Genomic DNA, 288,358 nt, shown 5'->3' with positions numbered 1-288,358 from the left:
CTTTAAAATCTCTGCTGTTTTTAAAATAAAGAAAATAAGAAAAAGACACAGTAACTTATCCATGATCACAAGAGTATATTCAGTGACTAAATTGTTTCCATGGAATTCTTTAATTTAATATTACACATAAAGAAACAAAAATTCCTAAGTACTATTAATATTACTATGACATCTATCTTTAGCAAAATAAAAGCTTAGGCTTTCTTAAAATTTGAGAGGAAAATCAACTTATAAGTATAATTAGGCTTGAAATGGTATTAAATCACTGAGAGTAAATTTTATCTCTGTTATGTAAACTACATAAATAGTAAAAAAATAAATTGTAAGACATAATTAGCACTTTTATTTGTATTAATTTAGAATACTGTTAACAGAAGGCACTCAATGTATTAGGTTAATATTATTTTAAAAGTTATTACCCATTGGAGTTCTGCATTAATATCACATCTGTATCATGCTAATATTTTCTCAAATACTTCAAAAACACTCTAAATTTCAGGCAACCAAGACTACTGCTTACATCACCAGTCATAGATGCAGACTAGAAAGAAACAGACTGGAATCAAATCACATTAACTGTCCTGTCTGTGTGTCCATCATCTTGAAAAATTATTCAAATACTCTCAGCATGAAAACTGATAAAGTATTTATGAGCTCAAGTTCTTCAATTCTACATCTTTCCCACATTTTTATATCTAACAGAAATCCACATTTTAATTAATATTATTAAAAATTATTATTAAAAATTGATATCCACATCCTGCTCGCTAGGACAGAACTCAACACCTTTGTGATGTGTAATTTATTAAAAAGGTATGTTTTGCTAGCTATGTATAAAATAAATGATCTCAAAACTTTCAATATGTGACAAGGATTTTTTTTTTACTGTTCTAATTAAACAAATTTGGGTTAAAATCTTTTTTCTTTTTGAAAACACCTCTTCAGTCATTCCAGCTAACCCTGTTTACATCAGCCTTCACCCTCTCCTCTTCTCCCATAAACAGTTGATTGTACACAGTGTTGTCCTCTTTGTTTTTATACATTTCAGGCATTTTTCATGAATCCTAATATGCCTATGCTCATTGTTTAATATTTCTATAATTAGGATGTGCTTGAATCAATGGTGGGTCAGTATTTACTAGGTAGATTTTTTCTTTCTGATTTGTATGTAAAATGATTTTACATAGTGTTATCAATGTAATCTTAGAGTCAATGAACTATGGTAAATATTTAGAAATGCAAATTAGTTACTTGATATTAAAGATATAACAGAAAGATAAAGAAACTGGTCTAGAGGGCCATAAGAGTTACCAATAAGGAAATGACAAATGGAGAGCAATACAGAGGCATCTGAAAGATCTAGATTTGACTTTTATGGCTCTGTCATTTATGAGCTGGTAGATATTGGATAATTTATTTAACATTTCTCAATTTTGGTCTTCCCATCAGTAGAACTACCAATAGTAGTAGTGGACACATCATAGAGTTGTGAGAATTAAGTAAGAAAGAATATGTAAAGTGTTTAAAATGGTGCCTGGAACAAACTGAGTGCTCAATAAACAGTAACCATAATTATTACTATGATGACGATGAAGATGTTGAGTTTTTCAGTTTCTTGAATATATTGTCAAGTATATATTTATATTTCAATCTTTCATTTCTGAAAAAGAAAGGTGAATGAAGAAAGGAAGGCAAAAAAGGCAGGCATGTAGCAATGCAAGACAGGAGAAAAAGGAAGAGAAAATAAATTAAGGAAGTTACTATTTAAAGCAAATGGCAGAGAGAAATGCATTCTCTGTTCATTTATGAAGTAAACTTGGCACCACTGCTGACACAGGAGAGTCTCTGGCTTGTAAATAAGTGCAAAATCATTATTGTCTTTCTTCCCAATAGATTATACGCTCCATGAAGGTGGTAATATGTCTTTAAAACACAAAAACAAAAACAAAAACAAAACAAAACAAAAAACCTCAACAGCAACATTATAACAGAAATGGGAAATATGATGAATAAATGTTATACATTATTGAATTCCAATTTCTTGAAGGAGGAAGAAAACTTCCTTACAAAATTACTGTATTATACAACTTAATAACAGAAATGAAGAAACATCTTCAATGTGATAATATTCAATTTATTCAGTTTTAGGCTTCTAAACACTTCTGAAACAAATACTGAAAAAAAATGAATACAATATCTAATGACAGGCCAAGTGGTTACAAAAACTAACAAACTAAAGATTATTAGCAAAATTTAGACTAAAAATGATATCCATAATAACCTTTTAGGGTCCTTGTTTGTCTTCTCTACAGGTTAGAAACAGCAAAACTACAGGAAGAATATGGGGATGACAGCTGCAAAGACAGTAGCTATGTGAGAGAGAGATGGGGAGTGACTGTTGGGGAAGGCAGTGAAAGAAAAACTACACCAGAAAACAAGCAAACAAACAAAAACCCTTTATGTGGTCACATAATCTTTAGTGATCAAAAGGCAGCCTCGGGACTAGGTACACCCAAGTTGACCTGGATTCACAACTAGGTCCCCCTCCTCACAATATGACCTCTGGCAAGATCTCCTTTACGCCTCAGACATATTTTAAGATTTAGGAGATACAATCCCTGTAAAGTGCTTAGCAGAACCCCTGGCATAAAAGAGTTTTCAGTCAATAATCGATTTTATTATTATTATTATTATTTTGCTAAATATGGTTCAAAACACAATTTAGAAAAACATACTTTATCTTCTATATTTGCTGTTTTATAAAACAAGGAACAATGAATTTCAGAAAGATTTCCAGGATCCAAGATGTTTAAAAATGATGAAAAGCTTTTGTGCATAAAAGTGTATATTTTGGTTACTTGGAAAATGTATTCATTTAAGATAACACTTCTCCCAAAGACACTAGAAAAACAAGGACAGACTCAACTCCAGTAATGATAAGTGATAGTGAAGGGATATTTTGATTCTTTGCAGTTTGTATTGCCCTTCAAAGCAAGTGTTTCAGTTTTACAAATTTGCATAAACAATATGGAAAAATATGGAAAGTTATTCCACTTCTTCGTAAGGGGCTGAATTTCCTTTACCATTATTTTTCATTCTTACACAACCTCTGTGAAGTGGGGATCTGTGATGTGGCAAATTGGCTCAAAGAAGAGTGAAAACCGACCAAGAATTTGGATGTTTCTTTCTCCTGTCTTCGGCAGAGAGGCTCTGTCTTTCATGTTTTCCCCCTCAAGCCACCCAGTTACTTTGCAGCCACTCCCCTTGGCTCCGAACAACAAGAATATGTCATAACTCCCAAAGAGACAGCTGCATTTAGTTACTGTGCTTTAGACAGGCACACATCTCAAGTCGACACCTAATTAAATAGTGAAATCATTAAAAAAAAAAAAAAAAAAAAGATGTTTGAGCTCAGTGTGCTTTGGAAGAGACCAAAAGTAAAATGACCACCATACATTATTAAGGCATAAAATGAAGAGTTCAGAGTAAGGATTGACATCAAAAGTGAACGTATGCACATGCATAATGAGAGTTTCTCAGACTCCCCCATCCTGTGAGCCACCAAAGGGTAATAGCTAAACAACAATGCAACTTGTTAAATATTTTTCTAATATATTGTGAAATCTTTAGTGTGTCTTGCTTAAGATCTTTGTGTTCCAAAAGATTTTCATTTTGTGCTATCCTTTATTTTGAAAGTGACAATGCAAATAGTGTTACATGAAATAGATACCGAAAAAGAGTATTCACTAAATCTTTTATGAGTTGATCAATGAATAAGGGATGTATGATCCCTCAGCTATATTTTTTCATAAAGTAAAATTAAACAAATATCAAATATGTAAAAATGTATATTTAAAATATATTTTAATTTCTGTTATATAATAAATAATCTAAATTTGTGTCTATGTATTATCATTTTTAGGCACTCACATTTTTGTTATTTTCAATTTTAGTAAAGTCTCATTTTTCATTTGCTATTAACTTCGAAGTGCTTATCTTTGGCAGAATTGACTACTTGCAATATCAAGCAAGAAGCTCATTTTCATGTTCTTTTAAAAGTATTCAGTTATAAAATCAAGGACAAGTCAAAATTCATTTCTATGAGTTTTCGCGTCATTCCACATGTGGAAATGGGTAAATACACACACACAAAAAAAAACTTCAGAAAGGAGTGTGATTACAACTATTTCATATTAAATGACTAGGTTTCAGAGCATCTTTTAATGGTATCTTTTTCCCAAGCAAAAGTTACATACAAAATTATCTTCATGGGCTCCAGATGTGTTGTCAAATAAAAAGTATCTCTAGGGTTATTTGATGTATTATACATTTGTTTCCACATTTATCAGGCAGAGCAAATCTTGACCTCACATTTTATAAGGTATCTTCTTTCTGAGACTGTTAAAACCATCAGTGCAGCTGCTCTTTCTATGGACTCTGTTTACTACAAAGATTCCACAGACAGGAAGTACACTGATAATGAAGACTCACAGGATCTCTAAGTGCACTGACACAGACCTTTCAAAATAAGCTCTTTGGGGACTATTAGTGTCATGGTGTGAAGTCTAAGCTACATAGTTAAATGAAGGGAACTGTACACATTCTTTAATTTCACTCTTTCAGTGTGGACAGGACCTGAATTTGAAGCATAAATTTGCTGAACACTGTTTATAATTCAATTATATGAACCAATGTATTGTATCAGTACTTTCTGATATATACCGGGGTGCCAAAACAATGTATACACATGACTTGTATTCATCTTTTGTTATCGGTATATATTGAGTATTACAATTTTAATACAGATTTTGCCTTTCTTAAAATGTGTATACATTGTTTTGGCACCCTCTGTGTGTGTATCTCCACTTAAATAAGATTAGTTTTAGATCTCTCAGGAAAGGAATATAAACTATTTAGTCTTACCAAATATTAGAACTCATTGCCAAAATACAAAGAGAAAAGATGGGAATGTACTTTTAAAAAATTATATCTGACCATTTCATTAGCAGGTCATAAAGGAGGAAAAGTACTTAATATAAAAGTTTGCAAATTCAGATTTTATCTCACAGTTTTATACACATAGATTAGATTTATCATTAACAATGCATGGAGAATATAATTTCAGTAATAAGTAATCACCAGAGAGTAATGCATATATAGTTTATATATAAGATTGAATTTGGTTAAAATCGCCAAATTCTTAAGTTGCCATATTTTTTAATCCAAATGAACAATTTCTTCCATAGTCTCATCTCTAATTTGCCTACAGTTGATTTTTATGTATAATAAAATAAATTAAGTCAAAGTTGATAAGATGTACCTTACATTTTCTCCCCCAATATAATGTTAAAAATACACATTTTGAATAAAAAACATGCAATATTAATCATCACTAGGATGGCTAGAAGTTTTTAAAAATGGAAAATTGTGGAAAATGGAAAAATTGGAACCCTCATATGATTGACTCAGCAGTGCCATTCCTAGGTATATATCCAAAGAATTGAAACAGTTGTGCAAACAAAAACTTGTACATGAATGTTCATAGCAGCATTGTTTATAATAGTTAAACAATGGAAGCACCCCATATATCCGTAAACCGATGAATAAACAAATGTAATATAGACATATAATAAAACATTATTTACCATAAAAAGGAATAAAGTACTGATCATGTTACAACATGGATGAACCTTGCCAGACACAAAGGACACATATTGTGTGATTTAATTTATATGAAATACCTCCAATAGGCAAATCTAGAGAGTCAGAAAGCAGAATAATGGTTACCAGGGGTTGGAGGAGGGTGGGAATGGGAAATGACTGCTAAATGGGTATGGAGTTTCCTTTTGGGAAGAGAAAAACATTTTGAAACTAGATAGCGGTGGTGGTTGTATAACATTGTAAATGTACTAAATACCACTTAATTGTACATTTTAAAACAGTTATAATAGTAAATTTAATGTTATGTTTATTACACCAAAATTTTAAAAATACATATTGACAGCCATTGACCATATGGCCTGTTTTCTACCTTACAATCTATATATTTGTTTATTGAATTTTATAAGATTTTTTCCTACTGAAAAACTCAAAACATGACTACTTCTATTCCCTTACAAAATTCTAAAATTGATGATAGGAAATGCATTTTTAAGTGGATATAAACTAATAATGACACCAATAAGGGTAAACTAACATTACCAAATAATAATTACTCACAGTATTTAGGAAACCTGGAAGGAGACTGATGAATGGTATGGCAGAGTATACTGTTTACTAACCTCAGAACCTGTTCTCCTGACTCTTTTTTTAATACAATTTGTAGATGAGAGAAGGAAAATTAGACTCTATTGCCAAAATATTTTATTCTCAGAGTTAAATTTTGGATCATGACTTAATTTTCTCAAGGAATAACAGTGGCCTTTGTCCAGAAGGAGGTTCAAGAGTCTGGATTAATTAATTATTATTCATCATTAAACTATCTCTAATAGTAGAGACCTTGAAAAAGTTTCAGTATACATGTAAAGATTATGACTATGTTCAATATCTGCCAAAATATTCATAGTGAGAGAATTTAACTTCTAAGTATTGCTTTGGAGAATTGTATAACAAATATTTATATATTAAAGATCTTCAGTATTTTAGTAAAATAATATGCTATCACCCTGTGCATGAGTTATAGCAATAAACCCAGAATCTGGTTTAGAAACAAGAGGAAAAAATGTATGTCAACTTTAAATAAAGGTTGATTTCCTTGAAAACATTAAAATACTTGCAACATCAAACAAGAGCTTTTAAGAAAAGGAGCATAGGGATTCTGGAATGTAAACAGTTTTGCTATTTAAAATATGCATGTGTTTGAATTCTTCAAAGAGCAGTCCTTGTACTATCTTCAACATGCATATATCTACTAAATTGTAATCACATGTATAACTCTGGATTTTTAGAGTTTATGCATACTATCATTTTCTGCATATTTTAAAAAGTTAAGTTCAAATTTTTCACAATACATGGTACTTGGGTTTAGGGGATGTGGTGAGATGAGGGACAGCATGAAAAGTACTATATTAAGAAATTTGATAGATTCAAGAAGTCAAGGGTCTACTAACTCATAAAAATCACTTACCTCAGAAACACTGGGTGAATCTTATGGGACAATCTGATCAGTGGACACTATACTGAAGCATACAAGGACCCGGGATGCCACAAATTCCTATTCTCTTCCATTCCAATATCACTTTCATCATCCTTTAGCTAAGAATTTAATCTCAGATTCTTAATCATATCCTCATACTTTGCACTCCATTCAAGGATTAAAACTTTTTAAGGCTTTAGAACACAGGAATTAATGTTTTGGATCACAATGTCAAAAACTAACCACTTAAAATAATGTGTCCAATTTTAATTGGTTAGTCTTTGAGTAGAAAACTCCAGAGTCATGTGCCAAAATAAGCAAGATGAAAAAAGCAACTCCTTAAAGGTCTTTGTTATTTTGTGTTTTAGATTATGAAATTGCAATCCTTTGTTTAAATAAAATATATATAAATAAATTTAAATTTAGATAAATTATACATATTTGCATTATAGTACTTTCATCTTAAACATACATTTTTTTAAAAAAATTTACTCTCATTTTGAAAAATAAAAGTCTTAAGAAGCATTTGTCTACAATTTTCTTTTCTGTTGATGTCTTTGTCTAATTTTGATTTTAGGGTATTGCAGTTTCTCTAAAATAATTTGGAAAGTATTGCACCCTATTCTATTTTCTGAAAGAGATTGTGTTGAATGGGTATTATTTCTCCTTAAATCTTTGTTAGAAATAGCTCATGAAACCATCTGGGCCTTTTTAAGTAGGAATTCATTTTTTTTTTATTTTTTTTTTGATTAAAGTTGATTGGGGTGACAATGGTTAGTAAAGTTACATAGGTTTCAGGTTTATAATTCTGTAATACATCATCTATATATCACATTGTGTGTTCACCCACTACCCAGAGTCAGTTCTCCTTCCATCACCTTATATTTGATTCCATTTACCCTCATTACCACTGCCCTCCCCCCTTACCCTCTGGTAACCACTAAACTATTGTTTATGTCTATTAGTTTTTGTTTCTTTGTTTGATTGTCTTGTTCCTTTGTTGCTTTCAGTTTTATATCCCACATATCAGTGAAATCATATGGTTCTTGACTTTTTCTGTCTGACTTATTTTGCTTAGCATAATAATCTCAAGATCCATCCATGTTATTGCAAATGGCACTATTTTACATTTTTTTCTGGCAGAGTAGTATTCTATTGTGTACATATACCACAATTATTTAGATATGTAATTGTTCAGATTATATATTTGTTAGGTTGTGTCTTTAAAGAACTTGTTCTTTTTCACTTAAGTTGTAGAATTTACATACATAGAATTTACATACATTTGTGCTATTATACTTTTCAATGTCTGTGGTAGTCAGTAATAATATTCCCAATTAGTATATTTCTTTGATAATTTGTGTTTCCTTTCTTTTTTTCTTGGACAGTCTGCTAAGAAGTTTATCAACATTAGTAACTTTGCAATTGTTCCCTGCTTTCCCTTGTTTTTGCTTCTGTCCTTAGTATAAACTAATGTTTAGCTGACTAAACAAACCCATTTCTGTTACTTATAATTGATAACATTCTAATATTCCCTATTTTAAGCAGTCTGTGATTTGATAAACAAAAATCTATAAACAATTTTGGAACAAGACTCCTGAATGAATGAAGCACAAAGAAACTAAATAACTTACATAAAGAAAAAAATATACTTTGGATAGTGTAATTTCTGTCTCCTATAAGCAAAGAGAAAAATGAAATTTTTCTGGAATTCTTTTCTTAATAAAATAAAGTTGACAGTTGCTTTCTCACAGAATCCTGTAATCTTCAAAGTATGTACACATAATAAAACTGATTCCTTAATTATTCAAGTTTTAGGGCTTCATCCATATTTTTAGAGGAGAATCTCTTTAGAATACTGTCAGTTTGGTTAAAACATATATTTGTTAAAACAAAGTTAATCTTGTTTTGGGAATGTTAAATTACTCTAGGAATATTTGGAAAAGTTTAACAAGTTACAATAGAAGACAGCAATGCCTTAATTCATAAAGAAACTATTTATCTATATTTTGATATAGATAACTGTCCAAAGTCAATAAAGAAATATTAATCCACTTCATTTGGTAAACAGTTACATTTCAGTTAAATTGATAACTAACTATCCATTCACACAAATAACAAATGCAATTTTTAACAATTCCGTTCCATATAACCTCTATGTGTTGATGACATCCAAAAACAGTTTAAAAAAGGATGTATTTTTCTTCCTATGGTACTATTCTTCTGACATTAACCATAGTTTGGCATCTGTGGTCTCTGCTTTTACAACATGTCCAAATCATCATGCTTTCCATAAATCAGATTTTGTAGAATTCACCAGAAAAACCATTTGGTCCTGGGTGCTAAAGCTCAAGTTTGTGGTCTCTTCCTGGTGACAGGTTCTGGCAGGTTTTTTGCACATGCTCACTAGCTGTCTGACAAAGCTTGCTCTCACCATCACCACTGGGAGTGTGCACAGGGAGCTGGCTGCAGGAGGGGTGTATGGGTGAGGCACGCAGAGTACTAGGGGTGCCTATGAGTCAGTTGGGCGGGGGTGGGGATCCATGGGCTAGGCATCACTAGTGACTTATGAGCAGGCTTCTTGATGTAGTCCATGATGCAGTTAGTTGGATTCATATCACTTTAATGCCCTCCAATAATTCTATCTGCCACTGTCCCAGCCTCTTTTTATTCTATTTAAAAATTTTTCTCTGTTTTATTGGGGAATATTGGGGAACAGTGTGTCTTTCCAGGACCCATCAGCTCCATGTCAAGTCGTTGTTTTCAATCTAGCTGTGAAGGGCACAGCTCAGCTCCAGGTGAAGTCATTGTTTTCAATCTAGTTGTGGAGGGTGCAGCTCACTGGCCCATGTGGGAATCAAACCAGCGACCTTGGTGTTATGAGCACTACGCTCCAACCACTGAGCCAACCTCCCCCCGCCCCCCGCCTCTTTTTACCTCTCAGTCGTTCAGCTCATGAGTTAGTATTATGGATGGGGTACGAGGGAAATGAACCCTTTTAATAGCATCTTGCTCATCTGGAGAAGTCAGGTGCTCATTCACTCCCTCTCACTTTCCCTACGGGGAAAAAAAATCACTGGCTGAGAAAAATCTCTCTTGGCCCTAAGGCATGCCTCCTTAAAAGAGGGGCAATGCAGGTAAAGTCAGACTGTTCCTCTTAACCTCTCCATTATGTCTAAACTCATACTTTTTGGTTCCAACGGTGTGCTGGAACTTCTGTGCTGGAAACTTGGACTTCCACAAAGGCTCTCTCATCCGTTAGTAACTAAGACAATGTTTTCCAAGGGCTCCTGGATCATTGCCCAGGGGGCTGAAGCCAGTTAATGGGCCACTGTGGTTCTGCAGCCAGGACCACTGTCTGTATGCTTATTACCCAGTACACAGGTGGGTGAGACTCCTCTCAGGTCCCTTGGTATATGTTGGTGGATCCCACAACTCCCACAAAGGCTCTACTGTCCATGGATCAATGCCACATTTTTAAGCTCAGTGTATGGGGGAACATGAATGAGGGATGTCTTATTCAGCTGTGATGCTAGTACCACTAGATTTATCTGATGTTTGATTTTGATTTCCATTGGAGGGAGTAACTCGTCTAATATGCTGGTGTTGTGATGAGTTGGCTTTGACTGAAGTATGCATGCATTTCTTATAATTTCAAAATTGGTAAGATCAATAAAATACCATTTCAAGATTTCTATACATGCATCTGCCATCCTGACTAAGAACTTATTTTTTTGTTTCTAAGCATGTTTCAATAATGCTCTTACTAGATGTTTTTTTTCTGTGTTTCACTTCTGCTTTTTCACTATGATACTATGCCTTGGATAGCCACTGGTCCAAAGTGGGACAGACCTAGACCCAATCCACAATTGGAATCACAACCAACTGAACCCAGGCTTAATGAGTTAAAGCGCCACCAACTCAGAGTCATGCAAGCATAGTGTTTATGCTACTGAGTTAGAGGTGGTTTGTTGCACACATTGTTTTGGCAATAGCTAAATGATCCACAGTCCTTGGAACAAAAGGAGTCTCTAAACTGGAGAGGAAGATAGGAAATGTTGAAGAAAATGACATGTTGGAAAACAAACAAATAAACAAAAAAATGGTTGGATATAAGTGGAAGTTTTCTATTATCTTATTGCCCTGCCCTAGGCTGATTCCATGGAAAAGAATGGTAACTGAAAGAACGCCCTTTAAGTTTAGAGATCCAAGATGAAAGGTACCTGTGCAGGTGCTTTCAGATAGAGTCCAGGAAGATGTCAGATCTCATTCAATAATCTCCTGCAACAATGCTGTATGACTGCTATAGGGGAAAATGACAGCATACTACTATTTTTAGGCATAAGAAGATAAGACCATTACTTTCTCCTCACAGTAACCGTGGTGCAGAAGTGCATTTAACAATTCCCCTGCTCCACCCTTCTTTTGTAGAAGGAAGTGGAAGTTTCCTAAAAAACGAGGTTTGGGGGCTCAATAAGGGAATGTCATGGCATGAGATGCAGACTAAGTATCTAACCAGGGAATCAATAAGAATCCCTCTGAATGCCAATAAGAGATAAAAATATGCCACAGGAGACGCCTTGAGACTCAAAGGATTCCAACATGAATCTCATACCACGGTAGTATTTGCCTGCTCTCCTATAGCTTATTTGTATCTTCAGGAAGAGGATCTGAACTGCAAACCTCTTGAATCAAAACACAGTAATTTGAATTTTGGATGTGAGATGTTACCAGACCATAAAAGGGATCTTGGTAAATACCCCTCACACTAGATTTCTTTTCTATCAGCTGATTTCCACATTTTTTAATGATCAAGGGAGGCTTCTTCAGTCATTTCAAGATAAAACAAAGGGTTCTCTACCATTTTCTTTAGGCGCTATAAGAAAAAGTTAGCACAGCATACTGTATTTGAAAAAGAGCCAAAAATGTGACATTAATACCATGAGGAAACCAGAAACTGAGAACTGTGTTGTATTAAATATGATAGCTTCCCCTCCTAAAAAGGTCTTAAGAGATTCACAAATTATATTACACTTAAAAATGCCTAGGCATGGGATCACCCAAGTAGCAAAGCTGGAAAAAATTAAGCTATTTAAAACACACATAGAATTCTTTGTAAAATTATTTTTAAATAATATACTGTGGGTTGACAGGCAAACTTTCAGTGAGAGACAGGGAGAGGGAGAGGGAGAGGGAGAGAGAGAGAGAGAGAGAGAGAGAGAGAGAGAGAGAGAGAGAGAGAGAGAGAGAGTTTTACATATATTAAGTTCTTTAATCCTGGGTCTGTGATGAGTCTATTTTGCGGATGAGATAACTGAGACAGGCATCATTCAACAAGAAGGTAGAGAACTGAATTTGAAACTGTAAGACAAATATACCCAAAAGATAGATACAGATCCCCCTTTCTAAATTTATTTTTTTAAATATTAGTTTCAGGTGTACAAAACAACATGAAGATCAGACATTTACACCCCTCACAAAGTGATAACTCCCCCAAATCTACTAACCCTGACATCATATATAGCTGTTACAATACCATTGACTATATTCCCTATGCTTTACTTTACATCCCATGACTATATGTGTGTGTGTGTGTGTGTGTGTGTGTGTGTGTGTGTGTGTATTTATAATTGACATTTAATATTATTCTACGTCAGCTTCAGGTGTACAGTGCAGTGGTCAGGCATCTACACAATCTATGAAGTGACCCCGTGGTAAGTCCCCATATGGTACCTTACATGATCTTTACAACATTATTGATTATATTCCCCGTATTGTATTTCACATCCCCATGACTATTTTGTGACTACCAATTTGTACTTTGTAATCCCTTCACCTTCTCTCCCATCCTCCAATCCCCCTTCCATCTACCAACCATCAGTTCGTTCTCTGTATCTATGAGTCTCTATTTTTGTTTGCTCATTTATTCTGTTCATCACTTATTTCACTTAAAATAATATCCTCTAGGTCCATCCATGTTTTTGTAAATGGTAAGACTTCATTCTTTTTTTATGGCAGAATAATAGTCCATTGTAGAAATGTACCACAATTTCTTTATCCAATTATCTTTTAAAGGACATTTCGGTTGTTTCTGTATCTTGGCTATCGTGAATAATACTGCAGTAAACATACGGGTGCATATTTTTTCACATTAGTGTTTTGGATTTCTTTGGATAAATACCCAGGAGTGGAACTGCTGAGTCATAAGGTTCTATTTTTAATTTTTTGAGACATCTCCAAATCATTTTCCATAGTAGCTGTAACAATTTGCCATCCCACCAACAGTGCATGAGGGTTCCTTTTTCTCCACATCCTCGCTGGCACTTTTTGTTGATTTATTGATAATGGCTTTTCTGACAGGTGTGAGGTGATATCTCATTGTGGTTTTTATTTGCATTTCTCTGATGATTAGTGACATTGAGCATTTTTTCAAGTCTATTAGCCATCTGTATGTCCTCTTTGAAGACTGTCTATTCATGCTCTCTGCCCATTTTTTAATTGGATTGCTTGGAGGTTTTGTTGTTGTTGTTGTTGTTTGTTTTGGTATTGAGTTATATGAGTTTTTTAATTAATTTTGGATATTAACCCCTTATCAGATGTATCATTGGCAAATAACTTCTCCCATTCAGTAGGATGCCTATTTGTTTTGTTGATGGTTTCCTTTGCTGTGAAAAAAGTTTTTAGTTTGATATAGTCCCACTTGTTTATTTTTCCTTTTGTTTCCCTTGTCTGAGGGGAAATATCAGTAAAAATATTACAAGGGTAATGCCTGAGAGTTTATTTTCTATATTTTCTTCTAGGAGTTTTATGGTTTCGGGTCTTACATTTAAGTCCTTAATTCATTTTGAGTTTATTCTTGTACATGGCATAAGAAGGTGGTCCAGTTTCATTTTTTGCATGTATCTGTACAGTTTTTCTAGCACCATTTATTGAATAGACTGTCTTTACTCCAGTGTAAATTCTTGCTTCCTTTGTCATTGATTAAATGACCATGTGGGCATGGATTTATTTCTGGGCTCTCTGTTCTGTTCCATTGATCTATGAGTCTGTTTTTATGCCAATACCATGCTGTTTTGATTATTATAGCCTTGTAGAATGATTTGATGTCAGATAGCGTGATACTTCTCATTTTGTTATTTTTTAGGATTGCTGTGAAATTTGATTCCTTGAAAAGTCTTTATTTTTTGTTTGTTTTTTTAGCTCTTGTTGATATGGAATTAAGATTAGTTGATTTGTGGGACGGCATTTTTTTCTGTCATAATTTTGCATGTGAATCTACAGAAAAGCAGTTTTAAAATATTTTCAATTACTTTGAAAAACTACTTAATACTTAGATGTGTGCTCCCAAACTTATCATGTTAAAATTAAATATTTTTTTAGTAATGTGCATTAAATGTCCAAAATGTAGGTATACAGATCCTACATTTTATGTCAAAGCAGGATCTATATTTTATGAAATATACACTCCACGTTTGACTAATATTCTTCCAACCATTTTAATGTAATGCAGAAATAAGTACATACAAAAGATAACCTTTATGTACAGTTGCAATTTAAGAACAATGGCAGATTTAAAATATGCTTCATCATAAAATAATTGTTTGTTCAATCTATTAGTAATAATCACTAATTCTCCTCTTGCTCATTTGATTCATAAGTTCTATGACCAACTTCAATTGAGCTACCTAAACATACAATTGCCTCGTATTAATAAATCTCATTATATGAAAATAGCATGATTGATACAATATCTTATTGTCAGATTAGCAAGTAATAGAATCATTTTAGTACATTTCTCATTCAAATCTGTCCTTCACTCAAATATAACTATTTTATTTATAATTTAGTATATATGGCTTACCAATTTTCAAGCACTGTACTAAATGTGTTACAAATACAGAGGGTGACAAAAATGTATATGCATTTTAAGAGAGGAAAAAATTGTATTAAAATTGTAATAAATATATATCGATAACTAAAAATGTATACAAGTCATGTGTATACATTTTGTTGGCATCCTCGGTATTAATTGTAAAATCTCCTAATAATCTTATGAGGTAAGATACTGATATATCATCTCCATTTCACAATGTGAAAACTGAGCCACTGAGAGGTTAAGAAACCTGTCAAGATGATACAGTTAATGAAGACAAGAAGTCGAACTCTGACTCTGGCAGTCTGCCTTCAGCGTCTGTCCTCCAAATCCTTCTTCTTGTATTTGTTTCTCATTTTAAAAAATAGTATTTTTCAATTTAAGTAATTTATAACTACATTATATAAACAAGAAGGCATACTATAATTAAATAACAATGTAAGCAATAACTCTAAATTATACAAACTTTCATACTTATAATAAACATGCTTTGCAGACATTACTTTTTTCTTAACTTTTTTCTTCATTATTATACCAGAGTTATTTCAGACTATGGATTTTCTTCACCTAGGTAATCTTCATATTAGTAAGTACCCCTCCTCTATTATTTCTTCCACTCTATTCTTCCCTCCTTTACTTATTGTTAAACATTTAACATCCTATTACAGATAAGGCTTGATGCCATGGAAGAGTCTCTTCCTACTGAAGTAGGTGAAATCATTGGGGTGATCAAATACATGATTATCTAATGGACTATTTTTGAAAAATAAAGGGAACTTATTAATAATCACTACATGACAACAGATATAAAACACATTCTTTGGTGCAAATCTGAATTTATGTCTACTCGAAAGATCACTGACATATGAGATAGGCGTTGAAATAAATACATTGTTTGACAAAGACAGTGGAGAAGAGTTTCAAACAGACAATGGGGTCATTAAAAGCAGGAAAGCCTGATGTATGGTTAGGAAAAGTACAAGAAGCCCAGGATGGCTGAGACAGAGGCTCCATGATCCACTGCAATGGAAGGTAAAGCGGCAGAGCAGATATTTATTGTCGGAATGTACAGGAGTGTGAACACCAGACTAAGGAACTTGACCTTCATTTTGTAGAGTGGGAGTAGTTGAGTGTTCCAGGGCAAAGAATGGAAAACCAAAATATGGTGAACTAAAGTTTAAGATTAATCTGGTCAGTTACCATCACTGATAGGTCATGATATATAATTAGAAGATGACCTGAGAGTTCTAAGCTTTGACCATTTAGAATAATGTAACTTAATTTTGTAGTTCAGAGCAGTATAAGAAGTCTCTTCAATTAGTTCTCAAATTTTCACAATTTACCTTAACTAATTCTTAATAATCTAATATATCTGCTATTACCACTTCTGTTAAATAAGTTTACTCAGTACTCTTTTGTGACAGTCTCACACTATCAACTATTCTCTTTGGGTAACCTTCAAACTGTCACATCTTTCATGGATCAATTCATAATTCATAAAAGTTTAGAAGGTCCCCTTGCCCTTTATTTTTTCAAACACCCTAGACCCATGGTAAACATTGTATTTCTTGTTGAGCAATATCCACTTACTTACTTGAATTTCCTAATGTTAAAAGTGTTACTTTATTCATTTTTCACTACGTCAGTGCACAAGTTGTCATTGTTAGAAATACTGCCTAAGAAAGCGATATACCTCCTGGATCACCTAATGGGAAGAAAAATTGCTTAAGGAGATTAACTTTTTATTTAACAAATGGAAAAATAATACCCTGGGACTTTGTCAATTCATTATTCAATACTTTTATTTCCCAGTGATTATATGCATGTTTTAAATCCATGTGTTAACACTGAATTATTTGGGTTATATAATTATCTTCTCTAAGGTCAAGTCTATAGCAATTTTTACAATATTTGTTTGCTATAGTTGGTCAAAATATCCTAATAAATATAGTGGCAATATTGTGATTTTCCACTGATTTGAACCTATTCTAATATAGTTATTTTAAAATTTTATTTTCTAACTAATTATGCTAAATTTTGTATAATCTTGAAGATACTTTTATTGTCCTATAAACCCAGATTTTATTGATGCATTGACCACGCCTTTTATGTCTCTTCCAGAAGGCCAATGATGAATAGAATGCTGACCTACATTTGCTCTGTCATATGGCCAAAGAAAGTCAAACTGCAAAGTATTTCCACATGGGAGAGGTCAAAAGAATGAATAATTCAGGAAAGATCTTAAAATATAAGCCAGTAATAAATGGTAGTACTAATGTTAGTGATAAAACACTCCCTTTGCCTAGAGTATATCTCCACCCAAAGATTTCTTAAAGAGTGCAGGCTGTTTATAGGTATATAATATCCTTGAAAACTCTAGTTTAATTCTAAATACAGAAAATTGACAGCTAGATTTGTTTAATTATGACAATAGACATAATTCCACTGTCTATTATCTCTCAAAATAACATTTTCTTTACCGCAAAGTTTCATATGATGCTTTCACTTGAAATTTTTTCTTTAATCCTCAATACAGGCTTATATAAAACAATGCTTGGTTCTGCCCTAACAATAACTTAGCCAAGTGGAAGTGTCCTCATACCAGCCTGGCATCAAGTGAGTAGGCCCCCAAATATGAACCCCCACGGATGTACAAAAGAATTTAAAGTACATACTTGTATGAATCACGTGGGGATCTTGTTAAAAATGTAGAAAATGAAGCATAGCTTTGGGTGGGGCCTGAAATTCTGCACTTTTACCAAGCTTATAGTTGTTTGTTGCTAGTTCTCAGACCACCCTTTAAGAAGAGTGGAAAACAATAAAGAGCCTGGAAGGTCATTTTTCAATAGCCTTCTCATAGCACTTTGAATCGAAAATACTTGGAAAAGTTCATTGATACTGGGAATTGCAAAGTTAATGTCAAGACAGCTGCAGTCAACTTGAATGTATTCTCAGTACAGTGCATTCCACACAGTTGAAGATAAAAGAATGAATAATCCAGGAATGAGCCTAAAATATGTTAGTGATTAATGTTAGCATTAATGCTAGTGATAAAGCATACCTTCTCTAGAGAAAAGCTCCATCCAAAAAAATTTTTTTAAAGTAGAGTCTATTTCATTGTATAATATTTGTCGAACCAATACAAAAATATTCTGCTAAATTTAATTTTAGGGGGAAAGTTTTAGCACAGACTAAGATATATTTTAATGTTTTTCAATAATAAAAACTCTGTACTGTAATATAGGTTTTCTTCTCATAGTTACCCAGAAACCTTAAAGATACTTTTAAATGTTATCATAAGTTTTAATTCTTAAAGAGGTGACAAATATAATTTAGTCTTGTTTCATTTAATGCTTATTGTTTTGTATCCCTAATACTCTTATTTTGCACTATGTTTAATTTTACAAGCATCTCCAACTCGTTTTGGAGATAATCAGGAAAATAAGAGACTGAAGGAAAAATAAACGAAAAATAAACAGTGAAACAAAGAGGGAGATGGGATATAGGAGGAAGGAAAGAGAAAGAAGGGAAGCAAATAGTAAAAGAAAGAAGTAAGAAAAGGAAGAAGGGAAGCAAGAGCAAGGGAGGAAAGAAGCAAAGAAGGAAGAGAGAGAAGGAGGAATGAAGAAAGGAAGGAGTTTTTCTAAAAGGTGTGAGAAATTAGTTCTTGTAAGAGGTATAAGATTAAGGTCAAATTTTCTCTCTCTCTCTCTCTCTCTTTCTTTTTTTACCTATGGATGTCTAATTGCTCCAGCACCATTTGTTGAAAAGGCTACGTTTTTCTCCATTTAATTGCTTTTACATGTGTGTCCCAAATCTGTTGAGCCTATCTTTTGTAGGTCTATTTGTCTATTTCTTGGATCTCTCATGTGTTCCATGATCTATGTTTTATACCTCTACCAATACCACACAAATTTGAACTGTAGTCAAATCAAGACTATATTCTAAGTCTTAAAAGTAGTATTCCCCCGACTTCATTTTTCCTTTTCAAAGTTGTGTTAGCAATTCAAGTTATTTTGCACTTCCATATTTTAGAATAATCTTGTCTATATGTACAAAAAATCTGACAGTTTTATTGGCATTGATGTATCTTACTTATTACATCGGTTTGTCTTCTATAGCCCTACTTATTTTTTGTCAGTTCACATTCTCTTATACTGAATAGTAGTAGTCTCTTATTATCGGTGTGTTTCTACATATATCTTCTTAAATCTACCATACATTTTAACTTATGTGAAAGGTGACTACTATGTTATGTTGGTGTATGAATATGTATAACTATTATATCATCATAACACACGGTGGTAGTCAGCATTACAGTGTCCTTTCTCACAGTGAATTCTATGTTTTTGGTGTTAAGATGATAGCTCCTCTTTTTATATTTGTCTAGTATATTTTACATTTGCCTTTCCTTTTATTTTTAACCTGTGGTATGTCTTAGCATCTGGTTAGTTTTGCTTTTAGATTCAAATTGAAAACATTTTTTTTAAACTATGACTTAATTTCACGCACATACACTGGTGTGATATTATGTTTGCGCTCATGTTTATCATGTTGTTTTATGTTATAATTTGTATGAACATCATGGCATATTTGCTGTGTTTATTTCTCTATATCTTCTATTCTCTTTGCTCTTATAATTTTTAATGTCTCTTTTGTTATATAGGGAGATGTTCATCTTTGTTCTAGTTGTTGTTTTCAAGTGTGTGTACCTTCTTTAAATGCCCTTAGTCTACTGCTTTTTTTCATTTAATATTTTATTAACTTGCTGTTAATTATTAATGATATCCTTTGATTTCCATGATTGCCTATGCAAACAATCAGTGAGCTTTTTCTACTGGCTTCTTTCTCTCTCCCTTACTCTACAATTTTTATTTGCATTATTTCTATTTTGTTAGTGTGTATGACATTTATAAATCATTCTTTCATCTTTGTCCCCACATTTACTTTAATCTGAGATCAATATTTAAATATATGAAATGCTTACCATCAGGTCTACCTCTCCAAACTCATCTCATTTCTACCCTCAGTGGTCTTCTATCTGCTCTGCTAACACTATGGTCACTCTTTGTCTCATTGCCATGATTTAATATTTTCATAGTGTTTATCACTATTTGAAATCATCTCATTTGTTAAATAATTCATTTTGTGTCTCCCCCCACAAGACACAACATTTCCTCTCCATAATGGCAGAGGGACTATCTGTAGTCCCTCTTTAATTCCCATTGGCACATTGACAATCACATAGTTTGCAGTATTTGTGGACTAAATGAATGAGGAGTTAGCGGAACATAATTGGCATCAAATTTTTTTGTCAGTCTCATTCTATCCCCTAAGGAGATGATTCTCAATGCAATAAGGGGATGGTGACATATCTCTGGTAATATTTTTTGGAAAATAAACAAGACCAACCTCTCTTCTGTAAGAACATGTCCTCCTTTAGGATCACCACCATTATCCACCGTTTTTGATGGAAGTATCCCATTACAGGTTGAAACTTGTCTTGAACCATTGTTTAACAGTATACTTTAATCAATAAAACAGATTTCACAAAGAGATGATACTGCATCTACTGAGAGAAGCCTATAGTTTACATTGAATAATCTTTTCTGTCACATCTGTTTTCACTTTCCCATCCCTTATTTTAGGAAGAAAATTAGATTAATACTTGAAGTAAGTAGAGGTGAAGCAATAAAGTGAAAATAAGATTGCTAGCTACAGTGGAATGTATGCAAGGCCAAATAGTGGTCAGTCAGTTTTCTGCAAAGGAATGGAAAGAAAAGACCCTCTGGTAACACTGAACTGTCTATAGCTCAGTTTTAGTGTCTTTGGAAATAAATCACACATTTTCCCCAAAAGAAATTCAAACCCATGAATCCAGCTGCATTTTTACCTCATGTATTAAGATGGGTAAGATTTTGTTTCAGAGATTTTAAGTGTGCTGTACTTAAAAGGGGGGGCTAAATTCAATATATGAAGTGTTTGGCTCTCTGTAAAAAAACAAACAAACAAACAAACAAACAAAGCCCCTCTCATCTGGGGCCTCTGAATGCAAAGCTTCCTGCATTCAGACAATACACAAAAGTGCACCATTTCTCCATTCACTTTTATTCAAAAAAGATCAAGCAATTTAATATATGTAAAAAAAATTGATAAACTAAAGATGGCACAAATTTGTAGCAATGTCATTTTTAAATCAACTAAAGTTTCTGCTTTTGAGTAACTGAAGTATGTTTTAAAAGCCTAGGTTGAATTACTATTTATATTAGTAAATATTTAATAGGAAAAAATAAGCAGAACATCTATTAAGTCACATTTTAGTAGAAGTATATTTGGAAGTTAGAAAAAAGAAAAATAATTGAGCCTGAGTAAGGTTTAAAGAAGGGCAAATACCATCAGGGAAGTTTGGCTCTCACAGTAAGAATAAAGTGATCCTCAGGCAAGGATGAAATTGGCCTGCATGGGAGTCCCTCCCAAGAGGCCCCAGAAACAACACACCCAGAAGCCGGCCTCAGACCACACCAGAACTCTACCCAATTAGCCCCACAAGTGGCACACCCAAAGGAAGGGTGGCCTCAACAGGCACAGGAGTCCACAGGGGTGAATGTCCCTCTGAGGGATCAGTCCCAACACAACTCATGGGAGTAGCCAATCCTCAGAGCCAGTCAGCCTGAGAGTCAATCCCACCCACAGACGCCAAAAGCGTCAAGGCTCATCTACAAGAGGAGGACACATACAACACACATAAAGGGCACTCCTGGGACACACGCACAGGTGATTAGAGAGACTGCGCTACTGGACCACACAGGACACCTACTACATAAGGCCACCAGGCAAAGACTGAGAGACATACAAGCACAATTAACCATCACAATGACTATCAACTATTACTAAAATTGACTAAGTAAATTTGGGACAATATTTAACCTACTTTTCTTTAATTACTTGCTTTGTAAAATCAAAAATGGTTTGGGTAAAATCAGTTGTGAATTCACCAATTCTCTGACTTATGTGTACAGCAGTTCCTCAAATAATGTCATCCTGTTCAACATTGTTTGATTATAATGTTGATGAGAAAAATCAATCCCCAACCAGGACCACTGTCTGCATGGAGTTACATGTTCCTCCATGTCTGTGTTGGTTTTCTCTGGGTACTCTCATTTCCTCCTGCATCTCAAAGATACACACGTGTGATGAATGGCATGTCTAAATTGAATCTGAGTGAGTGAGTGATTGTGTGCCTCTTGTGATGGGAGGGCATCCTGTCCAGGGGGGTTCCTGCCTTGAGCCCTGAGTTGCTGGGATAGGCTGCAGCCACATGCAACCCTGAACTGGAATAAGTAGGTTGGAGCATAATTATCTTACTTGTTTTTTATTTATCTTTCTCAAATGTACGTATAGTTCACATTTATATTGATGCATAGTATTAGAAGTGTTTTGGGTCTTTATTTAGAAGTGTGGTGATATTTTTGCGACCAGAATATGCTGTAGGAACTTAACTCTAGTTTATATCAATTAACTTGTGGTACAATTGGTTTCATTATGCGTTGTGCTTAAAGTTGCAGTTTCCAAGAACCTATCCACAACATTAAGTGAGGACTTACTGTAATTCCTTACAAACTATGTATCTTGTACTTGTATGTGCTTTCTTTCAAAAGCCTGCTTTAGAAAGCAAGCAATTATTCTAGCTTTATTCTGCGTTGGCTAGAGGTCTGTATATCTAGAGCATGTTGCTAATCCTATTATTACTCAGCTCAAGGGAATAAACTGAATTCTAAAATTCAGCCACATTTATAGAAGTGACCTGAAGAGAGGTGGCAATTAAATGAAATAAAGATTTGTAAAATGTATGCAAGAGAACATTAACTCAAGTACAAATTTTTGCATGAACAGCTAGGTAAAGATTTCAAATCATGGCAAAAAGAATAAATGAAAGGCAAAATATTTAAATTTTATTACACAAAATTAAATTTTGAAAATTGGACTTGACCTACTTATGAAAATATAGAATAATTTGCTCTTTAGAAAGGAATTAGCATGTTCAAAGATGATACTTATAAGAGTTATATCTAATTAATTAGTAGACCAAGTTAATGAAATCCAAAAAGTGAAACTTCATTAGATAAGCAGTAATAAATTTCAATGTTTTTGTCATAAAATATTGCCTTGTTTTTTTATGTTACCTATATTGAATTCTTCGTTTTAAATTAATATTTATTGGGGTAATAATGGTCAACAAAACTACATAGGTTTCAAGTGTACAATTCTACAATACATCATCTATATGTTGCATAATGTGTTCACCACCCAGATTTCTCCTTTCATCACCATATATTAGATCCTCTTTACCCTCCTCTATCATTCCTCCTCCCCTCCTTACCCTCTGGTAACCACTAAACTGTTGTCTGTGTCCATGAATTTTTGTTTCTTTATTTGCTTGTCTTGTTCCTTTGTTGCCTTCAGTTTTATATCCCACATCTGAGTGAAGTCATATGGTTCTCAACTTTTTCCGTCTGATTTACTTCACTTAGCATAATAATCTCAAGATCCATCCATGTTGTCACAAATGGCACTATTTCATCTTTTCTTATGGCAGAATAGTATTCCATCTTGTATATGTACCACATCTTCTTTATCCAGTCATCTATCAAAGGACACTGGTTGTTTCCATGTCTTGGTCACCATAAATAATGCTGTAATGAATATCAGAGTACATATATCTTTACAAATTAATGTTTTCAGATTTTTTGGGTAGATACCCAGGAGAGGGATTACTGAATCATATGGTAATTCTATTGTTAATTTTTTGAGGAACCTCCACACTGCCTTCCTTAGTGGCTGCACCAATCTGCATTTCCACCAACAGTGTATGATGGTTCCTTTTTCTCCACAGCCTCTCCAACACTTGTTACTATTTGTCTTGTTGATGATAGCCATTCTAACTGGTGTAGGGGATATCTCATTGTGGTTTTTATTTGCATTTCTCTGATGATTAGTGATGTTGAGCATTTTTTCATGTCTGTTGGCCATTTGTATGTCCTCTTTGGAGAAATGTCTCTTCAGGTCCTCTGCCCATTTTTTAATTGAATTATTTGTGTGTTTTTGTTTTGTTGTTGTTGAGTTGTATGAGTTTCTTATATATTTTGGATATTAGCCCCTTATCGGAGGGGTTGTTTGCAAATGTCTTCTCCCATTCTGTTGGTTGTCTCTGTTTTGTTGATGGTTTCTTTTGCTGTGCAGAAGCTTTTTAGTTTGATATAGTCCCATTCATTTATTTTACCTTTTACTTCCCTTGCCTTTGAGGTCAAATTCATAAAATCCATTTTTAACCCAAGGTCCATAAGTATAGTACCTATTCTTTCTTCTAGGCAGTTTGTTGTTTCAGATCTTATGTTTAGGTCTTTGATCCACTTTGAGTTAATTCTGGTACATGGTGACAGATAGTTTCATTCTTTTGCATGTGGCTTTCCAATTTTCCCAGCACCATTTATTGAAGAGGCTTTCTTTTCTCCATTACATATTTTTGGCTCCTTTGTTGAAAATTATCTGTCCATATTTATGTGGGTTTATTTCTGGGTTTTCAGTTCTATTCCATTGATCTGAGTATCTATTTTTCTGCCAATATCATGCTGTTCTGGTTACTGTTGCTCTGTAGTACAAGCTGAAGTCAGGGAGTGTGATTGATATCTCCAGCATTGTTATTTTTTCTTAGGATTTTTTGGCTATTTGGAGTGCTTATGCTTCCGTGTAAATCTGATGGTTGAATTCTAAAATGTAAAATTCCCAAGGGTATTTACAAATGTATACAAAGAGAGCTTTCCTTGTCCATTTGAATCTGATATGTAGCTATGTCCATAACATACTCCGTCTAATACAGCATACAGATTTTATCCTACCTTTTCAAACACTATGTCTAGCTTTGAGTGCAGGAGTTATGTCTTACTAAACTTTATATCCCCCAAAAACTCAACATAATGTTCTGCACATAATTAGGTACAAAATAAATAACAGCAATGTTTGCAGAGAAAAATTAAGGAAGGAAGAGTTGACTCATAAAACTTAGAACATATCATCACATTCCCTTTTACCCTGATTATCTTCTGAAATGTAAAAGCTCACATTACATTTCAGAGAAAAAATAATAAAGCAAAGTGCTTGATTCAAAACTGAATCTTTTTTGTTTTAATTAAAGTTTATTGGGGTGACAATTATTAGTAAAGTTACATAGGTTTCAGGTGTACAATTCTCTAATACATCATCTATATATCACATTCTTTGTTTACCACCCAGAGTCAGTTCCTTTCTATCACCATATATTTGATCTCTTTTACCCTCATCTACCACCCCCCTCTCCCCATACCTGCTGGTAAGAATCTTTGTTTTTTTAACAATACTGGAGGTAATTTTTGCATCAACTTGCAAAGTATCCCAAGCATGTTTTTGATAAAATTAAGAAAAAAGCAAATTTAAATAATTGTAAAATGAACAGGTAACAATAATACAAAAACAAAAAACAAAAAACAAAAAAAAAAGTTTTAAATTCCTGGGAACTTCATTTTGATGTAAAATAAACTTTTTTGGTATGTAAATATATGATACAAATATACATTTTATTATTGGTCATTAAATGTTAGAAATTCACTACTACTTATTACCTATATTGCCTTTTTATTCTCTGAATTATCTAAATATATATAATTTTATTGAAAATAATCCTCTAAAATAATAGACATTTCATTATTTAATTTTCGAGAAGCATATTATACCTGACTACTGAAAGTCATCAGCAAGAAATGTGGTTAGCACCACAATGTCTATACAAACTGCCAGCTGCCTAAATAAAGTATTTTGGATTCACATAATAGACCTATGCATGAGGCAACTTAGTTAACTTACTAAATTCTTCCTCAATAGTGTTTCAGTGCTGTCAAGGTAGAAGGATAGAAAATAATTTCCTTAAAATTTTGTCAATTTAATTTATAACTTTAAATATTTAAACTTATGGTATGTGGGTCTTCATTTGTACCTATGCACTAAGCCTTGTAAATAAGAAATGGTATGATACTATGAAAGCAATCTTGAACCAAATTCTGCCATACATACATTTATTTGCAAGCAGACACAAAACAGTCACATAATCTGCTGTATAAACTCAGGTTTAGGCATTCCAGCAAGTGCTTGCATGAAAAGTTCCTTTGAGGCATATTCACCACTGTTTGGGGGCAGGATTTTGCTAATCTAATCAAAGTCAGATGGCTTCTCGGCCTTTTGGCTAAGATCAAGTGTAATCAAAGTCAGGGTACAATCATCTGTACATGGCTTTGCACAAGACCAATCATCAAAAATCTTAGCCTAAGATATTATCCCACCGGATTCTTCCATCCTAGTGATACAAGGGCTGAGCTGCCTGTGTGTTCTTTCTAGCTCATCCACGTGGATTTCTACCATCCCTTATAAAAAAATAATCAACTTTCAAAGGCAGATTAAAGTACAATTGTTTAAAGCTCCTCTCTGTTAACTCCTGCGGTTGTATGGATTTGTAATTAAGGCATGTATTTATTTATATTTTTGAAAAAAGAAAAAGTATTTTTTCAGAGTAGGAAATTTTCCTATTCTTACACTAGTCAATGTCAAACTTCCATTTGTCCATTTAATGCAATTGTAGAAACTTTATTTTTTTATTTATTTTTTATGTGTACAGATTTTACTTATTTGTTTTAATTTTTATTAAATTTACTGGGAGTGACATTGATTAGTAAAATTGTACAATTCTATAATACATCATCTATCTATTGGATTGTGCATTCACCATCCAGTAATTTCTCCTTCCATCACCATATATTTGACCCCTTTTACCATCTTATACTACTCCTTCCCCCCTTATTCCCTGGTACCCACTAAACTCTTGTCTATGTCTGTTAGGTTTTGTTTGTCTTGTTCATTTGTTGCTTTCAGTTTTATATTCCACATATCAGTGAAATCATATGGTTCTTGACTTTTTTCTGTCTGACTTGTTTTGCTTAGCATGATAAATTCAAGATCAGTCCATGTTGTCGCAAATGGCACAATTCCATCTTTTCTTATGGCAGAATAGTATTTCATTGTATATATATTACATCTTGTTTATCCAATCATCTATCAAAGGACATTTTGGTTGTTTCCATGTCTTGGCCACCGTGAATATAGGGGTACATATATCTTTACAGATCAATGTTTTCATATTTTGGGGGTAGATATCCAGAAGACGAATTGCTGGGTCATATGATAATTCTATCCTTAATTTTTTGAGGGACCTCCATACTGTTTTCCATAGTGGCTGTACCAATTTACATTCCCACCAGCAGGGTATGAATGTTCCTTTTTCTTCACAGCCTCAACACTTGTTATTAACTGTTGATAATTGCCATTTTTACAGGAGTGTGGTGGAATCTCACTATGCTTTGGATTTGTATTTCCCTAATAGATAGTGAAATTGAGCTTTTTTCATATATCTGCTGGCTGTTTGTATGATTTCTTGGGAGAAGTGTCTGTTCGGGTCCTCTGCCCATTTTTATATTAGTTTTTTTTTTTTTAATGCTAACTATCCAACCCTGAATTATAGACTACTGATTAAGGGACTCGCCATAGTGTATAGATCAAAATTTACAAACATAGAGCATTATATGTACCGAAACATTATAATGGAAATCAAATACAATATAATATTCTGTTTTGTAGGGCTTCACCGTGGCCTCTCCTAAAGTTTACTGCAGAACTGGAGCCTGGAGGCCTATAGCTTTATGCCTCCCTTCTCCTTTCACAGTCCCCACCCAATTAGCCATTGAATCTCCAGGTCTAGAACAGTGCCTAGGGAATTTGAGTAGGAATCTTGGCTAAGAGCCATCTGTAAAACGATTAAAATTGGCTGCCTTTATGTCAACACTAGACTGCTGAAGTCTGAGACCTTTAAGGTCCATTTGTGCTTACTCTCAATAGAATTATAAAGATGTTCTAAGATTCAGGAATGGAATGAATGCTGACTTTAATCTTCTTCACACTCCCCCAATTGAAACTGAGAAAAAGTTTTCACAGTCTAAATGTCAGACTTTTTCTTCTCTTTTCTTTCTTTCTTTTTTTTCCCCTTCTCTTTATTGAGACAGATTCAGAAGAAACAAATTTTTATGAGAATATCTCTCCTTCAGGGCCTCCAGGAATCTGGCTGTCAGCCTGAATACCCACATAAAGTCAAAAAGAATAATGGTGCGTTTGGTTCCCCGCAGAGCCTATTCCCCTCAGATCCCTGCCCTTCCTCCAGGGGTTTTCTTGACCAGAAGTTACACAAAGGATTGTGAAAAGAGTATCAATCTACTGAGCTTATCCTAAACTCCATAAGGTCCTTTTCATTTATAGCCAAACCCTCTGAGCAGAACAAGGATTTATAGGCCAGAGCTCAGGCTAAACTTCAAGCGGGCTGTACCTCAAGAGACACAATGAACAAAGAAACAAATTTTATTCTCCAGTTCACTGACCTGGCTTGGATTTCACAGTGTAGCATTCTCAAGTGAAATATCTAACACACTAAAACAAAACAAAACAAAACAAAGCAAAAAAATAAAATAAAACAAAATAAAATTAAAAAAAACAACATTCTGCATTTTTTCTAACATTTCTCATGCACACCCTACTTTCAGATACTGAGATATCACAAGCTGTGCAGAAAAGTAAAAACGGCCTCATTTGAGGCCGTCAACTCCTAGGGGTTCCTTCCTAATTCTCTGCCAGCTGCTGCTCCAGAGAATGAATTCTCGGTTCACTTGGATTCCTTCCATTGCTCAGCCCTTGGCTGAGGGTACCTATATCTTGATTTGAAATGCTGGCCAGCAATGACTTTGAACTTCACAGTGTTTTCTCTTACAGACCTGTTCACACCCCTGAGGGCAAGGATGGAATAACTGGTCTGTAAACAGAAGAGGAACAGATCCTGGTGTCCAGTTACAAGGATTAAACTGTGGAACCTTAGGGGATAAGAGATGTTTAAATCCTGAATTTCATAAAGTCAGGGGATGGGTAATGCCCATATTTGAGGCTTTTTGGTGTCTTTACCATTGGTTGTGTGCTATGTCTCTTGTTCCTGGTGTGCTGTGATACCAACCACAAAAGAAACATTGCATGCATGCCTCTGCAGTATTCATTCTTTTGCCTCATATTTCCCCAGGCTTCTGGCTGATTCTGCAACAGAAAGCTACGACTTGGGGATTTACCATATTAGAAACATTTTCAGGCTCCTTATCACTGGGACTTTAAGGATCCAAAATGAATGTCCCTGAAATAAATGGCTCCGCACCTCATTTCTTTCCTGTTATGGTCCTTAAGAGGCAACATAGAACACATAGCTTACGAGACAGAAAGTGTTACTTATTTTAAATTTAGAATGAATATATGCATATACATATATATATACACACACCGTTTTTCTCCCAAAATAAGACCTAGCCGGACCATCAGCTCTAATGTGTCTTTTGGGGCAAAAATTAATATAAAACCTAGTATTATATTATACTATATTTATTATATTATATTTACTATATTATATTATATTATATTCCCGGTACTATAGTAAAATTAGTCCAGGTCTTATATTAATTTTTGCTCCAAAGACACATTAGAGCTGATGGTCCGGCTAGGTCTTATTTTCGGGGAAACACAGTATATATATATATATATATATATATATATATATATGTAAACACAGTATATATATATACACATATACACGTATATATGTATATATATACATGTATATATACGTATATACATATATGTATACGTATATACGTATATATATATATATATATATATACGTATATACGTATATATATATACACACACACACATAATATATACAAACAATCAGAATTTGGAGTATAATAAGATTGCATCAACTTAAGAGTTTGTACAATTGAGCTTCCCTGCGTCCTCTAGGAATAGGAGAGTGGTTTTTGCAAGTGACTCTGAGTCTCTGTAATTGGGACTTCAAGTTCTACTATAAAAGAACATGATGACAGATATATATATATATATATATATATAATTTGTAGTGGGAGTAGGAGGAAGTGGGATATTAGAGAGGTAAAGAAGATGATGAAAGTGGGATCAACAGGAACCTGGAAAGGAGGACAGAGAAGCTGTAATGATTCCTAAAAAAAGTATAGAAATTGCAACCAAGAAAAAATGTCAAATGTGAAACCAAGTCAAATACAACTTCAAGGTCCACTGCTGTAATGCTTGGTTTTACCTGAGCATTAGTCTTCTTTTACCGATTGTCCAGCCTTCCCTCCAGTAGAAACACATAGTCACATGCATCTGGAGGCTATCACAGTTGATCATCTCACCCACACTAATGAATCCCTAACTCCTCACCAATGGCCTAGAAAACTCTTGTCTGTACCACAAAACTTTGCTCAGACTCTATGTAGATAATCCCAGAAAGCCCCACAACATCCATATGCATGAAAACTATAACTCATATGATGGGGTACTGAGGTTAGGTTTGGAGGACTGAACTAAACAAGCAGGAGGTGAATCAGCTAGAGGTGATTTGTAACATCTCCGCCACATGCATACAAGTTAGAGACGTGTTTTTTTCACTCTTCATGAACCTTAGCTCCATAATCTGGCAATAAACCAGAAGATCTCTGTCACAAACACATAGGTCCCAAAGGATGCTTTAATATTTTCTACCAAATCTTTAATAGGTCTCAAGAGCTATACTACTAAGAGGCTTCATGAACACTATTAGACTCAGAGCTGCCTCGAAAATGAACCTTTAGAAACCATTCAATTAATTTTCCTAAAGATCCAGCCTTCATGTGCACAGGAATTCAGGAGGAGACAGGATTGAGAAGGTTGGCTTGGCACTATGTTTTAGAAGGCATTGAGTGTTAGACAGACATAATGGTCAGGGGTATTGAAAATTTTGAACAAGGGGATAAATTCTGTGAAAGAGGGGAAAGCAAAGATTTCAAACTTAGAGAAAAATTCAAAGAAAAGTTTCGACTCCTATAGAGGAGTAAAAATTCAAAATGATTCTTTTTATTGAGTGAAAGGAACACAATGTGAGAGGCCTTATCTTTGATTTCAAAAATAACATAGCCCACAGGGAGAGTTTTAGAACAAAGAACATAATGATCAAAAGAAGAAATTAGGGTACATACCCCGTAAGTATTATTGAAATTGGGGCTATCCTGTAAATTTCACGTGTAGTCATAGACAAAGTATTTCTAATTTCTCTGAAGAAACACCTTAGGGAATAAACATATTGTTGACTTTATGACCTCTCAAAATTCATCCTAATTTTATTTAGGAGAAAGTAAACTCTTGTTAATAATAAAATATAAAATTTATAAAATTACAAAATATATGCTAAGTTTTTTACATGGATGAAATATTAATTTAGAGGATTATTTTTGTGTTTCTGTTTTTTTTTCTTTTTAATTTGTTGATCAATTAAATTTAAAAACCAGGTTATTAAACTGTTTGAGCAAATGTCAGTGATGTTAAGATAATGGAAGGAATAAACAAAAATCATAAAAACTACAGGTCCACAGGATTACTCCCAGGGGAAAAAAAAACCAAAAACACTAAATTGGAGGTTGCAAGGGAAATATCTGTGTCTTAATGAAAGGCTTTTTATTTATAAAATAGGCAAGCTGTATCTCTTTCATGTCAGAAATGTGGAAAAGCAGAGGCTGGTCAAGGCATGGAAATCACCAGATTCACTCTAATAAAACTGAACAGTTTTAAATAATAACAAAAAGTAATAATATAAGAAATAGACAGCTTGTGGATATTTTAGAACTGCACTGTCTGAGGCTTATGAACCATACACAGAGGCTTAGATCAAAGCCACAAGACATGCTGAGGTTTAGATTGTGCTTGAGTTTATCCAGAAACAACAGAAACATGATATCATTTTATATCAGGGAATAAATCAAAGTGGAAACAGCACATTTTCAGTAACAGGTTCAGTCTGTGGTCAGGTCGCACAAAAAAAGGAGAAAAAACTAATTGTTCTGCTACAAAACTTTATTTCCCCTTGTAAAAAAGTATCATCAAACTGTGAGCCATAAGATCAGAGATATTACCAAAATAAGAAAAGCCAGGTTTTGAATATACTGTATGCAGTGAGTTATTTAGAATTTTATTTTCTCTTTCCCAAATGTCATCTTCTGATATGAGAGTGTCAAGTTTCACATTAGACCAGCATGTGTTGGCAATGATTAAATGTGTAAAGTCTGCTGGAAGAAAGGCAATGTAATCTCTAGTTCTTCCAGCTAACTGTACAAAACCTAAAGGACTGTTTTGATAGTAAGCATATTTTATATCTCCCAGCCAAAAAGGGAAAATCATTCTTCTTGTATTTCCAATAAATGACAGTTATATTATTATTTTGTACATTTAAAATTTTTTTCATTTTAAATCAAAGCAAACATATTTAGTGTTCATTGAGATCAGGTTCATATTTATTAATGAAATATATTTAAATCGTCCTAATTCCTTCATAAGTAAAATGTATAAGGACAGTTCCTTGTATTTGATAGTTTACACTTTTTTAGTGCTTCTACATCCATTATTCTACATACTTATTACTCATCACCTTCTCAAGTAAGTAAGCAGAATCTACCATCCGTTTTGTAAAGAAAAGAAAGGCATGAAGAGGTTAAGTAACTTTCCCAAAGTGACACATCAAACTGGATGTTGGGACCAGAAACCTGTCTCCTTTCACTAGACCCAGAAAAACAAATGAAGAAAATTTGTAAACTAGTCACCTACATGGTTTTACCAGGTAAATATGGCTGATCTGGCATTGCTTTTTTACCTGGTTTTCTATACTACCTAGAACTGCCTAGAACGTTTTTGATTGAATTGTATAAAATGCTTCAATAATTTCCATCCAAATCAAAATTGGAGATGTTAGAATCTCTCTGTTCCTCTTTAGTTCCTGTGATTTGTACAACATGCAAATCAATGATCAACAAACCCCCTTTCCTCTTCTTGACGTCATTTTTTTTTCTAATCATTTTCTCCTTCTACCTCATTTAAAAATGTTTCTTTCACTGGAAGAGTGATCAGATAATTTCATTCAATGCTAAGAATCGCTTTTTTATTTTTTAGAACAGAACTATTTTACTTTTAAAAAATAAATACTAATGAAAGCAATGATTTGCCAATGGTAGAACATCAGTGATCAGTGGGTTACAGACAAGGACCCCCTACTTATCTGAGATTCAAATTTAATTTGATTAAAAACAAACTCAGAGGTTGGAAATCTGTTTGAAAGGGTAAAATCTAGAAGTAATTCTGAAGCACTATAGGGATAATTGGGAAGCACCTGCTAAAATAATCTAAATAAAATTTGAACTGTCAGCAAAATTAGCACTCACTCTCTTCAGCATATTTATGTAACTTTAGTTTGTTCCCATTCTGTGAACATGTAGCTCTCTGTTCTACTGTTTATTTCACCTGAAGAATTAAGTCTGTCTCGTGTCACTTGGACATCAAGGACAGAGCTTTTTTCATCTACCTAAAATTATGGCACAATACTTCAAACATATTTTCAGGTCATTTTTTAGTGCAACAATAGTTTGTTTTTTAAAGGTAATAAAAGTAAAATAAATAAATAAATAAATAAATAAATAAATAAATAAATAATAAATAATAAAGGCAATTGAACAAATCTTTATCATGGCAAGTGCCTAAGTTTTGCTATGACTATATTCCAAATAAAACTGAAGCACAGAGTTAAAGTAAATTCCTTATGTCATACAACTCACCAGTGGCAGATAGGTTTCTAACTCAGCATTTAGAGACCTAGAGTTCACTGCTCATGATGGACACTGGAAACTTTATAATTGGATATCATTAAAAATTTATTGCTGTGTGAGATAATTTTATTATACAAATCAGGCATACAGCATTTGAGAGTGATGCTGGATGATATACCTAGCCTCTCAGGTAAGGCTTGGAGTATTCATTCTCCTGAATGCTGGTAGTGTTGCCGCTGATGGGTCAGTCATAGCTGAGTCCTTCCCTGAGAGTTGCCTTCTGCCAAAGAAAGTGACCTCACTTAAGATTATACCTCATCCTCAGGGAAGGCTACATCCAATGATGGATATAAAGAGGAAGTACAAATTGTCTCTAAATCAGGACATTTCTGGAAGGACATTCTAGCTACAGAGTTCCCTTTTGGGATCATCTGATGTTTCATTCACAACTATTAGTTTGGTGCAAAAGTAACTGTACTTTAAGACGTTATAAACAATTGCAAAAACCGCAATTACTTTTGCACCAACCTAATACATTACACTGCAATTTCTCCTTTTGCCCAATTCTACTCTCCTCATTCTTTTACAGGTGTTGTTACTGCAAATTTCCAACAGAGTCTATTTCTCAGGAAACCGACCTATGACAGTAAATACAGAGTGTGGTCTTAGAAGGCAAACTCTAAAATGACATTTTAGAGCAAGATCATTTCTGACAAACTGACAAGACCAATCACTGTTGATGGGTTGAATACTGAGATGACCTGAAATGCAGCAGCAGCGTAATTGATAAAAGTGATAAAATGGAACAGTATACCTATGGAAAGGAAAGCTGAAATAATGTAGATAGTTATGGTAGTAATTATATGGACTATGGAATTGTATAGCTGCTTCTTGGGCATGTGGACAGGTTAGAAAAAAAAAAAAAAAGAAAACAATAGTTGACTAAAAGTGATTAATCAACAATTTAAGACAATTACAAATGCCAGAGTGACTTGGCAGAGTGTAAAGAGACTCTTATCTCCTTCACTTGGAGGGAAAACAAAGAAACAAGCAAACAAAATAAAACTCAGAATAAGATTTAGGATGTAAAGGGGAGGCTAGCTCCAGAAAAGATCAGATTCTCAAACCTGGAAGTTCATTAAACAAGGTCAGGGCTCTGTTTGGGAAGAAAAAGGAATCTGAGACATGGAATGACATACATGGATAAATGCATTAAAAAACTTGAATATGTAGATCACCTTTAATCCTCTAAACCTACAAAGAAGGCCCAACCTTAAAGGTTTGCACTCTTCCTTTGCTTTTAGTCCTCCGGGGTCTTAAAGTGGCAAGACAATATGTATTCCTTCTTGGGATCTATAACCATCTATCCCTGGTCCACTAGACCAATAACTAGAGTAAAGTCACAATATAACTTGGCAAAGGAAGTTCTGAGCCTGCTAAGGGAGTAAACGAGTTACACCCCTAAGATGCTTTAGAAACTATATATCAGCAGGAACTAGAAAAACATTTTAGGATCAAAGGAAATAAATGATAAATTTGGATAATGGGTAATTTATTGATATGGAAGCTACCTCCTCTGATATAGGATCTTATAGTCTGGAAAGACAGGACTAACATGCTAATGAGATGGTTTTTGAAATAGCAATGATACAACTTCTGTGGAAGATAGCAAAATGAGGTTAAGAAAACTCAGAGAAGTATTGCTAGTGTGGATAGTCTACATAAAACTAGAAAACCCACAAGTTATGTCCATCTAAATCATCCAGAGGATAACCCACTTACCAAAGTGATAGGGAATATGAGTATTTTTGTGAGAGGATCAATGGTGGATGAATTCTTTATGTCATTGTTGGTGATGGTTGATGGTGTTGATACAGAACTAGCCTTACAGATAGCAATGGGGATGGAAGGATCCCAAATAGAGGTCAATTGGAGGCATTTAACCATCAGTAGAAAAAGTATTGCAATTATTGTGACAATTAACAAGATTGGTCTGACAAGCAGAGGTGCCTGGCCTGTAAGAAGCTATATAGATGGTCAAAAGAACATGTCATCTGTCATGCAGGGCGGCCTGTGGGGCCTCTAGTCCCACTCCCCACATAAGAACGCAGGAGATGGTGAAGCCAAAAAGGAACACCCGCGGAGCCATAGGTAGGGGAGTCATACCACTATAGTCTCGCTGGTGGCACTGTAGGCAGGAGTCACATGACCTGCAACCTGCTGTCTGCTTCTCTGCCTACCAACCAACCAACTTGACTCGACTCTCCAACCAGTGCAGCCGCGGCAGTTATACCTGTGGCTAATTGGCTAACTGGTAACAGCTGATGGTCAATTAGTCACCAGCACCTTTCCATGTGAGGCCGAGAGCCTGGAAACTGCTCTCTGGAACTCTGTCCCCACAGCATCCTTATGGAATATACAGAAGTTCAGTCAACAAAAGTATTACTCAACCTATAGACATATAGTCTATGGTCAATCAACAAAAGCACTACTGAACCTTTATCTATAGTAGATATAATGTCATTTGATTTACAATAAAGAAAATCAAGGATGGATAATCAAGAGAATCAAGCCAGTTGTTCCCATAAAATCCCATAATCCTTTGTTCAGTATCATAATTCAGCAAATTTTCAGAGCCAGAGCCCATGGACTGAATGAGAGGCCAAATCCTCAACTAAGGACCCTGCATCACCATACAAGTGTATATGTTGATGATGCTTGTAGACTTTCCAGCAAAGGATCTATGATCTACTCGAATAATACACAGAGGAAAGAAAATAGTCAGTACTTTGAGCCCAGCTGGACACAAGATACTATCACAGACCCTCTGTTTGGAGCTTGGTAAAGTGAGTGTTTGGAACTTGGTAATAAATGAATTCTGGCCAAAGTTCAACTTGCAATGGGTCAACTGGATTCTCGGTCATTTCTCTATTACATAAATTTATAATTTGATGAATGGACATATTATTAGGCAAAACTCCCAAATTTATTCATTGGTCTGTAGGGTCAGAGATATTTCAGCGTAACAAATAAAGTGGAATCCATTCAAACTAAACCCCCCATCCCCAGACAAGAAAGTAAATAAAAAGCAATAAATAATGAATTCCAGGAGATAGAGGGTGAGGATGGCAATAATTAGTTTCCTTCTTAAAGAGTCAAAGGATGCAGGATTGATGGGTCCATCAAATCTTCATTCAATTCAACAATCTGGCCCTTACAATAAATCCTGGCAGATGACAGTGCCCTGTAACAAATTCAACCAAACAACAGTCTTGATTGGAGCTGCTAACAGCATCTCAGGTAAATGGTGTGTGTTTTGATTTGAAGAATGGATACTTTTCCATTCCATTATCTAGCAAGAATGCCATGATGGGAAATTCCCAAAATGGGCAGATCTTTGATGATGCATTTAGTCATCCACTTTATGAAACAGAGTGACCTCCGGTAATATATACAGACTCATAGGCAGTAGTGAGTGAATTGTTCAGTCAGAGACCTGAAGAAATATTGGGAGATCAAGAACAAGGATATCTGGGTTTATGGCTTGTGGATCACACTATGTGTTTGAGCATGAAATGTGAAGGGTTTTGTATTGCATTTGTGTTTTTGTTAACCACCAGAGAGCATCCACATGGCAGTAGCAATAAACACCCAAGTCAACAGAATGACTTGACACATTTCTGTAGATGCAGCTGTCTTCTGTCTTCAGCACAATGAGTATAAGAAGAGTGTAGCATGATGGCAGAGATGTAGGCAATGCATATGTCCAGCAGCCTGGGCTCTCATTCACTAAGACCTATCTAACCACTACCATTGCCAAATGTCCATTCTGCCATTAATTGAAAACATCCTAAATTCCCTGAATTGCCATCATTTCCTGAGGAGAAAAAATAGCATTTGATGGCAAGTAGATTATTTTGGACCACTTTTACTATGAAAAACAAAGCAATTCATCTTTACTAAATATATAGTATATATACTGTGTATGGTTTTACCTTTCCCTGCCTACAAGACTTAAAAAGGCTTGACCAGGAAAATAGCAAGAGTCTTGTTAAACTTTATGCTATCCATGTCATCACTTACTTCCTGCTCCTTGTGCTAGAGATCTTAAGACAAGGGAAAGAGTCAATATCCTAGAAAAAATAACTGACTGTGGTCATCTGGTGGAGGTATGGCTGCTGTTACACAGTGGGGATAGGGGATCTGGAACACTGCTTGGTAATTCTCCTGCTTAATTTAGCTGATCAATAAATGTAGAATTCATTAAAAAAAATACATATGGTACTCAGAGGCTCAGTCTCCTCAATAATAAGTGTTTTGCTTTTCCCGCTAGAGTGAACATTTACACGGAAAGAGACGCCGGCTATGATGGAAATTCAGAATGGGTGGTAGTAAAAGATGATGTTGCACTTCATTTGCTTCCTAAATACCCGCTGCAGTGGTGGGAACTTTAGTTTTTTCCCACTAATCTTCCTCCTGTCCCTTTGCTCATGAAACAAAGACCAACCAAAATCAGGGATGAACTATGACCAAATAAGATAGGTTTATTAGATACCCACATTCCTCCATTAGGATGCTCCCAAACCCTCACGTTCCCAGTCACCAGAATTGTTGCCTTCTAATAGCTCATAGTTGAGTTCCTCCCCAAAAGTTACTTTCAGCTGAAGGGAGATACCTCACCCAAATGACTGCCACTCCCAAAGCAAACTGCATATAATTACTAATCTATGAAAGGGTACAGAGGATCAATCCCCTTTCCTCAATTCAGAGTATCTCGGAAGGGTCGTTCTAAACCCAGAGTTCCCAGTTGGGTGTCTGAAGCCATTGTTGCATCACAGTTCAACATCTCCCTCTGCCCAATCCAGCTTCAATCACTCCTACATATGTGTCTTATGAAGAGCAATCCCCAGTGAAGTGTCCATACACAGATATCCATCACAGTTTTTTTGTAGGGAACTCATCCTATGACATTATCACATCTTTATTACTTTAGCATGTATTTAAAACACTAAGCAGAAATTCCTCATTGTCAATCTGACTCTCACCTCCCCACGTCCTACTTTTCAAAGTGTAGGTCTTCCCCTATGTGCTGATTCTTGGAATTACCATAGGCTCCCTGTGCCATGCTTTCTTCTGGGATTTTGGAGAAGTGAGGTCTTTTCCCATTAGTTTCATCCACATGCAAAAAGCTGCTGAACTGTTTATCTTTTCCCTGGTTGTGAATGCTCATGAGATCTCCATTAAACCGTGTCTCAAACTTCCCAAAGTCAGCAGCCTCTCCTGTATTCATCCTCTTTTATTTCTTTGATCTGAAGCCCAGTTTAGGATTGTTTACTCCAGATCTTCCATTCTGGGCAATCTAGCCTAATAATAATTCTCAAGTTTCCTCTTTTACCCAATCTCCCACATTTTTGCTAAAAGTATCTATGCTCTATTTTGACCTCATGCAAGCAAAGCAACTCGGTGGTTTCAACCCTGGGAATACCTCTTAACACACATTTTTAGAGAATTATGTAGGACAAATACAAATTTAAACTGTGCCTTTATTAGCAAAGTCCCACATCAACTGATTTTAAAATATTTTAAAATGCTTTAGCTTCCTCAATTAAAATTGATCAACTATTTCTGAGTCAACCCTCAGACCATAATGACTTTTGAGGAAAAACCTAATTTGTAGATATTATAGAAATAAAACCAAGAAAATCACAAGCAGGCAGATGAGAGTTTATGAAGAAAACACATGCTTATTAATATAGTCTATTTATAACAGCACTGTGCTAGACACTGAAGGTCATAAAAAAGTGTACTTTATTGTTGTTGTTAGTAAACACTTAATAACTAGATGGGAAGGTGAAAAATAGCACATAAAATAAGATTTAATCATAGGATTTAACGATACCCAAGTAGAAGTGGATAAAACTTTAAGAATGTGAAAGCAGATTTATCAGTGAAAAATAATTTGTACTTATAAAAATGGCAGTATCAGAAGACTTTAGCATCGTGGAAACCAAATATTAAAATTTTCAATAGAAAGAAAGATAAGGACAGTACATTTAAGCAATATATATTTACTTTCTATCCCATGTCCTATCATGTTCAAGGAAGCAAAATTAGGCAGACACTTTGTCAGCAGCCATTTACAGTTCAGCATATCTGAGTTGCCCAAGCACGCATATTTTCTAAGAATTTTAGCCAATTTTGGTTTGGGTTTGAATTCTTCCTCAGGATACATTTCAAACCATAGAAAAAGCGCACAGTTCTTTGGCTTACCAGTAAGGCAACCTGGATTATACTTTGTGGGACTATTGGTTCTGTAGCCATGCTCAGCACAAAGGCTGCTGGCAGACACAGACACATTTCAAAAGCCATGCCAATGGCCACTATTGCAGGGGTAAGCCTTTCACTAGACCAACATCTCTGTTTTCAATTATGTAGATCTTATGATTTATTTACTTTTGGACATCCAATCCTGGAAAGATTGAATCTTTCATTAAAGATATCATACGGAGCAAACAGGCAGCTCCAAATTGCAAAACATTTCATGGGGCTGACAAAATGAAATTCTGAAAAAATATATCAAAACAATATTTGTTATTAAGTCATTTAATGACGTATAAAACAGTGACAGGAATACAACTTTAAGCCCTTTTATATTAATTTCCTTAAGAATTATTATTATTGCATAAGACTTATTTGAACCATAAGGCTCTTCTTGCGCTACATTCATTTGGCATTTATAATAATAGCTATAATTTAAGTTCCTATCTAACTTTAAATTATTTACATATTAATTTTCATTTTATCCTTAACTCCACGACTAAATACTGTTCGTATTTTATTGGTAAGGAGACTGAGGCTTAAAGATATTAAGTGTTTTTTTCTAAGGTCAAAAGTTAATAAGCATTGCAAGCATTTATTAAGTATCATGGGTTATTTAATGCTTTCAAAATTTTGTTTCCCTCCTTGTAGCTCTCATTCTATATCTCTTTCCTGATCAGCTCAGGAGTAGGCATGTGACTTGCTTTGGCCAATGAAACAATGTGTGTTCTCTTCTGAGCAGAAGCCACCTGTGCCACTGCCAAACAAAAGTACTAAGAGTCAGCAAATGACTGGTCATGCCTCTTTTCTCTTTACCACAATATCAGTAATGCCAAAGTTAGAGACAGTTTCTTTAGCCTGGAGTAGAACGGCAACATTTTGTAAGGGAGATGTAGTGTGGGTGAGAAATAAACTGCTGTGTGCCATGGATTCTTGAGAGTCACTTGTTGACACATTATATCCTGGCCTGGATTGATTTGCTTAATAGAATCAACAAATAGAAAGTCACTTTGATCTTTTTCAACACAGCTTTCCATGACTGATATATTAATTTCTCTGAATTGTTCAAGTATCACAGTTGATAACCCCAACTTGGTTAAAATCTTTTTGAAGACAAATATAATGTGCTATGTTTACATTTTCAAATTTCGACCCAAAAAATGCTCTACTTGAAGTATTTATGTAGTATCTGCTGTGAATTAATGAAATTACACTGACCAGGGAGATTATGCCACTGGGCCCCACAAGACACCTATTACCCAAGGACATTTTAAGACCAGTAGACAGAGCAGCTCTACCTAATACATAGAAACAGACAGAGGGAGGCAGCCAAAATGGGGAGACAAAGAAACATGTACCAAATGAAAGAATAGAACAAAGCTTCAGAAAGAGAATTAAACAAAATGGAGACAAGCAATCTACCAGATACAGAGTTCAAAACCCTGCTTTTAAGGATTCTTAATGAAATTAGGGAAAGAATAGATGAACTCAGAGAGAACTTTAACAAAGAGGTAACATAAATTGGAGCTACAAAATATAAAAAAGAACCAGTAAGAAATGAAGAACACAATAATGGCATTGTAGAATACATTAGAGGGATTTAACAGTAGATTAGATGAAGTAGAGGATCAAATTAGCGATTTAGAAAATTAAGGTAGTAGAAAACACCCACTCAGAGCAGCAAAAAGAAAATATAATTCAAAAAAAACACACAAAAAACTGAGGATGGTTTAAGAGGCCTCTGAAACAACATCAAGTGTACCAACATTTGCATCATAGGAGTACCAGAAGCAGAAGAGAAAGAGCAAGGAATTGAGAACCTATTTGAAGAAATAATGATGGAAAACTTCCCTAACCTGGTGAAGGAAATAGGCATACAAGCCCAGGAAGCACAGAGAGTCCCAAACAAGATGCACCCAAAGAGGCCCACACCAAGACATAGCATAATTAAAATGCCAAAGCTTAAACACAAGGAGAGAATCTATAAAGCAGCAAAAGAAAAGCAGTTAGTTACCTACAAAGGAGCTCCCATAAAACTGTCAGCTAATTTCTCAACAGAAACTTTGCAGGCCAGAAGGGATTGGAAGGAAATACTCAAAGTGATGAAAAGTTAGATCTACAACCAAGATTACTCTACCCAGCAAAGCTATCATGTGGAATTGAAGGACAGATAAAGAGCTTCACAGAGGAGAACAAGCAAAAGGAGTTCATCACCACCAAACCAGTATTATAAGAAATGTTAAAGGGACTTCTTTAAGAACAATAAAAAAGAAAAAAATTCAAAACATGAGTAATAAAATACATATCTATCATATGTATAAAATAAATACCTATCAACAATTACTTTAAATGTATATGGAGTAAATGCTCCAATAAAAAGACAGAATGGCTGAATGGAGAACAAAACAAGACCTATACATAGGCTTCCTACAAGTGACTTCAGATTGAAAGACACAGACAGACTGAAAATAAAGGGATGGAAAAAGTTATTTCACAAAAATGGAACAAAAAAAAAGCTGGGGTAGAAATACTTATATCAGACAAACTGGACTTTAAAACAAAGGCTAGAATAATAAACAAAGTAATCCCAATTCTGGTTATTTATCTGAAGAAACCCAAAACACTACTTCAAAGGGACATGTGCATTCATATGTTCACTGAAGCATTATTTACAATAGCCAATATATGGAGACAAGCTGGGTGTCCATCAATGGATGAATGGATAAAGAAGAGGTGGTACATATATGCAATGGACTATTACTCAGCCTTAAAAAAAAAAGACATCTTGCCATCTGCAACAACATACAACATGGATAGATCTAGAGGGTATTATACTAAGTGGAGTATGTCCTAGACAGAGAAAGACACATGCCATATGATTTCATTTATTTGTGGAATGTAAAGAGCACAATAAATGAACAAAACAGAACAAACCGATAGATACAGAGAACATTTTGAGGGTTGCCAGATTGTGGGTGTGGTTAGGGGTATGGGTTACCAAAGGGGAAGGGATTAAGAAGTACAAATTGATAGTTATAAAATAGTCACGGGTGTATAAAGTATAGCATAAGTAATACAGTTAATAATATTGCAGTAACTATGTATGGTGTCAGGTCGGTACTAAATTCATCAAGGTGATCACCTCGTAAGTTATATAAATGTCTAATCACTATGTTGTACACCAGAATCTAATACAATATTGTATGTCAACTGTAATAGAAGAAATTTTAAAAAATTAAAAATGGAAATAAAAAGTAGCCAAAGCCCTAACATTTTATGTTATTTTTTCCCCCTGAAAATCATTAATCCAAGTAAGTTGCTTCAAAATCCATTCCAGAATAATTTAACATTAGTTACTTTGGGAAACTCAACACATCATTAGTAAGTTATCTCTATGCTTGAATGTAATTTTTATTACAAAAGGAAGCTAGATACAAACTTGCAACTAGCAATTAGAGGACTAAGCTTTAACACATGTTATCAATATGTGAAAAAAGTAAAAAAAAATATATAACATAATACAATCCAAATTATATCACATGATTTGATATTTGAACTATTTATTTAATAGGAGAATGTTTAGAACTTGTGGTTTTAGAGTACTGTCATGCAGGGTGACATGCGGGTTCTCTGGTCCTGCTCCCCACATAAGAACGCAGGACATGGTGAGGCCAAAAAGGAACAGCCACGGAGCCATAGATAGGGGAGTCATACCACTATATTCTCGCTGGTGGCTGGGTTGGAGACACAGGAAGCAGGAGCCACACTATTCGCAACCTGCCATCCACTTCTCTGCCAACCAACCAACCTCACTTGCTAGCTGCAATCCGCTGTGCTCATTGCAATGCGCTCTTGCTAGCTCAGCCACCATTTTCTTGCTAGCCATTTTTTGCTAGCGTAGCCACGGCAGTTATATTAGTGGCCAATGGCTCACTGGTTACAGCTGACGGCCAATTAGCCATAGCTGATGGCCATCCAATCACAGTTGATGGCCATTTACTACCTGAGCCAGCACCTTTCCACATGAGGCCGAGAGCCTGGAAACTGCACTAATGACTCTGTCCCCGTACTCCACCCCTACAGGGTCTCGTCTCACAATCTACATGACAAGTGTCTTCTGCGAGGGGCCCTGTGCGAGGATGCTGGAGGTGAATTCAATATCCTGGACACAGCCAGGCTCTCTGGACACAGCCAGTGTTTCTCAGGGCACCACCAGTCCTTCTGGGCATAGCCAGACTTCCTGGGCTTCTTAGGGTACCACCAGTCTCCCGGGGCACAGCCAGGGCCTCTTAGGGCACTGCCACTCTCTCTGGGCACAGCCAGACTTCCTGGGCTCAGCCAGGGCTCTCAGGGCACTGCTACTCTCTCTGGGCCTCAGGGTACAGTGCTGGAACAACAGCGACTCACAATCAAGGTGCTTACATATTCTCAATGGTTGCTGATCAAGACACAGGAAGCAAACATCCACCGGTTCCACTACATGGTGGTATGTTCCCAAGCAAACAGTCAAGCGGTCCATCAAATCAGTGATGGACGGCAACTCCCCATAGTCAATAGTCATTCGCCAGGGCTGTGCATTAGCCTCACAATCTGTGCCCTCTCCACAGGGTGATGACTCCAAGTCCTCCCCAACCAGGGCGTGAGGGCCTCAGCAAGCAGTTCCCAGCTCGCAGGGCCTCAACGACCTTCGCTTTCTCCGGCCTATGCTAGTTGGAGAACCATCCACATCTTCCCACCCCTCCACGGGGGTCCAGCTCTCCAGCAGCTGCTCCTCCTGGTCTTCCTGAGACTGAGTGTTCATACGCACAAACTGCTCCACCGTCCTTCGGAGAGGTTTGGCCGGCACCATACCCTGCTCGCTGCGCCATGTGTCATGCAGGGCGTCAGGCGGAGCCTTTGGTCCTGCTCCCCACATAAGAATGCAGGACATGGTGAGGCCAAAAAGGAACAGCCACGGAGCCATAGATAGGGGAGTCATACCACTATATTCTCTCTGGCGGCTGGGTTGGAGACACAGGAAGCAGGAGCCACACTATTCGCAACCTGCCATCTACTTCTCTGCCAACCAACCAACCTCACTTGTTAGCTGCAAACTGCCGTGCTAACTGCAATGCGCTCTTGCTAGCTCAGCCACCATCTTCTTGCTAGCCCCCATTATCTGCTGGCATAGCCACGGCAGTTACATTAGTGGTCAATGGCTCACTGGTTAGAGCTGACAGCCAACTAGCCACGGCTGATGGCCATCCAATCACAGTTGATGGCCATTTACAACCTGAGCCAGCACCTTTCCACGTGAGGCTGAGAGCCTCGAAACTGCACTCCTGGCTCTCTCCCCACAAGTACCCATATAGAAACTCACTTATTCCATGTTGCAGTTTCACATCTATAGGAATAAAGGGTTATGACATTGTAATCAGAAGTTTCTCTCAAATTATCCACACTATTTCATATACACTGTGAAAAACTTAAACTAGAACAGTTGATGGTAAATGATTACAGGACTAACAGATGATTTCCGTTCTATGAAATTAACTGAATAAAAGATATTACATAAAGTTTGTTGTCAATAGTACTATATGTAGAGCTAAATTAGTAAGGGATCAAAAAAGAGTATCATTTATATGGATAAACTAATTTAGAAAAAGATTGTGTAGAACAAATTACCATTATGTAGCATTATGGAATGTGCACGAAAATTAAGAAAGAGAAACCCATTTAGTAAATTTGTTTTAATAAAATTTTGATATAAAAACAAACATAGACATAGTCATTGTATTTTGTTTTTAAAATTTGGAGTTCTTAAAAAACTTAAATATAGTTGGCCTGTCTGTCTGGAATATTGCGATAAATAAATAGAAATCCCATTTTTTTATCCAAAATTGCCTTCGCTCTAATTCATATTATTTGAAGTGTCAAATTATAAAGTCAAGAATATCTTATGAAAACATCTGAATAAATATGTACTTTAAAATGCATAGAATGTTTTCGTATGGTCACCTATATTGTACAGAAAGACTTCCATGTTTTGCAGTTACAACTCATTTAGGCAGAATAGAGATATTTAGATGTAAACCCAGCTTGCTAAATGTATAATTGATGATTTTTCCAACTATCTTTTGTATGAGACCCTATTTCTAAGAAACATTAAGTCATTATGAAATTTCTGCTCAATACTGTCTACTGTACTTTAGAACCACATTTCTGTAGTTTGCTAATAACATTTCTGTATTGTGCTGATTTGCAATTTTTGAAACCATATTTTTAACCCCAGTAGCTGGCATAATTTCTAGAGTAACTGCTTTATTCTGGGAAATCTGGCTGCGATGATTAGTGGTTTGACTGCAGTATTTCCATACAAGTAAGTTCCCACTGATGTGCTTGTGGTTTCACATATACCAAAAAATATTCTGCGATGAGTACTGGATGGAAAAGATTGTTCATCTCACAATATTTCTGGCCACATAGACATACCACAATCTGTATCAGTAATCTTGAAATCTTGGCAGTCATAAATATACATTATTCTTGCCAATACATATGCATTATTTGTATCATTTTCTTTTGATGTTTTAGCCATTACAAAATGAAAGATAATGAAATATGCCAGTAAAATGTTTCCAAATTTTTCATTGAATACCCAAGCTACTTTAATAATTGGCTTAGAACAAATTCAGAATCACATTTCTGGAAACTTCAGTTCCGAACATATATACGAATATATAGTATATAGATAAAAAAACAAAACAAAAAAACAACAACAACAAAAAAACTATGTTGGAATGGGAGCATAGTCAGAGTCAAGATACAGCCAGGGTACAGAAATTTCAATGGCCCCTTCAGAATATATGCAGTTAAGGCACATAAAAGGATCAGTGAAGGACAATAACTTGTTTTTGCTTGTAGTGTATACCCACCCAGGAGAACAGACTCTAGTCAGCACAAAAGGACCTCATCAGAGAAGCCTTTTTAACATAAAGCATCTGTTTTAAGTATTTAAAATGTGACTTCAGTTTTCCTCTTAAATACCATCACAGCTGACCTTTTGAAACAGCTGAAGTTTCTCTCTGCTTGAAATTGCTCATTCTCATGAAGAACAATAATCAATTAATGCATTTATTTTAATCTCGCTTGGCCTTTCTTGAGAGCAAGCACATTCCAAAATAGCTGTGTTCTTTAAATCCTAGTTACATTGCTCCATTTCACATCCTAAAAATGAATTTGCTATAGCAATTTTCCTGATAATTGTTAAAGAAAACTATGATTATCACATGCCAGTTAATATTAAATATTATGAGATAAAAACACTGTTGAACAGCATTTAACATATAAAATTCAAAATGATAAACATGGTCTTCCTTTTACTTTTCCATTTATTTTCTTTTGTTAGTTGTTAGACAATTTTCATGCATTGCTTTTTGGGACATTTTTGTCCAATTTTACTTTGACCTTCTAATTTTCAGTTGGGGAACAGTGTGGGAAACAATATGGTTTTGATGGAATCCCAAATTTTTATAAGAGTGTGTGTGTGTGTGTGTGTGTGTGTGTGTGTGTTCTAAGTAAACTCAGGTCATGTGACTCATGCTTTCCATGGTTTCATTGATTTTATGTCTACAAAATTACTAATTAATTTTATATGATCAGATAGACATTATGATTGATTGTTTTAAAAAGACAAACTGTTTGCTAAGAAGGAGGTACTGCTTTAGGGCTTTTCTTTGTAAAATATATTCTTAAGGTGCTAGGGATTTGATCAATTTGCATAACAGAAATAAATACTTGAGCCCCTTGTGGTTTTCAGAGACAGCTATTTTCTCTAGTTTCGGGTCTATGCTTAAGACGTAAGGAAGGGATACAGAGTGATGAAAAATGTAATTGTTGAGTTTGGAAGATTTAATAGGCATGCTGGGGCTTTTTATGTTTTCTGAATTTTCTTTTCTTTATAGGTACAGCGATAAGAAAAAAAATCACCAAAAATGCTATACAAAGGAGCATAACTCAACATATGTCAAATGTAAGTTTTATATGAATACATTTGAACAAAGTAGTCTAATATTGATATTCTTACATATGAAGCTTTGGTATAAAACCTAAACACATACGAGCAGGCTTCACTAAGTTTCAAAAATATAAGAAATTCTCCAGGAATCTAAATATTTTTCTCCATGTAAACATATTTAGGGACACGCGTGTTGTGATATTTGGACATAATATTATACATTTCAGCTTTTTTTTTTTTTTTTGCTGACATTTTCAACATTTAATGTTTACTTGGAAAGAGGAGTGCCTCTGAATTCCTTTGAGACATGCATTGTTTACCTTGAAGTTATCTTGATAACATGGCAAACAATTAATACTTTTGAAGAGAAGCAGAGTCCCCACTTCTCTAGTGTATGGTAAATATGCTCTGAAGTCTGTCTTTCAACGTGTCCCTAGGAGTGTGAAAGTCTGAGAAAGAAGAGAATATTAGAATCAGTTTTGCCTTGCACCCAACTTTTTTATGAAGGGACAGAATCTGAGATAATAAACAGACACAAAGCCTGGGGCAGCTCTGTGGAGTCTGCTATCCTCTTCCAGGACCACTGCCAGCTAGACGCACTATTTACCTAGGAGCCATTGATTCAATATTTATAACTAGTATATAAATAAAAGATTAAATATGTAGTTTCTATGACAATTTTTAAAATCTTTGGTTTATTTGGAGGCCTTTCTTCTCTTTTATGCCAAGAATAGCTAATGTTCATGAACTTCATGAACCTTATTACATGATTTTCCCAAAGTCAAAGATCAGACTAAAGCTGTATCCATAACATCAAAGTATGAAGTTTTAAATCTTAGTTCAGTGGTTCCCTTTAGATCAAACTCAGATGTTCTAAAGCAAATGTAGCTTATGTAAGTAATCTTTTAAAAAATTACTTAAACATTCAAATAAGGTATGGTTTAGAAATTTTCAAACTTAAGTGATTCTAAGAAAGTAATATTTGTTTTCTAACTCCCACTGATGGCAGGAAGTCCTGAAACAAGTGGCCAGCTTACCTTCAGGTATTTTCCTAAGTTCTTTTATGTAGAAAAGATGAAAGCTGTAGACATTGCCAAAAAACTAGGGGAAATTAAAGGGGAATCACTACAGAAACAGCTTTTTACATAATTGCATCATACTCTTACTCCCTAGCCTGAAATGGTCCAAATTGTCTGAAAAATGAACCAGTCGAATATCTGGTTTGACACAGCCAGTTTGCCAAGTGTGGGTTAGTTTACTATCCCCTTACTATCTCTTCCCTAATTTGCCTAGTACAAGTTACGTTTTTTTCCCCCCAATTACAGCAGATGCCAAGAATAAAACAAATGAAGAATTAAATAGCTAAATTAAGTGTGTGAATAAGTAGTATATGCTGACTTTTTGCCAAAATCACTCTGCATATAGGCCTTATATATTCTTAGCTATTTAATACCAATTATTTAATGAGATTGATAGTAAACAACTAATTTTAAAAAGTATATTAAAAAGCAAAATAAGACAAAGCAGTGGAAAATAAGAAATTTTAAATTAGTCCCAGAGTTACATTAATTTTTTTCAACTATTAGTAGACTTAGTTATAAAGTTCTTTTATTTTTTTCTTTCAGAACGTAGCCAAGACACAAACATCTTTCTTTGCTTTCTTTGCAGGAAAGAACCAGTATCTGGATTATTTCCAGGCCATCCAGACAGCTATTTCAACTGGAACAAGTGACCTTTGGAACAGACTAGAACATAGCAGCCTGGCCAGACAGAGGGGAGGGAATAGTCAACTGGGAAGGAGCCCAACATGTTCTTGTAAAATGTCATTTGAAGTAAGAGGACAATAAAAAGTTAAGGACAAATACATGAACTTAAAAACATTTAAAACCAATGTAAACTGTGTGACCACAATATGGGATTCAAGGAGATACAGTTTGGGTCTTTAGCTATCCTCCTTTAACACACATGCTCAACAAACAGAGTTCTCCACCCCTTTGAGTACAGGAAATGTCCCTTAATTATACAACATTCATCTTCGAATCTCACAGCCTCATTAAAACTCAATAATCATTTGCTTTTCTTCCCTCAGTTGGGCCAGATTTCCTCAGTCTATGATTCTATGGTGGTCAGTAGATGTTTTTAGGAGAAGTCAAGATCTTTATTTAGAAAATTATTGCTATGGTAAGATAAAAGTTAAAATAATGGTAAAGATTTCATCAGAGAGGACAAAGTGGTTATCTTCTAACACTTACTGGGAAAGTATGTTGTTCTTTCTTTCACAGGGAACATAAGAAGTTTTAGTTCACATCATTAACAAGAAGTATGCTAAGAAATCATTTAACCTTTTACTACATGCTTATGGATAAAGTGTTTTGTTTGGCACCAAAGAGGATACAAAAATGTCAAGATAGTCCTTCCCTCAAGACAGATAATAAATATAAAAGTTTTTAAAAAAACACATTAAAAGTACTTTAAAAGATGTCTACAAGACAGCATTTTATGGATTTTTGCAAAATACATTAATAATGATAAGTTCATAAAATATAATTTACCCAGAAAATGCTATGGGATTTCCAGTGTGTACTGGGGAATCCTTTTAAGAAGATAACTCATACAGCTTCTAGCCAGCTTCCCTTCAATGAAAGCAACAGCATTTAAAAGCCTAAATGCGAGGGAGACCGAAGACGGCAGATAAACACTGTGCCTGCTTCCTTCCATGAACACATTAAAATTGCAACTAAATTATAGAACAACCAACCTGGAGAACCATCTGAAGTCTAGCTGAACAGAAGTTTTATAACTAAGGAAATAAAAAAGAAGCTATATCAAGACTGGTAGGAGGGAAAGGGAGGCAAAACAGGTGGGCCCCAAACCTCTGTATGGCGCTTGAGAATCAGGAGGGATATCTCAGGCATGGAGTTTCCGCCACAGAGGAGTAGGGAACTCAGCGCCACACTGGCCTCCCCAGCCTGCAGTACTGGTGCTGAGATGAAGAGCCCCCACAACATCTGACTATGAAAAACAATGCAGATTCCAACCAACCAGGTGAAATGGAAGGTAGGGAGAAAACCAGACATACCCTCAAAAGGCCTGTGCACAGATTCACTCGCTCGCAGGTACTCACCCTCGGCTCCAGAGAAGGGACTGTGACTCAGGGAGTGTCAGAGGCATGCGGCGGGACAGACTGAGATCTGTGGCTTTCAGGCAAGGGCCAGAAAATGGTCAGCAATCCCATGCAGCCCGCAGGTGGACGCCATCTTTCCTGTGTTAAGCCCACCCCCACACGACCAAATCTGAATCTGATTGGCCTGGTGAGCTCCACTGTTCTGCCCTGCTGATTCACTGGGATCCTGCCCTACTGAACTTCCCCAACGCTGGAGGAACTTTCTCTGTGAACAGCCAGCTCTGCCCACATTGCATTCTTTCTTGGAAAACTATCAGAGGCTACAGGCTCCAAGTGGGCAGCGACTGGCCTTGGTGTGCTCTAAGACTTACAAGACCTGGCAATTAAGTTCACGAACTCATCCTAGAGGAAGTACTGCATATCTCATTGCTGAATATCACTATGGTCAACTTTTTAGTACTCCCCTTGGGAAGCTATGCACTGACTCCAGCACCTAGTCCACCCTTCAAAGCAATTTTGGAACTCTTTTTCTGAAATGGCCATCAGAGCTGTTGTCATATTACCCTTGATATCCTTAATGTCATCAAAATGTCTTCCTTTCAATATTTCCTTTATCTTTGGAAAAAGAAAGAAGTCATTGGGGGCCAGATCAGGTGAGTAGGAAGGGTTTCCAATACAGTTATTTGTTTACTGGCTAAAAACAACCTCACAGACAGTGCCGTATGAGCTGATGTATTGTCGTGATGCAAGAGTCATGAATTGTTGGCAAAAAATTCAGGTCATTTTCATCTAATTATTCATGCAGCTTTTTTAGCACTTCCAAATAGTAAACTTGGTTAACTGTCGGTGCAAATTCATAATGAATAATCCCTCTGATATAAAAAAAGATTTGCAACATCATTGCAACAAGTTTGCCAACTTAAGTGTCAGACCTCGTTTGCTGAGTAGCTCCAGGATCAGTTCTGGCACCAAACCAGAATCTATATTAACCAGATGACCACAACACTTCCCACTGTAATGTCTCCCTGAGAACCTGCCTCACCCACTAGCATACCATATGAGGCTTTATCAGTGGCTGAACCTTAAGGGAGCTGGCAGGTAGCAGCAGGCATTAGAGTGTCCTGGCTTTTTGTGGAGCTACCCCTGGCCCGGTACTGGTGGCAGCCATTTTTGGTTCACAGTGTATCCTCTCCGACATGCTCCCAACTTTAGTACAGGCAGTGAACAACCACAGATCACTTTGTAGCTCCTACCAGGTAGTCCCTGGCTGATCACAGGTAGTGGGTGACCTGGGACAGTACCGAGAACAAGAGGAGCCAGAAGTTTGGCTTTAGGCCACAGCACAGCACCACCCAGTTAGCCCCACAAGTGGCATACACAAAGGACAATCTCAACAGGCACAAGAGCCTGCTGGAGTGAATCCCACTCAGTGGGGTAAGCCATCTGCACAGCAGCCCATAAGCTGTGGATGTGGCCAAATCCCACAGCCAATCAGCCTAAGGGTCAATCCCACCCATTGTTGTGCCAATAGTAATTAAGGCTCAACTATAACGGAAGGGCATACACAACCCACACAAGGGACACTCCTGGAGAATAGGAACAGATCACCAGGGAGACTGTATCAGGGCCCCACAGGGCACCAACTACATAAGACTACCTGGCCAAGACTGGGAGACATAGAAGATCTACCTAGTACATAGAAATAAACAAACATAGAAGATCTACCTAGTACACAGAAACTAAAGATCTACCTAGTACATAGAGGCAACCAAAATGAGGAAACAAAGAAATATGTCCCAAATGAAAAAAATAGGAGAAAAATCCAGAAAAAGAACTAAACAAAATGGAGGCAAGCAATCTACCAGATACAGAGTTCAAAACAATGATTATAAGGATGCTCAAGGAACTTAGTGAGAACTTCAACAAAGAGATAACAAGCATAAAAATAGACATAGAAACCATAAAAAAGAACCAGTCAGGAGTGAAGGATACAATAACAGAATTGAAGAATGTACTACAAGTAATCACCAGCAGACTAGATGAAGCAGAGATTCGAATCAGCAATTTGGAATACAAGGTAGAAGAATAAAACCATTAGAACAATGAAAAGACAAAAGAATCCAAAAAAAATGAGGATAGTTTAAGAAATCTCTGGGGCAACTTCAGGTATAACAACATTTGCATTATAGGAGTATCAGAAGGAGAGGAGAAAAAGCAAGGGAATGAGAACGTCTTTGAAGAAATAATGACTGAAAAGTTTCCTAACCTAGCAAAGGAAATAGACATACAAGTCCAGGAATCACAGAGAGTCCTAAACAAGATGAATCCAAATAGGCCCACGCCAAGACACATTAGAATTAAAAAGGCAAGGGTTAATGACAAAGAGAGAATCCTAAAAGCAGCAAGAGAAAGGCAACTAGTAACTTATAAGGGAACTCCCAGAGACTGTAAGCTGATTTCTTAACAGAAACTTTGCAGGCCAGAAGGGACTGTCACAAAATATTCAATGTGATGTAAAGCAAGGACCTACAACCAAGATTACTCTATCCAGTAAGGCTATCATTTAAAACTGAAGGACAGATGAAAAACCTCCTAGACAAGAAAGAGTTAAGGACTTCATCACGACCAAACCTGATTTACAACGAATGTTAGAGGGACAAAAAAAGGTTAAAATTATGAATAATACAATGGCAATGACTGCATATCAATCAACAATTTCTTTCAATGTAAATGAACTAAATGCTCCAATCGAAAGCCACAGAGTGACTGAATAAATAAGAAAACAAGACCCTTACATATATTGCCTACAAGAGACTCACTTCAGATTGAAAGACACACAGATGGGAAGTAAAGGGATGAAAAATGATATTTCAGGATAATATAAATGAGAAAAACAAAAAAAAGCTGGTGTAGCAATACTTACACTGACAAAATAGACTTTAAACAAAAGTTATAACAAGAGACCCAGTAACATCACTTCTATTTATTCGAAGAAACCCAAAACGCTACTTTGGGGGGATGCGTGCATCCATGTGTTCATTGCAGCATTGTTTACAATGGCCAAGATGGGGAGGCAGCCTGGGTGTCTGTTGATGGAAGAATAGCTAAAGAGGAGGTGGTGCATGTACACAATAGAATACGCATGGCCATGGAAGGGAATGGGTTCTTGCCATCTGGCAGCGCTATGAATGGATCTGGAAGGTATTGTGCTGAGTGGAGTATGTCAGATAGAGAAAGACAGATGCAATGTAATTTGGCTTGTATGAGGAATCTAAATAACAAAATAAACAAACAAAAACCAGAAGGAAACTTATAGATACAGAAAATATTTCAATGGTTGCCAGATAAGAAGGGTATTGAGGGGTGGGTAAAAAAAGGAGAAGGGATTATGAAGTACCGATTGGTTGTTAAACACTAGTCCTGGGGATGTAGGGTATAGCATAAGGAATATAGTCAATAATAATGTAATAACTATGTATGCTGTCACATGAGTCCTAGATTTATCAGGGCGAGAGATAGGGGGTTGGGTGGCATGGTAAAAAAAGGTGAAGTACAAATTGATAGCTGCAAAATAGTCATGAGTATGTAAAGTATAACATAGGGAATATAGTCAATGATATGGTAATAACTGTATTGTGCTGGGTGGGTACTGGATTAGTCAGGGGGATCAATTCTTAAATTATATAAATATCTAACCACTATGCTATACAACTGAAAGTAATATAAAATAATATTGAACGTAAAAATAAAAATGTAACATCATCATGTTCTATGATGTTATATCAATAAATAATGTTTAAAAATTTAAAAAATAGAAAAATAAATAAATAAAAGCCTTACTGCATGTTCTAAAGTACCTATAGATAGAGTTGCTTGCAAACCAGAAATGCTTGGCTCAATTAATTTTGAGTGTGCATTGAATAAATGCCAAAAATGTAGCTAAGATAAATAAGGTAAGATAAATTTTTGAAAATTTTTAGTTATACAGTTATGGTGGTAACTGACACAAAAATCCAATGTTAGTGATACAGAAATAAATTCAGCTACTTTAATTTCTCATGTGAGAAAAATTTAAAATAAGCCTTTAACCTCAATCCCTTCTTAAGTATGCAAGCTTTTTATATTATTTAATTATGATTTTGAAGTAGTGTGCCATAGAATCCATGCACTAGAATGAAAACAAATGAATCCGAGAAAGGTACAGTGTTTTGGTATTTAAATAATAGCCATATTTCATAAAAACTCACTTGAAAGCAAGAAAGTAGAAAACCATAAATTATTTTAGGAGGTAGTCTCCACAATAGAGTAAGGGAATCCTACTTTTGATGAATTCTAGAGAAAATATGTTTTATGGGAGAGATTTCCATAAGTGGGTTACAGTTGGACCTTAACAACATGAGATCAAGACATGGAAAAAGTGTGTAAGAATTAAGGTTTGCATCAAATTTATGAGATGCACGTTGAAGGGGGCAGTTCTTGAGGAATTTGTCTGAGGTCATCTAGGAAGGAGAGGAACGTAAGTTAGGCCCTTTCTGCATGACACTCGGGGGTCTGAGAGCAATAACAGCCATGCCCATCTCAACAATGTGTTAGTGGCCTATGAAGGCTACAGTTTAGGTGGAATCTGAGATTTAGTTGTCAAAATTGAGTCCAAGATTACCAAGTAATTTACCAGAGGTTGAAACCCAAAATCATGAATATATTTGAATTTAGAAATACATAAGGAAACACTGAACAGAAAAATATTAACAGCCAGTTTTTGAGTATGTTAAGTAACATCTAAAAGAGAAACAAAAGTCAGTATTTAGAAATGCAACAACATGAAATTTATCAGAAACTGTATTACCATAATGTGATTAAAATTTTTGAAAAAAATTCAAATCCAAAACACAAGAAACAAGAAGAGATGAAGAAAATTATTGTCATTGGCTTGTTCTGATAAGCTTCACACTGGCTAAGTAACATTGTGGACACTAGCCAGTGCTAGGTAACCAAATTTAAAATGTTCTTGGGGAAATATTTGGCTCATGGAGTATTTTAATATGTATTGGTTTTGATTTATTAATTCATTTATTTTCCTTTCTGACAATAAACTAATTGAAGACAGGAATCCTGTCAACTTCAGTTTAACAATGTCTGTTAGCAAACTTACTAGACGTTTTCTTATCCACATAATACATGCTATTCACATAGAGTAATAAATAAATTTTATTGAATAGAGGGATGAATTATTCATTGGTTGGCAAAGACAGTGAGTGTGAGTCCAGTGTATCTTTAAAAATAGTTAACATTGTGTTTTGAATAGGTTCAAAACTTCATGGTATTTGAATTAGCCACAACTCAAATCCTATTATGGTCTACCTTTTAAAGACTATCAGCCAAAACACACTTTGTATTATTACTAGGCTGAAAAAGCTTTCAATTTAGAAAAACATGTATTTACATAATTCACTTATTGCACCAGATGCTTCTGGTGAAAGGAACCAAACTATGACTTCTCTCACCAGCAGGATCAAGTCCATTGTTTTCACAACTGAATGGTATTTGCTCATAAGACTGAAATGTGTGTGGGCTGTAAGAAACAAAGTTAAAGCCCTTTCTTTCTTTTTCTCTTTCCCTCTCTCTTTCTTTCTTTTGGCTGCAATTTATGACCAGAAAAGTCTGGCATGTAATTAGCTTCAGAACATGTCTAAATTAATTAAAGACTGTTTAATGAGTAAATTATACAATTTATTTAAAATCATTTATTCTCAGCAAAATCAAACATATCATTGAGTTTACATAGAAATACAATTTTCAACTGGATCTTCGTAAAAATGCACTGGTGAAATAAATGTTCATAATTATGTACTATGTAATCATGCCAGTAGCAGAATTGATTACCATTAAAAATTGGTAAAGTAACATGTGCAAATACCATCTTAGTACTCTATTGTGTTACCATTGATAATAAATGGTCACTAAGTATATGCCTATTACATAAAGCTTTTCAAAGTACAATAAAAATACAAATTCTATCTGTTAAAAAAAAGCCATTGATATGGCTTCTAAACATCCTCATTATACAAATTCCAAAATACTATATGACAAACAGAATTATAAAGACTCTTTTTTATGAAACATATACTACCATCTAATTAAGGTACAACTTAGCAGATAACAGAAAACAAACAAAAAGGCTTATATATACCATAGTACATTATGGAGATACATACAAATATAATATTGCATAAGCTATTTAATTTCATTTCCTAGTGAAAATGTACCTTTAGCAGTTGAAGAAAAATTCCCATGAGTAAAAGAAAAGAAAAAAAAATCTATTTTTGAGACCTATCCCCAATCTAAACTGACATTCATTATTTTTTTTAAATGTGATGAACCAAATTATAAATTTTGACCATATATATTTGTTGCGCTCAGTAAAAATTATTGTTAAAGACTAAAGAGAGCAACAACTTGACTTTTGTCAAAAATGAGATTCTAACTTCAGCAACAACAAATATTAAATTTATTAAATAATATTGATGATTCATAAAGAATAGTATGTATACATTTTAAAGTAGCAAAACCAATGGGGCATCACAATATTTTGAGAAAAAAATATATTTGGTAATGTAAATGTGGGTAACAGACATTGCAATTATAGACAGCATATATTCCAAATGCTTTTCTTTTAAAGAAAACATCAGATTAGATGTTGTACGTTTAGTAATGTAACTTATCTCATTAGAAATTAAACTTTGTGTTTTGTAAATAGCAAATTTTCATTTTTCCCCACAATATTTACTTATGAAATAAATACAATATTTAGAGTATAACTGATAATAACTAACATTATTACCATGCATTTACTAATACTCTAAATACATTTGGTTTAATTATTATTAAAATTTATATTTTTGTTATTTCACCTGCTAAAAATGACCTGGCGGCATTATAGTCAAAGTTTACATTTTCCCAATGATATGAGACAGATTTCATACATAAAATGACATCTGTCCAATGAATAATAAATGTTTATTAGCTTGAATATAGTATTTAGTTTGGCATTGGTATATCTCTTTAGGACTTTGAAAGGTATCATTAAGGTATGGTTTTTGGGAAATCAAAACTAAACTAGCAGCCTGGAGTATGAACACAAATTTCAAGAAGCTAACTATTTAGACACAAGGCAGATATTTGGATAATTTGTCTTTCGATTACAAATTCTTCTACAAAATAACTAGAAAGGAACAGAAAAGTATGCTTTACACTGAGTGGTTTTTAAAAGAAGATGTTACAGAGCAACAGTGAATGAGGAAATTTTACTAAAAGAATTTTCAGATACTGAAGATATTAAAAATATATATTGGCACATGTATAATACCTGTCAAAGTAATAATGAATGATATATATGTAGATAAAATAAATTTAACACGAATAAGGACTGTTCTTGACATCAGCACCTGCTGTCTAATGGGTCGAGACAAAATACTGTGCCTTCAAGAGTTAGTCCCATTTTGAACCCCTCCTGTAAAACAGAGTAAAATCATTAAAATAGGAAATGCTCATGACCAAAAAGGAAAAAAAAAAAATCAGTAAATTGAAGAGACTATGAACAGAGGTTGAAATATTCATGCTTTGATCGACTAAAAAATAATTAAACGTCAAATGTTGGCTTGTCAAATATATGTGTACACCCCAGGAAGATCTTTATATCCATTAACATTTTAAATGTTTTAAATATATGTGAGGTGAGCATGAATGAGAGACAAAATAAAACAGAAATATATGGAAGTAGGTAGTTTTAAGATATAAACGTTTCTTTTTCAGTAGTCTGTCATTCTTAAATCCCTCTGTTGGCTTTAAAGATCACTATTTGTTTAAATATCAATAATATTTAAATACAAGTGAGATAACTCAACTTGATGAACAGCTGAAGATAGCCTACTAGTTTTCATCTTTTCTTCCCGGTTACCACTGTCCAGAGCTTGGTAAAATACATTGAGTAAATGCAAAGCTATATACTACATGGAACACAGAACTGCAGAGCCCTTTGCTATGGAGAAAGCTTCCTTTACTAGTCCTGCAGTGGCTTGTAGCTGCAAGCTGTTGCTTTGAATGCCATTCCAACTAGTATATTTTAGATGTTTTTGGAAACTAAGTTGCCTTTGATTTATTGAGAACAAGTACACAACAGCTGTGAAAGATTGTTTTTATTTTTTTACCCCTAAGATTTTGAGTTAAAAGTTAGTGTGTGTGTGGGGGGGGGAAGTTTACCCTTCTCTACTCCAAGTTCTCTTCTTTTTTTTCATAAGGTAGGTAATTGAACTATGGGCTATCTTCAGTCTTAACACCTCCCTCCATCCCCACATTTGCTTTTAAATCTTTGCACACTGGTCCATAAAGAAGAGATGAAAAGCAAAGACACTGATGAATGGAATTGAATGGGAGGCCACGTTTGAGGTTTGAGGTTTCCTTGTAGAATTAGTGCGGCCGTGTCTCGCTCTCTCTCTCTCTCTCTCTCTCTCTCTCTCCCTCTCTCTCTCTCTCTCATTCTGGACAGATAAATATACATCTATAGATAAATATATAATCTATCATCTGTCTATCTATCTATCTATCTATCTATCTATCTATCTATCTATCTATCTATCTATCTATCTCCTTAACTATCTCTACCTTTCTTTATAACGGAACTGAAATTTTGTTTAGGGAATAATCTGTAGTTTGGGGTGGCCATTTGACACATTTTTGGCAAATGAAATGTAGACAGCAGCCTATTCCCAAGGAAAAGAAAATGTTTCTCAAAAATAAGGCTCCTGTCCCGTCTGCTTTGTGTGTTTTATTTAATGGGACTATCTATTTGTGTGTTAGCCAACTGCGTATCATTTGCATTTTCCCAAATTACTTTCATTTAGAAGAAGTATCTAAATGTATATATGTTATTACAAACCCAGTGTAAATATTATGCAGAGGAAGAAGGTTGTTATAAAACTGCAAGCCACACCTTATTCTCTAGTAATGTTCAGAGACTAGTCTTCATTTTGTTTATAGCAAAGAGACTATATAGCAATGCCATCATTGTAAAGATTTTTCAAGATTTCTTCCAAGTATTTGGAATACAAATTACATTTGGTTGAGTAAAAGTCTGAGTACTTACTGTTATTTTTTAAGACTGTTCTTATCACAAGAATATTTTTTGCTATATTTATGCTTATTTTTAAAATAGATGCCAAATACTTAGACAAGTCTATAACTGAAGCTGAAAATATTGTAAACAAACTGTTTTTTAAACATTTTATTTGAATATATGAGGATCTTTTTATTATGTCATCTAGTGATATATTAGAAGGATAGACCGATAGGTAGATAGGTAGATAGATAGATAGATAGATAGATAGATAGATAGATAGATAGATAGATAGATACACTGACAGATTTGATAGCTAGGATATATATTACCTTTGGAAAGGTTTGATACCATACATTTTGCCATACATATTTCACATTTTGACAGTTCATTCGAAGTTAAACCAGTGTCACTTCAATGACCCTAAAAATACTATTTATCAATGTATTACCAGTATTTAGAAGGCTGTATAGCAATCAAAGTAACATAGTGTTCTATCACTATTTCAATAAAAAAAAAAAGTTTGTGTATCACTTACAAGATTATCTCCAGGGTGACTTTATAATGATCTTTTTGGAATCCCTTGAGATTAATTTAATTATCCCAATTAAAGATACATTGTTTCTGGCCCCTTGGTTTTTTCCTCCTAAGATAAAATTTTCCATATTTTTCTGATCTTCCCTCCTAGGTTCCATTTTATAAATTGTGATTAATGGGCTCTGAATCCACCTAGGATTTTCATATCCCCTAGTTATTCAAACTTTTGAATAAAAATGAGGCTTTAATTTATGTAGTGATGGAAATTGTCATAAACTAAAATCACACAAAAATGATTTTATTATTAATATATTATTATTGTTTTTTGTATGAAATATTTTGGCCAATTACGTTTTCTTATTTTGAAATAGGGAGAAAAGCATATCAAAAAAGGAAAAACAACTCATATGTAAAAATTGTGAACATGTTGAGCTAGGTCCTTTAAGTCGTCTTCTTTTTTCTACGTATACATTTTTAAAACAGCTTGATAATATAAAGAACACTATATTATATAGAACTTTCTATTTAATGTATTACATATATTATATATAATTTTCTATATTTAATCATAGCAGAAGAAACTCTACATTATTTTGAATTCCCTTAAAATTAATTTAGTAACTATATAATATTCTAATTTTTAATATGATTTGTTTCCAGCATTTTGCAATTACTTTTAAGGTTGACTGGATTTTTTAATAGAGATTTTTCACATTTATAATTATTTTCTGTTCAGCATAGATTGTATTAATTTTTGATGAAAAATAGAAATATAAGTATTAATAATAGATTACACTCCAAAGAAATGCTATGAACTGACCCCTCAGCATTTTATAATGAAATATAGCTGAGCATTTCTACTTAAAATATATGTTCCAAAGATAGTTCTGTGATCATCAGGAATGATTTAAAGTGCTTGTTTTGTCACACTTGCATTAGTATTGATTATTAGTAAGAAAATATTTGTAATTTGGTAGATCAAAAACATTTATAGTTCTTTACTTAATTTGCATGTTTTCTCTGATTAGACTGAACATATCTATATGTATATTAACCACTTGTGGTCTTTTGTGAACTACTGTTTTGTATTTTAATTTATCTGTTGATTGTTGTTTCCTAATCATTTGTCTACTTACTTTAATAATATATATGAGATATATTTATATATTTTTAAAGAAAAAATTAAAAAGAACTTTATAAGTTCTTCCATAGAAGACTATATGCCCATATAAAATATGCCCTTATAAAATTTTTGCTCCAAGTAAAAAGTCTGATAACATTCACTTACATTTCAAATATTTTAAACTACCTAATACTTCTTAAATTTATTTGAATATTTGCTGTAACTTTGAGCTGTACATTGATCTTCTCCAAAATTATTAGCCAGTTGACTTAACACCACTTAATACATAATTCTTTCACCATTCATGACTTACCATGCTTCTTTTTTAATTATTAAATTATCATAACTTACAAGGTATACTTCTGGGCTATCAATACTATTACACTGATTTGCCTGTTGGTTACATGTACCCAGAAGTTTTAAATTATGTAAAATGAAAAAACTAAATTATTGATTTCAAATAAATATCTGATTTTATAGCATTTTATAATGAAATATAGCTGAGCATTTCTACTTAAAATATATGTTCCAAAGATAGTTCTGTGATTTCCTCTGTAAATTAAAAAGGAAAACCAAATATCTCACTACGCTTATTAACTCAATATGGTTTATATTACCCATTATAATGTATAACGTTTTTACATTCTATGCAACATTAAAAATAGTAGCTAAATGTGTGCATTAGATTAATTAGGCCAACAAGATTAATAACAAAAGTCATCATAGACTTTAGGTGAAAATATTATTTTACTTAAGTAACCTTGCAAATAAATCCTGGACTCAAAGAAACAGACAAGTAATGAAGTAGACTATGCAACAGTGACTGTCATTGAAAAAATAACTTTAAAATATGGGTTATAAAATCTCTTTAAACACAACTAATAAGTCATAGACGAATCCATATGAAACTGCTGTTTGAATATTTATTCAAGCATGCAAATATTAAGGTTTTAGCTTTAAGAAGTTGTAAGTTGTTTAAAATTATTATGAAAACAATATACCAACCATCTCTGGCGCTACCCACCATGAAAGCAGAAAAGAATGAAAGAGACATTAAGAAAATATTAGAAATGGCAAAAACTAAAATAAAAGCAAAAATACAGCCTAACATTATTTGACTAATACATCACTAAATCATTCCAATACAGTGTTTCTCAAAGTGGGTACCTACAAAAATCTAAAGATGTAGACTTATTCTTTAAAAATCTATAGAAAAATTTATAAATTTGTGAAAATCTGTAACACATTAATAGAAAAATACTCTACGATTTGTATAACATTGGAAAACAAACACTACCACATCAGTGCATGTATTTGTATTTGTCCTTACAAAAGCATTAGTCCCAAGTAGTATAAACCTAATTGGTAAAACTAATAAAAAAAAGAAAGCAATTGATTTCATATGCAAGAAATAAAGCTTTCCTGCTAAATTATCACACACTATTTTAGTGCAAGTTTCATAGTATTTGAAATATAGCAGAGATGGAGAAACTACGTTATGAAACAGAATACATGCTGAAATCAACAGAAGTTTGTTATTGGTGGTTTTAGTCTCAGCCAAATAACATCATCCATCCTGTTATATTAAAATTCTGAATTTGAATTTATTAGGTGTTATGATTTTGCTTTTATTTAATTTGTTATTTTTTGAATTAATATTTGTATAAGATCTTCAAGGATAATTTGTTTATAATTTGTTGTACATATTTAAGAAGTGTTATAACAATTTAGATCAATATTGAAGATTTAAAATAATTTTTCATATGAATCACTCAATTGGAGAAATATTATTTTAACATATTCTTTAAAAACCTCAAGGCATATGTTAAATAATCCAACTTTTAAAGTGCAGGCTTTATTATATCTAGAACAATAAGAAAAATCACATTATACCTAGAAAATAAGACTGCTTCATAGCTGCAGTCCAAAATGAGCAGAAGGGTATTGATATTATCTTTCTAGGAAGGAGTGCTTTACTATTGTTAGAAGGTCCGAATACAACCATTATTATTAGTTTTTTTTCCTGGTAAATGAAGCATAGAAAGTATTAACCCAGGCCTAATAAATAGAAATGACTCCTCTCTCTACCTCTTCTCAATCAGCTGTATATAAATTGTCTCTGCCTGCATTCTACTATATGTAGTCTTTGATAAAAACTAGGCTATAATAACTTCACCAAAATCTAAAGGGGAACTATAAACAGAAGACTTTATTCTAGAGTTTGTAAGACTACTTTTTAATTGCTCATTCTATAAAGCTCTTAAAACCAGTATTTTCAAACGTCCAGAACAATTCAGAATTGAAAAATAAAAAGGAGAGAAAGAAATGAAAATCCAACTGAACCAAATTCCTAAAGAACTTGTCACTGGGTGACAAGCTCTAGTTATGAACTATAGCCACAATGCTTCTTTTAAGAGAGACTGATTTTAGTCTTACAAAGATTTTCCTTCATCTACTCATTCATAATTTTGAAGTTCATAATTGTTAAGATTCAGCTCAAATCTTATAAACCTAGTGTAATGACATTTTAATTCTTGGATTTCAAAATAATGAGCATTAGAATCTATGCAATTTTATATTTTAAAAAAAAGGAACCACCTATTGCCATTGTACATTGTACCATTAAGAACAAAACAAAACCTTATATTTAGCATATGCATGAGTATTTTTAGTACTAAATGTATATTATTATTTTAAAATAATTATTTTAAGTAACTTTTAATAGTGAGAATAACTCAAAGAAAGGGTAGTTTGGGTTTAACATCCTATATTAAAAAGAAAAAAACATTTATGGGCCAATCTGATAGTTACCTGCATTTCATCTAATTTTGATTGAATATCTGGAGGGAAATCCCCTGCTCCACAGTTAAATGGGTCAAAAGGTTCTGCTCCAAACAGGTCCCGTTCTAAATGGAAGAAAATAATTTAGCAAATAAAAAATAAGTGAATGAAAAATAAATGAACAGAATAAATTTAAGATTTCATTTAAATAAAAAGTCCTATTACTAAAACCCACTGGATTAGAGTTTAATACTATTTGACAATTAAAATTGAGTTGAACAATTTGTCCTTAAATTTTTAGTATAGATATAGTATAGGTAATACAGAGATAACAAGGACTCCATGTCTATCTATCTTATCTATCTATCTATCTATCTATCTATCTATCTATCTATCTATCTATCTATCAATCTATCTATCTATCTATTGATATATTGCTGCATTTCCTAAACTTTGGTACTCAGGATAGGTAAACATTAAAAAATGTAGCAAGATATCATTTCAGTTTCTTATTAATAAATCCCATAAAACCATTTGATCACCTGCCTAGATTTTCCAAAGGTATTTCAAACTCATCAATGTCTAAAAGAGAACTCATTGTCATATTTTGGCATGTATAATGCACTCTCATGTATAATGTGCATCCACCTTTTTGGCCCTAACTTTCAGGTAAAAAAAATCTTTTGTTTTAATTTTTTAAATTCAAATTTCTATTTGTTTACATTTAGGTATTTGTTTTTTGTATTATAAAGGAATTTTAGCATTTATTTTTTAACATATTATGATACAAAAAATTTTATGTAACAAATAATTACAAAACACAAGAAAAGATACAAGGTACAAGAAATTTTATGTACCGGTAACAAATTAACGATATTTAAGCATCATAGAAGGCCAAGAACACTTCCTTGTTGCAAGTTCATCGTAAGTTCAACAAAATCGATGATCATATTCCAGGGTATTATTTTGCATACGGATATTGTTATTGATTTCTAGAGTTACATGTTTAATTCACAAGCATAAACAAAAGAAGTAAAAACATTTATATAGATACGGAATTAGTACTACCCATATGTAATGTGAATCCTTAATTTTCTTTCACAAATTTGGACAAAAAAGTGCACATTGTACTCGGCAAAATACAGTACTTTTCCCTTCTCTGTCTCTAGTTTCCCATTAATGACATTTGGTCTAAAATCCTGAATAATAATTTATTTTGAACTCTCAGTCATCATCCTAATAGATTATTCTTTCTAAATATCAAAATCTATTCACTCTTCTCAATTTGTATTTCACCTTGGATTAAAATCCTCTATTGTGGACACGTCGCAAATTTATATTTCATATTCCAGCATATGCTAAACAAATGTCCATTGAATTAAATAAATGGATTAATAAATTAATATTGAAATCCAAAAAAGTAAAAAATAGCAATAAACAAACAGATGTGAGACACTTATAAGGACATAAAATTATGATATCAGGATATTGGCAACATTTTCTAAAAACACACTATGACGTGTGTTTTTTTTATCATAGATTATTACATTAATTTTGCATTGCATTGGCACAAAATATATTCAGAGGGATTTAAATATAAATTTCAATTTATGTAAAGTGTTGAATATTTTTGTAAACTGATTTTTAAAGTTACTAATGTTATTACTTTGTATTTACAAATTAGTCCTCTAAAATTTAAATGAATACTTAACATGTGCAAATAAGTTCCACAGGGGGAAACAAATCAACTATAAAGCCTTGACATGCTTTAAAGCCTTAAGCTAGAACTTAAGAGTTGTATGGAAAATGTCTTAATGTGAACCATAGAGAATGCAATAAAGCTTGAAATGTAAAACTCTCTTTAGTTTCCTTTTGGATATCATGATTGATCATGGCATTGTGAACCATTCTTTCAGTTTCTGTGATAGGGCACAGACCAAAATACAGTCAAGATATTGACAATGAGCAATCTGTTGGATGTTCTCTAATTCATCAAAAAGAGACTTTTATGTTTCTTCTAGATATACAGAAAGTAAATCAGAAAAGCAATGCATTTGTAACGTTTTAGATATCAAAGAAAGAACACTTATAAAGGGTTAATAAATAAATCATGGAATTCATAGATTTATGTATTTCTTCAACTAAGACTATCCAGACACTTCATAACCAAAAATTTAAACTGAGCTCTATTAAACATGCCCAAAATCATTAAAATAATTATCATAAGAGTTGTTTTTAATCATTAAAACATTAAAAATATAACCCCAAACACAATAAAAATATAATAAGTGCTTTGTATTAAAATGTAAATAATTCTATACCAAACTGTTTTTCAAAATAGTTTCAAATGCAAATACTGATGTCTTTAGTAGTATACTCTGAATTATAAAGTAAAATATAATTAACTGATTTGGTACATATGTATAATCATAATGGTTTAGTAATTAAAACTTTTTAGTGAGTTTGTTAAGATATATAGTTTCACATAAAGTATTAATTAAACATTTAAAAGGTACACAAATGCAGTAGAGAATATTGATTTGTTTAGAAAGCTTACTAATTTCGGTAGATCTACTAGGTACTGGAGGTGGTTGTGTGCCATTGCGAGTAGGTATTGAAGACTGGTGTGATATTGGAGAAAATGGAATCATATCAAAGATGTCAGTAGAGGGTGACTTAGGTGTCACACTGCCTGCCTGCAATGAAGAAGATAATATGAATTAGGGTAGTATTTCATGTAGATACATTATAATGATAAATATTTCATATACATATAAAACATATATGAACAACAAATTCAGTTGAATCAAAAATAGTTGAATATTGGCAATATCATATTGTTCGATTGATTATGCTAAATGCTCATTGGTAAGAAAGCAATAGAAAATGTCTGCAAAAATGTTCTCAAAGATAATTGCAAACATGGTGATGATACTATTCTAGATAGATACATAAGACATATTGGATTTTTTTGTATGTCTAGAAATAATTTCCATCTGTATCAGAGAATTGAAAATATTAGACACTATATAAAACATGATTTCAGTACTACACATTGCAAAAGTTTTAAATAGAAATAATTGAACATAAGTGATGTACCTTTTTTAATGTAACTGTTCAAATGCAATTGACAATTTAACAAAATTTTAAAGAGTACATTTTAATTTGTATTTATAACTACAATGACAGCCAACTATTAGATTCCTTGCAGTGCCTTTTATTCCTGGATAAGATTTCATTAAATTTCTATAATAGCTACCTTGTGAAGTAAATTAAGAATCACTAAATATACCATGGGAATCATTAAGTTATCTGGGCCAAAATGTTACGTAAGAATGAAACAATCATCACTTTGTCATTCAGGGAAGAAAAATACACACACACACACACACACACACACACACACACACACACACAAAAAAAAAATCTATTTTTTTTTAAAAAGAATTCACATTTTGGAGGAGAGTGAGTGAGAAAAAAATGCTTTTCCTATAAGAATATCAACAGAGATTGCTTAGAGTGGTTCATATTAAAACTAGAGTTCTCAGAATACATTTATTTTTCTGATTTACATATGATTAAGACAGTGAAGAAAAATAAGGTTGTTTGTGTGTAAAGAGTGATGGATTTTTCATTAACATAATTGTTACTACAATTTTGCATGCAGTTAAATTGCTGTCATCTCTCTTTCTTTATCTCTCTGTTTACTTTATTGGTCATAAATACTACCCAAAGACTTCCAGGCAACTTTGTCCCTCAGCACTTTCCTCCTGTTCAGGAATACTGTTCTTCTTATCACCCCATCCTTCTATCTCCCCTGGTTCCATCTCTCTTCCTTCTCAGGATATAGATACTCAAATCTCAACTGTAGTTAAAAACAAAACAAACAAAAACTGTCTTCACTCTGTTTTTCTTTACTCTTCTAGACTCTCATCTCTTTTTCTTTCCTTCAAGGCTAAGTTCCTTGAAAGAGGTAATATATTTCCTGCCCTAACTTTTACCTCATTCAATTCTCGACTCATATCAATCAAGACTTTGCTCTTTATGAACTAAACTCTACTGAAACTGCTTTTACCAATATCACCAACGACCTAATTTCCCAACTTCCATATCTGAGGGTCTTCTTAAGTACCTGTTCTATTTAATCTTTCTATGGATTTGTACATCATCCACACTTTACTTGAAACTCTGATATCAGGTAACCAAAGCAAGAAAAAAATGCCCCAGATCATATCATATTTTTCAAGAAATACCGGATGTTTTTCATGACTATAAATGGTATATTTTGGCAGAATTAAAAAAAAGTAAGTAGGATAATAAAAATAATTTTCTGTTTAGCAAATTACATGAGGTCTTGGGATGCTGCTCTCACTGACTGGCTTGGGAAGACCACATTTAGAAGGTGGTGGTATTAACAGTCCCAATGATAGTCTGGAATCAGTCGAGTTGGCAGGAGTGACAGTAATGGAAGAAATATTTAGACAGGGTGATGAATCACTACTACGCCAAAAAGAGGATGAGCATCTCTGAAACCCGTGTTGCTCATGATCAGACATTTTGTTCAGCAGCTGTAAAGAAAGGACAGAGAAATATACTAAGGAGAAGAAAGAAAACAGAGAAAGAAAGAAAACGCATACATGAAAATTTGCAAAGTGATATTTTATGAAAAGGATAAGTAATTTCAAAATAACTTTACTAAAATTAAAACAAATAGTTTGTAGAGTTTAGTAGAGTAGATTTTCCTATTGTGACAGTCCTTAGATTCTGGATTGTATAATTTGACCATGTTTTACTAAAATATTACATTTTTAAATATTTAAATAAAATATTGCATTCATTAGAACTTGAAAGGAAAACAATGGAGAGGAAAATGAGGAAAGGCTAAAGATGTATTTTGGAGAAAGCCTCTGTGTAACGAGATGGTAAAAGGAAGGAGAGTAATTAAAAAAACAAAAACAGTCACTGAAGTAGGAATAAAGTCTAGTAAAAAGTTATATCTTTGTAGAATTTTCAAAAAGGGTTACAGCAATCATTTTAGATTTAATCTCAAAACATTCTTTTGAAGTATTAGTATTAGCAATGTTATGCCCTTGTGATAATAACAATAGGGGAATTAAGGCTTGCAGATTCTATGTGACTTATTCCTACATGAGGTAAGAAGCAGAGCCAAACTTCAAAACAAACTGACTTCAATCATCATGTCCTTTCTATAGGTAGTGAGTTCTAAATGGTAAGAGCTTTCAGGGATGGGCAGAGGGAGTTGTCAAGCATGTAAAGAAATCAGAGAGATAATAAATAGTAAGATAATATGCAAGCAGAAAACTATACTGGGTCAGAACATCAATATGAATGACTTTTAGAAGCTACCGTTTCCCCAAAAATAAGACCTCTCCGGACAATCAACTCTAATGCGTCTTTTGGAGCAAAAAAGACACATTAGAGCTGATTGTCCGGAGAGGTCTTATTTTCAGGGAAGCACGGTATTTCCATTCTACCATGAAAAAGCTACTGTCGAGAGCTGAGCAGGGGAAAGCTGAGCTGCCAGATGTCAGAGTAGTCAATTTAAACAACAAGCCAAAATGAAAGTAGTAAGTCTTTATTCATTTACTGTGATACATGAGGAAGAGCCCAGACAGAAGGTGCTGGCTCCAATGGTGTCCCATTTTCCCCCAGGGAATGGCACTGGGCAAAAGTCAGAATGATCAGTGCAGAGTAGGGTATTGTCTCTGCTGAGACAGCCTTGAACAAAAGATTCCTGCAGGTTTTTCTGATGAGGTGGGGCAGCAGGCCAAGGGAAGGGAAAGGAGAAAGGGCAGGAGTGGAAAAGTACTAAACACTGAGTCCTAGTGGAGAAAGGTGTCATCCAGGCTTCCAGTTACTTCAGCAGAAGGACCCAAGAGAGGCCTTGGCCAGGGCCTCCAATGAGGAGGCCTCTGAATGGAGGCACCTGGGCTAGGAATGCAGATCTGGGAAAAAGCACTGTGGGTCTGGGTGGTGGAGGGGGCAGAGTCCTCCTCCTCCATACTGTGCGCTAAATCTGGTGTGGAGAAGACACCTTTCCACAGGGTGGCTTGCCAGGTGAAGCCTTTATTATTGCCTGTGACAGGGCCTGAAAGATCACACATAAGATTTGGCCTGGAGCCAGACTCCTCAACTACATTGGAGAGATTTTTCAACACTAATAATAGAACTTTGAGGCAGCAAACACAAATCTCACTTTTGATAAACCCCATTGTGAAAGGTTGTAACTAAAATTATAGTTAGGAGGACCAAGAAGTTTCAAGGAAGTCTTTAAGCTAGGAACCACCTCCTCACACATTTCTGGAAGGAGTGTCAAAGGAGACAGTGTCAAAGGAGGCAGTATAATGTGAGAGAAAGACCTAACTAAAAAGTGCTCTAACCATCAATAAAACAAAAAGGGAGCCTACTGAATGGGAGAAGATATTTGTCAATGATATACTGATAAGGGGTTAATATCCAAAATTTATAAAAAGCTCATTCAACTCAACACCAAAACAAAACAAAACAAAACAAAACAAAAAAACCCACAAACAATCCAATTAAAAAATGGGCATAGGACATGAAGAGACATTTTTCTAAAGAGGACATACAGATGATAAACAAACATATGAAAAAATGTTCAACTTCACTAATCATTAGAGAAATGCAAATAAAAACCACAATGAGATAACACCTCACTCTGGTCAGAATGGCTATCATCAATCAATCAACAAACAACAAGTGCTGGTGAGAATGTGGAGAAAAGGGAACCCTCGTGCACTGTTCGTGGGATTGCAGATTGGTGCAGCCACTATGGAAAATAGTATGGAGGTATCTCAAAAAATTGAAAATGGAACAACCTTATGACCCAGCGATTCCACTCTTGGGTATATATCCAGGGAATTCCAAAATGCCAATTCGAAAAAAATCTATGCACCCCTATGTTTATTGCAGAACTATTCACAATAGCCAAGACCTGGAAATAACCGAAATGCCCATCAGTAGACGACTGGATTAAGAAACTGTGGTACATTTATACAATGGAGTATCATGCATCCATAAAGAAGAACGAATCTTACCATTTGCCACAATATGGATGGACCTAGAGAACATTCTGCTAAGTAAAATAAGTCAGACAGAGAAAGACAAATACCATATGATATCACTTATATGTGGAATCTAAAGAATAGAATAAATGAATGAACTAATCAGAAACAATCTCAGAGACATAGAGGAAAAACTGAGGGTTGCTAGATGGGAGGGGGAGTGGGGATAAGGGAGAAGGTGAGGGGATTAGAAAGCACAGTCGGTAACCAAAAGATTGCCACAGGGATACGGAAGTCAATTTGGAGAATATAATCAATAATGTTGTAAAGATTTTGTAGGGTATCCGATGGACACTTGTCTTATTAGGGAGACCACCTCAGGGATGCTGTAGATGCCTGATCACTGTGCTGTACACCTGAAGCTGAAGTTGAATAATAATGAATGTCAACTATAATTTTATATACAAGAATCTTGCAAGTATATATATATGGTCCCAAGGAGTGGAGTACAGCATAAAGAACAGAAACAGAGACAGTGGAAATGTAATGGCTATATGCGACATCAGAGGGATAGTAGACTGGGGGAGGGAGTTATCACTTTATGAGGGGTATAAATGATAAATGTCTAACTATTACTGTCATTTGTACACATGAAACTAATAAAAAATGCTCTAGTATTTTATCATGGTACAAATATTATGCATGTACTTCTTATGAGAAGGTATACTTAAATAAATGAAAAATGTATACAATATGAAAATAATCAACTATTTAAGTACCCCACAATTAAGAGGTATTTTCATTTTCAAAATGGCAAAGCAGGAATATCTATTAATAGTTTTGGTATTTAAAGTTTAAGACTAACATATTCTAAGTGTCACAGGTTTCCTAGTGTCATCAGCAATTTAGATTTGGTCAACCGACATTCTTTCTTTGGTCACACAGGTTTTTTTTTTAATATTGAATCAGTTGCTTGAAGGTAAATATTAAGAGACTGCACATTAAAATCCAGAGCTTTTGTGGAGAGGGTAGAAAAAAAATCTAAAAAGTGGGCCCACCGACGTGCATGAAAATAATTCACTAGTATTAAGTGTCTTCTGTACCTTTGAGGTTGAGTATATGCTTTCCAATTCATCACTACTACTACCACATGCCCATTTCACATATTTATGTCACAGCTTGGACTCTGTTGACATTTGAATTTGTGATACCCTAACTTAGAAATTATTTACGTCAGGGAATTAAATACTTGTTACAGGAATGAAATCTAAGCCCAGTATATTTAAAAATATGAATATATTTCAGCAGTAGTTTTTAATTCCATACCAAACTATTAGGTGTATTAAATAAGAATAAGAACATGTGAATACAGCACCTAAATGACACACAGTGGCATTTCTGGCACTAATAATATTTTGAGTGGTGTCTCTAAATTTAAGGGTTCAGGAATTAGTCATTTTTAAGCTTCCATGTTTAACTGAAGATATTTATTTTTCAAGAAATTAAATAGTTTAGATGAAAACAGCTTGATATTTTTATTTTAAGTCTTCTGTCAGTATTTTGACAGATGACTAGAAACCAAAAATTTTGGACTTTCCCACAGAAGTTCATGCACCCCTGTTTAATCCCTTAGGCTCATGCTTCCAAGATGGACAGGATCTGAATTATACTAACAGGAATGAGGAATGAGGAATTCTATGCTCAGCAATTACATGTTAATTATGCAGAAGTTGTTAGGTTATTAAGACATATTAATAATGAGGGACCATATTTGAGATTCATTGCTTTTTCTTTCAGTAGGTAGTGGCTGCATTCAGGGAATGGTAACTATTTCAACCTTGAGCATTACCTCAATATGACAACAAAGATCAAATGCCTTAGGGGTTGAATACTATCAGTAATTGTTCAATACATTTAAATAAAAAAATGCACTAGACAGTAAACATTTCTGTGATAATATCTAGAAAAATATCCGAATGATACCAAAATTTTATTTTATGCTATTATTTTGGCACTATAAACTTCCAAGGATCCTTTTAAAATGTAAAACAACTTTAAGGTTAAAATATGATCTAGCATAATTATTAAAATAGAGGTTCAACATTCTACTTAGAATTAAATTTAAAAAGTAAATAATAAAGTATATATAATTGTATTTTAAATATAGATGTCTAAAATAAATTTTTCTAGTTGAAAAACTGGTACATAATAAATAACACTAAAGATGGGAAATATAATGGTAATGTAAAATGTTATAGCAATACTTTCTATATTATCATGCTGATACATACTTTTAAAGTTCACTGTTGGCACATTTTCAACATCACTTTTTATATAATAAGCTTTAAAAGTAACAACTTCTAGAATTTTGAACTTACAGCACCATGAATGTATTTTTTTCAGATTTCTAAACCCCCAGTTTGTATATGTTGGTCTCTTAGTTGTAAGACTTATATGTTCTTACAAGAATCTTGCAAGTTGAATGGATATGATCATCTATATATCTCAAAGAGAAAAACGAAAATAAGGAGAGATTAAATGACTTGATAAGGTACTCATGGTCAGAATTGAACTGGAATGGAATATATTTTTCTTCTCATTAGACAGGGTTTACTTCTTTAGAATCATATTTTATGCAAGTAACAATTATAAAAGTGAAGCTGTGGAGTGGTAATCATTTTTTTTTGTGGGCATCAAATGTGTTCTTGAATCAATGTTCATTTTATAATTTTTGTACCTTTGTTTAAAGATTCACATTTGGCTTGTTGTATAATTTAGAGTTTTCACAACCTGGTCTTGCCCATATTGAATTCAAAAGTAGTTCAGAAAACACTAGAGGATAATGAAGAGGCAGGTTTGTTTACCTGTAATGAGATGCACACTTTAGGTTATAAATGTCCTATCAAGCCTAATCAGTGGCCACACAGTTGATTACGTAAAAGCAAAATTTTATCCAGTATCACTTAGTTTAATTGAAAGGGAGATATTTATTTTACTCAGCAATAGTAAGTCCAGTATTTCTTAGGACTACAATTTTGTTCATTTAACTGCCTGGCAATAGTTTGATTTGGTTAAAGACTCCTGTAGCCAGAAATGTAAAATGTAAGCACCCATGGTTTGGTATATATATATTAAAGATATACAAGAATCAAGAAGAACAATTTGATTTAACGTACTATGCCCACATATTATAATGGAACAATCTTCTGGAAGCGTTCATGAGGCTAGGAGGGCAAAATAAACCCTTTTTCTAATATAAATACAGGCATCACTGCCATGTGAATGTAATAAATGGAAATCAGATTGTTCCTAGATAATAAGTACCAAATGGTAGAAAACCCAACCTCTAATCTATTGCCAAACCACTAGAACACAGCAAAAAGCAAACAGGACAGTCAAGTAACGGAAATTTCTCAGTGTATCTAATGATTGTGTAAATAAAGACCCAGTTTCTAAAACCAATGAAAAGATTTCCACAATTTCAGTGTGATACAGAGGTATGTAATATGGATCCTATCAAAGGATATTTCATTTGGCAGAAAAGGAACCCATGAGTGGTATTTAGAAGACATGTAAGCATTTTGTTTATTAATTACAAGCAAAAAACTAGCATGTCAATTTATACATGAGCAAATGAAAAATAGAAGTGGTCTTCATTCATCATACATGAGAAATTGGTTTTAAGTGAAAAAGGGTTTGGGATATATATATTAAAGATACACATTTTTTGTAGTTAGAAATGTCTTTTGATTTGATACTTTTAATACTGAGTGAAAGAAAAAGTCTCTTATTTTGGTTTCTTTGGCTAAAACTAAACTATTCCATAAACTTATACTGAGAGAATTTATATTGGGTGTATTAACTAAAAAAATAAACAACAGTCCAAAAGGTGACAGAAAAAGGGCACACTTTTTTCATTCAACTACCACACTATAAGCCCAGACCGCCTCCTTGAATTCCAGGTTTCTATATTCAACATCTAATAAACATGTCCAGTTGGCTGTCCTATAGTCAGAATTAACATGAGTGAAAGTGAAATACTGACTCTTTATCATTCACCTCCCTCAAGTCATGTCTATTTCAGAAAGTGATACCACCACCTAGATGATCAGAATAAAACCTTGAAAGACAATCTTGATCCTTCTTTTGTTCCACAGCCCGCAACAAACCAACAGTAAATCCTACAAGCTCTACTTCCAAAACATATCAAGAATCAAGCTATAATCATCTCAACTGATGGAATTCTGGACCAACTTCCCCTTCTTCCTCTCGTACTCTATTGAAATAGTGTGGTAGCCAGTTTTGGGGACCTCACTATGGCTTCGTTATATGCCATGATACATACTGCAGCCTAATGAACACCAAATTTCCTGTTTAAGACCTTTGAGTGACTTAATCACTGCGATTAAAAAACAAACAAAAAACCTTTACCATGGCCCACAGGGCCCTATAAAACCTAGACCCTGACTCTCTTCAATGTCATTTCCAGCTTTTTTTGGTTCTTTCACTATCTTTCAGGTACAAGGTATTGTTACTGTTTTCAGTCCTTTGCATTGACTAACTTTTTATCATTCAAGTCTCAATTCAAATGCTACCATATGTGCTCAGAAAGGGTTTCCCTGACAACTGTCTCTAAACAAAAGCCCCCACTCATTCTCTTCTATTATACTCTATTTTATTTTATTCATAGCATATAACAGATATTAATTTTTAAATATACTTATTCATTTATTTATGTGTTTATTATCCATTTCCCTCTCTCCAATGCGACATAAGTTTCTTAAGAGCTGAAATTCATATACTGCTAAAACCCAAGGGCCTAGAACATCATATGGCCACATTAGATGTTCAATAAATATTTTACAAATTGCCATAACAGATCACAACTGTATCAAATGTATATAATTGGCAAATGTGAGAAAAGGAAAATCAAAGTGGTAAGCATTATAACACATAAGATACGTCACTAAGATACAATTTCAAAATACCAGTGATGACTTAGTGGGACTAGAAAAAGTTAAAACAAAACTAAAATTTACACAATGAAACCTTAAAAGTACTTTTTAGAATTCTTGAAGATTTTCATTAAAATTTCAAACCTAAAATTACTGACTTTGCATCTTTAAAATAAATCAGTATGACCAGTTCACATGCTTTAACAACACATAAGGTGTTGTTGGCAGGCCACCACTTAAGAAATAACAACCTTTCGTTAAGGAGTCTCTGAAGAGAGTAAAGAAATGCATCTATGTTCTCACCTACATGGTGATTCCTTAAAGTACAAAGGTTCTCCATCTGGAACATTCTACTCAACAGGGCCTCACATTTTTAATCTATGATTTAATAAAGAATAAAAGAATCAACATCTCTAAGTAAAACTGAACTTTCTTATTAGAAGATCTGATTCCTTTGAACCACTGTTCTGTTACAAAAATTCAACTTTAATGTTGGAACTCTTGCTAGGAAAGATTGCTTGTGATCTTTTAGATATCTAACCAAATTTTACCAAAAATGTTTCTCCTTATTTTTGTGCTTCCTCTAACTGACTTTATCTGCTACTTCATCACACACTATTGGAATAACATCCATACCAGTTTGTTATTTTCATTTTCTGTATTACTTTTTATGCATGCCCCGAGCCCCCCGCCCCCAAATTCCATCCCTACTTTAGTTTTTCTCTTTTTTCCCTCTTCCCAAAAAGACTATTTTAAAGATAACATTAGAAATAAACCTTTTGTTTTACTTTGACCATAACACAGAGAGCTCATAGAGAATCTGACGCCAAATTATTAATAATTGTATACACCAAACCCATCTATAGTGTAATTTCAATGTGTATGAGTATAACAGGATTCGTAATTTATTTCAATGCTTCTTCAATTAATGTATTAATGGCTGCTTCTAATCCTTTAAACAAAATGCTGAGAACTTTAGTGATTTTGGAGTATCCTATCCTACAGTCCTTTGAGAGCAAAACAAACAAAACCTACAGTCTTATGTCCAGAGTTGTAAGCCCAATAGGCATTCACTGTGCATTACATTTGCTAGACATGGTCATCTGCAAGGTGCTAGGCGTCCAGTTTATGTGTCCTGTAAAACTAATATTCAAATTCCATAAGAAAGAACAAACATAAAACATTGCTAACTTAGCAGAAATTTGCTTTACTGCAGACCCATTGCAATCTATTCAGCAAGGGGTACCTATATTTTAAATTCATATTTTATTTATAAGTTTCACTATTTTTGAAATTAAATTTCAATAGCTGGAATTATTAACAAATCTTCACCAAAGTGATATTTATAAGCAGGGTAACATTTCATACTTAGTAAATAATTATAGGTAATTGAATTTTATTTCTTTTAGTTTATTTTTAATATCAGAAAATCGAGATCTCATTTTAACAGATGTGAAATAAATACAGATACACTTAGTGCTATATTAATTTATTTCACAGCTCCATAAAATTGAAAATGAAAGGCAAAAATATTTGGTGATATTCTCTTCACAAAAATTTTAAAAACATGTTAATAAATACTTATAACAATACTTTCAAAGCCATTTGAGTTAATCAGATATCTTTTAGCAATTTAAAAATGTTGAGTTCATTTTCTTTTAAGAATCAAATAATTTCTATTTTTTTATCTTAATAAAGATGTACATCCTCCAGTCTATCAGCAATTTCAAAAATCATGTAATGACATTAGGAGCTGAAAAGTTATGAGACAAATAATTTTTTTTTAAGTTAAAAAAGAAAAAAAATACAGAGAAAGATACTACTGTCACAACAGAATATAAGTAGATTGCAAATTTATAAGTTGAGTTATTTACATAACGATCAATGATACCATGAATTTTCTACACACGTGTATTAACTGCAAGAGAGTGATTTAGAGAAAATAATTTATTTTAATTCAATCTTTTAGTTATAGTCTTTGAAGCATTCTATTGAGATGAACCCAATGCCTATAATAATTATAATCATTTAAATAACTGGCTGTTTGAGTAATTTTATTGTTTTTTTATATAACTGACTCTACCAATGAGAATTGTTGAATAAATGAATATACTCACAGTCTGTGTTCATTTACATACCGACTTTCATGCTCAAAGACACTGACAAGTATAATGTCTTCATTCCTTCTGCCCCTTGTCATTTCTGAAGCTGACTTGGTAGACTAGCCATGCAACATTAACAAAGGTACATGTGTAACCCCCAACCTGACCCATCTTCTCCCCAGTTTTTGTAGTGCTTCTCCAGGACAGTGTCTGCTTTCAGGAGATAAAAGAGGGAGGGGTGTGCCATTTTATCAACATGCCCCAAACCTCTCTGCTCCTCCGAAATCTATCATGCCCCTGAATTTGATAACCTTAGTTCTCCTTCTAGAGACAGAGGCTACACAATGAAAAAGCTATGCGTTTGCAACCAAAATCATGATAAAACTTATTTTACTCCTTTGTAAACATAAAGACTGAAGTAAAGCTACTTTTTATATGCAATGAATTCCATGAGCAACTACCTGATTAAGACTGCTTGAAAAAGTAACTTCCCCTTCAGTCATCTTTATATCCCTAGTTTGTTTCACAGGATGGTTTATAATGATTTTCAACAAGACCTAAAGGGTGTGGCTCTATTTTGGGGGACCAAAGTTTAAAGGAGTTTGAGCTGATGCTGTGCCCCTTTGGAGTGGAAAGGCAGAAAACAAAAAAACATAATCTTGATAAGAAGCAAATAATAATGGTAGTGAAGAGAGAGAAAAAAAAAAGTAGGAAGGAATATTATATTAAGCCAGCACTTGAAGAGGATGTTCCAACACCTTGTTGTGCATAACGAAGGTACATGGGAACAAAGTCACCTCACCCCTGTCCTTTCTTTTCTTGAATACATCGGCTCTACTATCACAAACTTTGTACCGAACAATGGAAATACCCACTGCTTCAGTGTAGAAGATGGGAAAGTGTGAGTGTAGAGAAAAGAAAGTTTTTTGACCCATTTCCAGGGCATACCAAATTCGAAACCCTAAATGTAACTTTTATAGAATTCTTCATGGTGTTGATCTGGTGAAATACTCTAGTACTAGATGGCCATAAATATATACGGTGACAAAAAAATGTATACACATCTTAAGAAAGGAAAAAACTATTAAAATGGTAATACTCAATATATACCAATAACAAAAGATGAATACAAGTCACATTTGACTTCTGCAATTACAAGAGGTGCTCAAAGTGATTACCATCAGCATCCAGACACTTCTGACTATGGTAAACTACAGTTTGAGCAACGTTGGCTAAAGTGTCCACTTGTATACATTTTAAGAGATGTTACCTATGTATACTTTTCAAAGTTAAATTAAATTACGGTAGCAATTACAGTGTAGTATGATATTCGCTCAAAAGGTGGTGTTAATGAAATGAATACTAGGGTCATTCATTGTATTACAGTTTTAATACAGTTTATTTTTCCTTTCTTAAAATGTGTATATATTTTTTTGGCACCCTCTGTGTTTATACATCTACACACACACACACACACACACTCACACAAGTTGTGACAATTAAGTTCGCAAACTTGTTGCAACAGTGTTGCTAACATTTTTTTATATCAGAGGGATTATTCATTATGAATTTGTACCAACTGGACAAAAAATTAACCAAGTTTACTATTTGGAAGTGCTGAAAAGGCTGCATGAAAAAGATGAAAACAACCTGAACTTTTCGTTGACAATTCATGGCTTTCATCACGACAATGAACCAGCTCACATGGCAGTGTCTGTGACGGAGTTTTTAGCCAGTAAACAAATAACTGTATTGGAACACCCTCCTTACTCAGCTGATCTGGCCCCCAATGACTTCTTTCTTTCTCCAAAGATAAAGGAAGTATTGAAAAGAAGACATTTAGATGATGTTCAGGACATCAAAGGTAATATGACAACAGCTCTGAGGGCCATTACAGAAAAAGAGTTCCAAAATTGCTTTGAACAGTGGACTACGTGCTGGCGTCGGTGCATAGCTTCCCAAAGGGAGTACTTCAAAGGTGACCATAGTGATATTCAGCAATGAGGTACGTAGCACTTTTTCTAGGATGAGTTACCGAACTTAATTGTCCGACCTCACACATGCTCACGTGCATGCACAAGCATGTGTATCTATCTGTAGATAGATAGATAGATAGATAGATAGATAGATAGATAGATAGATAGATAGATAGATAGACATGTGCACACATGCGCGTACCCACACACTAAAAAATTTTATTGAGTTAGCCTAGAGATTGAACCAAAATGGACTTGCAAATAAAACTTTGCAATAAAAATTCTTTTAGAACGTTTGCAAATGCCATAACTGTGTTTCAGCTTATAGTATCATGCCACAAGTTAAATACTAAATATTTTTAAAATACAAAATAAAATGCAAACTTTAGTGGACCACATGAGACAGATGATATAAAAAAAATCTACTAAACATATTTTGCCTAGGAAAAATACTGTTTTTAATTCTGTCCCCCTCCAAAAAATTCACTTAGCCAAAATCACAAATTAATGGTATCATACATGGTATCGGAAAAAGGATTTCAAATCTATGTATGATAAACCCATAGCAAATAAATTAACTATAAATACTTAAGTGTTATCTACAGAGGTTACTGCTCATTTTAGTGTCTGTTGAGAACCCTTGCTATGCAATATAAGAAACCATTTGGTCTTGTTAACATTTCCACTTTTAAAATGAATTTCAATACTCCAAGGGTAGATGGGCTTAGGTCATTAAATCTAACCTCAGTAAATAGCAATCAATAGGAATGAAACAAATAATATGTCACAAAGAGAAAAAGACCAAATTGAGGGCTGAATTATTCAAGAAAACACAATTGAAAAGAGCAACATGGAAAAACAACTGGGATCTGAGCTACCTAGGTAATTTAAATTTTTTAAGTACCTTGTTTAGCACCTTTTGATAGAGGGATTCTGATGAGCCCCCAAATGATATAGGGATCTGGTCCCCCAAATGATATAGGATCCTGGTGTCTGGTGCCCAGAGATCTTGGTCTCACATACCCGAAGAATGAGAATGTGGACTCGGAAGGAGAGGTCGAGAAGCAAAGATTTTTATTAAAGCAGAAGTACAGCTCTCTTGTGAGAGGGGGTACCTGAAATTGGGATGCCCCCTGGCTAAAGCAAAAGGCTCTTATTTTATACTTTTTCTTGTATGCGTGGGGAAGGGAGCTGGCACCTTCTAAAGGATTCTATCAGATTTGCTCTGTTTGTCCAGCCTAAAGGGATTTACAAGATAACTTATTAACTTCAGAGCGCAATACATTTTTGTCTTGGAGTGAATGAGTCATTTTGAAACCTGGAGTTTCAGGGTATGGCTGCCTTTGTTTATTCCACCAGGAACCTCCCTGTCTATCTAACAAAATGCTAAGTAACCTGTCTCATTTTCATCTCTATCCACGATTAGTTTTGTCTTTTTTAAAAATCTATGTTTACTTTTAAATGATTGACCCCAGAGCACTTATTAGAAATATCACAGAGCTAATGATCCAGATATGTTTTATCAACATTGCATCTTGTTTCTAAGGAAATCATGCACATATTCTATATACTTACTGGAGATGTTGATACCTGGGTTATTCTTAACTGGTTTTCCAAATCTTGTACTTTGTTTTTAAGGTCCATGTTTTCTGTTTCTAAGTCTTGAATCTAAAAAGCAAATGATTATTGAATAATTTTCAAAAAGTTATTCTTGGAAAATACTATTATAAATGGTACATTAATGAATAGGAGTTCATATCATTTAAAATTTTAATATGTCCTTTTGTGCACAGGGGAGAAAACTATTTGATAAAGCTTGGGAAATAGAGAATTCTAGGTCTCTGGAAAGACATGTTATTAAATTTGAAATATGTTTTTACATGTGTGCAAAATTGATGTTCCTAATACTTCATCTCTGTGTTTTCTTGTTGCACTGTGCAATCTGCACCCATATCCTGGAGTGTAACCGCAAGACAGTGAAACTTGCTTATGATGATTTTGAAGAGAATGGAGAAAGGGTGTAATTTAATTACAAAGGAATCTGATCTGCATGGGAAACCACTTACCCAGCATCTGCTGCTTCTGCTGCTCTGATCCCCATGAGAAGCATCAGGAAGTGAAGCAAAGTCACATGAGAACACTAAGTTCTTGTGGGAATTCAATATAAAATGGTTAAAAACTGTGCAGGGGATCAGGAATGAAAAATTATAGGAACACAGTGAAAGCAGTTCCAATCAGTGTGGGGGAAATTTAATGGCAGTCCTTCTAAATTTGTTTGATGATATGCAAGTTTCCCTGTACTTACATCACATAAATATGAAACAACAAGCTTAGTTTACTCACTCTTTTCTGTAACCCTGCAATCTGTTTTCTTGTTTCAACATCTTTTCCTCCAGATTCTAGAAATTTCCTGTATGCCAGGTCAAATGCTTGGCCGATTGTTAAAGTAATCTCTTCAGCCTTTGTGAAAATAAAACAAAGATGATTTGCATTTTAATAATAATGTGTCAGACTGTTGGTTGTGCTTTGGCAATTGAATGAATAGCTGTTGAAATTGGAAGCAAGACTTCTGTCCCACTTCTCATCTCTTTTAACACAGCATTTTTTTTCCTAGTTTGTTATCCAGTTCCTCAAATATTTAGTGCCTATTAAATGAATGTGTAGTGCCAACTACAGTTTCTCTCATTGCTTTGCTACTTATTTCCTCTTCCGAGTGAGGAGGGAGTGTTAAACCTGGCAGGTAACTTGAATGAGGCGGTCTGGGTGGTGCTGTGGAAAACTTGAGGTATGCCCTCAATGGAGGAACTTCTGCTCTGTTCCTATTCATTGTTGGTTATGGAAATGAGCAATTCCAACCCAGATTTTTCAGGTTCTAAATATGCGAGATGAGGTCAGATATATGAATCGTTATATAAAAAGCTCCCACTTTTAAGTGATAGTAAACAGCATTTTTGTAAAACAGTACAATTGAACGAAATAAATCTGTAATCTGAATTTGAACTAGTAAATGATTTACAGTCTCTTAACTTTCAACTATCAACTGGCACAAATATCCTAAGTCTACCCCCTCATTCCTTCTCCATTCATATCTCAACTGCTATCACAGTGTCTTACATACTGTAAACATTAAAGATTTACTTTATTAAATTATAAAGAAGTTTGGTAAAGGTATTAATTGAATGCATCATTAATTGAATGACATCGAATATGTCATATTCAATTCTAAGACCTTCAGATGACATAAAAACTGCTAGTAACATTAATTCTTGAAAGTGCCTTGTTTTCACTAATCTACCCTAAAACTTTCTGCTGTGCTGCAAGCAATTGAAATTGAAAATATGCTTTATTAATAAAGATTTAATTAAGATATTGTCATTTTTGTAGTTCACTGTTTAAGGAAGTCCTTTAGCCATAAAAAAAAAAAATCTGGTGTTTACCTCAGTTAACTAAAAAATACAAAATATATGCCTAAATTATATATGAAAACTATCCATCTCATGAAAAAGTAGAAAAAAGAAATGTCCTTTTAATTTGAATGTCCCTTATTATATTTGCCTTGTTTCCTGGATGACTAAGCTAAGAGGATTGATTTTTAACCCCTGATCGTGTTATATAACATAAAGAGCAAGAATATTTTTAAATTAAAAAATACTTTATTTCAAAAAATTATTACATAGCAAACATGAAATATAACAAGAATGTATAATAAATAGTTTACAAATAAATAGATCTGGCAAAAACACTGAATGCAATGATTCCTTCTGGTAATACTAATGTATGATTCTTTTGATACGTGAACCCTTCTTTACAATGAGTTAACAAGACAGAAGTTTTAGCTTTGTCTTAGTTTAAATTTCATTTCACATAATTAAAAAAAAAAAAAGACAAAAAACCTGTCGGTGGCGTGAGGGTTTCATCCACTTATTGGGCTCTATTTAAATGTTATCAAATGCAATATCCAGTGAATAAAATATATGCATTAACATTTGGAAACAAAATTGTGAAAAATAAAGTATCAAAATGATGACTACACAGTTGAGAGTGACTATATTGGCCTTATGATAAAGAAACCAAATCAATTAACATCACAATATACATCCATAGTCCAATTTTATTTTCTAAACTTGAGGAGATGATTGTGGAAATTGTGGAAATATCAAATCTTAATAATACAACATGATGATACTAAGAAAGTGAGTTACAGTTGTGTAGCATACTAGGATAGGCTGTCATCTAAATTTCAAACAAGCTCTTAGAAAGTCACATAAGTACTAACTATATGTAATACAAGAAATGAATAGAATAAATGCACCAGTAAGAGAAGAGGGATTCTGGAGAGGTCACAGTCATGCAAGTAATGTAACATGATAAAATAGTGTGAAAACGGGAATCTAGGGTCTTGGACCGTAGTTCCAATTCTATTGCTACCTAGCTTTGTGACTCAGGGAAAGGTACTAATTCTCTCTGGCCTGAATTTATTTTAAATATGATGAAAAGGTTGGTCTAAATAGGCCATAATTTCTTTTCCAGGTTATTTTTTTTAAGTAATCTTTTAACTATGAGATAATTTTAGATTTATATAGAGTTGTAAGAAATGATACAGAGATATCCTGTTTACTCTTTATTCACTTTCCCCCAATGATAACATATTATAAAACTATAGTATAAATCACAAGCAATTAATATTGATATTAATATAGTCAAGATACAGAATTGGAAATCAGCCCAAGAATCTTCATCTTGCTGTTTTATAGCGACAGCTTCTTTTTGTCTACCTTATCCTTTCCTTAAACCCTAGAAACAACTAATCTTTTCTCCATGTCTATAATTTTCTCATTTCAAGATGTTATACAAATGGAATCATACAGTATATAAGCTTTTGGGATTCATTTTCTTTAGTCCATATCTGGAGAATCATCAAAGTTGTTGTATGTATTAATAGTTCATTCCTTTTTACTGCTGAGTAGTAAGTATTCCACGGTTTTAATGCACTGATGTTTGTTTAACTAATCACCTATTATCTAGAGTTTTGTAGTTTGGGGCTATTATGAATAAGCTTCTATATACATTTGTGTACAGGTTTTTGTGTGAACATGAGTTTTGATTTCTCTGGGATAAATGCCCAAATAGGTCATAAGATAGTTGCACGTTTAGTTTTTTATAAAACTGCTAAATGTTTTTCTGAGTGGTTGTACCATTTTATATCCCCACCAGCTATGTACAAGTGATCCATTTTTCCACATTTTCACCAGCATTTGGTATCATCACTATTTTTTATTGTAGACTTTCTGATATCTCATTTTCATTTTAATTTGCATTTCCCTAATGGATACCAATGTTAACATCTTTTTATGTGCTTATTTGTCATCTGACTATCCTTTTTAATTAAATGCTCCTTCATATCTTTTGCCCATTTTCCAATTTAATAAATTGTTTTTATGTTGTTGAGTTCTGAGAGTTCTTTACATACTGTAGATACTAGTGATATAAGTTTGTCTGATATAAGTTTGCAAACATTTTCTCCCACTCTTAGTCTTCTTATTCCCTTCATAAGACCTTTCATAGAAAAAAATCACTTATTTTTGATGAAGTTAAATTTGTCACTTTTTCCATTTACAGATCCTGCTTTAGGTGTCAAGTCTAAGAACTCTGCCTAGCTCTACATCCAGCAGATTCTCCATGTTTTTCTTTTCTAAATATTTTATAGTTGTACATTTTACATTTAAGTATATGATGCATTTTCAGTTAATTTTTATAAAAGGTGTGAGGTTTAAGTCAAGGTGTATTTTACTTATCCATGGAAGTCCAAGTTCACCAGCACCATATGTTGAAAAGTCCATCTTTTTACATGTTGCATCTATTGTATTGCTTTTGCACCTTTGTCAAAAATCAGTGAGGTAATTTTGTGTGAGTCGATTTCTGTATTCTCCACTGTTCCATTAATAAATTTATCCTTTTACAAAAACTACAGTTTTGGTTATTATAAGTGTATAATAAACCTTGAATAGGGGAAAGTGATTTTTTTCACTTTACTGATCTTCTTCAAAACTGTTTTTATCAATCCTAGTTCATTTGCCTTTCCATGTAGATTTTTGAATAATCTTATCTGTAACTACCAAAAAAAAAAAATCTTCCTATGATTTTGACAGGAACTGTCTTAACCTGTACATTAATTTGGAGAGAACTGACATATATGTACTAGATTGAGTCTTCCAATCCATGAATATGGTATGTTTCTCCACTTATTTCATCTCTTTTTATTTCTTCCATCAGTGATTTGTAGTTTTCAACATACAAGTCCTGTACAAGTTTCACATCTTAGGTTAGAGTTACACCTATGTATTTTTTTTAAAAGTAATTGTACATTTCTGTATCCATATATTCATTACTAGTATATAGCAATATAATTGATTTTTGTATGCTTATTATGTATTCTGCTACCTTGCTAAACTTACTTATTAGATCCAGGTTTTTTTGTTTGTTTGTTTCTTTTAAACTCATTTGGATTTTCTACATAGATAATCATGTATTTGCAAAAAAGGTCAGTTTTATCTCTTTCTTACCAGTCTGAATGCTTCTTATTTTTTTTCCTTGTCTTATTGCAATGGCTAGACATTCTAGGACTATGTTCAATAAGAGTGGGTGGAGTAGAAATCCTGGCCTTCTTCTGAATATTAGGAAGAAAGCATTCAGCTTTTCACCATTGAGTAAAATGTTATCTATAGTTTTAATTTTAAATGCTCTTTATCAAATTAAAGACTTTTTTATATTCTTATTTTTTTCTGACAGTGTTTAAGCAAGAATGGGTGTTGATTTTTTAAAAAAATAAAGCTTTCATTATATGATATGATTTTTCTTCTTTAGCTTGTTAACATGGTTGATTACATTGTTGGATATTTGAAAGTTGAACAAGACTTGCATGTCATGAGCAAACCTCACTTCATCTTGGTATATAATTCTTTTTCTATTTTGCTGAATATATTTGCTAATAATTTGTTAGGAATCATTGTATATATTTTCCAAAGGTATACAGCTTGGTGTGTAGTTTTCATTTTTCTTTTTTTGAACTATGTCCAGTTTAGCTATTAGGGAAATACCAATTTCATAAAATTAATTGGGGAGTGCTCTCATCTCTTCTATTTTTAAAATAGGTTGAAATAGGTTGTTAGTTCTTCTTTAAGCATTTTATAGACTCCTCCGGTGAAATCATCTAGACCTGGAGATTTCTCTTTCTATAAGTCTTAAATTATATATTCAATGTCCTTTATAATTATGGGCTATTCAAATTATATATTTAATACTGGGTGATTTAATATAGCTTTTATTTTTTGAAAAGTTGATTCAATTCATCTGTGTTGTCAAATTTATGTGTATGTAGTTTTTGGCATCATGTTATTCTTTCGCTGTCTGGAGCGTCTGCAATAAAATCTATTTCATTCCTGACATTGGTAACTTCTGTCCTTTTTTTTTTCTTCTTTGCCAATTGTATTAAAATTTTTGTTACTTTTATGATCTTTCAAAGAACCAGCTCTTTGTTTCATTGATCTCCTCTATTGTTTTTGTTTTTAATTTTTTAAAAGCTTTCTTATTTTCTTCCTTCTTCTTACTTTGAGTTTATTTTAATATTTTGTTTTCTAGGTACCTGAGGTGGGAGCTTAGATTATTCATATGAGAGTTTCCTTCTTTCTAATTTATTAACTTTGCTGTTATAAATATCTGTATCACAAAAATGTTATGTTCTATATCATTTATATGTAGTTCACCGCATCTTAAAAATTTTCCTTTCCAAATTCCTCTTTGACATACGGAATGTTTACATTTACAAAATCAAGTATGACATTTCATTTCCAAGCTTTTGAAGACACTTCTGTTATTAACACGTTATTGATTTTTAGATTGATTTCTTTGTTGTCCTTTCTTTGTCATTTCAGTTTTCTGAAATTTATTTTATAATCCAGGATGTGGTCTGTTTTAGTACATGGGTTTTCTTTATAACTTCCATTTCTTAGCTTTATTTTTTATTACTTTGATAAGACTTTCTGGAAAATAAAATGTTTCAAGTGTGCATATAAGTTTTTTATTATTTTTAAAATGGATCTTCTAAAATCTTTTTCTGGTAATTCTAATACCTCATTTCAAGGTTGGGATCTGTTGGTAATCTTTTTTATTTAGTTTAAGATCACCCTGTTTTTTGATAGGATGATTGATTTTTAATTGAATCTTGGATATTTTAGATATCATATGAGACTCTAAAACTTATTTAAACTTTGTGTTTTGGGTGGCTCACTCTGACACAATTCCAGTAGGAGAATGGGAATGGGAGAGCACTGCCTCATTACTGCCTGCTGGAGATACAGATTCAGTTTCCTCACTTGGCCTGTCTTCATAACTGCTTGGCAGAGCTGAGTACTCTAGCTCCCCATATCCTTTCACGGTCATCATGGAAGGAGAGAGACTCATTAACACAACATGATACTGTTAATAAAGTAGTGAATTCCAGCCTGTGGCATAGTAGGATAAGTTTTATCTATGTTTCAAACTCTGAACAATTTTGCAGAAGTACGGAAAAGATAAAATGAGTAGATAAGACAAAGCTTCAATAAGAGCAGATGGACTCTGGGACAGGTCACAGTTAGTAATAGAACATGAGAATAATAGAACGTGATTGGACAAATGCTAAAATGGCAATCTAATGTCTTAAATTTTAATCCCAATTCTGTTACTACCTAGCTTTGTAACTTTGGGGAAGTCACTCAACTTCTCTGGTCTTGTTTTCTTAAAATAAGAGGAAAGAGTTGTGCCAATTGAGCCATAATTTGTTTTTCTGTTGTATAATAATACTCTAAGATTAGTTAAAATGAAAATTAGAGAAGGCATATCAAAAATGCTATTATATATCAAATCAATTTTATAAATAGTATAAATAAATTATTACAATTAGAAGAAATAAAACTTTGAGGTGAAGGTAATATTATGAAACTCTGAGGAAACATGTCCTGTTTAACCATAAAAGTGATGCCCACTTGTAGTTGAGAGATATCTTGGACCCTAGCTTTTCAAAGCCCAGATTTCCATCTACCTGCAGTAGAATCATTTGGTAAAGAAGCTAAATGCAGATTTCCTGAGCTCTAGCCCCAATCAATATAAACTTATTTTTTGAAGTAGGAATCAAAGAGCTTTATTTTAAAAGCCCCTCCTTAGGAATATTATTCCCACTAATGGTTGTAGACTTCGCACTGTTGCAGACTTCAAGAAATTATTTTCAACCTTCAAGAAAAAAAAAAAAGAAAAATGCTAACATGCTAACATGCTATATCCAAAGAGAATAATGGGTCAAGGAATTGGAATTCAGGAAATTAATTACAAACAATTATGATCAAGGAAAAAACAATATAACTACACAGGGATTCTGGCAAGCTTATGTTTTAAATAATCATGTGACAAATTTGTATGGGGCTCAAATAAAGAAAGATAAAATATTTGACACAAAACTATAAGAATACTAATATTTATAATAATCTCTCATTATGAATATTTCAAAGGACCTCAAGGAATTTTATTTCCGTGTAAAGCAAGAAAGGAGAACAACTAAGTTTACTGCTTTGTTTAAGTGGTGAAGGATTATTATATGTTACACATAGAATACATCTACTTTGATCTTCTCAATCACATGAAGAAAAATTTCTGCAAATAATCATGGTTATGAAGCACTTGGAACATTAAATATAATGCATTCATTCAATAGGATAAATTTCAAAAACAACTTGAACTTCATATAAAATGCCTAATTGTGCACAAAGTATTTCTTATATAAGTAAGCATATTTTTCTGATGGCTGTTCCATAATGCTCATCAAATTTTCAAAAAAATATTTTGATGCCCTGTAGCTTAGCACATTAGTTTGCCTTTTTAGAGCACGATAGTTTAAAAGATACAGATGATAACTCATTCTACTTTTTGTCAATTTTTCCAAATGATGTTTTTTTTTAAGGAAAAATTTATTGAGCATTTATTGTCCACCTGATGTAGGGGTTATATGGACAAATAAAAAAAGCTAACATACAGAATCCAGAGAAATAAACTACATAACGGTGATAATAATATTCGTCCTCTGATATTTTTGACAGCATGAAAAAATGAGCAAATAAACTAATTAAGTTCTTTTTCCTCTCTAAGCCAAGAATGTTGTTGAGGTTAGATGTTCTTCCTGCAATAAAACCACCAATGGCTGTGATGTGTGCTTAGAATTCACATCTTGTTTTATAAAAGGACCTCAGACTAGGTTATGATTAGCCCTAACTTACGCTTATAATCAAGACACAGGGTTTTCCTTAAGATACCAGAAGATTAAAAGAACTGTTGCAGAACTTAACTTTGGAATTTCTTGATTGCTCTTATTGCTAAGAACTTTAGATTGCATTCACAAGCTAGCACATATGCAGGCACATACATACACAAACAATTCTATAATCTTTCATTATAGTAAGTTTTCTGAATGAATAATGAAAATTTAAAACAAAAAACATATTTTCAAAGCATTGGAGATTTTTTAAGGAGTCATAAGGAGATTTTATTTCCTGGAGTTTAAAATATCTATTTTCATCAGATTCATTACACTCCAGGAAAAAAAAAAATACTCTGCTTACCATTACTCTTTGCATTACGTACATATTACTAAATATATTTAAGATTAAAATTGCAGATAAATTAAATGGTTATAGAGAAATAAATGCATAACATAAGCAGGCATGACGTTCTAAGAAAAGAAATTTGCATGCAAGCTTGTGCCCCTGAACATGAGAATTTAGTTAAGGATGAAATCCTGAAGCATAGTCTCATGACAGGATGAATCTATTAGTGTAGTTAAATATTTGCAGACCTTATTCATTTCCAAATACTTTACTAATGCAGGAAACAAGACAATTCCTGGCTTGTAAAACAGAACAAACCACCCTAAAACATCTGGCATACTTACACACTTTTCGCTGTCAAATACATAGCACAAATGTTTATTTGATTCAGAATCTTTGCATATGAAAGTGAATATCCTCTTGTCAGTTTTATCATCCGCACAAAATGATATTCTATGAAGCTGGCAATTGTGTTGGACTTCCTGTGAACACATGTGGAAATAAACATAGTTGAAGAGATTTTTTTCCCCATTTTCTGAAATACCAGCTTGTGTTAATAACATATAACTTAAGATTTTAAAAGTGAAACAATCATCTTTCAAACTTTAGTTTTATAATTACATACACCCCAAACTTAAACAAATACGTAATGGAGATGGACCTCCTGACTCAGGATTAAACTAAAATAGTCATTTCAATGGTACTTAGAAAAACACAAGCAAAATTCAAAAGGATCAGAGGTTCATGGGCTTTCTGAGCTTGCTGAGATTTGATCTATCACTCCAATTCACATTACTGTTCATCAGACTGAAAATGAGTATATAAAGTGGAATTTTCAAATATATAAATGTTAAGAGAATTTGTCTATGGCACTGCATTCTTTCTCTGCATACAAACCAAATTGTAAGTCATCAAAGGGTTGCTTGGATGCAAGCATGAAAATTAAAATGAGGCAGCATATTGTATGATTGCAATGTTTTTTTGCCATTCCTAGATAGTCTGATTCATCCATTTCAACAGGAGGGAGGAACCATGCTAAAAAGAAGGGTCAACTAAGGCTTTTGATGAGGGCATCTTCCCTTTCTTTTGGTTAGCCCTGAGTTGGACAATGACCGCATCTATCTGATACTATCCTTCTATTATACTTTGTCTGATCCACCAGTTTCTTCTCATTGACATATTTTTTGTTTTCATGTTAATACAGTCAGTCAAACAATAGCTTTCAGTTGCACTGTAGCTCCCAAATACCGATAGCAGGTCTACACCAGTTTGTTAATTGTACGATCATGTTAATGACACATAAAAAGGAAATATCATTATTAGACAATATAAAAAATGATTCATTTTTTTTCCATTTATAGAAGAAATTATGCTACATGAAAATACACCATTCACATAGCTGGTGGTGAAACCATATAGTCCCTCATTCAATCCCCTATCAGTATGATCACAGAAAGCCTTTGGTTATGAAAGCCAGGAATCATCTTCATTTTTGTTTAGATTAACAGAGGTATCTTCCCACAAAAGAAGACTAGGGAGCTGAAACTTGTAATTTTATTATTTGTGTGAGATTTTGTTGTAGTGATAAATCTTTATGAATTTTAAATGTAGTACACATTTTTGGTGAGACAGTCTAAAGAGACTCAGGAACACAATAAAGCACTGTAAGAAAACAATTATGCTTTAACACTGGTGACATTGTATAGGAATTGGAACAAAAAATAAGTAAATCCCAGGTTCACCTATAACACCTCTTTCTAACACTGCATGATCTTCATTTGGGGGACAAGTGAGAAAAGCAGAAAGGAAAAGGACACAGAACGAAAGATATTGGAGCCTATTGATGTTGCTTTTACTTCCATTTTCATCCATACAAATGAGATAGAAAAATAGTTTATTTTTTATCAAGTCCATGTTAGGTTAACAATGAATTTTTAAATCCTGCCTCATACATATTTTACTGTAAAAAATTTATTTTAGGAACATCATTTTAAATTTTTTCCCACTAAATTACAATTTATACCCAAAATAAAATGAATGACAGACATTTTTCTGTTTCACTCATGTCTCCTCAGTGGTTCCTAAATGCATATATATGAACATACTGTATCAGAATCACTTTGGGAGTTTGTTTGTTTTGTTTTTTAATAACAGATGATAAGACTTGTTCTGCAGATTCTGAATCTGAAAGGCTTGGATGGACTCCAACAATTGGCATCTATAGTCTCCTAGAAGCACTGATGCTCAGAAGAACTGAAAAATACACCTTTTAGGTAACTACATTTTTAGGGATTCAAAAGATATTACATTCCATATATGTGCACAGAGTAAGATACTCTGTGTGTATCCATATAATATATGGGTAAAGGGTCAGTTGCTCTATGTTTACATGGAATATAATTGAATTTACAAGGTATGATAAAAAATACAGTGAATATTCACATTAAAAATTTTATCACAGTAAAAGACACATTGTCATTAATCCCCCTCAAAATACTCCCCTCACTTCGGACACACTTATCCCATTATTCTTGCCACTTTCTGAAGCAGTTCTAGAAGTCCTCTGTCATGAATACCTTTAGTTGTGCTGTCATGGCTGCTTCAATGTCCTGAATCAATTCAAAATGTTTACCTTCCATGGTCATTTTGACTTTGGGGAAAACCCAGAAGTCGCACTGTGCCAGATCCGGTGAATAAGGTGGATGAGAACACACCATGTTTTTATTTGAAAGAAACTGCCATACTAGAAAGGATGTGTGACATGGAGCCTTACCATTGTGATCACAAAATACGGTAAATGCCTCTGAGTGCCATTCAACAGAAAGGCAGGGATCTTCAATACGGGAAGCATTACATGGAACCTTAGTAACAGTGTGTGACAAATTTCAACTTGTTCGGTTCAGTCAGTCAGGTGTGAGCTACGGTTAAGAGAAGGTGTGTTTTAAAGTGTGCCATAAATCATCCCCCATCTTGACAACACTCTGTGTCACACATCACTTCTGGAATACAGCAATTTCTGTCAAACAAAAACACTATGGTGTGTCCTCATTCACCTTATTCACTGGATCTTGCACTGTGTGACTTTTGATTCTTCCCCCAAATCAAAATGATTCAGGACATCAAGGCAGCCACAAAAGAGAACTTCCATAACTGCTTCAGAAAGTGGCAAGAACAATGAGATAAGTATGTTCGAAGCGAGGGGGAGTATCTTGAGGGGGATTGATGGCAATGTGTCTTTTACTATAATATATATATTTTAATTTAAACATTTACTGTATTGTTTGATCACACCTCATGTAAGACATTTCAAAGATATTAATATTCAAGATCATTCTTCAAGTTTGGTAGGCATAAAATTAGAGATGTTTCTTTCCCATTAAAAGCTTGGAAATCTTACACTTACTTTTGTGGGGATTCACTTGGGCCTCTTGAAAATTAGCTATTAAGTATAGGAAATTAAAACTTTGTGACAGGAAAGAAGAGCATTGGTGTTATTGATTTCGGTAAGGCAAAGGCAAAAAATGATGATTACAAGTCAATTGGCTGATTGTATTGAGTTGAATTCCACCTTGTTGATGTTTTATAAATGGGGTTTAGGTTGAAGGAGGCATGGAAATTTGATGGTAAGAGTTTAGAAAACAGAATGATATAGCTGACAGTTGTCAATGGAAACTGATTATTATGTAAGACTTACTATGGGGGACTCTAGAATAATGAGCTGGCAAAATTGTGGTACACTTGCTTTCACATGATCTATCTCTGTCTCTATTTACCATCATTCTTTGCATTATGTGTATATTACTAAAACATATTTGAGATTAAAATTACCAGTAAAGGAAGTGTTTATAAAAGAAATAAATTCACACACATGACAATAATGTTAGTGATCTTGTAATATCTTTAAGTCTTTATATTTCGTGCTCTTCTAAGGATATGCCATTATTAAACAGTCAATTAGAAGTTCTCTCTATATATCGCATCTCATCATATTTGCATTTTCTAAATACTTAAACATTGTTTTAATTAATGAAAAATTTGAAGCATTATAAATGTTCCATCATAGCAGAATGGTTTAGTAGATTATAATGCATAGATTATGGTATCAGTGAAATTTTTATAGTTTAGGTGTATTATGGGTATGATCAAATCAAAAAGAACAACACATTGTAAATAATACATAAAAAGGGGTATTAGTCCCACATATTTCAAGGTGTGCTTTGACATATCCTAAACATTCATGTAAGAAATTGACTTAATAATTAATTATATACACACACACTCCAAAACAGTTACAGGATCTATCTGGTTTAGAAGAAAATGTAAACGTGCCTTACAAATGACCTGTTCTTGCTGGACATTTGCCACTATCCATTTAATTTTAAAAAGGAAATGCAGGACTAGGATGATTTTTCTTTTTAATTGCATATAAGACTACTCTTTGGTTGCTATACTTTCGGTTGCACTGTCACTCTGTAACTTACTGTTTCCTCAACCTATTGTTCTTTTGTTACTACCCTTTGTCTAATGAATTCATCTCAGCCAGCCCACCTGGTCAGTAGATAATGCCTCACTTCTTACTTTTAACTGCCTTGTTTCCCAGTAAAATACACGCGCACACACACACACACACACACACACATATATATATACACGGTGCCAAAAAAATGTAGGCACATTTTAAGAAAGGAAAAAACTGTATCAAAATTACGCTGATGGTAACCATTTTGACCACCTCCTGTAATTGTGGAAGTCAAATGTGACTTCTTTTCACATTTGTGCATCTTTTGATGTCGGTATATATTGAGTATTCATCTTTTGTTATCGGTATATATTGAGTATTATTTTAATCTAGGTTTTTCTTTTCTTAAAATGTGTGTAATTTTTTTGGCACCCTTTGTGTGTGTGTGTGTGTGTGTGTGTGTGTGTGTGTGTGTGTGTGTGTGTGTGTGCGTGTGTGTGTATACTTCAATAGACCTTCCACTACTCTTTCACTATTTCTTTGTCTTCTTTCAGCCACCTCAGCAGTAGTTATTTGGGGATAGCTATAACCAAAATAAAGTTTCCAACTCTTTGTTATTTAATATTGAGTGTGGATAACAGAAATAAATTAGACAGCATAGTTGTGGGAGGTCTTAAATTTATGGTTTGAAAGTCTGAAAGAATACCAGTGTTCTTTAATTTGAGAATTGAATAATAACTGTGGGGGCATACATGCCATAGTCCAGTGATCCTCAAACATTAAAAATGCAAAATTTCCACAGAGATTCTGATTCTGTATGCTAAGATAGGGCCTTAGGACTTATTTTTGCAAATGGCTCATGGCATTTTTAATGCAAGTACTCCATGGACTATAATTTGAAAATATGGGCTACTGCATGCAGCCATCAGGCTGTGCTCTACACCAGAACCCCTCGATCTTCAGTGTGCACAAGAATCACTGTGTTTCTTCTTAAATTACAGGCTCCAATTCAGTAGGTCTGGAATGGGGCCTGAGATTCTACATTTCTAACAAGTTCCCAGATGCTGGTCCACAGAGCATACTTTGAATAGCAAGACATTATTAGGGAGCAATATGCACATAGATGAAGGTATTAATGGCAAGTACTGGAAAAATTGGAGGCCTGTGAAAAATATTTTCATAATCTGTTTACAGGTCCAGGTTTCCTTGGCCTTTCAAATTGAATTAATTTGTCAGTAAGCATGGTACAGTATTAGAGGAAAGTATTGGCAATATATATTTGTAAAATAATTGGATAAATGTGAATCAATTTTTCCAAAGTGATGTTCATGGTCTTATTAAAATTACTAAACAAGAATTCTGAAACACTGTGAATAAAGTACTGTTATTAGTTTGTTAGGGTTGCCATAACAAAATACAACAGACTTGGTGGCCTAAATAACATAAATCAATTTTCTCATAGTTCTGGAGGCTGGAAGTCCAAGATCCAGATGTCAGTAGGTTTGTTTTCTACTGAAGGCTCTCTCAGCTTGCAGATGCTCACCTTCTCTCTGTGTCTACACATGACCTTTCCACTGGGCTCATGCATCTATAGAGTCTCTACCTCTTATATGGATTGAGACCCCCCCCAGTATGACCTCATTTAACTTTAACCTTAAAGGTCCTATCTCAAAATACAGTCAAACTGGGGGTTAGGGCTTCCACATAGGAATTTTGGGTGGAAACAGTTCAGTCCATAACAAGTATATATTGATGAATGTGAAGCCCAAATAAGTTATATTTAAAAAATTTTTTTCCATTGGATTTGTAGGGGAAAAGGCTCTTAAATACAAGAACCTTAAGTCTGTACTGTGTCATGGGCTAAACTGTGTTTCCTCCTAATTTATATGTTAAAGCCTTAAGCCCCCGTACCTCAGAATGTGACTGTCTTTGGAGATAAGACTTGAAAGAAGTGATTAAGTTAAAATAAGGTCATTAGGGTGGTTCCTTAGCTAATCTGACTGGTGTCCTCATAAGAAAAGAAAACTGGACACACAAAGAGACACCAAAGGTGTGCATGCTCAGATGACCATGGGAAGAAGCAACAAGAAGGCAGCTGGCTGCAAAGCAAGGAAAGAAGCCTCAGAGGAAACCAACTACAACCTCCAGGACAGCAAGAAAATAAATTTCCATTGAGACATCAGATCTGTGGTATTTTATTATGGCAGCCCCCAGTAAAATAATGCATCCTGATATGTCTACGAGCAATAAGAGTCAATACGGGACATTTTAAGAAACAATACACAGCTTTTGTCTCCTTTCATACTTAGTGAACCACACTTCATGTATCTCTTCCACAACACATGAAGAAAATTTCCTAAATATAAGACTAAATACTGTTGAATGCACTTAATGCAAATTATTACATCACAAACACAGGCTGAAGAACAGACCACTCTGAAAGCAATCCCAAAAGTTGTTTTTTCCCCCTAAATATCCTATAATTTTAAATGGTTATTAAATGAGAACTAAACAGCTCCAGCTGGTAACAAATTTTACATATTTCTTAAAAGTATAATTACAATTAATTAAAGATTAAAGTACTTCTGACATTCAAAAATAAGTCTTACCTTTGTTTTAGGTTCTAGAATTTTTACTCCATAAATTGATATTTGCAACTCAACTTTAGGAATTTTCTGGCCTTCAGATTTCTTGATATGTCTTGCAAACTACAAATGAAAAATTATTCACAAAGCTATAATTGTGTTTCTATAGAGAATGAATATATATATATATATATATATATATATATATATATATGTGTGTATATATATATATATATATATATATATATATAGAGAGAGAGAGAGAGAGAGAGAGAGAGAGAGAGTTTGTATTGAACTTTCATTAAATCATTGCCTATTAGAAAGTATTTTATGAACCCCACATAGCCTCACAATATTTAGAAATCATAATAATCTACCACTACTATCATTAAAATCGTACTGGTTGTCAATAACTTTCAAAAAACAATTTTAATGTACTTCTTTCATGGTATTCAAATAATTGTATTCATACCAATTTAGAAAATGAAAACTCTTTGTGGGACGATAAGCCAAGTTCAATTTCCCCTTTTGGTTCTTTTGTGTTTTTAATGCTGTTAGAGAACTTGCAGTCTACCAGTGCTGTATATGCCATCATTGTCATTTCTCGGTACTTACCTTGCTTGATATACCATCCTACCCACTCAAATCAGTGAATGAAGAGACTCATTACCATATTCAAACTGAAGCTAAGAAGTGATGTAATTATTCAAGTTAAAATACATTACTTAGAACTAGACTCAGTCTAGAATTACAAATACTAGTGAATTTCAGATAACATTAACTTTTTTTAATGTTTTCAAGTTGTATTTATTGTATCTTCTTATTGAATTAATTCTTATTGAATTAATTTGAATTAATTAATATGTAAATACTTGTTAGGTTCTGTTATAAAATCAAAAAGAAAATCAGAATAGTCATGTACTTAGCAGATGGAATTTCTGCCTCTCTGCTACTAGCACTGTGAGAACTGGTGCTGGAAAAAAATTACAGGAGCCCAGGTAATTTGATTAAATAATGAATATATTTTTAAAACATTTATTTTATAGTACACATATATACTCTATATGTATACACACAAATTATACACACACATATGCTATTTACTATGTCTCGTGTAATATTTCAGACATATTTATACTAAAAAAATTAGTCATCGTTTATCTGAAATTCATTTATCTGAAATTCAAAGTTTACTAAGTGTCCTGATTTGTCTAGCAATCCTACTCTCTCCCTACTTTCCTTCTGTCCTTCCTCCTTCACCTTTCTTTTTAAGAAATGAAAAAAAGGGAGGGAAAAAAACTATTGAAAAGAACAGGATTTCTTATTCCTCTTTTAGGGCTTCAAAACATTATTTCTTAATGTAACATCTTTTCAGCATATGGATCATCCTAATGTGATTCAAAATAGGTTCAACATAAGGCAGGGTAGGGTTTCAGTTCTCTTTTGTGTGTCATATTTATTTGCATTGTTCATTTTTCACTAATTTAGGGCAGATGTGAATACACATGGTATAGTTCAATCCTGGAGCAGAGCGTAGTTAAAGGCCTATTTCTCTCTTCATGGCCTTGCACTGCCATGGAGAATAATTTAATGAATGCATATACAAATGCCTTGAAGTGTCTGCCTTGATATCCTGGGGGTGGGGGGATACCATTCATTTTATTTAATTTTGGGTGGTATAATTTTTCAGTTTGCTGTCAGTCTATTCTATAAATGTAGTCAGCTTTCTTTTTTTTCTTTTTTGTATCCAGCATTTTGCACATGGATTGAACTAATTTGTGCCAGATTTTTGTGTGTGTGTGTTTAAGAAACTTGTGAAATAGTTAAAACTTATCCCAGCTCTCTCTCAAAGAAAGTGTATTAATTTTGTTTCCTTTCCCTTCATAATCTCCTTCCTGCATTGGCATAATTAAAATAATTTGGGATGTTCACACATAAAGGCTTACAAAATCCATCTATGTGAATTAATCTAAACAAAGCCATTCCCATACTGGGCTGCAGAAGCATTCCAAGCTGGCTTCCTCGGGGCTGTCATTTCCAGAAACAGACAATGAGCAGTGGCTCTTGATGCCTTTTCCACATCTGGACACGACCACTCCTGTGACCTCTTTTAGTTTCTAAAAAGTCTACCACAAATCACTAATATTATACTTATCTATTGAGATATTTCTTTTCTGCCAGGAAAAAGGGAAACAAGAATGGAAGAAGGAAGGGAAGAGGGGCTCGAGGTAGGAAAAACAAATAGGGGAGGAAAAGTAGGGGAAACAAGAGAGGAGATAAAAAGAAATACAGATAAAATATCTGATCTAAGGCTTTGAAGCCTTTTTCTCTGCTTCATGTCAAGATGAAGTAATTGTGTTCCAAGAAGATTCACAGGTTATCCAAGCTGATACATTGGTCATAAAATGGGTCTGCAGCAGACTTAGAACCTAGTTTTGCAGCTACCCAGCACTAAATAATTCTTCTTTTGCGCAACATATTTTCTGCATTAAAAAAAATAAATCTCCCAGTCCTATTTTCATATATATCAAGGTTTATACTGGTTATTGGCCTTGACTGTTACACAGATGTTGCAAGATACTTATGGCTAAAATGCTTAAGGTTATATTTGCTCAATCTGTATTTTAAATAGAGTATAATAGTCTCATTCAATCCATTTTTTCTGAAATTTATGATGTACTGTATTCTATAATTTGCACGTTCCCTCTAAGTCTCTTTTTCCTACTTATAGACCTCTTAACTGTGTTCCAAAACACATGTTAGAACTTACATGTTGAAGACATGCTCATGGTTCTTACTTACATGAGTAGTCTTTTCTCTCCCTATTTACTTGAATGTTAATACTTAAAGAGCTTTTTGGCAAATTTCTTTCCATTAACTGGATTCATTGCTTGGTCACCTAGATAGTGATCTATCATTAAAACTTGCATATAATGATTAATAAAAAATATTCAAAGGGGAGTAAAACATAAGCATCTGGAGGATAATCTGGATACAACAAACAAACAAAAACAAGACTTTATCACCATAAAATGATGGAAGGATGAAGTATTACTTGAAATACATAAAGTGCTTTGTTAAATATATGTCACTGATATCTAGAACAGCTAAAGAAAACTTAAAGGAGCACTACTAAGTTTCAATGTCATCATCGTATAATTTGTATTTATTTTTCAGAGGACTTTTAAAAAAATGAAATGTAACTATATTATTAATGAAATATACATAAGGCAAGAAAATTAATAAATTTATTATTTAGCCAAATATTCTGAGCTATTACTCCTCTTGGTGGTTCTTATATTTAATTGTTAATTTATTTTAAAGTATTTCAAATAATCCTACAGGAAAATCAGCTATGTATGTATGTTTGCAATTAAATCGAGCTCTAACCATTTTATTAGTTAAATTAAACAAAGAAGCATGAAAAACTAATTATTGAAAATCTTTTAAGTTTTCCATCACATTGTATTAATCCTAAATTGCAAATTTTTCTTTAATGTCAGAAGCCAATATAGTAATATTGCAAACTTTTGGAAAATTTAGTAGATATAAATAAAATATTACCATATGCAGCAAAGGAAATAAAATGCTAAACTATAGTGGGTGAAAAAGCAGTCGGAATACATATGTTTAAGAAAAACAAACACGGGGGATGTGTACTCAAAGTAGAGTTAATGAGCAAATTTGTTTTCTTTTAGTGGAGCCATAGCACCATCTTCTGGTCATTTCTATAATACATGACAGCAGAATTAAAGAGGAACCAAGGTCTAAATTATTGTTTAAAAATGTAAATACTATGTAAATACTCTTATATACTTTGAGTTGTAGCCTCTGACGCACACACACACACACACACAAATAAATTAAAAATAGGTAAAAAGTACTGTTTTATTCATTTTCATTAGTTCATGAATTACCCTCAGATATACTTTCCTGTTCTACAAAATTTTTGCAATCAGCAAAGATTACTTATTAAATACAAATTTATTCTGAAAGATACTAGAAAGATAAAGCTACTATCAATTGAATATGCATTTTTAAATTACACCACGTAGTTCTTATCTTATTGGAAATCACGTTCCTTTCTGAATAGTACATTTCCAAACATGAAACTACATAGGAAGTGGATATAAAGGCCCACGAAAATCTATAAAAAAGTAGCCATTATTTCTAAAGCATTTCATTTCATATCTCTCTATATTTTATCTAGCCATTATGTAATTGAGTCCTTTTGGTTTGGAATTTGGGTTGACTGAATTAAGCACCTCCTAAGTATAAAGAAACATGAAGTGTAAATATCATTATTCTTTTATAAAACATTCTGATTGTAGTGAGGTTGGACTCATGCCCAGAGTGTGAAACATTTCGAACACTTAAATAGGATCTTATTCTAAATGTTGTCCATAAACTGTGAGACCTTTTAAATTCTTCATTAGTGCTTAAAAGTATTGGCCAAAGAAGGGCAAGTCTGAATCATTACCTAATAAGTAGTGGAAAGAAATGGTTGGCTAGTCCACTTTGTTTCAAATGGAAGTGATATCATCTTGGGACCTTATAACATATTTATTTAAAACATTAAGCAAAATATTTACATATAAAATGAATGGATAAAATATTACCCGTATCATCAATAGGTTCTTGGAACTACAGTGAAACAATTTATAATGAAACCAATTTTGCCACAGGTTAATTGAAATAAATAAGAGTTAAGTTCCTACAGCATTTCATCAACATTATGACAAAACAACACTGAATGAAATAACTTTAGTCGAGGACCTGCTGTAGTGGTATGTTAGATGATCTTAATAAGATAAAGAAGAGACTTCTGATGGAAGCAACCTAAGTGTCCACTGATGGATGAATAAAGATATATATAATGGAATGTTAATTCAGCCATAAAAAAGGAAATCTTGCCATTTGAGACTAGGATGGACCTTAAGGGCATTATGGTAAATGAAATAAGTCTGACAGAGAAAGACAAATACTATATGGTCTCACTGATACGTACAATCTTAAAAAATAAAATAAAAATTAACTCATAGATAAAGACAGCAGATTAGTGGTTGCCAGAGGCAGGGGGTGGAAGGTTAACAAAATGGGTAAAGATGATAAAAAGGTACAAACTTTTAGGTATAAAATAAATAAGTCCTGGAGATGTAATATACAACATAATGACCAACTATAGTTAATAATACTGTATTGTGTATTTGAAAATTGCTAAGAGAATAGATCTTAGAAGTTTTTATCACAAGAAAAAAAATTGTAACTCTTTGGTGATGGATATTAACTACACTTATTGTAGTTCTCATTTCACAATATATACAAATACCTAATTATTGTGTGTACCTGAAACTAATGTAATGTTATATGTTAATTACATCTCAATTTAAAAAAAAGATGAGAATTCTGTTGAAGGAGTTTTTAAAATCTTAAAATCTCACGAAAAAGAATGCATGCTAAGATGTGTGATATCTTACGTAAAATTTTCTTAGGATACTTGCTAATTATGAGTATGTGGAGTTGCTTATTAAATGTCCTTTTATGCTCTTCATCTCACCAGTTCCCCATGTCTGCTCATGGACATGGCCAGGGCTTATTTGATTTGTTCATTAGGATATCTTTAACATACAGTGTCACTGCACATTCTGTTTTGGAATAAACTCTAAACTCCATGCTTTCAACTGCTTAACTGGTACATATGACATTCTAACTATTAGATATAGTCATTAGGCTATTTTCAGTTTTTGAGTTAGGGCGTGAGCCCACATTGTCCCAACAAAGTAAAGGCAAGATACTGAAAGCCAAAACTTATGAAACATGGCTGTTACATTTTGTTGTTGTTGTTGAGTATGAGAAATTACACCTTAGAAAAATAAGAAGAGTGTGCCACACTCCGGAAAATAATTAATTAACTATACACACTTAATAGTAAATATTTCTTTGATCTGCTGATATTTATTTAATAGTCCATTTTTAACAGAGTGAAGTCATATCTACCATAAAGTTATTCATGCCTTGATCTCCATCGGTCTTCCGATAACTTAAGGCAGGATCAATACACTAGACATTTATTTGTAGGTATTTCCCTACCTTTAGTTTCCTTACAGCATCTCTGACAACTTCTGTTCCTTTGGGCTGCTCCACTTCCGTACTGCCAAGAAACTGAAAATGGTCATTTGTGAGACACAATGTAGGCTTTATTACATCATATATAAGGAAATCATTCTGAAATATAACCTCAGATAATAAAATGATGCAAAAGTAATGGAAATCTAAATCTTAATTAAATAGAAGAGTTATTAATTTACATTATTTTTAATGATATAAAAATGCCCATATTATTTAATCACATACAATTCTTATTATTCAATGATTTTTAAAAAACACATCTTCTTAAATAATTTACTTGCAGATTTTTACTGGGAAGAAAACTTTATTTGACTGGGAAGAAAAAAAGTAATTTCATTGGGCCCAAAGGAATAAAGTTGACCTCAAAATTTAATATTTAAAACATATTAAAAAAATGTTTTAATGTTACCTGTAAATTCAAAGCACATAAATGTTTTTCATTCCTTAATTTAAATGTCAATAGTATATTTTAAGATATTCATATGGTTTAGTACAGTTTATTATTTCAAATGAACATTTATCTTTGTTTTCCAATTATGACATTTATACTGCATTTAAAATTTTAAAATACAAAATTTTAAAATACTTTTTTAATACCCAATATACACCATCCATCAAAGCTATAAGCTAAACCACATTAAACAATAAAACATACATGAGCTACAATTTTACTAAGTATTCAAATATCCCTGAAGGTTTTTGGTTAAAACCTGACTTAGCCAAAAAAAAGAAAAAGAAAAAGAACAAAATTTTGTAATAACACATTGTAATAAAATCTCTATTATGAAGAGACATAATACCTCCAACACAGGAATCCAATATCACAAAATGTTCAAGACCAATTAGAATTGAAATATAGGTATTTTATTCTATAAAATATTTCTGCATGAATAGCAAATAATTAAATGAAGTGTATATAGTTTCTCAAAGACTTTTCTGTCACATACTACTAATTATACCACCAAAGTGAGTCACGAATTTATCACTTCTTATATACATGGTGGTGGTGTGTGTGTGTGTAGGGGGGGTTATGTGTGTGTGTGTCTGTGTGTGTGTGTTTGTGTATACTTTACATAAAATGATTAAACACAATCTTTTTCAAAGAATGAAAGGGAACAAAATAGTAATGTCACGCATGATATCCTTTTATTTCACCTTTCATTCCTTCCTTCATTTTTTGAAAAAAAAAAAAAAAAAAAAACTAATTAGAATCTTGATTTTCAAAATGGGCTCTCTGTATTACCTGTATGAGAATTTACCCAGGGAGCAGGTTAAAATATAATAATGCAGACTCCTCGGTCAAATAAACCAGTATCTTTAAAGGTAAGGCTAGGAAATTCTACTTCTTATAACATCCTACATGGTTCTTTGTACTAAAGTCTATGGAACAGAGTTAAAAAATAGTAACAGGTCAGGAAGATAGTGGAAGGCAGATACAAAAGGTGAGCTGAAAATACAGGAGATAACTGCTGATCCACTTTCTGATGAGGCCATGGAGGAGGAAAAGTGAAGCTCAGAAGCATTAAGGCCAAAAAAGTTTCACCAATCAGATTCTATAAGGTACAACAGTTCTTTTCTCTCATATGCTCAAACGACTGCTACTAGGGCCTAGATACAATATCATTAGGCACTTGGTTTGCCTCAGTGTGACCTCAAGTTGGTTGACGCAGGCCTGCAAAAAGACCAAAATCGATGGAGAAATTCTTAGCTTAAAAGGAATTGAAAACCTGCTACTAAGATGTGGGAGACAGCCAAATCTATTCCTGACACCAATGGACCTGTCACTTTTCCTGTGTCAGATCAGTGTATTCAGCCTTGACTGCTATATGATAGAATCACATAGGAGCTTTAAACTTAGACCTAGGAGTCTAAACTTAGTGCCTAGGAGTCTGATTTAATCAGTTTGGGGCTGGGCCAGGGCATCTGTGTATTTTAAAGCTCCCCAGGTGATTTTAATATGCCACCAGGTTTGGAAAGCACTGTTTTTGATCATCCAGAAAGGATAAAGGGGTTCAAGTGACAAGAGGGGAGTTAACACAATAGGAGCTATTTAGTTCTGAGTAAATCCATGGGGGTAACTCCTATTCTCAACATGTTTGAATTTATCATTGAGAGATTCCCTATGAGTGGGTGGTCCATTGCTAACAAGAACAGGGAGGCAAAGGTAGGCTCTTTATTGGTAAGTGATTCTTGAACTAGAAGAAGGAAGTATCTGATGTGTCAATAACAAACTGTAAGAGTTATTGGAACTATTTATGGAAAGAATATTCATACTTCGGCAGAAATGTCATGAGTCTTAAGTATTCTATGTAAATAGGCCCATATAAGAAAATTATGGAAGAACTCCAACAACATTCTAAATCAATCAACCCCTTGCTGTGCTGCAGGAACGTTTTAATTTGTTTCTTTCACATTGGCTTTAATTAATCCATCTGAGTAATAAAACACAGGGAAAAGCCTTGAATAATGGTGGGAAGTAAACTATAAAGACAACTATTAGGTTGGTGCAAAAGTAATTGTGGTTTAAAAGGTTAAAAATAATTGCAAAAACTGCAATTACTTTTGCACCAACCTAATAATCAGGAGCTTGACACTTCATCCATTTTTTTCCTATGTAATGTTAGATGACCTAAATGGAAATTATTTTAAAACTGAAAAGATTATTATGTATAATATTTCTTGTATTTTTAAATAATAAAAGGCATATAATACTTAGATTAAATAATTCATATTTTTATGCATTCTGTCTATCTATACAAAGTATTTACAAAACACTTAATATGATGCAGCATGCTGGAAAAACTCTAGGCATAGAATCTGAAGACGTTAGAAAAGTCACTTAATGTCTGCCTTATTTGGCTCTTGAAAAATAATAATAATAATATTGCTCTTCTCTCCTTTTAAAATTGTTCTGAAGATCAATTACAATAAGAGATGAAAGAAAAAACAACCCTCTGTAAACTGCAAAGTGTTTTATAATTATGAGGGATTGCCTGTCCTTTATGTAGTGATTGAGGGAGATACTAGAATTTAGTAGGTACTGTTGGTGCCTGCTCAGTTCTACTTGGATCCATTCACTTTATCAGCGTTGGGACCTAGCGTTGGGATCCTCTAGCTTCCGAGTGCTTTGCTGGAAATGGCTCTTTTGCAAGACCTTCTGAGGATTCCCTTTGGTCAAGTAAGTAACTTAGCCAGAGCTGGAAACACTTGGGAGTTTTTGCTTTCCCCGTATCATCACAACATTCTTTAGCCAATGACTGGTGTGGACATATAAAGACCCAACCTCTTTGCTTGGAGCTGGGGTAAACTCCAAGGTGTAATGTTAGGATGCAGAGCTTCCCTTGGAATCAGGTTCAGGCTGGGGCTCCCTCTGATGATGTACTCTTCTTAGATTTCTATGCTTTGTCTGTCCTACTTTCCAGTGTCCTTACTGGTTGTTCCTGGGAAATACTCCCTTAATAAACTCAAATCTTTGCTTTGGGGTCTAATTCTGGGAAAAACTGACATTAGACACAGTTAAATACTTAAATGCTTACATTCAGGAACATACAGTCTAGGATACAAACCCAAAAAGAACTGAAACACTGCCATAAGTGCTATCAATAGGCTTGAATATGGGTTAGAGGTAGGACTTTGGTTTTTATCTTTTTTCACTCCGCTTGGTGCCTGAAGGGTGAAAGAAAAGATGGAACTGAATCATACCATGGCCAAGGGATTAATCCATCCCACCCCAACCGAGTCATTGACTATAATAGTTGGGGACAGAAGGCTGGAGAGCTCTGGACTGCTAGATGCTAGCTAGACCTGGCTGAAAGCAGAGGTGAGGCAACTCACTGAAACAAAGAAACTAGGTCCACATGTGGAATTGAAAGTCCACTAGATCCTTTCACAGTCTGGCTCCCAGGAGATTGGCTGTTAGTCTTATAAGGCTCCAGATAGGATTCTTTTCTAGGCAAAGTGCCGCCCCCCGCCCCTCTGCAAAAAAAAAAAAAAAAGAAAAAAAAAAAAAAAAAGACAACCTGCGCTGACAGTGGGGTTTCTATGTGAAATAGATGGGCCACCTGATCAATCACTAGTTGACAAGTCCTACCTGTACAAGGTCAGACAATTAAGTTCACAAACTCCTCCTAGAAAAAGTGCTACACACCTCATTGCTGAATATCACTAAGGTCACCTTTGAAGAACTCCCCTTGGGAAGCTATGCACTGACGCCGATGCCTAGTCTACCCTTCAAAGCTATTTTGGAACTCTTTTTCTGGATTAGCCATCAGAGCTGTCGTGATATTACCCTTGATATCCTGAATGTCATCAAAATGTCTTCCTTTCAATATTTCCTTTATCTTCAGATAAAGAAAGAAGTCATTGGTGGCCAGGTCAGGTGAGTAGGGAGGGTGTTCCAAAACAGTTATTTGTTTACTGACTAAAAACTCCCTTACGGACAGTGCCGTGTGAGCTGGTGCATTGTCGTGATGCAAGAGCCATGAATTGTTGACGAAAAGTTCAGGTCGTCTAACTTTTTCATGCAGTCTTTTCAGCACTTCCAAATAGTAAATTTGGTTGATTGTCCAGTTGGTACAAATTCATAATGAATATTCCCTCTGATATCGGAAAAAGGTTAGCAACATTTTTGCAACAAGTTCATGAACTTAATTGTCAGACCTCATATACACAAGAACTGCCAGCTTTTCAGTGTCTTAAGTCTCAAAACACACCAATTATGTACACATATTTGAGGAAAGCCACTCACATGAAACACAGGGAGGAAAAATGAAGAAACAGGAACAAAAAGAACGGAAAGAATCAGAGATAGTCCATACAAATATGTTGCCTCCATGATAAAAACAGGATGCCAAATAAGGCAACACTTAGAGAAAAAAACAGCTCACAGAAATTGAAAACGTGATGCAGGCAATTTCAAATGTAGTGAGAATATTAGAAGATGAAGTTAAGGAAATTCATCAAGAAGTAATTAGCGGCAGCTGGTTAGCTCAGTTGGTTAGAGCGCAGTGCTCTTAACAACCAGGTTGCCGGTTTGATCCCCACATGGGCCACTGTGAGCTGTGCCTTCCACAACTAGATTGAAACAACTACTTGACTTGGAGCTGATGGGTCCTGGAAAAACACACTTAAATAAAAGTTTTAAAAAATAAAATTATCAACAAAAAAAAGAAAAATAATTATTGGGTGCTTACCATTTATCAAGTACTCTTTTAGGAGTTAGGGATACAGCAAAGAACCAAAAAAAGCAAATTCCCTCTCACTACTGACCTTACATCCTAGTGGAAGGAGCCAAACATAAATAATATGATATAAATAAGTAGATTATAGTGTATTAAATAGGTGCTCTGGAGAGATAGCAGAGATGAAGGGGAGCAAGTGCAAAGTACGCAAATGTGTCTCTGTGTTGTACCATTTAAAATAGGATGGTCGGAGGAGACCTCACCCACAATATAAAACGTAAACCAACCAGAAAGGCAGTGATATCTGGAGGAAGGCAGGCCAGGCCAAGGGAACAAGAAGTGCAAAAAAAAAGATGTTTAAAAAGAAGATAAAAAGACACATACACACAAAAAAATCAAACAGAACTACTAGAGAATTGGTCTAGGACAGTGCTTTTCAAAATCCAGTCCCCGGAACAGTAGCATCAGCATTATCTAATGCTGTTATAAAGACAAATTCTACTGATTCAGAAACTCTAGGGGTGGGTCCACCAATCTCTTTTAATATCTCCTTTCGGTGACTGTTCTGGGTGATTCAGTATAAAACCACATACAGTTCTAGAAAAAGAAAAGAAGAAAAACTGAAGGCAGAAGATTATCTAACACTTATCCAGAAACAAAGGTATGAATTTTCAGGACTTAAGATTACATCTTTGTTTGAGTGAAAACCTATGTATAAACACAATACACTAGGCTCATCATCAAACCACTAGAGACAAAGGAAAGATCATAAAAGATCCCAGAAAAAAACAAACACAAAGGACACAGGATATGAATTATATCATATTTCACATCAGCAATAATGGAAGAAAAATAATTTCAAATTCTAAGGAAAAAAATGATTTAGAGCCACTTTTCCAGGTTATGAGGAGAGAAAAGTGCATAGTGAGATATGGAAGGGACCAAAAAATTTACCTCCCCTGACCCAGTTCTCAGTAAGAAAAGAAGTGAAATAAAACAGAGGAAAAAAGGAACCCAGGAAACAGGGGAGGGACAACAGAACGGTGTTGATAACCATTACAGGTATGACAAACCAAGGCATAGCAGTCAGCAAGTTATCCAGAAACATAGAAGAAAGTAACAAAGGAACACAGAAGACTCCAAAGTGGTTCGTTCAGTGAGTGAGACTTGGGAGAAGGCCTGGGGAATATTATGCTTTTTTCATTATAATCCATGGGGAAATATTTGACTATTTAAAATAGACATAGATTACTTTGGTAAAACAAAAATTAAATTAAGCCTCCAAACGATAAGTTAATGTTGCACATACTCATTTATTCCTTAAATTTTTTTGAGTATTTACTATGAGTCAAACATTTACTAAATGCTGGGTATACAGCTGGGTAAAATGTCCCTGTCCTCATGGAGTTTATATTCTAGTGAGTGAGTGTAAGTGTGTCAATATCTTTATGTTTGTGTATGTCTTGGTCACAGATTTATAATATATCTTAGGTGGTATAAGTTAAAGTACCACACGTAATAACAGATAGAGTGGGCAGAGTGTGAGTAATATTTAAGATCAAGTGATCAGGAAAGTTCTCTCTAAAAAGGTGACATTTTAATAACAGAAAACTTAATGAAAGAAATGAAATATGCACTCAAACAAACTGAGGTTAACATGCCTCTAATGTGTCAGCTGGAGAAGTAGAACTAACAGCTGGATGTACAAAGTGGAGCTTGGGAAAGCAGAATTCTGGGTAGAAGGTGTGGAATAGGGAGACCCTGGCACTGAGGTCTCGAAGGAAGGCCTAAGAGATTGAGAAGAGTGTCAAAATCATGGGTTCCCAGGCAGCTGCCATGTTTCAGAGGGAGATGAAACATAATGATGCAGCAAACAGGAATAAGATAAATGTTCAGGGAAATGGCAAGGAGAGTAAAAAAAGTGACATCATTAATACTCCTAATTGACATTGTCAGATTAGCAAGTGAAACTACACACACTGCTCTTAGTGGGGATGTAAATTGGCACAGGCACTCTGGAAAAAAGTAATTTCTTTTAAAACTAAACATGGGCTTATCATAGGGTACAGCAACTGCATTTTTCAGGGTATTAATCCCAGAGAAATGAAAACTTATGTTCATGCAAATATGTGTCCACCAATATTCATATTTTTAATAGCCAAACACTGGAAACAACCCAGCTGTCCTTCAGCGAGTGAATGGTTAAACAAACAGTGGTGCATATGTATTATGGAATATTACTCAGCAATACAAATGAATGAATTCTTGACACATACAACAACTTGGGTGAATCTCAAGGGAATTATACTATATAAAAAAAAGTCCATCTCAAAATGCTTCTTTTCTGTTAGGTATTTACCTAAGCAAAAAAATACAGAAACATTTTTTTATATTCTCTTAGAAAATGGGACATTGGTATGTTTAACATTTTAAACTGAGTAAAAATAATTGTCTTTATGTTGTAGCAACTTTTAGGTCTTAGTTCCTCTACGTGGCAGAAAAAATACCAATGATGATAAGAAAGTATAATGTTATCAGACTGTTTTTGATATACATGTTGATTCAGATTGTTATTTTTCAGTGTGTGGCAAAGAGCAAAAGAAAAGTTATGTGTTCTGTGGCAAGTGATAATGCTCCATGCCATTTGTTATTAACTATTCAAAATTTTTTCCATTATTTTCCTTCATGGCCCCAAAATAACAACACTCATTTCAGCACACATCTTTTTCAGAAAGATCAGACATTAAACTTTATGTAAGTACAAGTGCGCATCTTGTACAACTGTGGGCTTGTGCTTTGCAACTCTGCAACAAAATTTTTCTCTTTACTTATGAATAAACATTTGTATTTTAATAGTAATGCATGTTCACTATAGGAAATTTAAAAACTACAGAAAAAAATGTGTCAGTGAAAATAAACAACTTTTATCTTATAACCAAGAGGTAAATATTACTGAAAATATTGTTTGCTATCTTTCAAATTCATGATACAAGAAAAGTAATCTGTCAGAAAATATTAGGCAAACTTATGAAAATAAAGAAAACCTCTTAAATTGCTATATATGATTGATTGATTGGGCATTATTGTGTGTGTGTGTGTGTGTATATATATATATATATATATATATACACACACACACACACATATATTTTAATTTTGACTACTAGTTGAGTTATTAAAAGGGTTGAAATTAAAACACTGAATATGACTCCTAAGCAATATGGATAATAAAAAAGATATAAAGCACAAAAGAGACATTTAGAATATATTAAACTATGAAAAGTAAGCTGATAGCAATCTAAAACTATTTTGTGTATTCTTAGTTTATATATTGAAAGGTATGCATGACAACATGGCATATATTTTCCACAGATTTTACAAAATATAAAATGTCTTTATAAAATCTTCTTTAAAGACTTTGACAAATACAGAGCAAATTTCTGACAATATGAAGCAAATTATGTATTCATACAAATATTCCAACCCATGTGTCTCTCTGCTGAATATATTTGAATACATAGCAGATGTCTGTACTCACAAAAGGTATTTTAGAGGCTGCTGTCTGTTGAAATTAAAAACACAAAAATGTTGTCAACTCACTATTATATGCAAAATTTTTACAGACTTCTTCACTTAAACTTCTATTAAGCTATTTCATATTTGGCTTAATATGTTTCAAAATTCCCACAACTATTTTTCAATTAATCAAAATGATAGAGACTTAAAAACGAATCTCAAGTGATGTCTGAATTCATTTATTCTATTTCTTTCATTGCATTCCATATGCCAACAATAAACATTTTGTAGAAACATGAGTGAAAGTTTCAGGATTCCACCTTCGTTTTCAAATATTATTTGAAATTGACTTTTTTTTTTCTTCACTTTAAAGGTTAGTTTGTTTTATGACGTGCTTCTTTGCCAGTAGAGAGCACTGTTGGACATCATATGGACCCATTTATGATATCTACTTTGCTCGCTTCCTGAAATGCTTTTAGAATCACTCTTTGAGTAATGTAGGGTGTTATTTTCTTAATGCCAAATTAATAACCATTAAAATAATTAGCTAAAGAGTTACTAAGTCTAACTGCTATGAAATTTGACACTATTTAACATATGAAGGAGCTAATTTGTAAAGGAAAAAGCTAATTTATAAAGGAAATAAATGGAATACATGTTTATATCAAATTCAAAATATGCTAATTTTATGTAGATAATATGTTCTCTACATAATTATTTTAAAATATTAAGGAAAGTAATTTCTACGTTTTACAACATGATTTATTTAACATCAAAATTAAATAACGATTGCTACCATAATGACCAATGGCTATTCTAATTATAGAAAAAAAATCAACGGTGCGTCTCTAGCTTTGTAACCAAGGTTGCAGAGCCTTAAATAGGATGGGGCTAATATTCTTGGCGCTAACTTGACTGCATACATCTATTTATAAAATAAATAAATAAATAAACCTCTAGGTACTCAACTGCAACCCGTAGATAAGCCATATAGGAATATAGGAGTAAGCCAATTTAATTTTATAGGCTTTATTTGGCTGACTTGTGATGCCACAGTGCCAAGCAATACAGGAAAAACCATTCTTTAAAAAGTACATCATAACAGTCAATTGCTAAAGAAGGGTCAGAATCAATTGGATTTAAGCCTATTACTTAATTGCCAAAACCATAATCCTGAAAAAAGTAATTTAAATAGATCCACCAAAAAGAAAAGTTATACTTTAAATTTTAAATTAAGTACTCTAAAGATTATCCTTTAAAGTAGGGCCAGGAAATTTTGATAGAGAATATAAAAATACTGGGCTTAGTATTAGAACATCTACATTTTATATTTGACTTGATCTTTAGGTTTCTCATTTTATTATAGTAAGTTTATATTACATTACATCTGCTCCTTTTTTACATGGATATGGAGTGTATTATTTTAATAGGCTGTTGATTTTAAAATAAGCCTTTAAAGTTTAAGCCAAAACAAACCTACTTGCTATCAACAAGAAACTGCTTATTACCCCCTGTGCAAGGGTCTCTCAAACAGCTTGAATCACATGGTCACAACATGAAGCAATGAGTTTTTGTCCTATCCCAGACATCCCTCCAACAGTCACTTCCTCCACATCTGATGAGTAAGACAAGTGGAATGAAGGACAGGGCCATTCATTTGAAGTATTACAAAAATAAATAAGCACCAACTTATACAGAAAACCAGCATGGGCTTTGGAGCCAGACAAGCTTCACAATCCATTTTCTCATTAGAGAACCACATGATTGTGGATTGTGAGGACATTCTCATTCAAACTTCATTATTTTATGGATGTGAAACTGAGGACCAGGGAGGGAAAGGGACTTCTCAAGGTGTGAAGTTTGTTAGTCGCAGAGCTAGCACTGGGATTCCAGCTCTCCTAATTTTCAGACACGTAGTCTTACCTTTGCTACCTTAAAGAAAACAGAAATAGAATAAAAAATAATAGAGTATACTGGATATGTATTACTCATTTATGCCACATCTATTTGGCTAATTCAGATTTATGTTACAGGTTCTCTCTATAATGAGATAGCTAAGGGAATCAACAAATATTTAGTTGTCTTTATAGTTAGGTAAGCTGAATTGCCAAATACCATTTATTTATTTATTGAACTTCTCAGAGCCTCCATTTCCTCATTCATAAAATTGGAATAAACTCATAAGAGTTTTTGTGAAAAATAAATGAGAAAATCCAACCAATGACTGGCACAAAGAGAATATTCACTGAATTCATGCTTAGAAATTAAAATAAAATAAGTTATAACAAACAAATAAAAGGAGCTAACCCACCCACAATGGGCTGTGAAGTAAGCAAGAACAAAACCTATTTTAAGCCCCTAGTGTAAGAAGCTAGGCTCTTTACCAACTCAAATGCAGGTATACTTTTTTCCCTCAACATTTTATTGGCTATTTTAAAACATTTATTATTCTTAATACTCATGGCACTTAAATTCAATTATAATTCTCGCTGCAATTTAATCAAATAAAACTAGAGACAAGTGAGAGTTTTAGGATATCTCTATATGATATGCCTATTTGTAGATGCCTCATCAATAAGTATTTATACTGTTATTCAGAAAGGCCAAGTACTTTTTTTGTTAAATATATTCCTACATGCTTTATAGTTTTGGGTAAATAAGATTTTCTTATTCTATTTATAAAAAGTTATTGCTCTATAGAATATATTTACCCTGTATTCAGTGAGCTTATCATATCCTTTTATTAAGCCTAGTAGTTTTGTGGTTTTTTTTTTTTTTCTTTTACTTTGAGTCTCCTGGAATATAATTATCAATAAACTGAAATACATTTCCTTTTCTTTTTCAATACTGTTACCAATTATTTCATTTTCCTTGCTTACTATGAGTTACAAAACAATGATGAATAATAGTGATAATAAGTATCCATATCTTATACTTAATTTTCATGGAACTTAAGCCTTTGGCAATACAATATACTGATATTGTTCTATTTCAGTTAAACTTTGACAAAGTAATTGCCCCGAATCTGCTTGTGTTCCTGAACTCTGTCCAAAAAGAATATATTTATGTGGAGTAGTCCCTTACATACCAAGAACCCCTTATCTCTCTTTATCTCTTTTATTCCCCTAATGAGAGAACATTATTTAAATTAGCAATCCTCCTAATTCAAGGGATAGCATTCCCAGTACTTCTCCTCTGAGACGCTATATCATCATCATCATCATCATCATCACCATCATTATTATTTCTATAACCTAATCCATTTCAAAAGTACTTATTGTGCATCATCTATGTGTCTGGTACTAGTCTAGATATCAGGGATACAGCAGTGAACAGAACAGACCCAAATCCCTGACCTACTAATGCTGCTATAGGCTACACCTTATCTTCATGAACACAGAGGGTTACTATACTTTTCTCACAGGTTCTTTCATTCCACTCTACGTACAGCTTCATTATTTAAGTACAATATAGACTGCAACAAGAAAGGGTCCTAACAAACAATAATCGCCACAGTACAGTTTGCTGGCTGTAAGTGATCATTATTTGTTTGAAATCATAAGCCATTTGGGAGAACACTCCATCCTTAGCTGTGAGCAGAACTTCTCCATACTTGAATGTCAGCATGTGATCACATTAAGACACTTTACTACTCAAATCGCTGTCCTCTTTTCTCTAGAAAGGGAGGAAAATCTACTTTTCAGATCTTGATAGGTTGTGCACAGCTCTTCTGAGTGAAAAATGAGCGTGAGCTAATGATACTCCTTAAATGCAAACTTATTCATTTCTTTAACAGACTTTCTGTCAGTGATTAATACAGCCTGATAATTCTGTGAGGCATTGCAGCATGCAGAACTTTCACTAGTGGGCTTTGAAGGTTCAAGAAAAGAAGACTGGATCCTGTCCCGGGGATTTTATCTCCTAGATTTAGAGATTCTAACACAGATAAGGAATGACAAAGAAAACAAAAAACAAAACAAACAACCAACACAAACCTGAGAACTGGAACAAATTAAACTAAGCTTCCTGTCAGTGACCATGAATGTACTGTTTTACTCACTTCCATCAGGTGCCTCCAGGGGCACTAGCGTGAGGCTCCACACCAGAGCAGGCCTTTCATTCAACAGCTGTGTACTGAAGACCCACTATGTGTCAGGCACTGTTTCGAGTATTTGAGTACAGAGGTGAACAGAACAGTCAAAGATCTTTGTGGATGTGGCTTAGTGGACCCATATCAAAGGGATTTAGCGTCACACGGACACAGAGTTTGAATTCTGGCTCTGCCACTTGATAGGTCTATGGATCTTCACATCGCTGAGCAGCAGCTTATTCTTTTGTAAAATGTATATAAATATCCCTATATTATAAGTGGGTTGTGAGCAAAAGTTGCTTGGGTAAAGTGCCTGATACATAGTAGGCATTCAGTAAAGATTTGCTTCCGTTCAAAAAATGCTCCTCAGTGATGCATAGGTGTTGATTATTTGATTCTGTATCCTAGAGTAATACTGGAAAAACAGGTTTATGACTGATTATTTTCAACATGGGTCAGGGCTTTTTGGAGGGGTTTCTTATTTTATAGATTCAACATAATTCTATTAATAGGACCTAAATAATTCTGCTGGGAAGCTGGTGACTCTCTGGCTAATTAAATGACAGATGGAGAAATAAAGAAGCATCAAGCACCCGCCAATGGCAAGGTTCTGGCAATTCCTACAGCGGAAGGAGCAAATCACTGTGATTGTGTAATCATTTGAGTCCATCTACATTAAGGAGTCTGCCTTGCAATCAGATGCTGATGTGAGCAGATACTCTGTTTTATCTCATTAGCTAAGAGCCTAATTCTCTCTTCCCCATTTGTAAAAGTGAGCAATTATTCTGCTTCCATTATCACAACTCTTCTTCATGCTCTTGTTACAATTAGGCCAATCCTATATATACTTCTAACTTCAATTTGATGATTGAGTTCATTTCTTAAAGTCCATACTTTTTCTTTTTAAAGGCAATTTTGTCTTTTTTCAATACTTGAAGATAAGTATACTAATTAGCACCACTTTGTCTTCACTATATTGCTTACTTGGTTATGTTTGAACCTTACTATCTGCTGATTTTATTTGATTTTCCTTAGCCTTTAAAAAAATCAATCCTTGCATATTCCTGGTCAGCTTATGAGAGTATTTTTCAGCTGCCCTTTAAAAGTTCTAATCCTAGTATTAACAGAGACCTTTGTTTTTATTGGACTATATCTAAAAAAAATAATAACCTTATTAGTGAGTATAATTCCAAATTGCATATAAACTTCCCTTTACATATACAGAATTATATTGTAGATTACTACTTTCCTGAAAAATAACTATATACATTTCCATTTCCCATGATATATTTGATACTTGTATATCAAATACTTAAACTTATTATTTTCAGAATGCAGAACTGGTATTTGAGACGAACATTTACCCTATATACACATCATTATTAATATGACTAAAGTTTAAAATAAGTTACTTATTTTTTAACCTGTTTTTAATGTAAGCATTTTGTGACATGGCATTACAATTCATTGCTCATCAGGCTTAATATAAAATACATATACTGACTCAATCCAGAGATTAATTTGTTTTCCTTTAAAAGCAATAAATGCCATTAAAATGCACAAATAAGTGAAGTATGGGCAACGATATGATAGCTTTAGAATTATTTGCCTCTCATATCAGGGTTGATCTAATATAAATTTCAAAATCATAGTATGTCCATAGAGATTATGGATGCTGCTATATGTAAAATTTAGGAAACAAATGGCATTGTCTCTTTGCTCCAAAAATGTACATTCTGTTACTGAATATCCAAGTCGAAACATCTGTACAAACCCAGGAACCTTCAACCTATAAAGTCCCAATAAACCCCATAATGAAATTTTACCAAAGACTCTGAGAGTTACTGCCATTTTAACATGATTAATTCTTTATCTCAAAGTCAGAGAGAATTTCATAGAGCAGACAGGTTGTGGGAGGGCCTTTGTTAAGTCCTTGATGACATCTCACTGGAGCTGGAGAGGCGTCTTCAGTCACTAGAACCCCATCTGTCAAGCTATGCCTGTGGAAATCCTGCCAACAGTCTGAAGGAAGGAATGCAAAGTGGGTGGATGGTAGGGAAAAATGTCAGGAGAAGGGCAAATAACTTTTTCCTAATCTGTCAACAGTCTTAGCGGCTCCACAGAAAGTAGTTTCGGCTTCCGGCTGTAAAAACACTTCCTGAGAGAAGTTCAGGTTGTGGTTGATTCTTCTCCACTTGGATTGAATTTTCAGTTTGTTATCAGGACAACAAATTTAGCAACTTACTATATACACGATGTGCAAAATACAAATTGTCATGTAAGGCCTAAAGTCAAGGGGCTTTATTTTTGTTAATCCTTATTGTCCTCAAAGATACGCTGTTTATTGAATGACGAGGTCAAACGTTATTCTGCATAGTGATATAGTGCTTAAGAAGAATCTATGAATTTGTAGAAATTAAGATTTGAATACTGGGTCTGCTGTTATATCTGGGATATAAATCAACTTTATATCCCAAATCTATCACTTGTTATAAAAAGTGGTAGTGATATTTCTACATAGAGTCATTCTGAACATAGCTTGAGATAATGAGCTGCTACAGTCAGCACAGTGCTTGGTATTCAATACATTAGCATTTGATAGATTTATCTCAATCAAGTAGTAATACTAAAATTCTTTTATAACAAAAGCCAAAAAGTCTCCTTGAAATAAGTTGTCACACACAATAAAGTGATCGAGGCATATTATAGAAAACAATAATAAACAATTATTTCTGGCTTTTATCTACTACTGAAATTATACGAATCCCAGTGAATAGGAAAGGGTATTTATCATGCTAGTCCCCCCAGTGATTTTAATGTTCCATTATAACTGCAGGAATTTGATTAGTAGAAATCTGAAATGTAAAAAGACTATAAAATGTACACATATATTAACAAATGTACCCATGACACTGTAGTAAAAAAAAAAAAAAAGACAAATGGACAAATGGAAAGGAGTGAATAAATAGGGTGCTATTTATCAGATGTTACAGATTAAATGTGCAGAAAACATTGCATTAAAACTTTATTAGTTGCTAAGTATATTGCATATAATCTATTTCCAGAAACTTCTTTTCTAAATTTAATAAATTAAATAATTTGATAAGTTGCTGTAATTATATCTGTTAAACTATGTGGTATAAGTATACTATGTAGGTGTGTGATGATGTCACTAATGAGGTCATGCAGTTGATCAACCAACCATATAGTACAAAAGAAGCCAGTCCAAGGTAATCACAGACTATGGTTCAGTGACTAGAACATGGTTAGAATCTGAAAATTGCCCTGTTAAATGATCCAATTTATGAAGGTCAATGCATAGCATTAAGAAAATATATACATGATCAGAAATTATGTACTCTAATTTATATCTGTATAATTTAATATAGAGATAGATAGATATATTGATTCAGGGACAAAGTATTTAACCTATTGGTTATGATTTTCTGTATGAATAGAACTGTACACTGATGTCCCACTGGTAGCCTACACTAGCACATCTGCGTTCAATAGGTGAATGCCATATGCAAAGATTTGGCATGCTATATCAATTTGCTTGAGAATATTTATTGACAGGGTGATCACTACCTCACAAGAGCATCTGCTCTACAATGACCATTCTGTATATTGTAATATTCTTCCTAGCATGCAATTATTTTTGGAAGAATGACAATAAAGCAGGAGCAAAAATACTGAAGGAATGAACAACTGACCTGGGAATTGTAGATGATGTCAATCAGGAGAGGAACAATGGCACAGTTTGATGACATGAGATTCAAAGCTTGGGGATTTCAGGGAGAAAGGACACTCAATTCACCTGCTAGGTCAGGTGTTTCGGAAAGAGTTGTGCAGAAAAAAACATCCACCACTTGTGGAAAGTGTTCAAGGTTGGGAAAGGCAAAAAGGGATTTAGTGTCCTCAGAGGAGAGCTGATTTTCATTGGAGCAAGAAAAAGCAAGGCTCAGAGTAGAGGTGGAGGACAAAGGGGATTTTGCTGATGACTGAGCTTGAGTTTCCAGGGACCCAGGCACAGTTCCTTCCTCAAAGAAAACAAACAAACAAACTAAAAAAAAACACTTTTTTTTTCAGTTCACTGATTTAAAAAATTACTCCACTATGTCCCAAAATGTATTTAAAGTGGCTTATAAAGAGTCATAAAATAGAGGAAGATAAAATAAAGTAGAAAAAATGAAGCAAAAGTAAAACAAAGGAAGTATATAGAGTAGAAATAGGTTTGTAGTCAAAAGCCACAGAATCCTGCAAATTTGCTAGAGGTAGATCATAAACTAGACTACAAGTTCTTCACCAGCAGCATAAGAAAACATAATCAGTTGACTATAGGATTCACTACTGACAAGGTAAAATAAAAATAAAAGTGTTTCATATATCTGATGGGACTTTGATATGCAACAGGATGAATATAGGATTTCACTGGCAGATGTGTTGATAGTTTATTAAATTTAAAATGGCGTACTAGATATTTGTTTTCTTTTATAATAACTGTGAATATGAAAAACAGCTTCACAGTCATCATTAACTTTATTTCAACCCATCATCTCTTCTGTTGTTTTCAAGTACTTTGGAGAAATATTTCTCAGTTTTGATCAAAATGGGATAAAACATTAACTGCTTTTGCCTTTATATTTTATCCTACACAGTTGCCTGTCTAAATAACTTTCTTTGCAATTGTTACATCAACATTTATTTTACTCAACCAGGAGATAATTCTTGGATGTGAAAGCTACTACCATGTTTACCCGAAAATAAGACCTACCCCAAAAATAAGCCCCAGTTAAGATCGTCAGCCAGATGGATGCATTTAGTATGTTGACAATGTTCCAGAAGAAGATGACATGACTATATTTGAATAAAGGTAGATTGTTGTACATGGAAAACATAAGACATCTCCTCAAAATACGCCCTAATGCATCTTTTGGAGCAAAAATTAATATAAGACCCGGTCTTATTTTCGGGGAAACAATGTATAAGGCAGGGTATATATAGCATACAGACAACTCAAACCCTGCTTTAGAAATGATCCCCCTTAGTACAGTTCCCACCTCCAGTAGATATGCCAAGCTTCTAAAAGCCCCAGTGAGTTTCTAGAGTCAAGTTTTCCAAATCGATTTGTATTTCCAAATATATAAATCATGACCTCTTGTCAATTTTATTTTTCAGACAATACATTGTTTTGGAGCTCTCCTTATTTCCATATAGTTAACTTTGGAAGTTAGAAGTCATGACATTCCTTTCCACAGTACAGGGTAGTGTGACAGCTCAATTATTTCTGCCACTTAACTCTCCTAAGTATCATTATTAGCATTATTCTGAGATATTCTGTAGTACTAAATCAAAGGTGGTAATTATTAGGGAAAAAATGTGTTGGGCAAATTATGATAAACATTTTTAAAAGACATGTCAAGGCTTTACTTTATTAAGTATATATTAATGTAAAATTAAATCTAGATAATTAGGATACAGGTAGGTATAAATTTCTGAGCATTAACTTAAATGTATATGTATTACTAAAACTTTATATTATACAGTATTATTAAAATAAACATGAATGACAGCATTACTAATTCAGGGATTCATAAGGCATACGCTGGGTAACTAACTGCTCTCAGTCATTTGTAGAAAGGATTCAATGAGTGACACCACATGGGAAGCCCATGGCAGCTGTGTTCATGTCTAGTTATGCTTACAAGAAAAAGAGACTTTCCAGGAAAAGTCCAGTACAGTACCCTTTAAAAGCTCCTTCAAGAAGTTATGCTCTGCTGGTATTTTGAAATACTCAGAGACTAAGTGAAATTCTTGCGAATGGCTAGAAAACAGAGAAAGGGACTATTTCTAATATGTACTAGCCTTCTACTACATGCCACGTACTGTGGAAATTGTTTTTAAATATAATACCTCATTCAAGGGTAACAGAAATATCAGGAAGTGTTCCATAAAATTTTAAATTGAAGGCAGACAATTTTCACCTCTAGTAAATAATCAATATCCATTTCTATATAAATTAAAAATACAGACATTACCTTACAGATATAATGGATAATTTACTCTAGTATATTTTTATGGCACTAATAGCACACCTGCACTAATATCTTTATTGAAACTGAGTTAGGTTCAAGAATGCATTCTGACAAATTAGAAAATAAGTGTTCTAAAACATACAGATAATCTTCCCTTAAAACTTGCCTTGCCAGCCATGGGATAATCACGACAAATTAAATGCCTAATGGAGAACCTCCTTTGTCGGCCATTAGATAGATACAGCTCTCCCCCCCCCTCTCTCTTCCACTTCTCACTGGAACTGGAACAGTGTATAACCATCCATTCCACCCTACTAGCATCCTTCTCTACTCAGAGCCTTCCCACATGGGTAGTTCTTACACTGCTAGGGCTTTCCTAAGTATTAGAAGTCTAATAAAGTATAAGTTAGGCTGTCTATGAAATTGGGGCAAACACGTAACAAATATATTTTCTGAGTAAAATGAAGTTTGTAAGTTGAGAGATAGAAAATAGAGGTACACAAGAGGTGGGGACATAATGAGTGTTCAAGGTTGGGATGAATGTTCAACGATGAGTGTTCAAGCCTGGGAGAGGAGAAAACAGCCCACTAGCTGATAGGTTTTGGAAAAAGGCAGTGCCAATAGGACACTTGTTCATTTCTATTCTGGCAATTTCTCAGGAACAAATAGCTAGAAACTACCCATCAGAAGAGGAAGACCTTATCAAGGGATGAGATATAGAACCATCCTTTTTCTAACGGAACAGAGTAAGACACAGAAAGGTCTTTAACAGGAGACAATCTCTACTTACATGCAAAGACAAAGGGCTTAACATTCTAATACCTGGGGGCGTGCTATACTGATTAGAAGCTCATGCTCTAAAATCATGCTGTCTGGACCTGAGACCTCTGTTCATGATTAACTGTGTAGCCATGGGCAAGGTATTTAACTTTTATAAACCACAATTTTCTTATTTGTAAAATGGGTGCCGTAAGAGTAACCAAAATAAAGTTACTATAGTTGTTATATAACTCCATTACCTACTGCATAGGATTGACATGAGGGTGAAGACTGAATACATTCCTGACAAGTTATAAGCAGTCAACTGTGCTAGTAGAATTATTACTGCTAGCGTAGGAGCTGATCTGTCAGCACATACCAATGACCAGTCACTAATCCTTCCTCAGTTTGATTGAAAGTAGCATGTTAGAGGATGTGAATTCAGGGAAAGGGAAGTTGGGAAAGACCATGGTCACCACTGAGGGAATGTGGAAGAGAAAATAGAGGAAGGCAGGGCATAACTAAGACGAATGACTCTATGAATTTGACCCCATCAAGTCTTGCTCATCAGAGGTGGACATTCAGAAAATCTTGATGGTGTTATGTTTATGCTATGCAAATACATCTAAGAACAGCTGAAGAAAAGTATTTCCTTTGCACTGAAAACTTACTCCTTATTTTAGCACAGTCAATTCTATTATAAGAGCTTTGTCCCCCAAAATTTATTTACCCAGGTATCACCAGTACAATGAATTATTCAGGTCCTGCAATTTTCTTTTTATTCTCCTAAATCCTCACCTTTGGATGATTCTGACGCTTATTAACACTGCCACAGCTGGTGTGCAAGAGTAGAGAGAATTGAAACTAAAGGCACTCGATTTTGCTGATTATTAGCTTCCTATAAAGATAAGGAGGGAGCAAATTGAATGCTATTGATTAAAATGGACTTTATCAGTGCATTTCATTTGTTTTGCTACTTGTATCCTCCAATACAAAGAAAATACCCTTATCTTTCCCAGAGCTTCTTAGTATACTGTAGTCAAAATGCAGGCAGATATCTAGGTTCACTCTAGGCTTACTAAATCATAATAAGTGGACAGAAATGGGCATTTTTAATAAGCACACCAGTTTAAGGAACAGTAATCCATTCTAAACAAATCCAAATAAGATTAATTCTGCATATTCAGTGATAACGTTTCTTTGTGACACAAAGCATTGTGGCACCTCTTAATCTGGTCAAGGATAGGCATGCCCTACTTACTAAAATGTCTATTTGTAAGGATTCTGAAGAAAGGGAGTGTACAGGTTTAAAAAAAAAGTGGGACAATACAGTACCAAGCGGCAGCATTTCTCTGGATTTAGAGCCCAACACTCTGAAAAGCAGCTTTCTCTTTTTATGTACTTCTATGCAGAAGGTTGCTTTAACATCAAAATTCAAAATAAAAGTTGCATAAATGATAATAAAAATATTATCTTCAACTGTTTAAAAAAATATAAGAGTAGTTCTACAATATATTTCTCTCCTCTTGAATTTCTGAATCTAGAGAAGACAGTCTGGAGAGGAAAAGCATTACATTTCAAACATGTTAGAACCTAAAAGAATATTATCTGCACAGAACACCAGGTTTTGCTTTTTAGATGACCATGACAAGTAATTCACGCACTCTGAGGTTGTATTACTATTTGTGAAATATAATAGTATTAGTTCCAACTACCTGACTGTAATGTAAACGCCTAAACAAATGTAAGGCAAAGAGACAGGGCCATTTGCAAATGTAGAAAGGCCACTATTTTAAATGACATATGCAATTTTGTAGTTCACAGGAAATGGCTTTTTGATGTTTGTGATTACTTTTTAGATATTTTACCATGAGGCAGGATGAGGTACGTATGCAATATAATATTGATGATCCTCGCTATTTTGTACATGAAAGGAATTGACTGGTTCATCACTCAGGGGAAAAAAAATGAGTTTTGTGTTTTTTTCAGGTTTTAAGAAACTTAATTTGAAAGATGTTATACTGACATAAAGACAGCCAGATTTAAAGTTGGTACTTTTTGTCCTTTGATCTGTACGATGTAGTAAATTCAGAGTTCTTGTTTAAGTGCATTTATTTGTGTATACGTGTTTCCCGAAAATAAGACCTAGCCAGACAATCAGTTCTAATGCACCTTTTGGAGCAAAAATTAATATAAAACCCAGTATTATATCATATTATGTTAGATAGATAAGGCCTGGTCTTATAATAAAATAAGACTGGCTCTTATATTAATTTGTGTTCCAAAAGACGCATTAGAGCTGATTGCTCGGCTAGGTCTTATTTTCAGGGAAACAGGGTATATACATATGTGTACATTACGGATATGTGTACACACACACACACACACACACACACACACAGACATGAACTTAACTTCAAGTAATTGTTATTTCAAAGTCAATTAAAATTCTTAGGTAAAAGAAAATGTGGAACAGAAAGAAGAAATGTCTCATTTTGACACTATATGATGGAAAGAAGCCATAATGAAATTCTCAAGGCAAATTCCTTCTTCACAGGAAGCCAGCTTTCACCTGATCTTCTGCAAATGCCTTTGTTAATTGAGAAAACATTCTTTCCTTAGATAGAAAATAGTAGTTTGTTCTAACGTAAGTTCACAGCATGAGACAGATTTAAAAACAATTTTTTGTTTGTTTCCCTATTTATAGCAGGTTTCTGACAGGAATTATTAGAATTCTTAAAATGCAAAACGCCAGCACTAGTCTTTTAGTTGTTTAGTGTTTACTGAGTGATCATGAAATACTATACTCTATATTCTGGGATTTTAATTATTTCTCGGATATCTCCAACCTAGATGTTCCAGAGGACCTAAAATTCAATCTTAGAAACAAGAGATGAAGCCAAGGACTTAAGACCCCCAGAAAATATGTTTAAGTAAGGAAAAAGAAAAAAAGAAAAAAGGTTTGTATGCTAGTTTGGATTAACAGCCCAAGAAGGAAGTCACGTAGCATGCTCTTAACTATTATAGAAATTGCTTAGCCTACAGCCTGTGGAGTGCAGGGTGGGGTGGGGGTGGGGGGCAAATAACCAAGACAGCAGAAATCTTAATAGTATGTGATGAGTAAGAGTCCGGAGATGTATAGCTTCCAGCCCTGAACACAAAAATAAACTACTAACATGCATTGTTAAGATGTTTTTCAGCCCATAAAGCAAACAACCAACTGAAACTGAGAGTCCTGGTTTAACGTATGATTTTGATTTAATATGTAGCCCCAGCACTCTATTCAGTTCCTTCACAGCATGTCCTGTAAGCCTTAGTCCTTTCCCTTACTAGCCATTAAGCCCCTGAGGCAGCCAGAAACAATGGCTATGCCTTGACTAAGGACCGCAAGGTGTGGGTTTCTGTTTAGCTAAAGATGACATCATGGCCTAAGGGATATTACAGCTCCTGAGCCCTAAAGCAGAATGAACCCCTGGCCACAGCCTCATGAAACCAGACTGAGGGACTCTAAAGTCCACCTTGAGACCTGAAATTATGACTTACTGCCCTTACCCCACTTTTGACCAATGAGCAATACCCACGATCCCAAACCTCCTACTCGTGATGACTCATGATTTTGCTCTATAAAACTCCTTGTCTATAAACCATCAGAGTTTGGGCATTTGAACATTAGCTTCCATTTTCCTGGGTGGTGCCATTCATAATAAAATAACCAATCTTTCTGCAATTCTCGGTGTTTGGCTCTGCTAGTGCCTGGCAGACAAATTCTTTATGTTCAGTAACAGAGATATCTCTGACTCCATCTCAAGTTCAAGTTTATCATTATAGTCCTGTCACCCAGGAATGCAATTGTGAGATTATCCTCATAATTCTTTATCTACTTTACCTATATAAACATTAGCTATATTGAACCCTTAGACTTTCTAAAATGTGCCATATTCTGGGATGTCTCTGGGACATTGTGCATGCTTTTCCTGACTGTCCACCTCACCTCAATCACTAAGATCATTTCTACTGGTTCATGATCTCCATTAGGAAATTTTTCTTCACCCTTTGTATGGATGCTCCTCAGTATAACCCAAGGTGCCATAGTGTGTAAGACAGTGAGCCAGCTATCTGCATATCTCTGGGATGTGTATAAGTCTCATATGCATCCCTGGTCAAGATGAGAACAGGTCTTCTGAAACCAAAATTTCTTCCACATATGTTGGTGATTCAAATCCTGGAGATGTCTTGTATGACTAACCAAGGACCCTAGAGAGCTATGCCTAGAAGCTTCTCAGGCTTTTGTATGCATTCTTCCTCTTGCTTTAACATTCTCATTGTCTTTATTAAAACCTAACATCAGTAGGTTTAATCACCCAACCTTGTGTAATCTTTGGAGACAGTCTTTTCCATGAGACTCTGAGGCAGGCATGTTACATACACACCTGGAGTCTGGCACCAAGTACAAACTAAAGAGAAGTAAAGTAGGCAAGATCAGTCCATAAATGACTGTAAAGTAAACCGTAAAGTAAGCATTAATGTCCTTTGTTGATCAGATATTCTGGAATTACAAACTTGCCTCTTGGAAGTAGGTTAAAAGATTGTTATTTTGTGACCCCAAATCAAACTCACTATGGATATAATAATACACATCATCACATGATGAAATTTCTCATAGTAAAACTGACATCAAAATCATTTAAATCTGTAATAATCCATTAAGTTTTTTTTTAACCACAAAGATTTCTATCTTATATTGGTAGCCATTAAGAGAGCAACTACACCCATTTAATGAATTAATCTCGTGTTATTTGGATCATTTACTAGAATGTCATATGTGTTTGCATTCTTTATAATTTTACTATACTGGAAAACATAGGTATTACTTATGAAATTTGCAAATAAATTGTAAAAAACAATACTTTTTCATTAATTCATTATAAAAGTCCATGTTAAATTAGTGAAAGTAGTAGGTCTGTGCTCTGTTCACATCTCTGCTATACAATTTTTTCTCTGTTTTACAGGACAATTCATTGGTTATAATACCTGATTTACTATTTTAACCTGCTATTACCATGCTCACACACAAACTTGTAAAACCATCTGTAGAATTCTAACTTCATTTCTTAAATTATTTAGCTGTTGTTTCCTCATTCTTTCTACATACTTAAAAAAGAAAAATTAAATATATTGGTCTATTCTCCTGGCAATGCTTGAGCATATTCAATCTCATTCATTTTGCTCAAGCAGTTCCTGTACCATATAATTTAGTCTGAATATTTGAAAATGCAAATAGCTTCTCTGCTCATAAGATTTGCTTTGTTTTCATTCTGACATCTCGGCAAATGTTTGTGTGAGTAAGCCTGGAGCAATACTATTATAAAGAGCAATAAAAAAGACATGTAACCAAGTAAGTGGTGTGGTAATTCTCAGAAATAAATGCAAAACCTGATGGAAGTAGAGATCTAGCTTTAATTATTTAGGATTGTAACTGGAGATCAACTAAAGGCAGATCAAGCCCCTTCACTGCTTGCTTGCTGCCCAGGGTACGTTTCTTATCTGAATCTACACAGTCTGGGGCGGGGTGATTTATGCTTCTCTGACTCTAAATTAACCACTGCAGTCTTGCCTATCACCATTCACTATTGGTGAGTAACTCTACCACAGATAAAATCGGCCTGAGAGATAAGGCAGGAGGAGAGGGAGATTATGCAAGTCTATTCCACCTGGGTCTACTATTTCAAAACACTGATTCTTGGAATAGTCATGTTATTAAAATACGTAAAGAACTAGGGACTGATCTCCTAATGAATGTGCTGTATTCTAAAAATTCCCATCTGTAAATTGGTTGAAACTATGGAAGCTTTTATGCCTAGTAACAATATTGTATCAAATCTTTGTTAAATCTAGGTATATCTGAAGAAGACAAAAGAGGAAAACTAAGATTTAGTAAGCACCAAGTGCCACGCACTCTACAGGTGTTATTTTGTTTAATTGTCACAAAAGCTATATAAACATGGTATTTTTGCATTTTATAGATATGAAAACTGAATTAAATGCTAGGCTTGCCATATTAAATTGTAGAGTCTGCTTTCAGCTCACTTCAATGAGATTCCAAAGCCCTTGCTCTTTTGATTATAGCACACAGCCTTCCCAGATCCAACAGTATTGGTTCTGTTGTACTAAGTGGCATAATAGCCCTTAATCACATATTTTGTTTCTTTGAAGAAGTGAGTCTGTTGTATTTTGAAGAACATAGACCTCATTTCTTACTCAATTGTTCTGGGGAGCCTTCACAATAGAGCTGAGGATTTCATTTTCTGGTTTCAAGCCATGAGAGATGTTTTCTGAGACTTATATTAGGTCCATAAGCCATGTTATTAAAATCTAATGATAAAGAATGACGTCTCAGGCATTCATCCAGAAAAAGTATGACAACTTCTGGGGGGAGGGGAGGGAATCGAGGTAGATTCAGATATTTTTTCTCATCAGAGGAATGAGGGAAGACTGTGCAACCAAGACTAATGTTCTGAGGAAAGAAAGGTCTAAGATGATAGGCAGACATTCTCAAATGTGAAATACCACACAAAATATTGGAGTCAATGAGTCTTTTTTGAAAAAGTTTTTGAAGATGAAAATCAAAATCAAATAGAAATCACAAGAATAGAGAGGAAATGGTAAATGGAGTGATGGTGATCTGAATCCATTTTGATATGTAATTAAGATTAAATCCCGATTATAGTTTCAGAACATAATGTATATGTTGCAAATCCTGGCAAGTAAAATTATATAAGCAACAAAAACTGGGGAATGGAGCATGCTAGAGGGAGGAAATGAAAGTAAGCTATTCACCTCATCATTCATATATACACACTGTTTAAAACCAAAACGTGCTATTAAGGAAAAACATAAGGATGCTAAACATTTAATGACTTTCATAATTGTCTTCCTTTAACCCTAGAGCAGTCTATTAGGAATTAATATCCATTTTGGCAAAGATACACATATAGGAAATTTAGTGACTCCTTTGATTCATTTAGATTTTGTTTTTTTCTTCTGCTAAATTCATGGAAAGTTCAATGCGTTTTACTGTAAAATAGCATGCATGCTGTAATTTCCTTCTTATAAAGTTTATTCTTCCTAACTATCTGTTCATCCCCAATGTCACTCTCCTTAACTATTTGCAACGTGATGTTATGATTTTGCTGTTTAAAGGGGGGGCCACTAATAGTCTCAATCTCATTGAGCGTTTGTAAAGATTAAATGAGATGATAAATGTAAAATGCTTAGAAAATTATTGGTTTAGAATTGTTTATATAATGTTGAATGTTATTATTCTTATCTATAAATCTATTCTTGCATTTATATTTGTTTAGAGAGAGACTCCTAGACCACTGTTAACCAAAAGTTAACACTGGGTTATTTCTGCGTGGTAGGATTCAAAGCAATGTGTTGATTTCTATATTTCTGTGCTTTTCTGTATTGCTTAAATTTTAATAATTAGCATAGATCATGGGTAGGAAATAATAAACAATAATACAAATAGCAAATAATACAGTGAAAACCTAATAATGTGAACAATGGCTTCTTCAATGCTTATTCTGTGTTGTCTATACTTTGAGATACATCCTTTCTCACACTATGATTGCATAAATTACATCAGATGTTTAGGTCCCCAGCAGCTTTAATTTTACTACTTTGCTATCACTAGACTCCACTTTTACTATTTTAAATATGGTTTTTAAAGATTCAGTAAAAGGAATTGCTTAATTCCAGCAAAAAGAAAGCAAGAGACGATGATAAACATTTTCTTGGACTCTGGTGAAATAGGCACACAACAGACCACTCTTAAACATAAAAATATGCATAACTGTTCTGGCAATGAAGTTACTCAGAGTTCATGACATTAGAAGGAAGACAGAAATGACTTTAGTTTGATTTCAAATATATGTATTTATGTACATATTTCTTAAGGGATGAAAGATTACTTCCTCCAAATGTCTCCTAAAATGTAACATAGCGATTTGGAATCTTGGTTTGTCCTTACCATAGATTCTGTCTAAAGTGAGCTGGCTACTTTCCTTATCTCACACCACAGAAATCAAATGACAAAGAGAAAACTCGGGAGGCAACTTTTGTTCTACTTAACATTCTTCCAATTGATTTTTGAAATGCCACTCTCTATTGATAATGTTGATTCAGTGTTTAAATAATTTGCAAAACCCTCCTGCTTCCTGCTATATTTTACTTCCTATTACAATCCCTTCCTCTTCATCCCCATTTCTCATTTTTCCTAGGTCCTTTGTTTAAAAACCGCTCACCTCTTTGCAATTTTCTTATATTTATCATATGCTTATGTTAGTTAGTCAGAAAATCACCAATGAAATGTTCTTGATAAAACCATTATTATTATTTTCTTTACCTTTTTCAAACATGTCCTCCTTCCCCAAACTACAGTATCCCCTACCTGTCCGTTCTTCTCAGATCCCTACATTTCATATTCCAGGCTTCAGAATGTAGGTTTACAGACAAGAGAAGGTTTCGATTGTTAAAGAAAAATATCATTGTAATCATACTTTCTTATTATCTTGAGTTTTCAAACTGCATTCTGGAGCAAGATGTTAATACACAGATCACCTTGGTCTTAAAATCAAATATAGAAATATAAGGAAGTCAGTGAAAGCCTTTTAAAACTGTTATGGAGTTTTACAAGTAAAAAGTTAATGAAGAGAGAAAGTTACAACATAATGTGGCCTAATGAAAAGGGTAAAGAAAAGGGTAAAGAAAAGTTTTAATGTAATTAAATCATTTTACTAATGCAACTCAAAATATTTTTGGTGAATATATGATAAATTACCCTTCAGTGAAATGTTAACATTGGTTTATGAATTAACAGGATAAAATTTGAGTCTTAGAAATAAAGATATCTACAAATGCATCAAAACAAAACAAAACAAAAATGGAATCAGAACAGAAAACATTCAGATTGAATCCTGTAGTCATTAAAAGAGGGGAAAAAGATAAATCCTTGTGATCAATGAGATACATTGCTAAAACATCCAAAATGGGTTAGAATTCCAAATTCATACAATTCTTTAGAGCAGCTTTGTAATAGCAGGAAACATAAGCATTTGCCAATTTTTTTCAGGTTGTAGATACCAGGGGAAATGTAAAAAAACATGAAGAGCTCAACTGCATTCCATGTAATTCATGTCATTTGTTCAAAAATGAGTTTTTAGTTAATCTCGAAACATAGGAACCACTACAAAATGAATCAATTTTATGTAGATCTTTTAAAAAAGTGTTCTTATTTTTTAGATTTTGACCCCTTTGAAACCAAATCAGATTTTTTTCCTTTTTAACAAACATTCTTTGGCTAAGAACAAGCTTTCTTGTTATTTCACCTAGTGCCAAACCTATCATGTAGGATAAATATTAAATAAATTATAAATGCATTCAACATTCAGAAAATTCCCCATTTATAACTAGGTGCTCTCAAGTTGAAGAAGCATTTAAAGATGGATAACACAAAGGCATTTTTACCCAGGGGTTATATTAATAGAATAGCATTAAGCAAAGCAGTATAAGGAAAACGAAATACTTTACAAAAGCTTAGACTCAGTGGCCTCTCTGTTAGGGAGGCAAATATACAGACTTTATTTAGTCTACTTAGCGCACATCTCTGCCAAACTCCTGGCTGTATTTAAATTATGTCTAATGAATCAAATTTCAGACAGGGCTTCATAGATAAACCAATTTCACACATAATATACACAAAGTACAGATATGTATACACATTCCTCTTTGTCTTTGGAATCATTCATGTGCTGGCTAAGTAGGTCATTCTCCTTAAACTTGGTTATAGTATATTACAATGGAAAGAAAAATGGACGTTGAATAGGAGATTTTATTTCTACACCTAATTTTGCTATTTTGCTGTGTAAGCTTGAGCAAATCACTTAACCCCTCTCAGCCTCAACTGACTTTACCAAGAAAATGATGGAGTTGTAATAAATGACTCCTGAAATCCTTTTGAACACTAAAAGTCTTTGAATCTGTACTATACGTGATATCTTTTTTAAGGAAAAAATACTACAGTCCATTGTGAAATGCTACAAGGAATAATTAATATGGAGTTTTCAGTTTATAGTCAGTAATTTCTAGCAGCTTTATTATACTTTTAAAAAAACATTCTCAAATGTAGAGTAATAGTTTCCAATAATGTCTTCCAAGATTATGCTTAATAACTATTTCAGTTACCTGGGAAAACTTAAGGGGAAAAACACAATAAAGCATCCTGTTTAAAATAGGCATATGTTTTTCAGAAATTAAATTGGTTTTATAAATTCTTCTCAAGACTTGAGAAGTTAGGTAATGTCATGTGTTTGTTGTTATTTCTCTTTTCCCACTTATCCTGCTATTTTAAAAGCACAGTCCAACTACAAAATCACAGTTAAACAAACTTCTAGTTATTACTAAATTCTTATTTGTTTTCACATTGTTTAGCATGAAAGACTTACAGTTTCCCATTCTAAGAAATGTAATGGAAAAATAACATTTTTTAGCTTTCTAATTTCATATTAAATATGAATCAGTGGTGCTTTGGTACATAAAAGGACAATTCCTAATGGTTATGGATGCATAATTATTATCAAAATATATGATAGTGTATATCATTTTTAATTGGAGGAAATTACAGTTTAAGGTTCAATGTATATGCTCATTCTTTAAATGTTTGGAATGGATGTAAGTTGTATATATATTAGCATTATTAAAGAACAGTTCTAAAATCTAAGAAAACTTTTTTTAAAGATCTACATAAAATTGATTTATTTTGAAGTGGTTCTTATGCTTTGAGATGAACTAAAAACTCATGAAATGAATTACATGGAATGCAGTAGAGCTCTTCATGTTTTTTACATTTCCCCTGGTATCTACACCAGAAAATTTGGCAAATGTTATGTTTCCTTCCATTACAAAGCTGCCCTAAAGAATTTTATGAATTTGGAATACTAAATCATTTTTGGATGTTTTTGCAACACATGTTAGTGATCACAGTGATATATCTTTCGCCCACCTCTTAATGATTCTACAGGGTTCAATTTGAATGTTCTCTTTGCTGATTTACTTTTTTTTTTTCTGACACAGTTGTAGATATCTTTATTTCTAAGACTCAGATTTTTCTCCTATTAATTCATAAACCAATATTAACCCTTCATTGAAGGGTAATTTATCATATATTCACCAAACATATTTTGAGAAGCATTAGTAAAATGATTTAATTACATTAAAACTTTTCTTTACCATGACTCATTAGGCCACATGATGTAACTTTCTCTCTTCATTAACTTTTTACTTGTAAAACTCCACAGCAGTTTTAAAAGATTTGCATTGACTTTCTTATATTTCTATATTTGATTTTAAGATCAAAATGTGATCTGTGTATTAACATCTTGCTCCAGAATGCAGTTGTTGAAAACTCAAAGTAACAGGATAGTATGATTACAATGATATTTTTCTTTAACAATCAAAACCTTCTCTTGCCTATAAACCTACAATGTTGGCAGTATTGAGTCTGCTGTCATGCTTGACAGAAAAGCCATTTCTTCCTCATTGAAACTCTCAGGCTGACCACTATAGGTACCTTGGCTTATCTCACTGTTTCTGATGTAAACAGAAAAGATACATGACATGACATGTATTCTAAGAACATGATTCTCTGTTTGTCAGATAATAATGCAAAGTCTAAATTATTCTTAAGATATAACAATAACTAATGCAACTCCAGTGTAGACAGGACACTTTCTATAATAAAGATATTAATAATAATAAGCTTTTGATATATAAGACACTGATATAGTTTTTTAAAAATATATTGACTCATAAATTACACTTACCTCATTGCATTGTAAGAGTTTTAACTAAGTATAGTTAACTAAAAGTCTAACTAAGTATAATTATTAATCTCATTTTACAAATGAGAAAACTCAAACTAATGCAGGTATTAGTTGGAGGAGCTGAAATTAGAACCCAGATCATCTGATGAGAAGTAGCTGTTCTGATCCTGTAACAGAATATAGCAACGATGTGGCTATAACAATATTCTGATAGGATCAATGGAGTTGTTAGGGTAGAACACTGTTTTTGTGGGGTGCATCTGAGCATAGCACATACCTAGATTCTGATTTCCCTGTATCAATGACTACTGACCGACGTTAGATGCAAGTTTCAAATGTAAGTGGCTAAGATGTGGATTTCCACTACTAAGGATTAGACTATTCAAGTTCTAACCACTTACTGTCATATTTGAGATTATAGCTGTTTTTCTGTTGTTGTTATTGTTGCTCTTTGTTGTTGTCTGTTTGTGTTTTGAAGCCAAGTAATTGCTTACAGGCTACAAATATTGAGGAAGATTAGGTTGTGAAGGTTAGAAACCATAAGCTAGAAACCATACAGCTCATTGAGTCAGGAAAATTTTGAGGGTCACAGCTCAGTCAAACCTTCTCTCTTGTCAAACCACATAGTTGCAAACAATGCATGTTTAATATATGAAACTCCGATACCTTTAGAAATCACTGAAACGTAACATAATTTTTTCTTTTTAAACCTTTCTTTGACATTCATATTTTATATTGTTGGTCATCATCTACTCAGCTTTTTTTTTTTTTTTTTTTTTTACAAAATTCTTTGTTTGTTCTCTCTCCCTAGGGAAGTCATAAGCTTTGAAGGTCAAGGTCTATGTTCCTATTTATTTTGGATTCACTCACTTTTAGAGCTTGGAACACAATAAACATTACATCAAGGAATGCTGACTCTTTGCTGCTGCATGGTGCAAAGTAATGTAGTAATCTCTTTAGAATTGCATCCTTAAATATTTTTTAACAAAGCTAGGTATTTCATAAATAATAAATATATCAGCCTTTTGGGGGGATAGTTAATACATTTTAGAGTAAAACATTTAATAAATGTTTTTTATGAAACATTTGTCATAATTCCTCATATGGGAAATGATTATTTCACACCAGCAGAATAATACGTTCACTAAAACTGAAGTTTTCCAGTATTTGAGCTTTATAGAAAAGACAGTTCTGCAATCTCATCAAAAGTTGGAAGGAGTGGAAAATACTCCATTCTTCCTTATTGGTAAACAATGACTATTTTAAAATTTTTAATGTTCTAATATAGCAGCAATAGAAAGCTAATACACAATCTATAGATCCTGTCAACATTTCAAAACATACCCAGATGCCCACTTTGCTCCTTCAGCTCCTGCTCAGCTTCAAGCCACACTGACACTTTCCTGGCCTGGACTCCTGGACTGGACTGCTGGTGTGTGCCCACCGTTACCTCCTCACAGCTAATTCCTATTAAAAACTTGTCTTAGCTCTTGTCACGCTTTCTCTCAAAACTCTATAATTGAGGGCTTCTCAAATTTTACACTGTCCTAAAGCACTAAACACACCTGCCGCCCCACCTGCTCTACTCTACGCATTCCTTTTACACTATATTTATTATTACTGCTTTTCTGCTGTCTACTGCATTCCAGCCACCCTGGCCCCTGGCGGTCCTCACCGCATGGACCCACCGTGCACATGCCAGTCCGTGCTAGGCCACGTCTGGAACGCTCCTCTCCCATGCACTCACATGCTTCACTTCCTCTCTTCCTTCAGGCTTTGCCCTCCTCAGAGATCTTCGCTGACCAGTTTATATAACACAGCACCCTCTTTCCCACTTCTCTCAACTCCCAATATCCTGTGTTTTTTTCTTTATAGCAACTATTACAGCCTGGAATACTGTATTAATAAATAAAATATTGTGTTAACATTATATTAGATATACTATATAAATAATACTAATTAATATTGCATTAATAAATATAAATATACTTATTTTCATATTGGGTGTCTCTCAGAAAAGAATCATTACTTTGCTTATTATGTGTAAGTCCAAGGAGAGCAGGATTTTATCTATTTGGTCCACTAATCAATACCCATTGTCTAAATCAGGACCTGGCATATGTTAAGAGCTCAGTTTAAATAAATAAGTACGTGTGTGAATGAATGAGTACACAAACCTATGTTTACATTTTACTCTATTTCTCTATCACTCCTACCATGTTTATATGCATATTTCAGAAATCATTTTAAGATGTTATATCCAATGAGGACATGTGGTTAAACTTATATGTGGATCATCTCTCCTATTAAAAAGTAAATTGCTCTTTTAAGCAACTCCCCCCTATTATTATTTTGTGATTTAAATTAGTTAAATCTGGCGAAGTCTTTGGTACTGTTTAAAAGCAGATTACTGCTTAAAGTTGGTGGCTTTCAAACTCTTATGACTATGAACCACAATTTCATGCAACAAATTGATCTTTACCAAATGCATTCTGAAAATTTGTTTCCTCTTTCTCTTCTATTTCATCTTTAAATGCCTCCCATGATCTACTGCATTGATTTCATGATCCATTTTTTTCATGGAGCATAACTGGCTGTTTGAAAAATGTTGCTACATAGTACACAGGATAATACGCAGAATTCCCAATGAGTTAGTATTAAAGCTGTTACTGTTTGTTAAAAAAAAAAAACGAACACAAAAAATAACAAAACAAACCAAAAACACCCACTAATCAACCCTACGTAAAATGATACTTTGAAACCAAATATTATTTTATATCCACAGATGATCTGCAATAGGTATATTAAGAATATTAAATGTGAAGTTTTCAAATAGAATATTCTATACAATAAAAGAATGTGGAACTAAAAGATGTTCTTAGAAAAGAAGATAAAGGTATTATAACATTAGAGCAAAAAACTATTAATTCAAAACTGAAAACATCTAAATGTAAATGCTATTATATATTTCCTCAGGGAGAATTATAATTCTTAAACAGCACTCTTAAATTTATCAAATGAATTTGTATCTAGTGGATGACAAAAGTGAGTGAAGTCATGGAAATCTTTTATTGGTATGACCATTCTCCCTTTTAGCTAGGATGAAAACATTTTTCTTTTTCCCCCACATACAAATTATTCTTCTGTTGCATCAATTCTTCCCTTGGAATATTTAGCACATCTTTATTTTCTACTATATGTTTATCTGCCATCCTATATAAACTTATGACCACATACTGAAACATTAAAATACAGTAAGTCCTCACTTAACATCATCAATAGGTTCTGTGACTATAAGCAAAATGAAGTATAACAGAAACCAATTTTATTACAGTCTCATTGATATAAACAAGAGTTAAATTCCTATAGTATCTCAGCAATGTTATAATGAAATAACACTGAAAAAAAAACACAATGTTATTAGAGGACCAGCTGTATCTTCCTAAGAAGTTTAACACCATCCTCTCTCTCGACCCAAATCAACTTTCAGATTACTACACATTTATCTTCCTAATTTCCAATTTGATTAATTCACAACTCAAACTGCTTCTCCTGCCATTCAAAGCCTTCCCAATTTATCTTTTTTTAAATTTTTAGTCTTGTGCAACATTAGTATTTGTGATGGTCAGTGTTATGTGATCAACTTGGCCAGGTTATACTATCTGATTATTCAATCAAATACTAACCTAAGTGTTGTCTGAAGTTATTTTGTAGACATGATTAACATCCATAATCAGTTAACTTTATGTAAAGGAGATTATGCTGGATAATTTGGGTGGGCTTGACACAGTCAATTTAAAGACTTTAAGAACAGAACTGAGACAGAATTGAAGAGGAAAGAATTCTACCTGTTGGTCACATCCTACCCAAGAGTATCCACCCTGTCCTACAGATTTCAGACTTGCCTGGCCAGCCCCTCATGACTATATAACACACTACTTAAAATAAATGTGTGTGTGGGTGTATGTGTGTGTGTGTGTGTGTGTACATCCTAGTAGTTCTATTACTATTTCTCCAATGGAACCTTGGTTGATAAAGCACTTGTATCATCATTAGTAAATTATGCCCCAGCCCAACTCTTGTCATATGCCTTATGACAATAGGGAAGGTTTGTGCCTTAGACCTTATTGACTCTGCATTCATGCTCCTCCACATGTCTGGGCTTGACATGGTCACTCCACCCTTGTTTTGACCCTTGGAAATTCTACTTCACCCCCACTTTCATAAATTAGAGATGCCATTCTCTGAATCTCTGTAGCTTTCTGTTAAGTGTCATTTGAATGGCTTAGAACATGATATCCTTTTTATGTTAGTTATTTTTCTATTACATTATACTATGACAATAAGATCCAGGAGAATATAAGCCATGTGTCATATAGCTCTGAAGCTTCACCAACATTCATAAAGTTTCAGCAATAGCATATTATACATAACAGCCATTTAATGAATAAATGGATGGATGAATGAATGAATGAATGAATAATCAAGTGTTATTACATACATGAAAAGAAGCTTAGAACTCAGATAAACCTCGTTTTTTTGTTTGTTTGGATTTTTTTAGACTGGTTCTGTCTTACTAGCTTTGTGGGAATGGACAAATTACTTAATCTTTCAGCCTTAGTTTTCTCTTATGTAAAATGTGAAGTTTTCTCTTATGCAAAGATTAATAATCTCCATACTGGGTCATGGCAAATAGTAAATGAGGCCATATAAAAACACCTGTATAATGCCTGGTATATATCATACATTGGGGCTAAGTGAAGTATAATAATTTTATCATCACCTTGGAAAGGTTATTAAGCATTAATTCACCAAATACATATATATATATATATATATATATATATATATATATATATATATATATGGTTCACTTTGGTAAATTCTGTGAACAATAAAAAAAAAAAATAAAGATTGCTAGCATTTATTGAATAGTTGTTTTATTCCAGATACTCTTCTAATACTTATCTAATACTTATGTCTATACCAACTCTAATTACTATTATCTCTATTTCCAGATGGATGGCATATACACAGAAAGGTTAAGTAATTTGCCCAAAGACTCATAGCTAATAAGTGCTGAACTCAGGATCTAAACTGAGGCAAATTTAGTTCTATTGTCTGCATTTTTTCTGTTGTGCTAAGGTACTTCTTGTGGACATGGATTTGGTTTTGAAGTACCATATACTCTATAAGAGAGGGGAACATTTCAAAAATAACTACTAAATTATCAATTAAAAAGGTACCACAAAGGAGGGGATACAGAAAAAAAAAAGTTCTTCAAATAGTTTTAACACTACTTGGTACACATTACCTACATTACCACTCAGGAGGCCATATTAGAATAGACAAAATCAACCTTCTGTTCCATGACCCCAGTCTGGGAAGATGTTTCTGTGCCCTCCACTTTGTGTGGGATGACTTAGAGTTGTTATGCAGCTTTGAATTAACACAGGCGACTTTTTCATGTAGACAAGCAGATCTCCATTGTCACATTAACCCACAGAGTTAAAGTTAATGGTAGGTCTAACTACAATCTTTCAATCCTGTATAAACCACTTTTTGAAAGTGAAACATTTCAACCATATATAAAAATAATTTGTGATGTTTTCATTTGAAGGATAGAATTCTACTACGATCAATAGTATTATCAAAAACTGAGCATGCACTTTAAAATAACAGTGGTTTTCTAGATTAGAATTTTTCTATATAGTTTTCATATCATTTCTCAATAGCTAATGAGGAATATCTGCAAAAGAGATAGATAATATTAACTCAGTTTTTCTCATTTAGTTAACATTTCATGCTAAATCATGGCAATCAAATCCTCATGTGAACTTCACAGAGAAATTCATAATCATTGTATTGATTTCAAATACATTAGTTTTACAGAGATAATATTTTAGAACATTTTCTTTGCAGCCAAGTCAGCAAAAAAGCATATAGTTGCTGCACTTCAGAAGCTCACTTTTGAGTACAACTCTGGAGAACTTCTATGTGGCCTTTTAAATGCTTCTTCTTGCTCATTCAGACTCAGACAAGCACTGTCTAGAGGTTCCCTGTTAAAGATCAATGACTTTCTATACAGTGCAATTTTTAAAAAACTTTTCCTGAAATAATTCTGCATACTTAATCTCATTATATCCCAACGTATAAGTTACCAACCCATAAACACTTAAATTCTCTTACAAAAATAATTTTATAATTTTCTATTTCCCCCCTGCTGTATCCAAACGTCAGATGCTTAAGTCCAACTCACTGTAACATTCCCAAACCCAACTCTTTAATTCACTTCTGCCTCTTCCAAATTTAAACTCAGATTTCCCTGAAATCTATTTCAGATTTAGTGCTCACTAACCAAAAAATAACATCTTTCTTTAAAGACTATTTTGTAAATTGCACTCGTACATTTGTCCAGTTTTGCAACAACAAAGACTCATGGAATATAGACTGTTTCTGTTTCTTTATTAAAGTGCAGCAACCTGAACAAAAGATTCACCAAAAAAATGCACTTTTTATGTTTTATTAATAGTTTAAGTTTTGTTTGTCCCTTCTTAAGTTTTGTTTGTCCCATTAAAATTTCATCTCACTTCTCTCATAGTGAGGTTAGTTTTTATATTTGTCTCTGTAATGTAACATTAAAATGTTTTTAAAGAACACTTATTTGTTGGTCATTTTATTTCTACAGGCTATGATACTGCAAATAATTTTAACAATGGATAAAATCATTTGAAGAAATACAAGCATGACTTAAACATAAATTATAAAGAATTAAAAAAAAACCAACAAATCACTTATTTGGAGAGAAAAATAACTTCCCATACTGCACATTACAAAATTATTTATGCAATATATTTTCAGTAGAATTTGACCCTTGGAAATTCTAATCATCTACCACGAAATGCCAATGCATAAAGAAACTTTCTAAGATCAACCATAAATTAATAATAATATTATCACAAAATAAAATTCAATAATATATGAACTATTTTACCTTTGCATTATAGGGAATGTAGTGTTTTGATAAAGCTTCTGGCGTATGCATCCATGTTTTGTCTGTAATGAAGAATACACAGTGTTAAATTACAGGTTCTAAAGGTGTCATATTCATGCAATAGCATTTATAAGGAATCTGATATGGGTGAGAGAATTTCTAATTTCAAGATTCTTTTGCTAAATTAAGAAAGAATAACTAGTCAGATATAAGAACAATGTAGCTGGAAAGTGATTATATAATTCTTTCCTTGGTATAAATGTCTCAGCTTTTCTTTTTAAATGTTTTCAAATAATACAAATGTTACTGACTTTGTAAGCAATATATAGAAATAGCAACATCAGTTGGTCTATGACTAACATATCAATTATGTGATTAATTATGTAATATCTTTTTGAACTTATACTCTCATGAATTAGTTTATTTTCTTAATTCCCCAATCAATAAACAGTAATCTTCTCTTCACTAGTTGTTATTATTTTTAGCAAAGAATTAATTACTAAAGGGAAATTTTAATATTAACCTAATAGGATTCAAATCAAGATGGTGGAATGAATACACTTGAGCTTGCCTCCTCACACAATTACATCAAAATTATAACTAAACTACAGAACAACCATCATTGAGAATAGTCTGAAGTCTAGCTGAACATAAATCCTATAACTAAGGATATACAGAAGAAGTCATGTAGAGACTGGTATGAGTGACCAAGACGTGAAATAGGCTCGTTTCCATACCCATGTGTGGCAGTTAAAAATAGGGAGGGATATCTCAGCTGCAGAGGCCCCCCTGAGGAGGGGTCCCAGCACCACACCAGACCCCCAGCCCAGGGTTACAGTGCTGGGATAAGAAGTCCCCATAACTTTTGGCTGTGAAAACCAATGGAGATTGTGGCTGAGTGAGAAGGAGGGCTGCTGGAGTCCCAGGCATTCTTCTTAAAGGGTCCACACATGGACTTACTCCATGATGGACTCACTCGCTTTGAACTCTGGTGCTGGGGCAGCAGCTCAAAAGTTGCCAGGGACAGGCAGGGAGGAATAGAATTGTCTGGCTTCAGAGCCTGGGCTAGAGCAGAACTTTCTACTAGACAGCAGTACTGGCAGAAGCCACTGTTCCTTTGTTGAGACCTCTCCTCAGCCAGCCTGCACACACAGACAAGCACCATATCTGAGTCTCCATCAACCTAGCTTACACCATTCTCCCCACCCTGGTGATTCCCTGAGACCCTGCCCCACCCAACTTGAGGACCCACTCAAGCTGCTTCCAGTGGCTTCTCCATATAAATGGCCAATCTTGGCTCATGCGGCAGACTTTCCTATAATCTCTCAAAGGTTTATAAACCCCAAATAAGAAGTATCTGGACTCAATGTGTCTCATACCTCTTGCTAAGCACCACTAAGCACAGCATTAGCAGAAGCTGGCCTCAGTTCGTAGCTTAGCCTCTCCCAGCCTCTCTAAGCTCAGCACAGGTGGCAACCACCTGAGGATCACTTTTCAGCACATACCAAATGGCTCCAGGCAGGGCAGAGGCAGCAGGTGAACTTGGCCTGCAACAGAGCTCCTCTCCAGAGGCCCCAGAACCAAAACACTGGGTAGCCAGCTTCAGACTACACCAGATACCATCCAAACACCTCCACAAACAACACACCCATAAGGCAGACGAGGCAGGCACCAGAGTTTTGATAAAGGGAATCCTGTTCCATAGGGTCAGCCCCTGCATGACAGTTCCTCCACTATAGTTATAGGTAGTGCTCACAACCAATCAGCCTGAGGATCAATCCCTCCCATTGACTTCCCAACAGCAATCAAGGCTCCTCTACAACAGAAGGGCATACACAAACCATGCAAAGGACACACCTTGAGGACACAGGTCAGGTGACGAGGGAGACTGGGCCCCACAGGAGACCTACTACACAAAACCACTCTACTAAGACCTGCACAGAAAGACAGCCAAAATGAGGAGACAAAGAAACATGTCCCAAATGAAAGAACAGCCAAAACTTCAGAAAAAGAATTAAACAAAATGAAGACAAGCAATCTACCAGATACAGAGTTCAAAACACTGATTATAAGGATGTGCAATGATTTCAATGAGAACTTCAACAAAGAGATAGAAAACATAAAATGGAGATAGAAAACATAAAAAAGAACCAGTCAGAAATAAAGAATACAATAACAAAAGTGAAGAATACATTACAGGGAATCAACAGATTAGATGAAGTAGAGGATCGAATCAGTGATTTGGAAGATAAGGTGGTAGAAAATACCCACTGAGAGCAGCAAAATGAACAAACAAATACGAAAAATGAGGAAAGTTTAAGGGGCCTCTGGGACAACATCAAGCACACCAACATTCACATCGTAGGGGTACAAGAAGGAGAAGAGAGAGATAGCAAGGAAATGAAAATCTATTTGAAGAAATAACGATGGAAACATTCCTTAACCTGGAAAAGGAAATAATCATAAGGAAATAGACATAAGAAAGTACAGAGAGTCCCAAACAAGATGAACCCAAACAGGTCCATACCAAGACACATCATAAGTAAAATGCTAAAGGTTAAAGACAAAGAAAGAATCCTAAAACAGCAAGAGAAAAGCAAGGGAGCTCCCATAAGACTATCGGCTGATGTCTCATCAGAAACTCTGCAGGCCAGAGGGATTGGCATGAAACTTTAAAAGTGATAAAAAACAAGGACCTACATTGCTCTAACCAACAGAGCTGAGCTATCATTTAGAATTGAAGGACAGAAAAAGAGCTTCCCAGACTAGAAAAAGCAAAAGGAGTTCATCACCACCAAACCAATATTATAAGGAAAGAAAGAAAAAGAAAAGAAAGAAGAGAAAGAAAAGAAAGGAAGGAAGGAAGGAAGGAAGGAAGGAAGGAAGGAAGGAAGGAAGGAAGGAAGGAAGGAAGGAAAAGAAAGAAAGAAAGTAGATATTTACACTGGCTGTTTTGTGGGAATGGGATAATGCTTTTCTTTCCCCCTGGAACTTCATAGTTTTCTTTGTTTCTTTATATTGTATATTTATTGTTTTTGAAGTCCACAATAAATGGCCTTTTACTGTGTACCAAAAAAAATTAAACTAGCAACAATAAAACTGAAATAAGTCCATCTACTACTAAGTTCTTGTAGAAATCAATATAATATTAGGATAATTTTTTGGTCTAAATTTAGAGAAACATTAACTGAAGGTCTACTCTCAGGAGTTTTTCATATAAATACTCTTAATTTGAAATGTTTCTTAGATTAGTGTCATAGAATATTAGAAATAAAAGTAACCAAAAGGGTAAAAGATATTGAAACTAATTTGTATTGTATATTATTGATAAAAATAGAATATATACTTTTCATTCAATTTTTTAACTTTATAATTCCACATATCTTCCCAAACATTTTATAGAATTCATAAGTGAGGGGAAAAAAATTAATGTTAAACAAATCAAATTTGGTTATTTTTTTAACTCAATTTTTTGGTAGTAAAATGTTTCAACCTTCAAATATGTCATCTTTTTTTGTGCTATTTATGAGTATTTTATTCCTGGGAATTAAACAAATTTAGAGTCAATATTATAAACAGTATAAAGTCAAAGACATATTTTACCATAAAAATATTATATAAGTACATATTGAAAAGAAATATTGGAATATTTACAAAATATTTTCAACATTCAATTCAGAACACTTGAAAATTGAGTTAAGAGAAGCAAGTTTGAGAATATTAATATGTTCTCAAACTGCGGAAATATGAAAACAGATAAAGTGCTATCTAGTTCTGGAAAGTTAATTATTTTATACTATTTGAGGGATAGTGCACTACATTTATATTTAACATATTTTTGGTATACAATGCAATGTTCGCAAGAATTTTGAAGACAGAACATATGGGATTAATGAAATCTCATGTTCATGGCACATTTCCGGGCTATTTCTAACTATTGAAGTGGACATGTGATAGCTGTACTTGGGTGAAACATTTTGAAAAACAACATATTCTTGGCTTCAAAAAGCAATATTGACATACTGACATTGACATTAATGTGTAAAACTTTTATTTCTTGTATGGATTTTCATTTTAATTATAGTTTTCTTTTATGATTGCTGCTGGATAGTGACATGATTGATTCAAGAATAATTTGTACTTAAATTTGGTATATATCTTGTCCTCATATATTAAAGGAAAGAAATCACAATACTATACACTAAAATAATAAAAATGCCAAAGATCTGCTTTTATGAACCCTAAAAAAAATCCAATATCCTTCCTTCCTTCCTTCCTTTCTTTGTTTTCTTTTTCTTTTTCTTTTTCTTTTTCTTTTTCTTTTTCTTTACTTGTAAACTCAATTTTTCTCATGTCTCCTTTTCCAAGACATACAACACTGCTCGGAAGGACATAAAGTCTGAGTGAAGCATGAATATGATGGTTCATTCCAATCCTGAGGCAGAGATAACTGCTTTCTCCCGTAATCCTCTGTTTTTTGAAAACTGATGATATTACCACTGTTATGGTCATATTGCAGTGACCTAGAAAGAGGGTAGTTATATCTAGCTGTTACTGGTGACAAACTATTACAATATGAAATTACTAGTGGACAAGTTGAAGTTGTTACACTGACAAAAATTTATATCCACACATCAAGTGCTGATAGTGTAGAGGTTTTTCATTACATACCTCTAGTATAAGTAATACAAAATGAGTCCTTACTTTTATCCTAATTTATAGTTTGGCAAAAGAAAACAGAATAAAACTCTTTATATTAACTCCTACAGATGTGGGTGACTTCACTTGAAGAGCTAGTACAGAGGATGGTCCCTGGTCACTGTATGTGCCTACAGAAGCCGTTATATCCATGTAACTGGTATGGAAATGAGAATATAGACATTGTAGTGTGTGTTCCCTTCATTGAAATTAAACTACGATCACTAACTCAATAGTGAATACATAAAAGGAAAGGCCAACATTGGGAAATGTTTAACAACTGTCAAACCGCTCTCACTGCTGGGTCAATAAATCTAGGTATTCGAAATGCATGTTGATCAAGGTCTTATCAAGAAAGATGCAGTAATTTCATTATTCTTATATCGTCAGAGTTTAATATTTTGACTATATTAAATTGAAAACTAAATGTTGTTAGATGAATGGATGTATATGAATTGGTCATAAAAAAGGAAAATAATATTTAAATATTGAATTCTAAGTGCTATACACTATGATTGTATTTACTCATCAGTATGTCAACTGATAAGTTAAGGAAAATATAGTATAATTAGTTCACTTATATCATCACTTTTAGTCACATGCTATGTTCATGTATTTTTACTAAAATATTCATCTTTGTGTAATAAATAGAATTTAGGATTTTAAAATTCAAAGAAAAAAGCTAACAGGGAAAGGAGTTATAAAATAAATACATTCATTAAAATTTAATTAATATTTACGAAGTTAGAGTAGTTTTTACAGAGCTATTCAATATTGTAAAAAATGATGCAATGCTAATACATTCAGTGTTTTTCACAATCTATGAGCAGCTCTAATACCATTAGAGCATTTGCAAAGAATATATTAAGCCTCTGTATCAGTGAAGTACCTGGCTGGCTAATTTAATGAAAGAATAGCAGGCAAATTACTAATTGGGGGATTTAATTAAAAGAGAAAAAACAACTATGTTTAGGTTTAAGATAACAATCTCTTTTCCTATGGCTTCTAAGGCTCAAGATGATTTAGTAAGGTTACACATAATTAAGTAAATTGAGTATGAAATAAGAGATAAGTTTTTACTGATAGACTTTCTGTGTTTAGAGTAGAGTATAGAGTGTATGTTGATGCTAGATATTGACAGATTGATTTAATTATATATTCTCTAATGCTATAATATAAACTCCTGATTTTCAGGATATATGAATTCTCTCATATAATTCAAGTTTTCCAACTCAAATTAAATGTCAATTAAATAGTGCTTTTAGTTGAAACTAGGAGCAGAGACTCTAATAATTTTCCTTTAACAACCTCACTAAATGAGAGAGTCAGAAGTGATTGGTGACCTTAAGGTTGAATTTCCAACATCAAGTACTAAATTGGAGTTAGGGTAAAATAATTGATTAATAATTCCCTGATAGATATTTAATCACTAGACCTGAAAAATAAAAGAAGTCAAAGGAAATTTAAAGAGAGTAAAGCAAAGCAAGAAATAACAAGTACTTCTGCTTCTTGATTCTCTAAATCAGTCTAATTTTCCTCATGGTTGTATTCCCACTGTCTTCAAACGAGACAAATATACAATTGCTAGTTATTCATATTACTATCCATCTCTTGGGGTTTCTCGATGAAAAAGCTCTCCAAATTCCCTTCAAATAAAAAGTAAATTAAAAATGTGGAGTTTCAACTTTAAAACCATTGGAAAGAGAATTATAAGCAAATAAAGATAAGGTCAAGAAGAATTTTTAAAAATAAGATAGTGTGATTAAAGTGATAAGTTGAGATGTAAGATTTTTATTACTTTATTAGAAATATTTCATATGTAAGGTAATTATTTCTAGATTTTTTTTACTAGTAAAGAGAATAAAAAAAACATTATTTTACTTTTGGGATATACTTTAAATCAGAAGAAAGCTACAGACCACAATAAATATCACTTTGCCTTCCCCTCATTCAGAAAATTAAGTAAAATAACAAATTCCTAGCTTCTCAGAGTTGAAAGTTCACATTACTTAAATCCCTACTGAATATATTAAGCCTCTGTACCACATCCAAATGAACACTTCTCACTTCAATAACCAAAAAAGTCATAGTACTTTGAGTAATTCCATCGTATTTTAGCATGACTTTGTTGGAATGATTTTTCCTACATTAAATCAATGACCTTATAATTTACATCTATTTGTACTCTATTAAACTTAGTACCATGACCAAATGACGGCCCTTCAAACACTGAAAGAACTCTTATTACCATACCAAAGGTTCTTATCCATGCTTCCCTGTGGCATGGTTGAAAGTTCTGAAGTCAGCCCAGCCTTTCTCATCTGAGAGCATTACAATGTGTCAATTAGTCCTTTAAAGAGAGAACACACTGTGCCTGACTGCACAGAACGCTACATTCTATTCCCTGGTTCTGGGCTGCTAGTTATTCATACATTAGAAAATGAACTGGAACTTTTGCTAATGACAAGGTTGACTTTATTCTTCAGTCATTTTTTACCCACATAACACTTAAAGTGCATCTTCCAAATAATAATATTATAAATAATGATAAGTTCTAGATTTCTTGGACCCATGTTTGGCAACTAGCAGTAGCTTACTAAGTTTATAGTGTGTAATATGACCTAACTTGTCGTCTTCCTTCCACATATCTGTAATCCTATCACTTTCATTACTTTCTCCAGTTTTTAATCACCTAAGAACTTGAACAGCACTGGCTAAGTTTTCTCTCCCAATTCAGACAGCAGGTTAAACAGGAGACAGCCTTGTGCTCACCACTAGACAATGAAAAGATACACTATTTTACCTTCACTGAACTAGATAAAGCTATCACACTTTTCTGTTTCCTATGAGTGGATCATGAAATATTTTGTCAAATGACATGTTTTACTGACCCTTAAAAAACAAAATAAAACACAAAAATTGTTTCTTTCATTCTTGTATTGCTAATTACATTTATTTTTATTTTAAATTCCCACCTTAAAATTGTAAGGAATATTTTTGCCTTATGGCTATCAATTCACCTATCATCAAGCCTCACATGTTATTCAGTAAAAACTGGAGTGCATACATGAGTTAATTTAAATCAAGGCAAACTTATGAAAGCCTAGGGACTTTAGTATTGTATGGCTATGTGAGGTGAAGTTAGGAGTGGTTTCAAATCTTTTTTTTTTTTCAATTTCACACCACAGAATAAAATTGTCAGAGAACACTGTGTCACAAATGTATTTTGAATTAAGTATATTAAATAACTCCACTCTTTCAGTAGGGCAATAACCAAAACAGGTTGCTTGGCAATGCTTGCAGATATGTGTTCTCTAGTCTAACTTCATTCCTGAACCATATGTTTTGACAACAGGAGAAACTGGTTTCTTAATATCTCTGCTTGATTTTCATAGTAGTAGTCAACTGACCACCGCAGGTCCATTAAATGGGCACACTTACCTTTCTTTCTGCTAAAAGCTCGGTTCATGATGAGGATCAACCAAATAAATGTTCAATTCAATCACACTTTATATCCTATAAAAATAACAAAATATTAAAGCATAAATGAAGGAATGTTGACCAATCTCTTTTATGTAAATGCATTTTAATCACAAATTCTTTCAAATTTTTTAAAAACATATTTACAGACAATATTCTGAAATCTTCCAAAGGACACTGACTGGGTAAGAATAAATATAAGTACTCAATATTATAAATGACACAGCAGACAAGAAAAATATCTTAAATGAAATTTCTCTAGAGTTCCTTAATCTTCTTGTCTTTTTGCTACTACACATCTATTAATTATATTTATCTGCAAATTTAAGGAGAAAAATTCTACTAAGGAGACCAAGAATGAGGAAAGAGCCACCAACAAAGTTTATAGAGAACAGTGCCTATAGCTCACACAAGAAATTTCATAATTCACAGGATATCAATTAGATTACTAAGAAGTATTGCACCTTATAAATGGAAATAAATTGAAGCTAGAATAAATGATGCTTTGGCCTCAATAAATCTTTTAAAAAAAAAGACCCCCTCTCCCAATAATTTCCAGTAACTTCACTGTATCCCAAACTATGTTCAAAAACATCTTAAGTAATATAAAAATATTCAAAATCCAAATGGTAAAATTCATAGTGTAGTATGCACTTAAAAAAAAAAGTATGCAAAGAAGCAGAAAAATACAACCTACAATGGAAAGAAAAATCAATTAAAACTGATTCAGAAATGATAGATGGCAGTAGTATTAGGTAAGGACACTCAGATATATTCCATATGCTGAGGAAGCTAGGGGAGAGATTAAGCAGTTAATTAGAGACAGAGAAGATAACACAAAACAAAACAAAGCAAAAAACCACCCATATCAACCTTCTAGAAATAAAACCACAATGTATGAGATTAAAAGAAAAAAAGAAAGAAAGAAAAAAATAGATGGGACTAGTGTTAGATAAGACATGGCAGAAGAAAAAAAAAGCAGTGAAATTGACATAGAAATGATCTGAAATATAACAGAAAAAGAGTCTAATGTACAAAAGAAAAGAAGGGAGGGAGGGAGGGAGGGAGGGAGGGAGGGAGGGAAGGAAAGAAGGAATGGTGGGTCACTGAACTGTGGAAAAACTTCAAGTGGTCAAACAGTCCCTGAAGCAGAAGAGAGAGAGGAGAGGAACAGAAAAATATTTGAAGAAATATAGGCTGAGAATTTTCCAAAACTATGAACTCAGGGATTCAAGAAGCTTAACAAACCACAAATACAAAGAACAAGAAGAAAACTACCTCATAACACATCAAAATCAAATTGCTCAAATCAGGAACAATGAGATCTTTAAAGCAGCCAGAAAAAGGAGACAGTATGTGCAGAACAAAATTAGGATGGCAGCAGTTTTCACATCTGAAACATTGCAAACTAAAAGACAGAGGAGCAACATCTGTAAAATACGGAAAGGATGAAAGCTTAATCAAGAAGAAATTAGTAATCTCGTTATATGTGGGGGAAAGAAAGTAAGAATGATTTTTTGCCTTTCTTTACAAAACACCACTATGTATTTTTTTGCTTTTTTCTTTCTTAAGGATCCAGAGGTAAGATCCTATATTAAATATTTATAACATGTTATAAATATCATTAGATAACCTTGCAAATTCATTTGCTATCTATAGTAAATCTGGCTATATTCAAAAATATAAATGGAATATTTAAATGTGATGAGGAAAAAAATTATAATTCATAATATATTTATAATTTATTAAAACATGACCACTCCAAGTTTAAAGTCAGTTGGAAGGAGTTTTAAATCTCTCAATAAAAAAATTTGAAACGTAAACATTAAAGGTAGAGGTCTTTAGATGAATTATTTAAATCCCAAATTTTATTTAAACACCAGTAACCACATGACAAAACACTCTGAGCCCAACTGGTATTAATTATTCTATAAATTTAAACTTTTGTAAGCCTAATTTAAAAAATAAAAGTTTATAGTCAACAATCCTTTCTTTAAATAAATCTAGAATATCCAGGTTGGAAAACTGATTTACCAAAGGAAATCCACTCATTTATAGACAAGCTCAGAAGTTTAGAGTGACTTTTTATTAATGAATGTCAATTTCCTGCTTTGCAACCTTCTGCCTAAGCTCTTATTTAACAATAATTAAATCATATTTTATGATTGAAGAAACTATATAGGGTATGAATATTCAAACCTATAAAACAGCTGGTTCTGAATTTCATTTTTATCCCTATGAATGCATTTAAAATCAAATTTTCCTGGAATTCTTTCAAGGTTATCTTTTTTTAATCTGAAAATTGATTAAAACATAGTTCACATTAACATAAGTCATAAATTATTTTAAAGTCTTGTTGCTCAGCAAGAGATCAGAGATGATGTTAAAGTAATGAAGTCTAATCATTAGGTTTAGTTCTAGGAAGATAAATTAAGTTAAAAAATATATATATATGCTTCTCCTATAAATGCACGCAAGATGTATTTTTTACTCAAATCTTTTGTGTGCTTTTCTGAGTATGTAATTCAGGAAGGTAATAATGAGAGAATATCAGACAAGTTTAGATCCTGCATTAACTCTTTCAGGTTGCTAAATACTCTAAAGTAGTGGCTAACTATTGGAACTTCTTTGCTTGCATTCATTAACCAAGCTTCCAAAATTCTACGTAGTTCATGTTTTAAACTCTTCTTGATCTAGTTAGTGTCTGTTGTAAAGGTTCTCTGCTTAAATCTCCCAATTGTGAGACATCTTATAATATTCTTCTTCATTATATTTTATGACTATAATTTGCAAAGGTCTTTGCTTTTACAGATCAATACTATCTAAGCATAGCCAAGAAAACTAACTGATAAAAAAAAAAACTGAGAAATTTCACATTACGAGGAGGGGAAGCCATGTGATATGTACTAAAGAATATATATTTATAATTTTCTAAGAAATAGCAACAGGAGTGTTTTCTGAAATTCCCTGACTTGGGATATGAATGCTTATCATTATTTTCCTTTTTTTACAATATTGACCAACATCTCATAACACTCATGAAAAATCCTTTGGTCTTTCAATAGATATATTTTAAGACCACATTATGTGACAAGCGTTACAGGAGTGAAAAAGTAAAAATAAGTATGACACGGTCCTTGCTTTCAAAGAATTTGCTATCTCTAAGAGGTAGGGGGCATGGGTGTGGGAATCTGTGGTTCAGGACAAGCCCTACAAAAGAGGCAGATACCATTGTAAATGAGTGGATGAAGCACAGAATGACTGCTTTGTTCAAGGGAAAAGCTTCAGAATAGATGTGAATCATCATTTTTCAGATGGCTAAAGGCTAAAGGTGAGAAGAGGAAAGGTTTCGTGCAGAAGGGCAGAACATCCTCATATGTGATGTGTTTACTGTGGGCAAGGGGCTCCTAGTGACCTGGCTGACAGCAGAGCCCACCCATGGCCCTCACTGAGGTCTCATCTAGGATATTCTGACTGGGAGTGGGCGAAGGTCTAAAGGGAGCACTTCGGGCACCTGATAATGTGGCCAATTCTTCAGAATGGCTTATATGAGAGAAAACCTTAATACACAAGATTCAGAAATACTAGGTCTGTGAAACAAAATCAAAACGGTCTGAATTTCCATCAATGCCAAGAGTGAAGTCAAAATAAAAGCCAGAATGAATCAAAAAGAAAAATGGGCATATACAACCTATCTTTTGTGACAATGAAAGCTACGAAATTTGAACCACTTTATTCTGACAACATTTCTCCTGTAATGATGAGGCATATTCTAAAGTCATTTCCACAGCTGTAAACCCTCTAAGTATTGCATAATAAGTATCTGGGCAGTAATTATGGCAAAGTTGGAATATCACAAAATTCTATGTTGATTTTGGGTACTGTAGAGTACCCCTTGTTCTGGTCTATCAGACTGGATGGAGGTGGCAGGACCACTCAGCACCTCCAGAATGCAGAGGATATCAATGAGGCCTTTTGGTGCCCTTAAGATCAAAAGAGTAAAACTCCAGGGAAGGAGACGTATTGGAATTCCTAATCTGAGTAATCCCTTTCGCATGGGTTTGATGAGTTCCCAATATACTTCCATGTGTCTATAAGATTCTGAGCTAAACTTTGGCAGGTTTCTAGCAACCTGTTTCAATAATTAGATACTGAGATTTTTCATTAAAATGCCATTCAATGTTCAAGTAACTATTTCTCTCATTGAGTTTTCTTCATTATCTTGTGTCCTCAATGGGAGGTCAGCTACCTTTCTCTGAAATGAGATAATCACACAGAAAAAAATTATGCTAAGAGAAATATTTTTAAAGACACTTATAACGCCATATAGTGAAGCAAACATTATTTACAATAGAATAAACATGACTTTCCCATATGTTGACCTAAAACTATCCTAGGTTTAGTTTCCTTTTGAACCTTAGATTTTGAAATTCTTTGCACAAGTCCTACTCAACATTTTCTTAATCATAACAGTATAATTTCTCTTTTTTAATTTGATTGTACACATAAGAATTGCATCTTTTTAGACCTGTTGTTTTGGCTATTTCACCAAAAACTTTGATATTCATATCCTAACTACGAGTGATAGCTTACGGAATCCAATTACTGAGGTAACATTACCTTTGGCAAAGCTGTCTGAATTTGTTTGAAAGACTAGAATAAAATAGCTGACTACTCAATGCTGTTAGAGTCTCAAACTCAAGACTTTATGGACTTTAAGACTAGAATTTACAGAATACATATTGCTTGAAGATTCAGTTATTATCTACAGACAAAACAACAATATAAAATTTTTATTTCAGTTTCAAATTTTCTGGCTTTTATTAGGGTATTTCACTTGAAAGGAATTTTCTCATTTAAATCTCTCTCTTTAATGTCAGCTGTTTTTAGATTGGTTGGTATTTTGTACAGTAAGCCCAGTTTTTTATCCTAACATTTCATTAACAATCACGAAGTATAAATGCACGTAGACTTACCATTTTATTCATTTTATAAAGTTTTGCTTTAAGAGCATTTTAAGCAAGTCAGAGAGAGAGAGAGAGAGAGAGAGAGAGAGAGAGAGAGAGAGAGAGAGAGAGAGAGAGATTATTCTCTTCACCAGCTTTTAAAGCAGCCCTCAGAAGAAACTTCTCATATCTTTTCCCTTGATATACAGAGCAACTCACAATGTCAGTGGTTTTATTGGGAGGGAATTGATTAACAGGAAATCTAATCTTTAAAAACAGAGCTTCCAAATATTTACACTGGGAAATCATGCTTTCCTTACTGTTAGAGGCAGTGCTGGATATTATCACTGCACTTGCCCACACAACAGTACTGCTCAGTCACAGTTCAAAATGAGTTTGGCTCTGCCACTAGAATCACGCATGTCTTATTTTTAACTTTAGTGGAACTATGTATTTTTTAATTCTCTTGTCTTCTTCCTGTGCGTTTCTATGTCTTTCACATGTAGTTGCCAAAACACTTCTCCAAAATCTCTTATCTTCATCTCCATCCTGACAATGTTGAACTTTACACTAGGCCAGTGATCCTGGAAAATAACAAAGGTTAAGGAAATTCCTCCTCCCTTTTGAGTTCTGGAAATGGCTTACAGCAAAGAACCACCCTTCCCCATTTGACCAGATAAGATTCAGGGCACTCCCCTTGTTTACTCTTGACAAGGGCAGACAAAGACCCTCCAAATTCCCATTCTTTGCTTCATAAATGATTAGCTGAATTGTTTGTGCCACTGTACTAATCTGGACAATAGACCTGCTACCAAAACTTAACTGAAATTCTCTCCTTCCCCAGGGTTCCTGAACTTTGACGCACCCTCAGTTCAGCAGACTCAACCCTTCATAACCTCTCCTAAGAATAGGCTGACCTCAGAGCCAAAAGGTTTTTAGTCTACCTACTGTCCCTAATCTTACACCGCCCTCAATCCTCCTACCTTCCCACATCCTATTCTTTCTAGCATTATTTACTCCGCTTTATAAAATGAAAGCCCTTCTCTGCCTAGCCTTCGAGATGGTGGGCACATTCCCCCTATTGCAATGACCCCTTCGCCTTATTGCAGTAATTGTTTCACATTACGATATCTCATTAACTAAATCTGGATGTGTTTTTTGATATTGCATTTGATCAGAGTCAGAAAGATTTCTGGCAACTAACCCCAACTTACTTCACTGAACTAATTTGCAAATTTTCCTTTAAGTATATCTACTCAAATGGAGCTAGCCCTTTTATTCTCTGGCATTAATGGATGATTTCATTTCACCAATCAAATGAATTGCAAAAGTATGTCCTAGAAAATTAAATGCATTTAGGTTTTAAAAATGTCATTTTTGCATATCTAGCACCCAGATCATATCTACAGTAAATATCTGTTGAATTACAAAGTTAATTAACAAATTAAGCTTTCTAAAACAATATACATTTTATTGTAACACAAACACATATTTTAGCTCCCAAAATTTGTTGAAAATATATAACAATAAAAACAAATCTTAATTTGAAGATACTTTCAGAATTAGGAAATTCCCTATGGTTGTTCAGTAATCCAACTAACAAAACTATAATCTTACTTTATTACACACACTGCACAGGATTATAACAAATTATACAAATAAAGATAATTCACTTTATTTTTATCAAAGATAACATTATAAACAAGCCAGTAATGATAATAGCCATGATCATTCTCTGGCATAAAAAACATATTTCTTCTGTTGGACAAAATAAATCTAACTGAAACATAAATTAATTAACAATTTGATAAAACCATGCATATTTTCAGACAAATATTCCACTAAAATCAAGCAATCTCTGTGATTGTTACAATATCAAAAATGAAGGAAAATTTTACTCCAGTAAGGAATAGGGCAGTTTTCTTTACTTAGGTTAAACTCTCCATAGAAAAAAAAAAAAATTCTAAGAATAGAAGGAAATGAAGATGGTATCTACCTAAGGACAAAGGAGGAAATATTTGTAATTGAGAAAAGAATAAGAAGACATGAATAAGTGAACCAAATGGAAAATATTCCATAAGAAAACATAATGGCTGAAATTGTAAACAGCAATATAAATGAACTAAATTGCAGAATGGGTATAATGCATAGGTAAATTACAAAATTTAAAGATTAAATGAATAAACTCTCCCTTTAATGTTATCCTTTTAATTTTGTTAATTTGTTCATTTGAAGAACAAGCCATGGTGCTTAAACAAATTGAATGTTCCTATTCTCTAAAACTCAGGAGCTCCATTCCTGAGTATTTGATCATTGAATTCTCACAGATCCACAAAGGACTTCTGTGAGAAATCTCATTATTGTTTGTGATATTAAGGAGTTGGGGACAATCTGATTGTCTACCACTAGTAGAGAAGATCGGCAAAATATGGTAGACACATGTCATGGAGTATTATGGAGAATGATCAACTAAAAATAATGATTAAATGTGCACATAACAACCTGAATAGATCTTAGACACGATGATGATTTTGACAAATAAGAAGGTGAACCAGATAATCACCAAATTAAGCAACGCTTAGGTACAAAACAATATTAATATAAAAAGAATAAATACAAACAAAAATATGTACATCAAACAATTGACCGGTAAAGAGGGGATATAAGGTAAGAATGGCATAGAAGGGAATAAAATAGAGGAAAGACAGTGACTTTGAACAGCCTGAAAGAATATGATTATTTCAATACTATGATTATTTCAATACTTTGAATATATTGATGGCACCCGCCATCAATATAAATATTGGTGCAAGGTTGGCACTCTCTTGCCATTCTTCTCTGTTTAGTCACCCAGTGTTGCCACGCAGCAGCCTACCTATCTGTCTCCTTGTACCTGCCCCTAAAGAAAGGAGAGTCTGTGAGAGGGATCCTTTCAGGGATTTTGCTTCACCTTTGTGCTTGCACCTTATGTCTCCCTGTTTGGCCCCAAAGATGACTGGACAGTCAAAGATGGGTACGACTTTCCACATGGAAAGCAAACAAAGACAGGTGTAGTCGAGTGGGGATCCACTGGAGAACTCGCGGGGTTCATAGAGGTGGGCACAGCCCCCCCACCTTCCCCAGGCTAAGAAAAGCCTCTGCCTCTGTGGCTGCACTATTTCCCACAACCTGCAAGGGAAGAGATTCAATGACGTGCTCTCCATCTATTCATATACATAAAGGTTTTGTCCCTTGGGGAAGCACAGACATCCTGAGACCTATGGTGCAGCCCCCTGCAGGCAAGCGTGATTGGCTTGAATCAATTTCTTATTATAGTGTATGGAATTCACAGATCTTGAGATTGACAAGCTTTATCTCCTTTACTTCCTCACCTAACTAATAAAAGCTAATGCGTAGGCCTGATTAGGCACGTCCAGTCCTTGAGGCTGCAGGTCCCTTGGCCCCACTTCACTCTATTCATGGCGACTGTCTTTTCTTAACCCTGCGCAGCCCTCCTCTCTCCCCACAACCCTCATCGCATGGGACGCAACAACCCAGGGTGCATGGAGACTGTCGTGCATTTATGGGGTGATGTCAGCCCCTGCCTTTGGGTACAGGAGAAAACAGAAGCTCATCTGAGATTGGAAAATCACACTTTCCACACAACTAAGACATCAAGACTGGGCCTTTCCAGATACTTAGTGTTCCTTTCATTTCTCGTCCTTTGATACCTCATAGCAGCTGTTTGAAATGTTTTCTCCTCTTGTCAAGTTATATCCTAAGAGATAACCTTTGCTTCTACTTTACTGAGATGATTGATGTCAGTCAGCCCTTTAATATTGCCTCATTTTTTCCCCTCTCCCCATTAGTCAATTAGGCAATGTGATTGTTCATTTTAAGACTGAAATACAAACACCCAGTCATTAATCTCTTTGCTTATTCTCTTTACCTTGTAGTCTCTTATCTCAGACAAACAGAACAGCTTTCCCCCATACACACTTTTTCTTTCTTCTACTTCAGTCCAAGTTCTTTCCAACTATTATGAATTAGCATTATCATCATCTTCACTCCATCTTTCAAATACCATTAGAGCTATAGATATCTCTTTTAACTTTTGCCACAAAGTTCTTGAAATTGTGGTTCCTTTATCCACTGTATCATGTCCTCAGACCCTTTGTAGTATTATTTGATTTCTATTTCGAAGGGAGAGCTGATCAGTCTAATTGATGGATGGATATCAAAAGTAAAAGAAAGAGAACTAAAGGACAACCACTATTTTTTTTCTTTTTTTACTGAATAAAGTGCCATTTATTAAGAAAGAGACACTTGGGAAAAACAAAGTTTAAAAGGTGGAATTCAAGACTTCTGTTTTGGATGCGTTAGTTCTGAGATACCTATTAGACATCAAAGAAAAGATGTTGAGTGAATGATCAGATATAGGAGTCTGGACTGGCAGGTAGAATAGAAACAGATATATAATTTCTGAACAACCAGTTTATAGATAGTGAGGTCAGCTAGGAGACCAAGAGCATGTCAAATTTTATAAATGAGTCAAAATAACATCAAGCTAGGAGATGGTTAAGAAACAGCCATTGAAGTCAAGTGAAAACCAAGAAAGTGTGCGGTTCTGGCATCCAAATGAAGAATGGATTCATTAAGAAAAGATTAAATAATACTGAGTTGTCTACAAAGGGCAAGGCTGAGAAATGTCTATCGTTTCAAAACATAAAAATTATTGGTGACTTTTGCATCATAGTTTCAGGGCTAGATCAGCCTGATAGGAAGTAGAGAAACTCAGGGAATTTTTCTACAAATGGAAGGAAGACATAATGCAGGACTTAATATATAATGCAGGGGACACAGACTGAAGGAATAGACATTTTGTTGGGTACTACTACACCTGTATTTATGCTGAGGTGAAATTAACAGGAGAAAATTGATGATACAGAAAAGAGAGAGGATAAATGCAGGAACAAATTCCTTGAACAGGCATAAAAAGATACAGTCAAATCCACAAGTGAAGTGACTTTCCTAAAATAAAAGAAGAGGCAGCCCACTCATTACAATAGAAAAGGAGGCTAAGTCATTGGAACATTTAAAAATTGGTAGTTCAGAAGACCTAGTGATGAAAAAACATGGAATTTCTCTTCTAATTGCATGTATTTTATCATTTAAATAAGAAGCAAGTCATTAGCTCTAAGAAAGAAAGATGTAGGGATGTAAGGATTAGAGAAGAGAAAAGATGATGAGAGGAGGTGAAGTGAATGGAGAGGAAAAGAAGAGGGCAGAAAACAGTCATCTTGACTAGAAGAACAAATTGAAGAGACAAGACAGTTGAATTTCTGGGCAATTTTAATGACCTGATGAGGACTGCAATATAAACATAAAATGAGACTAATCACTAGAGGGGATGGGGCAGGGGACCTAGCATTTGTTGCTTTGAAAAACATGTCAACAGCATATTTGTTATGTTCGTAATAGAAAATACAAGAAACTCGATAAAATCTTGGTTGTTGAAAATTGCAGAAAAGGTGAGAAATGCTTCGATGTAACATGGGTTTGAAAAATTTCATATACACATATGTTGGGGAAAAACACAGTCTCCTTATACTCCTTGGCATTTTTAATATCTCTCAAGGAGACTTGAACCATCTCCTTATTTTACATTTTTGTATCACAAAAGTGTTGTCAGGCATTGGGCTGACTCTACTTGCAGTCCAGCGACCTGGAGGTGAAACGCCTCCTCATTCTGTGATTGCTCTACAGAAACACACACTTGCTTCTGGATCTGGCGCTTGATTTTCTTTCATTATTCTTAACATAGAAAAAAATAGGAGTCACAAAAAGCATAAGCTTCAGATTTAGACAACCAGACAGAGAAGAAACAGGGCTTTCTGGTAATAACAAGACTGGTTGGTTCATAACTTTCTTTTATTTAGGAAACTAAGAATGTGTATTAGAAAATATTAAATACTGTAGTGTGTGTAATGACTTTTAATAATCCAAATTATATAAATATTCAAATAATGATAAAACAATTTACCCTAATTCTACACCTATTTATTCTTAAAATTTTACTTTATCCATTAGAAAAATATTGTATTTTAAGCACAATATGTACTATCATAAATTGAGGTTCGTCTATCTTTGCTTTAGATTAAAACTTTAATTTACTGTATGTTATGATAGATACATTTCTACATACACAGAAAGCAAGTCCTTCAATGTGTTTGAATTGCATTGATGTAATTCAAAGTTTATTCCACTTTCTTCTAGTCCACCTTAGAAGATATATCAAAGAGAAGAGTAAACTGAGAAGAGAGATAAGATGTAAATTTCCCAGTGACTACGAAGTGCAGAGCAAGACCACTCTACAAATGTTGTGTTTTCAATTATGGTGTTAACATTGAGAATAATAATGACCAGAACCCTAAATTAAAATAGGCATTTTTTTTTTAAGTATGGGAACATTATCAAAGTATAAACACATTTTAAGTACTGGAAACTATCCACTTAACATCTTACATAATTTTAATTAGATAATCATTATTTAGTGATAAAAATACAGTATATACACCATTATAAATAAGTCCTGTCTTGGTGGAATTGAAATCAAAAGTTTCTTTTTAAAGTAACATAAATCTGGAGTTCCTTCATGATGCCCAATGCATTTTTTTTTTCTATTAACATGCTGTTCTCATAATGCAAACCGCATGTCACAATATGCAGCCGACTCATTCCTTTAACATTACACAAATGTGCTCACTCAGCAGTCCAACAAAAATGACTAAACTGTTGTGAATGTCTTTGATCACTTCTATGCCAATGTTGGCCAGGTAAAGTAAACAACAGTGTGTCTTCTCTCTGAAATATAGCATGTCTTATAGGTCATAAATCATTAGAAACGCTCATTAGAAGACTAGCTCTATAAAAAAATGTAAATTGGAAAATCACCATCAAAATCCAAAGCTAACACTTTAGACACCAGTGCTACTTTGTTTTAAGCTACAATGAGCCACTAAATTTTGCAGTTTAAATTAGTATATATACTCATTTACTAACAGTGATTCCCTACACTGTAAAAGTAAAACCTCTTACTTGTTTGGGAAAAATCAGGAACTGAGAGGAGAAAATGAAGCTAAAGATGAATGATTTTCAGCTGCAAGACAGATGGTTCTTCACACTGAAGTTGGGAGTCCTGAAACATGGAGGAATCCCACCCTTGCTTCTGCGGGATCCCCTCCTTTGGACAATGGCACAGAAATTCCTTCTGAAAGTTCGGTCACTCAAAATATATCTACTAACCAGAAAACATCTTCAGCTTAGACAAGAAATCTCAGTCCTAAAATCCTCTATTTCTTTCATACTAAGTAAAACATTCAGAATTGAAGAGAGTTAAATAAACTGGTAGTAATTCATCTTAGTCTACAGCATACACTGATTTTAACACTTGAGGAAAAATATAATTCCATATACATATACATATGCAATAGGTACATATTTATATAGTGATTATAAAAACACGACTTTGTTTAATATTAAAGGAGTCATTATAAATTTATGCAGCCAATAGTTTCCTCCATTTAGCTATTCCAGGTCACTGGTATTCCTTTAATTCAAAATATTGACTAGAGGGGTGGCCGGTTAGCTCAGTTGGTTACAGCATGGTGATCTTAACCACAAGGTTGCGGGTTCGATCCCCACATGGACCACTGTGGGCTGCGCCCCCACAACTAGATTGAAACAACTACTTCACATGGAGCTGATGGGTCCTAGAAAAACACACTTAAAATAAATAAAAGTTTAAAAAATATGTATTGACTAGAAATGATTCAGAAATATAAATGCATGTATGTATAATTTAATGCATCAAACACACTTAATGCTTCAATATTATTCATCATGAACCAATAAATAAACATTTTAATTAAGATAAAAAAGTTATTAGACAACAAATAAATGTGAAACTGAGAGCAAGGCCCTACTTTCTGTATTGAAACCAGAATTATTTTTTGTCATATTCTGTAATTCCTAAACCACTTGGTACAATGCTAAAAATACAGGGGAAAGTCACTAAAATATATTTTTAATGATGTTGATGATAATAATGTAATACATATTTTGGGCATTTTCTTTGTATTGTATTATTAATATTATTTGAGGTAATCATCAATTTGTATGTATTAATACGTAAGCCATATGAGGCCTGACTTAAGTTCACGAACTTGTTGCAACCAAGTTGCTAACCTCTTTGATATCAGAGGGATTATTCATTATGAATTTGTTCCAAATGGACAAACAATTAACCGAGTTTACTATTTGGAAGTGTTGAAAAGGCACGAGAAAAAGTTACACGACCTGAACTTTTCTCCAACAATTCATGGCTATTGCATCACGACAATGCACCAGCACACAGGGCACTGTTTGTGAGGGAGTTTTTCACCAGTAAACAAATAACTGTATTAGAACACCTTCCCCACTCACCTGATCTAGCCCCCAATGACTTCTTTCTTTACCTGAAGGTAAAGGAAATATTGAAAGGAAGACATTTTCATGACATTCAGGACATCAAGGGTAGTACGACAACAGCTCTGATAGCCATTCCAGTAAAAGAGTTCCAAAATTGCTTTGAAGGGTGGACTAGGTGCTGGCATCAGTGCATAGCTTCCCAAGGGGAGTACTTTGAAGGTGACCATAATGATATTCAGCAATGAGGTATGTAGCACTTTTTCTAGGATGAGTTCATGAACTTAGTTGTCCGACCTTGTACATATTGCAACATTGGTTAGATTTAGAGAAACTGAATTAGCTGAAATCTAGAAGTATACTATCAGAAAAGGAGAAGGAAAGAGAATCAGATGAAAACAACTTTCTAAAAATCTGAATGAATAAAAATAGAATAAACTCTATAGAGGCTATTTGAACTACTGCTGTTCTCTACTTCCTTTAAAGTTCAAGCAAAATCAATTTCTTACTAAATTTGCCAATAATGTGGCCATAATTTATTCATTTTGGTGATAGTCTCCTACACCCCTTCCAAAGCATTATTTCTGGGCACAATTCCAAGACTCTGAATCCTAGAGTAGCAATGAGAATTGCTTCGCAATCCTTCCCATTAGCACAAATGTGTTCTCATTTGGAAAATACATAGCAGAAATACCATTTTAATTTCTAGCTTTATTGTTGTGCCTCATGCCCTATGCTGCACACATCAACCCACGGAAACAATGATATCTCACAATGCTCAGGTATCTGCATTCTGATACAGTTGTATGTTTAGTTCCATAACACTGTTACTAGAAGTATATTTACCATACAATTAGTATTCATTCTACACAATGTGTTTAGTGAAAAAAAATACATAGAAGTATTGGGGAGGCAGGTCAAAGCTGAGAATCTAAGAGCGATATTTGATGGGGATGGGGGTTGGGGTAGAGGGAATACAAAAAAAAGTTATGGATGAAGATAGAAGGAAATATAGTGAAACAAATTTCCTACCCCTGAGGATAGCTCTATTACATGAAAAGACAAATGAAAGTAGAGTTACTGTAAGACTGACATTTTTTCAAGATAAATATTCTGATTCTCTGCAAGCCTGAGGAAAATGGAGCAAAAGGAGACAAACACTGAATTTAAGAATATGTGATTCAACAGACATCTACTGGTGCCTACTTTGTGTCAGGCTCTGTACAGCTAGGTGCTTTCACATATGTTCTCATTTAATATAGCCATTATCCAAAGCAGGTAATACTACCTTCAATTTACAGATGGGGATACAGAGGTTCTTGTAGGCTATAAATGTATCTTCTCAAGATCACACAGTTGGCAAAAGACACAGGAAATACTAACCCTAGGTCTTCTAATAGCAAGTCCAGGAAATTTCTACATCACATTACAAACATCACACAAGCACATCTTATGATGTGTTTTTAACGGAAGATAAATTTGTTAAGTAAAATTTCCCCCCTTTTTTTGTTTTAATGATGAGGGAAACAGAGTTTTGGATAGTGTAGAAGAACTAAATTTGGGGTTGCAAAGGAAGAAAAGAATATGGGTTCTGATTGTAATAGTGTTATTTTCACACATGCTGTCTTTATCTAAACTTTTTATCACAGATCTTCTAAGATGCTTATAATTTTTTTATCACTATAAAAGATCAAATGTACCAGAAATTCTGATATCTCAGAATCCAAACCATATCTCTGACTTTACTTCTTACTTCTAGACCTGACAAACTACATGCTCTGATGTTTCAAATTATGTGTTTAATCTCGGTGTCTGATTTTTGCTTTGACCAGCATGAACTTTATATTCCTAGGGTAGTATCAATTACTGTTGCTTTGTTATGTTTTACCCTGAAAGGAATGAATTTAAATTCTTTCTCCCAAAAGACTTATGTAATCCATGGTAAAGAGCAAGACACCTTTACAGGGTCATACAGTCTATGGGTATGAATGAATGAAATCAGCAGGTTAACAGAGTAACCAGAATTCCTTGCCTCAGTCTCATTTTCAGGGAGCTATGAAAAGTTGATATGCCATATATTTGACATCTAGTATATGCCTGGCAATGAACCAATGTTTTAAATACAGCATCTCATTTACTTCTCAAAATAATATCCTCAGAGTGGTAGCAATTCAATATGACCGTACCCAGACTAATATAGCATGATGATTTACCCACATGTATGTGTCAATCAAGCAGCAGAGTCAGATTTTTGTAAGTTGATGTGACTCTACTAAATGTGTTTGAACTTCCTAATATATTGGGCTGATTCTTATCTTGGATTCATTATTATAAAGCAAATTCCTTCTAAAATACCACTCAGTGCAATGAAAGTACCATCACAACTCTCACTGCCCAATCTATTAAACATCTAGCAAGAAACACCAATACATCGTTAAGTAAAATCACACTTCATTTATACAAGTTCAAATGATACTTTCTTTGTATATAAACTGAAATTTAATGTTTTAAAGCCTTGCCTGGTTATCAAGCATTGGGGTGAGCAGATCTTAGAGGACATAAGGAACACTAACAGTGAAGAGATTTAGACAAGACAAGTCACTTGCAGCAGGAAGGACAGACAAGTAACCTACACCCAGTTACAATGGCAGGACCCAAACACAAAAGCATGGCTGAACTCAGAATTTAGAAAGTTAGAAGTGCTATGTTCTATGCACAATTTTTATCTGCCATCTTAGAGTAGCCAAACGTGGACATAGTTTGTCTTACTTAGGATGCTTTAGGGATGCAAGTCACAGACTAAAAGTGGCTTGCATCATAGGGGCTTATCATCTCACATAAGAAATGTGAAGGCAAATAGTTCTCAGTTTGGTAAATATAACACAAAGCTGTCATTAGAGGCCCGTAGTGTTTTCATTTCTTCTGCTCTCCCATTCTCAGCAGGTCTGCTTTTATCTTTAGGTTGTTCCTTCACAGTTACAAAATAGCTGCCCTTATTTACCTAAACACATACAAATGTAGCTAGAAGAGTATTTCATTGTATCACAAGAAAAGAACCCACAAAACTTCCTAGAAGCTCCCAAAGAGAAGTGGATTTCATGAGCACAGGCAAGTGAATATCAGCCATTGTAGCTCCTTTAGGTGGGCTCACTGATAAAGAAGGGTGGGAGAACGGCTAAATGCTATGCAGATTTATAGGTAAATCTGTAATCATAAACAAGTTTAAATAGCTTAAATGGCCATTCCTTGGAATAGAGGCTGAAGTTAAATCTTAAAATTACCTGACATGTTCAGTTTTGTTTTACAGCCTTTTCCCACCTACCTACAAAATTCACTGGGAAATTAAGAAACTTGTTTCAACATCTAGGATTAGTAATAATTTAGAATGGAAAAAAAGAGTAGCGGAACTGAACATGAATGAAATAAAAATATCCTTGGTAATGCCAAACCATACTAATCTAAATGTCCGAAAAATGAGAGACTTCTATTAAAAATTGGTACTGGGCACTGATGTGTGCTACAAACCTGAAGAGGAGTCTACAATAGGAAGTTAAAAGAATTATGCAGAGGCCTAAAACATGATTTTTTTATTGCTAATCTTGTCTTTCAAAAATATTATAGTTATTTTTATCAAAGTTAATGATTGCTACAGCATTACATATATGCAATCATATATTTAGCAGAGTGAATACACATACCCCTTGCTTTTCATAAATGAGCCTCTCTTGAGTCCACCCTCAGATTTAATGTCTCTGAATCACTCTCCCAATTATTCACAATGAAACACATGCTCAGAACCTGTACCTTCCTTGTCTGCATTTACTGTCTTTTTAACAATTCTTAATTCAATTGTTTTTGGTTGTTGTTTTCTGCTTTTAATCTTCATTCATTGAGATCTAGATAGATCGCATGACAGAATTAGCAGCTTGAAGAGGGAACCTAGAATTGAAACAGGCAGAGTGAAATCAACTTCAAGGTTCATGCACCAACCAAAGCAAGAAGTAATACAGGGACTGGGATCCACAACTAAGAATATTAGAAGACTCAAAGTTCTGTCTCTTCATAAAGTGGAAATCTTCCCCTCTTTGACAATTAGAAAGTTATGTCTACAAGTTTGACAAAACAATGAGAATGTCAACATTAAAAGTAGTGGTGATTTAATCAGTTAGAGTCTGCTTTGAAATTCCTTAATAGCTTTACAATTTTATAATTCGAATTTATATTCACTAGACAAGATTCGTAAAAGAAATATTTTGTAAGATAATGTCAGTTTAAGGTCGAAGGTACAGAATACTTTATTAGAATCTGTCGTGGGGGGTGGGGGGTTGGAGATGAGGGTAAGGGGGATCGAATATATGGTGATGGAAGGAGAACTGACTCTGGGTGATGAACACACAATGGGATTTATAGATGATGTAATACAGAATTGTACACCAGAAATCTATGTAATTTTACTAACAATTGTCACCCCAATAAATTTAATAAAAAAATAAAAAATAAAAAAAAGAATCTGTCTACATCCTAGCAGGCAACATGGGGAACATTTGCCAATCTGGAATGCACAACCACAGAATTATCAACTGCTTATGATCAAACAAGCACAGAACTTGGCATTTTCCAGCATGCCAGCTCAGTTATGTGCTGATGTGCTGACAACTGAAAGGAATGGCGTACACACAAATTGCTATGATGCAACATGGTCATGGATGGCTGCCATAAGACTATGAAATAGGAATGATCCAGAAGTTCAATGAAGGCAGAAATCACTCTTGGATGGCTTTACGGAGGAGCCAGAGTTTCCAATTAAATTTAGGGTAGAAAAAAATACTTTGACAGCTATTGATATTTGATATCTATCACAGATAATATGTTTTACCAATATTAATCTGGCAGCAGAGAACAGCACAGTTTGGCTAAGGAGAGTTTACAAGGTAGGAAGATCAGCTAAGTTGTGTACTGCAATGACCTGGGCCAAATATAATAAAGATCAAAGAACAACTAGAAAATGGGAGGGTGGGTGGGGGGAGATAACAGAAACTGGCCATGAGAACTAGGAAAGAAAATGGGATGTTGCAGTCAATTTTTAAAAATCTTTCTAGAACAATCTTTTTTTTTTTTTTTTTTTTTTTTTTTTTTATGGGGGTGAGGGGAACGCATGCAGTTGACTTTCCTTTCTGAGAGAAAGCAAACATGATTAGAATTTTTTTTTATGATTAGAATTATTACTCTGATATATTTTGAATCTCTTTCTCAGCTATAATTCAAGTTAGAAATTCATATATATTTTTTAGTTTAAACTATTTATAAAATCGTTCTTTATCAAAAGAGACTTTCAAAAAACAGTGTCCAGGTTTGTAATCTAAACATCTAATACTATAAACTGGTAAAATACTGTCCTAAGTGAGAAATATTCCATTTTTAATTTGATATTTGCTTTATTTCTTCGGTTTCTAGAATTGCAACCATTACAAACTTTTCCTTTTTTTCCCCTTATGATGAAATGGCAACCACTGTGCTTAACGTTGATTAAAATGCCATAGGGAGTTCCAATTTAATGTCTACAATACGATGTATGTGGCTTTAGGTAAGAGGTTGAACATTCAGAGAACTTCAAGAATCAGGAAGTAAAATAAACATGTAAATCATGCCGAATGCAACAGGGGGCAGTGGGGCTTCTGAAGACCTGGAAGTGTATGTCCAGCTTGAAGACATTTGGCTAATGACTGTTAGTCGTTAATGACTGGTAAGTCAGGACAGGGTGGGACCCTTGCTTTAGCTAATTCTTTACCCCCATCTCTCTGCATACTTAGTAATTCTTATTTCCCTGGTGTGCCTTCCCTCCAAAAGCATTATACAAATCCAGTAGAGATTAAACTATGAATGCTTTTTTTGTTTCTGTTGTTGTTTTCTTTATAGGGCACCCAGACTTTCAGTCCCCTAAAACTGTCCACCCATTGGTAGATTTTGTTTCCTTGATACAAAATTGAAAGACAGACTGCTTTTCAGATAATGACATGACAAAAAAAGAATCTGATCTTTCAAATGAAACTTGGAACTTACAAGTCATGAATTTTATAGTACCATTATTTAATTAGCAAAGCACATAAATGCTACTTGGATTCAGCTGCATCATATCATGAGAACAATTAACAGCTAGTAGATTTTACTGTAAGCCAAGCATTGTTCCACATATTTTATAAATATCCCCAATAATTCTCACAACAATGTTATCCAGTAGGTACTATTATTACCCTATTTTACACATAAAGAAACACAGAGGTGGAGGAACTTGTACACAGTGATTTAAGTAGTAATGGGGAGATTCACCTCCAGGCTGTCTAGTCTATCCAAAAGCATCTCATTACTTACCTAGGTATCAAACTAAAACAAAAATATTTCCAGGTACTTTACATACTTCCTCTGGAAAAAAAAAAGTTTCTCAGAAAGTATTTTTGTATTATTTTTGACAAATATAACATCTAAATATTTTTTTATTTGAAAAGCAAATAGGTCATACACCATCACAACTGTGTTAATTCCTTCTTGCTTCATTTTATAAAAGGCCCAGAATGTGGCTACCAATTAATGTTAATGACTTTATATATGACCTAAGGACTCAAGTAACTTAACTCCACTTTCCAGATGTGACTAAACATCATAAGCTAAGACCAAAATAACAATGAAAAGAAAGAAGCCACATTATTTTATAGACAGAAAATGATATTGGTGTACAAGGTCTCTATATTTTACTCAAAAACAGAAGAAAATTAATTTTGACATTTACATATAAATATAAATGCCACAACCACTATTTTCATTCTAAATGTCTCCATTATTTTACTTTTCACACCAAGAATTTAACCTCTGTAATAATTACTAGAAGCATAATTTCATGGGCATTCTAAAAATAAAAAGACCATTTTTACTAGCTGACATTTGACATTTTTCACTGAGTTTTTTTGAAAGGCTACTTTTCATGTTTTTAAAAAACAATGATCTTAAAACTGTCCATCCATCATGGTCAAGTTGAACTCAAAATGTTTGCTCGTTCAGTAAACAGAAGCCCTTTTAGATCTGATACATTATTTTAAACTTACAGTCAGGGTTCTTTCATTTCCAAATAAAGAAAAATCAATTCTAGCTTAAGCAGGAAAAGGAAGGCGGTTAGTGGCTTGTGGCATCAAACCACAGCAGACTGGAAGCACAGTGGTGGAGAGCGCTTGGCCTGGACTCCAGCTGGACCTGACAGTATCAGGCTTCTCGGCTCTCCATCATTTGGGTCAACAATAATTAAGATATTATGGCCTTTCAGATTTCCCCTTACAGATCTTTCTAGAAGATTAACTGCATGTGGACGATTGAGCCTGAATGCAAACAGCCATTGCAGAGGTTTCCAGATGCCAGGTAACAGGGCCCAAGTCTGAGCAGGAGCATCACTGATAGGATTCCTAGCACTGGGAATGCTGGCAGGGGCACTAGCTGGGTTTGGAGGGCAAAGCTTGATTCCATTCCCAGCTATAAAATTTAGAGGGTAATTTAGGTTAAATATCAACCCTCCCCAACCTCTGCTTCCTAAACTTTAAAGGTCATAATAACCACTTACTTTTTAATTACGATTAAATGAAAGAGCACGTAAAACAGCTTGTAGAGGACCTGATACACAGCTAGTGTTTATTACATGTGCTAGGAGACTTTAAATAAGAGAAATCTTGTGGTTTTTTCTAACTACATGGATTCTGGGAGGATCAAACATATGGGCAAGTATTTTATAAACATTAAAGCACTATGTAAACGTCAGTTATTCGTCTCCAAACTCTGATTTGTGGTGTGCCAACCCAGGACTCCACCTGTCCCAATAGAACTTCCAATGCTCTCTGAACGCGTGTGTGCTCTGTATGAGCAAACCAGGATGGAGGCCACTTCTTACATCTCTCTTTCCCCATCACTCCTCCTACAGTTCCTAACACCATGCTCAGAACAAAGTCCCAGCATATATCTGAGGACTGATTAATAAGAATTATTCTATCATCTTGCCACTAACAGAAATGAAAATTCCCAGTGATGGTACAAGTGGAATCTCATCTTTTTTTCCTACCAAAAATAATCCTTATAATAAAGTACTGAGTAACAAAGTACATGATTATCTATGGTTCTACTTTCCAGGTGATCATTAACAACTAGGTCTGGATGTTTTGCATACCTTCTAATTCTTGAAAAAATAATACTAAATGGCTAATAAAAAACTACCATTAATCAAATTTTATAGCCGTAACACAGTATAGGTGATAAATTAAACATGGGAGTCATTAGAAAGTTAAAATACTATATCAAAATAAATTATTGTGTGTGTGATTCTGCACAAAATACATGAATGCCCTAGTTATTCTTGAGAAATGAGGCATTCAGATGGATAATTTTTCAGATAGTTTATGTCTTTAGAAAACTTGGCTTTTATCTTAATTTCAGAATAGGACCTTTCTACAGTTCAGTTTGGTAATTATGTGAGACTTGACAGGAACTTCAGCAATTATCCACTCTGCCCTCAGCTCAATGCAAAATGATCTCTATGGCTTCCCAACAAGAGATATGTTTAATTTAATGGGAACTATCAATTATGTTTCTTTATTTGTTTTGGCTTTTAGAAATCTTAGAACCCATATTTATGGCCCAATTTTAGCAAATGTGCTAGACTACCAGGATATGCATTTCATAAACCAGCTCACCTTAGTTTTATTTACTTTTTTAACTTGTTTATCCCTTCTGTGTTATTCTCTTACTTTTGAATTCTCTTAGAATTATGGTTGTGCTCTGTTTTTGGAAAAATACATTACATGCATACATGAATCAGTATCATCTAATATTACTTGATGCAATGCAGTCTCATTTATTTATGGTATTCCCGCATCACCTTACTCATAAACAGTGCTCAATATAACCTGTCTCCAGTATTTAGTGTCCTGTATTTTCTTTACTTTTTTTTTTTCCCCATGACTGAACCCTTAACCCCTGAGGTATGTACGAACTCTGGGTAGATAGTGTCAGAACTGAGCTAAACTGAGGGACATCCAGTTCACGTCCACAGAGATTTAGAGAATGGCTTAATGTGGAAAAACTCACATATCAGTTGTCAAATGTGTTGTGAGTAGAAGAAAAGTTATTTTCCTTTTAGGAGGAAAACACTGAAAATAGGCATTGAAGAAATCACCCCTTCTTTCTTCCCTCTTCCTCTCTTTCCCTCCCACCTTTCCTTCCTTCCTTTCTTCTGTCCTTCCTTCCACAAATATTTTTGAACACTTTCTGTTTTCAGGCATTGATCTGAGTGCTGGGAAAATACACCTGAAGAAGACCAACTCCCTGCTCTCATGGAGATGGCATTCTTGGGGGGAGTGGGGAAGAGAGAGAGTGATAGAATACATATATATAATATATATATATATACACGCACACACATACATATGTATGTATGTATATACAATTAATATTGTTTTATATATATACATACATATGTATATAAATGTGTGTGTGTGTGTGTGTGTGTGTGTGTGTGTGTGTGTGTATAGTAACATGATGGGGAATAGTTTTAGATTGGGGGTTTACACAGGGAAGATAACTTTTGAGTAGAGACCAGAGTAAAGTGAAGCAGTAAATCAAGATTTCTGACAAGACCAAGAAGAAAAACCAAGCTTGGCATTTGGAAAAGCAGCAAGGAAGCCCGTTTGCAGTGGCTGTAGGTAAGAAGGAAAGTGGAAGGAGCAGAAGTCAGAAGGGCCAGATCCTGTAAGGCTTTGTAAACATGATAAGGAATACAAATAGAACAAATTCTCTGTTCTAAGAATAATAGAAAGGCACTGGTTAAGATTTAACAGAAAGGTGATATAAGCTGACTTTTTATTTAAAAGTACCACTCTGATAATACATGGAAAATAGACCATTAAGAGAGGGTATGTGGTATAAGAGTGACAGCAGGCAGGCCAAGCAGAGGATCTGGTGGAAATGACACATGAAGGCAGTTGGGTCTGAAGTGTGGGCCACGCAGAAGTGAAAACTGGTCAATTGGGCATATAAAATTGAGGGTGGAGCCATCCGTTCTTACTGATGGATGGATGTGGGGTATAGCAGATTTGAGAGAAGGTGAGAGTTCAGTGATCCATGAGATCTTGAAGGAAAAGTATGAATGAGAAGCAAACGTTAGGGTAAATTGTGAGTCAGAGTTTCTCTATTGGATGCTTTCTAAACAATTTGATTTTATAGTTCTGTACTAATATTATTATTGATTTGGAAAAACACTTTAAAAATAATCTTAAAGAAATAATAATAATCTTAAAGCAAAAGCCATGATTCTGGCTTCTTCATGCCTGAGGCTGGTTCCAATTAGAATATAGGAAGAAGCTGGGTAACAATGCAGTTCATGTTCTTGTTTAAAAATATTCCAGTCAATACTGGAATCGATGATTGATTGGAATATCTGGCAAATTCAGCTAAATTTGGGTTAACAGGATCTAATTTTCAGATGGTCTAAAAATGCTTCTGCATTATTCAATGTTTAAATTTGGTGAGATTTTAGTTTCTTACTTTATTATTTTTTTTTACATTCAATTGACAGTACAAATTGTTAATATGTAAAATCTTAGCTTCCAGCATCAATTTGTAATCCTTTTGCTTTTACTTAAAGTAATTTTATTGTCTTGAAATAATATTTTTATTTAAAGTGGATTAAATATAATGGTTATAAAATAATGTTAAAGAAAAATCATCAAAAATATCCATATAAATCGATGATTAATTTTAAATCCTTCACTCAGGGGGCAAAACACAAAACAACAATAAATAATTTCCTGACAGCCAGGAAATATGTATGTTTCACAGGTGATCTATAAGCTTAGTACTGTGTACATCTGGGAAATTAATACTTCTTTATGGATGATAAGGTATAACATACTAGTAGCTTACCTTTGTTTGATATCAGAACTGCTAAAGAGCATTTTGAAGAGTTAATTTTTTTAAACACTTTCCTTAGTATTTTATGCCGATGTAATTTACAACTCCAAGCACTTTGATTGCCAAGCAAATATTGAATCCAAAGTGAAAAAAGAAATGCTATTTCACCTCTAAATAGAACGGATGATACCAATGTATATGTATAATCAATTCCAATTTCAACTTGATATGTGCAACTGCCAATTAGATCGTGTGGGCTCTGAATTTAAAAGAGGCCTATAGAACATTTTTAAAAGGAATCAGTAAATTTAGTTCGTAACGCTCTTCATTCTCGGGGAACAAACTATAACCTGGAAAGCATAAGTTCTACATTTCTATAAAATATTCAGGGACATTGTCTCATAATATTTGTCCTACCAGTTAACAGATATTAATGCATAATATGAAAAATATAGTAATTTGATGGTTTCCACGTACTAAATAAATAAATAAAAATCACTGGTCAAGGAAAACAGACAAAAAATACTACTTGCAGTAAGAGAGGCATGAACGTGTTACTCTGAGGGGAATGGAAGGCGCACCTAAATTACTGAGGAAGATAAAATGATGAAGGCCTAAGGGCCTATGCTTTCATAAAATGGTAAGATCACACCTATGATGTTATAATGTCTTTTCATATTATGATATTATCTCATTTCTTTTTGTTAACATAAAATATTTAATTATAGCATTTTTGTAAAAGATGATAATCATGCCCTGGTTTGTGAATTCCTTTATAAAAAGAGATAGTACAACCAGGATAACAAAATGAAAAATCCAGAAACAAAATCTACAACAAAATTAGGTGATAAATATGATTGGCAGAATTTTAAGATGATCTCCAAGTTCCTTTTCCAAGTGTACACATCTTTTAAATCTTTCCCATTGATATTGGGCAGGACCTGTGACTATAATGATCATAATTACATTAAATAATACAATAAATATGGAGGAATTTTACAATCAAGGTCCCAAAACACCTGACTCTTGAGTTGTTCCAAAGGGAAATTATCCTGAGTGGACCTAGCTTAATCAAGTAAGACCCCTTTAAAGAGAAACAGGGCCCTTTCTAAAGAGAGAGACTTATTCCTTCTGGCCTTGAAGAAGCAAAGAGCCATGTTGTAAACTGCCTATAAAGAAAGCCCGGCCTTTCCCTAGATTCTCTAAGAAGAAGAGATTTTGTTTCTCTTTTGCTGGTTTTGCCATGAATTGTACAGTAAGGAAATAAATTCTGACAACAACCTGAGGGATTCTGGAAGTAGATTCTTCCAGAGTAAAGATGAGAATGGAGTCCAGACAACAGCTTAAATTCAGCAGAGCACCCATCTGAGGAAGCCCATGGGACTCTGACACACAAAGATTGTGAGGTAATAAATGACTGATACAAAAGCCATCTCCAAGAATCCCATAATGTAATTGAGTTAGGGTAAACCACTGACAGTCAGAGACACTCATGATATCAGCATCAATGATGGAGAAAATGAAGGAAATAAACTGGCCATTTAATACTCCAAAACAGTCAACAGGTTCTCAATAAAAGCCACAGAAATTGAGAGGGCATTTTCCATTCCAACTCAATAGGGTGGGCAAGAAGTTTTTGTAAAGGTCCAAAAGGGTTGGAACAATCTCAGCTCTATGAATTTCCAAAAGCTCACATACTAAAGTTTCACAAAGGTAAATTCTGGGATTAGAAACAAATTGAGATAAACTGGAATAATAATGATTACAGAAAAATTCCAGAAAAACTTAGGGGAGAAGACAGCACCAGAATAAATGTGAAAGTATAAAGCTATACTTTTATCTCTTTAGAAAAACCATAGAATACAGAGTTTTACAGTTGTGACGCTAGAGAAGATATTGTAACTGTTACTTTTTTTTTCTCAAAATTTCAGCACACCTAACCAGTCTCACACCAAAAATTATAAACGGAAAATGGTTTATTTGAATCTCATGTAAAGTTGTAAGAAGAAAGTAAAAGAAAATGACAAGAGAATAATATCCCTATCAGCGATGAAAGCATGCCAAAAAGTCTTGCCAAAAAATCAGATTAAACTCTAATCTAATTTACCAAAATGAGCCAAAAAATTAAGAAGATATGAAAAAACACTGTGAATAGAATTAGACTTGCAGTCAAGATGTCAGAGTAGGTAAATGGTGTACTTGCATCCTCATGACTACATCAAAATTACAATTAAACTACAGAATAGCCCTCATTGAAAACTGCCCGAAGACTAGCTGAACAGAAGTCCCATAAATAAGGACGTACAGAAGAAGCCAGGCTGAGGCTGTTAGCAGGGGCAGAGAAGCAGAACGGGCAGAACCCATACCCATGGTGTGGCTGTTAAGAAATGGGAGGGATAGCTCTGCTGAGGCGGTTCCCCCAGTGAGTAGTGAGGGGGTCCTAACTCCACACCTGAGAAACAGTCACAGTCAATTAAAAAGCAGCCATGTTATGTCATAAGAGATAATGGGAAAAGGAAATTTTCTATCATAATGAGGTGAGGTAATAATAAAAGCTACCAAACTGACACTGCTTTGACAGAACAATAAAACAAAAAATCCTTGCTTTTGTATAATGCTATGTACATTTTGATTCTTACTGTGCCAATTTTGCAATGGAGTTTGTTAAGTACTTTGAAAATTTTTCTGATGTAGACAAAAAATATTTTCCAGGCACCCATAACTTTTCAAAAAACATAAATTATAATTCTCTTTCAAAACAAAAATATCAATCTTTGCCATTGTGATTTGGCATTTAGTGAGAATGAATAAAGCTTACTTGACCTCAAAAACAAATGTCCAAATATATTTACCCAACTATATCTCATAAATGCAGTAAAGGTTTTGTGTGCTTTTCATTCACCTTTCAATTGAATACTATATATTCAAGTGATTGCTATCCTGTGGCTTGTCCTCATAAAGGGCAATTCCTGTCTCTGAATTAACACTGACAATCTCCCTTCCCGGGATGTAGGACACAAAGCCCACAAATTGATATAGGTGAATTAAAGCTGTGACTGATACCAATTTCCTGATTGTCAGTCCATCACAAGACTGTTAAGAACTGAAAGGACATACCGACTGAGTCCTGAAACTGAGTGTCTAGCTCAGTGATTTGTTATAATCAATCTGAGATAAGACTAAGCTGGTGTCTCTGTACTTATTCCAGTCACTGTTAACCTCTGGCTGATATTTCACTTTTTAAAAACAGCTTACCCGATACATGGTTTATATACCATAGAGTTCACTCATTTAAATATACAATTCAATGGTTTTTAGAATATTTACAAAGTTGTACAACTGTAACCATAATCTAATTACATTTATGTAGAACATTTTCATCACCCCAAAAGGGATCTATTACCCGCATCCAACAAGGGGGGGAAAGAGGAAGAGAGGAAAGAGAGAAAGAGGAAAGAAGGAAAGGAAGAAAGCTGCATAGAAAGAATTTCATTTTAAAGAGTAAAAATAATGCTTACAAAATTGAGAAACACTGGAAAGATAAATTCAGTAAAATCATAAAACTATAATTCCCATTTTATTCTAGATGATTACCTTTCCTTTTTTTCATTATTAATTGTTATTTATTAATTAGTGACAGAATGGACAAAAAAGTCTAAGAAAAGGGCTCTGTAAATGAACACTGTTCCTGTAACACAACTCTGAGGCATCATGATTTAGTTTTATCACTCTGAACAATATGGAATTCACTTTTAACTGAGAAGGGTTGGACTCATTCCTTGTTACCTTGGATATTTTGAAATAATGGAAGTATTTTCCTTTAATTCTTACTCTAAAACTCAGTTTCAGGGCTCAATTGATACATCCTTGCAATTCTTAACAATCTTGTGCTTTTCAGTCTTGTGATGGAAGAGATCCACTGGCAGTCAAAAAAAAAAAAAAAAAAGGCCAACAGTTGCAGCTTTATTCACCTAGATTCATCTGTTCCTTCTTTTCTAAGGGCATGTTTCAATTCTTCTATTCTCTCCTACTCCAATTACAAACACCTTTTTTCTCTGAGTTGTTTTACAGTGACAAAGGATTTGGACAGATGTTAACATTTCCTCCAAACAACTTTTCTTTGAAATTTGCTAGGGCAGCAGAATATGTGTCACATTCTTCAAATTATCATGGGACTCTTCAAAAAGCCAACTCCCAGGAATTATTACAGTTTTCAGTATCTTGGCTACATTTCACAGATGGATCTACATAGCCCTGCAGTCTTCTGAGATAAAGTTGCTTTATTATTTAGATTTTATCAGAGATCATTCTAGCTAGTCCTGAGATATAGAAACCATAGTAGGTTTATGCTGTAGTCTTAAAACAGTCCCCCAAAATGTGTCCTTTTCTCTTATCTGAAAATGTGCTCTTTCCTCTTATATGTGAAATATAGTTACCTTAGATATACTCCTTATCCTATCAGAGGCTCCAAAGGACTATATGGAAGAAATTCTCAAGATCATATTAATCTATAGTAAGGAATGTTAGTTATTTGTAAACAAGTGAACATTGTTTAAGTTCCTTATTGCTAAAAATCATTTTTAAACACTGCATTCCAACATCATTAAGACTTATTTCCACATAGTAACATGTTTACTCTTGATATAATATTATTCCATAAAACCGAAAATTACAATTTGTTACAAAGGAGTTGAAAGGGACCCTGGGACACTACCTAATCACTGTGTTAGAATCCTGTTTTATAATTGTAAAAGAACCATGAAAATTAGATCCACCTAAGTAATTATAAATTACATTAATTATATAAAATTTGTTTTTGGAAGAGACTAGAACTATTTCTGTTATTGTGTGTGATTGTAAAATTCAATAACAGAAATTGAAATCATCTTCCTATCACAAATATTATCTTAGAATAGAACAAAATAGTAAGCCCCTGAAATATTACAAAAACTATTTTTAATGATTAATAGTGTTGAGTTCTCAGAGGAACTACCAAGCTCGCATATATTTAGCTTTTCCATCTTCAGCATTCTTTTAAACACTCTGGGAGGGCAAGTACCTTATCTTTCAAATCCTTCACTTAGTTCTTGCTAAATTAAGCTTAAAAAAAAACATCAATTAATTTTTCCAATGAAGATTACTGAAGTGTTATGATTTAGAACTACCTACTGACTAGCATCACAGACATAAAAATTAAGTCATAAAAATTATTTGTCTAATGGTTACACAGCTGTAGACAGTATTTCAATTAAATATATATTCATGCAGTTTCTTTGTAAACAAAATCACAAAGATTTCAGTAAACTAGACATATACCAAAAACTAGTCACCAACTGGAAGCATGTAGAAATCAAACAAGAATTCTAAACACATTTTCCTTAAAAACAACTCTTAAATTTATTTTAACTTTAATGCATTAAAATAAAGTTAGTGTTTAACAAGCAAATTGAAATAGGAACATCTTTCAAAAAATACAATAACACACTTGTATAATGTCATTTATTCCCTAAATAGTTCTTTTAACATTTAGTGATAATTAGTGCATAAGGTGAAGATACACTTTTTTTAATAAGCTTTTTTTTTTTTTTTTAATTGGGGAATATTGGAGAACAGTTTGTTTCTCCGGGGCCCATCAGCTCCAAGTCATTATCCTTCAATCTAGTTGTGGAGGGCACAATTCAGCTCCAAGTCCAGTTGCCGTTTTCAATCTTTAGTTGCAGGGGGCACAACCCACCATTCCATTCGGGAATTGAACCAGCAACCTTGTTGTTGAGAGCTCGCGTTCTAACCAACTGAGCCATCTGGCCATCCCCTATAATTTTTTTTTTTTAATTATACATGTCTTAATTTAGAGACGTCAAAGAATTTAAATATATATATATATATATATATATATATATACACACATATATATATATGTATATATATATATATATATATATATATATATATATATATATATATATGGGATAAACTTACTTCTCTCAAGAAATAACCCACCTTTAAAAGGAGTAACAAAGGTGTCTTTTAATCATTCCGTACCTTATTTAAAAAATATTTATTGGGAATTTATAGTTTAGCTGATATTATAATATAAGTGAATAAGACTCAATTAACTTATGTTCTGATGGAGCTTACATACTATCAGGAAGAACAGATATTGGAGAAAAATGTAATTGCACACGTAATAAGTGAAAATAAAAAAACATATAGAGTACTATCTGGCATATTATAAGAGAACCTTAACTAGTATAAAAAACATCAAGGGGAATTTTTCTGAGGCAGTAATGTTTAAAATACAATTTGAAAGATTAAGTGAAGTTTACGAAGCAGAAGGAACATTGTGTTAAGATTTGAAGGTGTAAAAACATGGCATTAAAAGAACTGAGACTAGACCAATAAGGATGAGAGGAGAGAAAAGGAGAAGGAGGAACAACAGATAAAGCTGAAGAAGAGATAAGACCCCCAAAGAAACCTGATGGGTCAGTTAGGCCTTGCAATGGGAAGTAACTGAAGTTTGCTGGGAGATATTCAATCTGCATGGAAATTTGCATATCAACACAGGCATATTTTTGAAGTGAATACTAGAAGAATTGAAAAGCTGTTATTGTAGTTCCAATAGGATTGTAGAGAAACAATAAAGGCTGTCTCCGAGAATTGAAAAAAGTTAATCCATTATATTTAAAAGGTTTAATGGACTGCATTTAGTGTCTAAAAGTAAGCGGGTAGGAAGACAAAGTGATGGCAGAATTATGGTTCTGGCAGCAGTGTGATGCCGAGAGGAAAATGGAAGACTAAACAGATTTCCAGGAAACACATACTGGTCTTCTCATCAAAGAAAAGGTTCCTTGCCGGACTTCAGATAGATTTAGATTAATTGTTAAACCCAATTTACTGATTAAGGAGCTCAAGCCTTTCATAAAAACTGAAGATAACTGGAAACCTATCCAAACATTCCAAAGTGAAAGGTGAAAGCCATGATGTTTCTGCATTTGAATGTAAATTGGGTTAATTAGTAAAAACAAGGAACTGTTATAAAAATATTTATTACAGATGAAAAGGGATAATGTGACACTTAATTGGGTTTTGCCAAAGCTCCATCATTTTCTCCTAAAATTGTATTACATAAATACTGTTCCAACAATATGGAATCACTGCAGAGGAAAGATAAATGATAATCAAGGTGAACTCTAAGAAGCACTAAAAAGCCAATAGAAAATGGGCATAATTTGCAATTATAAAGCTGATGAAAATGTTGTTATAACGATTTGTAAGTATGAAATATTTAAGTATCATAGCATCAGGCAGCTCTTAACCATAGTTTGTATCTGTTAGGTGGTTGAGGAGAGAATACACACTATTCTGACATAAAAACAGAAATAGAGCACCTCAGGAGGAAAATGTTTCCTACTAGTTCATTGTAGTATTGGATGAGAACCATTCAATTGTGCAAATTAACATCCTGCACATAAATTGATGTTCTGTCTCAAACCAGCAGCAAGTCTACAATTCAAGTCAGCAATACCCTGACTTGAGTTGCCACAGAAAATTAGCAGAAAATACGCTAATATGTAGTTGCAAACCTATTTGCCGAAAACATTATCAGTGACTGTAAGCAGTAAAGCAGCCCCATCTTTTGGTGTAGCCAACATTTGAACGCAATTGGCTAGTTCTATACAAATAACAGAAGCAGTTCAAAAAAATGTAATCAATAAAACTGCTATAGATACAGAAAGATTATGCATAAGATACTGATGTATGAGTAACCTCTCAGAGAGACCCCAAACTGTATCCTTAACATAAGTGTTCTGACAACATGACAGGAGCCACCCACCATGAGCAGGGACAGATCTGTGTGAAACTTTGAGGGATATAACAAGGTGATCAAGTAAGGGATGGAGTCGGAAAGAACCCAGACAGAATTAACGGCCGAGCTGCCCTTGTCTATGGGTGGAAATGAGAGGGGACTGATAATTAAATCCACAGATACAGTTAGAGGTGGAACTTAACTTTCACACAATCAGCGCTTCTGAACACTGTGCATGGACACCTCTACAGGTTCTTTCTGGTTCTGAATGTATGATTTTGTACTTAGATGGGAATTTCAAGCTATAAAATGGTGGCACTGTCTGAAAGCCAACAATTTCTACAGGTTGGTCAGATTTGTCTATAGAGCAATAATTGCACAGTTATTTGATGATTTCATTGCATTTTTCATTATTATTTTATTTTTAACATGCAAAAAACTGAAAAGGAAGGTTCTATATTTTAAAATGTCCCTTAATTCTGGATCACGGAACTTAAGGAGGAGAAGGAGGCTGCAATGATTGCTTTCACACTGGAAAATAAATCCCAGAAGGGTAGGGTATTTTCTCTATTTTGTTTCATACTGAATCCATAGTGTGTAGAACACTGCCAGGCACATGGCAGTGCTTCAATAAATACTTGCAGAACAGAAGAGTGAATTAATGAATAAATATAATCTCAGAACAGAACTAGTTAGCACACATCCACACTGAAACCAGCAACTCCAACAACTCATAGCATCTGCCCAGGGAGGCTGGAATAATGGCCTCAAATGCCAGTATCGGCAGTCTAACCCTTGAGGCTCCAGACAGAGAGAAAGAATCAAGATATAGTAAGATGGGAAGAAGCCAGATCTTAGACTGCACTCCTATGCATCTCATGTCATTTCTGAAAATACCAGCAATATGCATCATTAATGACGTTTTGGAAGAAGTATTGTGAAAAACTGGCCAATTTTCAGTCAGAAGGCTTGAGTTGAACTGTGTCTTCAGTGTCATGTTTGCTAAGTATATTTGAGCATCCTCTGAACCTCAATGTTCTCATCTGTACAATGAGAAAAATAAGTTTCTCTACAGTGAGTTATTTTTCAGGCCAGAATCAGTTACTGAATACATGTGAAATTACCAATTACACCTGTACCAGAGACAAAGCAGAGAGTAAATAAGTAGGATTTTAAAATATATGTTAAATAATACATATTACTGTCCTTATTTTTGCATCATACCAAATTATGCCTATTTGTCACTGAAATAGATTAATTCTATACTACCAAAGACATAGGTGAACTAACAATTCGGCAAGTTGGAAAAAACAAAAGAATCCGAGAGATTTCAAGTTTCCTCAGCATTATACTTAACCGCTATCAGGGGATGAGGAAAAAAATGCCCAACACCTCTTCAACACAAACTTAAAGGGTTTGTTTGCAATGAAATATTAACAGTATGACTGGGAATCTGTTAGTCTTTAGAATAATAGCTCAACTAGCCAAATAACATTATATAGATTTGGAAAGAGAAAGAAACAAGCCAGCTGTTTGAAAAGCTAAAAAATCTATGTATAACCTTGGAATAAAAACAATCAAAATACTTTGTTACTATTTGAAAACTCCCAAAGCTCAGGAAATAGGAAAAATATTTTTCATGCCTCACAACACAGATAGATACACGCACACAGCTCTCTATTTCTAGAATAAAAATCCAGTCATTATGAAAACCTGACAAACTAGAGTGCTATCTGCTACTTTTGAAAATGCATTCAATTTATTTCCTAAATGAGGGTAGGGGTGGAGATGAAATGGTTCATTCTTCACTTCTTTGCATCCAGATAATTTATTATTTATCATAATTTATAGTCTTCAACATTGTTTATACTGTCCCTGAGAAGTGAGAATAAATAATGATATGCTCAGATTCTATAAAGGCAAAAAAGTTGTCTCCCTGCTGTTAACCTACACTTATTAGAAAATAATTTTCTGAAACTCTGGTTATCACACTACTTGAGATTTAAATATTTTCTAGGGTTAGTGTTGACATATTTGACCATGTTATAACAAAGAAATTGGACATTATACTGTAATTTTGGAAAGAATTACACACAACAATATATTTTTTTTTAAAGCACACTCAAAAAGTAATTTGTTTTGTTTTGAAACCACATAATGACCTTTGTCCTCCACCTTTATTCCTGATTGTTAACACTATTTCTAACATTTTGAATACACAGTGAAATTTTAGGTTGAAATGTTTTTCTTTGATGTTTTGGCCTAGTTGAAATGTTAAAGGAATACGATGAAGTTTTTAATTCACTTGATTTCTGCTTGACTCTTCTTTACTTAAGCCATCCCTCTGCTGCCGTACATTGATTGCACTCTGCTTACTTTATTAACTCCTGTTCTCTCAGTTCTGTAATCTCTCTTCCGTGAGTGTGGGGGAATGGTAGGACACACCGAAGAAAGGACAACTTCGGTAGTAGTTGGAGTTCCCTGATTCTCCTCATGTTTGCTAATCATCTGAACACTTCACTGTTTTTTGTCTAATCCAAGACCACATCCTCACTGTCCTGACCATGGAAGACAAACGGGGGTTCTACAGGTTAGAATAACTGAATACGCCTCTGCTGTATCCCAACTAAGCAACTAGCTACCTCTCCCTGGACGCATTGCTTCTCCAGGAACCTGGAACCTGGCGTTTCTGAGTTTGGAGCATTCCTGGTACCACACCCACCGTTGGTTAACAGCCCTCCCCTGGGCCTGTCTTCAGTTGTGGCTTCCTTCTCAAATCTGACACTGTCCTTTTCTGGATATCTCATACTCTTTGGTGTACTGAGGGGTCTTTGTCTTATTTTCCAGCACAAGTCTGAATTGAATCATATGTATTTATTTTGTGTTCTACCCAGGGATTTGAGTTCGTAAGTAGAATATTATTGTGTGTGCTTAGTTTATCATAAAAAATAGAAAATCTGTAATGTTCTTTTCGAAATATAATTTAATATCACATACAAGCTTAAATTATAGAAGTGAATATTGAAAGCTCTTTTAAGAACTTCATTGCCCTGAAAACTTACTAGTTCTGTTTACATTAAGGTTAACTTAGGGCGAAATGAACTTGTGTTTTCCTATCTCCGAATGCTGTTTCCATCCTGTCGAATTAAACAAAATTAGAGTTTTACCTTTGAACCTCTTTATAATGATAATTATAATTCTAAAAAACATGCAAATAAAACTATAAAAATGAATATGAAGAATAGATAGGAGAATGGAAGAGGTAAGGGATCTGACATATGAGGAGAAATAGAGGTACGAAGTGTGGGAAAAGATGAAAGAGAACATGTAGAGCAGAAAGCTGAATGTCAGATCGTCTCAGGAGAAGATGACAAGGGGATATTAAGTGTTTTATAGTTTTGGATGAAAATACTTGTTCTCGTGCTTAATATCTGTCTTCGTAATGCAGTAGAGTGTAACAGATAAAATAAAGACTCTACCTGGTGCTAATCCCATCTCTGCCGTTTGACCTTGGGTTAGTTTACTTTACACCCTGGCACCTAAATTTTCTCATCTGTAAACTACCTAAAATTTTCTCCATAAGGATTAAATGTGTTCTTTTGCATAAACAGTACAGTGTGTGACACAAACTATACGATATATAAGTGTTGGCCATTATGCTGCTAAGTGTCCTGTGACAAATTTTTAATACTTGCTCATGAGTTTAGAAAACTCCACTCAATGAGGGAGAAAAAGCCCATGAACTCCAAAAAGACAGATTTTTGAATTCCATGTTTATGGAATTAATTAAGTCAAATTTTGCAAGGACAAAACATTTAACATATTCTTGGGATAGACTAATTAAATGCTTTGAAAGAGTCAAATCTCCACTTAAATGAGTAAAACATAAGCTTATGTTCCTTTTCTATTAGAATTATTATTTACATTTTCTTATAAAATAATTAACCAAAAAATTTATTTCGTGTGTGTGTGTGTGTGTGTGAGTTACTTGAGTATATTCAAAACTATTTTTACAGAAAGAGGGTCTGCTTGTAGTTATTAGCAAGTCGTATGTTTGATTTTGAACTATCCTTAAACAGCAACATTTTTATATTCCATCCTAGGTCAGGATTAACAAAGAATTTTATTGATGAGTCAAAGCAAACAATGCTATTTAAGCAATTATCAAATTTTGAAGGAAAAAAACAACTCCCACATAAGTGTCAAATGATTTTCCCTACTGCAGGTATTAGCCAGCATTCAGCCTTTCATGAAAGTTATTATGAGGCATTAATTACCCTGTGTTATCTCTTGGTAATTCCAAAAGAAGAAAATGGCCTGAAGATGACGTGACAGTTTTAATTGCACCATCATATTACCCATCATGTGTTAATGGAATAGTTGTTTAATATTCTGAAACTGGGGAGGAAAAGAAGAACATGCAAATCTGTTGTTCTCCCAGCATGACCCGTGGATATGGAAAGTAGATTTAATATTAAAGCTCTAACTTTTCATTCCAGAAATCTAAATACTCCTTAAGTCTTATAGAAATTAGTAAAATCTGAACAGGAATGTTATGCCTAATCACCTTACACAAGGGTACCTGGCATTACTGATGACAACTTACAGAAAAGAATCAATTTCTGGTTGAGTAAATTACTCATACACTGATAAGGTTTTCAAAATCAAGTGAAAAATGTTTTCAATCTAAATTTATTTTCTATTTTATGTGAGTCTTTATTCATTCACAACTATTTTTCCTCCTAAGTCAATAGCTCCCCAATCCTTGAAATCAATTACATATTTTTTAAAATGCTATGCTATAAAAATCCTATTTCAGGTACATTTTATGTCCTAAAAGTTACCCCCAAAAAGTCATTTAGGTGCATTTACTTCCAGTATTTACTATTCAAGAAGGTAGTCAGGTATATAGGGTGTTAAGATGTTTCAGTATATACAGCTATGTGTCCTAGTTTTGTTCTTTACACTTTTGTTCTTTTTGCATTTTAAATAGCTATTTCCTATGTCATTAAATATTTATTCTAAATGTCATTATTTTAGCCTGTACAATATTCATTTTTTGGATATAGTAATAATATATTTTTTTAAATGTCCCCAACAATTTCAGGTACCGTTTATATACTAAGAGTTCCTTACTCAACATCACCTGTACCATATAGACAACTGCTTCTTGAACATACTCATTTGGACATACCACAGCAACCCAAACTGAAAATATCCAGAACTGCATCCAATATTTTGTTCCCAGGTCTCTCTCTGTCTCCCTTTCTCTCTCTCTCTCTCTCTCTCTCTCTCTCTCTCTCTCTCTCTCACACACACACACACACACACACACTTCCAATCTCAGCACGTATAACAATCATCAACATAGTCTCAGAAACTGTCAATGTGGGCCATTAGACGTGATTCCTCTCTTTTCGTACTTTGTATCTAATTCACACAAAATCAATTCCACTTTTTCAACGTACCATTATTACATGTATTTTTCTTCATTCTCACCAGCATCTCCTTCCACAAGCCTCCATTATTTCAAACCTGGATCACTGCAGTCTCCTAGCTCCTTTTTCTTTACCCCCAGCATTGCTCCATTGTTCCTTATCCACATTGCACCCAATGTGGGTTTCGTGTAACATAAATCTTATTTGGTTGTTCACCTGCTTACCTCACTACATTCAGGATAATGTCAAATTCCTTACATGTTCCATTATCATCTGTCCCTTTAACCTCTTCACTATGATTTTTCCTCTCTACCTCTTACACAGCCCTGTGTTCTCTTTACTCCAGCTGCGCTAAAGTGCTTTCAGTTCTTCCTATGAATTATGATTCCTCAGATGCTGGGAGGGTCCACTGTACATCCCGTTCCTTCTGACTGTACGTTCACCCTTAGTTTAGACATCATTTCCTTTAATGACGAGTAGCCTTCTCTAACATACACCAAGTATAGGTCCGGTGACCCTGCTAGGAACACCAGCAGTATGTTGTACTCTTTTACAGTGGGTTATAAAACATCTTCCCAAAATTCACATTCACTCAGAACTGCAGAATGTGACCTTATGTAGAAATAGGTTTTTACAGAAGTAATTAGTTCAAGATGTTGCGATAAAACTCTGGATTTAGGATGAACCCTAAATCTAATGACTGATACATTCACAAGAGTAGAGGACACACCCAGAGACACACAGAGAAGAAAGCCATGTGAAGATAGGGACAGAAATTGGAGTTAAGCTGCCACAAGTCAAGAAACAGTAAGCCATCAGGAGTTGGAAGAAACAAAGAAGGATTGTCCCCTACAGTATTTGGAAGGCGACTGACCCTGCTGACACCTTGATTTCAGACTTCAAGCCTCCAGGATTTTGCTGTTTTAAGCTGCCCTGTTTGTGCTTCTTTGTTACTGTAGCCCTAGGAAACTAATACACCCCGTACCCTATGCTTATTGCAATATATTAAGTGTTGTATTTCAATTCTCACTAGACTACAAACTCCATGCAAAGCAAGAGCTCATTCTGTTGTTTATAGTTTCATGTTCACTGCTAAGTACATCAATTGGCACATGACAGGTAATTCATAAACGTACGTATAAAAGAAAGAACAAATAGATTTTCCTAATAGATATGTATCAAAACCTAAACGACATTATTATTTAACCTATGTTGATTTTACTGGCAAAATCTATATTACTTGATCATTTATTGCCATTAGAGTTTGATAGGTTTCAAATGACAGCTCTAAAGAAGGGTTTTAGCAAACATTGTTGTCTTTACTTGCCCCACATTCACTCCCCATCCTGGTCCCGGAACGCTGAAGTTCTTTTGGGGAACCTACTACCTTCTCTGTGAGCATGCAGTCTTGAGAGAATTGTTAATCAAGTGCCAGTGTTCTGGGCAGAGGCCAATGATTCAAACACAGCCATGCAGACTCCATTTCTGAATGTGGGAGGAATAGCATTAAAACACACTATTGGTCCAGATTAAGCTCTGTGGCAGTATACTTCACAGCCTGTTTCCACTTCCTGCTTTCTAGACTCCCTGGAAAAGCTCTCTCTCCTCCTGCCTTTTCCTGAGAACTGTTTTGTCTGATTACCCTCTGATTCCATGAGCTAACCCATATCCTTTCAGCAGAAAGCCTTTTTAAAGTGCCCAGAACTAATTTGCTACTTGCAACTTAAGAACGGTAATGAATAGACTCTTCAAACATAGATGTGACTACTACATAATACAGATTGCTAGTATTACTAAGTGCTGTTTCACAGATGGCCACTGGATCTAAAAGTTTCCAGCTTAGATTGTTATGTCACTTATTGATGAACTACGTAACTTAAAATTCATGATTTGCCTATTTCCTTCTCTGAGGTAGCCACTCTCATTTCTTTATGCATTGCACATATTAATATAAACCCTATTCTTCCCTCTCATTTATTTGTCTTTATGTTAAACATTTTCCTTTTTAAAAATATTTATTTAAAATTTTTTTTATTTTTCAATTCTCTCAATGTAAATCATGCTCAAAAAGCACATGAAACCATTTTATAAAGATGTTATTTCTAAATAAGTGAAAGCTTTAGCACAATAAATGATTCCTCATAGCATAAATAATTACTTTACACTAGAAGACCTACAGTTCACCACTTTGCAACATAGAGACCGACATATTTGATGAACATCACTTTGCCAGATTTCACTATTTCATTCAAATACCAATTAATTTATAAAGGAATTCTTCATTACAATTACATATTAAGTAAGTATATACATTTTTTCCTTCATTAAATAAAAACTAATATTAATATTATACTACTAAAAATTAATTTTAATATCATTAATTTTTAGAACAGAAGCATCATTTACATATATAGATGTACTGAATGGAAATTTTAAATGTACAACCTACAGTCAGTGAAAGCTAAATGGCTTTCTTGAATTTCTTCAGTGGCGTAAAGGTTATTTTCTTTTGTATTTAAATGCAGATAAAGCATAATACATCTCCTGAATAGGATTTGAATTTGCTCTCCACTGAGGCATTTCCCTATAGACTCTCTTCAGACAAGAGTGCTATTAGTCTTACTTATTAAAACAGAAGGGGACAGAATAAATTATACTTCCACTTCCTTTCTACTTTCTTAACATTGCATCACATTTTTGCCATCTATTTATTCTCCTGCTCACTATTTTGAATGACTGCATCAACTTCTTCATGCTTTCTGTCTAACATATTGTAATACCCATGAGGATGTATCGTTTAGTATTCCTAAAAGCTTAAAATTACCTTACAATTAAATCTGAACCTGAATTTCATTTATGGTCTCAAATTAAAACTTTCTCTTTTTGTCACACTTTCTTGACCTTCTACTTCTGCACATTTACAATGTATGAACATACATTTTTCTTCATCCTACCCTTAAATTTCTCAGTCTAGCTCCATAATTAGTCCATAATTTTTTTTCTCTTATTTGTTTCCATCTTGGCTAGTTTGCAAATTTAGCTACTTTATTGATGTTTTAGGTCTCTTCTCTCTTCAACTCTTTCATGTTTAACATTAGTTAACAACAAATGAAACCCTATTCTGTGCTCGTCATTTTATTAGACATTCTGCTGAGTGTTCGGGATGTAAAAACATTTGATTATTGGAAAAGAGAATCCCAGGAAAGGCAAACAAAAACTAAAGAACATAATATATCTGGAAAATTCTACATATTTTTTTATAGATCGATATTAAGAAATGATTAAAGATGAAGCTTGAATTTTAGGAACTCAAAATCCAGATCACAAGGGTTTTCTTTTTTCTGAGCCTGTTAAATAAAGAGAATGGCATAATCCCATTTTGGTTACAAGAGCCACTTTGCAGGAAAAAATTTGAAGGAGGAAGCTCAGAAACAGTTTGACCATTTAGGGGCTTTTGCTAATTTTGGCAAAAGACAATCAAAGTTTGTGAAAAATAGGAGAGAGATTTAAAAGAAAAAGTTAAATGATAAAAATTTAAGGGATAGAACGGTTAAATAAATTGTTAATAAATTAAAGGTCATGGCATTGAGAAAAAAGCAGGAATTAAAACTGACTCTAATTTTTACAATTTTGACTATCCAAATGAATAGTAATTCTCATCAGAGAGGTAAAAAATACTTTTTAAAAAAATCACATTTTTAAATAATCTTTGACCTGTTGAGTTTGGCCCATCTACACAGATATATCAAACAAATGGAGGCATCCAGAAATCTGATGGAATAGGTAGCCTCTGAGATGGCCTTCAATCTCTGCCTACTGATATTCATTTTGTGATCTTCTACCCTTGAGCGGTAGGCTGGACCTAGAGCATCACTTCCAAAAAAACAGAAGCCTGCAAAGTGGTGGTGTATTAGTTTCCTTTGGCTGCCACACAAATCACCACAAATGGTATGGCTTAAAACAACAGAAATTTATTCTCTCACAGTTCCAGAGGCCAGAAGTTTGAAATCAAGGTGTCAGAAAGGCTGAGTTTCTTCTGAAGGCTCTTAGGGAGATTTTGTTCCTTGCCTTTTCCAGCTTCCAGTATCTCCAGATGATTCTTTGACTACCGGTTGCAGCACACCACTCCTTGTCTCTGCCTTCACACGGTCTACTTCTCTGGGTGGGTCTCATAAGAACACATGACACTGGATTTAGGGCTCATCTGGTGAATCCAGGATGAATGCACTCAAGACCCTTAATTTAATTACACCTGCAAAGACTTTTTTCCAAATAATGTCACATTCACAAGTACCACACGTGTAATTTGAACACAGATTTTTGGAGGCCATCATTCAACCCACTACAGGTCGGGGATGACACTTCCTAGCTTTGGTTACAAAGGAATGTGATTTCCACCATGGGTGCTCCCTTTCACTCACTTGGATTCCTTGTCCTGGGGAAAGCCAGCTTCCATATCATGAGGCAGCCCTATAGAGAGAGGCCCTCCATGGCTGAGTCTGCAAGTGGACCCTCAGTCCCACTGGGTTTTCAAATAAACTGTAGCTCCAGCTGACAGCTTGACTGCAGCATTGTGAGAGATCTAGAGCCAGAGACACCAGCTAAGCCATGCCCAGATCCATAGCCTACAGAAACTGTGAGATAATAATATACAAGGTTTGTAAACTGCTAGGTTTTAGAGTGATTTATCACATGGCAATAGAAAATGAATATGGAGCTCACAAAAATATCTAGGGTAGGTGTGGGGACAGAGCCAGAAATGCAGTTTCCAGGCTCGCAGCCTCACGTGGAAAGGTACTGGCTCGGGTAGTAGATGGCCATCAACTGTGACTGGATGGCCATCAGCTGTGGCTACTTGGCCGTCAGCTGTAACCAGTGAGCCACTGGCCACTAATATAACTGCTGTGGTGATGCTAGCAGAAAATGGGGGCTAGCAAGAAGATGGTGGCTGAGCTAGCAAGAGCAGATTGCAGTCAGCACAGCGAAGTGCGGGTTGCAGATCGTGTGGATCCTGCTTCCTATGTCTCTAACCCAGCCACCAGTGACACTATAGTTGTATGACTCCCCTATCTATGGCTCCGTGGGTGTTCCTTTTTGGCCTCGCCATATCCTGCGTTCTTATGTGGGGAGCGGGACCAGAGACCCCGAATGACACCCCTGCATGACAGTAGGTCAGCAATAATTAAGACAATTCATGGAAATGTATTCAATTTTGCATTTAAAAAACAATTATGGAGTATATGCTCCATAAAACAAACATTGTGGTGAGTTTCATTTAGATGTAAATTTATATCACTAATGATAAATGATGGCTCAGCCTTCAAGAATCTTACAGTCTCGGGGAATGATGGACAAGAAAATAATGTGTCATATGACAAAGAAATGAAAATTTTGTTAAGGTACATAGCACATAGGGAAGACTCTGGTTCAGATTTCAAAAGTCAGGAAGGATTTCCTGGAGAAGTTGAATTCTACAAATTTACCTACTCATCGCTATGTATTAACAAAGTTCCCTTTCCTTTCAACAATACAATATTTAAGGTACCTCTAGGTGGTTAGGACACTTTTCTTATCCATTACATTAAGACGCCTATGATCAATTTATCTAAGCTCTTAGGGCAAGAACATATATTCACTTCTTTGACTAATGGAAAGGGGCTAAATTTAAATTATTTATATAAGGCAAATAATTTGTTTATATAAATCAAATCAAGTCATTACAATGTATTTCATGTTTTGTTTGGTGTAACTGGTTTTATTCTTATCATACTTTAATCTTAAGGACACTCAAATCATCTTTAATAATAAATGAACCCTCAATTATATAAGAAATTGCAATGATTTCTTTTTAATGTTTTGAGTGCTCTAGCAAAGGTATGAGCAAAATAAAGTCAGGAGTGCAGAAAAATCCTCAGTGTTCAAAACCAAACCTATTATTTTACTAAAACAAAAATCCAACTGTTGCTGTTTCACCCATTTCTGTTAGTGCCACCAATATGCCCCATTTGTCTAAAGGACTTTCTCCTTAATCTCACACCACTTCTAACACTGCCAAATCTCATCTATCCCCACTCTGTTTTTTTATTTACACTACTCTCACCCTAGATAAAGTTCCCATTGCTTATTTTTTGAATTATTGCAAAGTTTAAAAACATTGCTTCATAGGTAACATTGATCAGACTTGATGTCTTTGGGAAAACCTTATCAATTAATAACCCAGTACCTGCATCTCAATGTAATTAGTTACCACCTAGTCTTTCATTGAATGATTCAGTTGTTATACTGTCACAGTATATTAAAATAATTTGTGTCATACAAGTCTTATCTACTATACTGTAAATTCTTCAGGGGTGAGGATTATGTCTTTTTCACTTTTTTTTTTTTTTTTCCTACAGTTCCTATCACAGAGTTTTGCAAATGGCTAGTATTTAACAAATGCTGATGGAAATAAAGGAACAACCTACAAATTATTCTCTCTTCCTTTGGGTTTGCTCTCTCTTCATTAGCCTAACACACGTATCACTTCCAGATTAAACTTCTTAAAGGACAACGTGGATCATCTTTTTCCCCTGGTATTGTCCCTCACCATGTAATGATGAAATATAAAGCTGAAAGTATAGGAATGCAAGTCACAGAACCTATTTCCCTCTACTCTTGTATCTACCCTATCTTTCCAATTTCCTGACTATCCCCTGGCTGTCTCAGCTCTGTACTTTTACTCCAACTTGGCCCTCTATTTACATGTTTACCTGCCAACCCCTATATACCCTAAAAAGCATAACTCAAATTGATCTCTCATTTGTGAAGTGTTCTTCAATCCCCAAGCTGAAAGTATTAGCATCAGCAATTGTCCTTTCCTTTTGCTTTCTTCTTGGTACTTAGTACATCCTACCTCTACTTAAGGAACCAAAACATGCTTCTTATCTTACCATATTTTATTGAAATTAGAAGAGGCCAAAAATTATTTCTGTACCTTCCTGTCCCTAATATCTGCCAACACCATCACTCAAATAATCACAGTGCTTAGGCTTAGTGTACTAAGTTTTCAATACATATTCATTGAATAAATGTATAATTGCTATCATTTATAAATTATGTGTTTTTAGACACTGTGGAAAGATTATGCAAATATAATACTCACTTTTCTTCTATTTTCAGTATGTAAGGGATATATTGGCTGAATACATATGAATAGAGGGTGCTACTGCTTGCAACCAAAATTTATACTCTGAATTTGAATATTTTCTTCAACACAAAGTAGGTTTTGTTAGGGAAATTATTTGAATGAAAAAATATAAGTCAATGGGTCATCAGACATTTTGAAAAATGGCTAATGAAATGGTAACTTATTATCACCTTCTGGAGATGAATTCAGCAATAAGAATAAAAAGCCTTTATAATATTGTAACCATTGAACCAGTAAGGTTAATTTTAGTACTCTACTAAGGAAAAATGAGTGATACCAATTTATCTAAAAGTATTTTTAAATCATTTTAAAAATGATTATATTAACAGGTACAACAGCAACTATGAAACACTAATTAATATTCTCAAATAAAATGAAGTTGATTTGTTATAAAAATAATAAACAAATTCAACAGAGAATATATATACTATTACCCCATCTTTGTATAAAGGGAAAAATCAACAAAACAAAAATCAAATGATTTAGATCAAAATTGTAAAAGTTATTTTTAGAAAACAGCCTTATTTATGGTTTAATTTTGCTTTGTTTTTGTTATTTGACCATTTTCTATAATAAAACTATCTTTTTAAATATTTGGTACAAAATAAAAACATTTTCTATAGTATCAAATCTTTTTTCAAAATGGTTTAAAATATATAAACAATCACTTATTCTTACCTGGGTAGGCTCAAATATAGTTGAAAGAATACAGACACTTGACTTTGGATAGTTTCAATCATACAGTTGCCATCCAAGTTCTTTTTCAATCACTTTCTCTCTTATGGATATCAGATGGAATCACATATAACTAAAAATAAAATTAAAATTGGACTTAATAGAATAATCAATTATTACATTTATGTGCATTTTAATTTAGAGGTTACAATACATATTCTGAAATTCTAATTATGTTTCTTGTGAAAGTTCAAGAAAGTTACCTAATAATAGGAAAATAATGGTAAAGCATACAAGTTTTTTGAAAAGATAGAGTAGCAGGTTGCTAGATAAGGGCAAATAACAAGATTGCTAGATAATAAGTTAAATGTTTTAACTCATGGATTCGTTACTATTAAAATACAGTGATTTGGGGCGGCCAGTTAGCTCAGTTGGTTAGAGCTCAGTGCTCCTAACAACAAGATTGCAGCTTCGATCCCCACATGGGCCACTGTGAGCTGTGCCTTCCACAACTAGATTGAAACAACTACTTGACTTGGAGCTGATGGGTCCTAGAAAAACACACTTAAAATAAATAACAGTTAAAAAACAAAAAAAACAAACAAAAAAAACACTCAGTGATGGCTGGTTGACAATATACCCTTTTCTATCGTGGGCTGTACAACTAGCTCCAGATCACTCCTTCACATATTAGCCAAGCCCACACCCTGTCCAAGAGTAAGGTGAAGTAGAATTTTAGAAAGCACAGATCTATTTTGACTTTCATTCCACTGTGACTGCTGGGGGAACATTTAGGTGGCTCATCCTTCATTCATTCTCATACTATAATTAGTAGAACAGACACAGCAGTTGACTTAGACTTTTACATTTTTATCCCAGCAGACAAGAGGATTTTTCCTTCCAGATGCAACAGCACAAATTATGCCTTCCCTTAATTTGGTATTTTCAAATGTACCTCTGACCTAAATTCAAATAGTATCAGAAAAAGGTACAGTATAGCATCTCTTCTTGCCAAAAAGGCAAAAAGAGCTGTTTTGTTTTTGTTTTTTTCTTGGCAAAAATATGCAAACATATCTAACTCTTTTGTTCTGTTTCCCTCCATAACTTTGATTCAGACCATGTTTGTAAAGCTAGACCTGTATTTTTTACTTTCTCAAATTACAGATTAAAGACAGATCTCAAATATTTTATTTCTGCCTCTTTGTTTTGCATCTACACTATCTGAAAACTATCTTTTTACATATCTCAGCCACAATTTTCTTTAGAAGCTCGTTTATCTATTTGTTGATCCTATACTTGTTCATTTTCTAACATACTTTAGAGAGAAAGAAAGAAGGGACCTTAGTTTATGTGTCCCCAGAGGCAAACTCTGAGGTAATAATTCAAGTAAAGAAGTTTATTTTGGAGATGCTGAAGGAGAGGGGTTACGGGCTGATTACCGTTAGCATCTACTACATAAAGCAACAATTTTAAAATATGAGCTGAGTATAGTTTAAGGCCATTTAAAGGTATTTATCATTTTAACAAAAAAATGTTTATCCCTACTATGCTATTATTTATTAAATCATACGGTATTCTCTTAGCTTTTACTGTATCTTAGGGTATATAAATGTTATAATTCATTTTATCTTTCCTCAAAATGTAAAGGCTGAATTATCATATTCTTCCAGCTCTATAAACAGATTTGTTCATCCTGGAAAGGACATTTTAAGCAAGACACAGCTAAAAGATACCCGTAAAACTATGTCATGATTTCCAAAGCAATTTCAGTTCATTTTTACTTTGTCTTGGGGAGAGGGGAAAAAAGAAAGACAGAATTAGTTCTTTTATCTAACATATGCTAATTTTCCTATTTATCTCATGCAAATGATAATCTTAGAAAAAGAAATAAGAAGGAAATCACCCAAGATAACAAAAGCAACTTTGTTAATCAGACTGTTAAAAAAAAAGTTAGCAAAATATTATAACAAAGTAGGTATTTTCCTTAAGATATTCAACTTAATTCAACTTACTATCCCCACAGCTTTTATTTCTATCTCACATTGACTGAAATCCAGTCTTATTGCGGGAAATATTTTTCAACTTAGAATATTTTATGCAATGTGACAGAATAAAAAGAGCACAAAAATACCCACATCAAAAAAACAAGAATGAACTTGTGCCTACTTCCATCTTTCTTTTAGGAAAATGTCATACACTCTGAAGTGGATCTATTATTTTATGTGTGTGATATGATTAGATTTGTTCATCTAAAGAGCATTTTAAATGTTCTTATAAAAAATGAGATGTGTGGGGTGGCTGGATGGCTCAGTTGGTTACAGCGCGGGCTCTGAACAACAGGGTTGCTGGTTCAATTCCCGCATGGGATGGTGAGTTGCGTGTGCCCCTGCAACTAAAGACTGAAAACGGCGACTGGACTTGGAGCTGAATTACACCCTCCACAAATAGAACGAAGAACAACTACTTGGAGCTGATGGGCCCTGGAGAAACACACTGTTCCCCAATATTCCCCAATAAAATTTATTTAAAAAAAAAGTATTTGCTTAAAAAAAAAAAAAAGAGATGTACTTACAAGCTGATCTTTTGAATGTTTTTTATTTTAAAATATAAAACCTTGATGTCCAATTCAAATGACTGTTAAACCTTTAGGAACATAATACACTCAATTTTACACTCTTGTGCCACCATTTATTATAGATTCTCATGAAATTTAAAGATGTATATGAAGTCAAATGAAGCGTACCATTTATTTAACAAACCTTTCACTTTTCCCAATAGTATTAGTTTAAGCAAAACATTATTAACATAGAAGTACGACTAGATGCTTCAATTTGCTTGGCTTATTTGTTAAACCAAACTAAAAGGTATTTCTACTTGTCATCAAATGAATTAGAGAACACCATTATCATCATCTTAAAACTTTTTCAGAATCATTTTATTACTTTTTTTTTTTTTTAGCTAGTTCTAAGAATTTGGCAATATTTCAAATCTAATTTACAAAATGTTGCAAAAAAAGTTTTCCTGAATATTCATTTATTTCCTATAGGCATCTAAATTCTAAAGATACTAAATCATATTCTTGGCCTGTGATTGTCTTTTCTCTTTGTCCTATGATTTTAATTAAGTAAATAATACAATCCTCATTCTAATGGCTCAAGCCAGAAACCTGGCATTGTCAATCCCTCTTATTTCCCTTACCATCTACATATAGTTAAATCAGGATACATCCCATTCTAGTTAATACAAAAGTCTCCTGTTTTTCATTTTTCCTCTCCAAGTTTACATCCTCACCAATCCACAAGTAACCAAGCATGGTTTCATTAACAAGTAATCTGGCCCTGTCACCCTTTGGACAAAATCCAAATATCTTAGCAGGTCTTAGCATCTTAGTCCAAATGTATTAGCATCTTTCCTTAAAGATGTCTTCTCAAATGTTTTCACCCTAATGCTCCTGGCAAAGGGTACAGACACAGTGGCATGGGATGATTTGCCATACGTGGCTTGGGGCAATCATTTCCAGGGCATTCTAGTCTTCTCATTGAGGCAGTGGTATACATAGTGTCATAACCGTACCCCTATGCTCTAAGGAAAGGTGAAAAAATTAACTTAGTTCATCACAGGAATATTTATTAGCACCTACTGAATGCCCGTTGTATCAGTCATTAGGGAGAGGAAGGTAAGTCCTTTGCATCTGTCAATATGTTAAGGACTAGAATAATGGCAATGTCAAGTATGGAAAAAACGGAGAAGGTGGAACCTGTGAATCTTCAGTTTGGAAGTTGTTCAGTGAAAAAACTGGGAAAGGCCAGAGTTGGCAGAGGAATAGCAGAAGCAAAGGCACAGGAATAAGACAGAACATGCCACCTGCAAGAGGCTGGGTATATGTGATTCGAAAATACAGTGTTTAGGGGAGATGGTTTTATAAGAAATTTTAGTGGTAAGGTAAAGCCTTACAAAGAAGATTCCTGAATGCTATGCTATGAAATTTAGACTTTACTCTAAAGGAAATAAGAGTATGATCAACAGGGTAGTGGTGCAATAAAATACATATTTTAGGCAGCAAATGTCTGAAAAGACCATGAAAGAGATGTGACACAGGCTAAATTGTTTCTTAGAAATTTGTGTATATTTGTTATATGTTAATGCAAAATAGAAAAAAAAGCCTCAAGGCATTCATAATTGTGAGACGTAAAACTAGAACAGCGTTTGAGATTTAATCTATGTAGGAACAGAGCAAGACCAAAATCACCCTGATCCTGGGCTTTCCCGTTCACAGAGATGCCAGTCTGGACCAAGAATGAACATCACCTGTTACTGTTCCATATGCATTCTAAGTTCTCTACCCTCAGCTCTCAGTAAAGAAAAAAAAAAAAGATACAGGACAAGACATGATAAACTATTTCAGAATTAATCAAACTATTTCAGAATTAATAGCAATTTTAAATTTACCAAATTCAATCTAGTTCTTGCCTCCACATTTGACATAAAACTTTTAGCAGTGCTTTGAAGCTGTCACTGGCAGGAAATCTTCCTAATTAGAAGAAGTAGGAGAACAATTATCAAGTCATTCATTCTTTCTGCTGGAATTGGTGGAAAATACAAGTCACTTCTGTGAAAATTTTCATAACTATATGTTTCAGCCTAAATAGGTTAAGGTAGAGTTTTTCTTCTCTTTTAACATTAACTCTTCACAAATTCTGACCTCTCAAATATTTTATGGAAAAACAAAGCTTAATCATCAAGATGAATCCAAAGTAGTGACAACTGGTCACAGATTAAAAATGAACTTGAGTTAATGAATAATGTATGGTAAATTAAATTTCATACCAGGGTAGAAAAATATTTTTAATGCATTTTTAATGCAATTGGAAGAAAAAAATAAATCTGACTAGAAAAGGTTGTTTTTTACTTTATTTTCCCTTAATGTCAGTTATATATAATTTACCTACAAAATAATGTAAGTTGCTAGTTCTTACCTTAAGACTTTAGCTATGAATTGATACAAAGGGAGCTAAGTGTGTCAAAGAATTTTATCTAATTAATGGTTATATTTGTCAAATATATTTAATAGATATAATTTGTTTTAATTTTTTAAATTAATCATATTGTTTATTACTTTTTCTAAAACAGTGCATATATGGATTTTGGTACCAAGTTCCTTAGAAACAGACTTTTGTCCAAATATTCTCCATGTTTTAAGCACCTTCCTTCTATGCTTCTTTCCTTTCTTCCATTTTCCCTTTCTTCCTCCTTCCTTTCTTTCTACTCTTCTTTTCTTCCTTCTTTCATTTCAAAAGACAAACATTATAAGTAACTATTCTTTACTGTAGTGTATTAGAACCTACTCAGGTGATTAAACAAAATTTTTATATAACATCAATGCTAAAAGCCATCTTTAATATTTAAAAAACTTTATATTACTATCAGAAGTTCTAAAACTATTAAAATATATTTCAGTGCTTGTGGAAATAGAGCACCTATCAATAAAGGTTCTTATTAAACGTTTTTGTAAATAGCTACACAATAAAGGCTGCTCAAATGAAGGAAATCAAGAAACTGCAGTTGATTCCTTAATGACAAATTGGGCTAGAAAGCACTCATTAACTTGGATTACATAAAAAGTCATTAGTTTAATTTTTCCAGTCCTGTGAAGTTTAATTTTATTCATGTTGATAATATCCAAGAAGCATGTCATGTATTTAAAAGCAAACTTTAGTGAGCTGTAATTCAGTGTTCCAATTTCCCACAGTTAAGGTGGGGGTGGGGAAGGGAGTTTTACTAGTCCTTTTTCTATATTCTAAACTAATATTGCAATATCACCACAATTGAACATAATTAACTTACATTGTACAAACACTGTTCAATAAAATCTGGAATACCTCCTGCATCAATATAATTCAGCACAAAAGAAGTACATAAATGCAGCTACTGTTAACCAAATAATTAATATTTTACAAAGAAGTAATAGAGATGTCATCGTCCCAAGTTTTTTATGTGATTATGTTTCAAGGCGTTTCTTCAGCAATCAAATAGTTTCAGTATTAAGATTTTGCAATTATCCTTTATGTTGCTCTACTACCAAATAGTATACTGTTTTAAACTGCCATTCCTTTTCTCAGTGGTATTTTTTCATAGCAGTATACATTTAACTCTTCATTTAATTTATTTAATATATACATACATTGCACTTTTCTGCCACCTCCATAACCTCCCCACCAAAAAATATATATATATATATCTCATAATTATACCCCGGGTTTCCTTTGCAGACCTGTAATTTCTTCCCTCTTTCATGGTAGCTATGTTTGGCTGAAGGTTACTCTACTGCTAGCTCCCAGACTGACTGATGAGAGTACCATGACCCTAGTCATAATTATTCATTCAGGAATGGAAATGTGCACTAAGTTAAACAAGGAAAACCAAACCACCCCCTTTCCCAAAACTACAAAAGAGCAATCCCTGTCCATTTCAACTGATTAACCGGAGGATTAAAAGCCTGGTAGTTATTTTATCCTCAGATTTCCTGTCTTAAAATGAATCCAACTCAGTTGAAAACAGCTATGGTAAATAAATATCTGACTGCCTGGATTCAGCCATGCCTGAAGCAACACTCTAGAACTTTCAATTATGATAACCAAAATTTTTTTTTTTTTTGCTTAACTGAATTTTAATTGGTTTTCTGTCAACTACAACCAAAAAAATCACTCTCAAATATGTGTTATATACTAATGTATAGTTACTAGTTTATTGAATTTCTATGTGACTTCCCCTAAATTGAGCTAACAGTATAAAATAATAAAGGGCCAAAATGATTGATTGATATACCGAAAAAAAATTTTCTACAACATTGTTAGTAAGCTACTCTTGGAGTTTTGACAATATCTGTTGTTATTAGAAGCTGAAAAAGAATGGAAGTACCGATGAACATTCAGTAGATTTTTCAGAATTTGGAGGGAAGAGTTTATCAACTTTAAAACGTTTGTGTTTTCTTAAAAAATTATATAATAGAGCCTTGCATCAAATTTAAGTTGGAGTATTATATTACTCACATCTTCACTTCTGCTGAAGACAGTATAAATGGGATTGATTTAAACAAGCATAAATAAACAGATTCAGAATACATATGAAACTTTATACATTTGGTATGAGATAGGTGATGTGGAACATTTACTAATTAAAAAATTATACAAAATGAATAATATCTCTTCATTCCTGATGCATTAATGTTATGTTTTACATGACAGCAAATAAAAAACTGACAGGCAACCGAATAGAATTGTTTCAACCTGATCTTACTCTAATAAGGTACCTTTTTATTTCTTTGAAGCTTTTCACAAAGAGGATAGCTAAGTTAAATCTTTTGTGCCTTACTAAGTGGTCATAGAAGTTTCTAGAGCAATTATTTACTTTGACACCTGGATCTTTTGTAGCTTTTCACTGATGAGGATTTGATATTTATTATGTAATCTGAATGGCCTAAATAAATGGTCAAAAATAAAGACTTGAACTATGTGTTTCTAGAATTGAAAAAAAAAATTATAAGAGACTTAAGGATATATCAGATATCTGGGGCTACAATTTCACAATTTCATTTTGAAGATTAGGTGCACAAAATATCATTAGGCACTAAAAAGTTCCCTTCAAATACCAGCTATAAAGAAATGAAAGTTTACCTTATTGAAGCTCATTTTTCTTCATTGTTCCCTTGTCAAAAGAAAAAACAAACAAACAAACAACAACAACAAAATATATATATATATATGGGTAAAACCGTTTTCCTTTCTTTTTTTTTCAAAGAAGTTTGAATACAATATGCTATCTAATTATGCATTATTCCCCCAAGGGGACCTGATCCTTCTCTAGAATTTTCCTCTCCATTGCCACTCCCCTCTTTTAGACTTTAACTCCATCTCAAACAGAATTCAATAAACTCTAATCACTGGAGAAAGAGGTCGTGAATTATAAACATATATTTGAATCAATCCTTCCCCTAACCCCACAGGATGGAATCTATGCTGTAAAATAAATATATAAAATACGTACAGTGAATAAACATTATATTTACACAAGCTAGGAACATCTTTCTCTTAAGCCTTCTGCTATGCATTTTCCTAATCAGAAGGGAGTTATTTCTATTTTGATAAACATCAAAGATATCTCTCACTTTTTCAGTTAGTCTTCAGTTACTCTGTGATAAATGAAGATAGTTTCCCATCTGTGAGCAAAGATGATTGCAGTCATCTCACTTGAGCCTAATCTCCCGAGGCTCCAAAATGCAATGATACGATTATAGCAAGCCTTTTCTTTGTTCATAGACTATCAGAATAATTTAAAAAATGCAGAAATGTCATCATGCTTACCGTGTTTTCCCGAAAATAAGACCTAGCCGGACCACCAGCTCTAATGTGTCTTTTGGAGCAAAAATTAATATAAGACCCCGTCTTATATAACACTGGGCTTTATATTAAAGTAAGACTGGGTCTTATATTAATTTTTGCTCCAAAAGACGCATTAGAGCTAATGGTTTGGCTAGGTCTTATTTTCGGGGAAACACGGTAGTTTGTCAAGTCAAATTTCAGTTGACAATCAAATATTTTATATATAAGTTAGGTCAAAGTAACCTACAGAGCACTTGCAACATGATGCTAATAATACCATTCTTTCTCTCCCCTGGGGGTATTTTCAAAGGAGTTATGTATGAAAGCACTTGCAAAAGTATAAAGTACTATACAAATATGAGATCATGTTACTAGCCAAAAAGGATGCATTCCAGAAGTTATGACTTGTGCTGAAAAGGTGAAATGTACAATTTCCCTTTCCCAACAAGTAATGACAGAGTCAACACTTGCATGTAACCTTTTGCAAAGATTTCCTAAGAATTCAACACTGAGCCATAGAAAATAGAAGATCATGTAATACCAAGCATATCTAATTTCCAAGTTGTGCGTAGATCAAAGAGCAGTATTCGTAATGCACTGAATCTATTACTAAGGGGACAGTACTAATGCTAGCCATAGCAGGAGAACTCGTGACTAGATAAAACTGGGCAAAGCACTCTTCACTTCTTGGCTATATACATGAAATCACTTAAAATTGAATCAGTACAGTACATTCTTTCAGATAATAAAGACATCATTTAACACAGTTAATGAAGATGATATTACCAAGAGCACATCCTCTCTGTGCTTTGCTGTAACCATTTACAGACAAAAAAAAAAAAAAAAAAAAGGAAATGAACGAGACAAAAGCCTTCCAATCTCATAGACTGAGACAAAGGGAAGCAATGACCTAGCTAGCTGTTTGATGGATTTACCTCTCTCTCCGAAATATGAGTGAAAGCTACTTTACTGGTTTATAACAATCAAAACCATGTTATTGTAAAGATGTTCTTTCCTCATCTCCTCCCCAGTTTTATCATACAGTGAATAGTTACTGAACACCTACCTGCTCAGTGCTGTGTACTTAGTGGGGATACAGATGGAGACATGGCGCTCCTAATCTAGTGGAGGAGCCAGACATGTGAACAAATTACAACTTATTATTATAATTGCTAACATAAATGTCACCCTATTCAGCACTTGCATCTAACTTAATTCTTAACTTAATTTCTAAATAGTGATCTATTCAAACTAGGTCAGCTGCTGATGTTGAAACCATTTTTACTTTCCAAAATGGTTTCACTGTCATAATGATGCTTTATTTTCAAAATTATCCTGTCCCATCTATAGGGCTGTTTCCCTTGTTTTACCAAAAAGAAAATTAATACTGAGAGATGCATCAGAAGCCAAGACCACAACTCATAAATCCTTTTTTTTTTCCTTTTTCAGAGCTAGAGGAGAACACTCTAGCTTGCATGATAAAATCCTGTGCTCTACTTGTCATTTTATTTCACTTTTTTTGGTGAATTATGTTTATTGATAATACTGAAAACTCCTTACCGATTGTGGCTAAAGTATGATCTTGTGAAAAAACTATGAATTGTTTATTGTCAAATGAAATAATGATGAAGTTTGTTTTTTTCTATTAGTACCTGCCGAGGAAATCTACTACAGGAAACAGACACAGTGTGAAGTCTGAAAGAATTATCAGATGCTTGTACACCAATGATAATTGCTGTCTAATCAAGGAAACCATTCTATTCAACCTACTTACATCTTGCCAGCTGAGTTGTAAGTATGGCAATCACCGGTTTACTGTATGCCTGAATTAGATAAAAACTGCATCACTTTCTTTGTGCCTGGTACATAGTTTATGCTCAACAGATTTTTGGAGGAGGAAAAGCAAAGGAGTGATAGGAAAGAGGAAAATCTAATCAACAGGTCATCAAGCTCTACTTTGCCCAAAATCAAACAAACAAAAAACCCAACAACAATAACATGCATGTGCGCACGTGTGTGTACACACACACACACACAAACACACACACAGAAGCAGCACATATTTGAACCCAATACATTTAAAGACAACCTCGCCTCACATTTTAAAAAACTCTAACTCTGCTTTTTGCCAGTGTTACATGTGTAGTCTTTGAGTACGTGCTCAGGAGACTTTGCAGAGAAATAACTAATTCAGGATGGAGGCAACATGCTGAGATGCAATCTTTACCACTTTTTAAAACCTAAAAAGCCTTACATACTTATAGATGTCACCATTGTCAGTTTAATTCCGTGTAGAAGTTGTTTACGTATTTTAAGTGCCACCTATAGGTTGAAATAACCTATAAAGTAGAAAATGAAATTAAACTGGAAGGAAGATTTGTCAATTAAATTGGAGGGGTGGGGACAAAAAATATATAACGAGATCCAAGGAAAGCCTTGAAAACCAAGTGAAGAATTGTTATTTTTCATTCATTGATTGCTTTGTCAAGGCAAAAATTTGGCAGGTCATGCGTGAGCAGGTCACTGGACTAGGTGCTGCGGGGCCTCCAACTACTGCACTCCTTGTACTGATGTACTTTCACTCTAGACTCAAATGAGCATCTCAAAATGCCCACCATGCCTATAAATCCCCTCTCTAAGGGTGCTGCCCTCCTCCGCCTGCTGAGGAATAACCGACCTGGAGGCAGTCAGCATAACCCTTCTCTTCGGAGGAGACTAGGGTGAGCACCCCAGCTGACACGAGATTATCTACACTTAGGAGGGGGCCTCGTGCAAAACCTCCACCTAAACACAGCAACAGTGGATTACCCAGACCAAGAACACGCTCTGCATTCTGAACTCTGACATCAAAGAGAAGCCGACTATTTGTAACTGGAGCAGAAAACAAAACATTAAGGAAAAGATGCTTTACAGATGTTACGAGGCAGAAGTCATGAAGAATAACACGAGTGATCATAAACTGAACCAGAAGACGGTAGACAAACATTGCATAGAATGGGGAGAATGTTGGTAGTAGCAGGAAAAAGACAAGAGAGGGAGCTGGGTCGTTCCTATGGCAGAGAATCAACTCTGTCACTAGGAAGCTCAGAAGAGCTGCACTGGTACTTCCCAATTCTGCAACTCAGTCCAATTTCCCTGGTTACTCTAAAGGCTGGCCACATGCTTAGGATTCCTGTCTTCAACCCTAAACTTAACTTACAGAGGTAACTGGGTAAAAAAAAAAAACCTCTTCTGTCTGACCTCCTTATTATTTACCTAAGGAATCAGTCTTAAAACCATAAATGAGCAAAACTTCCTCATATACAACACAGTAAAAATGATACTTTATCACATTAAGATACTCTCCAAAAATTATACTAACTCAATGGATAGCAAAAAAAGAAAAGAGGGTAAGGGGGGGGGGGGGCGAGGGTTAGTAGATAAGGGTAAAAGGGATTAAATATATGGTGATGGAAGGAGAAATGACTCTGGGTGGTGAACACACAATGTGATATATACATGATGTATTACAAAATTATACACCGGAAACCTATGGAACTTTACTAACAATTGTCACCTCAATAAACTTTAATTTAAAAAAAAGGCCACACACAGTTTTGTCAGGTATCTCAAAAAAATGTTGTCTCCAGAAAAGCAAACATGCTCTTCATTTGTAGACATCTGTTGTATAGTTAATTCAAAAGCAAAAACAACAGACAAACATGTGCTATGATTTCTCTCTTTCTTCCCAAGAACAATAAAGCAAATAACATTTATCTATGGCTTCTGTATTTCCTTTGTTGTGCTTAAATTTAAAACATTTTGTTTCTTAACTCAGGGCTAAATTAAATGCATTCATAGACTATATCCATACAGTAGGAAAAAAACACATTCTTTCTCAATTTTATGGATCCCTCAACAGCAAGAAAGCCCAACCCTTTTTCCTAGATTATTCTGACTTACGTATTAATTTTATTTTCCTGTATTATAAATTATTAGGGACAGAATTTTTACCATACTTACAAAATCATACCCTACAGCAAGGAGGAAGAAGAATGAGAAAAAAAAGGAAAGAGAAGGTTGAAAGGGAGAAGAGGGAAAGACAGGATATAGGAAGGATATAAAGGAGAGAAAGAAAAGGAAAGGATGCAACCTGGGAAGGAGAAAGGAGGAGGAGGAGGCCTAACTGTTACAAGTGAATGCAGGGAGCCTCACCACACTGTATTCCCAGGCTTCACATTGGACCCCTATCCACCCACGCAAGGGACAAAGCACATTGGGGAAGACAGCACCTAGGCTTTTCCATTTCTCATTCAGTACAGTTGTTCACTCTTCTTACTGGCGGAAGGACAGTGCTGATCACTGAGTCGAAGCCTCCTCCCATCCTGGTGCAAGGGTACACACCCAACTTCCTAATTGTGCATCCTTCCCATGGGCCTCAGTACGTGACCGTTACTAGCTTGGTATCTGTTTCTGAGTGCCTACTGTGCTTTTGTCACGCTTTCCCTCCAGAACTGAAACTTGACAAATAAAACGTACTCACTGGCATGGGTTGACCTAGACCTCAAAAAGAACCCCCATGAAAGCTCCGAGTGTCTGTCTATTACATGCCATCTGATTCTCCATGGTTGTGCCATACCCAACAGCCAAGGCTCCCTGTTGCCTCACGCTGAACTCCTGGAGCTACTCTATTTCCTCAAAAGTGCCTGGAGGTAGTTAATCTAAGGTGACTTGGACACTACGCTTCTGTCCACCCACTTGAACTGTCTGAGGCAACTTCTCCAACACCTGCCCTCTCCTCTATCCATCCCGGCCAATTCACACAGACAGAGAAAAATGCTAAGAGAAAAACTGGAACCATTGTAAAATTCATTCATTTAACAAATATTTATGGAGTGTCAGGCATATATCCAGATACTAGTGATATAATGATAAACAAGACAGATTATCTGCCCTCAAGGAATTTATGTTCTAGTTGCATGCATATATAAACTAAAATCTAACTACATATAAAGGTAGAATCATGGTATTTTTATACTTTTTGTTGTTGTTGTTTACTTTCATACTTCCTGGAGATAGAACATTTCAAATTAGTCGGGCTTCATTAGAATAAGGATGCAGATGCTGGGGGCCTACTACCATGAACCTGGTACTCTGCACATGCTTCTTGGAATGTAGCATCTTCACTTTCCACTGTCAGTTCTCCATACAGACATCTCTCGTAAAAGTAAGCAACCCAGGTGATCCTGGGGATCAGGAAATGGTCTCAGTGTGTACTTCCTCTCCATGAAACTGTGAACCCCCACATGGAAAGCCAAAAGAGTTTCCTATTACTTGAACACTGTGAGCAGAATGGCTGGATAGGATGAAACAAGGATTCTTTTTTTTTTTTTTTTTTTTTTTTTACAGTAAATGATTGTCCTGAGCAACAAAAGGGAGGTCAGCTAGTTCTAAATAAGACATATGATTAAAGTAACCATAGCATACATTAAGTCCACTGCATGTAAATCAAAGATTTGCAATATATCTTTTGAAAAACTGCAATATTAGATTTGATATGTTTAATAGAACACAGTCTATAAAATTCAACATTACACAAGCATATGAAGTATGATGAGTGAGACTATTGCCACTGGTCAGCTCCCCAAAGCGTCACAAATTAATTATGTCTAAATAAGCCCTACCTTCATGACTGCCAAAGCTACTCTGCTTCCAAATTTCCCTCCTAGGAAAATGTTGCCAATTTGTCAAGGTACATCATATTTCTTCCGTTTACTCAACTTTCTATATATATCTTGTCACCACATATGTCCATTTTACTTTCAAAAGAGCTCTAGAATTTATCCCAACTTCTCCATTCCCACTGCCAGACACTAATAACCCTTTGCTTTGAAAATTGGACTGATTCTCCTTACCTACATTGTTTCCCCAGTGCTTGCTCTAACTTTTGGCAACCATAGCTCAAAAATACAAATCTTTATTCTGCCACCCACCTATTAACCATGCTTCAATGCTTTCTTGGAATTTTCAAGATAAATTTTACACTCATCCATAATTCAGTCCCTGCAAACAGTCTAAACCCAACTATAGTCAATCATTACTTGATATATATCCATTGCTTTCAACAGTTCTCATCCGTCGGATTCAATTTCCTGAGTAACTACAAAGTTATTGCCAAGTATGTACAAATCTCCAGGTGAGTATCTTCTTTTATACACTAGAAATATCACACACACAGCCGTACTATAATTGTTCAAAGGAATAAAAATGAACCCTTGAATGTACCAAAGGCAATTAGATGTTATAATTCTGAATTCTTACAAATACAACTGATAAAAATAATGGCTTTGAGAAGAAAAAACAGACAATGATATTAGTAGAAAAAATATTGAGAATTGAGAAGAAAATCATTTTTCAAAATTCAATATTTCCATAGCCCCTGGGAAATTAAGAGTGGGAAAGGCTTTCTAATCACTTATACAGCTATATTGTCTACTTGTCTTTACAATCTGTTTTTCTTTCTTTTTTTTTTGTTAGACAGAACACATTTCCTATTAAGCATCAGTTTCCTTTTCTGTATTCTATTCCCTTTAAACTGGTTGGAAGTAAGTGGTGATATTTCTCCAGATGCTTCAATTGTTATATATTTAGTGGAAAAAGCCACTGTGCACACTAAAGGGAACAAAGAATGTTCTACTTTCTTGGCCAGTATTACCTATCAGCCTTCTAAATCAGATAATAGAGAAGAAACGGAGAGAAAGGCACCTCGTTCCTTAAAGTTCAGAGGCTTGTGAAAGAAACACAACCGCTTAATATCTTGGCATATGACTAAGGGGACTGTGGCTACTCTTTTAGTGAAAAGGCCTGGAGTCATCTATAAGTTTAAATTTAAGACTTTAAAAGAATAAGCCACAAATTCTTAACAGATTTATTTGTAAGTCCTGCAGGTACGAGTAAAGGAATACACTTCACATCTCTTCAGTGTCAAAAAGAATCATAAGTCTTCCACTGTTTTGTTTGTTTATGAACATGTACAGGTTAGTGAGATATCATCAATAATACAACCTGAAGAAATAAAAGTCAGTTATATATACAGAACAATGTTTCTGAAAATGAATTCTAAGAAAGGCTAGTTCTAGGACATATAAGTACTGTTTTACACACACACACACACACACACACACACACGTTATAGTCAAAAAAGCTTGGAAAACATTTGGATAAATAAATTTAAATTTAAACAATGTTTCCACTGTGGTATGTGTCAGAGTTTTAATATATTATTATGTATTTTGAAGTTCCAAAAATTTATCATAACATGATTCTTATTTTATTTCACCAAGAAAGCACTATTTCATGGCACATCTCCAGTTTCATTCATACTGCTCCCAGAAAAATGAGATAGGGATAATTTCATGGTTAACAGTTTTATCTCCAGATAATGAATCAATTATTACAACTAAAGTCATGACTGAGATGCAGAAGGATATGACATAACAGTAATGAGCATACGAAATCAGGTTCATAAAGAAGCCATGAAATCATTTTTATTTTTTCAAATTGAGCTGACAATATATATCAGTATTTATAAAGAACATTTTGTCATTAAGAAGGAAATAGAATTAAATGTGGAAAGAAAGACAAGCATAACAGAAACTAGATTTTGTGCAAAGTCCCTTTTAATTAAGGAAGAATTGGACATAAATTATATGTATATTTTCCTATAAGAAATGTGCTTCCTCTCCACTAGAACAGGATAATTATCACCACATACATCAAAAGTACGGTGAGCACCAAGTTGCTCTCTAAACTTAGATTTAAGTGTGAATGCCTGACAGATCATAACAAACATCAAATGTGCAATGTCCAAAGATATTCTCTGTACATTTTTTCTGTAATGATATTAATGATAGTCACAGAGACCTTCTAAAAATACAAATAAGATGAAATCATTTGATGGTTTCTGCTGCCACTTACAGACCTACAGGTTCTACATGAGCTGTCCCATGCAGGAGCTTGAGTTCTCTCTGCCTCCCACCTCCCTCTCCCTCCCTCCCTCCCTCCCTCCCTCCTTTCCTCCCTCCCTCCCTCCCTCCCTCCCTCCCTCCCTCCCTCCCTCCTTCCCTCCCTCCCTCCTTCCCTCTCTGCCTCCCTCCCTCTCTCTCTACCTCTTTCTCCCCCAACCCTACTTCCCAGACTTCCCCTCTCTCCATACCTCCTCCTCCATTCATTCCATCCATATAAGTCTTTTTTCTCTGCCTCAAATATGCCAGTCATCTTATTTAGGGTCTCTATGTGAACACTTTTCCTACACTTTCATGGAGCTCAAGCACCGTGCTATCCATCATTCAACCCTCTCAAAATGTCACATCCCAGAGGTTGTCCTAACTTGACTGCTGTTTTATAATTCTGCATGCTGCATGCCCTCTCTTCTTATCCTGTTTTATTTTCCTTTTTAGTGCATATCAGTAGCTTAAATTTTCATTCATTTGCTTGTTTACTGTCTTTTTCAGTAAAATGAGAAGAGAAAAATAAAATTGTTCAGTAAAATAAAAAATCGTTCCTCTTCTTTATTACTAAAAAATATGGTTTTCAAATCTAGTTGCATATTACTAACTCCCTAAGAGGTTTTAAAGTGTACAAATGCCTGGGTGCTATGCATTTCCAATTTAAATAGTCTGAGGTCAGATATAAGTATCAGTGTTTCTTGAAAATGACTAGAGAAAGATGCCTGGAACCTAATGGGTGACAGAATGAATGAGTGACTGGCGTAAATGAAGATAACCTATTTCTAATCAAATGCATTTGCAGAGCAGAACACATTTTGATTGCTGCATATAATATTTACCATCTAATATCTAATGGTCAAGATACGTGTAACTGTCATCTGTTCAATATTACACAGGGCAGTGACATTTTTAAAAGGCAAAGAGCTTTAAATTGCTCATTTGTTAGAAAAAATAATTAAGTGTTCAGGTTTATGCCACCATCAAAGAGCTATATTCCATAATTGTGTTGAATGATTATGGCCTTCAATTGTATGGTAACTAAACTTTCATGACATATTAAAGTCAAGACAGTTATTTGAGCTACTTACATTTCAATTTTTATAATCAGATAATAAAATGAAATATCAACTTCCACAATAAAATTTCTCGAAGGCAGTTTGTGTTTTATTGCCGTGCATTAAAATAAGCATGCCAAGCCCTGCGATCCTTCCAAAAACGGCAGCCAAACGGTTTCCACTTAATCTCTTCCTCTAGCATCTCATCAGACAAGAGCACTATCAAGGGTACAGGGATCAAACACTATGCACAACCTGATCCAAGCAAAAAAACGGAAGGCTCACCACTGATTTGGTCAACATTAATAATTAAACCAATCTTCCTCTTAAGAGATCAGAATAAAGGCTTCACAGGTGAAAGCAGCTCTTGATGCCAAAGGGCTTCCTATGATTTGAAACATCCAAGATTTGATGCCAGAAAAAGTGATGAAAACCTTGGAATGCTTCTAGTAGTTTTCAGTTAGTAGAGAAAATTTTCATTGCTTGAAAATCAGTGTTCAAAGAAAACATGGAGTTATCTGTGGTGCTCAATTGGGATTCCTTAAGAGCTATGCCAAGTAAATAGAGACTTTGGGGGCTGTGATTGAAGATCTTTCTGCTTGAAAAGAGTAAAAGTGAAGCCTATTTAGGACTGAATACATTCTTTTTAGTCACGAATGACACTATAATAGGATCCTAGGTACAAAATCTGAGAACTCGGTAAAATCATCAAAGAGAACCAGTGAGGCACTAACCACAGGATGTCAGACAAATGAAATTGGAGATGAAGAGGCAGCAGAGTGCACTGCCAATGGGGAAACACAATTCTCCAGCATCCAGGAGTTACCATTCTCATTAGGAAATGTCAACACGTCTTAATAATTAAGATATTTTTTAAGCAATTATGGTCATCAAATATGGGTCAATCACAAAATAAACACTGAAAGCTTCTACACTTGCTCCCACCTTTTTCCTAATCTATACACTTATTCTTTGCTCTGTGTGACAATGACTTTTATTTATCACCTTGCAGAATTCCTCAAGTTTACCAATGTATTAACAACATCCCAAATCAAATGAACTTTTCAAAGTCCTAAGTGTTCTTGATGTGATGTGAAAAATCAAAGTAATTTTCTTCTAAAATTATAAGAAAAAAGAGCAATCAACTATTTTAGGCCTGTCGCCTCTCTTCTCTTCAGGAAAATTAAAATTAATAGTAAATGGACATTGTTTTTAATTCACGCCACTCTAATATCCATAATTAACAATTAAGCCACCACTTTTATTCAAAACAATACAATGACAGCTTTTTCCATCAGATTAATTTGATCACAGCCCACTTAAAGGCTTTGATTCTACAGGTTTTAGAAGCATGAAACAAACATGACAACAGGAAATGCATTTATTAACCTGCTAGAGGAGAAAAGCATTCCAAAAGTTTAGTTAAACAGATGAGTTAGTAGATACGAGCTTATGTCAGTGCTTTCACTCTCATTTTAAGGACTGTTAAGTACAATCATAGCACCATTTATTTCTCCTTTATAGAGTGTATCACTCTGAAACCTAATTATTAGTGACTGTGTCTGTTTTGCTCACCACCGCATCTCCAACATTTGGTAGGCTCCATTATCTGCTTCCCAATAGGAGGATAACCTAATGAATAAAGTTTACCAAAATATAAGGCTACAAAGATGCCTTTGAAGTTTTATAAAATAAAAAATAATTTTCTCCATTTTTAGAATGATACTGTCCATGACCTAAAGCATGGTTAAAGAGAAATTTTGTTCAAATCACACAGTGTCTCAGTGACGTATAAGTTCATGAATGTAAGCCAATGGTATAAACATACAAAACTAAAAAGACCATAATTTATCAATGATATATATATTTATTAACGTAACTTTACTGTGTTTCATTTTATTTTAAACAGAAAATGAAGATTTCCAGTTACTATTTAACAGAAATATTTAGGAACAATTTTATTTGTAACTAGGAACAAATTTCTGAAGGCTTTGTGATGATGGCTAAATTATTTTGCAAACATCATTTTCAAATTCTGTATGACAATGCCTTTTTCTTTAAAAGTTATTTTAACTTTTTTGAAGTGGTTGTTTACATATATGTGAATATTTCAACATGCACTAAAATTACTACTTAATTAAAATCATCACTTTAAAGTCTACATGTTTAAAAACAGGTTCATTATCAGTATGATAAGATGTCACAAATGGAAACAGAAAAATATTCTTTTTAAATAATATTTTAATACCATTTAAAATGTTACAGAACTACTACTCACTAACACCACACAGTATTAAATGTATCCTAATTTTTAAAAATATCATCACTGAAAGCAATTTATTGCTCTTATTTGGCCTAGAAAGCTATTCATTTTAATCCCTGACAAGGTCTTCATTCTATTTTCTATTCTTGGTACAGGAGGTTTTTTGGTGCCAAACTGGTTCTTGGGCTGCATAGTAGATGTGTTTCAAGAAGTCCCAATATTGCCTAAAATTGCATGCAATGTTAGATGTGGCTATACATATTTTGCTCATATTCTCAAAGGGACCTGTAACCCCAAAATGTTAAGAATTGCTGCTTAACATTTATTGCTTCTTCAGTACATAGGCTAATGTGAATTTGTAAGTGGCCTAAATACATACACTCACACACACACACACACACACACACACACACACACACACGCACACATTTTGTATTTCCCTTACTCAGTATGAAGTTAATGCTTAAGTAAACTAAAGTGTATCCCATGAACTTCTCCCCAAGTTCTTGTTTCATCTAAAGTTTACCTAACATGTCTTAGTTTCAGGCCCCAAAGTTGCAGACTGAGTTTCTCATGAAGTGGTCTGTGAAATACGAGCCCAATAGGTGACTCTTTTGGACATTAAAAATTTATAAGATCACTCACACACACACACACACACACACACACACACACACACACACACACACAAGCAACATGGCTTAAAAGACCTTAAAACTATTTTACTTTGTTTCTGACTTAACATAAATAAAATACATGCAAATGAACTATCAAGTACAAAGATAACAGCATCATACTAAGTAAAGGAGACATAGACAAAAAAAATCTCTTAGATAATACCCTCACTGGCTTACCTTGCCCTGCTATAGTAATGGGCCATGCTAATGCTTTACTAATATATGGTCCAAAGTCTAAGAATTCTTCTTATTTTTGGTGAAAACAAAAATCTCATTTGTTAGCTAACTTGAAAGAACCAAACAAAAAATCAAAGCATAAGACATCTTCTGCAAAATCAAGTTTGATTGGGTATTTTGAAAAGGAAGGAAGGGAGGGAGAAAGTGTAGGTGGGTGGGAAGGAAGAAGGAGAAAGAAAAAGAAAACAACTATTTTTTTTTTAATCTATGTTAATAAAAATATAAAAATAAGACCTATTTTTAATGCAAGTTTGGCATTTTCTCAGGTTTAGAGAATGGAAGAGATCTTTCACTATTGAATTTTGCAACTGTATTCTGTTTGTACTCTTTTTATTCCATGAAGTAGTTGCCTGTTTTATTTTTGTTCATTGGCCTTTTAAGTCAGTTTCTTATTCTGTCTTTTGGGATGGGAGGTGGTGAAAAGGGCTGTCTGTCAAGGCTCCTTTATTAGAGATATAATTTTCTTATTCGATAACTTCTGATTAATGTGATGCTCGTTGCTGTGTATCCTTTTTATCTTCACAAATGTATGCTTGAATGAACTATCAGAGTAAGATTTAAGACTAAAATAATGTATTTTTTAAGTTTTTAATCACGATAAAATAAACATAAAAGTTACCATCTTAACCATGTTTAAGTGCATAGCTCAGTAATATTAAGGCAGTCACGTGATTATGCAACCAATCTCCAGAACACTTTTCATTTTGCAAAACTAAAACTCTATACCCATAAAACGTCAACTTCCCATTGCCAACCTCCCAACCGTTGCAGGCTCTGATGAAAATAATGTGTTTTTAACAGATGAGAAAATATGACCTCCTCAAGGAAATGAACTTCCTAAAGTTCATTTTCTATTTCTCAAAGTATTCACCACATGGAGGTCTTTCCTCAAATATGTATTGGTCGCGGACAATGTCCATTCATAATTAGCACAAAAATATTACGTTGTTTTCCAGACAGTGGCACCTTTGCTTTTGGAACTATTTCCAGTAGTGAGGATGATTTCATGCAACCTGCCCACGTTTTTTTAAAACCTAGCCATTATTTAATAACCTGAGATAACAACAGAGTGCCAGACACTGTTTTGTATGCTCGCCAAATGTATTAGTTATTTTATTTCTGACAACGAGCATATGAGTAAATACATCATTTCAGAAATAGAAAATTAAAGCCTATTTTTAATGAGTTCATTATATCAGCATTAACGTTTAAAGAGCCACTGCGTATGAGAAAGCATCCAGAGGTAAAAGGTGGATAAACATGTTGGCTTCCATTTTTATGTTGCCAAGAGCGATTCTTTCTAGGGTCCAATGTGATGATTTCAGTATGTGCACTTCTGATCTCTGCATTGTAGAGTGAGATGCTCATAGACTACAGAACTAAGGTCGAGCCAACCTCTGTCCCACTGCTTGGACACCTGTGGACAAACTACACAAATAGATTCCATCTGTAAAATGGGCATAGCCTTGCATGTCCTTCTTCACAATGTGAGAGAGAGGGAGAGGAAGAGAGAGAGAATATGCAGATAAGGACTTTGTTAACCACAAAGTGTTTTAGAAATGTAAGATAGTACCATGATTATTATGTGTAAATGGGGACCTAAGAACACATGGAAGGCAGTATCGGGCATTGTAGCCTGGATGGATCCAGAGTGTCTAGTTTCAATGCCAGCTGAATGGCATTGCAGGTTAACTAACCTCTCTGTGTCTCATTTGTAAGGTTAAAAGAATACCATCATGGCTCGTCGTGTAGATTAATTGGTATAAGTAAAGCACTTAGAATAGTTCTGGCATATAGTGAATGCTTGGTAAATGTTAGCCTTCATTTTTTATTTTGTATTTCCTATTATTACAAATTGCAGTTATAGCTCATCCTTGCCAAGTCTTTTCCTGAAACAATTCATGTAAAAATCCTAGTAAAGCATTTTTCATATAGCAGACACTCAAAATATGTTTGATGCCATATTCGTACTCATTTATCATCCCACAGATTCTTGCCAGGTTAATAACTTATCGTAAGTCTTTGTCCATAAAAGTAACCTGTCTCATGTTTCTGCCAAAACCCTAGCAATCAATTACAAAGAAGAAGAAAAGGTTTTATTTAACTAGTTTTATTTAAAGTAAAAATACATTATGCGTCATAAGTGTTAAATCAGTGTTGTCCTGTCTGTCTTGTGAATTACTAAACTTCCTGACCTCTATTTTGGATTGTTTTCTTAGAAGTTCAATCTATAATTACTGTAAAACCTTGGTATTCATGTATTTAACATTGTCCTATTTCAGCCCCTCAATAGTGATGCAGAAGATTAAAGGTGTGCATTCAAATTGAGTTTTTACTGAAACATAAATTTAAATGTATTACATGTAGGGTGACTATGTAATTTACCATCTAAATTGGAACATTTTTGAGAATGAAAAGAGAGTTAACTGGACATAGTAATAGGACAACTGATACAAACTCCGATTATCCCTGGCCAGGAGGGATGCAATGTTACCCCAACTGAAAGGGTGGGCAAAGTTAAGAAAAAATTAGCTAGTAGATGAAGCAAGCTATCTTCACAAAGACTTCATTTCTTCTTATGGAGCCTGGAATATAGTAGAAATGAAGTAAATATCTGTTGAATAAATGAAGAAATAAATATGTGAAGTATGTATATAAATTCTCCCATTAAATGACAAAGAGGAGTATGATATGACCATATCCGTTACACTTTGATTCTGCAGTATGATGACTCTTGGAGTCCAAATTCGTGTGACAAGGTCACATGATGCTAACAAAAACACTAGTTAATAGTATGGATGAGAACTCATTTGCATAAATTTTTAATATAAATGTTTGGTCTTTTTTCCTACTTATCACGAGTAACTCTGGCTATGCCTCTAGAATCTGTGAAGAGCTCATGTGCCTCTCTTGTAAAGTGGACTTCAGTTAAAAAAAAGAAAAAAGGAAAATAGTTTATTTAACAACTGGATTGAGTAAATGATACACTATTGGAGATTTGGAGGATGTAATAGAGCCCACAACTCTCCACAGTTACCCCTGAAATGCAGTATGGTATAAAGAAGACAGAGTTTGGGGTCAGAAAGTTGACGTTTTAAGTTCTAGCTCTGCCATTCATGGCTTTGGGATCTTGAGCAATTCATAGGAACTTTCTCATATTTTTAGTTGGCAGTATGAATAATTTTTACCATTTTCTCCCCTCTTCATTCTGCCGTAGTCAATCTTTTACGAAGTCTTATATTTTGTCCCTCAGTTCCCTCCTTGTCCCTCTGTCCTTGTTTTCTATTTATATTAAAATTACCCTTTTCACTTTACATCTGTCTTAGTACAAAATTCATCTTCTTATTAGTCTTCTTTTTCTAGTCTTCCTCAAACTATATTCTATCCTCTTCACTGCTTGTTTTTTAGAGGTAAACAGTACTTAAAAAAAAAAAAAAAATTCCCTATCCTCTGACCTTACTCATGCCAGTCTCTATGTAGAATCAATTCCCCCTTATTCACCTTTACTGTTAAATCCCATTCATTCTATAAAAGAATGAGGCTGTATAAATGTACTGTTTTCAACTTAAATCACTGAGGCATTTTTACTACCATTCTGTTAAAATCAGGATTTTAGTGCTTGCCATTACCCGATGAGAAGTTTTAAGAAGCAGCCTTTCTGTGGAGAGTAAGAACTGCATACACAGTAGAAAAATATCCAATTATGTGAAAGTCTTTGTACAATAAAAACTTGTTTAAACTTAAAAAAAGAAAGAATGAGGTTGTGTTCTGCCATTTCCATAGTCGTGTTATTCACCTCAGTGTGCAGTAACAGTTTAGTTTCCCAAATATCCATGGAATTTGTATCTAGTACTACATTTTCTTTGGAAGTATTTCAAGCATGTAGAAACTTGGCTTCTCTATGAAATGAAGATAGTGGACAGACCTCATTTTTCTATCACTTTCGCAATGCATAATATATTCCTGGAAATAATGCTGCATTCAATAAATATTTGCTGACAATTATATTGAGAAAATGAGGACAGTTTGTTTTCCAGGTTCATTCACTGCTGAACTGAAAACATGAACTGAAATAGATGCCCAAATAAATATAATTGTGATGCTTAAAAACCTGTTGCAATTAAATATTATTACATATATGATACTATAAAAATCAAATTTTCAAAATTATTTAAGAAAAAAAATAAAAGGCCTCCAGATTGAAAAGTGTTATGGATGAATGTTATGCCCCTAGCCCCATTCATATGTTGAAGCCCTAACCCTAAGTGTGATGGTATTAAGAGATGGGGACCTTTGGGGGTAATTTGGTTTAGATGTGGTCATGAGGGTGGAGCCCCGATGATGAAACTATATCGCTGTCCACCATATGAAGATACAGCAAGAAGGCAACCACAGACAAGCCAGGAAGAGCACCCTCTCATGATACTGCCTCTGCCAGCATCTTGATCTTTGATTTTCCAGACTCCAGAAAAATAAACGTCTCTTGTTTCAATTATCCAATCTATGGTATTTTTATACAGTGGTCTGAATAGAATAACACGAAAGGAAGAACTAACTATTCACAGATGACAAGATCTTATATATAAAAAAATGGAAACAATCAAAAACCTTTGAGAACTAATAAACAAGTTCAGTAAGATAAATATACAAAAGTATATATTTCTATACAGTAGCAATGAACAATTTGGAAATGAAATTAAAGAAATAATTCTATTTATAACAAAATCAAGAAGAATAAAATAAGATAAATATAACAAAAGAAGTGCAAGATGCATACCCTAAAAACTACGAAACATTATTGAAACAAATTAAAGAAGGTCTGAATAATGGGAGATACTCCATGCTAGTGCATTAGAAGACTTAACATATTTAACGTGGTAATATTTCCCCTATTGATCTATAGATTTAATGTAATTTCTATTAAAATTCCAGCTGAATTTTTTTTTTTGGAGAAATTGACAAGCTGATGCCAAAATTCACATAGAAGTGCAAAAATCACAGACTAGCCAAAACAATGCAAAAAAAAAGAAGAAAAATGTTGGAAGACTCACATTTCCCAATTTTAAATTTTACAACAAAGCTATGGTAATTAAGAAAGTGTGGTGCTGGGCCGGCCCGGTGGCTCAGGTGGTTGGAGCTCCATGCTCCATGCTCCTAACTCCGAAGGCTGCCAGTTCGATTCCCACATGGGCCAGTGGGCTCTCAACCACAAGGTTGCTGGTTCAATTCCTCGACTTCCACAAGGGATGGTGGGCAGCGCCCCCTGCAACTAAAGTTGAACATGGCACCTTAAGCTGAGCTGCCGCTGAGCTCCCGGATGGCTCAGTTGGTTGGAGCACATCCTGGAAACCTTCTCAACCACAAGGTTGCCGGTTCGACTCCCGCAAGGGAGAGTGGAGTGGGCTGCACCCTCTGCAACTAACAATGGCAACTGGACCTGGTGCCAGCTGAGCTATACCCTCCACAACTAAGACTGAAAGGACAACAACTTGAAGCTGAACGGCACCCTGCATGGCTGGGATTGAAGGGACAACAACTTGACTTGGAAAAAAGGCCTGGAAGTACACACTGTTCCCCAATAAAGTCCTGTTCCCCTTCCCCAATAAAATCTAAAAAAAGGTTAGATGTGGCATGATCTAAAAAAAAAAGTGTGGTGCTGACATAAAGCTAGACAAATAAATTAATGGAGTAAAATTGAGAGTTCAAAAATAAACCATTCATTTATAGTCAACTGGCTTTCTGCATAGATGCAAAGACAAATAAATAATAATTTTTACAATAGATGGTACTGGTACAACTGGCTATCCACACTCAAAAGAATGAAATTGGACCCCCACATGATACTATATACAAAATGTAATTAAAAATGGATTATAGACCTTACGTAACAGCTAATACGATAAAATTCTTAGAGGAAAACACAGAAGTAAAGTTTTGTGACCTTGATTTAGGCAATGGTGTCTTTGATATGACAGCAAAAGTGTTAAAAGAAAAATGTATATGTTGGTTTTCATCAAAATTAAAAACGTTTGTGCCTCAAAGAACCTCAAGAAAGTGAAAAGACAACCCACAGAATGGCAGAAAATATTTGCAAATATTACATCTGATGAGAACTATACAACAATAAAAAGAAACTCAGTTAAAAAGTAAGCAAAGGATCTGAATAGATATTTCTCCAAAGGAGATAACACACATATCCAATAAACACTTGAAAAGATGTTCAGTATCATTAGCCATTAGATAAATGTAAATCAAAGCCATGAAGAGATACCTCTAGTATGGCTAAAATAAGCAAGACAGACATTAAGTAAGTATTGGCAACCAAGAGAAGAAATTGGAACCATTAAACATGGCTGGTGGGACTACGAAATGGTACAGCCACTTTGGGAAACAGTTTGGCAGGTTCTCAAAATATTAAACATAGTTACCATAATTCCACTCTGATAAATATATCCAAGAGAATTGAAAACATGTCTACACATACAAAAAATATGTACACAAATGTTCACAGCAGCATTATTCAAAATAAACAAAAAAGAGAAACAACCTAAATGCTCATCAGTGGACAAATGCACAGATTGTGGTATATTAGAATGATGCACTTATAGAGCCTTTGTTTACATTGGAATGTGGAAGTTCCAAAAAACAACAAAACTTTGAATGTATTCTGCACTAATTTTTTTTTAGGATAAAATATGAACAAGTCTCATTTTTGACATAGAATTTAGTACTTTCACTTTTGGTATATCAGAAAGTTTCAGTAATTTTCATCTACTATTGAGAAAAGGGTATTCATTTTCAATATTTCCAAATTTGGTTCATACTTAGGCAACCAACCACTGCTTTAGATTATTTACTGATAACATACGATAGTCATTTAAGATGCTACCACCAGAGAAACTGGGTGATAGGTACATGGGACTGTCTATTTTTGTAACTTTTGTGACTCTAAAGTTTTTCTAAAATAAAAAATTTTAACATCACAGTGCCTCATTTTCACTTTTAAGTATTCTGATGTTCTTCTAGTTTGTTTCAAATACGACAGAAACACCAATTCAAGACTATGCTTTTATCTAAAACCTCCTTCATTTACCCAGCTTCATGGGTCAAGAATTAGTGTTTACATAAATGGATGTTTAACTTATATTAACCATTCAGTTAATCAGCAACATACTATAATTCAAGTCTTGAGGCAAGATATATAGCATAGCCAGCAACCACTGAATGGACAACATGTTTGGGGGGTGGGGGTTTACTTGGTAAAGGCTGCACACAGACTGATGCCCCAGTCAGTAGTTAAATGTTTGACCAGGTAACTTCTTTGCATCACGGGTACAACATATTAACTATTAAATGCATATTAATGCCTAACAATATGCTTATCATTCCTCTTAGATATATTTAAAAATATCAGAAATAATTAAATAACATTGAAATATCTCATGACATATCAATTAAGAATTTCATTAAAATCACTATTCTGAAGAACAAATTTGTCAATCACTATATAAATTTATCATAAATTTATCCTGTTTCTCTAACATTTCATAATAAATCACTTCTATATTGAATTTTATTTCCTTTGATATCTATTACTTCTAGAATATTTCCAAAGGATAAACATATACTAGCTCCAATTGATAATAAGTCCCAAAATTCATTTCAGTAGATAACATCTGTTTTAATTCACCAATTTAACAAACTAAAACCCTGTGAGAAGAACCAGTCCCTAACTGGACACTGAAATTACATGTTAAAAGCATGAATATATTAATTAAGTTAGCCCACTAACTTTATTGAGGGTTTTTAAATAAATACACTATTTCTGACAGTTTATTGTAATTAAAGGTTGTAAGAGCCACAGAAGGAGAAGAAAACTCATGTGAAGAGCCTATGAGGAACAAAGCAGTATAGCATTACTCATACACAGGGGCTCAGAGTATCCTTGAGTCAATACACCTAGGTTTGAACCCTGTCACTTTCCAGTCATGTACACTTTAATAAGTCATGTACAGCTGGATACATTACTTTTCTCAATTTTATCAATCACAAAATATGAGTAATAACCTCTATAGTATAAGATACCGTGTTTCCCTGAAAATAAGACCTAGCCAGACAATCAGCTCTAATGCATCTTTTGGAGCAAAAATTAATATAAGACCGAGTCTTATATCATTTTATAATATAATATATAATATAATAATATAATATAATATAATATAATATAATATAATATAATATAATATAATATAAAAGACCCATTCTTGTATTATAGTAAAATAAGACGGGGTCTTATATTAATTTTTGCTCCAAAAGATGTATTAGAGCTGATTGTCCGGCTAGGTCTTATTTTCAGGGAAACAGAGTAGTAGTGAAGGTAAAGTAAGAAACTAAATGTAAATTTCTTAACACTGCCTGGTGCATAATAAGCCCTCCACATGTTAGCTATTATCACTAACTTTTCTGAGCTTCAATTTTCTTATCCATGATAACCTAATAACAATACATCCTCTGCCTATGGATCTGCTATGTTCTGAATTAACAGCAATGATGCCTACTAAGTGCTTTATAAACTATAAAGAACATTTATTCCAGAAATGTAAAATATTCTTTAATATTGTGATTTATCAAATATTCACTATGCATTTTGAGGGCTATTGTTTCCCGCAAAATCCTATAAATCTGTTGTTTGTTTTTTCAAGACTCTGTTCATTGTTCTCATTAAAATTTTATGTACACTTGAGTACACTCAGTTTGTATATAGTGTACTCAATTTATGTACACTCCAAAATGACTACTTTGATAAGCATTTGGAGGCATTAATTGACTCATCAGGAAGTCCCTTTAACATGGGGATTTCTGCGGTGCCTTTTAAAGATATTTTTGGTCTCAAGTTAACCATCCCATTATAACACAACTGATCATTACATGGATTTAACTGTACTTTGGATCAAGCCATATTATCTTAAACAACAGAAGCCCCACAAAACACTATGAGGACTAGGGCCTAGGCTATTTCTGTTTTCAGTGTCAAGGTTAAACAGAAATACTGTTCTATGTGATTCATACATATAGATGTATTGAATTATTACTCTCAAAAAATCAGCCACATTAAAACTCTGCTAAAGCACATGCTCAAAGCAGGAATGATACCTATTCACATCATTTGCTATGGCTTCAGACTGTAAGCTTCAAAGAGCAAGAATAAGATCTCATAGTTCTCTTCATATAACATCACTCTGTGACACATTCCATATTCAAACATTAGGGGTTATAGCTATTAATATGGTTTCAAAACAACGAGGAGGAATGCTTTCAGGAAGAGACAACAGGACCAAGATACGTCAATTTTCTATCATCTCTACCCTCCTTTACAGGCGTCTTTATAAATACATTCACATCTCTTTCATCTTTAATAAAATCTTATCTTCACTCTATCCCTTTGCATTCACACTTAACCTTCTAGAATAAGTGGCCTACACCCAATATTTATATTTCCTCATTTCCCACATACTGTTGAAACCACACCACCTCAGTTTACCTTCACCATTCTATCCGGCTTCTTGACCTCTTGAGCTAGTTCCCTCTCTCATTGATTTCTGCAGGACGAAACAAGTTAGCTGAGATGTAGTGAAGTTTCTTGAGGGATTCGAGAAAATCAATAAAGTAAAAGGATCTTGAGAACCATTTTACAGTGTTCTGTTGTGACAGCAGGGGCAATTGGCAGATACTGCAAATTGCTTATGAGAGTGGTGTGATGCTAATGATTTAGGAAAATTGTTCTGCATAAACGAAGAGGAAGAGGTACATTTGCTTCACAGCTAGCACTACAAACAGGTCATGAAAACAACAAAGAAGACGTATTTTTCAAAGTCATACTTAGTAAGCATAAAGTGTATTTTTGGCAGAGCCTAAAGTACATAATCTGAGGTTTTCAAGAAGGCAGATATTTCTAAGCATTGCTCAGAGTTTTGGCATAAAATGTATTATTCATGAAAATAAGATCCTAATTATTTTTATAATAACAAAGTTATACTTTTTAAAGAAAGTATTTAACCTTATTTTGTAAGACATATCCATTCAAAGAACTTAGTCATAAAGTGTATATATTTATACAGTGTATTAGTGTTGTGGGGGGCGTCCAGCGGGGTCTCTGGTCCCGCCCCCCACAGAAGAACACAGGATATGGTGAGGCCAAAAAGGAACATCCATGGAGCCATAGCTAGGGGAGTCATACTACTATATTCTCACTGGCCGCTGGGCTGGAGACACAGGAAGCAGGAGCCACACTGTTCACAACCCTCGCTTGCAGGCTCAGCCACCATCTTCTTGCTAGCCCCCATTTTCTGCTAGCGTTGTCACGGCAGTTATATTAGTGGCCAATGGCTCACTGGTTACAGCTGAAGGCCAACTAGCCACAGCTGATGGCCATCCAATCACAGTTGATGGCCATTTACTACCTGAGCCAGCAGCTTTCTATGTGAGGCCGAGAGCCTGGAAACTGCTTTCTGGGGCTCTATCCCCACAATTAGTGTATATATTTATATAATAATTACTCAATAAGCACAGTTGGTAAACCATCCAACAATGTCACATCTATATTTCATCTCTGACTTACCAATCTCAAGTGAGATGAGAATGGCCACCCAGGAAAAGACCACCGAAGAACAGCTATACAACTAGATGACCCAGTGATCATGGAAATGCTCTCTCACAACCTGAAATCAATGGAAATTTCTCTCCCCCTCTGTCTCAGTCTATGATATAAATGCTTGGAATTAAAAATTTCTCAACCCACAAGACAAAGAGGCACTCACCTTATCATAAACCCTTTTACTATCCTGGCCTTCAAAATTGGCTCAAATCTAATTTTCTCTGTAACTCCTCCTTGAATCTTCTGTGAGCCTTTTGTAGCACTTTGAAAGCTCAATTAAAAGATCAGAGGTTCTCAAAACTGAGTTCCACTTAACCAATTCACCACTCCCCAGGTTTGTTGTGACTCTCCATTAAAGTATAATCCATACCAACTGGTGCCCATAGTTAAGTGAACACCCATAACTACTAGACTATGCCCCAAATATCTTTAAACAGTTCTATTCCCACCACATTTATTGCATTTTTCTCACACTTATTGTAATGAAAACTGTTGGCTGCCTAACAGGCATCCATTCTTCCTTCCTAATCAAACCCCAATCTAGTCAAGGATTCACTCCCCAGTCACACATGTGTGGGCAACACAGCTATAAAACATTGAGACAAATTATTACAATTTAGAAGGAATTTATATTTAGGTCACTTATACCCGTAGGTATCCCTCAGTTCTCCCTGCCCTTGGAAGAAGTAATCATTGGGATGACCTGCAATGGGTATTTTTTTATGAAAGAAAGTCTTTGTAGAACTCCAATCAGCAAACTCATATTCAAAGGGAAGGCCTTAACTTGAATAAAAAGTTTAACAAATAAATACATCTGTATAAGCTTTCATTAAAATAAAATAGTTTAAGTAGGTATGCATCTTTTTTAAAAATTGCACTACCTTAACCATCTTTTACTGTTACCTTACCAACAATACTCCCAATACCCTCAGATAGGAAGACTTCTACTCTAACCTATAGTACTATCTTTCATTGTTCAGTTAGCATCTCCTCCCAAGTATGCCGCTAAACTTTTTAAAAACAAATCTAGTATTTCTAAGTTTGTGTCATATACATATATATATATACATATATACATATATATACATATATACATACATACATACATACATATATATACACACACACACACACACACACACACACACACACACACACACTGACAGTTTTAAATGTGATAGAACAACTATCATCCTTGGTTCCCTTCTTTCTTTTCTCTAAAATTGTGTTCAAAATTTGATGTCCACATTTCTTCACGAGTCATTCTTTTCAGGACTCTTAGCAGTTTACATACTGTGGTCATCTTTCCAATCATTTCATTCTCTAGAATTATTTATTTTCCTGGTCCACTGTGCAGAAAAGAAGACCTTATAAAATGCTGAGAATGGATTTCTTGATACCCGGGTTGGCTTTTCATTCTTAGCCATCCCAATTTTGGCTAAGCATCAAATGCTATTACATATTCTTTGCCATGTCAATATTTTGAATTTATTATCCCTTCATTAAATCTAGTGCTAACATTCTACGTTATGATGGTAAGTGCTTTGGAATGAGAATCTGGAGACATCATTAAAATATGTAATATCTTTTTACCATTTAGAATCTCTTAAAAAATAATTTTAAATATCAAAGTTTCAAGTGATGAAGAACTAAATGTGTATAAGTAATAGCATATTCTGGGAATGACTGAAAGACAATGATTAGCATATATTTTTACTAGTGAAGCAGCAGAAAGAAAATTAAATTTAAGTTAAATTTAAAATTAAATTAAATTAAATCTTTTGGGGATATCTCTGGCAATGAAATAATGTATATAAAGTAACATTTTTGTATAAAATACACTTAAAACTAAGTAATCTGTGACTAGAGATGGTCTAAAACTAAAATTTGTATTATACTATTTCACTTAATAAAAGTGTTCAAAATAGGAAGTGGGTCAAATAGCGGACCCCCAAAAGATATGCCCAAGTCCTAATGTCTGGTATCTTATTTGGAAAGACTCTACAGAAATAATTAATTAAGGTAAAGACTTCAAATGAAATCATCGTGGATTTAGGGTGTGCCCTGTAGCCAAAGATCGGTGTCCTTATAAAAGAAAGGAGAGAGTGATAAGCTGCATGAAGACAGGGGTAGAGGTTGGAATTACACAGCTCCAAAGCAAGTAATACCAAGGATTGCCAGCAGCAATCAGATGCTATGAGAGAATCATAGAAACAATTTTCCCTCAGAGCTTCCACAAGGAATCAATCTTGCTAATATATTGATTTTGGACTTCTAGCCCCCAGAACCGTGAGAAGATAAATTTCTGTTGTTTTAAGCCAGCAAGTTTGTGATATTTGTTATGGCATTCCTACGAAACTAACACAATAAATAATTAGTTATTTGCGTTTATAATTTTCATTTATATCCTTTATCCTTTCCATTTCCAAAAATGGACTTTTGGGACCATTATCATAAAAATCTCATGAGTATCTGCTCATAAAGCTAAATAAAGGAACAGATACAAAGAAATAAAAAAAACAAAAATGTTTAGACCATAGGTTTTAGAGTTAAACTGGCAATTTTGTAAATTATATAAACATCTGACCACTATGCTATATACCTGAAACTAATATAAAATAATATTGAATGTCACTGTAACTGAAAAATTAAAAGAATGGCAATTCCTATTCTTAGTGCTATCATTTTTTAAGTTATATGAACTTGAGCAGGATATTTAACCTCTTTTGAGCCAGTGACCTGCTCATCCATATAATGAAAAATACTGGTATGCCTTCATTATGTAGCTGTGAAACACAAATGTGATAATTTGTTATAAATTGTGGACATTTCTAGGTATGTAGTAAACTATGAATAAATGGTACTAAATGTTCTTCATGAACATTTAATGGAATTAAATGTTCTTAATGAATGATCTCTAAATCGATCCTTTAGAGCAGATAGAAATTCTCATGAGACTCCTTGAGAAGCTAGCCTGGTCTCCTCTTTCCAGTGACAGTTTCTCTAATTTTAAAGAACCTCATTCATAAAACAAATATTAACTTAAGTAAGATATTATTAAGAATGTCCCCCAATTAAGAAACAGTTATCATCTACTATTAACTAAGATCATCATTTACTTCACTAACACAGAAAATAAGGGTTTGTTTCCACAAGTTATGCTTAATTTTACTCCACTATTTCCCAAGTGACCACCTTCTAAAGGCAACACATGCCCTCTCGTAGCCTCCATGACCCAACATTACCCTGATACAGAAAATAATTATGCAAATCTTTGCCCAGTTCTTTTTAGGTTAATCAACATTGAGTGACACTTGCACAAAATTCTTTTATAATTAATACTCAACATGTGAATAGCAGTTTAGCACAGAGTCTGCACAGCAACACTAGAGCCCCATTTCCTGATAAAATCCTAATCCTATAAATGAAGCATTTAGTCCTTTATTTGGAAATTCCTTTTACAGATAAAGACACTGGAACTCAGAGAACCTTAGCAAACTGCTTAAGTCACAAGGTTATATTAGTCTAATATATATACAACTAACATTTTCTTTTTAAATTTTATTACGAAAAATCAGACATCTATAAACAGAATTATAAGACATCATGTACCCATCACCTAGCTATGTTTATTTAGAAGATTTATTTTCAATTTCTCAAAATGTCCCTAATAAGACAACAACGCACATCTCCAGCTTTAATGCATAATTAAAAATGTACATCATGTATTAAGACAAAGGGGGAAAAGGAACAACCAGAAAAAATATTCTAGAATGAGAATTTTCCACCAAAAGCATTCTGTCTCTAAATCCATAAAGACAAAGAGAATATCCCTAGGGAATTACACTCAAGTGAGTATAAATGTGTCACCAAAAACTTACTGAAAAAGCAAGAAACTAAACAGGAAATCTGAAAATTCAGTGGCAAAGGCAAAGCCTAAACATGCATAAGCCTAAGGATTACATTTCACATAAAGACACTTTGAATCAAAATTTTGCTTTTCAATTGATATTCAAAGTAGCTGCTCTTAAATGTGTAAACTGGTGTCATGGAAGATAAAGCCTTTAGAAAGATGGGGTACCTCATTTCTCTCCCATTTATAACAATGAGCATTTTCCACTAACGTAAACAAGTGAAATATTTATAGGAATCATCATTTTTACCTACATAGATGTTGGCGGAGGGATTTTCTTTGTTAGTAGTCATCATGAAGAGCATTACATCCAATTGATATGCCAGTGGAAAAGACAACAAATTCAGCTATAAATATAAGAATAAATACTAAGAAATAAAATAGACAGGAGTTAGTGAAGATTCAGACTTCAACACGGAGTGGAGGGATAGCCAGAGAGGCAGAAAATAGAAAGCCGTTTTAGAGAAGTAGCTACATTTTTAACAACCCTTTGGAGACTAGTCTGGCACCATTACAGGACAGATTGGGGTGGTGATAATTATACACATGTTTTCACCTTACTTTTGTATAGCTATTAAGAACCACTTAAATTTTAGATGCTCTTTCCCAGACGCCACACGGTAGACCTCATAAAAGACTGTTTACATATCTTACTGAAATAATGACTACAAACAGATATCAAAAATGTTTTCAAAAACATATATGCCAGGGATTATGGTTAATAATTAAATACTTGGTTTACCTTTACGAACAAGGGAGGCTCTTAGTGAGAGAGCAGTTGTCCAGGGCAATGTATTCCTTTATCGATGATGCTTCTGGCAGCCTGGAGAGATCTGAAATCTACTGGGAAGGTCTAGTCTAGCATCTTTGTACTAGATCCTGCACTTTAAGTTAAGGGAGGCCAATAAGAGGTTTCCAGAAGAATATAATTGAATAATCAGTCTGCGGCCCCATGAGTGCAGAGAATAAGGCAGGCTTCTAAGACCAGAACAGGTTTAACAATATTACTTTTGTAAATACAAATATGGGAATTTGGGCTTTGACATAAGCAGTGTTCACATCTCCAGGTCATTTTGAGCCACTAATTAACCCAAGAATTTAGAGTTGGAATGGATCTCATTGATCTAATGCTTCTCAGACAGAGGTAGTAAATCTCCCTGACCCTTACTTTCAAGTTTGGGGCATTGACACAGAGGCCTTAATTGCAAACTGAAATGTCCTCCAGTTGACTTAAACAAGAAATTTATAGACAAAACGTAGAGACTCATAGAAACTCCATGATGGACAGAGAACCAAGCTACACAGTCGGAAACAATACTGAGATAACAGCACAGAAATGGCCTGGCGTGCTCAGCACTGTACCATCACCAGGCATTCTCACCAAAGTCTGCTTTGCCAACCAGGACCTGGGCACCAGATGCTATATTAGAAAACTCTGGTACAGGTACCCCGTGGGTATAATGTATCCGCCATCACCATTGCCAGAATAGATTCCATGATGCCTGTTTCTTGTCACTAACTTCCAACTTGAAGTCTTACCTGGGTGCACCTGATTGACAGAGCCTGGGTCATAAGCATGTGTCCTTGCTGCAACAGAAGCTCGGGAACCAAGTTTCTGACCTCTATTCTGGGACATTACTTATAAAAAAAGGATTTCCCTAAACCCATAAAAAGAGGCAAAGAAGTTGGAAGGAAGTAGCAAAGAAATCAAAGGTAATCCATGTGATCATCATCATGGATTTCCCTGGAGTATCAGCGCAATGACAATGAGCAAACAGTCTCTACCATTTGCTATAAGTCCATGATTTGGACCTCCCAGCCTCTCCTCTCCTCTCCTGCCACTCTCTTTCCACCAGCCACACTGGTCTTTAGTGGCCCTCCAACATGCTGAGCTTTTGCAGCTATAAGATTTCTGCCCCAGAGCCTTCCTCTGCCTAGAATCTACACCCCAGGTGTACTAGTCATGGCTGACTCCTGCTTTGCTTTCAGGTCGCAACTTAAATGAGGGCAGATTATCAGACTACCCCATCCACGAATGTCCTCACCCTACTCCAGCCACATTCTTTCTTGTCACCCTGTTCTATTTGCTTCATGGCACTGATCGCTATTTCATTTTGTTTTACTTATTTATTTTCAGCTTCATTCACCATAATGTAAGCTCCATGGGATCATGGATCGTGTCTGTTCCTTTTACTGCTGTGTCTTCAGCACCTATAACATTGCCTGGCACACATTAGCCTTTCAAATAGTTGTTACACAATGAATGAACTCCTTGGGTCTAGTTTATAAATGTGGAGACGGAGGAGAAGAAGTTCAGTGATTTGTATAATCATTCAGCAAATTAGTGATCAAAGGCCAAGTCCTTCATTCCCAGGAAAAGGAAGGTGTGCATAGTTTCAGCTTCTTAAAGAAAGGGAGGCAGCACGGAAGAGCAGAAAAAATACTGATTAGGAAAAGAGCATGAGCTCCATAATCACACATGTCTGAGTCCAAATCTACCCCCAAATCTAATATTAGGCTAATAGGTTTTTTTTCAGAGAATTAAATGTGACCATATGTATTTTATACATGCATGTTATTTCTGTAACATCTGGCATGTACAGGTGCTTAACAATTGGAAACTATAAAAATTATTGTTAATTTATGAGTAGTGATCCACATCTGAATTCACATTCTCTTACTAATATGCTAAAAGAGACATTTCCTTAACATCATCATCTAAATCAGAGTCCTCGTGTATAAAATGAGAACTTTCATTCTTTTATGCAACTAAAATTTACTGGGAACCTGCTATAGGCCAGGCATGTGCTATGCACAGGTTGAAGTCTATATTTCTTTCTAGCTGTTAATGTTAAGAACATTTCAATCTCTTATTGCCATCCCCAAAGATTACCTTGTCACTGTAAACTAAGGGCAAAAATAGGTTATTATTTTCACTTCTTTGATTTATTTCAAAGCATTTATTGAACCAAACATTTGCAAAATCCTGGAGATACAGAAGCCATTGAAAAATTACCCCTGCTTTCAGGGTACTGTGTCATAAGAGAAACAGACAAAAAGGAAGTTAGCAACAATGTGACATATACAGCATGCTATAGGAACTCGGAAGAATGGTACCCAACCGACACTGTAAATTAGAAAGAGCTTTTGCACAGAAGTGATTCTAAGCGGAATCCTGGCAGTAGCATGAGGAGGACTTCATCAGGAGTACAGGAAACAGCACCTGTGAAGGCCTGGTAGCAAAATTAAGAATGGCACCTCTAGGAAACTGAAAAACTAAGGGAGAGCAGGGTCACAACAGTCTTAAGAGAGAATTCCGTAACAGGGCTTGTCTGCAACACCCGTCCAGAGCACTAATGCTACAAATGATTAATTTCCCTTCATTACTTTGCTTTTCTCAAAACAGAGGAAGAAACTAGTCCATTAATTATTATAGTACCTGTCTACTCTGGCACTACTCCTCAGATTTATTATATATTTTTAAATATATACATGTGTATTAAACATTGTATTTTCATCAAGGCTGTTTCATGTTTTGTTTTTTGTTTTTTAATTTGTTTTTGTTTTTCGTTTTTTCAATTCCCTTTATATTAGTGACTTTTCTTTGTCCTTTGTGTCTTTCTTTGTGCCTGGAATGCCTTCAAGTCACCTTTCTTGGGCAATGTTTTCCAAGCAACATTTTTCATTTCCTGCCATAAAGTGACAGCACTTTTTATATCTACTATAGCTCTTAGCAAATTGCTTTTTAATAAGTTTATCACTTGCAAGACTGAGCTTCTGGAGGGAAGGTGTTGATCTTTGTACCCCAAACATTATCTTTTTCTTTTCCTAACAAACATTTTTAATTTTAGATGAGTATTAGATTTACAGAAGAGTTGCAAAAGCAGTGCAAATAGTTCCGATGGGCATCTTTTTAAAATTCAGATTCTGATATAGTAGACCCTTGGAAAATCCCAATATTCTGGATTTTTAATAACCTTCTACCTCAAGCAAAAGGAGGCCGGTCCACGAACACATCAGGACAAAAGTTCTTAACTCTGGCTGCAACTAACTGGGAATCACCTGGGAAGGTGTCTTGTTTGTTTTAAAATGCCAATACCTGGGCCCTCCCCAGAGATTCTAATCTAATTCATCTGCCATAAACCCAGGAATTCATATTTGAAAAAAAGCTTTTCAAGTGATTCCAACGTGCAGCCAGGGTCAAAACCACGTGTTCTCCTAACTGGACGTCCATATCCCAGCAGGCTCCACATGTCCTTCTGTGTAACACAGAGACGATTCTAAGTATGTAGTGAGGTGTTATTAGGACCAAATGAAACAGTGCAAGGCAGCACCAAATTCAGTGTGTACTAAATTCTAGGTACTTGAAAATGTCAATTACAAATTTTAACAGGCAAAACATGTAAATCCACATTTCTCATCAATACACCTTTGAGCACATTCTTCCTAAGCTGATGTCCCAGGGTTAGACTGCTCTCAGATTCCCAGCTGTCAGAGGAACATGTAAAATGACAGGAGTTCACAACAAAAAGACAAAGAAAAGAGAAACAAACAAACAAACAAAACAAAACAAAAAAAGAAATAAAAGGACAGGAGGTCATGGTGTTAGAGTGGAGTCACTATAGAATTACTAGTCTTCGGGGAATGTGGCCTAAGTATGATTTGATTAATTCAGCAAGCAGCACAGCTGAGCCTGGAGTACAGGGAGTCCCTGCCTGTGTGGGACAGAAACAGCTTTGTATGGGGTAAGTCGGCAGGGTAGCTAGTTGGGTCTAAGCTGCTTATTCCAGAACAATGAGTGATCACATCCAAATTGCAGCTGGTCTTAAGGAGAGATCTCTGGGAAGCATCTGGTTTTAAACCTCAGGGCAAAGCCCCTAACAAAATTCAAAGAGTGATAGCATGCTCATTAAAATTCAGTCAAGAGGACACTAGTAATTGTAAAACTGATGTTTCTCCGTTGGCTTCTTCTAACGTACAGTCCCTCTCCAACTCTAAGGAATACAAAAGTAATTATTTTTAACAGACACTGGTGGTTAAAGAGTTATCTTTTCTTAATGTTCTTTAATCAATTATTTTTATCTGACTAAACTTAGTAGGTTCATGGGGTGACTGGAAAAGAGTTTACAGGTAAGAATTTACAGATTAAGAGATGCCATACATATTTACTAACTCCTATTAGAAAAGAACAACTACAAAGAGAATTAATCCTGGCTTAACCTAAATCAATTACTAACTATTTAGTAACAGATAATCTTTTTGCCCAAAACATTGTCACATGCTTGAACAGCTGAAATGATACTGACAATCAAGACTTAAATTACATGAATGATATACTTTAAGAAATGAGGGCTATTTATACAAACATATCAATATGCAAGGATACTCATCAAGTTGTAGTAAAGAAAGCCTTTCAAATTTGAATTCCTTTTCTGTACCTTAATTTTTTTATAAAAGCATATATTACTTTTAGAAATGTACAATAAATATGCTTTAAAGATACAGAGCATCTGTCAGCAGTCACTGTTTCTTAGACTAAGAAAATAACTTTTGTAATCAACTAGATATATCGCTATCACTAACACATGGAAAAAATCATTTAAGCTCATTAGTCTTAGAGTCTTACCCCTTTATGTAAATTTATCTAAATCAAGTTTTAAATAGCAGAATGGACCACAGAGTTCATATGCATACCATGTCTCTGTTTGGTACGTATGCATGGATTCTAGTCATTCAAGTACAACAGCTGACTAGACATTGCCATTTAAATTAGCTGCCATCACTGAATAGCCAACATTTCATGAAACTTATCTTTGCTCTCTGAAATCCCTCCCACTCATTCTTGCAGTGACTTCCTGATTTTTCTAAACGGTATTATCTCTAGATTTGCATAAACAAAGGGAGAAGTAGCATAAATGAAAAGTTATGAAATCGTATATAATGAAAACTTTGTAGGCCACAGCCAGCTTCTGAGATCTAGACATGCTAAAATTAGAGCTAGAGATGGGCACGTGGAAAATAACATTCAGATGGTGAATTTGGGTATTTTATTCTCTTCTAAATATGCCATGTATTTTTTGTTCATTCTATACCATGGGAGAGTAGTAATATTCTAAACTGAAAACAGGTGATACTCTCTGTTGTTCTGCCCTGCAAAAATGTTGCTAGAATCCAATCCACCCAGACACCATCTACAAAAAAAACTAGGAGTCATGCCATACTCCTCCCTCTTAGTTATCCCCACACTCCATCAGTCAGGGTGTCCTAGTAATTCCAACCCCTTAACAACTCACCTCTCACAATTTTCTTACTATAAGGATAGTATTCTAACTGGTCTCACCATCTCCAGCCACCCCCTTCAATCTATCTGCCACACTGCTGCCAAGATATAAAGCTGATAAAGTTACTCACCTAAATTCCCAAATTCTTTAAAATGGCATACAAGATGCTCCAAGACTGCACTCCTGCTTACCTGCTCAAATTACCCCTCTTGCAGTTCTCATGGGTAGCCAGCCCTCTAGCCACATCACATCACTTGCAGGTCTCCATTTATAACACACTAAGTCATATTTCTATGGCTTTGCATTTGCTTCTCAAGGAAAAATCTCTATCACCATCACCACCGTCCACCTGCTTAGATAAGACTGCGCCTCACTTTTGAAGACACTTCATTCAAGTACTTAAGTGAAACTACCTCAGAGCTTCCCACAGAGCAACAGCTCCTCTGCTTCCTCTGATACAGAAGGAATTTGGTAACACGTTTTCTTTATAGCCTTAGTGAGTGGCACAGATCCTAGAACATCAAGTTTTATTGAAAGAACAGATGGATGATTGACGAAATGGCCTTGGACTGAATAATGAGATGACTACCAATGCTGGCCATCATCCTCCCTTTAGGGAAAGTCAGAAGAATCAGGATAATTTACCAAAGGACCTATAATGTGCCCTAAAAGGACTCAGGAACAATAAGAATGTTGATAGACTAAAGAGGTCTCTTTCATCCCTGAAAGTCCCCATCTTCTATAAAAATCACCTTTATGGTAGTAGTGGCGATGATAAATCACTCAATAAAATTTACTATTTTTAATGATAAAAGCAATATAGAATCATTATGGAAATAGTAGAGTGGAAAGATAAGTAAAAGTATAAGTTGCCCATATCCCAACAACCAGAAATAATCGACCATTGATAACATTTTGGGCTCATCCACCTAAATTGATTTTTTTATACATAGATTCTATTGCATACAAAAATGGGTCCAATATGATATCACACAAACTATTTTGTAACACATTTTCCATTTCACAAAATTCTGCGTTGAGTTATAATAATGATCTACATTATAATCACATGAAAAGTTTGTTAAAAATGTAGATTGCTGGACTCCATCTCTTGTCCTATTGAAACAATCTTTGGATAGAAAGTCATGGAATATTCATCTTAATACTCTAAGTGATTCTTTCATACAGTAAACTTTGAAAGCCACTAACCAGGGAGAGTGGTTTCAAATCCCTATGGTAAAATGACAGAAAAGTGAAGGTTTCAGAGGTATTTATTTTGGCTGCACAAAAGAAAGCATAAGAGCTGTTACAAAATGGAATGGGTCACCATCCCAGTTGATGAGCCCCTGGCACTCTACAAATAGATTTTGAATAACTAGTCTTAAGCATGCAGTCGTCATTCTGTATCTGGAAAGAGGTTGAAAGAGATCATTTCTAAGGTCTGTCTGAACTGTTAGGTCCTAAGACTCTATAATCAAAGAATGTTAAGGCTAAATTATACTCGAGAGGCAAAAAAGAATAGTCACCTGGGAAGACAGTGATAGAACTGGCTGGGAATGTTTTGGGGGTGGAGGGGCAGTGGTTTAGCAGCAAGGAAGCTCTCAAAGGCTGACAAAAATTTTGCACATAATTAATGGAAAATATTTTTTTCTTAAAACGTTTAGCAATTAACCGTTTTTCAAAAAATTTTAAACCGGTGAAGGTAACAAAAATATCTTTGTTGGTAGCACTAACACAGAGCAAGTAAAAGCTAGAGGCTCTTGCTGAAACAGTGAAGGACCCAGGTATCTTTGGCATACAGGGCCCATTTTAATCAGTCTGGAGGGGGATCTGTAGAAGTAGGGTAATACCAGTAATCTAATTTAACTTTTTCATTTTCAGACTAAGAACTTTAACAGAAGTTAAGTTTAGAGACGTTAAGCCTTGAGAGTGTCAAGTGTTGCAAATTCACACTAGTCAAGTGACCAAAAACCCTAGAAATTCACACTTTTAACTCCTAGTCTAGCGTTTGGGATGATAAAGATGTCTTTACTATTGCAAATTGTCTTTATTTAAATCCTATAAAGAAGGCCCAAGTGTTTGAAATTTTTACATATAAAGATGCTATATTGTAAACAAAGGCTTAAAATAATTGCATTTTAAAAGTAGATTGACATTTCAAAGATAGCTGCAATAATGCTTCTTATGTTCTCAGAGTTATCATTTAATTCCCTTTTTGGCAGGAAAATCAGTGATGACTGTCACTTTCTGACATTTAAATAAAAATGCCTTTCAAAAAGATGCATAATATTTTTGCAAACATAGTTCTTGTGTTATACACACTTCATATGTCTACCTATAAGTTTACATACAAGTCAGTATATAAATGGATATGCACATTTATCGGTACTAATGTTATATACATGTTAATTATAGAATATACAAGTTCTTTATTTTTTATGAAATATTATGTCTCATCTTAATAATACTACTTTTAAAGGTTGCCTGAATCAACCACTATATATTGACAGTGAAAATTACATTCACAAATATCCATCTAAGGAAATTGAGAATTAACAGTCTAGGTGATTTTAATGTCTTGACTTTAAGTGCAATTCATGCGATGATAACTCCTAACATTTTATCTCTAAACTTAGATATTTCCCATGAACTCTGCACTCAGTACATCTACTTCAATGCATCTCAAAGTTAACAAGTCCTAAATCAAATTTCTATTCTTCATCCTCCTCCTTCTAATCCTCCTTCCCCATTAGAAAATGGTCATCTTCATATCAGAAATGACAGATCCATCCATCCAATTGCTAAATTTGGCATAATTCTGGACTCCTCTTTTAACATCCTATATCTATCAGCAAATCCTGTCCCCGTATTCCAAAATACATCCAGAATCCCACCATTTTTCACTATCTTTGATGCTACAATCACCATCATCTTTCTCGGTAGCCTCCTAACTGGCCTCCTGCTTCCTTCTACCTCGAAATAGTATCCAGAGTGACACATTACAAATCTGTGATCACCTCCAATGATTTCCAATTTCATACTGAAAATAAGCCCTGTAAAGTGCTCTGTGGTTTTCCTACCTCATTCTACTATCCCTCTTACTTAATTTCCTACTACTCTCCCACTTGCTTACTTAGTTCAGCCACCCAGTCTCCCTTGCTTGCTGTCCAGCCAATATTTCAAGAAAAGAGCTGTTTTTTTTCTATGCAGAAGGTTCTTTCCCTACACATCTCCATGGTTTTTTCCTCACCTCCTTCACAAGTCACTCATAATGTTAAAGCATCACAGAGGTAGTCCTAGATTAGCATTGTATCAGTAAGGGTCCTAGAAGAAAATGGGTGCCACACTAAAATTAAGATAATTGATGGGAAATTTAATAAAAGACAAGGGTGTGAGAAGGATGTAGGAAAATCAAATGGGACAATACATAATCTCAGGGATAATAATAGTAGAGCTATTGCCACCCTGAGTCCTGAAGGAACAAAAAAGTGGGAAAATACTGGAAAATAGAAAAAGAGTCTAATAGAGAGGGCTGCCTTAAGATAAAAAAAGATGATTACAAGAGTGCAGCAGTCAACCTGAGGCCACCTGTAAGAAAAAAGCTAAAGAATAAATAACTTAAGCTCAGACTTCTCCTTCCCTCAACTGTCTTCCCGGGGGGGGGGGGGGGGGGGGAAGGGCAGGGGAGCCATTAATATAGTCTATATTAATTTTCCTACAAGAACAGAATGGAGAAGAGTGAAAAATGGACCTGGAAGAGACAATCTGAAGATACCCAATGCACCACTTCACTCCATTTCTCCCTAGCATTCAAACAATATTTGTAGAATGAATCAATATGATGCAATTGTGACTGTCTATTGAATAAAGCTTTAAACGGCTGTATAAACTGTATTTCCATAAAAAGAACTCCTCTTACTGTGGGTCAGAAGGAGTCAGGAGGGATTGAGATCATGCAAAGGAGAGACTATGGAGGCTTTGCATGAGCTTGATATGGTGAATAAGTCATGAGGCATCTTCCATACTTCACATTCTGCCTTATAGAACTCAAGGTTTGTTATCACACTTACCAAGATGGGGAATTATAAAAGAAAAGGGCTAGGGTCATAAGTGGGCATTACATGAAGGGTCTCCCCACCCTGATGCCTCGTAGGCGATTTATGATGAGTTGATTCATGATGTTTGATGTACATCATAGATGTTTCTGATAAAAGAAACAACGGAAATAAAAGGCAAATGTACATTATATTTCAACGGCAAGGGTGTATAAAATGTTTAAATATCCATCATACATACCCATATCCACCATAAATTAATTAAGCAAGCCTCTCATGAGACACTTCATCCCTCCTGGCAAGGGTTCATTAAAGAAATGCTCTTAGAGAAACAGACATTAGTAGTAGAACCTCTGATTCCTTGGTTTTTAAAATTGTTTGAGACAGTTTGGGACTTGTGTGCAGTACTAAGAATAGAATTACTTCTTTTGTTAGCGCTCCCCAGACTCCCAAAAGTTGGCGCAGTTAGAAAAAAAATAAAACAATGGGGCAGAAGAGCAAACATCTGTTTTACTCATGAAAACTAAGGAATTAGTGTTGGTGGAGAATTCATTAACAAGTAATATATTTGTTGATTCTAGTAACAACTCCCAGGCCACCCCTGAAGAAAAGGCAAAAAAAGTGATCAGAGTAACATATCATTAGGAGAAAGAGAGTGGAAAATACTAAAAGATATCCTTAGAAAAGGTGTTTCACATCCATTCCCGGTTTCATTAAGTGAAGAATATCATTCACTGATATTCCCTATCTGTCTTCATTTTTCTGAAAGGGAAGACGGTGATAAACAAGGTTGAGTGAAAATAGAGAGGGACAGAAATAGTGTTGTTATGGTTTTTGAAATTTACTCTAATCCTAACCCTAGAAACATAACCTTATGTAGACTAGTTATCACCCTTGTAATCTATTGTTATCCAACTGCGTACCTTTTTCCTCTGAAAGAAAATCAGTTACATTACTATGATTGATCTCCAATTTAAGAAGTTACAAAAATAATCTTTGAAAAGGATCCTTGGATTCCTGGGGAAAATCTGTTTGCTATTGGGACCCCATTCCAAATGCTTTCCATTTATGGGAAGATCCAAGTATTGAAACTTATGCAATGGGCCCCTTTAAGAAAATAAATTTCAAAATAACCACAAACAAGAGTTTGGCAATTATCACAAAATCCAGGAAAAAAATGCATATGTCTTCAAATAATTATAAGACATGTTCCTGTATACTCCTTTCAGTGTTTTGTTTTGCTTTGGTCACCTCTTTGTATTTAAAGGATTTTATAATATTTTCTATGGTGAATTGAAAGATTATTCAATCTTTCCTCTATCAGGGTCAATCAAAGTTTTGTTGTTTCTCCTCTACCCACATGTTTTCTGTGCCAGGACACATACATATCACAGAATGACCTCTAGCCATGTACTTTGACTCATCACACAGGGTACATAGGCTCAGTGAGCAGTGAGAAGATTCCTGGAAAACATTCCTTTACCAGGACAGTAGAAATAACTTCATTATACACTGAGGTTACTTCAATCCACATATGACTATACGAAATTGCCAATATTCAATCATCTTTGACCTCCAAAAATGATAATTTCATATGGCTCACACTAACACATCCCACTGAGCCCAAAATAAATGTATGTCCAACTCAGCATCCCATTAGCCTGATTCCAAAATTGACCATGGCCCTCTCACATACTTTGCACTAAAGGAAATATAACAGAAGAGCACAGGAGTGCAAAAAGACCACAGTTTTACCTGATAATATAGAAAACAAGTTAATTGCAAATTTTACATATGATCGTGTGACTAAGATCCAGGGTCTTGGACAGAGCCAGGGAAAATAATGAGCCCTGAAGTTTAAGCTCCACCAACTTCACCATAAATCTGTGTAGTCCCAATGCTATCACTGAAAGTTTTGTCTTCTGAGAAACTTACAAGGCACATCAGAAAAGCAAATACACTTCTGTTTTCTCCCAAAGAAGTAGTTCCCACATGCCACATAGAAATGATTTCCCACTTTACAGGCACAACCAGAGCAGACCTTGTCCATCCATAACCAGATTCAAATAGCCCTGCCCAAGATGATGAAAATGCCTGGGAAAGAAAGAGTCCTCTGTAGGCACAGGACTCTCATCTCCCTATCATTATCCCCTAGGGCATTCATCAAGTGCATGTTGTGTACACCAAGCATCTTGCCCCCTTGTGAGCACTTGTAAAACACAGTGAGTGCCCTTCGATAAAAAACGGTCTCAATGCAAAATGTAAATTTGTGGTATATCTGTAATCTGACACCAGGCTATTTGCTAACTGGCCCTATGGTGAAATAGCTCTCTGGCCATACGCTTTTTAAATGGGACACAAAGTGCCACACAGAGAAGAGAACAGAGTGTAGCTAAAGCCCTGATTTTATAGATAAGTCTCTCTACTGCAGACTAATGCGTTGTATAGGCAGACTGTTTGGCTGCAGAATTCTGCCGAGTCGACAGCGCAGTCCAGGAGAACTGTGCTGAGTCTACACAACGGCCACCATCAGCTGCATAGCTTCTAGGAACAGTGTCATCAGCATGAAACACTGTGTCAGCCCTAATAATTAAAAGACTGCTTTGGAAGTTAAACCCAATGAAGGAAACTTATTCCAGAGGGTCATTAACACCTGGCTTCTTTGCAATCATTCAGAACACAGGTGCATAAGGATAATAAATGAAACTATATCGAGTGTCTGCTCCATTTACATGTCAAAAGATACCAAATATAGTCAACATAGACTGTAGGTTCAGATCGGGCAGAACCTCAGCTATGCCACTAGCAGAGACACTGGCATCAATCAGAGTAATAAAAACAACAATAGTAACAAAACTTTTATTTACTGAAGGGATACTATACGCCAGGTGATGTGAGCCGCTTCAGACATGTAGTGTCTTCTTTCTCACATTAACACAACAAGGAATGTATTATTACCTAAACAACAAACTATTTTAATCCTCTAAGTTTCATTTTTCTCATCTTTAAAACAAAGATAATTTTACCTACTTCATAACTTGTGGTAAAAATTAAAGCTAATATAGGTAAGGTATTGAGCATTCAATAGATGTATAAAATAATAAGATGTCTTTTATTAAACTCTTAAAGTTTATATAGGTTGCATATATATATATATACTGAAATATTAGCTCTGGACTCAAAATGTGCAATAAAATACAGACAACCTCAAGCGTCCCACCAGATGACGGAGGACACTGCCTCGCTGATTCCACAGATTTATGGAATAAGCTAACAGAAACAAAACAGAGCAGCTGTGCGGGATACAGCGTCATTGAAATCAGTCAGCATGTATTAAAAACCCACTCCAGTACAGTAGGAAACTGCAAAGGAAGGAATAGCACAGTCCTTCTGGAACTGTACTTTATGGATACAAAAGATATACAAGTATTGCAGTATTCTGCTAGTTGGATCAATGTATACAAGAATAATAATGAAATGAGTAGCAAAACAAAGCATTAGTCTAAATACTCAGAAATCAATGATCTGTTAAGAGTAAGAGCTGAGAAACATTTGTGCTCAGTGTATGATTTTCAGACTAAAATCCAGCTTTAACATGAAAGTAATAACTATGTGCTCGGTGACAAGCTTGGTTAGTGGTTCCATCCCAAACTGTCAACATGATCCCTATTGTGAGTTAACGCCATCCTCTCATGTATCACCCTTCCGTTTATTCCCTGCCCTGTGGACTATTAGTCAAAACACCTCAGGGGTAGGTAGTAAAGAGCATATATTGGCTCCACTGGACTAGAAATTTTCGTAGTAGTCCTATAAATTGAGCATAAGAAAATGGTAGCTAGGATAAATCTAAACAACAAAATAAACAAACAAACAAAACAGAAACAGACATAGATACAGAGAACAAACTTATGGTTGCCAGACAGGAGGAGGCTGTGTGTGTGGGGGCGGGGGGAGCGGTAGGGTGAAAAAGATGAAAGGATTAAGAAGTACAAATTGGTAGTTACAAAATAGTCATGGGGATGTAAAGTACAACATAGGGAATATTGTCAATAATATTGTAACAACTATATAGAGTGCCAGGTGGATACTAGACAAATTGGAATAATCACTTCATAAATTATATAAATGTCTAACCATTATGCTGTGCACCTCAAACTAACATAAAATAATAGTGAATGTCAACTGTAGTTGAGAAAGAAAAAAAAATTGTAGCTAGGATAAAAATTACTAATAATGGAAAAGCAAACATACCAGAATGCTTTGATTATAACCACCTACATCAGAATAAAATATCTTACTTAAATCATGAACATGGATATCCAAAAATGAAACAGATAAGAAAGCATACCAAAAACAAAACAAAACGCTCACCCCCAGATGGTTTAGGAAAAAAAATGTATATACACATGTATATATACAGTATACATGAACATATTACATACACACACACACACACACAAACACACACACGTTGAGAGAGCAACTGGTAAATAAATGAGATAAGATACCAACAATAGGTTAAGGTAGGTAAAAGACATCCCTTCAACTATTCTTGCAAATTTATTCTAGGTTTGAAATCATTTCCCAATAAGGAGTTGGAAAAAAAAACACAAAAAATCAAAATGCAAAAACCTTGCTAGCAAAAAAATTTAACCAAAAAATACAATGAGATGAAAGTGAAATTTCAACATATTTATTGTTCCCTCTTAAAATGAAGGAAAGAGCACTCTAATAACATTACAATTATTATCTAAAGGAGTATTCAAAGAATTTTAAGTTACAGTCAATGATAAAAACTGGTTGGGTATAGAAAACTGTGGTGTTTTCCCTTACATGATTCTCCTATGTATAAATATGTATCTCTGACAGAAACAACAAAGAAAATCAAACTTAAAATAATTCTATTTGACCAAACATAATATGAGATTGAACAAGGTCTGGGGTAACAATAGCCATACTTAAATATATTGTTTTCCTTTAAATATATGAATTGCATTCAAACCTGCCAGTCTGAAATATAATTAGGAATTTTAGAACATTCTCTAAGGAGTTCATCAACTACAGTCATGGTCTCATATAGTTCTGGTAAATATGGATGCCCCAGATTCTCCCAAATTAAAGAATAGCAACACAATTTGGTATAACCTATTTTAAGGATATACAAATAGATGTCACTACACCAATTTTTGGAATATGTGTGGTGTAGTGACATCTATTTATATATATATATATATATATATATAAATACTTTAAATTTTATAAATTTATAATATTATAAATTTTATATACATATAAAAATTTCAGCATCCAATAGCTTCATTTAGCATCAATACACTTGTGATTGATTCTAGTAAATTAGAAAGGAGATGATGCTTCTAAAGGAAATCAATTTTTGAATTGGTTAAATAAGCTGAGGAAAAAACTTACAGATTTCTATGTTGCTAGAGTCAGTGTCTTAACAGTTCTAGTTAAAGTAAACAGGCATCTAAAGACAGAGAAAAAATATCCTGCTATATCATTTAACAGGATTCTCTTTTGAATATTATTCTTTTTGAAGAGAGAACACACACATGTTTCTTGGCATTTTATATGTTCACTAAGCAATTACTATTACAGGTTTAGTTTCAGAATGTTCCCTGAAAAGATTCGGGGACATCAGAGACTCTTCAACAAATTCAATTAATAGTGCTGACATTCAGTCATTTACTCATTTAGTCCTGATTAAATACAAAAAGTGTTCAGAATAATTACAGGCACCTCTGTGCATGAGCAGCATAAGGGTCTAGATGTCTTTAGAGATTAGGATGTCTTATAATTAAATCTCTTTTCCTATTTTTGTCATTAGCCCTTTGAAGTAAGTTTAAGACAAATATACCTAGTATTAAATTTTGTTATGCTATGTATGTTGCAATAAGAAAGTTCCATTGAAGATATAAGCAAGTATAAGAGCAAGTTATTATATTCAGGAGCCTAACCATATTACTTAATTATCAGATCATTATCAAATTAATAAATCATGTGATATTCTATTTGCAAACATTGTTATACACTGTTACTAAGTTTCGACGTGTGGCTTCCTTTATTAAAGATCACTGCCTTTCCATTGGATGGCACTCAGCAGCAGCATTCACCATATTTTTTTTATCACAATGGAAAGGCTCCATGTCACCCATCACTTCTAGTACAGCAATTTCTGTCAAATAAAAACATTACAGTGTATCCTCATCCACCTTATTTACCGGATCTGGCACCAGGCAACTTCTGGCTCTTCCCCAAAGTCAAAATGACCATGACAGGTAAACAATGTGAATTCATTCAGGACATGGAGGCAGCCACGACAGCACAACTAAAAACACTCATGGAAGAGGACTTCTAGAACTGCTTTAGAAAGTGACAAGAACGATGGGAGAAGTGTGTTCGAAGCGAAGGGGAGTATTTTGAAGGGGATTAATGGCAATGTGTCTTTTATGTTAATAGGTTTTTTTAATTTAAACACTCACCCTATTTTCTGATCACACCTTGTAGAATGTATACCACAACATGGTCCTTGCTCATGGCAGTTACACAGAGAACAGATCAGAAACCAAATATGCCTGACTCTCAAATCCATGCCTTTCCTCTACACTGAGGTTGCATCTAACTATAAAAAATAAATAAATAGAAAAGTAGTATAATGGCAATTCAGGGAGAAGAGAGACAGTGCATACTGTCTGTGGAGAGTCAACAGAGAACCTAAGAAGCCTAAGGTAAGAGGTAAAATATGAGCTGAACCTCTAAAGGAGTGTAAATATTAACAGACAAATTAAGTTATATTGATTTTCAAGAAGACTAAGTGAACGAGGAGAGGACAACAAAGCAAAATTAAAATCTCGTAAGGATTCAATGATTATCCCGTTTCCATCTGTAGAGTACAAAGTAATGGGAACTTATGAGCTCTGCGGTAAATGGTGGTGAGAACAGAAAGTAGAGCTAAAGATGTTTTGGCGAAGAGTGAGATTCTAAAAACTTTTGACCAGGTGAAATAGGATCAGAGCTGTAATGAGTTAGAGTAAGAAAATAACAAAGGCTGAGGGAAAAGTTAAGAATTTCAAGCAACGAGGCCATGGGTAGTGAAGGCCAAAATAAGTGTCAGAAAAGTAGTGAGAATGGAAATTGGCTGGATGTAATGTACCTCTCAGCCACTAAGTCTACATTTGAAGTAATGTGACCTTTACTACAAAGAGCGAAGTGAGGATGGCATAAGAAACTTTAGTCAATATACATTTCCAAAATAAACCTCCATCAAACAGCTGAAATAACAAAGATAGGAAAGAATCACAGTGTTGTGAGAAACTGAGAAATAGCTAAAGAAATTCCTGGTAAAAGAATAACTACACATTTGGAGTATAATAAACCAGCACAAACATTACACTCAGCCACATGTTATAAACTGCTTTTATGTATGTTGGTGCTGTGGAAATCTAGAATTAAACAATCTGTAATAAGTTTCAACTCTCTCCTTTATGGTATTACTGAAGTTTATGACATGAGAATAGAACAAAATGAAGAGGCTATATTTTTACTTCCTTTACAACCTTAGCTAATAGCCTAAGCCAACCTTCTCCCCCCCCAAAAAAAAAAAAGTTCTAAGACTTAAATGTGTTATAGTCAATTATGTTTTATAATGACTAGTATTTTACAGAGGTCACTGTGTATAGAATTTCAAAATAATGAAGCAGAAGAATTTCTGGTCATGTTCTAGAAAATCCCTACTTTTATTACCTAAAGATGCTGCAATCAAAGGGTAAATTTTAAAAACGTACAAATTATTTCCTTCAAATCAGTGTTTCCCACAATGTGGCAGATGATATAATAGATGACTTTAAGTGATACCTGAGTAACATTTTCTATAATCCTTTTTCACTATTTATTTTAATATGTTTTGAAAACAATATAGACCACGATATAGTTCCCTTTTAAATATATTTAAGCTTTAAGAAAGATTTATTCGAATAAAAATATTAAAAGCTGTACAAGTGATACTCCGCTATTGCCACTGACACAATACTTAAATATGAAAAAATTGTTTTAGATGATACTATGCATAGATTTTAATATCCACTAAACTTAGTGACATACGTATTTTTATCAAAATATTATTTTTTAATAAATCTTACTTGATCTCAAGTTTATAGACAATCAGGACTATTACTTTAGTCAAAATTTGTATCAGTGATAAATATGATATTGATATCTAGAATGTGTTTTATATTAGCTTGAAAACAAAGAAATTATTTCATCTTTCTATTGGGTTTGCCATTTTCAAATCTTTTAAATTGGATCAGGTAGTTAAAAACAGACATTATAAAAGCAGAATCACGAAATACAGATTGAAAGATGGGTGTATTAAAGACAATGATAAGTTGATACGTAAAAATTAATACTATGCTTGGACTTCACACTCAAGTCTTAACTTCAAAAAAAGTTGAGTGCTGTTTCTGTAAATAAAGTAATTTAAGTACATATTAGAAAAAGCTTGAAAAGAGTTAATTATTTTAAAATAGCCTATAGTACAAATTTATTTTAAAATCAACAGGAAATTAATTAAACAAGCATATATAGCAAGGGAAGAAATAAGAACATTAAGTCTGAAATATAAGAAAGACTTTTTGAAGTAGTCTAAATTCCATTGCTCAGGTCAGTTCTTTGTTTGTTTGTTTGTTTGTTTTTGGACCTTTTTGGGGGGAGTGACAAAATGTTAAGTTTCAAAGATCTGTGTGTCTATAAACAATTCTTAGGTACACTTTCACTGAATTTTGCAAATTTTAGATAAAATATTAAAATTTTAGTTTATGTTCTTTCCATTTAAATTGAATATACTCACATTTCACATATTTGAAGATAAATGTTGAGGGGTTATGTATGAAAAAAACCCATACATATTTAGACTTTATGATGCAGCATCTATTCCAGAAGTTTATTTGTTTGGTTTAACACCTTCTGGAAAAAACATGTTTAAATGTTGCATTGCAGTAGCCCAGTGAATTTTTTTGTTTGTTTTTTTATTTTTTTTTAAGTTCTGAGAGTTAAAGTGCTGAGTGAATTTTGTCAAGACATAAGAAAAAAAGTTTGATATCAAGTTACTGGTATTCATATAAATAGATAAGGACATTTCTTTCAAGTTGCAGAGGCCTTTTCATCAGAGATTATTTTCATATAACTATGCAGTAGACACATATTTACTGCTAAGTGTACTAAAGTCAATTTTATATATATATATATATATATATATATATATATATATATATATATATATATATGGAGTGAAGGCTTAACGGTGTTGTATTTGTCACAATTAACAAAGTACTTTAGATCTATAATAGCTACCTATCCCTGCAAAATATATGCCAGAAAAATATAATGAGTTTAGAATGCTAAACCATGATTCTCAATAGGGTCATTTGCCCCCCCGGGGGGGGGGCATTTGGCATCAACCATAGATACTTTTGCCCTCCAGAGGTCACGTAGCAACATCTGAAGATATTTTTGGTTATCACGACTGGGGGCATTGTGTTGGCATCTAGTGGGTAGACCAGGGAAGCTGTTAAACATCCTACAATGCATAGAATACTCCCTTTCCCCCATCTGACAGCTAAGAATTATCTGGTCTGACATGTCAATATTGCCAAGGTTAAGAAACCCTTTACTAAACTCATAACCATCAAACATGCTCCAAAATGTCAGAGTCAAATAAAGAAGATAGGAAAAGCACAGAAGGTCTAATGAAAAGGACAAGATAAATAGAAAGATCAAAATAAATCAAAGAAAAATCTAAACTATTCTAACACATTTACTCTATAGCTAATGTGAGAAATACAATATGGGGCCAAATGAGTAATTATCACAATCATACCAAAAAAAAAAAAAAAAAGTGCACAGACTTGACAAACCTTTATAAAAGAAAAATGGATATCTATTTTTTCAAGCTGCATGTCTGGCTTGTTGATGAATGAACTGACTTTTACACAATTATTTTACTCTCCCTCTCATGGACATGTTTTCCATTCCTCAGTGATGTTATGCAAAGAAAATGCTAGAATAACTTAGGGAGATGCACAATGAGCAGTAGTGATAACTACTTGATTAGATTGTCCAAGTAATAGTGACCTTGGGTGGTACAAATTAAATTATTTAATTCCAAAATATGTTGATCTCTTCCAACCCAAGTTAAAAGAATATACATTATGATCTCATTTTTAATTTTCTAATGTCAAAATATATGTTTGTAAATGGATAGAATTTGTGTTGGAATGATGCATACCAAACTGTGAACAGTTCTTACCGCTGAGAGCTATGGGTATGAGAGGGCATGAAGGTAAACATTCATTATTTTGCTATCTAGGTCTTTGGAGTATCTAAATCTTTTAGTATAAGAATGCATTCATGTATAATAACTTATTTTTTTTAAAGGATTAGTTTTCCAGAAAGCAAAATGCAAAAATTCTGCTATAGTCTGTAAATATTTAATACAAATACCTTGCTTCATATGAGATACAAATTGCTTAAAAGTTGTAGTAACAGCTTTAATTGCATTCCCAAAAAGGAATTTGCTAAAGAAATCCTACAGAGTTTATTTCATACGTTTAAAAACTTTTCGGAAAACATATATCACTCAAAATAAATGATATGTTGAGCTAAATTCCTTTATATGGTGTTTATTGAAAGAAAAGAACAACTGAGTGTCATCAGCACATCATTGTTATTACTAAGGATTTTACTGACACTTTTACTTTGACACTTGTCTGAAAATTAATTACCTGATACCACTAAAGCATTTAGGGCATTTTTAGAAAGTTAGAAATTCTCCCAATAGTTATAAAAAATTTATAGCACCACTGAATTGGATTCCATATATGGTTTACAACTTCTACGAGGGTTATTTATTAAAATAGCATATATATCAATAGTCAATGAACAGCTAAAAAAAAATACTTTGAATTTTCTCCATTCTGCTTTACTTAATTCTGAGCAGGAACAACTGCACTTTGCTATTTTATGATTGATTTTTTTTTTTTCTCAAGTATTAGCGTATTTTATGGGACAAAAAATGAAAGAGAAGAAAATTGGTTACTTCATCCAACTAAAACTAGGCAAGTATCATAAAGCTTCTCACTCACCAATTAGAATAATTTAAAATAAATAGCCAGGTAAAACTTTGACTAATGCTAAAGATTAGCTTGCCAAGGTATAAAACACAAACAATGAAAAACTGGAAATGAAAAAGCTATGATCATAAAATCAATATCCTTATGGAATTATAATTTCATTCTCAGACAAAACCTTTCTTGTTCCATCTAATATTATCTTCTATGCAACATATATATAACATTACATATGTCTACTAATATATTTAATAGCATGTTTAAAATATTGTAAATATGTCTTTATAAAAACATATGCTTAGTCATATAATCATATTAGATATATTATATTTTATAAATAAAATCAGTATCTTCCTCAACTTCCCAAGGAGATTTATCCATTAATATGTTATCAATTAACAATTTAAAACATGTTTATTCCTTATTTCTCATACTTTATTAGTAAGTAGCATTTTTCAACACAAACATTTTGACAAGTTGCATCCAGATATGGAGAAATAAACTAGAAATAATGTAAAAGATATGAAAATAAATCCATATAATCATTCCAACAAACACATGCAAACCAAATTACTATTAAATTATGCCAAATATTTCTCTTCAGTTATTAGTGCTTAGAATTTGCTCACCAAATCAGCAATTGAAATGCCACTTGACCGGATAATATCAACTACATTTTGCTTCCAGTGTATCTTATAAAAATACAATCTCTATTTCACTCAATCTCAGAGTTTTCCAATTCAATCTGAGAACAAATGTGATTTTAGGATTGAAGTGCTCACATAGGTATAATCATATGTATAATCTTAAATAATCATAGAAAGAGTAGACCATGAAAAATCCTGTTGATCCTTCCTACGTGAAACCAGGTAGAGAAATGGCCGAAGACAGACTGTGCAGGGCTGCCTAGCTCATGGTACAGAATTTGGATTGTTTCTGCTAATGTCTCCAAGATAAAAACTGACTGTCCAAGTACCAGCCTTCAGGTAATGAATAGGGAAAGGGTCAATGTTGTACAGGTGGGTTCCTGCCCCCATTCATTATCCAACATGTATATCTTTCTAAGAGCTCTTCTCAAAGCATTATTTTAGTATATGCATGTTGTATAAGGCACACTTTCTTTTAAGATCCTGAATTCTTTGTTTCTCCATTCACTCATCAAATATTTGAATGCCTACTGGGCCTTGCCTTTTATAGGTTCTGAGTCCCTAGGGATAAGCAAATGCACAGCAATCTCATTTCAATGAGTAAAAAATAAAAGCATAGAAGTAGCTTAACATGGAGTGATGTCATAGGAAATGCGGCAACGAGGTGGTGTTCTTCTTGAGTTTTCCTCTGGAACTTACTCCAAATTGAACATCTATAACCCATCAAAGGACTCTGTAATCTTCACACAGAACAGTTAAGGGACTCCTACGAGGATTACTTGAAGGTGGGCAAACCGGACAAGCAGGGGAAAAGGGAAGGGAACAGTGTAGAGACTGCCGGGTTGTGGGGAGCCTCAAGACACAGAACAGAGACGACAGGAGCCAAGACGTGGGCTCTGTCTCTGCGTCCCACTGCTAATCTCTCCTGCCGAGAGCAGCCAGAGAGCAGCATATCCAGCCTTTGAGGCAGTAACCTCAGCTGAGATCTTCAGCTGGGCCCTAGGTCAGGCAAAAAAGAAAAAAGGCAAACTCCATACCTGGGCCCATGTCCCCACTCTCCCACAGCAATCCTACCCCCACCCTTCCAGAGTCTCAAGCTGGTCCCAGAACTGAAGAGTAGTGTCAGATTACAGAGGAGCAATAGTGCTCAGGACCTAGAAAAAGCTGCTTTACAGCTGTGACCTAGGCAAGAGGCTGGGAACAGTGTGACACTACTGGGCTGGGAGACAGAAGACACCTCCCTTCCCAGCCCCCACCTTTTCTGGGCTGCAGTACAGGACAATTACAGCTACAGAGACACATGCAGCGGTCAACAGCAGGTAGCAGAGGCTGAAAGCTCTGGGCTTTCAGCAGCTCAGAAATCTTGCACCTTCCACACCACCATCCCCTCCCCCGCCACGGAAGAGGTGTTCCTAAGACTCAGGGAATAAACCAACCTCCCAGTAGCTGGCTGTGCTGCTCTCAGAGCGTGTTATGTGCAGGCTAGAGCAGAAACTGCACTGTCTTTATAAAAACTACCATCCACACCCCATAGCCCCACTCATCTAGAGAATTGCAGTGCCAGGGACACTCTGGGAGCCAGGTGGCCGGCTCTGCCTGCACAAGACGCAGAGGACTCTTTGGTGCAGCAGAGGACAACCTGGAGATAGTGGGCTTGGTGGGCTTAAGCCAAGACTGGTGCCACTTGTTTTTTCGTGTGTGTGTATTTTTGATATTTTTGCCTGTGTTGAGTGTGGGTTATTGGTTGTTTTTACATGTGAGTGTATCTGGTGTTTTCTTTGTTGTTGTTGTGCTGTTGTGCTTGTTGATTTGTTTTGTTCTGAAATTGCGCTATACCAGGGCCCAGCCCAAGAGGCACAAGATTCAACACACCTAGAGGCCAACTCCAGACCAAACCAGAGTATTACGGAGTTTGACCTACAAGTGATATACTCAGAGGGAATTCTCTACAGGCACAAGAGCCCATAGGGGCCAAGCCTCACCTGAGCAGTCAACCCTCACACAGCAGCTCATCCACTGTGGGCAGAGCCAAGTCCCACAATTAGTCAGCCTAGGTGTCAATCCCATCTACTGACAAGCCAAAAGTAATTAAAGCTAAACTTTAAGAGAATACACACAACACAAGGGTCGCCTTTGGAGCACACGCACAGGAGAACAGGAAAGTGGTGCAACTAAAATATTAAGGACACATACTACTTAAGATCACCCAGCAAAGACAAAGAAACCTAGGGGATCTACCTAATACATCGAAGCAAACACAGAGAGTTAGCCAGAATGGAGAAACAAAGAAACATGTCCCAAATAAAAGAACAGAAGAAACCTCTAGAATTGGAATCAAATGAAATAGAGGTAACCAACCTATCAGAGACAGAGTTCAGAACACTGATGATAAGAATGTTTAAGGAGCTTAGTGACGACATAAAGAAGGATAGAGAAATCATAAAGAACAACCAGTTAGAACTAAACATACAATAACTGAAATAAAGGACACACTTGAAGGAATTACCAGAAAGTTAAATGAGGCAGAGGATTGAATCAGCAATTTAGAAGACAAGTTAGCAGAGATCACCCAAGCGGAACAACAAAAAGAGAAAAGAATAAAAAACAATGAAAATGGTTTAAGAGGCCTCTGGGATAACACGATGTGCAATAACATGCGCATCATAGGAATACCAGAAGGTGAAGAGAGGGAGCAAGGGATTGAGAACATATTTGAATAATGTCCAAAAACTTCCCTAACCTTGTGAAGGAAACCAACATGCAAGCCCAGGAAGTGCAGAGAGTTCCAACTAAGATGAACCCAAACAGGCCCACACCAAGACACATTACAGTCAAAATGGCAAAGGTTAAAGACAAAGAGAGAATCCTCAAAGCAGCAAGAGAAAGACAGCTGGTTACATACAAATGAACCCTTATAAGACTCTCATGACTTTTCTACAGAAACTGCAGACCAGAAAGGAATGGCAGGAGGTATTCAAAGTGATGAAAAACAAAGGCCTACAACCTAGATTGCTTTATTCTGCAAGGCTATCATTTAAAATTGAAGGAGAGATAAAGAGCTTCACAGAAAAGATAAGCTAAAGGAATTCATTACCACCAAGCCAGCAATGCAGGAAATGTTTCATCTGCAAACAGAAGAAAGATGAAAACAGCCTAATTAATGAAGACATTAATTAATGAATACAAATAACAAAATGGCAATAAATATGTACTTATCAATAATCACTTTAAATGTAAATGGATTAAATGCTCCAATCAAAAGACATAGGGAGGCTGAATGGATAAGACAATAAGACCCTTGCATATGATGTATAGAAGAGACTCACCTCAGATTAAAAGACACACACAGATTGAAAGTGAAGGATTGGAGTAAGATATTTCATGCAAATGCAAATGAAAAAAAGCTGGAGTAGCAATACTTACATCTGACAAAATAGACTTTAAAAAGAAGAGCATATTAAAAGACAAAGATGGGCACTACCTAATAATAATAAAGAGATTGATCCAACAATAGGACATATCCCTAGTAAACATCTATGCACCCAACATAGGAGCACCTAAATACATAAAACAGATATTGACTGACATAAAGACAGAGATCAACAGTAACACTACCATAGTAGGGGACTTCAACACACCACTGAAAACAAGGGACTGGTCCTCCAGACAGAAAACAAATATAGAAACAGTAGCCTTAAATGACACACTGGACCAGTTGGATTTAATCAATATTTTCAGAGCATTTCACCCCAAAGCTGCAGAATGCACATTCTTCTTGAGTGCACAGGAACATTTTCCAAATAGGCCACATGTTAGGCCACAAAACAAGTCTCAATAAATTTAAGAAAATTGAAATCATACCAAGTGTCTTCTTTGACCACAGCACTATGAAATTAGAAATCAACTACAGGAAAAAAATTGGAAAACACACAAATACATGGAGGCTGAAAAACATGTTCCTAAATAATGAATGGGTCAACAATGAGATCAAGGAAGAAATCAAAAAGTATCTCAAGAGAAACAAAAATGAAAATACAATGCCCCAAAAATCCATGGGATGCAGTGAAGCAGTTCTAAGAGGGAACTTGATAGCAATGCAAGTTTACCTAAAGAAACAAGAAAAATCACTAGTAAACAGTTTATCTTCATACTTAAGGGATTTGGAAAAAAGAACAGCAGTAAGCCCAAAGGGAGTACAAGGAAGGAGATAATAAAGATCAGAGTGCAAATAAATGAAATAGAGACCAAAAACACAATGCAAAAGATCAATGAATCCAAGAGCTGGTTTTTAGAGAAGATAAACAAAATCGACACACTTTTAGCCAGACTCATCAAAAAAAAAAAAAACAACAGAGAGAGAGGACCCAAATTAATAAAATCAGAAATGAAAGAAGAGAAGTGACAACAAACATCACAGAAATACAAAAACATTTCAGAACTTACTATGAGCAACTATAACCAACAAATTAGACAATCTAGAAGAAATGGACAACTTTCTAGAAGCATACAACCTTACAAGGCTAACTCAGGAAAAAACGAAAAACCTGAATAGACTAATTATTACCAGGGAAATTGAGTCAGTAATCAACAAGCTCCCAACAAACAAAAGCCCTGGACCGGATGGCTTGACAGGGGAATTTTACAAAACATTCAAAAAAGAATTATTACCTATTCTCCTCAAACTATTCAAAAAAATCCAGAAGAAGGGAAGGCTCCCAAACACTTTTTACAAGGCCACTATCACCCTGATCCCAAAATCAGACAAAGATATTACAAAAAAAGAAAACTACAGGCTGATATCCCTAATGAACATAGATGCAAAAATCCTCAACAAAATATTAGCAAACACAATTCAGCAATACATTTAAAAGATCATACTCCATGATCAACTGGGATTCATTCCTAATATGCACGGTTGGTTCAACATTCACAAATCAATTAATACATCACATTAACAAAATGAAAAATAAAAATCATACAATCATATCAATAGATGCAGAAAAAGCATTTGACAAAATCCAGCAGCCATTTATGATAAAAACTCTTAAGAAAATGGGAATAGAGGGACCATATTACAACATAATAAAGGCTATATAAATAATAAACCCACAACTAACATCATACTCAATGGGGAAATGCTAAAACCATTCCCCTGAAGATCAGGAACATGGCAAGGTTGCTCACTTTCTCCACTTCTATTTAACATAGTGCTGGAAGTTTTAGCCACAGCAATCAGACAAGAAAAAGAAATCAAAGGCATCCAAATTGGTAATGAGGAAGTAAAATTGTCATTATATGCAGATGACATGATACTATATATAGAGAACTCCAAAGACTCCACCAAAAAACTGTTAGAGCTGATAAGTGAATTTAGTAAAGTAGCAGGACACAAAATTAATATTCAGAAATCAGTTGCATTTGTATATACCAATAATAAAACATCAGAAGGAGAAATTAAAAAAACAATCCCATTGTTTCAAAGACTACAAAATACCAAAAAAGAAGACCTGTACTCAGAAAATTATAAGACACTGAAGAGAGAAATTAAAGAAGATACAAATATATGGAAAAACATACCGTGCAAATTGATAGGAGAATTAAAATCGTTAAAATGCCCATACTGCCTAAGGCAATATACAGATTCAACGCAATTCCTATCAAACTACCGAGGACATTTTTCACAGAAATAGAACACATAATCCTAAAATTTATATGGAACCATAAAAGACCCCAGATAGCCTTGGCGATTTTGAGAAATAAGAACAAAGTGGGAGGTACCATGATACCTGACATCAAATTGTACTACAAGGCTATAGTAATAAAACAGCATGGTACTGGCATAAAAACAGACACATAGATCAATGGAACAGAATACAGAGCCCAGAATTAAATCCATCCCTACTTGGTCATTTAATCTATGACAATGGAAGCAAAAATTTACGTTGGGGTAAAGACAGTCTATTCAATAAATGGTGCCAGGAAACCTGGACAGACACATGCAAAAAAAGAAAAAATGAAGCTGGACCACCTCCTTCCACCAAATACAAGAATAAATTCAAAATGGATTAAAGACTTAAATGAAACCATAAAACTCCTAGAAGAAAATATAGAAAGGGAGTTTACTGACTTTACCCAGAGTAATATTTTTACTGATATATCCCCTCGGGCGAGGGAAGTAAGAGAAAAAATAAACATATCGGATTACGTCAAACTGAAAAGTTTTTTCACAGCTAAGGAAACCATCAATAAAACAAAAAGGGAGCCTACTGAATGGGAGAAGATATCTGTCAATGATATATCTGATAAGGGGTTAATATCGAAAATTTATAAAAAGCTCATTCAACTCAACACCAAAAAAAACAAACAATCCAATTAAAAAATGGGCAGAGGACGTGAAGAGACATTTCTCTAAAGAGGACATACAGATGGCAAACAGACATATGGAAAAAATGCTCAACTTCACTAATCATTAGAGAAATGCAAATAAAAGCCACAATGAGATACCATCTCACTCCATTCAGAATGGCTATCATCAATAAATCAACAAACAACAAGTGCTGGCGAGGATGTGGAGAAAATGGAACTCTCATGCACTGCTGGTGGGATTACAGATTGGTGCAGCCAATATGGAAAACTGTATGAAGGTACCTCAAAAAATTGAAAACAGAACTACCTTATGATCCAGCAATTCCACTCTTGGGTATCTATCCAGAGAATTCCAAAATGCTAATTCGAAAAAATCTATGCACCCCTATGTTTATCGCAGTGCTATTCACAATAGCCAAGACACAGAAACAAGCAAAATGCCCATCAGTGGATGACTGGATTAAGAAACTGTGGTACATTTATACAAGGGAGTAGTACACAGCCATAAGAAGAACGAAATCTTACCATTTGCAACGATATGGATGAACCTGGAGAACATTATGCTAAGTGAAACAAGTCAGACAGAGAAAGACAAATACCATATGATCTCACTTATATGTGGAATCTAAAGAATAGAATAAATGAACTAATCAGAAACAATCTCAGCGACATAGAGGAAAAACTGAGGGTTGCTAGATGGGAGGGGGGGTGGGGATAAGGGAAAAGGTGAGAGGGTTAGAAAGCACAATCGGTAACCACAAGATTACCACAGGGATATGAAAGTCAATTTGAGGAATACAATCAATAATGTTGTAAAGATTTTGTAGGGTATCCAGTGGACACTGTCTTATCAGGGAGACCACTTCAGGGATGCTGTAGATGCCTGATCAGTGCACTGTACACCTGAAGCTGAAGCTGAATAATAATAAATGTCAACTATAACTATATATATATATATATATATATATATATATATATGCACAAGAAGTGGAGTACAGAATAAGGAATAGAGACAGTGGAAACGTAACGGCTGTTTGCAATGTCAGGGATAGTAGATTGGGGGGAGGGAGCTTATCACTGTGAGGGATATAAATGATAAATGTCTAACTATTACAGTGTTTTGTACACATGAAACTAATAAAAAAGAGCAAAAAAATAAAATAAAATGAAATAAAATAATTTTTTAAAAAAGTAGCTTAATACTTAAATACACTATTATTTCTTTTCTTTTTTTTAATTTATTGGGGTGACAATTGTTAGTAAAGTTACATAGATTTCAGGTGTACAATTCTGTAATACATCATCTATATATATCACATTGTGTGTTCACCACCCAGAGTCAGTTCTCTTTCCAATCATCATACATTTGATCTCTTTTACCCTCATCTACCAACCCTCTCCCCCCTTATCCTCTCGTAACCACTAAACTATTGTCTGTGTCTATGAGTTTTTGTTTGTTCATTTGTCTTGTTATTTTGTTGTTTTCAGTTTTACATACCACATATCAGTGAAATCATATGGTTCTTGACTTTTTCTGACTTATTTCGCTCAGCATAATATACACTATTATTTTTCATCCTCCCCCCTCCATTCATAAAGAGACACTAAATAATTTGACAAAAGCTATCCAAGAATCAAAAGGTTCAAGAGTCCACAACTAAAAATGCATTAAAAATTACTCTACAGAATGTGCTAAAAGAATCTATTTCAGTACTATCTCCAAGAACAGTGTCTTATTAAGCTACTTCATAAAAATCCTCTTATACACATTTTTTTTAATATTTCCTTTTATGAAAATTTTTTATAAAGAAGAAGAAAAATTAAAGGCCTTAGGTATCATCTAAAGTCCTGGTTTATAAAGAAAAACTCATGACCTAAAAGGAATAATTAATCTAGGTAGGTACGCTGTTTTTTAATTACATTAAAGGAGCTGTCTAAAAAGACCTCTATAAAGGTAGGGTTTGCAGCCTACTTCAATGCTCTATTTGTCTCAATTTTTTATTTGCCAGCTGAATTATTTTATAAAAATCAAGTTTGATTTAAGAAAATAAAAAATGCTTAATAGCTATATTCAACATACAGATTTAGGTTTATAATGTTTATCATAAAACAATGAAATGATTTTCTAGTTATTAATATAATTTAACGGTAAATAGTTTTCAGTAATCTAGGAAAATCCACTTTGTCATAATTAGTTATATCCTCTCTATTTATTTCTAGGTACCCCTACTTCAATAATTGGTCAAATTCAAAATGGTGTGGGAGTCAGCTAAGCGCAACTTGAAGTCACAAACAGGAACAGATAACTCCACAAGACAATTTTGGTTACCTCTAAGAATGGCTTTGTGAAAACAAATTGCAGAGATAGTCTTGGTGGAGTTAGGGACAAACTAGGGAGGCCTATACTACCTCATTTTTTGACCAAGGATTGAGGTTCATTTTGCCTGACCTGTGAAAACCTTATTCAGTTTCTGGAGTGGAGCGGTGTGGACACAACTGCAAAATGAACATGAAGCCCTGGACAGCTAAACTGACCAATTCTAGAAATGCCTGCCGTATATACAGGTGCAATTTGGTGTTTACCTTTAACAACACAGAATAGTTCTTCTAAAATATTTGGTAATTCAGTCTTTTCTGTCCTCTGTAAAGTGACTCTAGCTTAGATCACTATTACCTGCCAGGTGAGTAAGAATTTCCTTGGGAATAGAGACTTCAGGTTCACATTTGGGTTGTCTCTTTTCATGACTTTTCATTTTCTGATTCCCCCTATCAATGCTCTCATGGGTCTGACCTCATGGCAAGATCAGATTCAAATGAATTTGAGACTTCAATGAAATTATGCATGCAGCAGCCACATTAAGATTGTGAGTCCATGTTTCTCTGACATTAGGATACTTTGGAAGAATCTAGCACAGTAGCGAGCGCATAACAAGAGAGTTTGAAAAGTGTTTTAAATGAGTGAAGGTCTTCATGATAAAATGCAGGAATCCCAGTAGCTTTAATCCACTTAGCACAGAATTATCAGCTCTCCCCTATTTTACAAATGTTATTCCAGGAGACTGATCACCCCATTGAAATTTCAATTATTATCATAGTTGGACCTTGGAAATCTTTTCCAGTCTCAAGCTACAGACAAGTTACAGGATACTCTTCAGTATAGACCTGACCCATAGCTATTCAGCCTTTCTCCACGTAGGTAGCAGCATCATCACTACTGAATAATCAAGCTTGATCCATTGTCAGAAGCTTCTTTCCTATATTTTGTTGGGATCTGAAGATAACATAATTTAATTTCTTCCTTACATAGAGATCATTCAGGTGTTAGTCTCCAAAAATACAGGATTGAAAAAGAAAAGTGAATTGGATTGAAACTGTGGAAAGGAACCATTTCAAAAATAACAATGTAATGATAGGAACTTTATTGATTCTCAGAAGCCTCCTGGTAGTCTGATAAGAAACAGAACAAAGAAAGCTGATGCTGTCTGCTCTCCAAGTGTGAAATATAAAAATCTTGAGGCAGGGCCTGCCCGGTGGTTCAGGCGGTTGGAGCTCTGTGCTCCTAATGCCAAAGGCTGCCAGTTCGATTCCCACAGGGGCCAGTGGGCTCTCAACCACAGGTTGCCAGTTCGATTTGTCAACTCCTGCAAGGGATGGTGGGCTCCGCCCCTGCAACTAAGATTGAACACGGCACTTTGAGCTGAGCTGCCATTGAGCTCCCAGATGGCTCAGGTGGTTGGAACGCAGGCTCTCAACCACAAGGTTGCTGGTTTGACTCCTAGACTTCCACAAGGGATGGTGGGCTGTGCCCCCTGCAACTAACAACGGCAACTGGACCTGGAGCTGAGCTGCGCCCTCCACAACAAAGATTGAAAGGACAATAACTTAACTTGGAAAAAAGTCCTGGAAATCCCCAATAAAGTCCTGTTCCCCTTCCCCAACAAAATCTTTAAAAAAAAAAAAAAAAAGGCCTTTAAAAAAAAAAATCTTGAAGCCAAAGGAGGACAACACACGAGAGAAATCGACATGAAAATCTACTAGTTCCACTGAAGATTCTTGCATTTATACCTCTCAGTGATGCATACAAGGTTCATGTCATTATATTCATTTTACATTCAAGAAAAAAGTTCCAGAGAAGCTAAATAATCTCCCCAATTTCCCTAAACTAGTAAATGATGGAGCCAGAAGCAAGACTACATATTGTGGGAACACCTGGTAAGGGGACGGATTTGTTTCTCAGTAACTCTTCCATAACTCTCAGTAACTCTTCTTTCCATAACATCCCTCAGACTACACACCTCATTTCATCTTTACTTGCAAAGGTTCAGTGCATAAAACGTATGGGGTGGAAGGGTCAGGGGGTACATATATAATAGTAAAACCCCCAGTGCATTGTGGGGTTCTTTTCTTTTCTTCCTTTTTTCCTTCATATTTGTAGTCTGAAAACTTGTGCATATGTACAAACACATACACACACCCCACCTATACATCACCAGCACACACCAAATTTCTTAGTTCCAGACATATATATGTGTGTGTATGTATATATATCAAATGACTACTGAACATCTACAAAATGATGATACAGAGACACACCGAAATTGAAATTATTATTTTCTTTCAATAATTCTACTTCTGTTGTGTTTATTCTGTTGATGAATACCAACACCCAGGATGCCCAAACTAGGAACCTTAGAATCAACTTTTATACCATCCTCCTGCCTACCTCTCACAATCATCGACAAATCATCAAAATGCACAGATATTTTTTTCCTCCTATCTCTGGAATAAACGCATTTCTTGAAACAGCACACAAATCACACTGACCAGCTTAAAACCAGTCTGCTGCCTTAAAGCAGATCAGCGATTAATACGATACTTGAGCTATTTTACAAGGACAGCACTGCACGTGCCACCCCTGTCCTCCAGTTGCACCTGAACCAAAGTCTGCCCCTCCCCACGAACCAAACCAGAACTTGAACACCAAAACCTTTCAGAGGCAAAGGGTCCGTTGTCCAGGAAGAGCTGGTGCTAAAGCCCCTTACCATAAATAACCAACTTCCAAGTTCCTCCAATTAAAACTTGCTCACCAGTACTCCCACATACTTGTTCTCCCTACCTCCTTAAAGCCCTCCTATTGTAAACCATCAGTTCTGATTTTAAGAGATACAGCTTCCTATTCTCCTTGTTTAGTGCTCTGCAAATAAGTCGACTCTCATTTCTCCACTGCAAAACTCAGGTGATCAGAGTTTGGCTCTTCAGTGCGCTGGAAAAGACGAACTCTTTCAGTTGGATTACATTTTCATTGCCGTCACTCTAGGCTACTGCCTTCTCTTGCCTAGACTTACTGGAAAAGCATCTACTCAAATCTTTCTAAAATGCAGATGACATCTTGTCACTAGCCCCATTATAATCCTTCAGAGGTTTCCTACTGCTCTTAGAATGAAGTGTAAATTTTGGATCAGAAAATCCTAGAAAATCTGGTCTCTGCCTCACTGGTTTTATCTCCAGCAATTCTAGTCCTTCTTTCCCTTCCACTCTAGTTTCTAACTCTATTTTCAGTCTTCCAGTTCTGTGGCTGAAACATAAACTCACCCCTCGAAAACTTCCTACATGCTTGAAATACTCTCTCCACTGATTGCTTTCTACTGGGAAGTCTTCCCTAGCTAGTAGACTATATCAAAGCCCCCGCCTGTGACTCCAAGGGTTCAAGAGAACCTTCTTATAACACCCCAGCTATAAATACAAGAGGTCAAATGTCTACTCGGTGAACTTACCAAAAACGAGACAAATTGATCAAATCAAATATTAAAATGAGGACAACTTTGAATACAATATTTTGATTAAGAAACTTGTTTTAGTTTTTAAAAAGTCTTAGACATACCTTATTTTATTGTGCTTCACTTTATGGCGCTTCATAGATGTTACGATTTTTACAAATGGAAAGCAAGACTTTCCGCCTGCAAAAATATTACAACTCGCTCTATTGCGATGCTTGATACATTACAGTGGTCTGGAACTAAACCTGCAATATCTCAGAGGTATGCCTATATTTAAAACTAAAATTTAGGACTGCCCTAAGGGCTGAAACATTCTTTGACGTTATCTAGCACATCCTATCTGCGAAGATTATCAAATACTTAAATGAAAGTACATATCATGTTATTACAAACTATCAATATTAGTGATTTGACACCTTGGGCTTTATTTATCCAAACCTTATCATTTTGCCAAAACCAGGTGAAAAACGAGATTAAGAGAAAGATTCTCATTTAACAGTTTAACCCATCTGACAAATCAAATCAAGCAAAGGCCAAAGCAATATGCAGATACAATTTAGCAAATGAATTCTTTTTATGCTTTATTTAACTAAATGTGGTAAACAAACAAATGGTTTCTTAATATAGGGAGGGGGCATGAGGACTACCTACAGAAGAAGGAACTAGGAGGTTGGATTCCAAGCCTGCTGCCTACGTGCCCCCAAGACACTCAGGCAGATGTTAATCTATCCCACAGAACAAACCGTCCAAAGGCTAATAAGCAAAGAGATTCCATTACAGCCACCCCCGTTGTTAAGTAGTTAAGCCTATTACAAACAAGCCACAGGTTGTGTCTCACAAAAGTTAAAGCTAAACCTGCCCCTATTCTTCTTGCATCTTACAGAAGTTAAAGATAAACTTACCATTGTTCTTCTTTCCTCCTTTTCCCATACGAAGAAATTTTCCATAGAAGCGAGAAAACACATATAAACTCTAGCCCCCAAGATGGAGGAGTCTCTCTTCCACTAGCAATTAGAGGCCACCACACTGGCTGTGGGGTGGCCTTTCTTTTCTTACTTACTCTATGCTAAATAAACTTAATTTCAGTAGAAATTCTCTATCAGCTCACGTTTGAATTCTTTCTTATGAGAAGCCCAGAACTTGCTTGGCCTAAGGCTTGAGTCCCATTCCGGGGACTGGCCTTGCAGGCATCATTCTCACATGGGAGTTCCAAGTTGCCATTTCTCAGAGTGAGAGATGAGCAGCTCATCGTGCTGCACAAAAAGGGGAATCACACATCAGCCAGGAGTGTAGGCAGTCAGGTAATTCAAAGGCATCACATTCTCACCAGTGTGAGACAACTACTACTGCTTAAGATGGCCTAATCCTCCACGGGGACTGTTGCCACTCCACTGCACACTTACTTCCTCAGCTGCTTTGGTTGTCAAAATGCATTACTTCCTATCATATCTGCCCTGGTCCACTGTTTGCCTGTTGTGGAAACTTAGACAAGTTTTTCTAATCATTTACAAATTATAAAAACAAAACAAAACAAAACAAAAAAACATTTAGCACAATGCTTAGGACCTAGTTAGCATTGTGAAAATGCTACCTGGAGGGGAGGAAAAGGATCTTTCTCCTCTCCCCTTTTAAGCTCTCCACTGGGACTCCCTGTAACGAAAGACAAGCTAGCAAGAGAAAAGCACACACCTTTATTTAATACACGTTTCCTTTATAAGGAAATGATCTGAAGAAGTAGTTAAAGTTGAGTGTTCTTATGCTAGTTTTGAAGAGTTGCAAGTTGTTAAACAGAAAACCACAGGCCTAAAATGGCATCACTTGTGCAAAAAAAGTCCATGATACCAAAACTAGATTTAATATCTGATCTAATTGCAGTTTCAACCTCTCCCATAAGCATAATCCTAATCAACCAGTCTGAAATTTTCTGGTCATGCACCAGTAAAGTAATCTGTCTCTTGGGCCCTCTCCATCCCACACAGAAAGGAGAGGCAATTTGCACGATAAAAACCCTTCCTGTGCTCTTCCCCCAAAGAAAAGACACCCTGGCCCAAAAATAATCCTTTGTTTTCTTTTGTTAATACTCCCTTACCCCACCCTTGGTCCTACAAAAAACTTTCATTTTGTACATCCGCCTCCCACCACACTTCTAATTGCTAGTTGGGATGCTGCTGCATTCATGAATCGCTTAATAAAGCCAATTAGATCTTCAAATTTACTCGGTTGAATTTTGCTTTTCAACAGTCTTGAAAAGATATGACAGGACAAAGAGTAAGAGCCAAGCATAGTAAACTGGGGGAAACATAGCAAGATTATTCAGAGTCTACTCTGCATCCTTTGCATTTCAGAGATAAGGATGCTCTTTTTCCTGCAGGCATGGGGAGGGCACCTCTCACAGGAGGATTTTATATCCTCCTCCAGGGAAAGGTCAGCAAGTTTTTCCTTCGCATGCCATTTCCCAAATTCTTTCAGGCTGACATATTCAGCAGGTGCCATATTTTGAGGTTATATATCCTGAGCCCCATTACATTCTTATCATTTTTGGTGTGGACTCATAGGTATAAGAAAAGAGTGCAGGTGCCAACAGGATCTTAAACAATTTAAGGCAGGGGACTATTTTCACTTTTATCTGATTATTTTAGCACAAGTGGGAGTTGGAATTTGAATCATATGGATACTCATGTTTTTCCTCATTTTGAATCTACTGTGAGCCAAGTTATATTTTCTACTAAATTTTTCAAAATCAATATAACATAGAGTCCCTTTATAATTGTTTCCATACCAAGAGGCATTTATTCACATTCAAAAGCCCACTAGAATGTGGCTTCCTTTTAAACCAGGGAAAGGTCACCAGAGGGCACTCCTATTTTGTAAAGGGAAAGGGATGCCCCAGGAAAATCTGTGAACAGCTTCTAAAAGAACAATAATCCTTTGAGAATTGTAGCATTTTATTATAATCTCTCTTGCCTAGCTTTGAATGAAGGTCATGATCTCATAGAGGAGGCATCTCAGACATGTTTACTGCATTTTTGTGCAATCACAGTATGCAACTGCTCAGTCACAGTAATGTAGGTATTGTTATCTAGGATATCTCCATCAAGAACTTAACTTTTCTGATGTCTCTTTTACTTTCCTTTGGTATTCAAGTTACTGGCCCTCTAAGTCCCTCTCCTACCCAATCGCTGTGACATACACAGTGACACCAGTTCTAACACAGTAGCCCTGCTCTTTCTTTACCAATAACCCACTCACCACTCCACTTTACTGAACGCTTTGAATATCTGTAACACTTCCACCTGCAGTTTCCCCAACTGCTCTGTGTCAATTGCGCTGCCTGCACAACCTTTAGCTTCCTGTTCCTCACACCCCCTCGTTCCCAACAAACCTGCCCATTGTGACATTTCTCTGAGCCTATTAGATTATTCCTGGTTTTGCTTGTCTCCATCTCCTGCTTAAACTACTGGTTAACATTTCTGCAAAGGATAGTATTACTACTCTAAAATATTCAGATGTATTTCCATACTTGGATACAGCACATTGCGAAATCCAATATGCATAATGCTAAATCATCAAAATATCGAAGTAAAGAACATCCTGGCAGAGAATAACTAGATTGCTAATGGCTCCAATTTAAACTAGAGTTTTATAAAGCGAGTTCTTACTTAAAAGTTTATTATATATCTGCAGTTTTTATACCTCTGTGAATGAACCTGCACTTCACAGTTTTAATTTTACCCTTATCAGCTTTATCTTTTATATTTAAATAGTGATGTTAGTTTTATCATCAGACTCCAAACTTTAAATTACTCAGACCAGACACTGAGATTCCTTTAAGGTTTCTTAGTGTATGTTTGATGTTTCCAAAATACTAAAGACACCACAGAACCAAATAAACAGTGATATAATTGTATGGATTGATTGATTAGGAATTTATATTTCAAATTATTTTACTTTTATTGACTAATGTAAAATTTATTCATATCAGAATAAATTTAGATAAGATGATTAATCTATGTACTGTTAAAAACATTAAAATTTGATTTGAGTAATAAAATATTTTAGAGTAATAGCACTGATCATATCCAAAGTTTACAAAACCCAAATAGTCTATCAATTTTCGTTAATAATCTAAATTATTTTCTAAAATGTATATTTCAAATTAAGATACCACTTAACTGTTCTAATTAAGATACTTTCTCAAATAACTGAAAATTCTAGTTCAAAATGGTTTAGAAAATAAATTCATTATCTCAGGAAACAGTAAATCCAGAAATATGGTAGGTTGATTCAGGGACCCAACAATGCCCTCGAACACTCAGGTTCTATGCCGTCATTAATGAATTTGTATTGCACTCAAGCTTGATCTCCTTACAGACAAAGATAACCCCTGTAGCAATTTCAAGCATCTGTTCCAAACAGGACAGGTATGAAGAGCCAGCAGGGACGGGAAGCAAAGAAGTGACAATGATGCTTGATGCTTAGTATTAGAGAAGACATAAAGTGGAGCCACAAACAAGCAGCACTGATGCAGTTATCTCACTGTGATCTTAAAGTTACTGTCAATTTTCAAGTACAAAACTATTACCTTGGACCCATACCTTGGAATTTTAAAGTGATCCAGACCTACTAAAATTGGACTGATTTTTGAATGTGAAACTCCATATAGTAATTCTCTCAAATTAATAAGTTTAAAGAGGCTGCCTTTATGTTTCAAAAATAAAATTGGACTATCAGTTTCAAAATACACATATCAATAAAACAATAAACCAATTTTAAAATGGATATATCTCATAGAATTGTCAAGCCTAGCAAAAAAGAAAAGAAAGGGAATATAGGATAATAAATGAATCATGTTTTAATTATAGGTCTCCTTCATAACACGATAATTTGCTATACTTTTACATATTCTGTATTCTTATTTTCCAAAATTCTTGGCACACATTTAAATTTTTCATCAACAATGATAAGGCATGTCCACATCATATAGCCAAATATATAACTTTAAATAACTCAGTGATACATAGGAAAAGAATCAAGTTTTCATATACACAAAAATTCTTTTTTTCCTTAGTACTCATAGGAAATTGCTAATACTGACAAGGTTACTTGTTCCCAAGTAGAAGACACAGAGAACTCTTTAATGTATCTCTTCTCTCTTGCAACTTAAACTGTAGTTGAGGAGGTTTATATATGAAAAATAAACCAGTACCACAAGATAATATTCATAAATATAGATAAATCATAACCTAAATATAGTTAACACTATAATGTGAAAAAGATAAATCTTTTAAATTTACATATTCTGAAATTAAATATAAATGCTTCTTGGCTGAACTGTGTCACTAAGCAAAATAACCAAGAACTGCACACATGCTTCTTGAATAAAGCAAATTATCTGGAAAATAAGTATTATTAAGTGGGAATTTACTTCCAAGAAACATTTAGGACATCTCTGTATAACTAAATGCTATCAGACAATACTGAGTTAAATAACCTGAAATTCTTTTATCCTCATTAAATGACAGTACAGCTCATTGCTACCTCTGAAGAAATCAACACAGATTTCCAAAGGTTCTTAACTTTTTTATGCCATGAATCCATTTGGCCGTCTAAGGAAGTCTATGGACCCCTTCTCAAACTATGTATCTATATGCATGAGATAAAATATGTAAAAGAAATAGACTTAAAATACAGTTATTAAAATATATTTTTAAAAATGTGAGCTAAAGCTACATATCTACAGATATATCCACATATTAAAAAAGATACCTAGTAGCAGGTGTAATTATTATTGCCATTTAAAACTAGTGAGAAACATAAAAATATTTCAAAACATATGCAGCCAGAGCAATGACAAATATCTGCAACAGTGTGTGTATGTGTGTATGTGTGTGTGTGTGTTTTCCTACATTCAAAACTGAAAGATATACTAAATGTAATTAGGTGTTAATGGAAGTAATGATACTATAATTTCCTATCCAAGTTGAAGGAGCTCCCGGAGTGTAAAATGGACAGCACACTCCAACTTCTGGTGACTTCAATTACATATTAGTTGTTAGATCTGGAAAAATAGAAAAAGGAATAAAAAGGAGATAGAAGTTTTGTAAACATAATTAATACAGTTAAAGTTCTTAAATTCTTATACGCAATTACTAATAATTATCATCACCATGAAGACAGAACGGAGAAACATCTCTGCAGTTCCAAAATTCACACAAGTTGTTCTGTGAAGCAATTTACATGGTCCATGTCTCCTTGCTTTTATCACTTGCTCTGTCTTAAACTGTCCCCCTTCATTGCCTGACTAACTTATCGTCATCATTTGCACAGGAATCACCTCCACACTTTCTTTCCAGACACTGCTTCACTTCACGTTCATGAATAACTCCACTCCTACTCCCTCAACATCCTTTATCACAGAATTATATGGAAATGAGTTCTATTTAAGTTAATTTGAGATAGGTCTCTGTTACCTACTACTAAACAGGCCACAACTACAAAACAAAACAAGTAGTGTTCAATAAATATTTGTTAAAATCAAGTCGGTCATATCAGAATCCCTTTATTTATTGACTCAGTTTAAACATAGTTACATTTTCCAGAATGAGGAGGGGTAGGGGAAGAGACTGTAATATTTATCACAATTTAAATGAAAATAAGTATCATATTGAATAAGGAAGTCCCAAAGAAAGATTTATTCTATCAAGCCACAAAACGATGTTCTTTAAAGCCTTACCTGTACTACTCTAGGAAATTTCATATTTCCAAATTAATCATGTTTCCTAGTCTACTTAATTTAGCAATTAAAACTATGACAATTTAGATCTTATAAATTTAGTAGTAGTTCTTCCTTTAAAGAGGATTAAAGACAATACTGGCAATACAATACTTAATAGTTTTCTCTTAAGAATTGTGAAGATTTTTTTCATATACTCGTATATCCAGTCATAACGAATGCATTAAAACAAATAATAATCCCTAAAATTTCAAAACAATACCAACCTGTATTATAAAGCAATGCCTTTTACAGATCTGAAATGTCAACAGACTTTTGCCATTTCAGATGACATTTAAAGAATTTCAAATACAATTCATTATTCAAATGCGACTACTTAACAATTACCTTAAACTACATTTTGCTAGACTACACCACATAAGTAGCATCCTCTTACTAACTATGTTCAATTGAAATTTATTCAGTTATACAATTGTTCTTTACCACAAGCCAAACTTTCTCTGTATTTATGTGTACTGCCAGAAATTTATCAGCATTTATGTTGGAGGAGATATTTATGATTGTAACAGTGAGAATCAAAGAGGTAGTGGAAAAGTTCTACCTTCAGCTAAAATTCTGTATTTACTATGGAGTTACTCAACAGCAGACAAAAATTAAACAGATTACAGAGAAAAACATGCATGTTGACCTTTCAAAACACTCCATAAAGTACTCTGTCTTCTTAAATAAAACTTTTATTTATTAGTATTTACCAAACTATGTTTTAACTCATCCAATTGGAAAACTGGGTAAATGAATCTATTTGCTGTTACAATTTTACTGTAAAAGATGGTACCCTCTTGATGATTGTAAACAGTTATGAGAGAAATCGAGAAGTTAAAATCAAATTTATTTTCTTATATCAACTTTTAATTATCCCAAATTTGGAGATTTATTACCTCAGCACATACAGATGGTTCTATTTGCTTTTTTTTTAACTAAAATGCTATTTAAAATCAATATTAGCTCATTTAAACACAAACTAAGTGAGAAGGAAAACTTAGTTATCATTTGATGAAATATAACTATTTGAAACTATTATACAGCAAACCTAATGATTCAGTTAGTAAGTTGCTTAAGCTCTATGTTTTCTTCTACCAAATCTCTCAACTGCCTGTGTTTCAGTCATTTAAATGGCCATCAAAATTTCTACAAGAGAGTAGACGAAAGACAGAGCCAGGTTGGTAGCTCTGGTGAAGTTTAAGTTCCCTGAAATTCTTGGAGGCCTTGTGGTTGAAATTTCAGAAAACAGGTCAACGATAACATCTGATAATTGTATGAAAAAGCTACACAATACCAGGACAACACTACATTTCTGCACAATTATTACTTCACAGTACCTTATAAACTTACCGGTAGTATTGCTATTTGCCTGTGTTCTACTTAAGGAAAGCAGAAGACATCTGTGGGGATTCAGAGCCAGTCACCCCACGATGTGCTTCTGTGGCAAGGGATTGTTTTTTCGGGTGGTTTCTGTTTTGTTTTATTTTGTTTTTAGTCTCAGTTGTACAAAACAATGTAATAGTTAGACATGCACGGACCTAGAGAACATTATGCTAAGTGAAATAAGTCAGATGGAGAAGGCAAAAGATTGTTTTGAGCTAAGCGCAATTTTAGCCTCAGGCTTAAGAGAAATTTCAGTCCCTCCCTTCACCTAAAAGAACTTGAATTAGGGGTCTTGCCCATAATAAGAGATTATCAGAGCTAACCTCTTTTGACCTACCTGTAGGGCAGGGCAAGTTTCTATTTACTAAACATCTGCTCTTCTTATCATCCTGCAATGACCTTTTGAAGCCCGGAAGGCATCTTACCTCATCCCTAGCTCAGAATGTCATAGATACCCAAGTTCCCTTTCTATTTCTGAACCTCTCGGGCATGTGGGTGTCTCTCACTCTCTCATGTAAGTGGGGCTCCCATACTAATGTATGTATTAAATTGATTATTTTCTCTTGCTAACCTGTCTCATGTCTATTTGATTAGACCAGCAGGAAAGTTTCTTCCTGCCCCCACATCTCTATGATTACAAGTATGTTATCAGAGGCATTAATTAACTAAGAACATGGGTAATAGATCTTCCCATACTTCTCTCTACTTTTATAAGTATAAATAAAAGCCTAAAAACTCCTTTATAATATGAACAAAACAAACACACACAAAACTGCCAAGGATTTCTAGCAACAGTAATCTGGAAAATACTTTAATATTTAAAATTGCCTCAGAAATATCAATTAATGAAAGTTATTTTTCCCTATGAAAAAAATACCTATCACAAATAGAGATACATCAAATACCTATGTTATATATGTAAAGACAGCAAGAGAGAGAAAATGGGCGGAGAGTCACCTAAGACATACAAGTTTCTAAATTATCTTCTAAACTTCCTCTTCAGAAGGCATGTGATGAAGACAATGTGTAGGTGTATCTATATAACATTAATAGCAAAAAACAAACACGAAATAAAGGTAGCTATTGCTATCTAGATATGCCCTATTAGATGCATCCTAGAAATTACTTAGTGTTATTCAAACTCTTTTAAAAATTCATATCACTCTTTGCAATGTAGCACAAAATATAGTGGAAGTCAATATTATTACATAAGTTAGTTCACTCATTCATATTACATGAGCAAACTGGAGCAGCCTTTCCAAAACTATCCTTAAGTACATACTATAAGATGAGACTAATTACAAATTTAACATAACTATGCTATTTAAGTGAACATAGAAAATTAGCATTTTTTTCTCCTGCACAATATTTGCCTCAATTAACTGTCTTCCAATGAAAAATAATCATGCATTGTAAGCATCATCAGGGTGGCTGAAAACATTTTCTTAGCATAAAACAAATATAAAACAACCAAACAACAGAGCCTAGAATAAGTATAAGCCCTGTTTTCTAAGCCTAACTCTGGAACAGTAAAGGCCTAATTTCAATTTCATATCTCAACTGTTTGGAAGCAACACAATTTCTTTGTTCAAAGTTTATACCAGTTTTCCTCTTCCAATCTGAACATATTTCAGCTCCCACAAGAACAAGTTAAGTTTCCTGATCTCTAAATGCATTAAGGCTAACACTATTAGATCCACTAGCCTCTAATGCATTTAGGGACCAGGGCTTATGGCAGCCATGCAGTTGGCTTCTGTAAATACTTCTGAATTCATTATTATATTCACATAAAATAACTTTTTTTCTTCTTTAAAAGTTTTAGGAAACAAATTGCAGTTTTGCAGAATGAGTCACATAGAGTTCCGCTAAGTGAAATTTAAATAAAAATTACCTAATATTCAGCAATGGAGATTAAGATTTTTAATTTAAGGTTTTTAATTTAAAATAAAAAACAAAATTGGATATTTTACACTGAGATTACCCTAATACATCCTTGAACATTCACTTGTTCTTTATTCAAAAAAGTGCTTATTTTGTTAAGATGATCATAAATTCAACTTTTTCCCATATACCCCTCCTTTTCATAGATTCACTATTAACGACACAGTAAAGTTTAAAAATAAAAGTTAGAATTAAGTATTTTACCAAAATATTTTCTTTTAAATTTACCTGTATAGTAGTCCCCCTTATCTGAGTTTTGCTTTCCACTGTTTAAGTTACCTTCGGTCAACCCAAGTCCAAAAATAAAATGGAAAATTCCAGGTATTTTGAGAGAGAGATCATATTCATACAACTTTTATTAAAGCATAGTATAAGAATTGTTTTATTTTATTATTAGTTATTGTTGTTAATCTCTTACTGTGCCTAATTTATCCACTGGGGGTCTTGGAATGTACCCCCCACAGGTAAGGGGAGACTACTATACTTATTCTGTTTTCTTTCTCTAATACATTGACTTATACACCTAAGAAAGAGTTAAGTTAAACATTCATGAATACAGCACAGTACAGTGAACTATAAAACTAGGGAGTTTATTGTCATGTCAAACTAAAAATTAAATATTTCACTAGTATCATGCATGGATCAATAATTAACCAGTTCAAACATTATAGATAGCACTACAGACAATGAATTATATGTCGGTAAAATGTTTAAGAAGTAAAATAGCATGCATAAAAAACAAAAGCACAGTGCTGAGAAGTACAGCGCTGGGATTTAAATTCAAGGTTGATGGTTTCTGGCACATAAAAAGTGTGCAACAAATATTGGTTGAATCAATTAATGAATGGCTCCTAAAGCTACCCTCTAAACTCTTAAGGAAGTCATTGTGGCCACTGGGAAAAGAAAGTTTGTTTGTACATCATAAATATATTTTAGTTATTTCCTAGAAGGGAGCCAAATTCTGCAAATATATTTGGTAACTTCTCATAAAGGCAAATTTGAGGTGAACTCAAAAAACAACCAATCCTGAGTATAAACATAAACCGAAATAAAAACAAATAAATTTGCTGATTGTTCTTCTTTGCTTGAGAGAATGACTCAGCTTTAACCATAACAAAACCTCACCTAAGTCTCAAAAATTAAAATATATGATTAAATGACAGCTGATTAAAATGCAAAAGGAGTAATTTTTATAAATTAAATACAGATATGTCACTATTACACGTGTGTTCTAGATATAGATGTCACTGTTTTACCCCTATAATCTCAATGAATCAACTGACTGAGAAACCCTATGACCTTTATGTCTAAAAACCTATTAACATGATTTCCTCTCTTTAATTCTCACAGTAAGCTTGTAATTATGTAAAGGAAAGGTTTTGTTTTTTTTTAACTTTGAAAGTGGAAAAACTGAAATCAGTCAGGGAAAACATTTTGCCAAGGGGTGATTCATAAATTCAATCTCAGAGAGCAAGCTGATATTCACAATCTCAAACTCATCAATCTAGACGAAATACAAACCATATTACTTTTTTAACCATTCAATGTCCAAAACCATAATAGAACTATGTCCCTGAAAAAGAAAAGTAGACATATGACACATAAATTTTAATACATAAAAGAAGGATCTGAATTGCAGATAAGACTGAGTTCTTGGCTAGTCTGGATCTCGAAAGCAGCGGGCCTTTGATATTGGGATCACCCAAGTTCTATTCCTTCAGGTGAAAGAGCGAGATCTATTTATTTTGACAAACAGGAGGAACACAGGCTGGATACATTTTTCACTTTAATTCCATGGCCCAAATCTGTTCTATTTGAAAATACCTAATTGAATTATTTAACTTAGGTGGAAAATCATCTGCTGAAAAACCTAAGTCTTCAGTTCTCAATGGCTGTGAAAACAAAGCAGGTCAAGGTCAAGGGACTGAAGTTGCAGCAAGCCTACTGGCAGTGGAGGAGACAAATAGGAACAAAGTGTGAGCATCTGCAAAGGATGGTCAGCACGAGCAGCATCAGGCCCCCAGCTATTCCACTGCAACACAGATAAGGATCACACTTCACTCCAAGAGCACTTCTTTCACTCTCCTCTGTCCTAACCGACTGCACTCTATGCTTACTTTACTTTTTTTGCCAAGAAGACTGATCTTAGTCACAGAAAAATTTTCATCGCAAAAGAAACCCCTTGTTTAAACCAAAGTACAACCAACAGCTCCTCTCCAATTATCCCCTGCAACTTCCCCCAGTCTCTTTCATGCCTGGCTACTGAGCTCAGTCTAGTTTGGCTGCCGGCCAGGTTCCTCTCTTCTTTCCTTGTCAGTCGTAAAAACTTGGAAAACACTCCTGGACAGCTCAAGGAGACCTTTTAATTATGCAATGGGGCAGGCAGTACCTTAGCCTGTAGGTTGTTTCCAGCAATGCTTGTAGTCGCCAAAGACTGCACTCACCAAACTGGTGGGTTTTCTAGCAAGGCTACTTGTTTTTGTGGAGAAAGGAGGGAAAGACTGGCAGAGAAACCCGGCGATTTGCAAATCTGAAAAATGTCCAATTCGGACCTCCAATATTCACTCTGTTTCCTTACCGGCCCTTTAGCACCTAATCAACCATTCGGTATTAGACACAAACTCATCAGCACCGTGGTCTCCTTAATGCCAGAAATTAACAAGTGGTGTCATAACTAGAACTCTCTCCAAAAACTTTTATTGGTGCAACATTTTTTTTAAACAGGTCCCAAAATAAATTTGTCAAATCCCTCCTGGTTGACCGCATTGTACTTTGTCAAGCTTGCAGATTGAAATAGTAAATGTAAATGATGCACGTGAAAGTAAGGCGAGTATAGTTGGGAAAAACTCCCAGGACTCATCAAGGAGTACTTTGACCGCCAGTTCTCACTTAACTCGGTCGGGGTTTCTCCATCTAAGTGGACTCGCCAGGCGCAACACCAGCTACATCTTTAATCTGGTACGCTAGCTAGTTCCAGCTGCAGCGTCCAGCTTCCTGTTCAAATCCCATTCAACATCGTAAACACATTCCAAGAAAACCAGCTAGTCTGGAGTTCCCTCCCGCACACAGGAAAGTCACCGCAGCGACCTCAGGAGCCACAGGGGAGAACCGATGGCGCTGGGTTCTGATCCGAGTAGCGAGTTAGCGCACAGGGAGAAGGGCCTGGACGAGCGAGCCCGGCGACCGGACCAAGAGCCCAAGGTCTCATCACCCCGCCGCGCGGTGCGCCCCTCTAACACAGCGCCCGCCAGAAGGAGCTACTACACCCACTCAGCGAAAGGGTACCATGCGGGCGCCGCCCCTGAGTTTGGGCCCTCCCAGCTCTAGGCTTTAAAGAATCCTTGGCCGCGCCTCGGTGCTTCGCGCCTCCCCGCCCCCATGCCCACACTCTCTCCCGGAGCCAACAAAAGGGAGGTTAAGCTGGAAGAACTTTCGCTCCTGGGTCGCCTCGCTGTGACCCGGCGATGACTTGCGTGCTCAGTTCGTCGACCCAAGCACCTTCAGAGGTACTGATCCAACGGGCGACCCCCTCCCAGCCCCCCTCCAGCTCCTGCCCAGCCGGACCAAAGTTGCCACAAAGGGCTAGAGAAGGCTCCAGGAGTCTGGACACCGCTGCGTCCCCGACCTCGTAAGACTCCGCGGTCGTCCCTGAAGCACTGCCATAGCAGTCGTCAACAGGTTTTAGCCTCCTTTCGTGCCGGCCGACAGGCACCCTGAGCCTTTCACTGTTCTAATTTTTGTAACCTGCCCGGCGGCGGCAGCAGCGGCGCACAGCCCCGCGCCCTCCCTTCCCGGTACCCGTGGCCAGGCTGACCACTGCCCGCTGCTTCTCAGGATGTCAGTTTAAAAGATATTGCACGCTACCTGGCGGGAGGCTGGGCTGCCAGGCAGGGAAGACCTCAGATAAATCGCGGTCTCTTGGGTCTCTCCGTACCTTACTGACTGATGCAGTCGGGTCAGGCTTGGGGCAGGGGCGTGGAGAGCTGCTGCGTCCTCGGAACCAGGCGACCTCTCCCGCACAGCCACGGCGACGTTTCCGTGGCCGAGAGGGAAAGTTTCTGTACGTCAACGCGGTGCTGGACTCGCGACCCTCCGGCTCTGGTCCCCTCCCTCTTCGCGCTCTCTGCCCTCTCCCTCCTCTTCCTAATCGGCTGAAGCCAAAACTGGCGCTGGCGGCGGCTGGGGCTGGAGGCTCGGGACTCCGGGTCGCTCCCGGCTGGGAACGCGGGGCTCCCCCTCTCGGCCAGAAGGGAACTCTCCCAGACTCGGGCTGGCGCACTTCTGGCGGTCTCCTAGGACACTTCCACACCGGACGCCAGTGTTCAAGCTCGCTACTTTCTTCAATCTCTGATGGTCGTTTCCTATGGGCCGGTATCTGTCCTTTGCACGCAGGACCAAAGAGGGCGGGGGGTGGGGGAAGGAGTGGAATATGACAGAAACCGGACTGCAGAAGGAGAGGCCTTACCTTACCCGACTCTTAGCCGGGACAGAAGCAAAAACAGTTCTCCCCACCCCCATCCCTGGTCCCCAGCCGAGTTTCCTTTTGAACCTCCTCCCTGAAGCCCTGGATCAGGACTAGTCGCCTTCCCTTATCTCTACGTGTTTCCTAACACAATTTTAAAACATCTCTACTGCTTAATAAGAAAGAAAATGTCAAAGACAGCACAGATACGACTACGATTAAATGTCTTCTTTACAGCCTTTATCAAGGAAGCATTAACAGTTGTGTTGGTGCTCTGAGGACATCTCTACAGACATTTTTTTTTTCCATTTTTGCCCTCATTTCTTTAAACTCAGCCTGAATCTCTGCACTTTGTTATGCCTTAAAAAAGAAAAAAGAAAAAGAAAAACTGCCTCACCCACCAGATTATGCTCATTTGCTCCATTCAGATGTTTGCCTCAAAATTCAGTACTTCTGTATAAGGATCCAAGGAAAACGCCGCAAACCATTCTCACCCTGGTAACCTGTGTGGGAAGACCCTCAAGGAGGAGTATCTTCATACAAGCAATTCTTAGAGGATGAGAATAAGTTTACTAAAGTTTTCTGAGACACTGCTCAGAATTTAGTTTACTAAATTTTAAATTGAATGTAAAAATATATGGATAAAGGGAAAAAAAAACATTTTGCAAGGCTAGCAAATATAATTTGTTACAGTGGAATTCAGGGTTTAGACTCAAACGAGCCAGATTCCTTTTCCAGACTCCATACTTATTCATTCTGTGCCCTAGGACACTCAATGCAATTAAAACTGCCAAAAGGAATTATATAATGGAACTCACAGAGTCATGGTCACATTTACAGGAGCTGGAATAGTGTCAGGCACAGAGAAGGTACTTAATAAATATTTGGTTCTTATATCCCACTATATTTGACTGTAATTAGAAGAAAACAGCACTGGAAATTCTCCGCAAAGACCTTATTAACTGAATCATTTTTTTTCCTCCTTGATGCTTTTTTCCATTAAAAAAGATACAGCATCACAATTTTTGAAATGGAAACTAAGTTTAGAGATCACCTAACTCTAGCCAAACTCCCTTGTTTTAAATAAAAGGCAACTGAAGTCCAACAATCTTAATTGACTTCCCCAAATCTCATGGTTAGGAGGTGCTAAAGCCAGGACCAGAAATCAGGCCTCTTCACATTTGGCAGAGTCCTCTTTTAGCTATTATATATGTTATATATGTTATGTGTTTTCCTCTTTATCACAACAGTCAAGCACACAGTAAAATAATTACATTGAAAACATTAATCTGAGGACAATGCTAGTTGCTTTTTCTGTACATAACCTTTGATAATGGAGAAAATGAAACGGAATAAACATTGCTAGGAGAGTCACTTAAAACACTGGGGAGGCTATTAATTACCGTTTCACTGCATTGGTTTCAAGTTTTTGCTCCAAAAGGTGTCAAAATCCACAAAAAAATAATTACAGTATTTATACTGTTAAATAAATTAAGGTGCTACATTTTATTAAAATAAATTATTAAAATATAAAAATTTCCTATTGTTATTCATTCTTGAAAAACACAAAAATATAGAAAAAATGTATATCTTCTTTCCTAAACTTCCTTTCTGGGACACTGAGCTCATGGGGTCAAGTCAAACGCCGCCACATTCAGCGGCATGGAAATTCTATTCAACTATAGTTGAACATCGCAGCGAAAGTGTAAGGATGTGGAGTCCATGCACATGTTGTGCCTCAGTTCTCAGAGCTGCTAGTTAGTTGCTAAACCTGTTACTAAACTCAGCTCAAGGATGAGCCATAAACATTCTGAAATAACAAATCCTAAATGGACATACAGGACTTAACTTCCTTCCTTGTAGTTTCCATTCTTTGTATATCGGAACTAACCAATCCCTGCTAACCTAGCCAGCAATCCTTCATTTGAATGAAAGAATTACATTTTGTGGATTTTGCCTTTATAAACCCTACTTTTCTTTGTTCTCTCCAGAACACAGTTTGGGTTGCTATCTGAATCTGCAATGCCTTTTGTTCTTTATACAGCCTTACCCTCTTCTTTGGTTAACACCTTTAAACAATTAATTTACAACTACTAAAAAATAAATTATGCCATTTAAGTGATCACTCCATATCAACATGATTATAAAATTAAATCAAATGGCAGCCCAATATTTAGGAATAAGGAATATTTACATTGCATAATTATAAATATATGGGGTTTTTTTAACACAATATTAAAAAATTCTGATAGAGAACTCTAGACTCCCAAGAAAACATCAATAAACCACTAGGGGCTAAAGATCCTACTTTGAGAAACACTAGATCAGTCTCCAATACACTATATCTCCATTTGGACAGGATCAGGGCATGAGAATAAGTCAGGCTGCAGAGAGTTTGGATTAATGTAAAATCTCATAAGGGAGCATACTTATTTCTTACTCATTTGCCTCTGATACCTTTAAAAAGAATTCCTAAACCCTTTCTCATCTTAATGTTGAAAATCATTTAGGCTTTTATGCAACTCCCAGGTTTTCAGAGATAAGACCCAATATCCCCCTTCTAAGTGGGGGTTTTCTACTGACCAGCCTAACCCTGAATTAGCCACTAAAATAATTTATTGAAGGTATTTCATAAGCTATAAGTTCTATGTGCAATTTCCGTGAGACTTGGAATTTGCCCAAAAGAGAAAAAGTTATAACTACAAAGTGTATCCATCATGGATGGATGATTGGGGATGCATGAATCCCCATAACTATCTTTTTCCAATTATTGCAGACAGTGCTAAAGATGAACCATTTTTATATTTTCGTCCAATGTTTAAAGTCTTTATGCTTGCTATTGTTGTAAAATTGTTATAAACTGACTTTTGATATGAATTGCTCTAAGAAATAGCTTAAAAGTAAAAAACAAAAACAAAAACAAAAAAAAAAACTCAAGGATGTCAGAACCAAGTTTTAAAAATACTAAAACTAACTAGAACAAGATTGAAAATCAGATTTATAGCATGCCCAAGGAATTGAAGAAGAGAGATGCCAAGGAGAAAGGCTGTGTAGAGGCCCTGGCAGGGCACTACCATTAAAATATGCCTTATTCTACACATAACAAATGCTCAGGTTTCCGTTTGAAAATTCTTCACATTCAACATAGGTGCATATGGACTTTGATAGAGACTAGGCAGCCTTCCAATATTTTTAAAATTAATTTTCTGGCTCAAGAGAAAGTTCTTAGAAGTTTCTCTTACTTAAACTAAAAGAACCTTGACTAAAACAGACAACTACTTGTTATTTATGTTGAAAATAACAATTTTATTGCTGAGTTTTTAAAAAATGCACAAAAACATACTAGTATGCTGGTTGTTTAGCTCTATATTATTGCAAACCCGTCATTTAAAGTATTTGAAAAGAAATAACAACCAAGATGGAATTCAGAATCTCAGTTGTGTGAATGGGAAAGGGGCATATTTATTTTTGTGATGTGCCAGCCATGTCCAAATATCCATTGATTCCTAGGGGGATCTGGGTTCCAAAGTTAATAAGTGCTACATTTACTTTCTACCTTCCATCATTTTCTCTCTCATTCTATTTTGATACTCATGATTAAGAACATGAAACATATTCATTGCCAAAAAAAAAATAAAAAAAAAAATGAAGAGGGGCAAGACAGAAAAGAAATAAATATCACCTGTATTCCCACCCCCAACAGTACCCACTGTTAACATTTGTTCTATACCCTTCAAGTATTGTTGAGGTCTCTGAGAGACTCTCCAATAAATAACATCCCTTCTTTATGCCTGGGTTGGGAATAAATTGAGACATAAGACAAAAATTAAACATAGAATCTAAAATATTACTTGTATTATCGCCAAAGACCTGGTTTGAATTGGTAGATCTAAAGGTAAACAACCAAAATAGAAGCATCAGTCACATGATTCCTCCTCTCCCTACCTAAAAGGAGTATCTTTGAAGAAGGAGTTAAATTCTGTTTACTGAGATCCATTCCCTAGAAAGAAGACAGCAAAGATGAAGATGAAGATGATGACGAAGAAGAGAGAAGAGACAAAAAAGGGTGTAGCTTAACTCTGCATACCCAGGAATTCTCCCAAGATTTATTCCTAAATGTATTTATGAAATATGTCACAACACCTCACCAAAAGCAAATGAGTAAAGACACAGAAAAAAATATATATCATGGAAATCAGGAGTAGAGAAAAGACATTACCCAGTACTGACATTCACTTACATTTCTCTTTCCCTTTTTTCACATGGAAGTATACCTATACATACTTACTACTTTATAACAATATACCAGTACATTATGGCTTCTCCCCTAGCAGTGTTTTTTAAATGTGTTTAATATTCGAAACAAAGAAACTATGGCCATCTGTACACATATTTTTGTATACCATCTATACACATATTTGTTTATCCCTTGCTTATTATTTCCTTAGAATATCTAGAAGTAGATTCTCAAGATTAGAGTATAAGGTTTTTGTTTGTTCCTTTATTTGTTTTGATATAACAGAACATTTAATTACATCATTTTCCTGTCAACACCCAAGTCATTTAATCATGATTATACCGGCCATTTCCATTGGTTGGCAGAAGGCTCTTCCACTAAAGCCTCCCATGATTTCCATTGTATCATTTTTCTTGCCAAACTTAATTCATTTTCAGCCTGAAGAATCACCTCTTCTATTTGACCACCCTGAAGTTGGTCTTCTAATTTTTTAACATCTGTTTCTGCTTTAACTATACCCAGGTTCTCATTTGTAATCTGTTCTGTATACTTTCTATATGCTGCATTTTCAGGGATTTGCTCAAAAACATCAAAAATCTTTGTGTGCAATATTCTTAGCCTCTTGTGTGGACTCTCACATACAGCCAATCTCACAAGGCCAGTGGTCTTCTTCAGCACACCCGCCATGACAGCGCCAACTATGCTTCTTTATTATTTTGGGGGGGAAATGTCAAGTTACAGAGAAGTTGCATGTAGAGTACAAATAACTATTTTTTTTTTCCTGAACCATCTGATGTGTATTTAACCATCATTGTCAACATGATGCCCCAAATACCTTTGCACACTTCCAACAAATACTGACCTTTCCATAAGGAAAGTAAACCATCAAAAATCAGGAAATTAACACATTTCTATCATCTATCTATTTGGTCCCATTCAAGTTTCTCCAATTATCCCTTTTATGTCCTTTAAAGACACAGGATTCAGTTTGAGATCACGTTACATATAGTTATCATGTCTCTTTTACTTTTATGATGTTGATACTTTTGAGAATTGCTCTCTAGTTATATTGTCCTTCAATTTATTGTGTTAGATTCAGGTTATGAATCTTTGGCTAGTAAACACAAAAGTGTGACACTACATTCTTTAAAAAAAAAAAAAATTATACCAAGTTGCACCCAATTTTGATTTGTCCTATTGCCGATGATCTTCACTTGATTAAGGTGATGGTATGTCAGGCATCTCCTCTGTAATGTTAATCTCTTTTCCATTATCATTGGTATTTTCTGGGGAGGTACTTCAAAACTATATAAATATTTCATTCCTCATTCAACTTTCAATTTATTCATTTATTTATTTATATTAGTATAGACACATGGTTTGTTATTTTATTCAAATGTTTACTTATCTGTTACTAGCATGATTTATTTTGACACTCAAGATTGTCTCGGGTTTGGCCAGAGGGAGCCTTTTCAAGTTAACTTCTGTGTCTTTTTGCCATGACTCCATCATTCATGAGTACTTTTCACTTTGGGGAACAAAAAGGTATTCAAGTCTCGTCTTATAATATTCCAGCTCCAGCCCTGGAATCAGCCATTTCTCCAAAGAAGCCAGTCTCTTTCACTGAAGAATGGTATATGGAAGCTGAGCTCCAAGTGTAATGTCATTGCTATTAGGCTTTTGCTTCACTTAGGCCCTCTCAGTAGCCAAAGTAATGCACATATCTATATCTATCTGTCTATCTATCTATCTATCTAGCTAGCTAGCTAGCTAGCTAGCTATCTTTCATTTTGAATGCCATGATACATATCTTTACCTCCAATTCTAGTACAATACCACTTTCCATATTTGTAAGTTCCTTCTCTTCCAGTGAGTATTACACTTCCATTTATCTTTAATAATTGAAATTCATATTGTCAAACTATTTCTGGGAAGTTTATACAAATATATACTCCCATGAGCAATATATAGTGTCATTTCTTCAACATGTATTTTATTTACCTATGTAGTCAGTAAGAAAATTCAGGTGTCGATCGTTGGTTATTTAAAGCATGTTTCTCAGTGTTTGGCACACCCTCATCCTGCAAGTTCCCACGTGCCACTCTCAATTTTATTTAATGATTCACTCTTATCCTCATTTCCTCCCATTCACTCACCCAACAGAAGTACTCATTCTAATGTGTTTAATGTGTATCTTTTTTTGTTTATATATGTATTCTTGCAAAAATTTATTTTTATATGCATTTTAATATATGTAAATGTCATTATATAAACAATTCTATATTAATTGTTACCTTTTTCTCCAAACACTTTTATGTTTTCATATAATTGAAGTAAAAAATTAGCTCAATTATTATGTTCATTTCTATTACTTTCACTGTTAATAACGTTGGACATACTTTCATACAGTTAGTAAGCATTTTTATTTTCTTTTAGGAACTGGCTATTTATATATTTTGTTCATTTTTATCGTTTCTCTATGAATTTGTATATTTTTCTTTTTCTGATTGATTTTTAAGAGTTCTTTAATACATATATTAATCTCTAGCAAAGATAGTTATTTTTTAAACTTAATTTAAAATACATTATTTTATTAGTGTTTTTTTTTGGACTATATTGAATTTCTTTAAATGTAGTCTTTAATGATTGCTGTGGTTTTTTTGTTTGTTTGTTTTTATTGAACTGGCAACCTTGTGGTTGAGAGCCTGTGCTCCAACCAACTGAGCCATCCGGGAGGCAGCTCAGCTCAAGGTGCCGTGTTCAATCTTAGTTGCAGGGGGCGGAGCCCACCATCCCTTGCGGGACTCGAGGAATCCAACTGGCAACCTTGTGGTTGAGAGCCCACTGGCCCATGTGGGAATCGAACCAGCAGCTTTCAGAGTTAGGAACATGGAGCTCTAACCACCTGAGCCACCGGGCCGCCCCGCTGTGGTTTTGTATTTTGTAATGCTTATAAAAACATTCAATCTTAAGTAATCACCTATATTTTCATCTAGTATTTTGTAGTTTAATTTTTTGCTTTTTTCTTTCCAATTTAGTTTGGTGTGAAATTTAAGATAAGGTATTTGTCCTTTTTTTTCACCCCCAGGATAATTACCTAGCTGTCCAACACCATTTACTAAATGATCCATTCTTTCCCCAGTGATTTCAGAAGTATTCCTTATCATATATTAATTTAGATATGAAATAGGGTTTGTTTATGAGGAACTTCCAGGTCTAGTCAAACAGTATATACAATCAAATAAGACTTCCCCAAAAAGGTCCAGTACAGATTGAAATCCAGCCAGGTTCTTCTGCCAGCCAAGCCAGTGGAGCCCATGAGCCTGGAGAAAGGGGCACGTTTTCTAACCCTCAGAGGCATCCTCAGCTAGGAG

General features: G+C 34.5%; 2 protein-coding genes across 11 annotated transcripts; both read right to left on the bottom strand.

The window, feature by feature from the left end:
- Nucleotides 1-56,966: 56,966 nt before the first annotated feature.
- Nucleotides 56,967-280,702, bottom strand: GULP1 (GULP PTB domain containing engulfment adaptor 1). 9 transcript variants are annotated; one of them, XM_019740766.3, is made up of 14 exons: nucleotides 280,150-280,700; nucleotides 196,758-196,887; nucleotides 151,281-151,355; nucleotides 143,142-143,203; nucleotides 104,647-104,718; nucleotides 98,581-98,679; nucleotides 91,857-91,994; nucleotides 83,225-83,341; nucleotides 82,948-83,028; nucleotides 82,457-82,549; nucleotides 69,149-69,370; nucleotides 67,360-67,498; nucleotides 64,833-64,927; nucleotides 56,967-58,759 (listed from the first exon to the last, which is right to left on the bottom strand). In XM_019740766.3, the coding sequence occupies exons 3-14, from the start codon at nucleotides 151,306-151,308 to the stop codon at nucleotides 58,688-58,690; spliced, it is 1,218 nt and encodes a 405-aa protein (XP_019596325.1). In that variant the 5' UTR covers nucleotides 151,309-151,355; nucleotides 196,758-196,887; nucleotides 280,150-280,700; the 3' UTR covers nucleotides 56,967-58,687. The 9 variants fall into 9 exon arrangements, with proteins under 9 accessions (XP_019596325.1, XP_019596323.1, XP_074195192.1 ...); XM_019740764.3 differs by having other exon boundaries at nucleotides 280,220-280,700; XM_074339091.2 differs by having other exon boundaries at nucleotides 82,948-82,971; nucleotides 280,220-280,700.
- A 4,618-nt stretch (nucleotides 280,703-285,320) lies between these two features.
- On the bottom strand, nucleotides 285,321-285,671 carry LOC109452046 (NADH dehydrogenase [ubiquinone] 1 alpha subcomplex subunit 5-like). 2 transcript variants are annotated; one of them, XM_019740707.2, is made up of 2 exons: nucleotides 285,602-285,671; nucleotides 285,321-285,484 (listed from the first exon to the last, which is right to left on the bottom strand). In XM_019740707.2, the coding sequence occupies exons 1-2, from the start codon at nucleotides 285,669-285,671 to the stop codon at nucleotides 285,321-285,323; spliced, it is 234 nt and encodes a 77-aa protein (XP_019596266.2). The 2 variants fall into 2 exon arrangements, with proteins under 2 accessions (XP_019596266.2, XP_019596265.2); XM_019740706.2 differs by having other exon boundaries at nucleotides 285,321-285,671.
- Between the last annotated feature and the right edge of the window lie 2,687 nt (nucleotides 285,672-288,358).

The sequence above is a fragment of the Rhinolophus sinicus genome, chromosome 17 (genome assembly GCF_057876585.1).
Source record: "Rhinolophus sinicus isolate RSI-liver-muscle chromosome 17, RSI-T2T, whole genome shotgun sequence".
In the NCBI taxonomy this organism is placed as follows: domain Eukaryota; kingdom Metazoa; phylum Chordata; class Mammalia; order Chiroptera; family Rhinolophidae; genus Rhinolophus; species Rhinolophus sinicus.
Note: the sequence above shows the minus strand (reverse complement) of the source record. Positions and strands in the feature narration are given on the sequence as shown.

Excerpts from the sequence above, each read along its gene's own strand:
- GULP1 (XM_019740768.3), bottom strand. The coding sequence starts at position 151,308 with ATGAACCGAGCTTTTAGCAGAAAGAAAG. Across the intron at positions 82,550-82,947 it reads GCAGAAGCAGCAGATGCTGG|ATTCAAGACTTAGAAACAGA; the intron begins GTAAGTGGTTTC and ends TTTGCTTTTTAG. Across the intron at positions 58,760-64,832 it reads CAAAATTAGATGAAATGCAG|GAGGGGTTCAAAATGGGACT; the intron begins GTAACTATCAGA and ends TCTGTTTTACAG.
- LOC109452046 (XM_019740706.2), bottom strand. The coding sequence starts at position 285,671 with ATGGCGGGTGTGCTGAAGAAGACCACTGGCCTTGTGAGATTGGCTGTA.